The sequence below is a fragment of the Ambystoma mexicanum genome, chromosome 11 (genome assembly GCF_040938575.1).
Source record: "Ambystoma mexicanum isolate Mex_15411 chromosome 11, UKY_AmexF1_1, whole genome shotgun sequence".
Classification (NCBI taxonomy): Eukaryota; Metazoa; Chordata; class Amphibia; order Caudata; family Ambystomatidae; genus Ambystoma; species Ambystoma mexicanum.
Window position 1 is genome coordinate 1,181,713,695 of NC_090934.1, and position 288,358 is coordinate 1,182,002,052.

The 288,358-nt window shown below is 48.0% G+C and overlaps 1 protein-coding gene across 1 annotated transcript; it reads left to right on the forward strand.

Moving 5' to 3' along the window:
• The first annotated feature begins 26,054 nt into the window (after positions 1–26,054).
• CPLX3 (complexin 3) lies at positions 26,055–238,225 on the forward strand. The gene is made up of 3 exons (XM_069624508.1): positions 26,055–28,839; positions 181,313–181,400; positions 235,562–238,225. Exons 1-3 carry the CDS (start codon positions 28,676–28,678, stop codon positions 235,778–235,780), a joined length of 471 nt encoding a protein of 156 aa, XP_069480609.1. The 5' UTR covers positions 26,055–28,675; the 3' UTR covers positions 235,781–238,225.
• Positions 238,226–288,358: the final 50,133 nt, after the last annotated feature.

Sequence of the window (288,358 nt, forward strand, 5' to 3'; positions counted from 1 at the left end):
CTCCTTGTGGGGATCGATTTCTTTCTACCTTTGTGGGCTTCCTGTCTGCTGCGATCAGTCGGGCGAGGAGAGCTCCTGGTTTCTGGCCCTCACTGTATTGTCTGATCCTATGTCTGTGTCCAAGGAATTTTAATTTGCGCTCCGCTAGGGTCCTGAAGTTGAGAAGTTCCTTCTTCAACTCTGCTTGGGTGCGATTTCCGTTCGTGGTTCGTTGCTGACTTTCTAAGGATTTCAGACGGTTTTCGCTGGTGGTCAGGTCATGGCGGATTAATTTCAGAATACCATTCTCTTTGGCTAAGCACACACCCCTTATATAGCTTTTGAGTGATTCCCACAGCGTGCCTGCTGAGTCGACTGTACCCTGGTTGATTTCAAGATAGGCAGTAATTTCTTCACGTAGTTCCGACGCAAAGGCTTGGTCAGCCAGTGCCTCGGGTTTGAAGCGCCAGTGAGGAAGTCTCGGCCTAATGTCTGGTGGGTTGCACTCAAGAGTTACTGTGGCATGGTCCGAGAAAGTTTTTGGGAGTATTTGACAGGAGCCCCATTGCCACTGGCTGTGGGAAGAGCCCAGCAGGTAATCAATGCATGAGCTTGAATTGTGGGTGCTGGAATGATAGGTATAGTCTCTGCTTTCCCAGTTTTGGTGTTTCCAAATGTCTATCAGATCGAACGCTTTGCAGATTTCTTGTACTTGTAGGCTGGCCTTGTTTGGGTTTGCTGTTGATCACCTCCCCAGATTATGGTTGCGTTACCCACTTGTGCCAGCTGTGACAACACCCAGTCAAAATTATTGGGGCCGTCTGTGTTGGGGGCATATGAGTTGACGAATACCACCTCCCCCCCTGCCACAACTCCCCGCACCAGGAGAGCTCTCCCTTCTCCGTCTTTTTCTGTTTTGGTCAGGCGGAAGCCTAGTGTCGAGTGAATGAGGATCGCCACTCCTCTGGCATATGATGAGTAAGAAGAGAAGTATCAGTGGCAGCCCCAGCTTCGGGCCCAGAGTTGTTTGTTCTGGGGGAGAAGATGGGTCTCCTGGATCATTGCGAACTCTATCTTATGGCGTCTGAGGAGCTGTAGGATCTTCCTCGTCTTGGCGGGGTGATTGCCACCTCTAATATTCCATGATGCTACCTTGAATTGCCCCGTTGATACTTTATGTGGTGCCCGCCAGGAGGGGCGGTAGCTGGTTTTTCGTGGCGCATGCTCTTGTGGGCGTTATGTCTACGTTGTATGGGATCTACTTCAATTCTCCAGGAGTGTAGGGAGTGCTCAGGGGCGAGGGGCCGAGACGACGGGTAGGCGTCGGCGGGTGGTGCGTGCTTTGACCAACAATAACAAAACTGGCTTCCTTACACAAACAACCCCCAACTTGTCCGTTAGGAACCCCCCAACTTGAACTGAGAACATGCTGTGCATGGGGTGCAGGTGTCCTTCCAAGAATTAGGCTCCCACGTCCCGGTTGTTGATATTGGCCTGATGGCGTGTTTCAACTTAGGTTTAGGCAGGTGCTTCGAGTTTTATTATTTTCAAGTCGGTATTCTTCCCATTCTTTCTCTTCTTGATGGTCCAGAGCTTTTGCTTGCGGGTTTGCAGTCCTGTCTGTCTAGGAACAGCATGGCTTCCTCGGGGAATTGAAGAAATGTGTTTCTTCATCATATTGGATGCGTAGTTTCGCCGGGAAGAGCATCAAATAGGTGATTTGGTTGTCGCGCAGTATGTGTTTGACGTGAATAAAGGACCTTCTCTGGGCTTGGACTGACGGGGAGAAATCTGGATAGAACTGAATGTCGTCGCCATTATAATAGAGTTTGCCTTTCTCTCTCACCATTCTCAAAATGGTATCTCGGTCCTTGTAGCTTAATAGCTTGGCTACAATTGGTTGGGGGTTACCCAGGAATGGAACTGGTGGACGGGATCCTATGGGCTCTCTCGACTACAAACAATTGGGACAGTGCATTGGATCTAAAGAGGTCTGTACACATTTTCTCAATATGTTCCTTCATTTTGATTTGTTGCTTTTGTTCTCTCACGCCAACCACTCTTATGTTGTTCCGTCTGGAGCGTCCTTCCAGGTCCTCGTTTTTGGCCAGGACTGTTTTCATTTGACCCTCTAGTGTAGCAACTCTTGCGGTAAGCAATGATGCTCCATCGTCGAGATCTGAGACTCTTTGTTCAACACTGTCCAGCCTATCATTGTGTTTGTCAAGGCGGTGTTGAAGGAGGTGCACTTTGGAAGACAGCGTGTCTATCTTGAAGTCTAGGCTGCCTATCCCGGCTTTCATGTCCATTAGTATTTCCCGGATATGTAGCTGTTGAGACGGTTCTTCCTCTGGGAGGTTTGATGGGAATTCTGGGCGACTCTCTGATCTGGAAGCCTTGGGCGCTGGGCCAGCGTCAAAGTTGAGCTTTCTCTGGGACTTGTCTGTTTTGCCCATGTTGGCCCAAACCAGGATGTGTCCTGTGATTTTCGTTAAGGGTTTTCTAGTGTGCGTTGTTAGCTGCTCTTGGGGGGTGAGAACAGTCTGTTTTCCTCCCACGTGAGTGCGGCTTAGCGTTGCTTATCTGTTGCTGTCTCGTGCCCTTGTGGGTCGGCGCGGCCCGGGGAGGTTGTGGTGGTTCCCGGGCTGGGGATCTAATATCAATGTCTCCTTGCTTAGTGGGAGTATTGGTTTTAGGTTCGCTGTTCCGCACTTGGCGGTGTGCTCTTTGGTTGCGTTGTTTGCATTACCCCCTGGACCACGCTGCGTCTTCTCCCCCTCACCTCTTATCGCTCAGCGGCTGTCTGCTCAGGCTTCACTCTGCTCAGGTGATGAAGCGAATTTCTCTGTTCCCCCCGCCGGGCCTCCGCTGTCGTCCCCGCTGCCCGCCGCGTCTTTTCACTGCTGTCTGGGTGTCAGGCTATGTGCGGTTGGGAGTGGGGGGGGTGCGTGGCCCCGGCTGATGTCTGCGTGAGCCGCGAGACGCAGGGGCTCACCCTCAGCCAGCCAAATTGATCGACTCTGCTCTCGGGCATTTCCTCCCTCTCAGCTGCCGATTCCAACTTGCTGCGATGTTCCGGCCGCATATTGCACGCCTTTTTCCGGCGAAATTGCTGGTCTTGAGTTGTTTAGTTAGTGCGCCTGCATGAACTGGACGTTGCACATCAGGAATGCTGCAATTGATCAGGATTCATTCGGGAGATTACCGGGAGCTCACAGAGGAGCCGCCATCTTGGTTGGCCCTCTAGCGCCCTCTTGAGCTTGTTATTAATGCTAGGGTTAGGTTATGGAAGGTTTAAGTGGGCTCCTCGATTATCCCGCACTTTTATATTGTGGCAGCATGATGCCCCTGAAGGTCACAGGGCGGCAGACCCCGGTTTTCAATGCGGCCCGCTGCTAGTTGGCAGCTGGGTCTTTACGGAGATGGAAGAGAACCGCGGTAGGCAAATGGGTTTAAAATTACATTTAGCCTTTTCTTTGGGTTGGCACAACTCGTTGGTTTCCCCTCGCTGGAAGAAGAGCTGTGGTCCCCTGAACATCTTGCCGCAAAAGGTTTGGGGGACGAGGGCTAAGGTGCTCCAATCTTGGGATTGGCAGAAATGGGTGGCAGGGATGCCTTTGGGAAAGGGCTAAGGAGATGCGCTGGGATACAGAGGCAGGCATTAAGGGATGGTACATTAAGGCATTTGCTCGAAATGGATGTGTTGCTTTATTCAGTTGTTAAGGGAAAGTATTTAAGGTGGAGGATGTAACCAGGTAGTTGCTCATAGCTGAGTCACTATGAAGGGTCGATGAGGGTGCATACGCTAGGTATTGCTAGTGCACCGTAACAGGAAGAGATATGTCTCAGAATGAGTGGTAAATGAGGACTAAGGTGCTTCGATCGGCGGTTATACTGCATTTAGAATACCCTGGGAAATGTGTTTCACGTTGAAGGGTGGGGACAAACTCAGCCTTTCATCGCACACGCTGTGGGTAAAAATGAGCAACGCTCATAGGCCGGAGGGTTTGTTGCAAATATATAAAGGCTGAATTATTACAGAATTTTAGGGGCTTCCTTCAAGTAACTCACAGGTTGATGCGCCTGCTGTAGACCCCAAATTAGACATTGGATGCTGTTAAGAGCCAGTGGTGCAACAGTGGACGCCGCTAGGGGTCAGCTGTTTCTTTACAGGGACAGAAGCGGTCAGTAGGAGATTACAACATAGTGGAAGGATATGATTGTGCAAGTGCTTCACTGATCAGGGAAGGTGTTGGGGTGTAAATTTAGGTGAAGTACGCCAGTTCACGCTAACAGTACGGAATTGGAGGGGCACAGTAGCACGCAGGACCCTGGTAAAAGTTAACTCTCACGGAGTCCAGATTTCAATTTAGTGAGGAAATAACTGCTTTTACTATTGATTGTATGCTGGGGCCGGTTAAATTGGATCAATATAACGCTATGGGTATAAAACGAAAGGTTGGACAGGTCTAAAAAGAACAGAATTAGAAATAAGGTCATCAGGCTTTGTGGGTTACGTAGCATCATTGGAACAAGATTAAGAAAGCAGCGTTATTAATACTGACTTTCAACTAAAGAGAAACAGGATTATTTTAACGTGGCAGCTGACCCATGGGATAGCGAGATTTCTGAAGGTATGACTGGGGGCCATGTGTCAGGCATTACCAAAGCGGTACATAAATTGCAAGTTTATGTTACACTAACACCTGGTGAATGCTGAGGGCAGATTAGGACAGAATGAACTTTGTGCGCGGTGGCTGACTGATTGTAACAATATAGCGCCATGCATAGAAAATTAAAAGGGGGATACATTGGTGCTCGATTATAGGGTTAAGTCTTGAGCAACCTAAAAGGAGTTGAAAGAACATCAGGATTGGTGGGTTAGGTAGCATCATCTTTACAAGGCTAGGAAAGCAGCATGAGTAGTAGCAGGAGCAGTATCGCCTTTCATCTAAAGACAATCAGGACTCTCTGACATTGCGTCTGACCCAGGGAATATCGCAATCTCAGAGCTTATGATAACAGGCCGTCAGGGCCAGCTCTGTCATGCTTGCGCCATGGGCGCACTCATTTGCAACCATCATGGACTCATTGTTATTCATTCATCTTCATAATACTCTTTGAACAACCCCTATTCACACTTTGGTCCTTAATTCCCATTTGCGCAACATTGGTACTTTCCTATTTAATTCAACTAACTACATGTAGAGCTATCAATTCCTGGCCATTCCCATTCGTCAGTATTGGAACCACAATCCCAGAAGCCCTAGCGATCAGTGCTGCTTCCACCATCTCAGGACCAGAGATGGTGGAGGCAGATTATCTTCAGGTGTGCTGCTCCAAGTGCTGTCAATTAGCCTGCCTCAGTACAGGGCAGGGCTGTATTTAAGCAGCTGCCTGCAGGAGCTCAGTCTCTTGCATCAAGAGTCTCCCAGCCCCTTTTTGCCTTGAGCCACGATTTTGTTTGCTGTTCCTGCTTCATCCTGTTTTTGATCCAGTGCCCTTTCCGGGCTCCCTGCCTTGCAGCCGATCATGCTCCGCTGCCTTCTACCTACAGCCCTTGTCCTCTGGGCTTCCTGCCTTGCATCCTACTACAGTCCTCTGCATCCCTCTACAGTCAGCGGCCCTGCTCCTCTGGGCTCACTCCTCGCTGCCCTGCTCTTCTGGGCTCCTTGCCTTGCAGCCTGCTTCACTCCGCTGCCTACAGCCCTTGTCCTCTGGCTCCCTGCCTTGCAGTCTGCTTCCCTCCGCTGCCAACAGCCCTTGTCCTCTGGGCTCCCTGCCTCGCAGCCCTGCTCCTCCGGGTTCGCTCCCTGCTGCCCTGCTCCTCTGGGCTCCCTGCCTTGCAGCTTGCTACACTCCTCTGCCGCTCCTTGTCTACAGCCCTTGTTCTCTGGGCTCCTTGCCTACAGCCCTTGTCCTCTGGGCTCCTTGCCTAGAGCCCTTGTCCTCTGGGCTCCTTGCCTACAGCCCTTGTCCTCTGGGCTCCCTGCCTCGCAGCCCTGCTCCTCCGGGTTCGCTCCCTGCTGCCCTGCTCCTCTGGGCTCCCTGCCTTGCAGCTTGCTACACTCCTCTGCCGCTCCTTGTCTACAGCCCTTGTTCTCTGGGCTCCTTGCCTACAGCCCTTGTCCTCTGGGCTCCTTGCCTAGAGCCCTTGTCCTCTGGGCTCCTTGCCTAAAGCCCTTGTCCTCTGGGCTCCTTGCCTACAGCCCTTGTCCTCTGGACTCCCTGCCTACAGCCCTTGTCCTCTGGGCTCCCTGCCTTGCTGCCCTGCTCCTCTGGGCTCTATGTCTGCCGTCTACTACAGCTCTCTGCCCTGCTCCTCTGGGCTCCCTGCCTTGCAGCCTACTACAGTCCTCTGCAGTCCACAACAGTTTACCTGCACCTTGTGCCATCCGTTACTGCAGCCCTGCTTCCCTGTTTGCAGCCCCCCTGTTTCCTGTCTGCTGCTCCCTTGCTCTCTTCCTTGTTTGCAACCCCCCGTTCGTGATCCCTGTCCTTCTCTTCCTTGAGCCTCTGTCCTTCCCTTAGGTTACCCATTTCAGTTATTCTGCTTTTCCTTCATTTCCTTCTGCTAAATTGCTCATTGACTTCCTTTTCCCTGGATATTTCTGTTCTTGTCTTCTCTTGTATGTGGATACAAAAATTAGTAAGTCCATACGCATGTTGTAGCAAGATGAATCCTGTAGAGCCCCAGAGTAGAAAAGGGAGATTAGCTGCGACTAGGCAGTGTTGCAAAATTTGTTTTCTTGTTAACAGATGTCAAGTTCTAAGAAGAAGGGAAGGGCAGAGGGTGGTAAAGGCCTGGCACGACAGATACAAGATAGTCATGAACAGCAGAAGTGGATTCCCTGAAGAGGGCCCCTGAGATGCCGAGAAAGGTGTAATGACTGTGCAGTTTTAGGCTTATCAGCTCACCCCAGGAGTGTGTTTATGAGGAACTCTTCTGCACGAAGGAGGGATGGGGTGAAGGAAGATTACGTGACTAACTGCTATGCTTATGTAAACTCCTTCTTTGTGCACGTGCTAGAGAATGGAACCAATGATATTTGAAAATGTATATAAACCCTGCAGACCTAATGCTTATCAGCTCACTTCCCCGTTCTCTCAAGGACGCTGAAGTCATGCCCTTCCGCGAAAGATTGACAAATAAACTTTTGTGACTTGACCAGCCGTCTGAGTCTTTTTGGAGTGGGGTCCCCTTTGACGGAAGTGGGGTGAGCGAAAGTGTACCCCCATGTATCGTATGTAGATCCCTTTGTACAGAGCTTGACTGTTGGTTTCCGGCAGGCAACCTCTGCCCCTTCCCTTGTCGCGCTTCAGTGTTACAGATACCCACTGCTGTTGTTCCCAGCCATGAGCATACAGCGTGGGCCCCTATAATAGCAATCTGTGCAGAAGGCTGGAGTTTCCTAAGGTCAGTGGAACACTCTTTCCCATTTCTGCATACACCCCAAGAGGGAATCCAGTTTGTTTGTACATTTGTATTCCCTGCTACAGTTGCCTACTCTTCGTTTTTGTTGAGCTTCCTGCTGTGTGTGTGCTTATCTGTCACCTTACATCAGCACAGCCCCCCAAACCTTACCTGGGTGCCCTGTGCCACTCTTGATAGAGTGCCATCCCTGACAAGCTCAGTGTTGGGATTAGTTAATGTGATGGTCAACCAAGGGAATAGCGAGATTTCTGATTTTATGACTGGGGGCCATATGTCATGCATTACCAAAGCTGCAATGTAAATTGGGGAAAGGCATCATTGTCTAAAATAAGGTATTAAGCTATGCATTGGAGTACATTGATAGCATTGGGAGTGGGGTTGCAGACTCACAGGTCGGCAAGGTCAACTCAGCCTCTCATCCTTCTGGGGGCATTGAACAAGTAGCAGTGGTAGTGGTGCATCTGGTAGGTTGGCTGGGGAGCTGTCTGGGGAGTTTCGGCCTGCATAAGGAATAGAAGCAAGGAAGTATGTCGATTTAAAAGGAGGATGGCCCAGCTCCTCCCAGTCATGAATGGCACTCCTCCAGCCCAGTAAAACTCTGGCAAAGGCAGGCAATACACAGAGGAGTGGGGTGGGGGAGCTTGGGCCCACATGACGAGTAAAAATGGAGGTGGGGAGCCTCTCTTTGATGCCTAGCAGCGAGGGGGTTCTAATAAAGGAATTAAAAGGTCAGCTTCCCCCGTCAGAAACAGCGCTCCTCCAGCAGAAGAGCTCCGGCAAGGGCGGGCAGAGCAAAGTGTCTTGTGGTTGGTGAGTTTAGCCTAATAAACTAGGGTGAGGACTGTTGCAAGGGGGAAGGAAGGCAAAGTTGGTTTTATAATTCTAACAAGGGAATAAAGATCAAATTCACCCGGGAGGTAACAGCGCTCCCCTTGCATGGCAACTCCTGCAAGGGCAGGCAGAGTAACGAGAATTTGGTTGGGGAGCTTTAGCCTAATAAAATGCAGAGAGGAACATATTGAGGGTGAAGTATGACAAACGAGTTGAGCTCGCAGTTGGGGGAAACCAAGATCTGGTGGTCCAAGATCATTCCAAGTCAAGAATGGAGGGGCACTGGAAGCCATTCAGCAGTGGAAAAGGAAGGAAGGAAGTAGAACAGGGCAAGGGGAAAAGGTGGCAAGGGCAGTGTTTTCCCCAGATCAGGCACAACCTGACCAATGTGAAGTCCCTGATAGACGATGCAAAGGACGGGGTGCATTGGTCAGTAATGGGCATGAAGGTTTTACTGGAAATGGTGCGCAAAGCCACTGGAATTAGGAAGTAGGAAAGGGAGGAGCCGCGGTGGGCGGTAACCCATGTTTGGCGTGGCAGTGTTTTGGTGACCAGTGGCAAGAGACAGACTCTGATGAGCCATGGGAAAGCCGGAAGGGTCTTCGCTCTTCTCGGGACCAGCGATTCTTAGGGCCTAAGCGGCAGGGGTGCTGGTGGTAGCAATGAGGGCTCAGCTTCCCCTGAATAAACAGCACTCACCCAGCTCAGGAACACCTGCAGGGGCATGCGGGGCCCTGATGAGAAGAGTTGGAGGAGTTGTGCCTACTGTGGACTTACTTGAGAAAGGGGGAAGCAAGTTGTGGACACGGAGCAGTAGCCGCACCTTCAGAACTATTTTCGCAAAGTTTGTTTCAGTGTTTGATTTTATTATGTTGGGAAAATAAATCTGCTGCCTTTTTATGCCAAAAAAGAAGAAACGTCTCATTCTGGACCTTACTGGTTGGGATATCAAAAGGGGCAAAGCGAATGAGCAAATGTGATGGTACAAAAATTGAGAAATGCCCAGGTTATGTCTTAAACACAATAACAAAATATGCATAGAAAGTGTAGGGTGGGTCAACAGTGTATGTGTGGTGTGATGGGCAGTGTTTGCATTTGGGAATGCTTTATGTGGACTCAGTGTTTGTACCTTAAGCCGAAACCTGGGCTTGTCCCACGTTTGCCGATTCAGCCTTTTTCTAATAGATGTGCTTATTTCCGGAAGCAGGCGGGCCTTGTGACGGTGGCGCGCCACTTGCAGTGTGTAATGACTTTCTGTACACGTGTGCCCTCTCCCTGTGAGCTGGGCTTGGCCCCTCAGTGGCACTGGGCAGCGTCTGCCCCATTAGCCCCCACCCCACCCCCCAGCTCACAGATGGGAAACTTCTGGCCCTGGGCCAGAAATAGTGCGAATGCTTTGGCCAGTTTGAACACATCGCATTTAGGATCGGGGCCGTCACAAGGGGGGGCAGGAGGGGCAAACTGCCCCCCTCTCCTACATAGAAGGCAGCACAGTCCACCCGTGTCCATTATTCACACGTGGGACTGCTGTTTCCTATCTGCCCCTGAAATGATGTTGCTGTTTGTTGCGAAGCTGTTTGGCTCTGCAACAAACAGCAAACTAATGGGAGATGGCAGGGCTCAGAAGTGAGCTCTGCTGTCTCCCGTTATTCAGCTGAAAACGTGGACATGATGCCTAACAGGAGAGGACTCCTCTCCTATCAGTCAAGTGTGTTCACGTTGCTCATTGTGAACACGCTGACTGATAGGAGAGGAGTTCTCTCCTGACAGGCAGCATGTCTACGTGTCGGAGTGTGTGCCATCCTGTGCCCCATGGCTGCTCAGGGGCTTTTCAGGGGTGCATGGAGGTAAGGTAAGTGTTTTTTATTTTAATTTAAATGTGTATATATGTGTAGTATATATGTGCATTTAAATTAAATGAGTATGTATATGTGCATGAATGTGTGCGTGCATGCTGGTGTTTATGTCGGTGTCAATGCTGTGTTTGGTTTTATGTATTCGTGCATGCAAGGAGTTGAGTGTTGTGAGTGTGTGCGCCAGCCCCCACCCCTAAGTTTAGCAGACTTGCGGGGCACTTCAGTAAGGGCTGAGGTCATGGCATCAGAGGTGAATCTAGACTAAATTTTTGGGGGGCGATGGAGTGGGACTAACACTTAAAATGTTGGGAGGGACGCTAACTTCAGAGCCTGTGGGGGAGGGGCAAACTTACTTATGTGGGCAATCTCTTATATCTTTCCACATTCGAATGGGACTATTCTGATGAAGCTTCAATGTTACAAGCAGCTAACTCTTGCCCTCATTTCTGAAATGTCACACTTAAGGACTGCTGTGAGAATGAGATGTCTCATGTTACCACTTCCCTTCCAATCACTCCCCTGGCATGCAAGTGCTAACCCCACATCACAATTTCAATGACCTAAAAATGTATGTTTATGAATGCAGGTGCTAACAGTGAAATGTTTTATATTAGTTATTTCAGGGCCTTTTAACAGCGAAGCCCAGGCCCCATTTAATGTCTGTGTCTTGTTCCATCTGGCCACAGCTCTGTTTGTCAGCCTGACAGGGGCTGGATAACAGTTTTGAAAGTGGATAGTGAGTGGGGCCAATGTGGGGCCAATAAACCCATTGCTCTGTCGGTCTCCCCACTGAGGGATGGTGTCTGGGTTTTTCAGCTTTTGCAGTTGAAATGTGCCCCAAACAGCTGCCCTCATGTTCGCAGTCTTATAACACAGACGCCTACTGATAATCTGCAGCTTTCAACCCCCTCACTGTATTATTTTGACTTAATTATTGATTGAAACACTCCACAGGTGCCTTGGCCTATTTTTCCAATCTGTAAGGACTGGGGTGCCCCTCAAACATTGCAAAGAAATGGGCTCCCACCAGCCTTGACACATCTTCAACCAGCCCTGCTCCCACTTCCCTCCCAACGCCTTGAGCCCAGCTAGGAAGCTGAATAGCAATTTCACCTTCCCTTTGGCCACTAGCTGTACCTTTCACTCAATTCAAAGGCTCTTTACTTTCATAATGCTATGCTAATCTCTGGAGAAGTGGGACATCTAAAAGCTGAGACCAGAAAGAAGTTAAGACTTTGGCTTTATCAAAGTTAGTCTGTTGATATCGCATGGATAGGCTTTTGTGCTCTGCATGTTTGATGCTGCTGCCACTCCATAACGAGAGCTACGGGCTGGCGACACTTTGAGAGAGGCCTTCTGCCTTAAAGGGGGAGGGTTTCAGCCCTCCCTTGCCAGGGGCTGGCTCCGCCCAAATAGCCAGGTCGAGTCAACAGAAACCCAACATTTCGGGAGGGGGCTAGAGCCCGATCCGTTCAGTGGTGTTTCACCCTACGTGTCTTTCACTGAAGTCCTATTAAAAACAAACATTGGTAAAGCCAACAGTTTTGGCTTGTGCGTAAGTATTAGGCATTTTCCAGGCACTGCTATTAGATGCTCAGGTACCAAAACCAGTTTGCACTTGCTACCATCAATGGTCAGTTAATGCCAATACAGCAGTGCCTTTACCATGCCTACATGAAAGTCCAAACTGTTAGGATTGCAAATGCTTGTTTTGCTTTACCTATGTTGCACAGGACTGTGCATCAAGGTTAAAGCAAACATACTACTTGGCTAAATTGGCCCACATTGAATTTAGGCCAATCGAGCCAGTAATAACACTTATGGTGCACAGTCAGCCTGGACACACTTTCTGTGGCATGGCATGTTTACTGGGTGGGACGGCGTACATGGTAATAATGGTATATATTGGTGCAGCCTGCATGGACCATATGGGAACAACCAGCACAAATATATCTTTATACTAGCATTTGTTGTGTACAACAGCGGCATGAAATGTATTGGAAAATGTTCTGTGCACAGTTGGTGACTTGCAACTATTGGGTTTTTGCATGTGCTTCCATACAAAACACATTGCAAACTGTATGGATTTCTACCCAATTTTACAAAGAAAGTGCTGTAAAATGCATAAGTGTAACCTGATGTTTCAAACATTTTCTTGGGAGTGAGAAACCCCCTCAACCCTTGTCCTCACTGTGCTCTGCCGATCCTGCATAATTAGCACAAACATTTAACCCTGTTCAGTTCAGAAATTCACCAGCCTGCACTGTACATCATCCATCTGTCACTGCGTATGCTGTGTGTTTTAATGCGCACACAGGTGCAGGGTGCTCCTTAATGCTGGCCTCAAGGTTAGTCTGGCATAAAACCTTTCTTCAGTAGAGAAATCTAACTTTTCTGTAGTTGATTTGCAGTTGTAGTAATAAACCTTATTTGGGTTCCTCCACACAAACTCAAGGGGAGATTTCTCGAGTCCCCTGTTTGCGAAGGTGCTGCCGCTGGCCCAAAAGGGGGCCTCACCAAATGTTTTGCCCCGGGCCTCACCACATCTTGTGACAGCCTTGCCTTTTAAAGGAGGCTCTCGAGCTATCTAGACTAGGGCGCTAGGGGGGGAGTGTGGTGGGGGGGGTCAGGCAGTGATTTCCCCCACACTGCCGGCTGGTGTTGAGGAGCCGAGGGTGGGCGCTTCTCGGTGGATGTGTTATTGAGATCTGTGAAGCTGTTAGATGTATCTGTGCCCCCTCCCCGCCCCACCCCCGTTCGCAGCGCTAAACCTCGGAAGTGTTTAATCTGCTGTCAGCCCGCGTTGCCTCGGCTCAGTGCTGAGAAGCCCTGAGCGCGGCTGATGGTGCAAATTGAGATCCATGCGGCGAGTGCGGCGCTGGCGTCAGACGGGCGCGCGGATAAGGCCTTCTCTGTGAAAAGGAGGGGGTGGTGGGGTCCAGCATGGGGGTCCTGCGTGCATCTTTCGGAGCTTTGCGGGGGCTCTGCTAAATGGGTCTGGCACTAAGCTCTGCTCAGGGAAAGGCGGACTACGAGCTCTACTGAGGGACGGGCGCTCTGCTGAGGGACGTGGCCTCTGCGGAGGGACGTGAACTCTGTTGAGGGACGTGAGCTCTGCGGGGGCACGTGACCTCTCCTGGGGTATGTGGTATCTGCAGAGGGACGTGGTCTCTGCTGGGGGACGTGGGCTCTGCTGAGGGACGTGGGCTCTGCTGGGGGACGTGGACTCTGCTGAGGGACGTGAACTCTGTTGAGGGACGTGAGCTCTCCTGGGGGACGTGGTCTCTGCTGAGAGACGTGGGCTCTGCTGAGAGACGTGGGCTCTGCTGAGGGACGTGAACTCTGTTGAGGGACGTGGGCTCTGCGGGGGCACGTGAGCTCTCCTGGGGGATGTGGGCTCTGCAGAGGGACGTGGTCTCTGCTTAGAGACGTGGGCTCTGCTGAGGGACTAAGAACTCTACTTAGGGATGTTGGCTCTGCAGAGGAACATGGGCTCTGCTGAGGGACCATGAGCTCTACTGAGGGACGTGGGCTCTACTGAGGGATGTTGGCTCTACTGAGGGATGTGGGCTCTGCTGAGGGGCGCGGTGGGCTCTGTGGCAGAACATGGACTCGACTGAGGGACCTGGGCTCTGCTGAGAGACGTGGGCTCTGCTGAGGGACTAAGAACTCTACTGAGGGATGTGGGCTCTGCTGAGGGGCGTGGTGGGCTCTGTGGCAGAACATGGACTCGGCTGGGACACGCAGGCTCTACTGAGGGACCTGGGCTCTGCTGAGAGATGTGGGCTCTGGTGAGATATGTAGGCTTGTAGGCTCTGCTGAGGGACGTGTGCTCTGTGGAGGGACGTGGTGGGATCTGCCGAGGGACGTGGGCTCTGCTGATGGACGTGGGTTCTGCTGACAGACGTGGGATCTGCAGAGGGAGGTGCGTTCTGCTGAGGGACACGTGCTCTGCTGAGGGAAGTGGGCTCTGCTGAGAGACGTGGGCTCTGCTGAGGAATGTGGGCTCTGCTGAGGGACTATGAGCTCTACTGAGGGAGGTGGGTTCTGCTGAGCGAAGTGTTCACTGCTGAGACACTTGGGCTCTGCTGAGGGACATGGGCTCTGCTGAGAGATGTGGGCTCTGGTGAGGGATGTAGGCGTGTGGGCTCTGCTGAGGGACGTGTGCTCTGTGGAGGGACGTGGCGGGCCCTGCTGAGGGACGTGGGCTCTGTGGCAGAATGTGGACTTGGCTGGGGGACGCGGGCTCTACTGTGGGACCTGGGCTCTGCTGAGAGATGTGGGCTCTGGTGGGGGATGTAGGCTTGTGGACTCTGCTGAGGGACGTGGGCTCTGTGGAGGGACGTGGTGGGCTTTGCAGAGGGATGTGGGTTCTGCTGCCGGACGTGGGCTCTGCGGAGGGATGTGGTCTCTGCAGAGGGACGTGGGCTCTGCTGAGGGATGTGGGCTCTGCTAATAGATGTGGGCTCTGGTGAGGTGCGTGGGATCTGCTGAGGGACGTAGGCTCTGTGGAGGGATGTAAGCTCTACTCTGGAGTGTGGGCTTTGCAGCGGGACGTGGGCTACGCTGAGGGACGTGAGCTCTACTGAGGGACGTGGGCTCTACCGAGAGACAGGGGCTTGTGGGGTAGGCTGAGGGGAATGGGCTCTGCTGAGTTACATGGGCTCTGCTGAGTTACATGGGCTCTGCTGAGGAATGTGGGCTATGCATAAGGAACTTGGGCTTTGCATAAGGAACTTGGGTTTTGCATAAGGAACGCGGGCTCTGCTGGGGGACCTGGGCTCTAGTGAGGCCTGTAGGCTCATGGGCTCTACTGAGGAACCTGGGCTCTACAGAGGGACCTGGGCTCTGCTGAGGGACATATGCTCTGCAGAGGGAGGGGGGCTCTGCTGAGGGATCTGGGCTCTGCAGAGGGACATGGGCTCCGCTGAGGGATGTAGGCTCTGCTGAGAGATGTGGGCTCTGGTGAGGTGTGTGGGTTCCGCTGAGGGACGTGGGCTCTAGTGAGAAACATGGGCTTGTGGGCTGTGCTGAGGGGCGTGGTATCTGCTGAGGGGCGTGGGCTCTCCTGAGGGACGTGGGCTCTCCTGAGGGATATGGGCTCTACTGGGGGACATGGGCTATGCTGAGGGACCTGAGCTCTGCTGAGAGACCTGGGCTCTGGTGAGCCCTGTGGGTGCATGGGCTCGGCTGAGGGACATGGGCTCTGCTGAGGGAAAGCGCTCTGCAGAGGGACGTGGCAGGCTCTGCTGAGGGACGTGAGCTCTACTGAGGGACCTGAGCTCTGGGGAGGGATATGGGCTCTGCATAAGGAACGTGGGCTCTGCTGGGGGATGTTGGCTATGCTGAGGGACCTGGGCTCTGCTGAGAGACTTGGGCTCTGCTGAGGCCTCTAGGCTCATGGGTTCAGTTGAGGGGCGTGGGCTCTGCGGACGGAAGAGGCAGGCTCTGCTGAGGGACGTGAGCTCTAGTGAAGGACCTGGGCTCTGCGGAGGGACGTGGGCTCTGCTGAGGGACGTGGGCTCTGTGGGTGGGACGTGGGCTCTGCTGAGAGACCTGGGCTCTGGTGAGGCCTGTGGATTCATGGGCTCAGCTGAGGGACGTGGACTCTGCTGAGGGATGTGTGCTCTGCTGAGGGATGTGTGCTCTGCTGAGGAACATGGGCTCTGTTGAGGGACCTGGGCTTTGCTCAGAGATATGGGCTCTGGTGAGGGATGTCGGCATATTGGCTCTGGTGAGGGACATGGGCTCTGCTGAGGGACGTGGGCTCTGTTGGGGGACGTGGTCTCTGAAGAAGGATGTGAGCTCCGGTGAGGGACGTTTGCTCTGCTGAGGGATGTTGGTTCTGTGGAGGGATGTGGGCTCTGCTGAAGGATGTGGGCTCTACCGAGGGACCTGGGCTCTGCTGAGGGGCGTGGGCTCTACTGAGAGATGTGAGCTCTGGTGAGGTGCATGGGCTTTTCGGAGGGATATGGGGTCTGCCGAGGGACGTGGGCTATGCTGAGGGATGTGGGCTCTGCATAAAGAACTTGGCCTTTGAATAATGAACGTGGGGTCTGTTGAGGAACGTGGGCTCTCCTGAGGGATGTGGGCTCTGCTGAGGAACATGGGCTCTGTTGAGGGGCCTGGGCTTTTCTCAGAGACATGGGCTCTGGTGAGGGATGTGGTCATATGGGCTCTGGTGAGGGATATGGGCTCTGGTGAGGGACGTGGGCTCGTGGGATCGGCTGAGGGACGTGGGCTCTGTTGAGGGACCTGGCCTCTGCAGAGGGATGTGAGCTCTGCTGAGGGACGTGAGCTCTGCTGAGGGATGTGGGCTCTGCAGAGGGAAGTGGGGCCTGCTGACAGGCTTGGGCTCTGCTGAGGGGCGTGGGCTCTGCAGAGGGACATGAGCTCTGCAGAGGGACATGAGCTCTGCAGAGGGACATGGGCATGGTTAAGGGACATGGGCTTTGCTGAGGAACGTGGGCTCTGCTGAGGGATGTGGGCTCTGCTGAGGGATGTGGGTTCTGCTGAGGAACGTGGGCTCTGTTGTGGGACCTGGGCTTTGCTCAGAGACATTGGCTCTGGTGAGGGATGTGGGCATATGGGCTCTGGTGAGGGACGTGGGCTCTGGTGAGGGATGTGGGCTCATGGGATCGGCTGAGGGACATGGGCTCCGTTGAGGGACGTGGGCTCTGCAGAGGAACGTGTGCCCTACTGATGGACCTGTGCTCTGTGGAGGGACATGGGCTCTGCTGAGGGACGTGGGCTCTGCAGAGGGACGTGGACTCTGCTGAGGAATGTGGGCTCTGCCGAGGGATGTGTGCTCTGCTGAGGGACGTAGGTTCTGTTGAGGCACCTGGGCTTTGCGCAGAGACATGGGCTCTGGTGAGGGATGTGGGGATTTGCGCTCTGGTGAGGGATGTGGGCTCTGGTGAGGGACGTGGGCTTGTGGAATCGGCTGAGGGATGTAGGCTCTGTTGAGGGACATGGGCCCTGCAGAGGGATGTGAGCCCCGCAAAAGCACGTGAGCTCTGCTGAGGAATATGGGCTCTGCAGAGGGACGTGGTCTCTGCTGATGGACTATGAGCTCTACTCAGGGAGGTGGGCTCTGCTGAGGAAAGTGGCCACTGCTGAGGGACTTGGGCTCTGCTGTGGGATGTGAGCTCTACTGAGGGATGTGGGCTCTTCAGAGGGACGTCGGCTCTGCTGAGGGTCTAAGAACTCTATTTAGGGATGTTGCCTCTGCAGAGGAAGATTGCCTCTGCTGAGGGACCATGAGCTCTACTGAGGGAGGTGGGCTCTGCTGAGGGAAGTGGGCTCTGCACTGGGATGTGTTCTCTGCTGTGGTACGGGGGCTCTGCGGTGGGATCTTGGTTCTGTTGAGGTGGGGCATGGGTTCTGCTGAGAGACCTGGGTTCTGCCGAGGGACGTGGGCACTGCTGTGGTACGGGGGCGCTGCGGTGGGATCTTGGTTTTGTTGAGTCAGGTGTGGATTCTGCAGAGAGACGTGGGCTCTTCTGAGAGACTGGTCTCTGCTGAGGGATCCTGGTTCTGTTGAGGCGGGGCGTGTGTTCTGCTATGCGATCTAAGTTCTGCTGAGGGACGTGGGCAGTGCTGATGCGCTTGAGTTCTACTGAGGGATCTGGGTTCTGAGGGGGCTCTTGGGTTCTATTGAGTCACTTGTTTTTTACTGAGGAGCCGATGCTCTGCTGAGGGACGTGATCTCTGCTGAGGGACGTGGGCTCTGTGGAGGGACGTGGGCTCTGCATTGTGATGTGTTCTCTGCTGAGGGACGTGGGCTCTGGTGTGGGATCTTGGTTCTGTTGAGGCGGGGTGTGGATTCTGCAGAGAGATCTGCATTCCACTGTGACACTTGGGTTCTATTGAGGGAACAGTCATCTGCTGAGGGACTGGTGTGCCTTGGTTCTATTGAGGTACTTGGTTTCTACTGAGGCACCAGCGCTTTGCTGAGGGACGTGAGTTCTGGTGGGGGTTCTGTTAAGCGGTCTGAGCTCTGCTGAGGGGTTTGGGACCTACTGAGGGACCTGGGCTCCGCTGGGGCACCTGGTTTCGATTGAGAGGTGTGAGTTCCAGCAAGGGACTGGCACTCTGCTGAGAGAGAGTGGCCTCTGTTGGGCTTGTTGAGGGGCCTGATCTCCGCTGAGAGGGAGTACCCTCTGCTGGGAGGGACTGGATAAGTTGAGGAACCTTCAATGTGCTGCAGGACCTGGATTCTACCAAGGGACCTGGGCTCTGCTGAGAAGGAATGACCTCTGTTGGGTTCAGTTGAGGGACCTGTTCTCTGCTGAGAAGGAATTACCTCTGTTGGGTTCAGTTGAGGGACCTGCTCTCTGGTGAGAAGGAATGACCTCTGCTGGGTTCAGTTGAGGGACCTGGTCTCTGCTGAGAAGGAATGACCTCTGCTGGGTTCAGTTGAGGGACCTGGTCTCTGCTGAGAAGGAATGACCTCTGCTGGGTTCAGTTGAGGGACCTGGTCTCTGCTGAGAAGGAGTGACCTCTGCTGGGTTCAGTTGAGGGACTGGGGCACCGCTGAGAAGGAGTGACCTCTGCTGGGTTCAGTTGAGGGACCTGGTCTCTGCTGAGAAGGAGTGACCTCTGCTGGGTTCAGTTGAGGGACTGGGGCACCGCTGAGAAGGAGTGACCTCTGCTGGGTTCAGTTGAGGGACCTGGGGTCTGCTGAAAGGGAGTGGCCTCTGCTGGGGCACCTCAAACTGGGCGGAGAGGGACTCTGCTCTGTGGAGGAAGTTTGGCTGTGCTGCAGGACCTGGATTCTAACAAGGGAACTGAGCTCTCCTGAGAGGGAGTGGCCTCTTCAGGACTCAACTAAGAGTCATGGGCTCTGCTGAGAAGGAGTGGCCTCTGTTGTACTCAGCTAAAGGGCCTGCGCTCTGCTGAGGCGAGAGAGGGGGCGTAGCCTATGCTGGGCTCTCCTGAGGGAGAGTGTCCCCAGCTGGCCTCAGCAGAGGGGCCTATACTCTGCTGAGAGAGAGGGGCCTCTGCTGGACTCAGTTGAGGGGCCATGCTCTGCTGAGGGGAGAGAGGGGACATTGTCCATGCTGGGCATACCTGAGAGGGAGTGGCCTCTGCTGGGCTCTCCTGAGAGGGAGTGGACCCTGCTGGTCTCAACTGAGGGGTCTTGGCTCTGCCAAGAGAGAGTGGTCTCTGGTGGGCTCTGCAGCAGGGCCTGGGCTCTGCTGAGGGGGCTGGACTCTGCTAAGAAGGGGTGGCATCTGCTGGACTCGGCTTAGAGGCCAGGGCTCTGCTGAGAGGGAGGAGCCTCTGGTGGGATCAGCAGAGGGGCCTGGGCTCTGCCGAGGTGGCTGGACTCTGCTGAGAAGGAGTGGCATCTGCTAGGCTCTGCCGAGGTGGCTGGACTCTGCTGAGAAGGGATGGCCTCTGCTGGACTCCGCAGAGGGGCCTGGGCTCTGCTGAGAAGGAGTGGCATCTGCTAGGCTCTGCTGAGGGGCCTGTACTCTGCTGAGAATGGGTGGCATCTGCTAGACTCGCCTGAGGGGCCAGGGCTCTCCTGAAAGAGAGTGGCCCCTGCTGGTCTCAACTGAGGGGTCTGGGCTCTGCTGAGAGGGAGGAGCCTCTGGTGGGATCAGCAGAGGGGCCTGGGCTCTGCCGAGGTGGCTGGACTCTGCTGAGAAGGAGTGGCATCTGCTAGGCTCTGCCGAGGTGGCTGGACTCTGCTGAGAAGGGATGGCCTCTGCTGGACTCTGCTGAGGTGGATGGTCTCTGCTGAGAAGGAGTGGCTTCTGCTAGACTCGGGTGAGGGGCCAGGGCTCTGCTGTGAGAGAGGGACCTCTGCTGGGCTCGGCTGCGGGCCTTGCTCTGCTGGACTCAGCTGAGGAGTGGCATCTCTGGACTCGACTGAGGTATTTGGGCTCTGCTGAGGGGCCTGGCCTCTGCTGAGTAGGGATGGCCTCTGCTGGACTCAGCTGAGGGGCCAGGGCTCTGCTGAGAGAGAGAGGGTGCTCTGATGGGCCCAGCTGAGGGGCCTGGACTCTGCTGAGAGAGAGGGGCCTCTGCTGGACTCGGTTGAGGGGCCAGGCTCTGATGAGGGGAGTGAGGGGACGTGGTCTATGCTGGGCATACCTGAGAGGGAGTGGCCTCTGTTGGACTCAACTGAGGAGGCTTGCGTCTGTTGAGGCGGAGGAGCCCCTGGTGAGCTCAGCAGAGGGGCCTGGGCTCTGCTGAGAGGGCTGGACTCTGCTGAGAATGGGTGACATCTGCTAGACTCGGCTGAGGGGCCAGGGTTCTACTGAGAGAGAGTGTCCCCAGCTGGGCTCGGCTGCGGGCCTGGACTCTGCTGGGAGGGAGGGGTCTCTGCTGGACTCAGCTGAGGGACCTGGGCTCTGCTGAGGGGCCTGGCCTCTGCTGAGAAGGGATGGCCTCTGCTGGACTCGGTTGAGGGGCCAGGCTCTGCTGATGGGTGAGAGGGGACGTGGTCTATGCTGGGCATGCCTGGGAGGGAGTGGCCTCTGCTTGGGTTCAACTGAGGAGGCTTGCGTCTGCTGAGGCGGAGGAGCCCCTGGTGAGCTCAGCAGAGGGGCCTGGGCTCTGCCGAGAGGGCTGGACTCTGCTGAGAAGGGATGGCCTCGGCTGGACTCAGCTGAGGGGCCAGGGCTGAGAACCCCCCTCTCACAGCAGAGTCCAGGCCCTCAGCTGAGTCCGTCCCCCTCTCTCAGCAGAGTCCAGGCCCTAATATGAGCTCAGCAGAGGCCCTGCAGAGCCCTGGCCCCTCAGCCGAATCCAGCAGAGGTATCCCTTCTCAGCAGAGTCCAGCCCCTCAGAAGAGCCCAGCAGAGGCACCCTCTCTCTCAGCTGAGGGGCCTGGACTCTGCTGAGAGAGAGGGGACTCTGCTGAGAAGGGATGGCCTCTGCTGGACCCAGCTGAGAGGCCAGGGCTCTGCTGAGTGAGAGTGGTCTCTGGTGGGCTCAGCAGAGGGGCCTGGGCTCCGCTGAGGGGGCTGGACTCTGCTGGACTCAGCTGAGAGGCCAGGGCTCTGCTGAGAGAGAGGAGCCTCTGGTGGGGACCAGCAGAGGGGCCAGGGCTCTGCTGTGAGAGAGGGGCCTCTGCTGGGCTCAGCTAAGGGGCCAGGGCTATGTTGAGAGGGAGGAGCCTCTGGTGGGCTCGGCCAAGGGGCCAGGGCTCTGCTGTGAGAGAGGGGCCTCTGCTGGGCTCGGCTGCAGGCCCGGACTCTGCTGGGAGGGAGGGCTCTCTGCTGGACTCTGCTGAGAAGGGATGGCCTCTGCTGGACTCAGCTGAGAGACCAGGGCTCTGCTGAGAGAGAGGAGCCTCTGGTGGGACCAGCAGAGGGGCCTGGGCTTTGCCGAGAAGGAGTGGCATCTACTAGGCTCTGCTGAGGGGCCTGTACTCTGCTGAGAATGGGTGGCATCTGCTACACTCAGCTGAGGGGTCAGGGCTCTTCTGAGAGAAAAGGTCCTTTGCTGGACTCTGTTGAGAGGGAGGAGCCAGCTGAAGGGCTTGAGCTCTGCCGAGAGAGAAAGAGAGATATAGAGGGACATCTGCTGGATTTAGCTCAGGGGCATGGGCCCTGATGAGAGGGAAGAGCCTCTAGTGGGACCAGCCGAGGGACCTGGGCTCTGCTGAGGGGGCTGGACTCTGCTGAATATGAGTGGCATCTGCTAGGCTCTGCTGAGGGGCCTGGGCTCTGCTGAGTATGAATGGCATCTGCTAGGCTCTGCTGAGGGGCCTGGGCTCTGCTGAGTATGAATGGCATCTGCTAGGCTCTTCTGGGGGGCCTGGGCTCTGCTGAGTATGAATGGCATATGCTAGGCTCTGCTGAGGGACCTGGGCTCTGCTGAGTATGAATGGCATCTGCTAGGCTCTGCTGAGGGGCCTGGGCTCTGCTGAGGGGCCTGGGCTCTGCTGAGTATGAATGGCATCTGCTAGGCTCTTCTGGGGGGCCTGGGCTCTGCTGAGTATGAATGGCATATGCTAGGCTCTGCTGAGGGACCTGGGCTCTGCTGAGTATGAATGGCATCTGCTAGGCTCTGCTGGGGGGCCTGGGCTCTGCTGAGTATGAATGGCATCTGCTAGGCTCTGCTGGGGGGCCTGGGCTCTGCTGAGTATGAATGGCATCTGCTAGGCTCTGCTGAGGGGCCTGGGCTCTGCTGAGTATGAATCGCATATGCTAGGCTCTGCTTAGGGGCCTGGGCTCTGCTGAGTATGAATGGCATATGCTAGGCTCTGCTGGGGGGGCTGGGCTCTGCTGAGTATGAATGGCATCTGCTAGGCTCTGCTGAGGGGCCTGGGCTCTGCTGAGTATGAATGGCATCTGCTAGGCTCTGCTGAATATGAATGGCATCTGCTAGGCTCTGCTGAGGGGCCTGGGCTCTGCTGAGTATGAATGGCATATGCTAGGCTCTGCTGAGGGGCCTGGGCTCTGCTGAATATCAGTGGCATCTGCTAGGCTCTGCTGAGGGGCCTGGGCTCTGCTGAGTATGAATGGCATCTGCTAGGCTCTGCTGAGGGGCCTGGGCTCTGCTGAATATCAGTGGCATCTGCTAGGCTCTGCTGATGGGCCTGGGCTATGCTGAGGAGGAGTGGCATCTGCTGGGCTCAGCTGAGGGGCCTGGACTCTGCTGAGAGGGAGGAGCCTCTGCTGGGAGGGAGTGACCTCTGCTGGGATGCAATGATAGGAACTGGACTCTGCTGAGAGGGACTGAGCTCTGCTGAGAGGGAGGAGCCTCCGCTGGGCTCAGCTGAGGGACCTGGACTCAGATGAGATGGTTCCATGTAATAATGTTGCCACAAAAATCTCGCCATGCAAAAATATCACCGAAAAATTGACGTTTTTGCCCCTATCCCCATATATATGGTCACCCATATAATATCGCCACAACCTTTTCCCGGCGATATTATTTACGGCGACCATATATATGGGGATAATATTACCTGATACCGATGAGATGGAGTGGATTCTGCTGGGAGGGAGTGACCTCTGCTGGGATAAAATGAGGGGAACTGGGGTCTGCTGACTGGGGCTGAGCTCTGTAAAGGAACCTGTGTTTTGCTGAGTGGCCGGTGCTCTACCAACGAGCCTGCTCTCTGTTGAGAGGGAGTGGCCTCTGTTGAGCTCCCAGCTGAATGACGCTGGCACTGCTGAAAAGAAGTGGAATATACTGGGCTCCGCTGAGGGGCCTGGCCGCTGCTGAGAGTAAGCTGCCTCTTCTCGGTTCAGCTGAGGGCTCTGGGCTCTCCTGATGGGAAGCAGCCTCTGCTGGGCTCAGCTGGGGGCCTGTGCTCCGCTGAGAAGGAGTGGCCTCTGCTCGGCTCAGCTGAGAGGCACTGAACTCTGTTGAGAAGGAGTGGCCTCTGCTGGGAGGAGGTGACCTCCCCTGGGCTCAGCTGGGGGCCGGGTCTCTACTGAGGGTCCTGTGCTCTTTTGAGAGGGAGTGGCCTCTGCTGGGCTCAGCCAAGAGGCACTGAGCTCTGCTGAGAAGGAGTGGCTTCTGCTGGGAGGAGGTGAACCCTGATGGGATCAGCTGAGTGGAACTGGGCTCTGCTGAGTGGGACTGAGCGCTGTTCAGGATCCTGCACTGTGCTGAGGGGCCTGGGTTCTACCAACAGACCTGATGTCTGCTGAGCGGGAGCGTTCTCTGCTGGGCTTCGCTGAGGGGCCTAGGCTCTGCTTAGAGGGAGTGGCCTCTGCTGAGGGGCTGGGCTCTGCTGAGAGGCAGTGGCCTCAGTGAAGGAACCTGGGATCTTCTGTGAGAGAGTGACCTCTGATGGGCTCTGCTGAGAGGGAATTGCCTCTGCTGAAGCACTTTGGCTTTGCTAGGGCGGACTGGGCTCTGTTGAGGAACCTCCGTTCTGCTGAGCCTGGGTTCTACTTGTGGGCCCGGTGGCTGCTGAGAGGGAGCTGTCCTAATTTGGCCAGGGATCTCTTTGGGTTCTGAACTCTCGCAACGTGGCTTTTTGCTAGGGCCCTGCAGCTGACAAAGCAGTGTTGCAGTGCACTGTGCTGTTTCATAGGGGCACAATTTATTTTGTGTTATACAATACTAGCAGAAGTACCAGTTCTCCAAACGGGTTCGGTAGAGAGACATGATAACACTGATCCTGTAGGTTGCTGTTCTGATTCGCTTATTGCTTGATGTGCTTTTCACCCTGAAGTAAACTGCACTGAGAATGGGTGCATGTGGCTGGCTGACGTAACCCTGAGCAGACGTTGGGAGGAGGCGAGAGTTGGTGTGCTGCTGCATGCTGTGACCATCTGTGCTCTCTCCCCATCTGTCACCTCACCCTGGCGTGGTGCAGTTCGTTGCTGTGCATTGCGGTGCAAATATCTTGGAACCCGTGCACCGTAGTGTCTGGACCTTGAGTTTTTTTCCTTGGGTTGGGACTGGTCCTTCTACGACCACATTGTTGTTTCGCCGATTTAACGGATAATCGTCTCATGTGTGAAGGTGCTTAAATCCGGGGAAAGGGGTGAGGGTGTCCAAATGTCAAGAAGCTAGTAATGTCCGGACGGTTCTGAAAAGTAACTATGCAACATTTGGTGCAGACTGGTGAAACAGTGTGGAATTCTATAAGGAACAACGTTTCACTACAAATCCCGCCACAAACAAACATATTTTGACTTTTATATATATATAGATAGATCGTGCTTGACACATAATTCCCATTATTGGCATTATGTGCCAAGGATCTCATGAATGAAACAAACACAATATGCTACCTAAGCAATTTTACAGTGCAACATGACACTGGCAAGTCATCGGCATGGGTTTGAATCCCACACACAGAATGTAAAAGTGGTTGTGTGGGCTAACTGGGGTAATGTGAGGCCTGGGGCTCAGCCAGCCGGCTTAATGCCATGGCTTTTGGTTTGTTGAGGGTGTCCTGCCTATGCAGAAGAAATGGACACAGGACACTGATGGTTCAAGTAGAGGTTCCAATATAAGTGGAAAGCACCCATCTGCAAGAACGGAATGTCCTGGGATTGTTTTATTTATACGTGAGGTCTGCTAATGAGAGCCTTCTTTCATAATGCTCCAGGCTCAAAGGCATAGTGCAAGCATGTGAGTCTGCTGGCCGGTAAAGATTTAAATACACACAACACATAAATGGAGGGTGGGGCATACAGCCTCAAGAAAAGTGAATGACACATCAACAGGTGGCAGCACAGACCAATGAAAGATGGCAGCACACACCAACAATAGGGCAACACACATACACAACCCACAAGAACAAAACATGGCACATTACCAGATGATGGCACCCGCATCAGCAACAGATGGCACACACAACAGCAGCAGATGGCAGCACACACCAACAATGCATGGAAGCACAAACACACACACACACACACACCCCAAGCCCGACACACACGTCGTTCTCGGTCACATATACAATTCCGTTTCTAGACCACACCAACACTCTTTGTTCGCAACCCCTGTACACACACGTGTCCAATGGCGCACACATGAACCCATAAACACTACCCATAACTACACATATTGACACATGGAGACCCTTCATACAGCACTCCTCACCACACAGCCACACTGAACCAGCTCCATCATACATCTCCCAAAGACACAATCCGATCACACACACCACTCCATTATGGAAATAATTATACACACTTTTACTTCTCATCTTCAGACGCACTCACTCTTTTCTTAAGCACACATTGTCCATACCACACAAACACTCCAACACTCACTCCATGGGGCAATCAATCAATCTCCCTCTCTCACTTACCCCTCCCCACCCCTCTGGCCCCTTCTACGCCCCCCCTCTCTCTCTCTTTCTGTTTCCAGACCATTCCGTCGCTTCGGCGGAAGCACACGTCCCCTCCCTCATACATACAAGGACCACAGAATACACCCTCCCACACACACACTCCCCTCAACCGCCCCACCCCCTGCACACACAGACATTCCAGCTAGCACACATCCACTAACCTAACACGCACATACACGCACCCCGAAAATACGCAGATCTAAATACTAACACCCGACATTGTAAACATGCCCATTCTTCGCGCATACTCCCCTTCAGCTGCGCACACTTCTCAACCACACAAACATACACTTCTCACACAGTTTCTCCCTTTAAAACTCCCACATCAAAGTCTCGTCTCCGATGAATATCCTGTCCTGTAAACAAACTTTTATTTCACGCATACACGCCCCTTCACCTTGCACTCTCCTCACACACATACACTCCCACTCAACCATCCTTCCGAAGCAGACTTCATTCTCGCGCCTATCACTCCCTTAAACACACACCTCTGCTCCCTCCCTCAAACAAACTTCAGTCCATCAACCACTCCTCGCTCACATAAACACTCCCCTCTCATACACGTCGCCCCACCCAGGCACGCCCTCCCCTCACACACAATCTACTCTTCACTGTCGTCCTGACAAGACATCGGTCGCCGGCAAAGAAAGGAGACTACCGTGAACTGATCACGGGTCCTGGATCCGAAGCAGACACCCAAGGAGCTGCCCACGGGGCGTGGTGCAGTCTCAGACATCTCGGGAGGCGTCCACCTGATGTGGTTTTGAAGGGCCGATCAAAGGGGAGAGTCGGGGAGCTGTCCACCGGCCGCGGTGCTGAAGTGGCGATCAAAGAAGAGAATCTGGGAGCTGTTCACCGGTCGTGGTGCTGAAGCGGAGATCAAAGAAGAGAAACTGGGAGCTGTCCACCGGCTGTGGTGCTGAAAAGCCCATCATCGCTTCAAAACCTACTGCGAACACTCGAAACTGCCCGAGAACCCTTCCAATGAACTGACCAACCTTCTAAGCCCTGGACACGTGTAAGAGGAAGGACTGGACATCACTCATACTCAAATGAGACACGCGAACGAGCACTCTCCCTGAAGCTTACCTCGGGGTGCCCCTTTGCCCCACAAGGGATTGGCAGGAGTTTTGCGTGGAGTCGGTGAAGCTGCTGAGCTCCCAGGATTAGGGTGAAGGCGGGACAGCGGTTCTCCTGACCTGCCGGGTATCCTGGTGTTACCCACACTGAGGTGGACTCAAGACCCGTCGGTAGGGACTTCCCATCTATACCCCTGCTGAGTGCAACGCTGTAGCGCAGCTCCGGAGGCTGGCATCCAGCAGGAAAGTCACGGAGCCCGCAGAAAGCTGACCCCGAGCATTTGGAGTAAACGGGCCAGCTGGATCTGGGCTCGAGACAACCAAGCAACAGAACAGACATACCGCAACTGGACTTCGTCCTTAGCACCCGTGCCTCCCTCCTGCTCTCGCTCTGAACCCTACCCACAAGAGGCTCCTCTGAGGACCGACAGACTGCCCAGCCGTGGTGCCCGTGAGACTGGAGCCTCTGAGAAAAAGTAGACTGCCCAACACTAGCCTTGACCTCCCAAATCTCCAGCTCTAGCCTTGCCCCGCCGAGTCTCCTGCTCTGACCTTGAGCTTTTGAGCCAACATATCTGACCCCGACCTCCAAAGTCTCCACCGTGGAGCCTGACCCCCTCAGCCCCCAAGCTCCAAGTCTCCAGGTCTGACCCTTTTCCTCCCGAGACTCTATTTCTATACCCCGTACTCCTGAGTTACCAGCACAGTCTCTGACCTCCCTAGTGTCTGTCAAACCTTACCCCCGAGTACCAGCTCCTTCCCCTGACAACCCCCCACTCCGAGTCTCCAGCTCTGATCCTGACCTCCTGAGTTACCAGCACAGTCTCTGACCTCCCTAATGTCCAATCTCCACATTTACCCCTGAGTCACCGGTTCCTTCCCCTGAGGGTCTAGCTCTGATCCTGACCTTCTGAGTTACCAGCGCAGTCTTTGACCTCCCGAGTGTTTAACTCTCTACCCTTACCCCGAGTCACCAGCTCCTTCTCCTGACAACCCCCCACTCCGAGTCTCCAGCTCTGATCCTGACCTCCTGAGTTACCAGCGCAGTATTTGACCTCCCTAGTGACCAACTCTCCACCCTTACCTCGAGTCACCAGCTGCTTTCCCTGACAACCCCCCACTCCGAGTCTCCAGCTCTGATAATGACCTCCTGAGTTACCAGCACAGGCTCTGATCTTCCTTGTCTCCAACTCTCTACCCTTGCCGCCGAGTCACCAGTTCCTTCCCTTACAACCCCCCACTCCGAGTCTCCAGCTCTGATCCTGACCTCCCTTGTTTCCAACTCTCTACCCTTGCCTCCGAGTCACCAGTTCCTTTGCCTGACCCCGACCCCCCAGGCCCTCCGCCCCACGGAGTCTTGCGACTCTGATTTCCTCAGTTACCAGCACAGTCCCTGACCTCCCTAGTTTCCAGCTCCTGCCCCGAGCCCTCTGCGTCTCTAGTTCCGACCTATACCTACAGAGTAGCCAGCTACCTACCCTGACCACACAAATCTCCAGCTTCAGACGTCTCCAGCGCTCTACCCTGACGCCCGGAGTCTCCGTCTCTGAACCTTGAACCCCAGGACTCCTGCTTCGGCTCTGAGCGTTGATCCAGTCACCAGGTCTTGACTTTCCATCTCGGATCTGCTGAGTCTCCAGCTCTGAGCCCCACGCGTCCGAGTCACTTCACAAGGCACCGGTGCTGGACACCATCTGCAGGGCCCAACATGGCGTTCATGGTGAAGACGGTGGTGGGGGGTCAGCTGAAGAACCTCACCGGGGGTCTGGGCAAGGGGGAGGAGAAGGGCGAAGGAGAGAAGTCTGCGGCCGAGGCCCAGGGCATGACTCGAGAGGAGTATGAGGAGTACCAGAAGCAGCTGCTGGAAGAAAAGTAAGTGTCAATGAGTACTGTGTTGCGCCTTGAAACACTTTTTGCTGAATAGGCACATTATAAATACCCAATAAATAAATAAACATACTGGTGTTTATTTATTTGCATTTTTAAAGCGCTCACACAGCCCACAGGCATCGAGGCTCTGTTACAGGAATTGTTTTTTTTTCGTTGCATAATTGTGTTTTTTGGTCTTAATTGCGTATTTATAACAAGCTTAAATACCCAGAGGTTTGTAAGCGCAGACCCGGGGATCGAACCTGTGTTGTTTTGTGTCATTTTGCTTCCAAGGGGAACACGTTGCCGCTGAGCTATCTTCTTGGGACAGTTATGTTTGTCTACTGACCTGGAGCACTAGACCAGGGTACTAGTTCTGGGTATCAGCGGCTGCTAAAGGTTATGGGTACTTGCAGTGCTTAGTTTGTAAAAGAATGAGTGCCAGGGCCCAAATATTTTCTAGTGCGCCTTGGACACATCGGGCGGGCAACTCCCAGCTGACTGATGCTAAAACCCATGATTGTTCTCCCGCAATGCCTGCATATTAAGGGTTAACGCTGCAACACCCACTGGCTATTTTGGGTGATTGCTGCCCTAGCCATGGCAGATGTGCAATTTACAGATGCCAAACAACATAGAATAGCATAACATACTAGTTTAAGTCAAATGTTGAAGTGTTTCTTTAAATGCATGAACATTGTTAACATTTTGCTCAGATTGTATAGGTGGCAATTGGAGCATGTTAACCATCTATCCACAGGAAAATGAGCAAAGCTGTTTTCCTAATAAGTTTAATTGACAATTGCAGGAAACATAATTCCTGAACTGTTAAACTAGTCTGTCAAACATTGCAGTAAAACCTTTGTGTATAGGTTGACATAAACGGAAGGCACTCCTCTTTGGCAGTGGCTTTTTCCCCGGCCTTTCCCCTGTGTTGGTGCTGCTGTCTGTCCTCTTGTTTCCAACCCACACTAATGTTGTAGTGTTGCTGCGTATTGGAGCAGGGGAGGAGCACCAATGTGATGCAGGAAGAGTGGAGTAGTGTGTGGGCGTGGCCAGCACAAGCACCCAGCAATACCACCTTCCAGCTCATTGTAATCTATGGAAATAAATAACTACCACCCGGCTGTCTACGTGAGTCATCAAGCTCATGAATAACAATGCACCGACGCAGGGTGGAAAGAATGTGGCCAGTCACACTGTTGTTGCTTGTGTGACAACTGCTGAATGAGATTTCATAATAAAGTGCCAAAACACAACATCATAATCAGAATAAGACTGAGAAAATAAGTGATGGGGCTCAGAAATAAGTCCTGGGGCTGAGCCCTGGAAAACACCCACACAAATTAAACACTGGTACTTGGTGTGAGTGCTGGATCTGGCTACCGCTTCTGGGTGTTGACCCTGGGCGTTGACTAAGGTCAGTCGTTCTGCGTAATGTTCCTGGGTGCATGATCTGTGTAATGGTTCCAAGCCCTGGTCCATTTTATGTATTCATGCTACTGGTTCTCCATACGAGTCCTTGGCACTGATTTTAAGTACTGGTCACTGGGGTGCTGGTACTGGTCTGCATACAGGCCCAGAGCACCGATCCTTGGAAGTAAATGTACCAGTACCGAATATGGCTCAGTGTTACTGGTCCTTGGTACTGGTCCTGAGAACGCTCCCTGGAAACTGGTTCAGGTTCTGGTACTGGCTCTAGACATCGATTCTAGTATACTGATTGTAGGTCGCGGGTCTGCAGACTAGTTCTGCGTATATGTCTTGGGCGCCAGTTCTTTGTCCTCCTCCCCAGTGCTAGATCCGGGTGCTGATACTAGGCCCTAGTCATGCGATGAGTATTAGTCGTAGGTACTGGTTTTGAGCAGCTGGGCCGGACACTTGACCCGGTTACTGGTCGCAGTCCCTCGGCTCCGGTCTGCTTTCTAGTTGATAATCCCTGTCCAAAGTAACATTTCCTGTTATTGTCCTAAAAATCCGTCTACTTAATCCCAGGACAATCTGTGTTCAGCGAAGGGCAGGATCTGGCCAAATCTGCAAGTATTCTCGGTGTTAGTGAGGTTGCCCGGAACCCTACTCAGGCCTAACAAACTACTGGATGTGTGGGTGAGAAGGCGAGGTGTAGGGGGGCTGGGCGGCTGACTATGGAGGGTTATGGCAGGGAAATAGGAATGTTACAGCACCGAGAGGGGGCTGAGTGAGATATCATGACAGGCGAGGGGAAAAAGGGTGGGGTGGTAGGGGGAGTGTAGGGGCATGGTAGGTATAATCATAGGGACGCGTTTATATGGCATGCTCATCTAATCTAACAAATAATAAAAGGCCAGATGTATGTTTGTCCGATGCATTAACTTCGCCTGTTGTCACCGCTAGAGGGAGCTCTTGCCTTAGAATACATAGAGGCAATGCCAATTCGCATAGCTTCGCCTGTTGTCACTGCTAGAGGGAGCTGTGGCCTTGGGATATGTAGTGATCCTTCCGTGTCAATGAAACCATGCACTTTGGCCCGTGTACACAGCCTCTTACACCAGTACTATATAATATGCGTCAATGCAGTTTATTAAGGCACAGTTGGCCCGGGGCACCTTGGTGGCACACGAAAATCTGATACTACACAGCATAGCTTCCAACATTACAAAGCATATCTACCGACATTACACAGCATAGCTTCCGACATTACAAAGCATAGCTACCGATATTACACAGCATAGCTTCTGACATTACAAAGCATAGCTACCGACATTACACAGCATAGCTTCTGACATTACAAAGCATAGCTACCGACATTACACTGCATAGGTTCCGACATTACACTGCATAGGTTCCGACATTACAAAGCATAGCTATCGACATTACACAGCATAGCTTCCGACATTTTGTGTTTTTTTTCCTATGGAGGGACGCATGTCGTCCAGGCTACTCAGAAGCTGCCTTTTCCAGTTCACTCTGCCTTTCCACCCAGACTGACTTTAGACGCATTGATTTATCAAGCAACACATGTAGATATTTTTTTAGAAATGACAATGTTAACCGGGCACATAAATGACAAAGCGTTTGTATGGGAGGTAACATAGAGTGGAGGTGTGCGGAGGTGGCAGAAAATGACACACACAGGGCCTCGTTAAGAGTTCGGTGGTATTTCCTACTGAAATACCACCAACCAGGGGTGTTGCTAGGTCTGGAAAGGATCAGGGGCTAAGCTAATGTCGGGACTGGCGGGATTCAGGGCTAGCTATATCTTTTTGGTTGTAGCCCCTGAGCTTCTATCCCGGGCTACAACCAAAAGACCCGGGGCTATAGTCCCCTTAGCCCCCCCCCAGCAACGCCTCTGCCACCAATCTCTTTTACCGTTACCACATACAGTAAGCATGCAGCACCGGGAAGGGCCCACGTGATTCTGCTATGCTGCAGAACATGGCATTACCCCCCCATTTTGAAGACCAATAGGACTCCATTGGGGGTCGGATATTGCCACATTTGGTAATTACCGCATGCAGTAATATTTGATGTGGTAATGGTTTTGTGTGGAGGAATTCCCTTCCACACAAAAACATGCCGTATTTAGCGAGTTTCAGCATTGATATTCTACATTTGGTGGTGGGTTAAAAGTGGCAAAAATACCATTGTTTCCACTTATTCTTTATAAAGAAAAATAAAGCACTCTTTAACATCGGAACTTGGATCTATGAGAATTCTTGTACTGAAAGACACCACAAGAACTTGATCGAAACACAACGTAAACCTTCTGAACAAAAGCATGGTTCTTATTTATCGAAGTGTAACAATAACACTACTTGATTGTTCAATCAGGGGCTCAGAGTTTTCCAACTGCCCCCATTAAGCTTCAAGTTCAACTCTTGGGCCGGGAAGAAACCTTACATACGGCAGAATCTACAGTCATATGTCATATGTCAGAAGACATCGGGTTACCTCCGATCTCACAGGAGTAGCTCGACAACTGCTTACACTCTTCTTGCCATCATCCCACAGTGTACAATTCACACACATCACGATATGCACACATGGCATGCAATGTAATACGCTATAACACATGACTACTTCACCCATTTTTGCCCTTCGGCCTCTAAACCGTTGACCAATTTAGGAATGTGACTCTGTGATGTGCACCCCGAAAGATCTTAGGTATCTCCGGGCTATGGTGCCCCAAAGGCATCCTGTTCCCTGAGTGATTAACAGCACAGTGATACATGGGGTCAACTGGTTGGTGGAAGTCTAGAGTGTATGTGTGTACCTTAAATTGGAAAAAACCTCTGTATGCTGGTGATGTCTCTACCGGGAACCCCAGCACAAAATATATTATAGAGTCCAGTAGCCAACATTCCATCCAACGAGACTGTGTGGGGGATATGAATGTAGCCATATATGGTCATGGACACTATCTGTCTCAGAGAGTGGGGGCTGCAGTGACCAAAAACACAATGGCCTGTTAAGTGAATGGTGATCTCGAATCCTGCTGGAATCCCCAATGAAGCCCGTCCAGTAGTTAACCTTCAATCCTACGAGACTGTATGTGGGATAGGGATGAAGCCATATATGGTCATGGCCGGTGGCTGTCTCAGAGGGCGAGGGCTGCAGTGACCAAAAACAGATTGGCCGGTTGAGTGAATGGTAATCTTGAATCCTGTTGGAATCCCCACCGACGATGAAGCCCGTCCAGTAGCTAATCTTCAATCCTAGGAGACTGTATGTGAGATAGGGATGAAGCCATATATGGTCATGGCCGGTGGCTGTCTCAGAGGGCGAGGGCTGCAGTGACCAAAAACAGATTGGCCGGTTGAGTGAATGGTAATCTTGAATCCTGTTGGAATCCCCACCGACGATGAAGCCCCTGAAGAAACCTAGATACGTTTGAATGTGGTGACCCTCCCAGTGCATGGGTGGCAGCCAAAAGACAAAAGCATGCACCCTTCTGATTGAAATATGAGAGTTCACTCATCTTCCAACTCTTCTCTAACCAGATAGTTTGCATCTTTACTTGGTTGAACAGTGGAAATTCAGCTTGGGGATGATTCCCGATGCGAAGACGATGCCAAACCGAAGAGGACTGCGTGGAAGCTGTACCAGTCTGTATCTTGCCAAGACCAATCTGACGGAAAGGCCCTGCCAGTGTCTGTAGATACCAGACTTCTCAATTGTCCTTGACTGCTATGGCACAGTTGGATCACAAACCTCAAAGATCCTTCGCTCCCAGAGAAACCCTTGCTGCCTGTCGTTGCACAAACCCAACATGAAGAGGTGGGAGCACAGGCATTGATGCCGGACAGAGCCTGATGCCTATCGATACAAAAGCAACAAGCAACCTAGGACCTTTAGGTGAACTACTGGGGCACCAAACATTCCTGATTTTACCCAAACTGCAACTGCTGGCTTCCAACTGTGCTCTCTGGTGACTGCAACTTCAACTTCAGCTACTGGACAACTGCACTGCTCAACAGCACAAGCATATCACTTTCACTCCATCCATGCGCCTTCTCCAGTAGCTATACTCCAGACGAACCTTCCTGCAGATCTTCGTCATCACCACCGTATATTGGGAGCCCCACCCCTGACCTCCAGCATTGAAAGGACTCGAAAGACTGATTTCTAGTGGCCAGATCCATCTGGAGAGTTCATACTGCAAGATTCTACAACATTCAGATGCCATGAGAGAGGCATCCAAACACTTCTGAACCACAGCCCTATCTGTAACACAGTGCCTAGGATTAACAATATGGATGCTGTAACATCTGGACCAGTATCCCACTCAGCCAATCCGAAGCAGCTCTTTGATTTCATTACGAATCCAACTCCTGGTTAACCGTCCACTGGTTCAAAAGTGTCCCTTGGTTTCTGACAGCCAGACCGTATAACTGAAGGACCAGGTTGACTTGGGACATACTAACTCTGGGTAGGGTAGGGTACGATGAACTCTGAAAAGGCTTTTTTTAAAGTGTACTTGCCTGTAACCTATACATAGTTCTTTACTTACTGTCACACCTTTACTAGCATATGTGTTTGGACAGCCTCTTATTTACGGTTGTGTTATGCTCTACCTTGAAAGCCATCTGCTCGCTACCAAAGAGTTGACCGTGACTGCTCTGCCCCCACTACCATTACATGAAGCAGAGGAAGCTAAATGGAAGTCTGATTATCTAGCTGTGGCCCGGGGCCTCCTACTCACAAACAACAAGTCTGAATGAAACCATCCCAATAGCTGGCCCCAGTGACACGATGTTGGCCAAAAAATCAGAAAAAGTACTCAAGGACTGTCAAGAGACAGACTAGACCAAACTTATCTTGGGCAGTCCAAAGAGCGCTTTAACTGGCATGAAAGTAGAACACCAAGAGAGTGCTATAAAAGTAAGCAAAGTGGACCTACCCAAGCAGGGGGGTTGGATATTGATTAGGCGGAACATGAAGAGCAAGAAGAAGAAAAAGAAACTAAGGATGCTACAGCTGACAAGAGAGCATCAACTGCCTTCCATTTCACTGCCCGTCTTAGCAACTGGCCGAGCAGAGGAAGGAGCCCTTCGCCCGAGCGGACTATAACTATAGTCCAGCTGGCTGTACGGGAGCAAGTACGAGAACTGGGAAGAGACCACCTGGAACTGGGAAGGTGCAAGCGGGAATCGGATCTGGCTGAGAAAGAGAAGGGCTAGTGCCCATCAGATGGAGTTGGAAGCAGCCATGGCAAGCAAGCCATGGTCACCTCCCAGGACAGGCAACAGAGCAAATTCTCCTCCACATCCCCATTTGCTGAAGGATTTGGGTGGAATCTATGTGGTTGGGACCGAAAGCCTTTCATAGTTATCCTCTTCTTATTAGGTGTGGAAAGTACAGCAGTGGAGTTAGATGGAGAAGCCAACCTGTGTACAGAGTTGCTTTGTTAAGGGTGGGAGTTGGGCAATTTGGAATTAGAATGACTAGTTTTATAATGATGGTCTTGTTCAGAATTTTGGGAGAACTCTGATTTGGTGTCTGAGAACTTTGCGAGACACCCAGGAAAAATGAGAATGATTTGGGAAACTTGGTGACTGGTGCTATGCGAAAATTGAATTGGAAGGGACCATTTTTGATAGGCTTTTTATCTTCATTATGTTAGAGCGCATTTTGGATGTTTGTCCTACAGACTTGGATCAGCATCTCACTGCCTCCAAGGTGATGGATCCCAAGCTGCTAGCCATGGATGTAGACCAGAATGGGGCTCTCTGAGTAAATCAGAAGGGGTAGGAACCTCCAAGGAAGCGGGAAAAGCACTAAAAACTCCTTCCCACCAGGCTTCCCATAATCGGGGTGGGTGGATCCGAGAAGACAGCAAGTGGATTTTAGTACCCATGGCAACTGCGGTCTTGGAGGAGGTCCTAAACACCAACTGAATGGCCGGCGCCTTGGGGTACAGGCAGAGAGTTTGGCCTTCCAGCCTCAAGAGGAGCCAACCGGCCCACATTCGGAGATAGTCATAGCATAATGGGGATCTGTGAACACCATCAGGAAGTCTTAGAGTACATTTTGCAGCACACTTCTCGTTTCCTAATTAGCGACTCTGTCAATGGCGCTCCCAATTGGCTCACTAGTAGGTTCTCAAAACACTGTCCATCCGCCATGGAAACCTTACTGATAGGTGTCAAAGTAGGCACTTTCATGGACAGTGTACAGGACAACGTCCCTGCAAGAGCTCTTGCTAGTGAATGAGTTGGTTGGCATGGAAACCAGCCAGGGGCAGTGGCATCCTGGTCGCACGCCTGCAATAGACACCTGCCCAGGAGTGCGCGCCTTCAATGCATGGGTTTCCCCGAGCCCTCATCAGAACGCCAAGTGTACCCGTCACCCAGCAGCTGGAGACAGAGCCTGCAGATAGTCCTACTCTTCCAAGAGCAGAAGCGAAGGGTTCCGTAGGTCCACAGAGGTCTGCCTTTAAGGACCTGCCTGACCTGGAGGGTGAAGGGAGCCATGACAAGGAAGACATATGTCGAGGACAAAGGGAGTGTCCCCCTCTTGAGGGTCTATGCAGGGAGGCCCTGTCCGTGGTCTAGTCTAAAGGAAAGGCACCTGGGAAGCACAGGAGTTACAGTGACGGGGGCCCTTGTACAGTGAGCCTATAGAGCTTGATGCCCACCAAAGGCTGGCGGTGCCACAAGGCCAATCACCCTGCCTGTCGTAGTTGGTCCATTAGTTGTATTTGGCAAGAAATCTCAGAGTGAGGGCATCTCTGGAGAGGTTATCTCCTCACTTCTGCTGGCCTCGCATGGGGGTCCAAGTGGACGATCACTGCAAGACCGCTCTGATTTGTCACTTGTCTGGCACTTCAAGAGGACAGGCGAAAGGGATTTTAATTGCACTACCTATTGGGTGGGTCAGAGTTGGCACTATGGGCCTCATTACATGTTTGCCGGTGTCCCGCCGATACCGGCAAACTGTAATACTGTTTCCATCACTTGGTCTGCCAGAATTACTGGCAGATTGCACGTGGCGGAAGCGCTGGTAAATCCGCCTTCCATGGAGTACCATAGGACTCCATGGAGATATTTGCTGGCATTACCGCCACTGGTATTACTGGGCTGTTAATACTGGCAGTTTTTTGCCGGTAGGGTAGCAGATATAACTCCAGCTCAGAGCTGGAGGTAAATCCGCCACCCTACTGGCAACCTTGGAGTGTGCTGGTGCGGTAACATGCTGGTATATGGTAATACCGCAACGGCGAACACTCATAATGAGCCCCATGTGACTTTCACTGACCTACCAACATCCTTTGAGAATGAGTTCATCTTGGTGGTTATTGATCATGCAAACAGGTACTCTGAGGCCACACCCATACGTGCTATAGCTCTAGTGAACATCCCCACGAGGGCACTTACCTCTACATGGGGATGAACCAGAGGTCTAACTTGGTGTCATCTTTTCTGAAGGCAATTGTGAAGGAAAGTGGAGTCAAGGAATGGTATGAAAATAAGGAACTTCAGGTCGGGTATCAGGAGGGTCAAGAGGGCCTTGTGAGGGGACCTACAAGGCCTAGGGCTTTGACGGACAAGTGGAATTACTCTGACATTAAAAAGACAGGAAAAGTCACTTTGTCGACATTGATACCATAGGGAAATTCCTCGGGTGTGCCCCATTCTAATCATTGGAAGTCTTTCTTCATGGGCGAGGAAGCTGTTGATTTGTGCTGACTGTTAGAGGAATAAGGAGAAAGTGAGGCTCTACCAGACCTCCTCCATATCAGACCGACAAATGGCTCAGAAAAGGGAGGTGGGCTCCCCCACAACTGATATACAAGCTACAAAGAGGCTGTCACACTCTGCTCCAACAATTTGCCCTTTGCTCTCTCTGACTCCAAGTCTAGCCCCAGGGTGCACCCATGATATAGACACTGGATGGGTCATGCCTTTCAATCATGAACATTACAGGATGTCCAGCAAGGTCAGTGACACCATCAAGGATGAGGTCGCCAAATTCTTGGATTTACGGGTGATGAGTGAACCTTCCCAAAGTCCTTGGTTCAGCTCCATTGTGCTTGTTCCTAAACTAGAAACCATAGACCTCAGGTTCTGCAAGGACTGTAGGGGGCTGAGTGCTGCCACCAAGACAGACCTCTCCCCCATAAGACGAGCTGATGAGCTTGTGGACAAGTTAGGTACTACCAAGATTACGAGCATCTTTGATTTGACCGTGATACTTGCAGATTGCCATAACTGACCTAGCCTATGGGAAGGCAGCATTTACTACTTGCAGCAGTTCAGGGCAAGGCCCTTTGGCCCCGAGAACGCACCTGATGCTTTTCAGAGGCTGGTGGCCCATGCCCTCACTGGAGTGTAGGATTTTTGTTTTGGTTACCGAGACAGCACGGCTGTCTTCAGCTTTAACAGATAACATAATCTTAGCCACTGTAAATGAGTTCTGCAGGCCATGCAAAATGAAAAGCACATTATCAAGGCATTCAAGTGCTAGATAGGTCAGGGGTCGTGGCTGTACCTTGGACAGGTGATGGCTGGGGGATCGGGTCAGCCTCTTCAAAAAAGATCTGGGGTTCCTGGCTGTGAAGTACCCGGTTTATAGACCCAAATGAAGGCTTTTCCTGCTCTCATCAGATACTACAGGAAGTCTACGTCTGACTATAGCACCATAGAAGTGCCATTAACTGAACCCCCCTCTAACAAACCTAGCGAAAGAGGCTGTTTGGACCGAGGCGGGCCAGAAGGCTTTCCAAGGGCCAACGAATAGTAAGTATGTGATCATTGCGGGCCCCGGTCTCCAGACGTATCTGTGATGGCTCAGAATCCTTCTCAGCGCATTGTTATTACCAGGGCGCGTTTTAATTGCATTCATCTGAGATCTGAGAGCAGTGGTGGCGCCGGGGTCTAATGAGGCTGAGAATCAATCGTGTATTTTCTGTGATGCGCCTAAGGAAGACCTGGTCCATTTTATATTGTTCTGCCAGCGTTCTCGCCTATTAGAGAGCGCACGCTAAACCAAACCTGCCGGCTCAGCGATTCCTTCGGCACAAACCTGCTCTGTGTCGCCTGCTATGGGCGGACTCAGTCTGTGGGGGCTGGGCCCTATTATTTAAAAAAAACGCGTTATCTCTCAGAATTCTTTTATTGAAGACGGACTGAAATGTTTTTTTTTCTTGTATCTTGGGAAAGTTTTGTGGTTTTAATGATGTTGGAATCTTTTTTTTATATGTGCCGATCTGTAATTATGTTGTTTATTGCTGCTGTGTTTATGGGAACGTTCTGCACTTCCAAAATACAACCACAAAGAATATCATGTGTAAGGCCCCGGTGCGGAATGTGCCAGACTACAGCCAACCATTCACTGTCCAGACACCAACGTGCCAGACATGCGAGCTGGATGGAAAAGGAGGAAAGCAGCCTGTAGCATTTATAAGAACACATTGGGCCTCATTACGACCCTGGCGCTATGGGGTTAATGGCGCCAGTAGAGCTGCCAGCGCTGTTAACCCGATAGCGCCTCATTACGAGGTTTGCTCACGGGACCCGTCCCACGAGCGGCCCAGCATGCTAACAATGGGCCCGTCATTAATGGGCCCGTTGGTAGCATGCTCCCCGTTTCCATTGAGCCCTATGGGGGCTCTAATGGGAATGGGGATGTACCGGATCGGGTTCCTTGAATGGGGAAATACCGGGCCCTCCTAGGTCGGAATGGCCTGGTATTTCCCCATTCAGGGAACCCGGACCCGAGTTTGAGGCCTCGTAATGAGACCCATTCTGTGTGTTGCAGGTGTTTCAGACCCTACCTTGCAGCATCTAACTTCACAATCAAGGTTGGCCATAAGTCTTATAAGTGACATTTGGCCATGAAGGGGAAAACACAAGTGACTCCGGTGGTCCATTAACCTGAAAGGGATTAACTACAAGGCTAGGTCTAGTCATGATATGATATGATAATTTATTTAAATAGCGCCTATACACAATGGGGGTCATTACGAGTGAGGCGGTAAGGCGTTAACGGGTCCGGTAAAGGTGCCGGAGCCGTCAACCCCTTACCGTCCCATTACGAGTCTGCTTGCGGGACCCGCTAAGGGCACATGGTTTTACCAGGCGCCCTTAGCGGGTCCCGCAAGCAGACCAGGGGACTAACAATGCATTCCCATTGAGCCCTATGGGGGCTCGAATGGGGATGGTTTCCTTGAATGAGGAATTACCGGGCCCTCCAAGGTCGGAATGGCCCGGTAAGTCCTCATTCAAGGAACCCGGACGACATTTCAGATAGTGCAAGAGCTAAGACATAGATAAGGAAGGGAGGGGGAGAGTGGGAAGGAAATGGAAACAGACAGGCAACTACCGTACTAGGCCTGACGACATTTCTGGTAGAGCTGTGAAAAAACAAGAGGTGAGGGAGAGGGGTGCAGAAAGGGAGGGGAGGAACAAAACAAGCGACTATTGTACTAGGCCTGACCACGTTTCAGATAGTGCTGGAGGGAGGGGAGGGGACAGTAAGGGGATGGGGGAGCGACAGACGAGGTTGCTATCATACTAGGTCCAGGGACAATTCTGATAGAGTAAGTGCATAGAAGAAAGTAAGGGGAGGAGGGGAGGAGAAAGGAAAAGGGGGAAAGAGGGGAGGAGAGAATAGAGAGTAAGCAGTCAAAAAGAGTGGAGAAGCAAGAGGGGAGAGCGAACACAATTGTAGAAGTCAGTAGTAACACACTTACACCTGCTCCCCAGCTGCAAAGGAAAAGAGGCTGGAGGACTCCTTAAGTAGGGAAAAGAGTGGCAAGCAGGAAGGCACCAGGTGGGCGGGCTTGCTAAGTGGTGAAATGCATGGAGAACTTTCCAGGAATTCTTTCTGATTAGATCCTAGAAAACAGCCCATTAGCGATTAGCCTCACTGTAAGTACTGCAATGTTGCCATGGTGATCGGCCCCTGCACCTTCTACATTTTACATGACTGGTCTGCCAACTCTTTCCATGATGAGCCCTAAACTGAGGTCTTTTCAGGAATGTCACCCATGTCATGTGCCGTTGGGACATCCTTAGTCTCTCTCATGATTAGAGTGCCCCAAAGTCTCCCCTTTTTATTAACTCTGCTTGGTTCTCTGATTAGGATGCATTGATTAGTGTAAATCCAGGGGGTATGGGTGTAACCTTTGGGGGAAACGCCTGCTCTACCCCGAGGGGTTTGGATGATCTCTAGCGGGAACCCATTTACGGCATCCAATGCCAAATCTCACAGCTATCCGTTGTTCCTACAGTGGGGTTTATGTGTTACGGATGCAGCTATATATGGTCATGGCAACTGCCTGCTACAGTGACCAAACCATATGTGGCTGGTTCCTGAATCCTGCAGGGATCTACACCACAGAAGAAGCCTGTGTTAAGGTTTGTGATTGAGTCACCACCAAAGATTTGAAAGGCTGCACCCTTTTGATTGGTAGAGGAGTGTGCACTGAGCGTCTTGATTCCTTATTTAACTGGAGAGTCGGTGTCCATAATTAGTCAGTCAATGGAAGTTGAGATTGGGGATGAAGATCAAGACAAGAGGACACCACACCAAATAGAAACAAACAAAAGCTCAGCCTGCCGCATCTCGCCTCGACCGATCATGGCGAGGCCCTCCCTTAGTGTGTCAGCATCGGCCTTCGCCAACAACCAGAGAGAGTGGACACAGTCAGGACACACGCCTCAAGGGTCTCTTGCTCCCACAGGAATCCATGAATCTTACATGAAGAGGCAGGAGCACTAGACAACTAGAGCATCTGTACCAGAGAGAGGCCCAGGCCAGTTGGCGCAAAAGCAACTAACAGCATAAGAGCTGTTGAAGACATGTGTGGGCTGCAAGAATCCCTGATCCTACTGAATCTCAACTGCCGGACTTTAGCTGCACCTTGTATCCGGAACTGTGACTTCTACCACCGGCAGTAACACTGCGCACCAGCAGTTCACCATCACTCAGACCCTGCATGTTCTCCTTTGTCTCTTCTGCAGGCCAGATTTGCTTCTGCCAGATTATCTTCATCACTAGCACCTCCATCAGTGAACTACCAGAGACAAGGATCCATCACCTTTAACCTTCAGCCTTGCGAGGACACAAAGAATTGAGGGCTAGCAGGAGAAAACAGTGGAAGAGTTCCAACTGTGAGGTTCTCCTGCGTTGGGATCCTCAGGAGAGGCATCCAAATACTACAGAACAACATTGGGCCTACACGTAGCCTAGTGTTCAACACAACATCTGGACCAGTATCCCGCTCGGCCAATCAGAGCCAGTCTGTCCTTTTCATTTCTTTCTGTGAGAGACTAACTTCCACTTGAGCTGATACAGGTCTCAAAGCAATTGTCCTGGGGGTAATTCTAGCAAGACGTGACACCTGGACTAGCGTGACTATGGACCTTGCCTGTGAACCTAAGGGGTATTGACTTGTATCCTGCAACCACCTCATTGTTTTTAGATGCCTTCAAAGAAGATATTGGGCCTCATTATGAATGTGGCGGAAAGGCAACAATGGCGCCGGTAGTGCTACTAGCGCCATTGTTACCTCTCCGCCACATTACAAGTCCTGTCTGCCAGTGCCGGACTGCACGCGTGGTCTGACCACATGTGTAGACCTGCACCCGTGAGCAGAACTTGTGATTGCACTGGCACAGTTTTTTAAGGTGCCGGTACAACCATGCTCCCGACCCCCATTCTGCCCTATGGGGCGGAATGGGGATCGGGAGGCCGGCCATACCGGCACCCGCGAATGGGCAATTACTGGCCCATTCATCTCGTAATGGGCCGTTAATGGCCCATTCGCAGGTGGCGGGGCCGGTAGCGAGTTTGGCGCTACCCTTAATAAGGGCATGGCTACTGCCAAACCCGTAATGAGGCCCATTGTCTTATTTAATGTTCACATCTGTGTGAATATTCTCTGACAAGTGTTAATGAGACCATCCTATTCCCCTCGTTAGAGTTGACGTTGACTCTATCACTAAGCGGGCCAAGAAAACATCCTTGTCGCCATAGTTGATCAGCTCACTCTAAGTCCCTTTTGCAACAGGAAACTTCTTCAGATCCAGGATAGATAAGCCAGGTTACAGGTTACAGGACTCAGGTCAATGAAGACACATCCGCCGGCCACCCTCTTCTAAGCCAGCCTCTCACCAACTGTCATTCAAGGAGCACCCAACAGAAAACAGGCACTCAACATTCGCTTCCGGGCACTCATGGCATCACATGCATACTGAGCAGTTAGGGAAACGGTAGGATACAACACAAAGCTTCAGGGAAACCTTGATCTCTAGCTGTGAGTGAGTGACTCTGACCCCCTAAACGCATGGAGCAGCGAAACTGTACTAAGACATGCCCACATCACAATAGCATGCACGAAAAGTAAGACATCATAGCAGGCACTCCATGTGCACTTAAGGCATGTATACATCATGACATCCCCACACAATTACACTCAGAGACCATAAGAAGCACACATCGCAACACACGCCAACATGGCATGCCCTAAATGTAAGACACTAAAACCTACGCTCAGCACCAAGGAATTCACACACCAAAGCATGCTGACACCATAACATGTACAAAGTATACAATCATGTGCACACCATAACATGCACACAGTCTAACATATGATGAAGCCATGCACACGGCATCATGACATGTGCACCCCATGCCATTCACATGCCATAATATACACACCACCTTGGAGCCGAAGAGTTGTAATTTGCACACACTATATCATTCACACATTGTAAAATCCACACACATGCACACACCATAAATGAAAATGCCATAACATGGACACCCCAACATAGCAGCCCACACCACCATAGTGTCCACACAGCACGATAATGAGTGCACTCCAGCATGGTGTGAACAAACTCAAGCATGCACACACCATCCTAAAGATGTGTGCCCGCTACCACAACATAAACCCGTGGCCCTCCGGGAGCTGGAAGAAAGAGGAGCTTGGTACGCGAGGGATGCATATTGGGTGTACAGTGTTTATATCGAATCCTTTATATTGAAATACTCATATATCGAATCTTTTATCTTGATATCCTTTATAGTGAATGTATTTAGGGTGGGGTAAACGGTCGGGATGTGTTTTTAGGGGTGGCAAACAGGTGTTTGGGGGTGACTCGTTTGTAGACAATCAACAGCAAATTCCACCTAGATGAACAGGTGTGTATCCCAAGGGTGCTGAGATCTCCTTAAAAATCATTGAACCCTATAGCGCCATCTTGGTTGGATTGCAGGCTACTGGTATGAGGGTGTAAATATTGAAGACTTGGCTTTCCCTGACAGCTCTTTTGCGCAGCTATACTTGTGGTTTATAATACCTGGTCTCTCCCCTGCACCAGTTAATCTCGGAGACAAAAAAGATGGTACGTGTTGCCCTCTAAGGCCTTCCTCACGGGAGAAATGGCCGGTGAGGTCTAAAGATGGAAGGTGACTCCAAACCGATAGCGTACAGCATCAATGAAGGAAAAGCCACCCAGTGGTAGCTTTTGTTTACTACAGCTGGCTGGCTTTTCCTTCATTAGTGCCGCAAAAGCCAAAGCAAGCACATCGGCGGGCATCCATTTCACGAAATGGATGCCCCCATGTGCTATCTTTGAGCTTGAATTGCTCAAAAATGTACATAGGGACTTCGTGAAAAAAAAATGCCAAACGTTTTTTTTTTATATTGCCTATCTATTTTTGAAATTATTTTTTTTAGGCGAACCGTTCCTTTAAGAGCCCACCCACTGGATTGACTCATACGTTCTCAAACCTTCTTACGCTTCAACTTCCTGAGATTCAACAGGAACCCTGTGCGGTGCCCGGTATCCCTTACCGCCCTACTCGGAATGAGGGCCATTGAGAAGCTTCCCCTGCACCCATATACCGGTTCCCTTCAATCTACACTGCGCTGTTCCCACTGCTCCTTCTACACAAATGCAAATCATTTCCCTGAAAGGCCCAAAGCGCTAAGAGACCATGGCCCTCATTACAACCTTGGCGGATGCCGCTAAGGTTGCAATTCCGCCATGGTGGATGGCGGAATTACAGCCCCATTCCAAGGTGAGTGGGGCGGTAATTCCCCATTCACCAATGGCCCCTTCCCCATTCCCATTTTTGCCCCATAGAGCATAATGGGAATGGGGAAAGGCGATAATTACGGCACCGTAAATTACGGTGCTGTAATTATCGCCACGGTCCCTTTGCGGCATGGCTTTTAACGCCTGCAAAAAGCCATCCCGCCATCCCGCAAAGGGAACCTTGTAATCAGGCGTTAAGGGTCGGCGCCGTTTACGGCGCAGTAAACCCCTCAACGCCTGAGTCAGAATGAGGCCCCATGAAAATGGCAGCAGTACACTATATAAAATCCAACAAAACATAACAATGGCTGTAAAATGAGTACGTTTCTAGGTCAGTGATGTTCGGTGCAGTTCCACTGCACTTTGTGTGTCAAGCCTACTCCTCATGCGTCAAATTATTTGGCACATAAGTTATTAAAATCATCAGAGGCTGCGGCCGAAGTGGTTGGGGCAGTATCTTCCTTGGTGCAGGTGCCGGCAATACCAAAAAAGTCTGGGTTATGGCCGCCTCCTACATTTCATCAAGCGCTGGCCGGAATCCGTGCCGGCCCCAGGTCTGCCAGTGCCCCTTGACCGATATTTTTGGTGTCAAGAACAAGTATCAGTCGAACAACAGAACTGAGCCCCCCTCTGTTCTTCTAAGTGTGTTTACCAGCACAGTGTCATGTAAACTTAAATAGTGGTCTGGCCCAGCGCCTATTAAACAATCATGTCAGGCGGCGTGATGCTTTAATAGGCGCTGGGCCAGACCGATATTTAAGTTTACATGACACTGAGCTGGAGGCAAGGCGCCCTTTATTTGCTGTGCCCGGTGGGTGCCCTTGTGCGGCCGCACCCCCTGAGCGTACCTTGAGCCAGGGCTGGCAGGAATTCAATGAGCTGCGCAACATTGAGTCTGTGTCATATCAGTGGCAGGCTTTGTCAAATTCTCACGGGGGGGGGGGTCCAGAGTGTTAGGTGGCGCAGCCTAGTGTGTGTCTTTATCGCAGGGATGAGATTGCAATCGGGATGACGATGTAGGCACACAGGGCCTTATTTATAGAGTGTTTTCCAATGGAATTGCGCCATTATAAAATGCTTCTGTGAATCAGGCCCACAATGTTCTATTACTGTCTACGGATGAGTACAGGTGAGTATGCCTTTAGCGCATCTTCAGCACGCTGTTACTGCGCGCACATGCACTTGCCAGTTGAGTGTCTTGCGCCTCCAAGCAATGATTGCCAGCACAGATCAAAATCGCTACATATTTGCAGGTAGTCAAACAACAAACATGAGTTTCAATTTCAATCATTTTAAAAGTACTCCAATGAAATACATATACTATTGCCAGAGTTTTTAGGAAGTGCTATTCTACACTTACATGTACATTGGACGAAAATACACACTTGTAGCACTTATGGAACTACAAGATCGACCAATTATATTCATGGCACCTTCATCAAACACCATCAAACACACAAACACAGAATCATAATAGTCACAAAACACCATAACAGGCAGACAGCATCATCGAATGCACACAGCACCATAACATGCACACGGCAGTCTAGCTTGTACGCAACAAAGAAGCGCGCACCCTCTGCAGCAAGCACGCATCGCAGCACCAGAACATGTGCAGAGCAAGATGGATGCGCAGGGCTGTCAGAAGATGTGGTGAGGCCCGGGGCAAAACATTTGGTGAGGCCCCCTTACAATTGTTTGCACTCGGCCAGCGGCGGCACATCCGCAAACAGGAGACTCTAGAAATCTACCCTTGAGTTTGTGTGCAGGATCCCAAATATGGTTTATTACTACAACTCCAAATCAACTACAGCAAAGTTAGACTTCTCTACTGAAGAAAGGTTCATGCCAGACTAACTTTTTTATCACACGAATAAATATATATAATATTGACATGAGCTCTCCACTGCGCCACCTCTAATTCTCTGAGGGTCAGTCACTTTTCCAAGCAAAGAGTTGAGGGCAGATCTCTTTCTTCGGGTGGGGCCTCCCTCTGGAAACAGCCTCCCTGCCTCGCTGAAACTTGAGGAGAACCATCTCCGGTTCCGGAAGCACCTCAAGACATGTCTCTTTGCTTCTGCCTTCTCTCTTCCTCTCACTTGCTGATCACCTGCCTGATCCATGCACTGGTCACCTGGTCAAGCTCTGAATTCGGGCCCAAGTCCCTGCCTGTCCTGATGCATTCCCGTACTGCCTCTTGGCTCAACTGCACTTGTGGTCTGTATCATTAACCCTACAGTCCCACTCTTGCTCTTATTCTCCACCCGTTGGCTGCTCTTATGAGTACCCACACTTGCCACGCGTTGGCTGCACTCTTGTTTCTCCTTTGTTACTGCACTTCTGCATCCTACCCCACCCTCGGCACTTCTCCCCTCCCCCCTTCCCTGATCTTGCTTGATCTGAATGACACAAGGCCTAGTAAGATCTGTGTTTTGTCTCTCCCTCCTTTCCTTGTCGCGCCTAGAAACACTTGTGTACAGGCACGTGATAAATGCCATATCATATCATTAAGGAGCACCCTGCCCCTGTGTGCGCATTAAAACACACATCATACACAGTGACAAATGATGTACAGTGGAGACTGGTACATTTCTGAACTTAAGAGGCTTAAATGTTTGTGCCAATTAGGCAGGATCAACAGAGCACAGTGAGGGAGCCCAAACCAAACAAAGGTTGCTTGAGGGGCGTTCTCACTCCCAAGAACATTTTTGAAACATTGGGTTAAAAGTATGCATTTTACAGCACTTTCTTTGCAAAATTGGGTAGAAATCCATACAGTTTGCAATTGGTTTTGTATGGAAGCACATGGAAATTCCCAATAGTTGCAAATCACAAATTGTGCATAGGAACATTTTCCAATACATTTCATGCCACGTTTCCACACGAGATATGCTAGTATTGTGAAAACAAAGAAATTGATATGAGGCCGGGAAGCCCAAAGGAAACACACCAACACAGGTTACAAAGAACATACAAAGCGCTTTATTTAAAAGCTACAACAGTTACCAAAAAGTCAATTGACAAACGGATAGCTATCCGGCTCTTAGAGTAATGTAACGAACTTCAACGAAGGTTCGATGCATTAGTAGAGAGAGCGTACATTGGAATACTTGTGCTTTTATACTCTTTATCCAGCCCTGGCCAACTCCCTCGCGGGTTAACCATTCTTAGGACCAGGCCTAAGGTTCCTTGCCAGGTCAATCCTATAATTTATGCAATTTGATTAGTTTCGCTGATATAGTTGTACATTTACACATAGGTCAGGGATAGGACAAGGTCTCAGTTCGCGACCCCGACAAGTGGCCTGCAGGCATATTATTTATTCATGTGTGCGGAGGTCACAACGGCCAGAATCTTACTCAGAATGTCATTCGGCCTCCATTTTGATGTTCAGGGTGACTTCCACATTACAAGAGAACCTAAAATGGCAGCTAAATCCAAGATGGTGACTTACACACCTTGCAGCGGAGTCTATTTACATGATATTTTTAGACAACTTGGCATAGGCCAACACACATTAAAATACTGCGATAGGAGGCATAATATCATTTCAATTCCAACAGACCCTCCTTTTGGCCTATGCCAAGTGCTAACATCATTTCTAATACTTCTGCAAATAACTCCATGTGTTGTCATCCATACATCCCGAATCATTGTCTGTAATATCTATAGCCATTAGGTCGTTCATCAGAACCTCTTGTAACACGAACTCTTTAGAAGCTGTATCTGGGGCATATACTCTATGCCCTATTGTGCTCACTGCTTGGGCACAACATCCCCCTAACATTCCACATATACTCGGAAGACATTGAAAACGGCAACAAAGGAATAGCAGGATCCCCAAAATAACCAGAATAACAGAAAGCACCTTCCAACCCCAAGATCGTAAAGAATCCCAGAACCAGGTGCTAAGATTCCAATCTCCTACAGAGATATGTACTTCAGAACTAAGAGTATGCAAGTTCTGTATTGCTTTAAAAATTGTCGGTGAGGAATCTGGTACGAAAACACAACAAGCGGACCCCACTAATTTGCATGCTCCACCTCGTTCTGCCAGAATGACATCTAATGCCATCCGATTTTGGAGTGCTACCAATCTTATTGCTTTTTGCTCTAAGGTCATATTGTAGAGTATGTCCGTGGTCCGGTTGATCGTTCTCTCCAGTACCCTTGCTAATCCCCTAATGTTCTCAGAGTTTGTTATTTGTCCCCAAAAGGGCACAACTGATTTCGCTATATCTCTCAATGCTTGCCCAGAGGTATCTCCGTTCTTGTCTCGCCGTGGGCGAGCCTTAGAAACCTCCAATGTACTAGCTACAAATACCCCAGGTAACAATATTCCTAAGTAACAGGTTCCCTGCCAATCCTTGGGTAACCAGGGAAATGCTAAACTACCACAAACAAAATAAACAGGCCCCCCTACATACAGAGGCCTGTTTTCTCCAGTCAATTCAGACCGATTCAGGGCTATGATTTACAGAATAAGAAGGAGGTACGGCGTCCTTATTGCCTATCAGAGCCATTTTAAAGGAAATTAGAGTTTGAAAACGAAGAGATAGTTTATCAGGCGGCCTGATAGAAGCGACATTAGGTTTACTTCTATTTGCAAAAAGCGAGCATCCCAGGGGAGTCAATTCACGTTTCTCGAAATCATTCAGATTAGTTCCATCAAAGTTCCCTGAGATGCTATCATTCCATCGGCCAAAGAATAGTGCTCTAAGAGAGGCATAGCAAGCAGTCGTTAGAGGTAAGGGATGTATATACCATCCCAGTCCCTTGTTCCCATGTTGCGGTAAATGAGTACAAATCCAACAATTACTCTTATTAAAAATGGCATGAGTTGCATTCATTACTATCATTAGAGTGTTATTATGATACTTTTGTCCATGTTGGGAGTCTCAAGGGGACAGAGTGTGAAGGTGTACAGTGGGAGTCAAAACAGTTGGTACAATCTGGGTCGGTAGTTAAGGTTTCAGAGGATAGATTTCTTCAAAATACCAAAGTCCTACAGCAGCAGTTGCAAAAATAACAATTATCATTATCAAAACACAGCAGTACGTTTTCGGGGCCCAGGCACATTGTTCATTGTCCAAGTTGGTCACCCCCTTATTCACAAGTCCAGTGCAGGGAGCAGCAGTGGAGGTGGCAGGCATCGTAGTTCCTCAATCGACGACCCCAATGTTCGTTGCTGGCGACGCTACGGTCGCGCGATTTCTTAGTCCTTCCCAACCCTAGCCAGCAGAATCCCTTTTTGTTCAACAGAACTTTCTTATACAAAAGAAAACTTCCAATCACTTCCTTTTCCCAGATGCACAGAAAAACCTGTGTCGTAGTTCTATTTCCTTCGTCAAAGGTTGTACCTGGTGGTACCCAAGATTGTCTGATCCAGAAGTAAGGTGTCGTCACTTCCTGAGGGAAGCGACGTATCGGAGGCGACGGAAGTCGTAGAGCTTGAAACAGTGTTTTCCGGAAGTGATTCTTCAAGAGAGTGCAGAGACGAAATGGACTGTTCCCCAAGCTCCTCGGGCTCAGAGAAATTCTCCGACGCACTCACAGCGCTGTTCGCTACTCCAAGATCAGAGACTGTAGCATCAGCGAGGGGTTCTGCTTCTTCTGTAACGTGTGGCGTCGGGTGAGGAAGTTTCTTGACATGCGTCGCGTGGATCCAGTGCTTCTTTCCAGCCACCCGCACTGCTGTCCTGGTGACCAGTAACACCTGGTAGGGTCCCCGCCAGCGAGGTGCGAGACAGGAAGACCTCTCGTAGGCCTTCACTAGGACCCAACTTCCAGACTGTATATCGTGTCCTGGGCCCGTGAACCGTACAGGTAAAGCTGAGTGCACCTGGTGATAAATGAAATACAGATTTTTAGTTAACTGGTTACAGTAGTCTACAAGCAATACATTTTCCACCTCTCTCAGGGCTTTAGATTTTGGGAGACCCCAAATGTTAGCAGGTCTCCCCATCACTACCTCAAATGGAGAAAGCCCAGTCTTGATCTGAGGTGTGGTACGCATAGCTAATAATACAATAGGTAAGGCATCTGGCCATTTCAGTTTGGTATCGGCACATGTTTTCGCGAGCTTATTCTTTAAGATACCATTGTGTCTTTCCACCAACCCAGCACTTTGAGGATGTCTAGCTGAGTGAAATCGTTTTTCAATACGTAAGGCTGTGCATATCTGCAAAATTACTGCTGCAATAAAGTGGGGACCATTATCCGACCAAATTACCCTCGGGAGCCCAAATCGAGGGAAGAATTCTTTTACCATAATCTTTGCAGTGGTCATGGCGGTAGCATCTTTAAAGGGGAAAGCCTCGACCCATTTACTGAAGGCACAAATAATTACAAGAACATATTTCAGATTATTACATCGTTCCATCTCAATAAAATCAAAGTGAATGACCTCGAAGGGAACAGAATGGGGCCCAAAGCTTCCCCTTGGAGTTACTGTCCCCTTACCCACATTGTGCTGTAAGCAGATCATACAGTTCTGGACATGCCTCTTCGCAGTCTCCAGAATCTTGTTATTCACCCAAACTTGTTCTAACATTTTCGTGATCTGCTGGGCACACACATGTGTAGGACCGTGTGCCATCGTAACCATTGCCAATACATATGAATCAGGGAGCAACCATTTTCCTTCGGATGTATCCACCCAACACCCTTCATCATCCAGTTTCCCCATTCCTTCAGCCCACCTTTTAGATTCTTCTATTGTGGCATCAGTTTTAATATCTCCACAAACCCAATACCTTCATCCATTATATAAGCATCTCTTGTTTCCCTCAAGGCATACATGTCCGTGCTAAGGTCTGTGGCCATTTGTCTGGCTATCAAGTCCGCAAAAGCGTTCCCTTTGCCCACATCATCTATGACCTTACGATGTGCTGCACATTTCATGATCGCTAACTGTTTAGGGAGTGAGAGTGCCGAGAGTAATTGCACTATCAAGGGGCCATGCTGAATCTTGGTCCCATGTGAGGTCAGGAACCCTCTTTCCGACCAGAGCCTTCCAAAGTTGTGAGCCACCCCAAATGCGTACTGGCTATCAGTATATATATTTACTATACGCCCTTGGGAGAGTTCACAAGCTCGGGCCAACGCTATAATCTCTGCGGCCTGTGCGGAGTTATGCGAAATTCTCTTAGTTTCAACAACTTTGCTCAATGTAGTAACTGCATAAGCAGCTGTAGATGTACCATCTGAAAGTTTGAAGCAGGAGCCATCACAAAACAGCTCCCCTTCTGCATTATCCAAAGGAGTATCTATGACATCTATCCTGCCCTTGTTTCTTGTTCAGTGGTATACAGGCAGTCATGTAATTCTTCGTTACCGCAAACAGTGTTTTGCGGGAAAGGTAAGAGTTCAGCCGGATTAAGAACACAACACCTCTTAATTTGGATGTGAGGGGCAAACAGAATTAATTCATACCTTGTTAACCGCGCAGAGGTGAGGTGTTGCGTTTGGGTTTTGTTCAATAGAATATCAACAGAGTGAGGTACCATCAAAATCAAATCATGGCCTAGGACCATTCCCTCACTCTGTTTTACAGACGCGGCAGCAGCAGCGACAGCGCGCAAACATCTTGGCAAAGCGCATGCGACAGGATCAAGGGCGGAGGAGTATTAGCCGCACGGCCTATTCTTCCCTCTGTGTTCCTGTGTTAACACAGCCAAAGCACATCCATCACATTCATGCACAAACAACACAAAGGCCTTGTCATAATTTGGAGTACCCAGAACCGGTGCAGAGCATAACGCGGTTTTGAGAAGCTCAAATGATCGTTGATGGTCTGATTTCCATGGCAGTGGCAGAGAAATGCCCTTCTTCGTCAAAGCCAACATCGGTTTTATCACTAGCAAAAAGTTCGGGATCCACAACCTACAGTAAGAAGCCATACCTATTAAGGCTCTGACTTCCTTCTGTGTATTTGGAACAGACATGCCAGAAATTTGTTTTATTCTTTCAGGTGTCAATCTTCTCCCCTCCTTTGACAGGAGGTAGCCTAAATATGCGACCTCCTGACAACAATATTGACATTTTTTAAGCAAAGTTTTATGACCATTTTTGGCTAAATGAACAAGCAACAGTACAGTGCCTTCTTTACAAGCACTCTCAGAGTCTGCAGCCAAAAGCAAATCATCAACATATTGAAGCAGGGTACAAGTAGGTGGCAATTCAAGGGTGTCAAGCTGCTCTTTCAAAGCTCTACTATAAATGCTAGGACTTTCAGTATACCCTTGAGGTGCCCTGGTAAATGTAAATGAGCGTCCCCCCAAGGTGAACGCAAACAGATATCTACTTTCCTCATCTATAGGAATGCTAAAAAAAGCGTTTTTTAAATCCACAACGCTGAAGTGCGTAGCCATAGCAGGGATCATTGTCAATATCGTCGTCACATCAGGCACAATTGGAAATTGTGGGGCGACGACTCTGTTAATAGCACGAAGATCAATTATGAACCGGTATGGAATTGCATTGTCGCCTTTCTTATATACAGACAAGATCGGACTGTTACACAGACTACCTGTAATCTCCTTGATCACCCCACGATGCAGAAAATCGGAGACAATGCATTTCAAAGCACGCTCGCCCTCAACTGATATTTTATACTGCGGAATGCGTGGTAGTTTCACTCCATGTTTCAAAACTATTTTAACGGGCTCAATCTGTAATACCCCGACATCATTGTCATCTACCGCCCGTAAACATTCCGGGACAATGCTAAACTCAGGAGGTAAAGGTCGAATCAGGAACTGAGAATTAGGAAGTTGCTGTGGTGAAACCGTCAGCCGTACTCCATCAGAAGAACAATGAATTACTGCATTCAATTTCTTTAACAAACTCAACCCCAGACAATTCTCTCCACAGTTTGAAGTGAGAAGAAAAGGGCAATGGTCCGTAAAGGGACCCAAAGAAACAGACACCGGTGCAGAAACCGGACAGACAGTTGGTATACCAGAAAACCCTACGGAAACATTTGTTTGCCCTGACAGAGGAATGTTTGGAACCCGAGAATGATCAATGGAGCACTTCTGCGCTCCAGTGTCTATCAAAAACTGGTGTTTCCTATTCCCTACTAATAATTCAACGTAGGGGCCTTTCTGATTGACGGGAATAGGTGAAGGTTCCAAACCCTGCTTCGGGCAGTCCTAATGAAATAGAGCCTCGTCAGAAGGAAGCTCTTCAGAAAGGTAGGCAGCAGAAGGGTGATCAAATATGTTCCTCGAGTCCACACTCGAGGTCTGATTTTCCCGTGAAAAAGGTTGCTGAGGATCTTGTAAAAACTGACCTCTATCAGGGCCCCCTGCTCCAGGGCGGCCCCTAGGTCGTCTACCCATACTCCCAAACGCACTGTTTGATCTTTGGCGAAGGACGGGGTTCTGTGCTCGCCAATGACCTTCCTGGCGGCAATAAGCACATTGATTAATACTCACAGGACCCAAAGGAGCATTTCCTTTTGGGACATACTGACCTCTGATCTGTGTCGTGCCTCCTCTGGGGTTTCTAACAATTTGCTGTAATAATACTTTGGTTTTCAAATCTCCTTTCCTCTTTTCAATGTTTTCCTTCTCATTATTAACACGGTTCTCATAATACTGAGCCATGTGCAAAACCTCGGATTGAGATTTTGCCTGCCAAGCGCTCTGAGGACATAATCTGTGACTGGATGTCAGGCAACAATCCACGTACAAATTTGTCCACGAACAACCTTTTCCCAGACTCCGTACCTAAATCCTGTCCACTGAAGTCAGAAAATACCTGCTCGAATCTATTAAAAAATTCGGTGGCGCCTTTAGTTTTTCCTTGGACACAGGCCATAAGCTTGTCCCAAATAATTCTTTTCTCTGGAATTATAGTTTTTAATTTTGCGACAATTCTATCAGGCAAAGTATGTATTACCTGTGGTGGTTTCTCACCAGCTGGTCTTTCCCCATCAATCCTAATCATATTAGCCCACGTATCTCCCAACCCTGGCACATTGTCTACTGTCCGAACCTGTTTCCATACATCTACGGGTATGAGTACAGGAAATAGCAAGTCAATATCACTCAAGGTGAACACAGAGGACTGCAAAACGGACTCTATTTCTTTGTAAAACCCCGTCGGGTTTTTCCTGATATCGGGAACTGATTGTCTAATAGTGTTCACTTCCTGTCGTGAAAACGGGACGTGAACGAATTGTGATACATAATGTGCAGGGATATCCACAGCAGGGGCACCAGTCCCAGCGTTGGCAGGGATCTCAACTTTTGGGACAAAGGTCGGAGGAACCTCTCTCATAGGCAACTGAGATATAGGTACCTCCGGCCGCTTACTAAGCAACAGAGCCAGGTCGAGCGCTAAGGCAGCTGAAGAAGTGTCGGGCGAAAAAGCCCTTTTACAAATCCCCAATAATTCTATGGGGCAACTAACCTTCTTTCTTACACATTCTTCTTGCAGGTACTGTACCATTACCTGAATTACCTTTCTTTGCATTTCTACTGTATACTGACTATACGTGTTATATACTTCATCTGGTGCAATCGATGAATCCGAGATCCATCGAAACGCATCTTTGGTACAAATTCGTATTTCCTCAGGTGCCGATCTATGACACGGAAGGAACCGTTTCTGTACATATATTCTATCGTGTTCGTCGTCCTCATCTCGTGACTTTTCAAAGTCTTTCCTAAACTCAAACAAATTTTCAACATACCCATATACTTTCTGCTCTGTGTCCCTCGAAAGTGCCAAAGCATTCAGATCTCTCACTCCTTGTGGAAGATCCGAATTTTGTAATCTACCCCACATTACACATAAATGAGTCCCCAAACCTTCAATAAAAACATTTTTCTCTGGAAAACTATTCAAATTAGATAATGTGGAAAAAACATTAACTTGATCACCTTTCTCCATACAATGCTTAGCCCATGCAAACAATTCCTGTTTCTTATCTGCAGAAACAGTATTACGAGTGACGATTTTTGATCCTGCACCTGGATCAACTTCAGTCAATACGGGGCCACTCGCGAGCGGAGGTGTAGGTAAATTTAATAAAGGTGCAACTATCGGTGCAGAAGGAAGGGGCGGTGCGATAGGTGGAGGAACAACAACTATGGGACTAGGAACAATAGTTTGTACAGGGGGAACAGGGATAACGGCAGGAACAACAGCAGGAATGGGCAGAGCGCCCAAAGTAGGAACATACGGAGGTGGCGCAGAGGCATCAGGCCTGCGTTCGTTTAACAATTTCTCAATAAATTCCTCGGAAACATGGAAATCTCTAGAGGGGTAAATTTTCTGGATTCCAAGTGAAAAAGCCCTATCCATATTTTTAACTGATTCTGAATGTTTTTCTTTATCATATAACAACGCTTTTTCGGCGTTTGTTTTATGATGGCGTGCATGTTTGTCCCTACTTTTAAGCTGCTTTAATGCTTCTTTTTTCCAATTCTGTAAAACATCAAAGGCTGCAGGTCTAGCCTTCTTTTTTAGCAAGATTGATTCTAAGTATTCAATACAGGGGATCTCAAAACTACCATTGATTGGCCACTGAAATTCAGAAGCATGTCTGGTCTGTATGTGCCAAATATCATTAAATACTATACTACCAATGCCATACTTACAGTACATAGTACATGCCGGCGACCCCTCCAGTGGTGCCGGGCGGCTAAATTCCAAAGATTGTCGATCGCTGCGGAACAGAGCCCTAAAGCAGCTAGACAATTTCCCAGGCATTTCACAAAAAAATGGTGTTACCTGGTCAATAATTGTGTCTGCAGATACAATACGCCAAATTCAAATTGTCAGGGTTAAAATAAGAGCCGGGTCACGACTGCACCTGACCAAACTTAAGGAGGACCGTACGGTTTATCAAAGAACTTACCTAACGAATTTTACCTTGTGTTTGGTGGTTTCGACAAATCTGCCCGCCTCAAAAATGGACCCTCGTCAAGATGCCGTGTCAGACCACACGACTATCGTTCAAGGATCGGATCGTGCAGCGCTGCCGAGGTATTGCGTCTCGTTCAGTCGGGCCCGCAGAATCACACCGTCCAATCCCGGTCCGATAGTATGCGTCAACCTTCAATGATCCGGCATCAATCTTGAGGGTCCCTATTCGGGCGCCAACTGTGAAAACAAAGAAATTGATATGAGGCCGGGAAGCCCAAAGGAAACACACCAACACAGGTTACAAAGAACATACAAAGCGCTTTATTTAAAAGCTACAACAGTTACCAAAAAGTCAATTGACAAACGGATAGCTATTCGGCTCTCAGAGTAACGTAACGAACTTCAACGAAGGTTCGATGCATTAGTAGAGAGAGCGTACATTGGAATACTTGTGCTTTTATACTCTTTATCCAGCCCTGGCCAACCCCCTCGCGGGTTAACCATTCTTAGGACCAAGCCTAAGGTTCCTTGCCAGGTCAATCCTATAATTTATGCAATTTGATCAGTTTTGCCGATATAGTTGTACATTTACACATAGGTCAGGGATAGGACAAGGTCTCAGTTTGCGACCCCGACAAGTGGCCTGCAGGCATATTATTTATTCATGTGTGCGGAGGTCACAACGGCCAGAATCTTACTCAGAATGTCATTCGGTCTCCATTTTGATGTTCAGGGTGACTTCCACATTACAAGAGAACCTAAAATGGCGGCTAAATCCAAGATGGCGACTTACACAGTTTTTCGTTAAGGTCAAGACCTTGCCGCGGAGTCTATTTACATGATATTTTTAGACAACTTGGCGTAGGCCAACACACATTAAAATACTGCGATAGGAGGCATAATATCATTTCAATTCCAACAGTATAAAAATATATTCATGCTGGTTGTTCTAATTATGTCCATGCAGGCTGCATCAATATATGCCATTATTACCATGTACGGACTCCAAGCCAGTAAAAATGCCATGCCACAGAAAGTATATCCAGGCTGACTGTGTACTATAAGTGTTATTACTGGCTAGATTGGCCTACATTCAATGTGGGCCAATTTAGCCAAGTAGTATGTTTACTTTAACCTTGATGCATAGTCCTGTACATCAAAGTTAAAGCAAAAAGAGCACTGGCAATGCTAACAGTTTGGGTATTTGTGTTGGCATGGGAAAGGCACTTCTCTATTGGTATTAGCTGGCCATTGATAGTGCCAGTGCAAAATGGTTTGAGTACCTGAGCAGCTAATAGCAGTGCCTGGTAAATGCCTAATACTTATACACAAGCCAAAACTGTTGGCTTTGACAATGCTTATTTTTAAAAGAACTTCAGCGAAAGACACGCATGGTGTTTTTAAATTGAGTGGCCAAAGGCAGACCTGATTAAGACATTTCTATTACACCAGTTACGTGTTTACAGCTCCAATGAAGTCATGAATTCTCCGAAGGCTCCAATGAAGTCATGAATTCTCAGAAGGCTCCTTTGAGGAAACACTTGCAGGCACATTGAGGGCAACGTTTGATGGCAAGGCATGTTTAAAGCTAGCTCAAAGAGTTCCAGTGAGGAGGTGTTTTGGGTGGGGAGGGCAGGAACTGGGTGAGAATTGCCATAGGGATTAGCAGGGCCATGAGAAGTCCATACATTTTTAGGTAATTGAAATTGTGATGTGGGGTTAGCACGTGCATGCTAGGGGAGTGATTAGAAGGGAAGTGGTGACACGAGACAGCTCATTCTCACAACAGTCCTTAATTGTGATGTTTCAGAAATGAAGGCAAGAGGTAGCTGCTTGTAACATTGAAGCTTCACCAGAATAGTCTCATTCGAAATGTGGAAAGATGTTAGGTGCCCCCACACAAGGAAATTTCCCCCCTCCTCACAGCCTCTGATGTTAGCGCCTCTCACAACATTTGAAGTGTTGGTCCCCTTTCCCCCTGACATTTTAGCCTAGGTGCACCTCTGATGCCATGAACCCACCCCTTAATGAAGTGGCCCACAGGGCGGCTACATTTAGGTGTGGTGCTGAACACACACTCACAAAAGACACTTTCACCCATGCATTCATCCACCAGTTACACAACTCCATACATGCATGTATACATAAAACCAAACACAGCATTGACACAAACACCAACATGCATGCATGCATTCATACATACACATATACATACTAATTTAATTTAAATACACATATACACTTTTAATTTAAAATAAAAAACGCTTAGCTTACCTCCAAGCACCCTTAAAAAGCATCCACGCAGCCAACACGTAGACATGCTGCCTGACAAGAGAGAACTCCTCTCCCATCAGTCAGTGTGATCACGCTGACAACATGAACACACTGGCTGACAGGAGAGGAGTCCTCTCCTGTCAGTCAGCGTGGTCATGCTGAGCAACGTGAACACACTGACTGACTGACAAGAGAGAACTCCTCTCCCATCAGTCAGGGTGGTCATGCTGAGCAACGTGAACACACTAACCTACAAGAGAGAACTCCTCTCCCATCAGTCAGCGTGATCACGCTGACAACATGAACACACTGACTGACAGGCGAGGAGTCCTCTCCTGTCAGTCAGCATGGTCACGCTGAGCAACGTGAACACACTGACTGACAGGAGAGGAGTCCTCTCTTGTCATTCAGCATGTCCACGTTTTCATCTGAATGACGGGTGGCAGCAGAGCCCACTTCTGAGCCCTGCTGTCTCCCATTATTTTGCTGTTTGTTGTGGAGCCAAACGGCTTCGCAACAAACAGCAAAATCATTGAGAGCAGACAGCACAGTCCTCCATGTGAATAAAGTACACGGGAGACTGTGCTGCCTTCCACTTAGGAGAGAGGGCCGCGAGGCCCCCCGCAAGTGCAAGGCCCAGGGCAGTTTGCCCCCCCTGAACGCCCCTCGTGACGGCCCTGTGGATGCGCAATCACATGCACATGCCACATTACAATCTGGCGCCTCCGCCTCCTCCATTAATAACCGGCGAGGAGTCATTGCCTTCAGAGTAGAGGTGGCCCGGGAACCTAAGGTGGCCCCATATTACACCATGCGAGCAGTGGAGTAACTTTGCTGAAAATATTGGGGGGGGGAACATGACATCTGAAGAAAAGGTGCCCCAGCCAAATGAACGGGGACAAAATGGTGTGCCATGAAAGTTGGAGGGGGACCAAACGCCCCAGTCCCCCCTAAAATTACGCCCATGCATGCGAGCAAGCCCAATCCCTCTAACTAGGGTTAGTCGGGTTCTCCTACGAACACATTTGGAAAAATATGGGTCAAAATAATGAATTGTAAAGCACATTTGTCCCTATAAAGGGACTGAAAAGTAGATGAACACAATAGAAACGGACAGGTAACATGTTTTAAAAGTGGGGTTTACCATAAACAAATCCCTTACTTCAAAGGGATGTGGTGGATGAGGAGAGATGGACGGCGTGGCGCGGGGTGCATGGGAGAGAGTGTAAGAGGAGCAGAAAACCAAGGTACTCTCACAAACGAGGCCCATGGTGTACAGAGCCCCCCCCCAAACCCCCCTGGGAAATCTCAAGAGTTCCCAGTAGCCCTGTCCACCACTGCAGTCCCGAGACGCCCATTTAAAGCTACTAGATGTCAAATATAGACAAATGACCACACTTAAGAGGCTCTCCCATAAGCGATACGTAGAATCACACGCCCAGAGCTTGTCCTGTATTAGTTTGGGCGATTAAGTGGTGCTTTCGCCACAGAAGGCCTAAACTATTGCATTAGAGCACAGATAGGGAGAAATGGCACATGAGGAAGGGCCACAAAGCTTGAAGGTGTTGTTTGGGTAGTTGCCCACCCACTGACTGCCCATGGCCAGGCTAATCCCTATGACCATTCACACCAAGTTCCTGCCCCTCCCCGCCCAAAACACCTCATCATGGGAACTCTTTGAGCTCACTTTAATCAAGCATTGCCATGAAACTTTGCACTCAAAGTGCATGCCAGTGTTTTTTCAGAGCAGTCTTCCAGGTTAATTACTTAATTGGAACTGTAAAAACGCTACTGATGTAATAAAAATGTGTTTGCCAGGTCTGCCTTCAGCCACTCGATTTATAAGCACTATGCGTGTCCTTCACTGAAGTCCTGTTAAAAACAAGCATTGGCAAAGTTAACAGTTTTGTGTATAGGTGTTAGGCATTTGCCATGCACTTCTATTAGAGGCCCAGGTACTCGCACAATTTGGCACATACTGCCATCAATGGCCAGTTAGTAGCACTACGGCTGTGCCTGGCAAGTGCCTTTCCCATGCCTACACAAAAGGCCAAGCTCTTGGCATTGCCAGTGCTTGTTTTTCTGTGGCGCTCCTCCAGCACCTTTCAGGCGTAGTCTGCTTATATGTGTGTTGCTGCGTCATGCACGGCGGGGAGGCACAGGGAGATGTCCTTCTGAGGCGAACGTGATGTCCCCACGGTGCAGCGTCATCTGGTCTCTGGCACTACGGCCGAACCGGGCACTGACTACTGACGTGCCCCACGCGGCACTGCACGTGACACACGGACGTGGCGCCGCGGCAGCTGCTGTGCTCATTCTGATGCTGGTTCATACAAAAGCTCCTTTTGTTTTGTTTCGCATCTAACTCAACAGCTCTATTGCTCTGTGATCCGTTGGTGAAAAATATCAAAGGCATGGAGGGGGAAACGAGGAGGCAAAAGTGACACCTTAAGCTGCCATCTGGTTCTTCTCCAGAGGGGCACCACAGTCACCAAGGAAACATACACAGCACTCTCGAGCTGCTTCCCCTAGTTCCCTGCCCTCTGCTGTTGCTGTGATGGAGTCCCATGTTTTACGTTTGTAGCCGAGGCTGGGGAGAGCATGGGGACCGGGTGCAACCACCCTCTACATGATGATCCAGAACCCCACTGCTCATCAAAGACTATGGCGATGCAGTGACTGATGCCTGAAGCACCAGGACTGGCATTGAACACCATTTCTCAAGCCATGTTTGCTATCGGTCCTATAAACAAGAAAACTCAGTCTGGTTCAGGACCCCGGTGGACATCAATAGCTGTGGGGTTCCACCGTCCACAATCCACAAATGATCAACAGTGGTTTCACGACGGGAGGACCACAGATGAGTGCAGCCCCGGGAAGCTGGGCCCCGGCTACCATGCGAGCCGGCCGGAAGACGGCAAGTGGTGGTGATACTAGCGGCGAAGGCGAGCAAGCAAAGAGCAGAGAGGAGAGCAAGCAGAAGGAGGGGAAAGCGAGTGGAGGAATGATGAAGGAGAATGTCGGAGCAGGTGGAGAAGAGTGGGAAGAAATCGACATGGGATGAGAGCGTGGACAAAGAGCAAAAAAAAGAGCGGAGGGGCCTGCCCAGGGGAAGTAGGGGTGGAAGAGGTGGAAAAGAGTGCAGGGATCTGAGGAGGGGAGTAGCAAGTGCAGAATGGGAGCAGAACTGAAGAAGCTGGAAAGAGGAGTAAAGAGCAGAGAGGAGAAACAAGAAATTAGGCGGCAGAGGAGGAAGATAAGTGGGTGAGAGCTAGAAAGCCGCAAGGAGAAAGAAAGAGGACAGAAGGGGAAAGAGCAGAGGCACACAGAGAAAAACAGAGCGGAACAGGCAAAATATCAGAGGTCTCAGGAACGGAGGAGACAATTACAGAAGTTGGAACATTATAGGGCTAGAAGGGGAGTGGAAGAGGACCAGATCGTGGCAGGGAATTGAGGAGGAGCAAGGAATCTCAGAAGGCAGTAGGAGGAGGGGGACATAAAGCTAGCCGGCAGATGATGTACTTCATAATGCAGTGAATGGATCTCAGGCTTCCAGGCTCCTACAGTCAGCGAGATCCGGCAAAGCCTGACCTATGCATGGCACCACCTGAAGAAAGCCCAGCCCCTCACGCCTTGCAGGCGAGATGGTCCACATAAGGACCTCAGCATCCTGACCAAGGCATTGACAGTGTAAAGCCACAACCACGGCAAGAAATAAGTGCAGGTGACACTTGAAAACCTACTGGGTATAAGTGACTTTCATTTGACTGCTAGGAGGTGGAGCCCAAGTCAAGGGATGGACTGACGGGCTATGGTCCATAAGCAAGCTGGAATTGCTCCTTTTGATTTCTTTAAAAAAACTCAGTCTCTTACCCAGCCCACCCCAAACCCTCTGTCTGTTTATGTTATGAATACATTTGTTTGTACCCCCTTTCTTCGTATTCCTGTGTTGTCTGTTGATCCCTCAGCCTCGATAGCCAGGAAAGCCCGCCCAGATGTAGTTTCTAGCAGTATCCTCTTCCTTCGGGATGGTTGAGGCCCCCGTTCACAGGAATCCATTCAAACGACAATATCTCTTTCAAGGCCAATGATCTCCATCTGGTTCTCATGGCTCATCAGTCACCTCCATTTGAGTCCCTTTCTGAGATTGATCTCAAACATCTGTCTTTCAAAACCTGGGTTTTGTTTGGTGCAACCTCTTCTGCTGGCAACCTGGTGGAAATGTGGACCCTTCGGGCCTCTTTTCTTTACCGTCTCTTCACCCTTAAGCAGTTGGTTTTGCGTCCTTCTTGAGCTTTCGTTTCTTCTTTCTTTCTCCAGTTTTAATTTATCCCAGAACTGGGTCTCCCTACTTTTGTTCCTGGTCCTTCTACTGTGGAGGAGTTAGGTCATCTCTTGGAAATAGGTCGGATAGTGTGCACTTATCTGAATAGAATAGCTGCAAGGTGTGCCTCTGAGGCTTTTTTGGTTGGACAGTCTATTGCCTCAGCCAATGAACAACAAGAGGTTCCCTTGCCCAAAGTCCCCTAATCATGCTCCACAATACAGAATACTGCCTCCTCGGTTGAACTAAGGGAAGGTTCCATAGGAGAGATCCGTTGCGATGCAATAACGGCATCCCGGTCCATATGTGAAAACAAAAAGATATCGAGGAAATACACCGAACACGCGTTACAAAGGAACATACAAAGATCTTTATTTTATACTGAACAGATTCAAAGGACAAGGCATCAGATAGCTATCGGCCCTCAGTACAACACAGCGAACTCCAGCGTGGTTCGGTGTGCTCAGTGAGTGCGACTGTACATTAGAATAGTCGCACCTTATATACTCTCAAAAACATGATGTTCAACCCTCCTGAAAGTTAATACAAGTTAATACATCACAGATTTAGGGTTTGTGCCGAGTTCATACATCTGTACATTTAGGGATTGCCTTTAATACATTCCCCAACAAGCCTCAATGGCAACAGTATATCTTAGGATTTCATGTTAAACCTTCTCAAACAGATTTATACAATGTAGTCAAACAAGCGTTCACATTTCAGTATTTGAATGTATTATGTTCAACATGTGCTTGCGGATTAGCTTCATTGGCATAGGTAATCCTCTACACACAGGTCACTGAAGGACAAGGTCTCAGTTCATGACCCTAACATGTGGCCTGCAGGCAAGTTACACATTAGTTCATACACAGAGGTCAAGACGGCCATGCTACATTCGGAATGAGACTGTCCACCATTTTAGCTCACAGGGTGACTTTAGAGAGAGAATCTAAAATGGTGGATAGACCGAAAATGGCGGTTTACATTGATCTAAGGTCAAGACCTTGCAACACAGATTTCTTGGTAAGTGGCTTATAAGCAGCTTGGCGTAGGCCAATATGCATAAATTCATCAAATAGGAGGCACGATATAATTTTCCGTTCGACACATAGGGCCTCATTACACGGTGTGCGGTAAGGGTTTACCGGTACCGGTAAGGGCACCGGTAAACCCTTACCGCCTTACTACGAGGTCCCTTTGCCGGACCCGATCTCAACGGCTGGTTTTACCAGCCATTAAGGAACGGGCTTGCAAAGGGACCTTGGTGCTAATTACGGTACCGCAATTGGCGGTACTGTAATTACCTCCTTCCCCATTCCCATTGAGCCCTATGGGGGCAAAAATGGGAATGGGGAAGTGCCTTGGTGAATGGGGAATTACCGGTCTCGCTCACCTTGGAGTAGGCCGGTAATTCCGCCATCCACCAAGGCAGACACAGTAAAATACTGGCGGCAACCATGGAGCTAATAGCGCCATGGTTACTGCATACTGTGTAATGAGGCCCATAGTCATTGCAGACCCCAGGATCGGCAACACTGTTGTTGCAACTTTTGGTTCGACAGTTCTTAAGGAGGCAACTCAGTTGTTTTCTTCTTCAATTAAATTAGTTGAGTTACAAAAGTTTTGTTTAATCTCTTTGTGCAAAGTCTGGTGCTTGGCATATCCTCGCAGATCTGGGATGAGGAAGAGGGGCAAGGCAATAATGCCCGGATTACTCTCCAGCAGCGACGTTGCTAGGGAAGGGGTTCGGGAGTGGGTGGGAGGGCAATAGCCCCAGGACCTTTGGTTGTAGCCCCAGATAGAAGCTCAGGGGCTACAACCAAAAGACTAGCTAGCCCTGAGTCCCGTCAAGTTCCACAGTTAGCATAGCCCCGGATCTTTTCCAGACCTAGCAACACCCCTGCTCTCCAGTAACCATCATTACAGTGGGGCCTGCTCTCCCGCATCACAGTCCTGCGGGCACCCTCCCTCCCATTTAAAACAAACCTTTGCATTTGTTTTTTTAAGAGATCGGTAGACGAACAGGGAGTGGAGGCGGGACTGTTTTCACATCCTGGGGAAGAGCCTCTTAATTGTTCCATATCAGTGACTTTATATGGCTGCCTCTGGAAGCGAGGACGCCTCACATGTTAGGAAAAGTAGGACTTGTTGTGATGAAAATGACCATAAATGGGGGCATTAACAAGCAGAGACACACATAACACACTCACACACAAACCAATATAAAATACATTTACACAACATGCACACACACCCCGACATAGCATGCAGACTTCACCATAACATGCACAGGGGTCATATCATGCATGCAGCCACCACAGCGTACACAGGGTACACGAACATGCAAGTACCACCGAAGCATGCACTCAGCACCATAGTATGCCAACTGCAGAGAAGTCATTTCATACCCACTCCCCCTTGTTTGCCCAAAACCTACACCTCCCACCTGAGCTGTCAGAAATCACACTCACTTTTTTTTTGCCATTCTCAGCAGTTTATGTTAAAACACATGGATTCTATTTCAGCAGGCACTGTGGTGACCTGCCACTTGAAATCGACCTTCTTAGGTTGTCTCTGTAACTTGCATTTCCGGGACAGTCTTGTGTGGATTGCAGTTATGCATTTTCTTATCCGCCGTCCTAGATTTATCTGCAATTGACACGCTTCCATACGTGCTGAAACCACACCAGACAGGCATCTGCTGTCAATGCTAACAGTTCTCAGCTGTGCAATACATCCGTACACGTGCACAGCATGTCTGGCACAATTATACATCTATGGTGTTCTGCTGCAATGCATCTTTATCTGAATTTCTGTTTTCTTTTTTAAAGCCCACCCGGATGAAGACATTTCAATAAACTGCTGCGGGAATGGGCGTAATGCATTTTTTAATGAAAAGATCCCTAATCTTTTAATCCTCTTTGGGGACCTGCATGTGGGATTGGACGCTTATATTTATTATAATCCACCAGCAACTCTGCTTTGTCCTGCAATCAGCTGCATCTTTTAGAAAAAAAATACATGGATCACTGTTTGAATTAAGATCTAACGAAAAGGGTATGGGGTTATTTTCCCGTTCAATGTGTAGTTGTTATACAATTGTGGTGACATTTCTTCAAGGGATATAATTAGGTCTGCTATAAAAAAAAACATTATAATGTATAATTGTTTTTTTATTTATAACAGGCTTAATACTGAAGAGGTTTCTAAACACAGACCTGGGATTCGAACCTGTGTTGCTTTGCGTTGTCTTGTTTCCAAGATGAGAAATGCCACTGAACTATAATACCGGTCCTGTTAGCCCCTTGCAGGAAGGGGTGCTCACACTCTTATGTAGAGCTTGTGGAGTGCTAGGTACAAGCGACAGCAGAAGTGACTGGATAGAGAATCAGAAAGTAAGGGCTTGACATTTTCTTTAACCTCTTTGAATCCTTAGGTCGTCAATGAATCTTATCCAAGCGGATGTCTTTGGCCATTGGCCGTGGTGGATTATTCCCTATAGAAATTGGGAGATTTCAGGTGCCGCCTGATCGGGGAGTGAGTCTGGCCCTGAGGTATGGACACTTAGAGGCACCAGCATGCCAACAACCCTCTTGATTCCCCTATAAAGCAACCCACCTCTGTCAATACCCTAGCAATTGCACAAGATATACAAGTGGGGTGACTCGTCAGCGGTTTGAGGATACCAAGTGAACATCTCTGATTCTTTCCAAAGACTGCACCCCCCCCACTTGATTTATCTTCCCATCTGACTGCTCCCCCAACCCCGGACCCTCTCTCCTCTACCTTCCTAGTCTGTCCCTCAATCTAGATCCTACCCTAGATTATTTAACAATCTCCTCCATAGAGGAGCTCATCTCTGGCCACTGAGGGGCCACATTGAAGGTTTCCAGCAGTAGCCACTCAATGCAAAGGAGAGGCCATTGATCGAGGCTACCAGAGCATGCCACAGGCAGGCAGCAGGCAGCAGGCATCCGGGATCTGTGCCTCAGTCTGTGATCTGGGATTGCCCTGTCGCTGACCGTGGCTTGTAGAGGATGTCTGTGGGCACTGAGTGGGGAGGAAGGGGTGTGGGCAATGGCAAGGCAGGCTCTCGGAAGTCATTACATTACCACTCCATGTGGCCAGTAAGCTCATCCGTGTCCCTGTGGAGCTCTTTGTGTACCTCCTGGTGCCTCTATCCATTGCTACCTCGCCTCGCACTTCTTTGCTTCCTCTAATCACTTCCTTTCCTCCAATCCACTGCCCCTCTTGCATATCTCTCTCATGTAATTTCTTTCTCCCACCAACGCCTCCCCCTTTCCGTTTTCAGGTCTCTTCCACCCAGTCTTAATCTCTTACTCTCTCCCTGCCTGCCTCTCCTACCTTGCACCTCTCTCTGCTCTCTCTGACTCCTCTTCACTCCCAGCTGCCCCCTCTCTCGTGCCAATTACTTCTTTCTTTCTCTATTACCTCACAACACCTTTCCTCTTCTGTTGTCCTTTCTTTTGTCTCCAATAACACCTCCTTCCCCCAGCGACCCGCTCGCTTCCACTTTTCCAGGCCAAGGCGTTTATGTTCCACCGGATATCTTCCTTTTTTCAATCTCCATCTTTTGAGTCACTCTCTCCCTCTTGCTCTCTTTCTGCCCCCATGGCAGTCCTCCCCTTCCCCATCTGTCTCTAGATCCCTCTTCTCCCCCCTGCATATCTCTCTCTCTCTCCCTCTCTCTCTGTCCGATCAACCTCTCTTTCCTCATGGCAGTCCCTCTTCTTCCCCATCTGTCTCTATTTTCCCCTCGATAGCTCTCATTACCCTGCAATGCTACTCTGCCGCTCTCTCTCTCCCATCTCGCTCTCTCCTTATGATTCTCTCTCTCTCTCTCTCCATATATATATATATATATATATATATATATATATATATATATATATATATATATATATATATATATATATATATACACATACGTGTGTGTGGCCCCGCCAATAGGGGCTGCATGTTTGTCCCCTAAGGGAACACCTAGAAATAAAGACACAGACACCAGGGTCATACCTGTATTTTATTTATTGTGTAGTGTCTTTTATTTAGTTGTGTGCTGTGTTTGTCTTGGATCAAACCATCCAGCCCACCATGGTACTGGAATGGAATGTTTACCATGAATGCGTTGGGCAGGGCAGAAAAGAATCCAAGGAGGATTGGAAAAAGAACAGTTAGAATAAACAGTTGAAGAAAGGGATTGAGAAGAGAGAAGCAGACCGAGAAAGAAAAAGACTTACCTGGGGGGGTCACTGCCGCGAGCTCCCCCCAGGGCCTATTCCTCAGATGACACTGGGAAGTGGGTGTGTGAGGGAACACCCTCAGAGTGTCATCCAGGGGGCTGAGCTGCTGATACAAGGGGCAGCTTTGCCACCCCAGAGCCATGGCAGCTATCGGGCCGCCCAGGGGCCAGACCAGATGGGCCCATAGGTATTTAGGGCCCAGACAGCGTGCCCGTGCTGCCTGCGCCAACAAAGAACAGTCCAGCTCGCAAGTTGGGGGCAGCCCAGACCAGGCTACCCAGCCATGCCCATGATGGCCTGCCTCGTGGCAAAAGGGAGGCCCTTCATAAAAGTCCCCCCGCCCCCTGGGCTGCGTATGCCACACGCATCCCGAAAGTTGAAGAGTGGAGAAGGAGAAGTCCACTCCACCCAGAAGGGTGGAGCGGTGAAGCAAAGTCCTGGCTCAGCCTCGCCGTCCAACCCAGGTGAAGAGGAGGGAGGAAGTCTCTGTTGGACACCCTGAGTAAAGGAAAAGCCCCGGCCACACAGCACAGCAGCCCAGGGGAAGGCCAGCCGACCCACCCGGGAGTGTGTCGGTGTCTCCATGGCAATGAGGACGCTGCCTGGAGATATGATGGTGGCTCGGGCAGCGTGGTGATGTGGCACGGCCCCCCAATAATGGGATCGCGCCGAAGATTTGCCAAGGGAGTGCTGCCCTGATCACAGGGGGGCTCCCAGCCAATGGGGCCCACTCGGAAGATTTGAAAGGGCTGCTGCGGTGCACACTGGTGGGCCCTCCAGCCAATGGGCCCATCCTGAAAATTGCATGAGGCGGCTGGGCATGGAGGTGACAATGGGCGGACCACCAGGCACGCAGGGGGCCACCCAGGACTATTGAAAGAGTGCAGGCAGCGCAGTGATCGTTTGTGGCCCCATGTGGTGAATGGGACCACCCAGAAGAATGAACAGTGGGTCCAGACCCCAGCCATCATTGCCACCAGGAAACAGAGCCCCGGCCAGCCTGCAACCAGCACCACCTTCCAGCCCTGCAACAGCCAGCTCTTTCACCAGCTTTGCAGCCAGCCATCAGTGTGCCAGCTCCACCAGAGACAGGCCCAGGGAAAGTACTGTGAAGAAGGTGACTGACTGCAGCAGTCACCCCATTGTGATATAGTGTTTTATGTGTGTTACATGTTGTATGTAAATATATATATATATATATATATATATATGTAAAGTTATATGTATATATTTAATTATTGTTATGTAGGGTAACTATAGGGAAGCACAGCATTTGGGGTGAGTGTTAAGTAGGGCTAGGATATTAATTATTTATAGGAACGCTAATTTGAGAAAAGGGGAAAAGGGAGGTACCGGGACAGTGTGGCAGCCTGCCTGAGACTGCCTAGCGAGATTGGACCACCCGCAGAGACCATCCTGTGGCCTCACACTCCATGTGGTTGGTGTCTGAGTGTAGGTAGGGGGTCTCTTGCACCAGACCCACCCTAAGGATCCCTGTGACCCCTCCAAGGAAGGGTGAGCTAATGTATCAGGTCCCCATTTAGGTGGTACTCACGCCAGGGGAGTCCTAGGGATTCAGAAAGGGATGGGTATTTAAAAGTGTAAGTGTTTATCATAAATAAAGAGGAGGACCCACTGTGATCCCCATAACATTCACTCTGATGTCTGTTTTCCTTAGTGCTCTAAGAACTCAGGGTGCAGCCCACCTCCTGGTAACAGTGATTTTATTCAGCAGGTGAAGTGCCCCTCCCAGTGTGCTGGGGGCAGGGGGGTGGGTAGTGGTTTCCATGGCCAGGAATGGAAACTCCCTGGCTTGGGTTAGGGCCAGTAACCAGGGGTTACATATATGATTCTTTCTCCTCTCTCTTCCTTCCCTCCCCCGGTCTATCCCCCTCTTCCCCTCTCCCTCACTGTCTCATATATATGCATACTTCTCCCCCCTCTCTCTCTCTCGCTCTCACTCTCTCCCTGCTCCACCCTCTCCCTCTCTTCCTCTCTCCCTTTCTGTGTCATACATTTTCTTCCTTCTCTTCTCTCTCTCCCCCTGCCTTCTCCTCTGCTTCCCCTCTCCCTCTCTGTCTTATATATATGCTACCTTCTCTCCTCTCTCCCCCTCCTCTGCCCTCTCCCCCTCTTCCCATCTCCCTCTCATGTATATGTTTCCTTGCCTCTCCCCCTCTTCCCCTACCTCTCTTTCTCATATACATGCTTCCTTCTCTCCCCTCTCTCTCCCTCACTCCATCCCCTCCCCCTAGTCTCTCCCCCTCTTCCTTTCACCCTCTCTGTCTCATATATGTGCTTTCATCTCCTCTCTCTCCTACCCCACCCCCTGCCCTCTCCCCCTCTTCCCCGCTTCCTCTCTGTCTCATATATATGCTTCCTTCTCCTCTCTTTCTCCCTCCCCCCACCCTGTCCCCTCTTCTCCCTCTCCCTCTCATATATATGCTTCCTTCTCCTCTCTCTCTCTCACTCCCATCCCCTGCCATCTCCCCCTCTTCCCCTCTCCCTCTCTGTCTGATGTATATGCTTCTCTCTCTCTCTCTCTCTCTCTCTCTCTCTCTCCCCCCCATGCCCTCGTCCCATCGTCCCCTCTCCCTCGCTGTCTCATATATATGCTTCCTTCTCCTCTCTCTTTCTCCCCCTCCCCATGCTCATATATTTATATATATACTTCCCTCTCTCCTTTCTATCTCTCTTTGCAACACACTGTTTGACCCCTCGACACCTTTCTCTTCATCCATTGCTCTCTACGTCCCCTCCCACCCTTCTATTTTTGTTTTTGTGAGCCCCCCTGGCTTTCTTATCACGCCTTTTGCAGAGTTTCCAACACATCCATTGCTGCGTTCAACCTTTCTGCGAGCACTGTCCCCGTGTCTCAGGAGCTAACTGGACACTTGGAGCAGAAAGAAGCAGGTCTGTGCATGTAAAGTGCACCAGCGTGGTCCCCATGGAGAATCAACCGTCTGCTGTACACCATCAGCGGCTAGAAGCTGAGTCACTGAACGCCCATAGTGCCACGGTGTGTACACTAGGGGTGCCTAGAAGCAACGTCTGCATACTGTGACCTTCCAGAAGGGATCTCAGAGCACTGGGAGCACATAAAAGGTTGGACATGTAGCCCAAGAGTGCCTAGAAACACGGTGCCTAGAAGCTGTGTCTGTACACTGAACGCCCATAGTGCCACGGTATGTACACTAGGAGTGCCTAGAAGCAACGTCTGCATACTGTGACCTTCCAGAAGGGATCTCAGAGCACTGGGAGCACATAAAAGGTTGGCCATGTACCCCAAGAGTGCCTAGAAACACGGTGCCTAGAATCTGTGTCTGTACACTGAACGCCCATAGTGCCACGGTATGTACACTAGGAGTGCCTAGAAGCAACGTCTGCATACTGTGACCTTCCAGAAGGGATCTCAGAGCACTGGGAGCACATAAAAGGTGGCCATGCACCCCAAGAGTGACTAGAAACACGGTGCCTAGAAGCTGTGTCTGTACACTGAACGCCCCTAGTGCCACGGTATATACACTAGGAATGCCTAGAAGCAACGTCTTCATACTTGTATTCACGGCACTGGAGAGACAGGTAAATGCCAGAGGCTGGTTTATGTAGAAATAGTAAGCTTTAATACAAGTTACAGGGTAAGCTTAGATGAATGAGACAGGAGTTAGGCAAAACAAATCTTGTCAGTAAGTTCTCCCATCCTGAAGATCCCAACTGGAACAATTGGAACCTTGATGTCCCATCAGGTTCTGGATGACATCACTACAATCTATTGTCTGCACAGTGGCACCCTGTGCAGAGAAATACTCTAAATACTGCAGGTCAAAACATATGGGCAATTATTCATCATTTATAACATATTGCATAAGGCACATTTAAAACCTTCATGACACTAGCACAGTTTATACCAAACATGTGGCATCACTACTCATAATATATAATCAGTCATATGCCACATCTGCCCAAACACAGATCCATATATCACCTGACAACTGAATGATGCAGTGACAGTAACATTGAACCTATAACATACATTCCTATAATACTTCACATCTACCCACACGCAGATCATATACAGCATGACCCCTAAACGATGCAGAATCCCTACCATTTATATCCACCTGATGCAGACTCATGTACCACCTGACAACTGAACGATGCAGTGACAGTAACATTGAACCTATAACATACATTCCTATAATACTTCACATCTACCCACACGCAGATCATATACAGCATGACCCCTAAACGATGCAGAATCCCTACCATTTATATCCACCTGATGCAGACTCATGTACCACCTGACAACTGAACGATGCAGTGACAGTAACATTGAACCTATAACATACATTCCTATAATACTTCACATCTACCCACACGCAGATCATATACAGCATGACCCCTGAACGATGCAGAATCCCTACCATTTATATCCACCTGATGCAGACTCATGTATCACCTGACAACTGAACGATGCAGTGACAGTAACATTGAACCTATAACATACATTCCTATAATACTTCACATCTACCCACACGCAGATCATATACAGCATGACCCCTGAACGATGCAGAATCCCTACCATTTATATCCACCTGATGCAGACTCATGTACCACCTGACAACTGAACGATGCAGTGACAGTAACATTGAACCTATAACATACATTCCTATAATACTTCACATCTACCCACACGCAGATCATATACAGCATGACCCCTGAACGATGCAGAATCCCTACCATTTATATCCACCTGATGCAGACTCATGTACCACCTGACAACTGAACGATGCAGTGACAGTAACATTGAACCTATAACATACATTCCTATAATACTTCACATCTACCCACACGCAGATCATATACAGCATGACCCCTGAACGATGCAGAATCCCTACCATTTATATCCACCTGATGCAGACTCATGTACCACCTGACAACTGAACGATGCAGTGACAGTAACATTGAACCTATAACATACATTCCTATAATACTTCACATCTACCCACACGCAGATCACATACAGCATGACCCCTGAACGATGCAGAATCCCTACCATTTATATCCACCTGATGCAGACTCATGTACCACCTGACAACTGAACGATGCAGTGACAGTAACATTGAACCTATAACATACATTCCTATAATACTTCACATCTACCCACACGCAGATCACATACAGCATGACCCCTGAACGATGCAGAATCCCTACCATTTATATCCACCTGATGCAGACTCATGTACCACCTGACAACTGAACGATGCAGTGACAGTAACATTGAACCTATAACATACATTCCTATAATACTTCACATCTACCCACACGCAGATCATATACAGCATGACCCCTGAACGATGCAGAATCCCTACCATTTATATCCACCTGATGCAGACTCATGTACCACCTGACAACTGAACGATGCAGTGACAGTAACATTGAACCTATAACATACATTCCTATAATACTTCACATCTACCCACACGCAGATCATATACAGCATGACCCCTGAACGATGCAGAATCCCTACCATTTATATCCACCTGATGCAGACTCATGTACCACCTGACAACTGAACGATGCAGTGACAGTAACATTGAACCTATAACATACATTCCTATAATACTTCACATCTACCCACACGCAGATCATATACAGCATGACCCCTGAACGATGCAGAATCCCTACCATTTATATCCACCTGATGCAGACTCATGTATCACCTGACAACTGAACGATGCAGTGACAGTAATGCATAAAACATCATGACTAAATTAACACCTTTGCCTGTAAGTCCATAGTGCCTAAAAGTCCATGGCAGTGCTCACAATCCATAGAACATGACGCTAATAAGTATAGACCTGCAAAACCTCAAAATTGTTAATACACTTTTATAGTATAATCATTCCTCCTATTGCAGACCTCAATTACTTCATGACATATGATTAACTCACATTGTCACCACTCATATCAATATCACTATTGCCAACCAAATATATATTTTTGTTGCCATCGCATTACCAAAGAAAATATTTTACACAAACATACACATATATATATATGATCATATATTTGCTCATAAAACACCCATAGCAATATCAGAGTAAAATAATAATTCATAACGAGTTCATAGCATATAAAGTCCATAAGTGAAATTTAAAATCGGAACCTGCAAATCCTGTAAAATTGTTAGACACTAACACAGATAATTATTATTATTATGTGGAATCACATATTACAAGTCCATAGTTGCAGTTCATACAATGCACACCATCATTCAGACCATCCTGTCCCACAGAAACACTGATTAATGTGACTACTAGCGTGTCCAGACTTGGATGGAACTGTGAATGTTAGCATGTCCACACTTAGATAGAACCATGATTACTAGCATGTCCAGACTTGGATGGAACTGTGAATGTTAGCATGTCCACACTTAGATAGAACCATGATTACTAGCATGTCCAGACTTGGATGGAACTGTGAATGTTAGCATGTCCACACTTAGATAGAACCATGATTACTAGCATGTCCAGACTTGGATGGAACTGTGAATGTTAGCATGTCCACACTTAGATAGAACCATGATTACTAACATGTCCAGACTTGGATAGAACTGTGAATGTTAGCATGCTAAAGGTCAGGAAACCCACTAACCAATATAAGTTCAAACTCTCCATACTTATCTCACTCAAAAAACTCACACAACCATCTCTCGCACAACAAGCCGCACACACTTCACTTCACAACACTGCAACAACACATAAGCTGGAGCAACAGCACACGCGGACTGACACAGATCCAACACCCGCACCAAAGCTCAGTATCTGGTGTATACCGAGCTGAAGCTGCCAACAGAACACCACTCCTCTCACTATCCTACTCCCTCTTCACCTTATTAACCCATCCCCCCTTATCATTTATAGATCCGCCAGAGCGCTTGGGGACCAATTCCGTTGGTGACAGGGCGCGGTACAAATACCTTTAACATTAATATCATGGCCGTACCCAGACTGCTATACTGTATACTAAATATGAACCATTGTATGTATATCAAAACAGTAACCTACTGCTTAAACTTCTCACTTTAAATTCATCCCTCTGAAATGGAAATGTAATTATGTGCATTTGAATTTACATGCAATCGACCGTCGGCTGTACACCATCAGCGGCTAGAAGCTGAGTCATTGAACGCCCATAGTGCCACGGCATGTACACTAGGAGTGCCTAGAACCAACGTCTGCATACTGTTACCTTACAGAAGGGATCTCAGAGCACTGGGAGCACATAAAAGGTGGCCATGTACCCCAAGAGTGCCTAGAAACACGGTGCCTAGAATCTGTGTCTGTACACTGAACGCCCTAGTGCCACGGTATGTACACTAGGAGTGCCTAGAAGCAGCGTCAGCACACTGTGGGCTCCCGAAAGTAGCGTATATACACCAGGAACACATAAAAGCCGTTTCCATGAACCTGCACGTGCACTTTCCGCAGGAGCTGTGTACTGAGAACGCTTATAAGTAATGTATGAATTATGGGGGCCTCTAGACGTAGGGTCAGAATGGTGGGAACACGAAAAGCAGAGCATATATATATATACACACACACTGAGAACACTTCGAAGACTGGTGTCAACAAGAAAGAAGCAGATTCTGCATACTGTGTGCTCACAGAAGCCTAAAAGTAGAGTATGCGTACAAAGGACACCTAGAATCAGAGTATATGCACCCAGGATGCATACACGCAGGGTCTGCATCCTGTGTGCTCATAGGAGCCGAACAGCAGGGTCTGCATACAAAGGGCATGCACAAGCAGAGTGTATACACCCATAGTGCCTAGAAGCAGGGTCTGCATCCTGTGTGCTCATAGGAGCCTAACAGCAGGGTCTGCATACAAAGGGCATGCACAAGCAGAGTGTATACACCCATAGTGCCTAGAAGCAGGGTCTGCATCCTGTGTGCTCACAGGAGCCTAACAGCAGGGTATGCATACAAAGGGCATGCACAAGCAGAGTGTATTCACCCATAGTGCCTAGAAGCAGGGTCTGCATCCTGTGTGCTCATAGGAGCCTAACAGCAGGGTATGCATACAAAGGGCACGCACAAGCAGAGTTTATACACCCATAGTGCCTAGAAGCAAGGTCTTCATCCTGTGTGCTCATAGGAGCCTAACAGCAGAGTATATACACCCATAGTGCCTAGAAGTAAGGTCTGCATCCTGTGTGCTCATAGGAGCCTAACAGCAGAGTGTATACACCCATAGTGCTTAGAAGTAAGGTATGCATACGGTGTGCTCATAGGAGCCTAACAGCAGAGTATATACAACCATAGTGCCTAGAAGCAAGGTCTGCATCCTGTGAGCTCATAGGAGCCAAACAGCAGGGTCTGCATACAAAGGGCATGCACAAGCAGAGTGTATACACCCATAGTGCCTAGAAGCAGGGTCTGGATCCTGTGTGCTCATAGGAGCCTAACAGCAGGGTATGAATACAAACGGCACGCACAAGCAGAGTTTATACACCCATAGTGCCTAGAAGCAAGGTCTTCATCCTGTGTGCTCGTAGGAGCCTAACAGCAGAGTATATACACCCATAGTGCCTAGAAGTAAGGTCTGCGTCCTGTGTGCTCATAGGAGCCTAACAGCAGAGTGTATGCACCCATAGTGCTTAGAAGCAAGGTATGCATACGGTGTGCTCATAGGAGCCTAACAGCAGAGTATATACAACCATAGTGCCTAGAAGCAAGGTCTGCATCCTGTGAGCTCATAGGAGCCAAACAGCAGGGTATGCATACAAAGGGCACCCATAAGCAGAGTGTATACACCCATAGTGCTTAGACACAGGGTCTGCATCCTGTGTGCTCATAGGAGCCTAACAGCAGACTATATACACCCATAGTGTGTAGAAGCAAGGTCTGCATCCTGTGAGCTCATAGGAGCCAAACAGCAGGGTCTGCGTTCTGTGTGCTCATAGGCGCCTAACAGGAGAGTATATACACCCATAGTGCCTAGAAGCAGGGTCTGCATCCTGTGTGATCATAGGAGCCTAACAGTAGAGAATATACACCCATAGTGCCTAGAAGCAGGGTCTGCATCCTGTGTGATCATAGGAGCCTAACAGCAGAGTATATACACCCATAGTGTCTAGAACCAGGGTCTGCATCCCAGAGCCCAACATCAGGGTATGCATACAAAGGGCATGCACAAGCAGAGTATATACACCCATAGTGCCTAGAAGCAGGGGCTGCATCCCGTGGGCTCATAGGAACCAGCAGCAGAGTATGCGTAAAAAGGGCACCCATAAGCACAGTGTATACATCCATAGTGCCTAGAAGCAGGGTCTGAATCCTGTGAGCACATAGGAGCCAGACAGCAGGGTATGCATACAAAGGGCTCTTCATCCTGTGTGCTCATAGGAGCCTAACAGCAGAGTATATACACCCATAGTGCCTAGAAGCAAGGTCTGCGTCCTGTGTGCTCATAGGAGCCTAACAGCAGAGTGTATACACACATAGAGCATAGAAGCAAGATCTGAATCCTGTGTGCTCATAGGAGCCTAACAGCAGAGTATCTACACCCATAGTGCCTAGAAGCAGGGTCTGCATCATGTGTGCTCATACGAGCCTAACAGCAGAGTATATACACTCATAGTGCCTAGAAGTAAGGTCTGCATCCTGTGTGCTCACAGGAGCCTAACAGCAGAGTATGCATACAAAGGGCACCCATAAGCAGAGTCTATACACCCATAGTGCTTAGACGCTGGGTCTGCATCCTGTGTGCACATAGGAGCCTAACAGCAGAGTATGCATACAAAGGGCACCCATAAGCAGAGTGTATACACCCATAGTGCTTAGACGCAGGGTCTGCATCCTGTGTGCACATAGGAGACTAACAGCAGACTATATACACCCATAGTGCCTAGAAGCAAGGTCTGCATCCTGTGAGCTCATATGAGCCAAACAGCAGGGTATGCACACAAAGGGCACCCATAAGCACAGTGTATACACCCATAGTGCTTAGACGCTGGGTCTGCATCCTGTGTGCACATATGAGCCTAACAGCAGAGTATGCATACAAAGGGCACCCATAAGCAGAGTATATACACCCATAGTGCCTAGAAGTAAGGTCTGCGTCCTGTGTGCTCATAGGAGCCTAACAGCAGAGTGTATGCACCCATAGTGCTTAGAAGCAAGGTATGCATACGGTGTGCTCATAGGAGCCTAACAGCAGAGTATATACAACCATAGTGCCTAGAAGCAAGGTCTGCATCCTGTGAGCTCATAGGAGCCAAACAGCAGGGTATGCATACAAAGGGCACCCATAAGCAGAGTGTATACACCCATAGTGCTTAGACACAGGGTCTGCATCCTGTGTGCTCATAGGAGCCTAACAGCAGACTATATACACCCATAGTGTGTAGAAGCAAGGTCTGCATCCTGTGAGCTCATAGGAGCCAAACAGCAGGGTCTGCGTCCTGTGTGCTCATAGGCGCCTAACAGGAGAGTATATACACCCATAGTGCCTAGAAGCAGGGTCTGCATCCTGTGTGATCATAGGAGCCTAACAGTAGAGAATATACACCCATAGTGCCTAGAAGCAGGGTCTGCATCCTGTGTGATCATAGGAGCCTAACAGCAGAGTATATACACCCATAGTGTCTAGAACCAGGGTCTGCATCCCAGAGCCCAACATCAGGGTATGCATACAAAGGGCATGCACAAGCAATGTATATACACCCATAGTGCCTAGAAGCAGGGGCTGCATCCCGTGGGCTCATAGGAGCCAGCAGCAGGGTATGCGTAAAAAGGGCACCCATAAGCACAGTGTATACACCCATAGTGCCTAGAAGCAGGGTCTGAATCCTGTGAGCACATAGGAGCCAGACAGCAGGGTATGCATACAAAGGGCTCTTCATCCTGTGTGCTCATAGGAGCCTAACAGCAGAGTATATACACCCATAGTGCCTAGAAGCAAGGTCTGCGTCCTGTGTGCTCATAGGAGCCTAACAGCAGAGTGTATACACACATAGAGCATAGAAGCAAGGTCTGAATCCTGTGTGCTCATAGGGGCCTAACAGCAGAGTATATACACCCATAGTGCCTAGAAGCAGGGTCTGCATCATGTGTGCTCATACGAGCCTAACAGCAGAGTATATACACTCATAGTGCCTAGAAGTAAGGTCTGCATCCTGTGTGCTCACAGGAGCCTAACAGCATAGTATGCATACAAAGGGCACCCATAAGCAGAGTGTATACACCCATAGTGCTTAGACGCTGGGTCTGCATCCTGTGTGCACATAGGAGCCTAACAGCAGAGTATGCATACAAAGGGCACCCATAAGCAGAGTGTATACACCCATAGTGCTTAGACGCAGAGTCTGCATCCTGTGTGCACATAGGAGACTAACAGCAGACTATATACACCCATAGTGCCTAGAAGCAAGGTCTGCATCCTGTGAGCTCATATGAGCCAAACAGCAGGGTATGCATACAAAGGGCACCCATAAGCACAGTGTATACACCCATAGTGCTTAGACGCTGGGTCTGCATCCTGTGTGCACATAGGAGCCTAACAGCAGAGTATGCATACAAAGGGCACCCATAAGCAGAGTGTATACACCCATAGTGCTTAGACGCAGGGTCTGCATCCTGTGTGCACATAGGAGACTAACAGCAGACTATATACACCCATAGTGCCTAGAAGCAAGGTCTGCATCCTGTGAGCTCATATGAGCCAAACAGCAGGGTATGCATACAAAGGGCACCCATAAGCAGAGTGTATACACCCATAGTGCTTAGACGCAGGGTCTGCATCCTGTGTGCACATAGGAGACTAACAGCAGACTATATACACCCATAGTGCCTAGAAGCAAGGTCTGCATCCTGTGAGCTCATATGAGCCAAACAGCAGGGTATGCATACAAAGGGCACCCATAAGCACAGTGTATACACCCATAGTGCCTAGAAGCAAGGTCTGCGTCCTGTGTGCTCATAGGAGCCTAACAGCAGAGTGTATACACCCATAGTGCTTAGAAGCAAGGTCTGCATACGGTGTGCTCATAGGAGCCTAACAGCAGAGTATATACAACCATAGTGCCTAGAAGCAAGGTCTGCATCATGTGAGCGCATAGGAGCCAAAGAGCAGGGTCTGCGTCCTGTGTGCTCATAGGCGCCTAACAGGAGAGTATATACACCCATAGTGCCTAGAAGCAGGGTCTGCATCCTGTGTGATCATAGGAGCCTAACAGTAGAGTATATACACCCATAGTGCCTAGAAGCAGGGTCTGCATCCTGTGTGATCATAGGAGCCTAACAGCAGAGTATATACACCCATAGTGTCTAGAACCAGGGTCTGCATCCCGGAGCCCAACATCAGGATATGCATACAAAGGGCATGCACAAGCAGAGTGTATACGCCCATAGTGCCTAGAAGCAGGGTCTGCATCCTGTGTGCTAATAAGAGCCTAACAGCAGAGTATATACACCCATAGTGCCTAGAAGCAGGGTCTGCATCCCGTGGGCTCATAGGAGCCAGCAGCAGGGTATGCGTAAAAATGGAACCCATAAGCACAGTGTATACACCCATAGTGCCTAGAAGCAGGGTCTGAATCCTGTGAGCACATAGGAGCCAGACAGCAGGGTATGCATACAAAGGGCACACACAGGCAGAGTTTATACACCCATAGTGCCTAGAAACAAGGTCTTCATCCTGTGTGCTCATAGGAGCCTAACAGCAGAGTATATACACCCATAGTGCCTAAAAGCAAGGTCTGCGTCCTGTGTGCTCATAGGAGCCTAACAGCAGAGTGTATACACACATAGAGCCTAGAAGCAAGGTCTGAATCCTGTGTGCTCATAAGAGCCTAACAGCAGAGTATTTACACCCATAGTGCCTAGAAGCAGGGTCTGCATCATATGTGCTCATACGAGCCTAACAGCAGAGTATATACACTCATAGTGCCTAGAAGTAAGGTCTGCATCCTGTGTGCTCATAGGAGCCTAACAGCAGAGTATGCGTACAAAGGGCACCCATAAGCAGAGTGTATACACCCATAGTGCTTAGACGCAGGGTCTGCATCCTGTGTGCACATAGGAGACTAACAGCAGACTATATACACCCATAGTGCCTAGAAGCAAGGTCTGCATCCTGTGAGCTCATATGAGCCAAGCAGCAGGGTATGCATACAAAGGGCACCCATAAGCACAGTGTATACACCCATAGTGCCTAGAAGCAGGGTCTGCATCCTGTGAGCTCATAGAAGCCAAACAGCAGGGTATGGGTACAAAGGGCACCCATAAGCAGAGTGTATACACCCATAGTCCGTAGACGCAGGGTCTGCATCCTGTGTGCTCATAGGAGCCTACCAGCAGACTATATACACCCATAGTGCGTAGAAGCAGGGTCTGCATCCTGTGAGCTCTTAGGAGCCAAACAGCAGAGTATATACACCCATAGGGCCTAGAAGCAGGGTCTGCATCCTGTGTGCTCATAGGAACCTGACAGTAGAATATATACACCCATAGTGCCTAGAAGCAGGGTCTGCATCCTGTGTGATCATAGGAGCCTAACAGCAGAGTATATACACCCATAGTGTCTAGTACCAGGGTCTGCATCCCGTGGGCTCATAGGTGCCTAACAGCACGGTATGCGTAAAAAGGGCACCCACAAGCAGAGTGTATACACCCATAGTGCTTAGACACAAGGTCTGCATCCTGTGCGCTCATAGGAGCCTAACAGCAGACCATATACACCCATAATGCTTAGAAGCAAGGTTTGCATCCTGTGAGCTCATAGGAGCCAAACAGCAGGGTATGCGTACAAAGGCCACCCATAAGGAGAGTGTAGGCACCCCTAGTGCCTAGAAGCAGGGTCTGCGTCCTGTGTGCCCCTAGGCACCTAACAGCAGAGTATATACACCCATAGTGCCTAGAAGCAGGGTCTGCATCTTGTCTGCTCATAGGAGCCTAACAGCACAGTATGCGTATGAAGGGCATCCAAAGGCAGTGTATACACCCATAGTGCCTAGAAGCAGGGACTGCGTATTGTATGCTCATAGAAGCTTAACAGCACGGTATGCATACAAAGGGAACCCACAAGCAGAGTAGCTACACCCACAGTGCCTAGAAGCAGGGTCTGCATCCTGTGAGCTCATAGGAGCCAAACAGCAGAGTATGCATACAAAGGGCGTCCATAAGCAGAGTCTATACACCCATAGTGCTAGAAGCAGGGACTGCGTACTTTGCACTCATAGAAGCCTAACAGCACGGTATACATACAAATGGCACCCACAAGCAGAGTGTATACACCTATGGTGCCTAGAAGCAGGGTCTGCATCCTGTGTGCTCATAGGAGCCTAACAGCAGAGTATATACACCCATAGTGCCTAGAAGCAGGGTCTACATCCTGTGTGCTCATACGAGCCTAACAGCAGAGCTTATACACCCATAGTTCCTAGAAGTAAGGTCTGCATCCTATGTGCTCATAGCAGCCCAACAGGAGGGTATGCATACAAAGGGCACCCATAAACAGAGCATATACCCCCATAGTGCTTAGAAGCAAGGTTTGCATCCTGTGTGCTCATAGGAGCCTAAGAGCAGAGTATATACACCCATAGTGCCTAGAAGCAGGGTAGGCATCCTGTGTGCTCATAGGAGCCTAACAGCAGAGTATATACACCCATAATGCCTAGAAGCAGAGTCTACATCCTGTGTGCTCAGAGGAGCATAAAAGCAGGGTATGCGTACAAAGGGCGCCCATAAGCAGAGTGTATACACCCATAGTTCTTAGAAGCAGAGTCTGCGTCCTGGTGCTCATAGGCGCCTAACAGGAGAGTATATACACCCATAGTGCTTAGAAGCAGGGTCTACATCCTGTGTGCTCATAGGAGCCTAAGAGCAGAGTATATACACCCATAGTGCCTAGAAGCAGGGTAGGCATCCTGTGTGCTCATAGAATCCTAAAAGCAGAGTGTATACACCCATAGTGCCTAGAAGCAGGGTCTGCATCCTGTGTGCTCATAGAAGCCTAAATTCAGAGTGTATACACCCATAGTGCCTAGAAGCAGGGTCTTAATCCTGTGTGCTCAGCGGAGCATAAAAGCAGGGTATGCGTACAAAGGGCGCCCATAAGGAGAGTGTATACACCCATAGTTCTTAGAAGCAGAGTCTGCATCCTGTGTGCTCATAGGAGCCTAACAGCAGAGTATATACACCCATAGTGCTTATAAGCAAGGTCTGCATCCTGTGTGCTCATAGGAGCCTAACAGCAGAGTATATACAACCATAGTGCCTAGAAGCAAGGTCTGCATCCTGTGAGCTCATAGGAGCCAAACAGCAGGGCATGCGTACAAAGGGCACCCATAAGCAGAGTGTATACACCCATAGTGCTTAGACGCAGGGTCTGCATCTTGTGTGCTCATAGGAGCCTAACAGCAGACAATATACACCCATAGTGCGTAGAAGCAAGGTCTGCATCCTGTGAGCTCATAGGAGCCAAACAGCAGGGTCTGCATACAAAGGACATGCACAAGCAGAGTGTATACACCTATAGTGCCTAGAAGCAGGGTCTGCATCCTGTGTGCTCATAGGAGCCTAACAGCCGGGTATGCATACAAAGGGCACGCACAAGCAGAGTTTATACACCCATAGTGCCTAGAAGCAAGGTATTCACCCTGTGTGCTCATAGGAGCCTAACAGCAGAGTATATACACCCATATTGCTTAGAAGCAAGGTCTGCATCCTGTGTGCTCATAGGAGCCTAACAGCAGAGTATATACAACCATATGCCTAGAAGCAAGGTCTGCATCCTGTGAGCTCATAGGAGCCAAAAAGCAGGGTACACGTACAAAGGGCACCCATAAGCAGAGTGTATACACCCATAGTGCCTAGACGCAGGGTCTGCATCCTGTGTGCACATAGGAGCCTAACAGCAGAGTATGCGTACAAAGGGCACCCATAAGCAGAGTGTATACACCCATAGTGCTTAGACGCAGGGTCTGCATCCTGTGTGCTCATAGGAGCCTAACAGCAGACTATATACACCCATTGTGCGTAGAAGCAAGGTCTGCATCCTGTGAGCTCATAGGAGCCAAACAGCAGGGTCTGCGTCCTGTGTGCTCATAGGCGCCTAACAGGAGAGTATATACACCCATAGTGCCTAGAAGTAGGGTCTGCATCCTGTGTGATCATAGGAGCCTAACAGTAGAGTATATACACCCATAGTGCGTAGAAGCAGGGTCAGCATCCTGTGTGATCATAGGAGCCTAACAGCAGACTATATACACCCATAGTGTCTAGAACCAGGGTCTGCATCCCGTGGGCTGATAGGAGCCTAACAGCAGGGTATGCATACAAAGGGCATACACAAGCAGAGTGTATACACCCATAGTGCCTAGAAGCAGGGTCTGCATCCTGTGTGCTCATATGAGCCTAACAGCAGAGTATATACACCCATATTGCCTAGAGGCAGGGTCTGCATCCCGTAGGCTCATAGGAGCCAGCAGCAGGGTATACGTAAAAAGGGCACCCATAAGCACAGTGTATACACCCATAGTGCCTAGAAGCAGGGTGTGAATCCTGTGTGCTCATAGGAGCCTAACAGCAGAGTATATACACCCATAGTGCCTAGAAGCAGGGTCTGCATCATGTGTGCTCATAGGAGCCTAACAGCAGAGTATGCGTACAAAGGGCACCCATAAGCAGAGTGTATACACCCATAGTGATTAGACGCAGGGTCTGCATCCTGTGTGCACATAGTAGCCTAACAGCAGAGTATGCGTACAAAGAGCACCCATAAGCAGAGTGTGTACACCCATAGTGCGTAGACGCAGGGTCTGCATCCTGTGTGCTCATAGGAGCCTAACAGCAGACTATATACACCCATAGTGCGAGAAGCTGGGTCTGCATCCTGTGAGCTCATAGGAGCCAAACAGCAGAGTATATACACCCATAGGGCCTAGAAGCAGGGTCTGCATCCGGTGTGCTCATAGGAACCTGACAGTAGAGTATATACACCCATAGTGCCTAGAAGCAGGGTCTGCATCCTGTGTGATCATAGGAGCCTAACAGCAGAGTATATACACCCATAGTGTCTAGAACCAGGGTCTGCATCCCGTGGGCTCATAGGAGCCTAACAGCACGGTATGCGTAAAAAGGGCACCCGCAAGCAGAGTGTATACACCCATAGTGCTTAGACACAAGGTCTGCATCCTGTGTGCTCATAGGAGCCTAAGAGTAGACTATATACACCCATAATGCTTAGAAGCAAGGTTTGCATCCTGTGAGCTCATAGGAGCCAAACAGCAGCGTATGCGTACAAAGGCCACCCATAAGGAGAGTGTAGGCACCCCTAGTGCCTAGAAGCAGGGTCTGCGTCCTGTATGCTCATAGGCACCTAACAGCAAAGTATATACACCCATAGTGCCTAGAAGCAGGGTCTGCATCCTGTCTGCTCATTGGAGCCTAACAGCAGAGTATGCGTATGAAGGGCATCCAAAAGCAGAGTGTATACACCCATAGTGCCTAGAAGCAGGGTCTGCGTCCTGTATGCTCATAGGCACCTAACAGCAGAGTATATACACCCATAGTGCCTAGAAGCAGGGTCTGCATCCTGTGAGCTCATAGGAGCCAAACAGCAGAGTATGCATACAAAGGGCGCCCATCAACAGAGCGTATACACCCATAGTGCTAGAAGCAGGGTTTGCGTACTGTGCGCTCATAGAAGCCTAACAGCACGGTATACATACAAATGGCACCCACAAGCAGAGTGTATACACCTATGGTGCCTAGACGCAAGGTCTGCATCCTGTGTGCTCATAGGAGCCTAACAGCAGAGTATATAAACCCATGGTGCCTAGAAGCAGGGTCTACATCCTGTGTGCTCATACGAGCCTAACAGCAGAGCTTATACACCCATAGTTCCTAGAAGTAACGTCTGCATCCTATGTGCTCATAGCAGCCCAGCAGGAGGGTATGCATACAAAGGGCACCCATAAACAGAGTATATACCCCCATAGTGCTTAGAAGCAGGGTCTGCATCCTGTTGGCTCGTAGGAGCCTAAGAGCACAGTATATACACCCATAGTGCGTAGAAGCAAGGTCTGCATCCTGTGAGCTCATAGGAGCCAAACAGCAGGGTCTGCGTCCCGTGTCCTCATAGGCGCCTAACAGGAGAGTATATAAACCCATAGTGCCTAGAAACAGGGTCTGCATCTTGTGTGATCATAGGAGCCTAACAGTAGAATATATACACCCATAGTGCCTAGAAGCAGGGTCTGCATCTTGTGTGATCATAGGAGCCTAACAGCAGAGTATATACACCCATAGTGTCTAGAACCAGGGTCTGCATCCCGTGGGCTCATAGGAGCCTAACAGCAGGGTATGCATACAAAGGGCATGTACAAGCAGAGTGTATACACCCATAATGCCTAGAAGCAGGGTCTGCATCCTGTGTGCTCATATGAGCCTAACAGCAGAGTATATACACCCATAGTGCCTAGAAGCAGGGTAGGCATCCTGTGTGCTCATAGAAGCCTAAAAGCAGAGTGTATACAACCGTAGTGCCTAGAAGCAGGAACTGCATCCTGTGTGCTCAGCGGAGCATAAAAGCAGGGTATGCGTACAAAGGGCGCCCATAAGCAGGGTGTATACACCCATAGTTCTTAGAAGCAGAGTCTGCATCCTTTGTGCTCATAGGAGCCTAACAGCAGAGTGTATACACCCATAGTGCTTATAAGCAAGGTCTGCATCCTGTGTGCTCATATGAGCCTAACAGCAGAGTATATACAACCATAGTGCCTAGAAGGAAGGTCTACATCCTGTGAGCTCATAGGAGCCAAACAGCAGGGTATGCGTACAAAGGGTACCCATAAGCAGAGTGTATACACCCATAGTGTTTAGACGCAGGGTCTGCATCTTGTGTGCTCATAGGAGCCTAACAGCAGACTATATACACCCATAGTGCGTAGAAGCAAGGTCTGCATCCTGTGAGCTCATAGGAGCCAAACAGCAGGGTCTGCGTCCCGTGTCCACATAGGCGCCTAACAGGAGAGTATATAAACCCATAGTGCCTAGAAGCAGGGTCTGCATCTTGTGTGATCATAGGAGCCTAACAGTAGAATATATACACCCATAGTGCCTAGAAGCAGGGTCTGCATCCTGTGTGATCATAGGAGCCTAACAGCAGAGTATATACACCCATAGTGTCTAGAACCAGGGTCTGCATCCCGTGGGCTCATAGGAGCCTAACAGCAGGGTATGCATACAAAGGGCATGTACAAGCAGAGTGTATACACCCATAGTGCCTAGAAGCTTGGTCTGCATTCTGTGTGCTCATATGAGCCTAACAGCAGAGTATATACACCCATAGTGCCTAGAAGCAGGGTCTGCATCCAGTGGGCTCATAGGAGTCAGCAGCAGGGTATGCGTAAAAAGGGCACCCATGAGCACAGTGTATACACCCATAGTGCCTAGAAGCAGGGTCTGAATCCGGTGAGCACATAGGAGCCAAACAGCAGGGTATGCATACAAAGGGCACGCACAAGCAGAGTGTATACACCCATAGTGCCTAGAAGCAAGGTCTTCATCCTGTGTGCTCATAGGAGCCTAACAGCAGAGTATATACACCCATAGTGCCTAGAAGCAAGGTCTGCGTCCTATGTGCTCATAGGAGCCTAACAGCAGAGTGTATACACACATAGAGCCTAGAAGCAAGGTCTGAATCCTGCGTGCTCATATGAGCCTAACAGCAGAGTACATACACCCATAGTGCCTAGAAGCAGGGTCTGCATCATGTGTGCTCATACGAGCCTAACAGCAGAGTATATACACTCATAGTGCCTAGAAGCAGGGTCTGCATCCTGTGTGATCATAGGAGCCTAACAGCAGAGTATATACACCCATAGTGTCTAGAACCAGGGTCTGCATCCCGTGGGCTCATAGGAGCCTAAAAGCAGGGTATGCATACAAAGGGCACGCACAAGCAGAGTGTATACACCCAGAGTGCCTAGAAGCAAGGTCTTCATCCTGTGTGCTCATAGGAGCCTAACAGCAGAGTATATACACCCATAGCGCCTAGAAGCAAGGTCTGCGTCCTATGTGCTCATAGGAGCCTAACAGCAGAGTGTATACACACATAGAGCCTAGAAGCAAGGTCTGAATCCTGCATGCTCATATGAGCCTAACAGCAGAGTATATACACCCATGGTGCCTAGAAGCAGGGTCTGCATCATGTGTGCTCATACGAGCCTAACAGCAGAGTATATACACTCAGAGTGCCTAGAAGTAAGGTCTGCATCCTGTGTGCTCATAGGAGCCTAACAGCAGAGTATGCGTACAAAGGGCACCCATAAGCAGAGTGTATACACCTATAGTGCTTAGACGCAGGGTCTGCATCCTGTGTGCACATAGGAGCCTAACAGCAGAGTATGCGTACAAAGGGCACCCATAAGCAGAGTGTATACACCCATAGTGCTTAGACGCAGGGTCTGCATCCTGTGTGCACATGGGAGCCTAACAGCAGAGTATGCGTACAAAGGGCACCCATAAGCAGAGTGTATACACCCATAGTGCTTAGACGCAGGGTCTGCATCCTGTGTGCACATATGAGCCAAACAGCAGGGTAAGCGTACAAAGGGCACCGATAAGGACAGTGTATACGCCCATAGTGCCTAGAAGCAGGGTCTGCATCCTGTGAGCTCATAGGAGCCAAACAGCAGGGTATGGGTACAATGGGGACACATAAGCAGAGTGTATACACCCATAGTGCGTAGACGCAGGGTCTGCATCCTGTGTGCTCATATGAGCCTAACAGAAGACTATATACACCCATAGTGCGTAGAAGCAGGGTATGCATCCTGTGAGCTCATAGGAGCCAAACAGCAGAGTATATACACCCATAGTGCCTAGAAGCAGGGTCTGCATCCTGTGTGCTTATAGGAACCTGACAGTAGAGTATATACACCCATAGTGTCTAGAACCAGGGTCTGCATCCCGTGGGCTCATAGGAGCCTAACAGCACGGTATGCGTAAAAAAGGGCACCCATAAGCATAGTGTATACACCCATAGTGCTTAGACGCAAGGTCTGCATCCTGTGTGCTCATAGGAGCCAAACAGCAGGGTATGCGTACAAAGGCCACCCATAAGGAGAGTACAGGCACCCCTACTGCCTAGGAGCAGGATCTGCGTCCTGTGTGCTCATAGGCACCTAACAGCAGAGTATATACACCCATAGTGCCTAGAAGCAGGGTCTGCATCCTGTCGGCTCATAGGAGCTTAACAGCAGAGTATGCGTACAAAGGCCACCCATAAGGAGAGTGTAGGCACCCCTAGTGCCTAGAAGCAGGGTCTGCATCCTGTCTGCTCAGAGGAGCTTAACAGCAGAGTATGCGTATGAAGGGCATCCAAAAGCAGAGTGTATACACCCATAGTGCCTAGAAGCAGGGACAGCGTACTTACGCTCATAGAAGCTTAACAGCACGGTATGCATACAAAGGGAACCCACAAGCAGAGTAGCTACACCCATAGTGCCTACAAGCAGGGTCTGCATCCAGTGTGCTCATAGCAGCCTAACAGCAGGGTATGCATACAAAGGGTGCGCATAAGCAGAGTGTATACACCCATAGTGCTAGAAGCAGGGACTGCGTTCTGTGCACTCATAGAAGCCTAACAGCATGGTATGCTTACAAAAGGCACCCGCAAGCAGAGTGTATACAACCATAGTGCCTAGAAGCAGGGTTTGCGTACTGTGCGCTCATAGAAGCCTAACAGCACGGTATACATACAAATGGCACCCACAAGCAGAGTGTATACACCTATGGTGCCTAGACGCAAGGTCTGCATCCTGTGTGCTCATAGGAGCCTAACAGCAGAGTATATACACCCATAGTGCCTAGAAGCAGGGTCTACATCCTGTGTGCTCATACGAGCCTAACAGCAGAGCTGATACACCCATAGTTCCTAGAAGTTAGGTCTGCATCCTATGTGCTCATAGCAGCCCAACAGGAGGGTATGCATACAAAGGGCACCCATAAACAGAGTATATACCCCCATAGTGCTTAGAAGCAGGGTCTGCATCCTGTGTGCTCATAGGAGCCTAAGAGCAGAGTATATACACCCATAGTGCCTAGAAGCAGGGTCTGCATCCTGTGTGCTCATAGGAGCCTAAGAGCAGAATATATACACCCATAGTGCCTAGAAGCAAGGTCTTCATCCTGTGTGCTCACAGGAGCCTAACAGCAGAGTATATACACCCATAGTGCCTAGAAGCAAGGTCTGCATCCTGTGTGCTCCTACGAGCCTAACAGCAGAGTATGCGTACAAAGGGCACCCATAAGAAGAGTGTATACACCCATAGTTCTTAGAAGCAGAGTCTGCATCCTGTGTGCTCATAGGAGCCTAACAGCAGGGTATACATACAAAGGGCAAACACAAGCAGAGTTTATACACCCATAATGCCAAGAAGCAATGTCTTCATCCTGTGTGCTCATAGGAGCCTAACAGCAGAGTATATACACCCATAGTGCCTAGAAGCATGGTCTGCATCCTGTGTGCTCATAGAAGCCTAGCAGCAAAGTGTATACACCCATAGTGCTTAGAAGCAAGGCCTGCATCCAGTGTTCTCATAGGAGCCTAACAGCAGAGTATATACAGCCATAGTGCCTAGAAGCAAGGTCTTCATCCTGTGTGCTCACAGGAGCCTAACAGCAGAGTATATACACCCATAGTGCCTAGAAGCAAGGTCTGCATCATGTGTGCTCATGGGAGCCTAACAGCAGAGTGTATACACCCATAGTGCCTAGGAGCAAGGTCTGCGTCCTGTGTGCTCATAGGCACATAACAGCAGAGTATATACACCCACAGTGCCTAGAAGCAGGGTCTGCATCCTGTCTGCTCATAGGAGCCTAACAGCAGAGTGTATACACCCATAGTGCCTAGAAGCAGGATCTGCATCCTGTGTGCTCATAGGAGCCCAACAGCACGGTATGCGTAAAAAGGGGCACCCATAAGCACAGTGTATACACCCATAGTGCCTAGAAGCAGGGTCTGTGTCCTGTGTGCTCATAGGTGCCTAACAGCAGAGTATATACACCCAAAGTGCCTAGAAGCAGGGTCTGCGCCCTGTGTGCTCATAGGAGCCTAACAGCAGAGTGTATACACCCATAGTGCCTAGAAGCAGGATCTGCATCCTGTGTGCTCATAGGAGCCCAACAGCACGGTATGCGTAAAAAGGGGCACCCATAAGCACAGTGTATACACCCATAGTGCCTAGAAGCAGGGTCTGCGTCCTGTGTGCTCATAGGTGCCTAACAGGAGAGTATATACACCCAAAGTGCCTAGAAGCAGGGTCTGCGTCCTGTGTGCTCATAGGAGCCTAACAGCAGAGTGTATAAACCCATAGTGCCTAGAAGCAGGGACTGCGTACTGTACGCTCATAGAAGTTTAACAGCACGGTATGCATACAAAGTGAACCCACAAGCAGAGTAGCTACACCCGTAGTGCCTAGAAGCAGGGTCTGCATCCTGTGTGCTCATAGGGGCCTAACAGCAGGGTATGCGTAAAAAGGGCACCCTTAAGCACAGTGTATACACACATAGTGCATAGAAGCAGGGATTGCATCCTGTGTGCTCATAGGAACCTAACAGCAGAGTATATCCACCCATAATGCCTAGAAGCAGGGTCTGCATCCAGGGTGCTCATAGCAGCCTAACTGCATGGTATGCATACAAAAGGCGCCCATAAGCAGAGTGTATACACCCATAGTGCTAGAAGCAGTGGCTGCGTACTGTGCACTCATAGAAGCCTAACAGCAGGGTATGCATACAAAAGGGAACCCACAAGCATGTCCAACTCATGTTCCCCACCACCCCCACCCCCCAGAACTGTAGGGCACCTGCCAGCAGGCCCCCACCCATGTCTCCCACCACCCCCACCCCCCACCCCCCAGCCACCAGGGGCAGCCTCCACCAGGCTCCCACCCATGTCTCCCACCGCCCCCACCCCCCAGCAGTGCAGGGGCAGCCTCCAGCAGGCCCCCACCAATGTCTCCCACCACCCCCACCCCCCCAGCAGTGCAGGGTCTGCATCCTGTCTGCTCATAGGAGCCTAACAGCAGGGTATGCGTAAAAAGTGCACCCATAAGCAGAGTGTATACACCCATAGAGCCTAGAAGCAGGGACTGCGGACTGTGCGCTCATGAAAACCCAACAGCAGGGTATGCATACAAAGGGAAGCCACACGCAGAGTAGATACACCCAGAGTGCCTAGAAGCAGGGTCTGCATCATGTGTGCTCATAGGAGCCTGACAGCAGAGTATATACACCCATAGCGCCTAGAAGCAGGGTCTGCATCCTGTCTGCTCATAGGAGCCTAACTGCAGAGTATGCGTATGAAGGGCATCCAAAAGCAGAGTGTATACACCCATAGTGCCTAGAAGCAGGAACTGCGTACTGTACGCTCATAGAAGCTTAACAGCACGGTATGCATACAAAGGGAACCCACAAGCAGAGTAGCTACACCCATAGTGCCTAGAAGTAGGGTCTGCATCCAGTGTGCTCATAGCAGCCTAACAGCATGGTATGCTTACAAAAGGCCCCCACAAGCAGAATGTATACAACCATAGTGCCTAGAAGCAGGGTTTGCGTGCTGTGCGCTCATAGAAGCCTAACAGCACGGTATACATACAAATGGCACCCACAAGCAGAGTGTATACACCTATGGTGCCTAGACGCAAGGTCTGCATCCTGTGTGCTCATAGGAGCCTAACAGCAGAGTATATAAACCCATAGTGCCTGGAAGCAGGGTCTGCATCCTGTGTGCTCATACGAGCCTAAGAGCAGAGTATATACACCCATAGTGCCTAGAAGCAGGGTAGGCATCCTGTGTGCTCATAGGAGCATAAAAGCAGGGTATGCCTACAAAGGGCGCCCATAAGTAGAGTGTATACACCCATAGTTCTTAGAAGCAGAGTCCGCGTCCTGTGTGCTCATACGCACCTAACAGGAGAGTATATACACCCATAGTGCTAAGAAGCATGGTCTGCATCTTGTGTGCTCATAGGAGCCTAAGAACAGAGTATATACACCCATAGTGCCTAGAAGCAGGGTAGGCATCCTGTGTGCTCAGCGGAGCATAAAAGCAGGGTATGCGTACAAAGGGCGCCCATAAGCAGAGTGTATACACCCATAGTTCTTAGAAGGAGAGACTGCATCCTGTGTGCTCATAGGAGCCTAACAGCAGGGAATACATACAAAGGGCACACGCAAGCAGAGTTTATACACCCATAATGCCCAGAAGCAATGTCATCCTGTGTGCTCATAGGAGCCTAACAACAGAGTATATACACCCATAGTGCCTGGAAGCATGTCTGCATCCTGTGTGCTCATAGAAGCCTAGCAGCAGAGTGTATACACCCATAGTGCCTAGAAGCAAGGTCTGCATCCAGTGTGCTCATAGGAGCCTAACAGCAGAGTATATACACCCATAGTGCCTAGAAGCAGGGTCTGCATCCTGCCTGCTCATAGGAGCCTAACAACAGAGTGTTTACACCCATAGTGCCTAGAAGCAGGGTCTGCATCCTGCGTCTTCATAGGAGCCTAACAGCAGAGTATGCCTACAAAGGGCACCCATAAGCAGAGCGTACGCACCCATAGTGTTTAGAAGCAGGGACTGTGGTGCACTCATAGAAGCCTAACAGCACGGTATGCATACAAAAGGCACCCACAAGCAGAGTAGATGCACCCATAGTACCTAGAAGCGGGGTCTGCACCTTGTGTGCTCATAGCAGTCTAACAGCAGGGTATGCGTAAAAAGGGCACCCATAAGCAGAGTGTATACACCCATAGTTCCTAGAAGCAGGGTCTGCATCCTGTCTGCTCATAGGAGCCTAACAGCAGGGTATGCGTAAAAAGGGCACCCATAAGCAGAGTGTATACACCCATAGTGCCTAGAAGCAGGGACTGCGGACTGTTAACTCATGAAAACCCAACAGCAGGGTATGCATACAAAGGAAACCCACACGCAGAGTAGATACACCCAGAGTGCGTAGAAGCAGGGTCTGCATCCTGTGGGCTCATAGGAGCCTGACAGCAAAGCATATACACCCATAGTGCCCAGAAGCGGGGTCTGAATCCTGTGTGCTCATAGAAGCCTAACAGCAGGTATGCGTTCAAAGGGCGCCCATCAGCAGAGTGTATACACCCAGGGTGCCTAGAAGCAGGGTTTGCATCCTGTGTGCTCATAGGAGCATAACAACAGAGTATATACACCCATAGTGCCTAGAAGCAGGGTCTGCGTACTGTGCGCTCATAGAAGCCTAACAGCAGGGTATCCATACAAAAGGCACCCAGAATCTGAGTGTTTTCAACCATAGTGCCTAGAAGTAGGGTCTGCTTACTGTGCGCTCATAGAAGCCTAACAGCGCGGTATGCATACAAAAGGCACCCACAAGCAGAGTGTATACACCCATAGTGCCTAGAAGCATGATCTGCCTGGCGGGGAAGCCAAGCTACAGGATCTGTGCATTGGAGAAACAGAAGTTGGGAGATCCCCTTCAGGGGTTCCACTACCAGAGTTTATGCACCCTTAGTGCCTAGAAGCATGGTCTGCCTGGCGGGTCTGAACACTGGAGAAACAGAGAAGTTGGGAGAGCCCCTTCAGGGGTTCCACTAGCAGAGTGTATACACCCTTAGTGCCTAGAAGCATGGTCTGCCGGCTGGGGAGGCAAGCTACAGGATCTGTACATTGGAGAAACAGCGAAGTTGGAAGTTCCCCTTAAGGGGTCCCAGTAGCACAGTGTATACCCCCATAGTGCCTAGAAGCATGGTCTGCCTGGCGGGAGAACTAAGCTACAGGGTCTGCACACTGGAGAAACAGAGACGTTGGAAGTTCCACTTCAGGAGTCCCAGTATCAGAGCGTAAACACTCACAGTGCCTAGAACCATGGTCTGCCTGGTAGGTCTGTACACTGGAGACACGGAGAAGTTGGTAGTTCCCCTTCAGGGATCCCAGTAGAAGAGCGTATACACCCATAGTGTCTAGAAACAGGGACTGCGTACTGTGCATTTATAGAAGCCCAACAGCAGGATATGAATACAAAAGGCACCCACAAGCAGAGTGTACACAACCATAGTGCCTAGAAGCAGGGTCTGCCTAATGTGTGCTCATAGAAGCCTAACAGCAGGGTATGCATACAAAAAGGCACCCACAAGCAGAGTGTATACACCCATAGTGCCTAGAAGCATGGTCTGCCTGGCTGCACTGCATCTTGGAGAAACAGAGAAGTTGTGAGTTCCCCTTTAGGGTTCCCAGTAGCAGAGTGTATGCACCCATAGTGCCTAGAAGCATAGTATGCCTGGTGGGACCACCAAGCTACAGGGTCTGCACGAGAAGTTGTGAGTAGTCACTGGACAGAACACATCACTTTGTGGCACTTCATTTTGGGGAAGCTGGAAGCTACACCTACATGGGCAAGTCCAGGTTATACCGGAAACGTGTGGCAGCGCATGCACCACATCAGTACATCACCCCCACCCCCACATCCAGGGGGTGTTGGGCAACCCATAACTCAGGGGAGTATCTAAATCTGGAGGCCTCGGGATATAATTCAGGTACAGCAAAGAGCAGCGCTTTATTCCGAGCTGTCCTTACTACTCACATGTTCAGAGACGAGCTCCTGGGACCTGCCCTGTGTCTTGCCCTTCACTGGGCAGCACTTCCCTGTGGGTGCCCAGCACCCTTTAGAAGGCGATGGGGTGATCAAGAAACATGATATCCCAGATAATCAAATCTTTAAGACAAAGAATCGATTACCCAGGCTAACTATATTATAACAGTAATGATCTTTATTAATACAAATTCCCCCACCCGACTCAAAGTACACACTCAGAATCAACTGACCTTACTAGAAGGCTTACCGTTCATGGAAAATAGCAAACTATCCAGTGCAGCAGTACAAGCCCCTTTGACTCTCCAGTTCAACAGTACATTCCCATTTGACTGTCCAGTGGAGCTGTAAATGCCCCTTTGACTGTCCATTGCAGCAGAAAAAAACCCTTTGACTGTCTAATGCAGCAGTACAAGCCTCGTTGACTGCCCAGTGCAGCAGTAAAAGCCCATCTGACTGTCCATTGCAGCAGTACAATCCCCTTTAACAGTCCAATGCAACCGTAAAAGCCAATTTTACAGTCCAGTGCAGCATTAAAAGCCACTTTAACAGTCCAGTGCAGCAGTACAAGCCCCGTTGACTGTCCATTTCAGCAGTAAAATCCCCTTGAACAGTCCATTGCTGCAGTAAAATCCCCTTTAACTGTCCAGTGGAGCAGTAAAATACCCTTTAACTGTGCAGTGCAGCAGTAAAAGCCAATGTTATAGTCCAGTGCAGCAGTAAAATCCCCTTTAACACTCCAGTGCAGCAGTACAAGCCCCGTTGACTGTCCATTGCAGCAGTAAAATCCCCTTGAACAGTCCAGTGCTGCAGTAAAATCCCCTTAACTGTCCAGTGCAGCAGTAAAATACCCTTTAACTGTGCAGTGCAGCAGTAAAAGCCAATGTTATAGTCCAGTGCAGCAGTAAAATCCCCTTTAACACTCCAGTGCAGCAGTACAAGCCCCGTTGACTGTCCATTGCAGCAGTAAAATCCCCTTGAACAGTCCAGTGCTGCAGTAAAATCCCCTTAACTGTCCAGTGCAGCAGTAAAATACCCTTTAACTGTGCAGTGCAGCAGTAAAAGCCCGTTTTTCGTGTTTGGGCTAAATAAAGGCTCCCATCGCACTTCCAGCTAATCCCATGGCACAGTCTAATAACATACAGGAAGGCGGAGGGGGTGTCCTTGCAGCGAAACAAAGGATTGGGACACACAATGAGTCTTAACTCAGGAACCCCCCTCCCCCCCACCCCACATTGCATTGCAGCTAGTGATTCCCGCATTCATAGCAATAGGAACTTGACAACACCTCTGTGTCTTGAAACGCTGACAGAATAAACTCCACAAGCTGATCAGAGCAAAACAGTGATGTGTAGGTGTCCTGTAAGGATTAGCACCTTGGCTACTACTAGCCCAGCGTGTGCAAAGTGTCCAGATACCAGAAGTCACATAGCGACCATGCACATCCTTACTACGTTTCTTACACGAGGAGGTAGGTTTGCACCCTTTTTTCAAAAGTAGTGTCTTTCTTTTGGGATTAAAACCCTAAAATACATGACTAACAACATTGATAAATGGTCTGCACTATACGTATATGTTCCCACTAAATATGCCAGGTACCCCTTTATATGACCCCAAAGCTGTCCAAGGGTAACACAACACGGAACACATTAAATAGAACAAAGCACTTGTGTGTTAGCGATGCAGCACTGGAACAATACAGAACAGGGTGTACAGCAAGAAGCCTGGGAAATTCCTCCAGGATGCCAGCCTGGGCACAGCTCTGGGCATAGCTTTCTTACTGCGCCGTTGGGCAGGGGGCGTCGGCAGGCAGTGCTTCATTCTGGGGGTGTTCAGCAGAACACCTCACTACAGCTCTGGGAAGATGAAAGCACGGGGCAGCCATTCATTCTGGAGGTGCTGGCCAAGCCACGTGTGAGACCAAATGGAAGTCTTTCTGTATCCTGGACTAAGTGATGGACACCGACTTGCAGTGTTTGCCTGTGTGTTATTCTGACTGGTTTGAGAACTGAATGGACTTCAGAATAGTTTGGTGTCATCCAGGTGATTGGACTGATAGCAGAGATCAAAAGAATCAGGCAGTGACTTTTCAATAAAGTTATAGTTGGCTGTAGTAACCTGAGTGACTAGGACATCCCTGGGAAGGATGGGAGGTATGCACTAAAACCTCAGGAAGCGGCTGTGAAGGGACAGAGCTGCAGCCCACCTGCACTGGCCACTTGACCAGAAAGGTCATCGCAGGTCAGCGCAGACGGGAGATTGTAAGGGCTGCTAGGAAGCGTTAGCCCCTCCACGTCCAGTCTCACCCCTGTGGACATGGTAGGAAGTCAGGACTCCAGTGTTGGTAAACTCAGATTTAGATATCTTGCTGCAGCATGGTGTCACACGCAGTGCTTAAAGTGGGCCGGGGCCTGCCGGGGCCGGGCCCGGCAGTCTCCAAAAAGTGGGACTGAGCTGGGGCCCTGCCGGGGCCCCCGTCCTACCGCAACATTGGCGGGATGCATTATCCCATCGCGGCTGTGACTGGCTGCCACTTCCGTCAGTCATAGTAACTGCATCTGGTGACCCCTCGCGCGAGAGGTCACCAGAGGCAGTTACTGTCCCTTTGTTTCCCCAGGTCGCTGAGGCGTCTTTAACCCTCGGCGAACCTGGGGATTCCTCGACATATTTCGAGGTTTATAAAAGATGGCTTGAAAAGTACACATTTCAAGCCATCTTTTATAAAGCTTTGCCGACTTTTGTTCGTAGTCAAAGCTTTATAAAAGATGGCTTGAATTGTGTACTTTCAAAGCCATCTTTTAAACCTGAAATGTTTAAAAAAGATGGCCTGAAAACTAGGCAAACCGTAGGGTATGCACACACATATATATAAATGTTATATATTTGTGTGCGTACCTTACTATGGTTTGTGTACTTTGCAAGCCATCTTTTATAAACGTAGAATAATGTACAGGAATCCCCAGGTTCGCCGAGGGTTAAAGACGCCTCAGCGACCTGGGGAAACAAAGGGACAGTAACTTTTTAGGCCACGCCCCTCCCACAAGCCACGCCCCCAAATGAGGCCCCCCCTCGATTTCTTACCCCACTTAAAGCCCTGGGTGTCAGAGACATTCCCTGCCGCACAGACAGCGTGTTCATGTCTGTCACACGGGACATGCAAGAAACAGGGCGTATGGAGGTGACATCATTAGTGTAGTGGGACTGGTACACCTGGAAAATCCCCCGCACGCACGATGCAACATTTCTTGTGAAACATGTGATGAATGTCCCCTATCGTTCCCAATATTGGGTGGCCCGCGCCTGACCTGACCTGGAATTTCTCAGCTAGACAGTCTGTTGTGGGCAGCCATTTGTTCCAGTGCCAGACCACCTGCATCCTAATCACGGAGGCAGGGACCTGCACTATGCTTAGATAAGGGGTTTCGTGTTCATTCACCCCCAGTTTTTTTTCGTGCCGTTTTTCGCCAAAAACCTTTGCCCGTAAAAAAACGTATCACATTTTTTGTATTTCTAGTTGAGTATTTCCCCCCTGGCTTTTTCCCCTATTCACAACCCCACCCTACCCCCTGTATGCCCTTGATCCCCCGCCCCATATTTTCAGATTATTTTTTTCGGGCAAACATTTTCGGCAAACAATGCAGTGAAAAAAAAACTGGCGATGAAGAACGTCATACCGAATACGTCATTGAGGACAGTGCACTGAGTGCACACTCTAGGAGAGAACTCGACCTGCCCTCATACTGACAAAAGGCATCTTGCAATGAGCACCCGGCAGACCCTGTGGCATTTGTGTACTTGCTGTGGCAAGTGGTGTTGTCTCGCGGCAGCCTCTGATCGCGGCGTCCCATAGGAGGGCCTTCAAGACTGGCAGACTGTGAAGCCGACCATCTCACACTTGGAATCTCTCTTCTCAGGGCTACCCTGTGGGGGGCCCTTTCACATGTTCCAGTGCCTCTTTGCAGTGCCTGAGGAGAGCTTCCCTCATCCTAGGTGTCCCCTAAAGCAGAATCATCATGCACACCCTCCCACATTGGACGGTGTCCTTTAGTGAAGAAAGCCCCATTTGTAGGCTGCACAGCAGTTGAGGGTTTGGTGCTAAATAGGGTATGCAGTGATCATAACGAATTACAAAATAACTAATCCCATTCCAACGAATCGAAAATAACGAATCCCAAAATAACGAATTTGGAAAAAAAACAAAAAAAGGGGTTGGGAATGAGAATAGTGGCTTTGGGGTGGGTAATAAGTATTTGGAACAAAAACATGGGGGGTTAGGGGAAAAAGAAATTCGTTATTTTGGAATTCATTATTACGGTATTAGTTGTAATGGGATTAGTTATTTTGGATTCGATAAAATCACATGTAACCCTAAATAGCCCCTAGAAGCCAAACATGTGCACTGTAGTTCTCCCTGTGCCCGTGGAGCTGCAACGCGTTCCATGTGAACAGAGTAACATTGTTGCCCTGGGATCCTTACAGTCCTGTGCAGAGCCTATGCACTATTCGTCTTTACAGAGCATTGGCTTGGACCCATTGACTGATGAACCGCGTCAAAGTCCTAAAAAGTCCCTGGCCTCACATGATTGAACAAGTAGCTTTCCCCTTAACTGCTGCTGTGAAACTCTTGACTCCCAGGGTCTGCAACCTGCGGCTCTCCAGATGCTATGGACTATGACTCCCATGATTCCTCAACATGGTCTGGGCTGGCTCAGGCTGGTGGAAGTTGTAGTTAAAACCCTTGGAGAGCAAAGGGAGCTGATTCGTAGACAGTGACCATCCCGTCTCGGTATGAGACTAAAGCAATTCTATTTGCAAGTGCGCACAACTTTTCCATGACTATATTAAGGATATTTAGTCTCCAGCTTTACTAGAGGCTAGTTAGTGACTCGTTGGTTAGAGTGCCCAATAGATGATATCCTCAAACTCGCATGCTTAGACAAATTGCAAGAGTAGGATACTCTAGGACCTAGAAACCTAAATCCATTTTTGATTTTGCTTTAAGACAAATAACACCTTTACTACTTTTAGGTCTTAGGATTCTCGTTCGCTTTGCAAAATGAGTGCAATCTTTTCCTGTGAATAACAGGATATATATCTTTAACAGTGACTCACTAAAACCCTATTAATTTATTGAGATTGTATCTCTATGCAATGCTGAATTCTGCGCTCACTCATCCTCCTTTTACATAGTACACCCCGACCGTTCAGTCTCGCTACCAAATAGTGAACCAGGTGTTCTCCTGAACCCCTTTATTAGATGAAGAGTTGGGAGGATAGCTCATGGGCAATGCGCTCGATGCGGAGCAACACAGGTTCGATCCCCCAGTCCGCGCTTAGAAACCTGAGTATTAAGCACTTTATAAATAACCAATTACCTTACATTATATGCTGGTATCTTTGGGACATAATGGGGACCACCTTGGAACCACCTTTAACACCGCTGGGACTTCCGCACCAATTCCAAATCTCACAGCATATCACAGAGCAATTCCTAAGCCTGGAGCCAACCTAATTCTGAGGGTGCTGGGCCTGGCTGCTCCCCGAGCACTGCCTCACCCTGGGCGCATTGGGCGGGGTACATGGCACATATTATGGAATTGTAAATTCTGGGAAGCCAAGCAGGGTTATTAATGGGCAGCACCTGCTCGTGGGGACATATTGCTGTGCAGTGCCTGTTTCCGTGGGTGCTGGGTAGAGCATTTCACTGGGCAGAGTGCCTGATACATCATCCAGCAGTACTTAATTCAGGTGCCCTTGGGCATATCACTGCACAACCCCACCGACCCCTTCCCCCATAATACACAACCAAGCTGTGCCTCCACAATTCAACATTTTAAAAGAAGCAGCTGTTCTGAGGCCTCCATTGATGACACCCCAGGCAATTATTTACTGAAAGCAGGATGCAGGTGAACTTCTTCACTGTGCACCAATTAACACATCGCATGAAAAATAAAACGCCTTGCTGGGCTGGAACGCACACAACACTTAACCCCTGAAGTGCCAAGGGCTAATGTGTGCATCCCTTTTGCATAGGAATATACCATACCCCAGCAGTACTGCAAAGAATCTATCAGGCCTCTACCCCATTGCCTGAATGTTTTGTATTTTATTATTGTCTATGCATTTTTGCACTCGAGGCCACCCGGGAGTGCTTCGGGTGGGGATTCCCAGGAATATTGTAACATATAAATAATGAAGATGGATAATGGAGGAGTTAGCTAACACAGCACTGAGACGCTGACAGTTTGTTCAGTGATCAGTAAGTCTGTAGACCTGCCTCTAAGAAACAGCGATAGCGGTAGTGGTGGTAGCAGTGACAGAGGGATCAGGGCCCAAAAGCACTGAAGGGTCTGCTGGATATTTTGGACTACGACTCCCATGATTCCTCACCATTCACTATTGTTGCAACAAGAAATGACGAGACTGACCAAGTGGTGACATCGGGATTGCTATAAACTTTTATTGTCACAGAATTATAAGCTATCTAAGGCTAACTCTAACAGGGTTTCCCTTCATAACTAAAGCAACTCGGCAAGTGTCAGGAAGCCCAGGGAAGTCAAACAAAAAGGTACCGTCTTGGTCAGGGCCCCTAATCTATTACTATCGCTACAATAATCAAAGTCCAAAAAGGACACAGTCTTCTTCCAATCCAGGAGAATGTCTCCCTTCTCATAGCTGATTTCCCAATGTTCGAGGTAGACTTTAATCTGGATGGTATTTCTCTAGACAAGGTTCCAAGCAGTCAACTTTTCTTTATTTATATTGGCGGGTCCCTGCTGGGAAAAGGAAGATGTTCCCTGCGTTCCTTGTGACTTATAAGTATCACACTCTTGCGGAACTGCCCATGGATCTGTGCAACAAAGGGGTTTACCCATTTCTTATTCTCTTTACTGTTCATTCCTCCTGGCCCCCTCCCAGAGTTTGGCTTATTCCCTTTCCCTTCTCTTAGGGAATGCTTCACCGGTTTCTCCAGAGGTCACGGGTCGACTCTCCTTCTTACAGTTTGTCCTTCCCTCGGCCACTGCCTGGGCCAATCAACTCCTGCTACTACTGTTTCTTTTCCCAGCCAATGCCTGGGCCGGTTACTGCTGTGGCCGGTTTCATCTCCGAGAGGCCAAATGAGGCTGGTGGTCTCAGTATAGTTGTTAGACCCCCCCGGTCCACCCATTGTAGGTTCCGCCACCACCTTTCCTTCGCTCAGCTTCTGATGCGCCGGCCTCCTGCCAACTCGCAAGACGCTTCTCGGTTGTGCCGCTGCTCGTCTCAGCGAGTTTGTAGACTGGCCTTGCTGCAGTCTCATGGAGCCCAAGTTCAGTCTTACGACCTCTCAGGCAGCCTCTTAGCATGTTGGGTTCTCTTTCTGATTGTACAAAGGCTCTCACAAGCCCAGAGCCGCACAGTCCCAAGCTGGACGGATCAGACACTGACGAAGAACACAAGTCTTTCTTTGCTGTTCAGTTTAAGTAGCTGGGATGGCCCCAGCATAACGTCAGTTCAATCGAATATGTTTTTCTTATTTAGCAGTAGTAGTTTTGAATTCTGCCTATGTCCCACCCACCAGTATGTTCAAATGAATTACCATAACACATAATTTCAGACATAATCCTAAATGCAGGAGTTTCTGACCCTGATGTGAGATCACAGGGTTGGGTGTTAAAGGGGCCATGTCCCCGACCTGCATCCTTATCCCCAGGGGGGAGTTCCTCTCCATGGAGGTCCTCCCGAAGATAACCACCCCTAAGGGGAACTATAAGCTGGTAGCCGCACCTCCCTAGCATCTTGGAAGGGGGCTGCCCAGTGGGGAGAAGTGACGATCTGAAGGATCGTCACATTATGCTGGCTACGGCTCATCAACTGTAGTACAAACACCCGAAGAGCCAAAGGTTGTACACCCCTAATGCTTTTGCAGATGTGAAAGGAAACCGCTTTTGAGGTGAGATTTAGGGGAATGAGTGCCTTAAGAGTGGAGCATTTTTACCTAGAAAGTTTAAGGGCTATTAGATTAGCGGAGGCCCACCTTAACCAAAGAGGGGCTATTCATCTGTGGAATTTAGGAGAGAAGGAATTCCAGGCACTTGGATCTGTTTCTGCCACCTTCTGAGATGGGGAAGGTATTTTGAATAGCTGCCAAATGGCCCCATGTCATGTGCAACTCTTCCAGCCTCTCCGAGTTTTGTAAATTGCATGCCGGAACCTGTAACTTACTATTTCTCATTGAAAGAATGGGCCTGCATGTCCCAGCATGCACTGTACAAAACAACCACTGGCTGAAGTGCTCACGCATGACATGGGGTCACTCGACAGCTATGGCATTTTTACTTGTATTGTGCATGCAGAGAAGTTGATGGGCCCTTCCTTTCTGCACCGACCCCCACTTATTTATTTATTTATTTATTTTAGTTTCTATGTAAGGGGCTACATGCCCGGAGGTCTCAGACCGCAGCAAGTAAGAGGAAAGCAGGGCATCAAGGAGGGTCAGCTCAGCAAAATTAAGGATCTTCATTGAAGTCCAAGAATATCAGAGCATGGGGCATTCCCAGATGACCCCTTTTCATATGCACATATGCTAAAGAACACACACATTAAAGACGCATGCATGCTTATGTACAGGTACATACGCTTCTGTGTGCGTGGACACATCCTTGCATACACATTGCTCACACATCTACATATGTTTATTTATTAATTTTATTGTTCATTTATAACACGCTTAAAACTAGCGAGAGGTTTCTAAGCGCGGGATCGAGATTTAAACCTGTGTTGCGCTACGTTGTCTTGCTTCCAAGAGAAACATCTAGCCCCTGGGCTATCTTTCATTCTTTATTAGTTGTTTCGTTTGCCACCAACAATGGGAGCCATTCTTCAACCCATGTAGTCACCTCTTTTTGGCAGGTAGACAAGGATTCTTCCAAGATCTTCGGAGTCTACCTTTCCTCCAGCTATGTACAGGTACTTAGACTTTTTTTGAGAGACTAGTCTGTCAGGCGACACTTTAAATTGTGAGTCTTGGTAGTTTTAAATTTCTGTTGTTGGTCTTGTTAGTCTGTCGCGTCTTATCTGAGTCAGGTGCTGAAAAGTCTACGGAACCACCTTGAAAATAGTAACTTCTATACCAACTCAGAAAACAAGAAATGCGCTAGACTGCATTATAACATTGTCTTAAATTTTAATGCTTTGCCCTTAGTGATGACACGTGTTTCGGCTATTGAAAGCCTTTCTCAAATCAGGGCTGTTAGTGTTACCATTGTTAAATAAGGTAAAGCTGTTATCATATTTTTTATTTATAATTCTATTTATTTATTTATAATGCGCTGGGACAAGGCAGGTAGACATGGAAGTGCAAAATATGTCAAGTACACCCTAAAATGCCACAGTAATGCAGTGAAATGCCAGGTGGTCATGATCCTCTCTGAGTGAAGTGGGGACCCCTCTCAACCTAGGGTAGGTGGTCTTCCAGGGTATTGCCGGGGCCGATCTCACCCCAGAGAGAGGGTGCAGGACTTGAGGGGGACCCCCAGTCCCTGATTCCCCAGAGTCTCTCTCCAGTACAACTCTCAGTGCCACTGTCCCGTCCACAATTCTAGCTAGCCTCCGTCCGGGCCATGTCTTCATGTCCCAGAACCCTCCAAATAATTGCAAGGGGAACCCGGACGTGAGCCACAAGACCAATTGGGACACCTTGCAGCACTCACCATCAATCAAACTCAACAGATCAATGCGGGACCCTAACTCATTACTACCGAAGAGGGAAGCAGTGAAACAACAAAGAACCTCTTATGACCTCTTGTCTGGGGAGGATAGCTCAGCAGCAACGTGCTCGCCTTGGAAACAAAACAACGTGGGGCAACATGGGTTTGATCCCCGGGTCCACACTCAGAAACCTCCGGGTATTATGCACTTTATAAACAACCTATCATATCATAAGAGCGAGCAAAGACAAAGAATTGTTTGGCACAGGAGCACCAAAGACCAGCAAGCCAGCAGAGCTCAGCTATGCTTTTAAAACCTGCGACCAGGCTCGGACTGGCCTATAGGGCAATGGGCCCATGACCGAACCAAAAACACAAAATGCTAGTGTAGGCTCGTTTTTTTGGTTAAAGTGGGACACTTTTTGGGCCAATTTGGGCGAGTTTGATGAGTTCATTCACACTGCGGCTAGTAGTTTTGCCAGTGTTGCTGAAGAAATATTCTTTAAAATGCACATTTTACATCACACTTTATGAAAAAAACTCCCACTTGGTTTCCCTTCAAATAGTATCACAAGGAATGAAAACCCATTTGCAACTGTGGGCCACGTTTTCATTGGTGCCTGAGACAATTCTATAGCCCAGTCCGACCCTGCCTGCGACCTGAAGACGCCACTCTCTTGGGAAAGATCAGGGCTACAGTAGCCACATAAGCCACATATAACAGGTGACCAATTGGAACCTGGAGGTCCAGGGGGGGCGGGGAGTCCGGGGAGTCCGGGGAGTGGTGAAAGGTTTAGCTGGGCTATGAAAGCCCTGCCAGGCAGAAGATGGGAGAAAGGCGTTCATGTGAAGTCTGGGTGGAGTTGGTCGACCAAGAGACCAGGCGGTGGAAAGAGAAAAGTGTCGTGGAATGCCGCAGGGACTTTGGCAGTATTGTGAAAGGATTACAGGGGAGGTATTGTGTATGGTAGAGAGAGGTACCAAGTGAGTGTGCAGGAGTGACTGGTGTAGAGAGAGTGTGTGTGTGTGAGAGAAGGTAGACAGAGAGAGAAGAGTTTACAGGGAAGGGAGCTGGGGAGCTAGGGAGCTAGGGAGTGTGCAGAGAGAGTGAAAGATTGGTGTGAGAGGATGAGTGAGAGGCAATGAGAGAGCTAGGCATAGCGGAGAAGGATAGAGAGAAGGAGGATAGGTAGTACGAGGAGGAGAAAGGCAGCAGACGAGCGAGAGGGAGACGAGAAGACCACGTGATGGAGAGCATAGGAGGGAGAGAGAAGAGAGAAGCAGAAGATCAGATCAGAGAGGGAGGGAGGTGGCAAATGCAGACAGGGGGGAAGAGAAACTAGAATGATATCAGAGAGAGGAGCACAGAGGTAGACGGAAGGGTGGCAGAGTGTCTGTAGGGAGAGGAAGAAGGTGGGAGAGCAGAGGTGTAGACAGGGTAAAACCAGAGCGAGCAAGGCAAGGTCCACCCAAAAAAGCAGTAGAGACAGGAAGGAGAGAGAGAGAGATGAGGAGTGAGGCTGATGGGGGGGAGGAGAGAGAGAGAGAGAGAGAGAGAGAGAGATGAACACCCCAAGAACATCCAATAGAGCAAGGTCCCTTGAGCAAGACCACTAGGGAGCGCAACAGAGAAGGCTAAAACCTTGAAGCACTCCCTTATGAAAAGTTTATCTTAGACATTAAGGAGTACCTCACTGTAGTCTAAGTCGTGTGGAACCTTGTGGGGAGACGAGACATCTGAGCAGGGGTAGAGGGAGCCCAGTGGAGGTTGAGGAAAGTCCCAGGGCACTCCTTAGTCAAGATCCACCACCACCCAGAGAATCCTTTCAAAATATGAAACCATGCAATCTTTGTGGATTCTTGAGCCATCTGTGACACCTACCAGTTATAGTCACCATATATAAGTTGTAGCCTCATAGGCGATGTCATTATATGCTAAGTACAGCCTTAAAAGTCCCACTGATGGCCTCTTATGCTAGATATTCCTTCACATGCCTGCTACACGCATGGCGTATTTTACAGCCTACAAGGTTCAGGCAGCGCCATCAACATTACTTCTTCACCGCTGCCAGCACTCTTACCTGAAAACACCTCTTAGGCCCTCTTTACATGCTAGCACTCCAACAAACCTACTATTTTAACCTCTTACAGAATTGCTGTTAGCAGTAGTGATATTTGAAAGTACTTGTTGAACTCCAAGTGCAATAAGCAAGCCTGCAGATCCCTCTACATGTCACAAGACTGCATCACATGACTTTATAGGTTCCTCTTTTCTTGCAAGTATTCTGGTTTTGCAGTGGAGTTACCACAGTACCAATGTTACCACAGCAGACTTACTCCAAACTGGGCAATGCTTATTATTAGCCCACATGCCCAAACGATTGATGCTGTTTAGGAGATGCTCATTACATTCTGTAATGTTGTATGAGTCCTGAGACATGCAGTGTTGCTTTACCCATTGTAAATCCAGGACTACAACACCCAGAATGCAATGAAGAAAACAGGACTGAATAAGCATTTCCTGAATGACATGGGACATGTTGGCATGCATGCAGTAACACATACTTACAAATCTAAAAACATACATGCACTCAATCGGTTCCCAGTGCCTCATGCAGTGAGGCAATATTCTGCCCTGTAAAAACAATACGTGTTTAAAATAAATCCTGTGAATGTTTTTAAGGTAATATTTGAAAATCATTGCAAATTATGTTTGTAATACATAATTAACATGTATACTGCTACGGCCTAAATGAGAGAGAACATTACAGTGAAGGGAATAATGTATTATTAAGCCTTTCAAAAGGGATTATTAAATGTGATCTTGTGGTCATTGAATAGAGCAGAATAAACTCACACATCCTTCAGGAATTCTGGCATTGTGTTCCAGCAAACAAGAAGCAAATATATTGCTATGTTTCACCCCTACCACTTGGTTCTCCAGTTGCAGGTGTCTGGGGAGCCAGCAGTGCCTTTTAAAATGGGCACGCGCCCACTTTAACACTCCTCCCTGCCAAGTTTCCCAGTTCCATGCGTGACACCTCGTGCCAGTGTAGCTTTTTGCTTCCAATAGCATGCTGGAAATTGTAGTTTCGTTTTTCCCTATCCCAAGGATGGTCCTGCAAGCCCCACATGCAGTGCGAGAAAAACACAGGACTGGCTCAAGGATTACGCATCAAACTGGAAACTTGGCAGCTATGAACACTACAAAATGCGTACATTGCTTTCATGAGATTTCCACTCGATTTCAGAAAGTTAACATGGCCGTAAGGGCTGCGTTTTCCTTCCTTTTTCCGGTACTGTTCTAATGACCTCTGCCCCATAGATAGCAAGAAGAGAGGTAGCCACACCCCTGCTTCCCAGCTCTGTGTGCTATTTATAAATCCCATACATACATGCATACACTGACCCTGCGGGCTACATCAACAATGTATAAACCTGCAAGATCCGGCCCCACCTTTCCCTACAACAAAACCTAGATGTCCACCTCTGCTCCAGACTCCATGGGCCTCATAACGACCCTCGCAGAACGGGGTTAACGGCGCCGTAAAGGGTGCCAGAGCTGTTAACCCCGTTCCGCCCGATTACGAGGTCCCCTCGCGGGACACGTTAAGCACGCCTGGGAAAACCAGGCGTGCTTACCGGTCCCGCGAGGGGCCAGGGAGCTAATATTAACGGCCCGTTATTAGCTCCCTCCCCATTCCCATTTAGCCCTATGGGGGCTGAAATGGGAATGGGGATGAACCGTGTGCCTGTCCTCGAGTGAGGAATTACCGGGCCACCAGAACTCAGAATGGCCCGGAAAGTCCTCATTCCGAGGACACGGACACGGATGCAGTTATGCCGGCAGCCAGCGGCATAACTTGTAATGAGGCCCCATGTGTTATTCTTTCCCCCTTAATAACATACTGAGGCTTGAAACCCGCCCCCCCCACATATCACCGTCATGGGGAATGGACCTGCATGCATCAGCCCTCAGAATGTTCTAGCTATAGGTCAAAGTGGGCAGGAACTTATGCGTTTATTAACATCTTCCCCCATTATATATTTAGTAACTTCTCTCCTGCTGGGGATTTGAACCTGGGTCATGCAGCTAACACTCCAGCGGCACACCACGCGGAGCTAACTTGCCGGTGCTGGCCAGTCGTTGCTCCTTTGTGCAGACTGCATGGGAAATAATGCTCATTGTCAAGCAGTCATAAAGACCCGTCCCGGCAGGGTATGTGCCTTCTGCAATTATTCATGGGTTGCTGCAGACAAAGTGGGACTCATTACAACTGTGGCAATCTGGAAATAAGGGTTCTGGTCGCACCGTACCGGCACCCTTTACAGACCACTTCAGTACAACTCTGCGGGTGGGGGCCGTTGCACCTGGCAGGTCTGACCTGCTGGACGCAACGGCACCCGCCTGCAGAGTTTTCATGGAAGCACCGGCATCGTTTGCAACGGTGCCGGTGAGTCTGTCTCCCCAGTCCCATGGAGTCCTATAGGGCTCCATGGGAACGGGTAACAACATTTTGCGACTCATGACTTCCCGATCTGCCAGTACTTGTAATGTCCCAGTGCCACCGGGAATTCAGGCACCGGTAAAGTGTTACGAGTCTGGCGGCAACCCGCCGGTAACACCGGCGGGTTGCAGCCAGACTCGTAATGAGGCCCAGTGTCTGTACAAGTTCTGGCTAGGGGTGTGTGGCTATAGCAATAGGCGTGCCGCTTTAGAGGTGGGATGTGGCTGATTGCAATAGGGAGGCTACTTAAAGCCTCCTGCTGTGGGGCCAATGGCCAACTAATGGCTGTGATTTGGATGCTGCGTTTTCTTTCCTTGCGTTCTCGTCTGTCTGAAAAGAACTGTTGTAAACACAGCAGTGTGGGGCGCAGTGGAGGAACGGAAGGTATGGTGTTTGCATTGCGGGGGGTTTGGGGATGAGGTCACGGGCGAGTGGGTGGTGCGGGTGGCTAGTGTGCGAGTAGAAGGGGGTCGGGCAGGGGAACCTAGTTCCACTACTTATTTTTTACACTTCAACCACTGCTCCTCGCCCCCTAATATCAAGAACATAACCTCAGTTGTGGACTTCAAGACTGCCCTATCAAAAACTGCCCCCACCCCTCCAAGGGAGCGGATAAATCATGCCATGGCATCCCCCCTCATCCATAATCCGGCCCCCTCCCCACCTGCACAGACTTGATTATAATTGTCTGTATTTAATTCGAGCTACTGCTGGTCTGCTGTGTGCCGACTCCCTGTCCTCCCCTCCACCTCGAGTACGCATTCACTCATCATTGTGTAATCATTTCTATGCACCCAGTCATGGGATTGCTTGGCTTACTGCTGATGTTCTAGAAGCACCTTCTCCTGTTACTGAAATAAACACACGTCATCAGTGCCATTGACGTAACTCCCCTCTCACACAAGGTCCTGTCTCTCAGACCTAGTGCATAAGATCTTTCTGTGTTTGGGTAAATATGTGTCGTGATGTTATGGTGTCATCGGAAAGTGCTGTGGCCCAAACAACGCGGTCTGGTTTGCAGAAGAGGGATTCTTCTCTGCATCTATTATGCCAGGGATACCTGCACACACCAAAGGTAGCTCCCGAGCAGGGGGCGGGAATAATCCCCCGCCCCCTCCGTCCTCACTGTTCTCCCTACTGAACTGTTTGCTGCTCAGTGGCTGTGCCAGGGTGCATTTACTGGACAGCCACCTGTCAGTGACCAGACATCAAAAATAATTAGAAGTGTCGTACTGCAATCAAATTAGCAGCTTTGCACTCTGCCCAACCATCCAATCACAGAGGTGCCTTGTGTCATGTAGGAATGAGGCCATTAGACTCAGGCGACTAATTGCGCCTTAAGTGACAAGGACTGGGAGGCCCCAAACAGGAGGAGTGATCTCTATGCCTTCACATTATAAGAAAAATAAATATTATTAGATAGGCCGCCCCTGCCTGGTTATAAGAGTGACTCCCAGGTTCCAATTCTTCCTTAGGGATTTGAACGGGTCTCTAATCCCAGGGCAGGAATAACCACTAGGCCACAAAGAACAAGAGGGGTAGAGTGCAAGATGGCCGCCGCACGTCAAACTGCACTGCATGCACAAGCACAGAGGCACCAGAACAATGGTCTTCTGTTGAGGCAGTGGACCTCATTGATCGCCTGCTCACTCCACCCCCCCCCCAAACCGCTGCCACCACAGAGAGAAGGGCCACTAATGTCCAGTGGAAAGGGTTTCTTCACGGTTGGGGCACAATGGCTTGCCATACTAAGGACGGTTGAACGCAAGGCATTGCTGTACAGGGAGGAACTGCAAATGCGCCACTTCCATCCAAGTGATCGGGGGTGGCTCAGGACAAAGTACTAGATCCACAGGGCGAGGGAGGTCAAGTATGGGTAGAGGGGACAAGTAACTGGTGCTTCCATGCCCCTACCAAGGCATAAATGCCTTCTGGAGGACAGATCTCACACCCCCACACCAGAGCCCAAATAACAATTTCTTATTGATATTTTTACAAGTATGGTATCAGAAACTGAAGAGAAGATCTTATATAAATTCTACTTCAAACCTATAGTATGTTATGGTATGTTATTGGGGCTTATACCACACAATGCTTCCACTTCCATGGTCTCCAGGCTCTCTGGCGGATCTGAAAAGAATGGAAGGCTTAGTTAGTGGGATTGAGAGGAAAAAGCTCAATAGAGCATTGATGTGCTGTTGGTAGCTTCAGTTTGGAAAAAAAAGGTCATTGTATGCTGGCTTGTGTTTAGTTGGTGGTCAGTATGTGGTGTTTGGTGTATGAGTGTGGTTGTGGAGATTTGTGTGTGACTGGCTTAGTTTCTTGTTTGGTGTTGCCTGGTGTGTGCAGTTTGTGGTGGTTTTATGATTTGCTGCGGTAGAGGTATGGTGTATTATGTTCTCTGTTTTACGGTGGGTACGCAGAATATTTGAGGGTTGTTAGTGGGTTTGCGGTGAGTTGCATCACGTTCAGCTAAGTCCATACATTGGCTACCCTCAAAATCCAGCTAAATTCAGAACATTGGCTACACAAAAAAAATCCATCTAAATTCAATACATTGGGCCGGATTACGACCCAGGCGCTAAGTGTTTAACGGCGCCGTAAAAGGCTGCGGCGCCGTTAAACACTTAGCGCCTAATTACGAGGTCCCTTTGCAGGGACCTGACCTTAACGGCTGGTCTAGACCAGCCGTTAAAGTAGGGACCCACAAAGGGACCTTGATGGCAATTACGGTACCGCAATTTGCGGTACCGTAATTGCCGCCTTCCCCATTCCCATTGAGGCCTATGGGGCAAAAATGGGAATGGGGAAGGGCCATGGCGGCATGGGGAATTACCGCCCCGCCAACCTCGGAATGGGGTGGTAATTCCCCATTTCGCCATGGCGGACTCCGCCATGGACCATGGTGCTAATAGCACCATGGTTTAGCGCCGGAGTCCTAATGAGGCCCATTGTCTAACCTCAAAATCCATCTAAATTCCAACCATTGGTTAACCTCAAAATCCATCTTGGCTAGGAAACGCCTAGCTACAAGACAGTGGCTATGCTGTAGGTTTGCATCTGGCTCTAGTACAGTGGTTATACGCTATACAATGAAATCATCAGGGTGACTGAACTTTAGTACACTCGTAACATTAACCTTACACAAAGAAAAACATTGCTCTTAGTCAAAGTGTGAGCAATTTGGTGATTTTCCCAACTATTTTAATGCATAAAATGTCATTTTCAAAATTGTTTTTCAAAAACAATGCATACATATTCTGTCCAGTTTAATTAACTGGATTGAAATACAACTGGACAAGTTTCATCCCTTACAGAATCTAGGGATTTTGATGAACAGATAACATGTGAGTATAGTACAAAACAGTACACAATTGATAGTGTTGACACTACAAGAATGGGGACAGAGAAGTAGTCGACACTACTGTGTTTTGGCCCATTTATCAGCTGTTCCATAAAGCTGGCAAGTGACAGGGAACAGGTTGAACTGAAGGTGTTCTACTATTCTCTGTTGGAAAATGACAAGAGATGTGTAGTTTTAGAGTGTATACTGTTCAGTTTTTAGTAGACATTATTTAACAAGAAGCATTTTAATTCTAATTCATTGACGCAATAAAGCGGCCTATTACTCCCTGGGAATAGGTCACTGGTCTTACCGTATGATCAGATTGTCACGGTGTGAGTTGGTCAACACTTCCTGTGAAAATCTAGGAGACTGTTGCCACAATCTCAGGTATTTCTTGTCTACCCCGATCCCTACGGGTGACAGGAGAGAGAAAACCCACAGTGTTGCTAGTAGGGTTCTGTTCCTCCATACGGGTTTTACATGTATACTGTCTGTAGTACATGCAATGGTTAATATACAAGTCTTACCATTTGAGGAGAAAGTGTAGGGTACAGATCTTGAAGTCCTTTTGATGGATGTGTGGATACAAAATCCCAGTCTGAATTATTCAGCCGAAGTATATCTCATTACTGTGAAAAGAAACAAATGAGTTTTGAGCCCCACTTAACTCTGCTGCTGAATCACACATGTCTAAATGCCTACATCTTTATAACATGGTGATCAGTTGAAAAAATCGCCCTCTACCGATGAAATTTTTAAAAGAACCGACCACTCCACAACCCGCATGTTAGTCGGGGATCAAGTGCATTTCTGTCAATAATCTATGGTTTAAGCTTTAGTAAATCGTTAAGATGCTAAACTTGCCTGCAAGGGGTTCATGGGACTGACTATCTCTTAGACGTTGTACTAATTAGTGGTTGGCCTTAAAATACTTCATCACAACATATTAGAATTTCTATTGAACCACTGCGTCTCTCTGGTTCTGATAATAAGTGGTACCAAAAGGGTATTCAATATATCCTGACTCATCCAGTGTAACCAAACCTGAGGTATACTCTTTTCTCTGTTCAAGACCGAGAGGCATGTATAACGCGCTCATGCATCTGCATTGTATATAATGCCAACGCTGCACAGCGTTCAAAACTGTTACAGCTAATCGGCTGCAGCACCGCATGGACGGTGCCAGCTACAAATCGGGGAATCCATTAACTCCGAGGGTCTCGATAATCCCAGGTAAGGATCCAATCTCCACTATTATTTGCCATATTGAGGCGCTACAGGGGTTGACGTCGGCTGCGCCCAGGAGATGATATACAACGCAGAGGTATGAGTGCGTTATACATGCCTTAGGCCTCGAACAGGGAAAAGAGTATACCTCTGGTGTGGTTACCCCGGATGAGCCAGGATATATTGAATACCCTTTTGATGCCTCTTATTATCAGAACCAGAGAGACTGGGTGGTTCAATAGAAATTCTAATATGTTGTGATGAAGTATTTTAAGGCCAACCACTAATTAGTACATCGTCTCAGAGATAGGCAGTGCCTTGAACCCCTCACGGGCGTGTTTTGTATCTTAACAATTTACTAAAGCTTAAACCAGAGATCATTGACAGAAACGCACCTGAACCCCGATTAGCATGCGGGTTGTGGAGTGGTTGGTTCTTTTAAAAATATCATCGATGGAGGGCGATTCTTTTAACTGATCACCATGTTATAAAGATGTAGGCATTTAGACATGTGTGATTCAGCAGCAGAGTCAAGTGGTACTCAAAACTAATTTGTTTCCTTTCACAGTAGTGAGATATACTTTGGCTGAATAATTCAGACTGGGATTTTACATCCACACGTCTACCAAAAGGACTTCCAAGACCTGTACCCTACACTTTTTCCTCAAATGGTAAGACTCATATATTACCCGTTAAATGTACTACAGACAGTGTCCATGTAAAACCTGTATGGAGGAACAGAACCCTCCCAGCAATACTGTGGGTTTTTCTCTCCTGTCAGCCATAGGGATTGTGGTAGACAAGAAATACCTGAGATTGTGGCAACAGTCTCCTAGACTTTCACAGGAGGTTTTGACCAACCCATGTCGTGGCAATCTGATCACATGGTAAGACCAGTGACCTATTACCGGGGAGTAATAGGTCGCTTTTTTGCGTCAATGAATTAGCATTAACATGCTTCTTACAAATAATTTCTACTAAACACTGAACCAGTATACACTCTAAAACTACACATCTTTTGTCATTTTCTGACTGAGAACAGTAGGACACCTTCAGTTCAACTTGTTCCCGGTCCTGATGAAGGCCAACCACTTGCCAGCTTTATGGATCAGCTGATAAATTGGCCGAAAAACAGTAGTGTCGACTACCTCTTTGTTCCCAGTTTTGTAGTGTCAACACTGTAAATTGTGTACTGTTTTGTACTATAGTCACATGTTATCTGTTCATCAAAATCCCTAGATTATGTAAGGGATGAAACGTGTCCATTTGTATTTCAATCCAGTTAATTAAACTGGACAGAATATGTATGTATTGTTTACAGAAATTGTTATGTTATCAATCTGTGTCCTGCTCTGAAAAACAATTTTGAAAATGACCTTTATGCTTGAAAATAGTTGGGGAAATCGCCATATTGCTCACACTTTGACTAAGAGCAATGTTATTCTTTGTGTAAGGTTAATGTTATGAGTGTACTAAAATTCAGTCACCCTGATCATTTCATTATATAGTCTCAAAACTACCTGGGTAGATCAGGGCCAAGCCAGGAGCCCTTTGTCTTTCTATTTCCAGTGGTTATACTATACAAAAGCGCTTAGAATCAAACAGTTGCTATACAGATGAGTGCTGGTATTTAAAAGTAGGCATAAACAGTACTGCATCTGTTACTTGTTTCAAAGGGGAATAAGAAAAAAGTTGTTGCCTCTTACATGGAGGTTGCTGCAGACAGTTTTGGGGCTTTGCTAGGGTGCCCAGGGAGAACAGTTGCAAACAGGTGATGGCAGGAGCTGTCCTTTGCCTAAGGCACTTCACTGGCTGCCTGGGCAAGGCTGCCCTGGGGATGTTCCTAAAGTGTATGTGTTCTGGCCACGTGGGTCTCTGAGGGACTCTCTGCAATGGTCTGAGTGGGTGGAGGGAGTGGAGGGAGGTGGGACTGATAAATAAATGAGGCTGGAGTGACCAGGCACAGGGAATACTGTGGAAACCCAAACAGAGAGTGGGCAGAGGGGAGGCACTCACTGGAAAAGGTGTCTAACACTGCTTCAGAAAAATAATGTATGTTTGTATATGGTATGGGTGAGTGACTGGTGGGTAAATGAATATGGATGTGATTATGTAAGTGTTTAAATGTTCTGGATGTGTGGGTGCCCGTGTGGAGAATGCAGTGTGAGTGAATGTCAGAGATTGTGTAAGAGTGAGTGAGTGACTGCTTGGGGAATGGGTATAAATGTGTTTATGTGGGTGTTTGAATATTCTGGGTGGGTGGGTGCCTATGTGGAGAAAGCATTGTGAGTGGATGCGAGAGAAGGTGTATGGGTGAGTAATATGTGGGTCAATGAGTATGAATGTGATTGTGTGTATGTTCTATGTGAGTGGCTATGTGGAGAATGCAGTGTGAGTGGATGTGAGAGAAGGTTTATGGGTGAGTGATTGGTGGGTGAATGGGTGTGAATGTGATTATGTGGGTGTTTGAATGCTGTTTGGGTGTGTGAGGGGTCAGAAGCGTGAGGCAGACAACTTTGGAAGGTGTTTTTAACTTCTGGCATCTTATTTAAAAAACAGGTTGAATGAACGGCTCACTATCCCTACACTAATGAGGATTTCCTGACCCAAAGTAAACTCAAGGGAATACTCCACCCAGGGGGTATCTAACCCTCACATCTACACAACAATCAATGCAAAAAGGTATTATATGGCAACTCAAGTCAAGAAATATATATTACATATAACCTGGTTGACAAAATGATCAATCTTTCTTGTCGTGGACTTGGCAAACTTCCTTCCCTCAGATCCAAACAAGGGTTTTCTCTGCAGTTCAAAGGAATCACAAGGACATTTGATGTAACACAACGTTCTGTTGTTTCAATAAAGTATCTTGACAGTCATAAGCTCTCACTCCTCCTAGAATAAGAATCTTCCCAAATTATCTTGACAACAAAGTCATAAACTCTCACTCCTTCTAGAGTAATAACTCCTTCACATCTTTGGCAACAACAAATTATTTGGTCTGAATGGTCTGCTTTAAGAATAACAGCAGGAAAAATGGTAACTTTTCTTCAAACAGCTTTGCAATTCTTACCCCAAATGTCACCACTCAACATATTGTTTTCTAATAGTACCACTCTCCAGCACTTGCATATTCTACTACCTGGTGTATCCTTTCAGCGGGTTTCTTCTGGCCAATCACTTCTTGCCCTACGGGTACACTTGCATGCACGTCTACTTCTTAAGAACCAAAACAGTTAAGTGCTTCAATGGTAACATTCACAGTAGGATAACAACAGCTTCAATGGTCTTCTCTGGTACAAAAATGTTAGCAGCTTTCAGGGAATAGAACTTTCACCTTGATCCTTGTCAGGACCTCTCCCCAAGCGATCCCCCTCTGGATAACTACCTCCAGAAGGGTAGCCTGCTTGCCCCCTTTCTTTCCCTTCTGCATCAATACCAAAAATAATGTTCAGGATAAAGTATTTTCCTGCTTCTACCTTGGATGTAGCACTGTGAACTTATATCAACCACACAGATAGGTATCTCAGAACCTGAGTTACAACCTTTACAACCCTGCAGCTTTTTAACATTCCCCTCTCGTGTTTGGCAACCTTTGCCAGACGGATGTTGCCTGTTTCTCAAGGTCCCTTGGCTTGGGTTTTGATGCGATGCCTGGGTTTCAGATAAGGCCTCCTCACCAGGTGGTTGCTGTTTGGCCAAACTCACAATTTTATTTCGCCCTGACTCCCAAATGTATCTGGTGTAACCCTGCCACCTGAGACCTCTCAACTGCTCACGCAAAATGTGCTTCCTGCTGGGAAAGCTCTCACCGTAGTCTTCTTTGGTATGCGTTTCTTCCCCACACAGTCCTGCTTCTTCTGCTTCTCCTGCATCTGCTTCTCCTGCTTCTCCATTACCTGCACCCGATTGGGCCTTTTAAGCGTCCCAGTCTCCCTCAGGTGTCGGTCATTCTTGTTTATCAGCTGACCACTTCTACATCTTTGTTCCTCTGCATCCCTCTCCTTCGTCCCAGTACTGAGGGATTTATGGGACTTGAAGTCCCTGATAAAAAAGTTTGTTTTCTTAACTTTTTCTACGTGGCAAACTTGAATTCCACTTTATAGAACATTTAACAAAGGGATATTACAAGAATCAGTCATAAGACAGGTTTGAGGAGAGGAATATGGATTTTGGGTCTTAAGACTTCCATTACCATACAACTTCCTCTTATTTGGTTTTTGGAAGCTAGGGGATTTTATAACCACGTGCATTTCTTGGGTTATAAATAGATGTTTGTTACGTTTAACACCACAGGGTTCAATGGCTGAATTTGTTCCCATTCAGTTGGTCTACTCGTGGGACCATAGAATTATGATGGCAACAAGCCATTACATACTTTGGTATGGGTAGGAGGTCCTCTTGAAAAGAGGTTAAACACCATGTCTCATCCCATAGGTATCCCTCACTCCCCTGACCCTTTCTCCTCCTGGGTGACCCTCCCGCATTAACAAGTAAAACAGGGGGGTTGGGGGTGTAGATATATAAGAAAACAGGGTTTGCCCTAACAATCAGGTTTTAACACACAAGAAGGCAAAACACATCTGTGCAGTGGTACTAAGCAACAGGCTTCTTATTCAAACCATGATCATGAGGGAAGAGGGACTAGAAGCACATTCACTAGTAGAGACACAAGGATAGCATGTTTTTCTAGCTAATACTACCTATTTGGTGACTAATTCTAGATTGTGCTGGTGTGCCGCTTATCTCGAAGTGGATAGAAAAAGAAGAGAAGAACATTATACTGTCTACTATGTACTTCTAGGCTCACTATCTAGAGAGTATTTGTCGAATTACCCGCTTAGACCACTCTCTTTCTTTTGTCATTAAAAAGAGAACTATGGCTTGGTTCATCTGCCTGTTGTAGGTACAAATCAATGTATTAGCCTGTGGAAGTACTGAACGTTTTACCTAGGGTGTCTAAGGTTAAAATAGTGTTCACTGTGACAATAGCCTTAGTTTGCTATAATGAAGACACTAGCCCTGGACTCTCTCAGGATGCTGATGACTTATTAAGTTCCATGAGGGGATCAGAGTGAGAGCTAGTGGATTGGGTGTAAATACTAGCACCCCTATTGCAGCCTCTGCTGTCTACCGGTTTCAGTGGTGTGTGTTTATTAAAACCACTTTCTTCAGGACAGTCTTCAAAAACAAATATTGATATACGCACTGGTATCTCAACAAGTGGACAAGTGTTGGATACATTACCACACTGTCCTCTATTGCCATATGTGAGAGACTTACAGCGGAACCCTGAATCGCGTGCGTGTGCCAAGCCAGTTGGTTTGTTTGGTGGAGACACTTTTCAGCAGAACCTGGGTGCTAAGTCAAAAGTAGATCTTCTGCCAGTTCAGTCTCTTTTTCATGGCAGTTCTCCCGGTTGTTGTTCACGGGTGCCGTACTGCTACTCTCCCGCAGTACACCAACCCCAAGCTCAGGATCAGGAAGCGTCTGTCTTTCCCTGGCCAGGATTCATCGCAGGTGCCTGGGTGGAGAATGCAGTGTAAGTGGATGTGAGAGAAGGTGTATTGGTGGGCGAATGAGTTTGAATGTCATTGTGTGTGTGTGTGTGTGTGTGTGTGTGTGAATGTGCTGGTGGGAGGGTGTTTGTGTTAAGAATGCATGTGAGTGGTTGCGACAGAATGTCTATGGGTGAGTGACAGGTGGGCAAATTGATGTGAATGTAATTTTGTGGGTGTTTGAATGTTCTTGGTGGGTGGGTGCCTGTGTGGAAAATGCTGTGTGAGTGGATCGGAGAGATGGTGTATGGGTGGGTGACTGGCAGGTTAATGAGTATGAATGTGATTGTGTGTGTGTGCGTGTGTGTGCATGTGTGTGTGTATGTGTGTGCAAGGTTCTGGGAGGCTGGGGATCACTGAAGCATTTTTGACATTTCCTTAAGTGACATGGCATGTTTTCCTGGAATTTTTGCGTAAAGCTAATGTCATGTGTGTTATGACGTGGCTAGACTGGCATTTTGGTGCAGCCACTCTAGTCATTGCTTACTTTGTCATGACATATATTTCTGGACATCTATGATTAAGGAAGCATTATATGTGTTATTTTGAGGCTAGACTGTCATTTTGGTGAACCAGTCTAGCCATTATTACTGTGGCATGTGCATTTAATACTGGTCATATTTGATAAAGCAAGCATGATAAGTGGTATTACATTGCACACTGGCTTTTTGGTGCAGCACGCCTAGCTTGTTCCTACTGTAGCATGACATTATTTTTTATTGAGTATCTATGATAAAGCAAGCATGATAAGTGTTCTTACGTGCCTTTACTGGCCTTCATTCGAACCAGTTTGGACATGTTTTCTTATTGTGGCATGGCAGTTTTAATGGGCAATCCAAAAGGAGTATGTTCTTACATAGGGGTACTGGCATATACTGGCAAAGCCATCTTTGACTATTTTGTTTTTAATAGTACAATTACTGGCATTATGCGCAAAGCGAACATTAGTATGTTTTTACATTTGAATACTGGCATATACTGGTGGAGCCACAGCCAGCATGAAAATTATTTTTATACTGGCACATATTGTGGGGAAAGGCATGAAAGTGCATTGGGACATGTTCCTATGCACTTTTAGTGACTTGAATCTATTGGATTATTTCACGAGTTACCCTACAAAACCGATTGCAAACTTTCTGGTCTATTACCCAATTTTCACAGAAAGTGTGCTGTATAATGCACCATTTTAACACATTGTTCAAAACATTTTCTCTGGGGGCTACGGGACCCCTCCAAATCCATTTTCTTTGTTCGGGCTCCCTCGCTCAGCTGCAATGTCATACTTGTGGCAAATATTCACACCCAATGTCAAACAACACAATTGCGCAAGGTCATCAAGGTCCAACTAATGATTAGAACTTTTCACTTCTGGCTGTCGAAAAAAAATGTTTTGTATTGACACAATTAATACATAAAGATATTAAGCCATAGGATATTCAACATAAAAAATATTTACATGATATAGTACATGAGTGGAGAAAATTCAAATACACAATATTTGAAGTTCGAATTTGGACAATTACATTCTCTACATCTCTTAGTGTAGGGGACATGAGACATCCATGTTTTGTAATTGTCTAGTGAACAGTACAAAAAATGTGAAACAATCAACGTTGAACAACAGCGTGAAAAACAGGTCAACATGACAGTGTTTCGGCCATATGAGCTAAACTTGTGGAGCAGTGATTTAGTCGGCCTTCATAAGGACGGATCATTTCTTGTCAATTTCGCTACAAATCGCTTTGCACTTCTGCTAAACAAACCAAAATGTGCCTTATACCACCCACTCCCAGCCTCCCCTAATTACATGCTTCTTCGTTGCCACTTCCCCTGCACCCCTGTGGCATGAGATCCATCCCTCTAACGCAGGTCGGATCCGACGCAGCAGGATCCCTTTTTCTTTTTTTCTTTTTTTTGTTGGGTCCTCCACCTCCAATGCAAAGAAGCGGGGGACACCCCTGCAACCGGCCAAGCCGAAAAATACCAAATATGTGGAGCGGGGGACACCCCTGCAACTCCCGCTCCACATGTTCAGTATTTTAAAAAATTGATCAACTGGTACTGGCCGAAATGGGTCAAATGTACCATTCAATCGATTTTTAATGATCAAATTGACTAAATCCAGTGTGCCAGCTGCACAATGGGTTTCGTCCGCTTGCTGTGACAAATACGCATATAGCCCTAAAAAGTGCTGCATTTTTCCTTCATATGGATGTAAAAGTTCCATCGGATCTCCGTCAGACTCAGTTTTCGACAATTCAACTTTTGTAATTCTGAATGTTTTTTGGTGTTCTCAGTTTCCGGGTTTCCTCCTGTTTTGTGGCCTCCTTCTCTTTTGGAATTCTCATGCATAGTGGCTTCACTCTAGGTATGGGGGTTTATCCTGTTTCAGGTTTCATCCCCTTTGTGTGTTCACCGCTAGAAACTTGGGTCTCTCTTCCTTTTGAGCTTCACAATACTTTTTGGGGTTCATATCTGTTTTACGGTACTCTCCAGTTTCAGGGCTCACTGCTGTGCCAGAGCTTCCTCCTTTTTGGCTATACAATTGATTTTGCCATTCGCCTCTATTTCAGAGTAGCCTCCAGTTCAGGGTACTTTGCTGTTTCTGTCCCCCCTTTCCCCAGATTTAGGGGCTTATCCTTCAGCTACAGAAAACCTGTAGACTTGGCGGGGGCTGTTGTGCGCAAACAAAAATGGTCGCCTAGAGCCAGAGCTCCGTCCCGACGACTATCCGAACAGAAAGATCCTGACCCGGAGCACCCTGCAGACCAGCAAAAAGGAGCAGAGAGTGTAGCTAAAAATCCTCACTATTAGCAGAAGAAATCCTGGAGAGAAAGGCCATTATGGAAAGGAAATACAGCAAATTGAATTTCGAGCGGTGGAGGGAGGTGACGCGAGCCGCATCCCATAACCGCGCGAAACCAGGAAAGTGCCGCAGACACTCTTGCCAACAGACCATAGAGATCTAGCGGGCTAACACTAATGGATGAGTGAAGCCTGATTCAACCCCGTGAACGAGGAGACAGCCGACTCGGCATTGGTATTTCGTGCAACACTCCTGCTACGAGGGGAAATCAGAGGTTTGAGGCAGACGAGAGAAGAGGAGCGGGGGAGGAAACCCGGATTTTTCAGCGGGAGTCCAGGCTAGTCGACGATCCTTTTAGCCAGTGAAAAGGCTGCTTAGAGCACAACAGATCCAGCATGCATTAATATTTCCTGCTAAAATGCGAATCCAGCACGGGGGAAGAGCTCATTTTTTTGAGAACCCGACAGATGTGATGGCCTACATAGAAGCTCACATACCTTTACCCCCGGCAGGCTGTGGCCCAGATCAAAATAGCAGATCTCCCCCTGGGGCGGACTGACACTACCCAAATATTTGATGAATCGAAGCAAACACCAGCCACAAAGATGAAACGGAAGAAAACAGACATAAGCGAGGTGCACAGCAAATGAATAAGGAACCCGGGCTGTGAGCCTGGAACTGGTGGCCATACAGCGACAGAATGGCAATCCCATGAGATCTCCAAAAGTTTGTAAAGTTCAATCATCAAGTTGGGGTGGATGATGGGGGTGGTGGGTGGGAGTCATGGGGAAAGAAAGGACTACCTGTTGAACTGTTGAAAAGTTGTATGAGTTGTTTCGATAATGGTCTAACAGAGAATTGCACTGTGCATACCAAATGGTACTTGCTCCAGAATACAATAATGAGCAGATACAATGACGGGGAATATTAACGAGGACAACGGGAAGAAAATTAAACTCCTTTCATGGAATGTTAGAGGTCTAAATAATCCCTCAGAAACCAGAAAAATCAGAGCATATATTAATAGACACTCCCCCCATATAGTTATGCTACAAGATTCGCACACACAGGGCCCCAGTAACGCAAACATACTTTCCTCTTGGGGTAAGCAGAGATACCACACGGAATACTCCACTCAGGCAGGAGGTGTGATAACAATCCTGCATCCATCGATGGGATTCCAGACCAAAGGACATAAAATTGACCCCAAGGGAAGATATGTAATTGTTTGGGGAGAGATGGCAGAAAGATCAATTGTATTAGTCAAAACATATGGTCCAGATATAGATGACCCAGATTTTTACCTAAATATACTGGAGTTACTGGCAACACTTGACACCTCCAAAATAATGTGGGGTGGAGACTTCAACCTGGTGCTAGATCTAGATCTGGATATATCCTCTAAGTTCAGACCTACGCAGTCCAAGGCATCCATTATACTAGACCAGATAATGCCACAATTAACACTGAAAGATGCATGGAGGGCACTACATCCATGCACAAGAGAATTCACATATTATCCGAGTGTACACGACTCGGAATCACAAATCGATTAATGGTAGTTGTCTGAAAGAATGCTGAGTATGCTTGAAAACTGCGAGATATATCCGCGAACAATGTCTGACCACTCCCCAGTATCCCTGGACCTAACGTTTAGAAACGTCCCAAAACCACAGAAGAGATGGAGAATGCCCGCAAATATACTTCAGGATCACAGTGTGACAGAATCATTACATATAGAAATGGAAGAATTCTTTAATAACAACATGGGGACAGTAGACAGATACTCTACACTATGGGAAACTTTTAAGGTCTGGGTAAGGGGGCACTGATCTCCAAACTACAGGATTGCTGAAATCAGTGAGGCGTGAACTAACTGAAATGGAGACACAACTCCGACAGTTGGAAAATTCCTATAGTGAAACCCAAAACACAGACACATTAGCAGAAATAAATCAAAAGAATTTGACAAGCTGGCCACGAGGGAAGTACAATACATAGCAGCCCCAACAAGGGCGCGCAGATATGGGGAGGGGAACAAAGCGGGAAGGGCCCTGGCCAACATCATTAAAGCGGACCGCCAACACACGCCAATAACAAGCATCCAAGGCATGGAGGGAGGAGTGGTGACCGGGGACCGAGCCATAAATCAGGAGTTCCTGAAATTTTACCAGAAACTATATTCGAACAATGTAAGAAAACGATACCAGAAATACAAACATACTTAAATGGCCTAGAGTTCCCGACCCTCCCACTGGAAGCTAAAATAGCCATTGAAAGCCCAATTACCGAGAAAGAAATCACAGAAGCTATAAAAGCACTACACTCGGGAAAGGCCCCAGGATCCGATGGGTTGGGGGTGGAACTATATAAAGAATTGGTTAAAGAGCTGGTCCCAATTATGCTAAAGGTATGGGAAGAAGCATTGGAATTAAATGAGCTCCCCGAGTCCATGCGAGAAGCGATAATAACAGTACTGCCAAAGCCCCGCCGCCCTCCACAAGACATGTCTTCGTATAGCCCGCTGTCACTCATAAACGTTGGCGCCAAAGTTTTCGCCAATGTCTTCACAAACAGGCTGTTGCCGAACATGCCGTTTCTGATCCATCCAGATTAGAACAGTTTCATTCCAACACGATCCACTGCATTGAACTTACGTAGACTGTTTGCAATAATGGCACAGGTGGATCTGGAAGCACAGGCTGTGGCGATATCCCTGGACGCTGAGAAGGCATTCGAATCAGTGTCCTGGGTGTATCTCCTCGAAGTGCCTGGAAAGTTTGGAATGGGCCCCAATTTCATCAGATATGTTAAATTATTGTACAGAAAAACTGGGGCAAGAGTTCTCACAAACAATACAATGTTGGACCTATTCACACTGGGTAGAGGTACCAGACAGGGCTGCCCATTCTCACTAATACTATTTGCATTAACCATCGAACCCATGGCTATAAAGCATGGTTAGACTAAAGCATGATGATAGAGGAATAAGAATGTCCGGCCCACCCCAATCGCTCTCGCTATATGCGGACGATACTTTACTGTACATCCGGGACCCTGACACCAACTTGGCACCCCTAATGCAAGACATATACAACTTCGCCGACTACTCGGGTTATAAAATAAATAAGGGGAAATCTGAAATACTACCGCTGACACCTCACACCACATGCCCGCTGTCAACCAAAAATCTCAAATGGGCAACTGGACACATACGATACTTAGGTATAATGATATCCTGGGACAAACAAACACAGAAAATGATGAACTAATTATACAGGCACTGAAAATAAAGTTTCAAACATGGGCCAAGTTGCCTGTATCCCTAAATGGCCAGGTTGCTATCCTTAAAATGGTGGTCCTCCCCAAGTTACTTTATCTTTTTGTTAATATACCAATCTGGCCGGGTAGAGCCTTCTTTGAAACAATGAGAGCAATGGCTGTGTCCTTTGTGTGGGGTGGGAAAACCCCTAGAATGAAATGGGAAAAGCTCAATGAACCTTATTGCACTGGGGGGCTAGCGGTACCAGACTTTGAATTATATTACCTTGCGGCACAAGTGCAATTTGCGAAACACTGGTATGACCTTGAGGACCGCTCACCCCATATATGGCTCGAGAAATTTGCTGCACATCCCATAGACCTTCGCTCTATTATATTCTATCCCCAATACAAAGACTCCTGTCCTTATGACCCCGTGGGAACCACAGCACGCGCATGGACAGCACTGTATAAAAAGCTGAAAATAGAAACCCCATATGACCCGGATGTCCCTTTGTGGAAATACCCCGGTATACCGCCCACACTGGACAAAACAACACAAAGACACTGGGACCCGAACAAAGAAATTCAAATGCGAGATATGTTCCCGAACGGGAAATGTGTAACAAGGGAGGAATTTGGGGAAACAATAGGATGGGGATCACTTAAAATGCTTGAATATCATAGGATGAAATCGGCATTTAGCACACACTGGGCGCTCTTTCCAGACGAACTACCATCACAACTGTGTATACAAGCTACCACATCAGGTACGGGGATGGGAGTCTCCAAACTATATTCATTAGTACAAACACATACCCCTACCACGAATCATATTAAAGCCAAATGGGAGGAAGACCTAAATTTGGTCATCCCAGATGAAAAATTGACCAAATATTTGTCACGCTCACCTGATTCCCACGGAGGCGCAGGTCTGGCTTTGAGTGCTGATGCCGGGGTCCGGAATGCCAGGAAGCGGCAGGACCCGAAATGAAATGGGAATGACCCAACAGGTAAGTCTTAGAAGGAAACTGAGCTTTTCCTATTTCCCTTCCTTCTCTCACCTTGTTTTCTTGTCTTTTCTCTCCAGGCTCTGGGAAATGGGTGCGGATCCAGATGATCGCTGCTGAAGATGGAGGCGCCCAGGAAAGGTGAGTGAAATGCAGCGCTGCAGTGATCGAAGCGAAATGCTTTTAAAATTATGTCTTCCCTTTCAGGATCGTCGGTGTGATGTCCCTGTGATGCAGCTTTAGCAGGTAAGGTCTTCTTTCTCTCCAATTCTCTCTTATCTCCCTTTGCAGGCAACCCAGGATGCTGACAGGCGTGGCTGCAGTCCAGATGCAGGATCTGACACGGTGAGCGTCCAGCTGCGAGGAGCAGAACAACGCGAAGCGTGAGTTGCTGATTTGGCGTGGTTTAAATAGCTTTGGTAGAAGTTCCAGGCATGTATCCTTCCACCGATCAGGTATGTATCCTTCCCCGACCACACCCAGGTGGAAAGTAGTCCCACAGGTAAAGTAGTTCCATTCAGGCCTCAAGACGGCCTGGATGTAGCAGCATGGTCTGCATCAGGTAAGTGCACATTAAAACACTTGAACACATGTCTAGCTTTATGAGCCTGGCGCCTAAGGCGCCAGGACAGGGGTCCAACATGAGCCTGGCGCCTAAGGCGCTAGGACTGTGTCCAAAGGGCCCCAGCTTGGGCCCGCTGGCACTTCCCTGGGGGGAATGATGCCTGCCTCTGGGGTTGCTGGGTCGGACCTGGCTCCTTGGAGGTAGGCATCATGACAGTACCCCCCCCCTCAAGGCCCCTCCCAAGGTTGTTCCCTCTGGGGGTTTTGGCTTGTTCAGAAATCTCCGGTGGAACCTTTGTATTAATCGAGGTGCGTGAACATGGTTACTAGGCTCCCACGATCTCTCCTGAGGTCCATATCCCTTCCAGTCAACAAGATAGAAGAGTTTTGACTTTAACACCTTGGAGTCTAAAATGTCTTTAACTTCGAATTCTAATTCCCCTTCAATTTGAACTGGGTCTGGAGGCTTGGACAGTCGGGTCCCTGGTTGTACTGGCTTCAAAAGTGATGCATGAAAAACTGGATGAATACGCATGTTAGACGGTAAATCCAGTTTAAAGGCCACGGGATTGATTATATCCTTGATGGGATAAGGTCCTATGAATCTGGGATTGAAGGTTCGCGGGCCCTTGAGGGGTAAATGTTTCATTGCTAGCCATACCTGGTCTCCTACTTGGTAAGGAGGAGTTTTACTTCGGTGCAAATCAGCATTTTCTTTATACTTTTACTTGGCTTGCTGTAAATGAGTTGCAGCTTCTTTGAAGGCTCGGGTTATTGTGGAATGCAGATGATTTACTGCAGGCATTTCCAGGGTCAGAGGTGGATCTAGGTCAGAGGTCCGAGGATGGTGACCATACAAAGTATAAAAAGGAGTTTGTCCGGTTCCAGAATGCACTGAATTGTTGTATGCATATTCTGCAATCCAAAGGATGTCTTTCCAATTTAACTCGGATTGGTGTAACATGCACCGAAGATATTGCTCGAGAGTCTGCTTGGTTCTCTCGGTTTGTCCGTCGGTCTGGGGGTGGTGGCTGGTGGATAACCGCACAGCTATTTGTGCTAGTTGGCAACATTTCTTCCAAAAATGGGAGATAAATTGACTTCCACGATCCGAGACTAATATGGAAGGAAAACCATGTATGCGAACTATATTTTCCAGAAATTCCTTGGCCAAGGTGGAAGCTGAAGGCAAACCTTTTAAAGGGATAAAGTGGGCCATTTTGGAGAATAGATCCACAATTACAAGGATAGTGTTGTAACCAGCACAAGGAGGCAGGTCAGTTATAAAGTCCATTGACAAGGTGTGCCATGGTGCCGGTGGAATATCCAAGGGTTGAAGAAGGCCGGCTGGCCTTTTCTTTTGACCCTTGTTTTGGGCACAAATTCCGCAAGACAATACAAAAGGCTTTATGTCTTTTCTCCAAGAAGGCCACCAGAAGTGGCGTTTGATTTTTTCCTCCGTTTTAGCGATACCAGGGTGTCCTTGCATTAATGATTCATGATGATGGGCAATAACAAGTTCTTGCAATTCTTTACTTGGCAGAAACAACCGCTCCTGGAAGTAGGGTAAATCATCCTTAACGGTGTAATGAGGACCCTTTTGACTCCATTCCAGTAAGGCTGAAGAGTCTAGAAGTTGTTTTACTTGCGTTTGGTTGTCCTCAATAGTTTGCAATGAAGTTAGGCCTAAGATTCTTTGTTCAGGTATGATTGGCACAGGTTCTAAACTCGAATTGGGTTCTTCCATGCCAATCCGAGATAAGGCGTCCGCTTTACCATTCTTGCAGCCAGGGCGATAGGTAATTACGAAATCAAATTCCGCAAAGAATAGAGCCCATCAGAGTTGTCGTGAAGATTGAGCTTTGGCCGTCTTTAAATATTGTAAATTTCCGTGGTCCGTAATTACGGTGATGGTGTGTCTTGCCCCGAGAAGGTAGTGACGCCAAGCCTTGAAAGCAGATTTAATAGCCAGTAACTCCTTGTCAGTAATTGCGTAGTTGATTTCAGGAGGAGAAAATTTCCTGGACCAAAAGGCCACAGGGTGTAGTTGGTTAGTTTCTGGGTCTCTTTGCGACAGGACAGCTCCCATGGCCGAACTGGATGCGTCGGTTTCCACAATGTAAGGGAGATCTGGGTGCCGGTGCTTCAATACAGGTGCAGAGGTGAATTTGGTTTTCAGGTCCTGAAAGGCTTGTTCGGCCTCAAGAATACATTCAAAGCATTTGTTTTTCTTTAAGAGAGCTGTGATGGGTTGGACTGTTCGGGAAAATTCCGGAATGAATCTTCGATAGAAATTGGCAAAGCCGAGCATGCTCTGAACTCCCTTCACCGAGCTAGGAGATGGCCATTTGAGGATGGCGTCCACCTTTCGCGAGTCCATTCGGACTCCTTGAGGTGTCAGGATGAATCCGAGAAACTCAACTTCTGTGGTATGAAAAACGCATTTTTCGAGCTTTGCAAATAGTCTGTGCTGGCGCAATTTCTCAAGAACTGCCCTAACATGTTTTCTGTGATCGGATTCTGAAGAAGAGTACACCAGGATGTCGTCAATATAAACAATGACACAGACATCGATAAGTTCCCGAGGAACATCATTCATAAAGTACTGAAAGGCGGCAGGTGCATTGCACAAACCGAAGGGCATCACCTGATATTCGAAGAGCCCAAATTTGGTGCGGAATGCAGTCTTCCATTCGTCGCCTTCTTTTATACGCACCAGGTGATAAGCTCCTCGGAGATCTAACTTGGTGTACACACAAGCGTCTTTCACCTGGTCGATATGCTCAGGGATCAGGGGCAGAGGATAACGATTCTTAATCGTTATTTGATTTAGGGCGCGATAGTCTATACATGTTCTAAGGTCGCCCTCTTTTTTCGGCACGAAGCACAGAGCTGAGGAGACAGGAGACTTGGACGGGCGAATAAAACCATTGGCTAGGTACTGATCTAAATACTGACGCAAATGCAGGTTCTCAGGTTCCGTAAGAGCATAAATCCTACTACAAGGAAGTTGAGCATTGGGTACCAGATCGATTTGGCAATCATAAGACCGATGGGGAGGTAACGTGTTAGCCTGTTCCTTCTGAAAAACGTCTTGGAATTCTTGGTATTCTGACGGTAGCTGTACAGGGGTGGAAGTTGCTGAGGCTAGACCCATAACTGGATTTCTTGGATAAAAGGTTGGTTCACAATCAGGAAAACTTATCTTCTTTGCTCGCCAGTCGATTCTGGGATTATGTGTTTCTAACCAAGGAATCCCAAGAATTACTTGGAATTGTGGGCCCTTGATCACATCAAACACGATTGCTTCCCGATGTCCATCCTGACCCACCAGTGTCATTTCAACAGTGGAATGCGTTACAGGCCCTGAGGCTATTTCGGTTCCATCTACTGTAGTAATGACATCTTGGGTTACTTTCGGGCGGAGAGGGAGCTTAATCCTGGAAGCCAATTCACGGTCTATGTAGTTTCCAATAGCTCCACTGTCAATGTATGCTTTTACAGCATGCAACTGCTGAGGCTGTTTTGGGTCCACGAGCACCATTGGCATGACAAAATGCAAGGTCAAAGAGTTTGTTTTCAAGCTCGGCAAGCGGACCCCAACGCTTGTCGGGCTAGGTCGTTTCCCGAATCAGGTGTCAATAAATCGTTATCAGTGGCTCCAACCACCTTCTTAGGTGGTTTAACCGGACAATTTCGAAGAAAGTGACCGGAAGTCCCGCAATACAGACAAAGTTGCATTTGCCGCCTTCTCTCTCGTTCCTTCTGCGTTAATGGTCCTTTAACACCGCCGATTTGCATAGGTTCGGATACATCGGTACTCTTGGAGTTAGCGTGGGTTTTGATCGGTACTCGGGTTTCGTACTTGAACCGATCTGCTTTTCTATTTTGAAGTCTGTGATCAAGTTGAACCACCAAGTCTATGTAGTCTGCGCAGACCTGGGGTGGATCTACTATCTGAGCTAGAACATCCTTAAAGCTCTCCGCGCAGGCCTCGATGAAACAATGTGATCCTTTTGTTTTCTGGCCATCCAGTTTCCACAACCAGTCTATTAAAGGTGGCAACGTAGGACAGGAGATCCTGATTACCTTGTTGTAAGGATAGCAGTTTGTTATCAAGGGCCTGTCCTTGAGAGTGTCGAGCAAACAATCTTTCCATGCTGGCCTGGAAGCCCTGAAAATCCTGGAGAATGGGATCATCCTGATTTACCAATGGAATAGACCAATCGGCAGCACTGCCACTGAGGTAAGATAGTATAAAGGCTACCTTGGTCTGGTCGTTAGGGAAGGCCCCGGGTCTGCATGGAAAGTGTAAACGACATTGGTTCATAAAGATGGCATATTTCTTGGGATCCCCCGCAAAACGTTCAGGCGGGGCTAAAGGCATGTGTCCAGGTAGATTGATTTGTACCGGGTTATTCAAACCCATTGATGTGGAAGTACCTCCGGAATTAGGTAAAGGAGTGTGCCCTGCCTGGGCCTGCAATAACCTTTTGGCCAGGTCATCAGTTCTTTCCTTGGATAGGATCAGTTCTCTTTTGAGAGCGTTGGTCTCCTGGCGGGCTGAGTGCACTTCTGCCCGTAATTCCCCCAAAAGCTGGGCCAGCTGATCTGTCTCGGAAGTCTCCATAGCGCCCGGGTGGGAAATTGTGGGTAGGCTTCGCATTCTGTCACGCTCACCTGATTCCCACGGAGGCGCAGGTCTGGCTTTGAGTGCTGATGCTTCTTCAATGGTGAAGCGCAGGACTCTGATGATGGACAGGAAGGGCCCATCTACTCTGGCTTTTTTGGCTCGCAGGAATATTCCCCTGTGCGTGAAAAGGGAGTATTACCTACTGACGGAATAATGCTCAAGCCTCCCACTCCCTTCCAACCCTCCTCGATACCCTTCCACGATTCCCCGTGAAGTCTCACCTTAGGGTCTGGAAGGATGAGTTCTCCATCCTGCTTCTGATGCAGGAGCGCGTTGAAACCCAGTTACTTCACTGGATTGAGGTTTGATGGGAGTTCAAAATAAGCTTGACTATTCAGGTGAGGCGCTGTAAGAGTTCTGTTGCAAGTTCAAAAGTTCAAGCTTAATAATAATGTTCATTGTCTTATTGCAGCAAGAGCTAATGCTTATGTCTTTTTCCCCTTAGGGGCCGGGGTTCGGAATGCCGGAGATATGGCGCCGACCCGAAGTGTAAGTTCTGGATGAGCGTTCAGGTAATGTCTTTGCATTCGCTCATTCAATGTCTTTTTCTTTTTTCCCCATTGGGGCCGGGGTCCGGAATGCCAGGAAGCGGCAGGACCCGAAATGAAATGGGAATGACCCAACAGGTAAGTCTTAGAAGGAAACTGAGCTTTTCCTATTTCCCTTCCTTCTCTCACCTTGTTTTCTTGTCTTTTCTCTTTAGGCTCTGGGAAGTGGGTGCGGATCCGGATGATCGCTGCTGAAGATGGAGGCGCCCAGGAAAGGTGAGTGAAATGCAGCGCTGCAGCGATCGAAGCGAAATGCTTTTAAAATTATGTCTTCCCTTTCAGGATCATCGGTGTGATGTCCCCGTGATGCAGCTTTAGCAGGTAAGGTCTTCTTTCTCCCCAATTCTCTCTTATCTCCCTTTGCAGGCAACCCAGGATGCTGACAGGCGTGGCTGCAGTCCAGATGCAGGATCTGACACGGTGAGCGTCCAGCTGCGAGGAGCAGAACAACGCGAAGCGTGAGTTGCTGATTTGGCGTGGTTTAAATAGCTTTGGTAGAAGTTCCAGGCATGTATCCTTCCACCGATCAGGTATGTATCCTTCCCCGACCACACCCAGGTGGAAAGTAGTCCCACAGGTAAAGTAGTTCCATTCAGGCCTCAAGACGGCCTGGATGTAGCAGCATGGTCTGCATCAGGTAAGTGCACATTAAAACACTTGAACACATGTCTAGCTTTATGAGCCTGGCGCCTAAGGCGCCAGGACAGGGGTCCAACATGAGCCTGGCACCTAAGGCGCCAGGACTGTGTCCAAAGGGCCCCAGCTTGGGCCCGCTGGCACTTCCCTGGGGGGAATGATGCCTGCCTCTGGGGTTGCTGGGTCGGACCTGGCTCCTTGGTGGTAGGCATCATGACAATATTGTATGCTTACCAAATCGGTATCTATGAACGCAGGCCTTCGACTGGTTCAGTTCAAGATTCTAAATAGGTTACACTACACCCCTGCGAAGATGGCTAAATCCTCGGCGGCCCACTCGGGGGAATGCCCTAAATGTAAAACTAATCGGGCAGGATCATACCACATGTACTGGGAGTGCCCCCTAATTGTTGCATTCTGGAAAGAGGTTGCAGAAATACTGGAAGACATTACACAGATCCCAGCAACCATGTCTCCGCAAAAATACCTATTCGGAGACATAGGGAAACAAGCTGAAAAGACCAGGAGATTGTTTAATGTCTGTAGCCGAAAGATGCATATTGGCTTGTTAATTGACTGTTAATGTGTTGTAGCCAAAAGATGCATATTGAAATGCTGGACAAACTCTTTTCCGCCCAAAATGTAACATTTTCTTCGCATTTGACCTATGTAAATGAATGTGAGGAACAATACACATTGAATGTGACACCGAGTTGCCGCCCAAAGGACATATGGCCCCTGTTCAGGATGAACCTCTACGAAATGGCCTCAGATGAAGAAACCCCTACGTAATTAAAATGTAAACGATGAAATATGTATCTAACAACATGTGTATTATATATGCCATTGTATGCATTGTGCGATGAGTTGAATCTGTATTGACCTTCAATAAAAAGAGTTTAAAAAAAAAAAGAAAACCTGTAGAGCTCAGGGGTTCAAAAAAGCTGTTCTTTCAGTCTCTCGCCAAACACTCTCAGTCTAAGGGCTCCAACAGAGTGCCCCCTCACTCAGCATTCAGGCTTACAATGTTTCCTCCTCTGACTCTAGAGGAGGAAACATTGGAAATGAGCATGGGATGGTGTAGGGGGTGTCATGGGTGGGGATAAGTGGCGGGAGTGGGAAATCACATAGGGAGAAGTTATTATGTAGAATGTAGGATACACATATACACAACAGTCATAACATGAACTAACATTGCGTTTACGAGTAGGTCTGAATCCTTGCAGGCCGTGTTTTTATCGAAACACAGAATAATGAGGCCTTGTCCCTCGCCCCACCATTGCATCTCAATTCCCAGGTGTGGCAAAGGAACACGAGTGCCCCCACATCAGTTAGGCCTTTCAACTCATTTTATAGGAATGTGTGCAGCCGGGGAAGTTAAGGGCTGCGGCCTACCACCAAGGTTGAACTCTGGGAGCAAAGGAAGAGGTCTTAGGGTGCCAAAACATGAGCCAAGATTTAGGGCACTAGCACCCCCAGAGCAATGGTCTCTCTATTTGAACTACCAGATGTGCAGGGAAATGGGTTTTAAACCCTTCATAGACTGAATTGATAAGTGCGACACTAGGTTTATTTCTGGGGAGGGGAACTGATAAGGAGTAGCGGGGAACGACACAATCTATGATTTGTGCCAAGGAGAGCTAAGAATGATGGCCATGCAGTGGGGAGGGCATGATGGGTGCGCAAATGTGTCTGGGATGAGAAAAGGGCTGCTTTGTTCGCAAAGGATCAGACTGTCCTCGAATTTGCCCACTGAGTTCACATTGATAACCAGGTGTGTGTCATGTGGCTGGGATCGAAGCTAAGGTGGTGGAAGCTGATATTAACCAATTGCGTTTTAGTAGTCCTTGATGGGCGAAGACGTTGCACACGTGTAGTGAAGAGTGAGAAGACAGCGGAACCCATTGTAGGATGGGTTCTATCTAATCATTAGCATGTTTATAGGCGGCAGCCAATGGGGGTGGGGGATTAACACTGTTTATAATCTGAGGTTTGTACGAAAGACGTCAGAGAGCTCTTTGGCAGTGGACTGTAATACCCTGTCACTTTTTCCTTTTGTATACAAAATAAAAGCTCTTGTCTTTCTCGGAAAAGGGTGCACCTAGCCTTTTTCCCTAGCGATTGTATTTTCTTGGTCTGATCACTGGGAGTTGCCCTACAGTTCCCACATTGAAAAAGATGTCTTGCATGCAGAAGATGTGGAAGCAGGATGCAGAATGGAGATGACACTTTGCTCCTCACATTTGGGTTTAAGTCATTGCTAGTGCATTGGGCAGTATGGCCATTGCATCAATATGCCACACTGCCCGAGTGGGAGTGAGGGAAGCTGCAAGGCACACACCTCCAAAGAGTCAACATTCAAGGGGCAAGTTAACCTGTTTTCCCCTCCCTAGACCCCAAAACGTGTGCTATGCCAGCTTGTGATGCACAAATCTCAGTGCTTAATTTGTAAAAGAAAATAAGTGCCAGGGCCAAAATTTCTACTAGCACTCCTGTGACTATGCGGGTGGGAAGATCCCCACCACTGCTGCCACCAACCATGGATGCGCCCCACAGTGTCAACATATTTGGGGTTACACTACAGCTTGCACCTGCTCATTGTGGTTGATGATGCACTGACTATCACCACTTCATAATTAAAGTGATTCTGAGAGAATAAGTGCTGGGGCTCAAAAATAAGTGCCAGAGCTGAGCCCTGGCAAACACCCCCTCAAATAAAGCACTGATAAATGTACCTTCCAATGCTCATGGAAAAAGCCATATTGCCTGGTGGGGGCAACACAGAGTTAAGCCAGGGGGGGGGGGAGAGCTCAGCGGCACTGTGCTGTCTTGGAAGCAAGACAACACCGAGTAGCAACTCTGGTATGAAGCGCGATATAAAAGCCCAATTATTTTTTTTAAAAGTGAGGGCAGGTGAGGGAAGGTGCCAGACACCCAGGCAGGGCATGGGAGGACCATATGTAGCTGGTGGGGCAGGTGAGCAGGTCAGTCCTGGCAAAACCCACGGGAATAAACTGTGACAAGGACGGCAATGGCAACCCATGGCCCCCTGGGATCGATTCACTCTAGTAAAAGGGTATACATAGCCTTTGTGACAGTGCAGAGTATGTGTGTGTTTGTAGTTTTGTTTACATCTCAGCACCGGTAAGTGCATGCTCCCTTAAGTGCCAAGGACGAGTATGCACGTCCTTTTTGCATAGACTTGCATAATAGCCTGACACTTAAGTATATGTTTACCTTTGTGTATGCAAGTAAGAGTGTTTATGGTTGTGGGTACTTGCATGTGTGTGTGCAAGAGAGTAAGTGTGCGTGCCTGCATGGTTTTGTGTCTATGTAAGAGTGGCTGGGAGTGTGTGTGTGTGTGTGAGTGTGGTTGTATGTATATGCAAGTGTTCCGAAAGCACTTGAAGCAGTGTGTTTTTAGGAGTCCCGAAGGTGTGCAGTTGGATTTGTGTAAGAGTTTCTTCCACATGTGTAGTTGTGTGTTTATATGAGATTGTCTGTGTTGTAGATATGAGTGTGAGTGCATATGTGCGCCGTGAGTACCAGAGGTAGTGTTGTGTTAGGTGTGTGTGTGGGTGTGTGTGTCTAAGAGTAGAAGTGTTTAAACAGTAGGTGTTTCTATGTGGGGTGAATGAGTGTAGGGTTTTCTATTGGGGGTGAATGTGTGTGCATGCATACTTGTGGGTGCAAGACCAAGTGTCTTCAAGAATGTGTTGATAAGTATGTGTATTTAAGAATGTGTACAAGGATGTGTGGTTTACACTGTTTTATGCAGAGCTGACATGCAGTCACGTAGCCGCAGTAAAGAGAGCGGGTATCGGCGGTGCGCAGGTCCTTTGCTGGAACTCCTCGCCTAATGGCCCTGAGAGGACCTCTGAGAAGGCCCTAAGGGCCCAAATGCCATCAAATATCCTTTGGTCTATGCGCGATAGCCACGCGGCCCTGAGGACCCTTCCGCGTGATGGTGGCCTTAAATGTGTACGTTCTCAGCATAGTGTCGAATCTTGTGCCTGCTCTCTCCCACAGACCCTCGTGCCTGCCTGCCAGCGGGCTTACATTCATGTTGAAAAGGCAGGGTCGCCCGAAATTCCATGTAAAGCTCTCTGGGAATCATTTGCAGATGCCTCTGACCCCCCCAAACTCCACGCCTGTGCTAACACTTTCGTCTGTAAGCGTGTGTAGTTGTGCATGTATTTGAGAGTGTCCATGAAGATGTGCGCTAGAGTCATGCATCTATATAATACTGATGTATTTCTTATACAGCGCTACACACCCATAGTCCTCAGAGCGCTCAAATGACAGAAGACATTATTATCCCATAGAGTCGTACTCAATTTATCGACCTCGGAAGGATGAAAGGCTGAGCTGACCCTGTCGCGATTCGCAACTGCCACAGCAGGCTGCACACAGATATCAGGGGCGAGCGCTTAGCTCGTTGGGCTATCTGACCGGTTTATATGCAAGTAATGTCTATGAAACCTGGAAGTTGATGCCTTCTGTATTCGTCGCATTGCAATTAAAAATACATAATCTGCTGCTCCACAGATTGCAATCTACGGCCGGTGTGTACGCCTTCAGCTTCTTTTGAACTCCCTCGTGCTACTTATGAGATTACAGCACATCTTTTGATACTTGATGAAGTTTTGATCAACAGACACATTTAATTGCATTCTAGAATTTTGCTAGGCCCATTCTGAATTTTAATTTGATGTTGCCAAACCGATCTGCTGAACCGCGCATATGTCAGTCCTGTACAGCCGTCAAAACGCGCCTTTATCAAATAGATTTTTCAGGTGTTTAGCCAATGCAAATTTCTCTTTCCATTAAACAGAAGCTTTACCAACTGCCAGTCCCTTCTCCAGTAATGTCAACATTCCACAAGCAAATCTAAAGTATATTTCTTTTCTAATTCGCTTTTATCTCACTTCATCAGTGTAGCCCGGCTTCCTGTCAACCGCTCAACCCTCAGCAGATCCATCTCTTACATGTCTTTATAGCGAGGAAATATATAGAGAAGGACTTTATATCGAAACTTATCTAACGAAAACATTTAGATTGAATGCATTTTTTTGGGTAGGGGGTCCCTGCCGGGTGGGGAGGGGGGGTCCCGGTCCCCGCCCTAAACCCCGGTCCCCGCCCTAAACCCCTGTTTACCGCCCCTAAAACCCACCTCAAATGTTTCCCAAAAAAATGTAATCCTTTACCCCACCCCAAAATGCATTCGATATAAAGGTTTTCGTATATAAGATTCGATAAATGTTTCCTTCACTATATCATTTTCGATATAAACATGGTATATATACCCTGTTAAAATGACCTCTCCCGTAGTACTTTTAAACCACTTTAAGATGGCTCTGTTGAATGTTAGAGGTCATCTATGAAAGAGAAACAGGAAACGGACAATCTCTTTATTAGCATCGATTTGGGGACACCATGGTTCTGATTAACTTAGGTTTTGTTTCTGGCTCTGTTTCTATCTTCAAGGATAACTAACATACGTGGGTGATCTTAGTGCACCTGACAACCCCCTGCCCTACAAGAAAAATGTGTCAGTATTTGCGGTACTGAATATTTAGTAGTGCAGTCCTTTCTGGATAATATCAGTACCGGCATTTAACAATTTGTCTACTTCTATAGCTTGGCAGCTTCTATACTTTCCTCCCCATGTTACATTTCTAACCTGTACTGGATCCGGCTCTCTGATATAATCATTGACCATGGGATGGGTACATCAATCAGTCATCCAAAAGTTGGTGGCCCCGTATCATTTGCATCTGCATCTGTCTAAACGTAGGAATCCGGCAGACTGGAACAGTTGCCAGGTAACACACCGGACATCATTAGAAACAATACCCTTGCGGTAATCAGAACGCAATGTTTCCCAATTTTTCTTAATTTAAATCCGTTCTCCAATGAGAAAGCCTTTCAGACACTCTGTGGGGCAGATCATGATCTTAGCCATTGGCCTAAACTTTCCAAACTCGCCTCACAGCGATCCAAGGAGGCCCCAATGCCTCATCCTACTGCGACACAGAGTGTAGAGGTGGCTGACTTCATGCCCGCCCGCTTGCTCTGCCCCCCTGTGACATCACAAAACTAATGTCCAGGATGTTCTCGAGTGACTATTGAAATATCATCTAGCAAAAGCAAACTGGAAAAAATTCGACATTCCGTCAAATAAAATATTTACAAGAGTAATCAAAATAATTACCAAAAGTAATTTTTTCATGCAATACCCACAAACCAATCACATTTCAGCAGCACCCAATAAAGACTCTGGCTACTCGGTTCCTGTTTAATGCAGTCCCCCTGCCTGTCATTATGTGTCCTGTGAACGCTTCAGCCAAGTCTGCACCTCAGTTGGCTTCCTCAATTATTTATGTATTTATGCATTCATTATATTTTACATTTTAAGCTGTCTAAAGCATAGTCTGCCCACTGTTCTGGACTAGGCAATATTATCTGTAAAATTCCTCATAAACACTGCAATATACATCGGGCGAGAAGAAGGAGAAGTTCTACACTGGTTTCATTCAGTGCTGAAATTACCAACCCCACCACATGCAAGGATACCGGCCCTTCCCGGCTTCCCCAGTTCTCTTTCCGGGAGGATCAAAGTCGTTGTGAGAAGTCTGCCAGTCTTAGTAATCAATAGTCCAGGTTTCTATCCAAGTCACTAGTTGCGGACTTTCCATGGACCTGTACCCCACGGCTGACTAACTATAACAATACAATCTACATCAATCCTTGTAGTAATCAGTCGTTGGTTCCTCTGTTCAATGGGCCAATCACTGGCCTCCCCTGGTGGATGCTCATTGGTTGAGCTGTCACGTTACTCCTTCCTCCTTCTGTGCCTGTGTTGGACCAACCTAGGCAGCTGCACCCTTCCTAGGCTGGCATTTCTCTGCACTTTGTAATGTGATTTTGAGCTGGTGCGGAGGAATGAATGGACTGTGGTAAAGGCAAACCTCTAGTGGTGCCACAGAGATCAACATAATAATATGCTGTACCAAGTTGCCTAATTTCTATATATAAATATGTATGTATAAATATTTTAACTGTATTTTATTGGATCAGCAGTGGAGCAATCATATACAAATCAGAATTAAATGACCATAACAATTTTCCTGCCCGGATGCTTTTGGCCTTTATCCCCTTTTTCCTCCATAAATGCCATCCCCTCCCCCAAATCCATTTCATACCACAGCCCCAGAAATCTTCATACACTTCATAAGCCTCCCAATCCCTGGAGGATTAGGGGCGGTTAGCCCAGCAGTTGGGGCCAGAGCGTAAATGCGAGAAAATAAAAGGGTGTTCAATCTCTAGCGCTTAATTCCAATCTCGCCACGCTCTGGAAGCGGGCCTCTGCATTAGGCGTGTGATCATGTGCTACTCTGTCTCCACCTCTCCCCAAGCCACTTCAAGGCCAGATCTACTCCAAGGACAGATGTTACGTAGGCTCTTCACTTTCACATTGTCCAGGAAGGGTGTCCATGTGCGGATATACTTGGGCATGGCGGGCAATACCAATGCTGTTATCCTTTCCATTGCTATTATCTCCCACACCTCAATCCACAAGCATGACATTATGCGGCCTTCTTGGCTCCTCCAAAATCAAGCTTGTGTACCAGCGTCTACCATCCATATGCAAGTGGTACATCAAGTCTGCTCTAGGGCCTGACATGGAATAGGAGTCATCTTGGGGTACATCCCCCATCAATATGACTAATGGGTTTAGCTGAATGGTTTGACTAGTGATCCCTTTTATTTTTGCCAGGATCTCTTTCCAATAAATTTGATTGTTGGACAGTTCAACCGCATGTGAGCCAAATCCCCCTTTTGACCACAATTATGGCAACAGAGTCCAAGGCGTCAGGGTACATGTTATGTAGTCTTAGTGGAGGCATATAATGCTGATAGCTTAGCTTTAAAGCCCCTTGTTTTATTAGTGTGCATTTAGAGCTATTGTGTGCCCTCTCCCATGAGTCGCATGGTATTTCTACCCCTAGATCCTGTTCCCATTTAAGCATGTATGAGAGTTTCTCCACCTTGCTCTGCTTTTCCAACAATCTATAACTTGTGGAGATCTTTTTTGTCCTTGCACCCTCATGCATTGTGAGTTCTAGACCAATCGGGGCTCGGGTGTCTGCTCATTTTACTTCAGGATTGGTAATGCAGTGTCTTATTTGCGAGTATCTGAAGCGCTCTGTTTCGGAAGGGAGAACTTTTCTTTCAACTCTAGGAATGTAAGTGGCTGGATCTTGTCTCTCCCAATTTGTAAAAGCTTGTTTATACATTCCCAGGGAGAATGCAGGGTCTTCGGAGATAGGAGGCCAAGCCCTGTCTTGACCCCCCAACATGCAGTCTGCTTTATCCCAATGCTTTAGGGTACAGTTATTCGTGGGTAGGACTCTTCCCCAGTTCGGCTGACTTCCTTCGGCAGCAAAGGGATGAGGGAGAGCGGAAGTTGCAAGTCAGCCGATTCAATCTCTTTCCATTTGTGCGTCTGCATAAGATCTGGCCAGTCCAGCATTGGGGTGCTTTGCGTAGCCAGAGAGTACCAATGGATTGAGGGGACATTCAGCCCCCTGCGCTCTTGAACGTAGTAAGAACCCTCTGCGGACCTCTTGGAGGTTTGTGGACCCACATACATTTCCCTATCGGCCTTTGGATGATGACAATGGCTTGCTGGGCGGGCTGTCCCAGCTGGTAACGGTGCCATCAGTGAGGAGTAGCTTGGGTCTCTAGGCGCCATGGGGAACTTGTTTTTCTGAACAAAGGGACCTGGCCTAGCAGTTCGGACAGGGCTTCTGCCATTTGTGGTAGTACCTGGCTGATTTGCATATGGCTGGACCCCTTTTGTAAGGGCGCAGACAGGCTAAAAAACTGTCATCGCATTTTTGGTTGTAGTGATCTATACAAAGAACATGGAGACAATATGAAGTTCAAAAAGTGATAACTCAAGGATTGGATCAGAATGGCACCCAGTACGGTTGCTTTAGGTTTCTAGGTAAACAAGGTATTTTGGGTCTCTCCATGTGTCGCTCACAGCCTGTTGGTTCCTGGTCCACCTTTGGGTAGTTGGAATCTTGGTTCCCTATGACTGTTGTATCTAGCTGTATTTGGCTGCTGTCACATCGGACAGATGGAGTTTTTGGAAGCTTTGGCGGTTGCCTTCCTGTTTGGTACCATCACGTTTACGCTGAACGCATACCAGCGGTCTAGTTTCAACCAACATGGCTGCCGCACTATTGCTACATGGCACTGATGCAGCTCGGAGCATTGCAACCCTCGCAGTTAGCTTTGCCCGGGATAGATGCTGTTGGTGCTTCAATTCTAAGGTACGCCATTCCTCTTCCGTTCGTCCCTCTTTCCCTCTTGGTTTCCCCCCTTGTTCTCATCTCCCTAGTCTGAGTTCACTTTGCGGACTGGCCTGCCTTTCCTTCTGTACTTGTCAATTTTTTCCTCCTCTTTTTCCTCTCCCTGGGACCCACGCTGCCGAGGTTGTTCCCCAAATGGGCGCTGTGGCCTCCAAGGGAGACAGACCTTATCTCTTCACTAAGTAGAAAACAATTAAGGAAACAAAGAAGAAGAAGGGAAGAGAGCGATCTCATAAAGACTCTCCGGAATCTTCAGGTGAGGAACTAGCACTCCAAATCGAAGAAGAATGTTCCCTTTGTTTGGAGCACCGAGGTGAAAGAAGCCTTTCAAACACTCAAGGTTTCCTTTTGTTATTCTCTGGTCCTCCTCCAACCTGAACAGACGGCACTATTCTTCCTGGAGACCAATGCCTCAGGAGGAGCTTTAGGAGCGGTACTAATACAAATGGGTCCAGACCAGGAATAACACCCGGTGGCCTATTACTCACGCACACTAACACCAAGTGAAAGAAACTACTCTGTGTTGGAAAAAGAGCTTCTGGCCATTCGTCAAGCCTGCATAGAATGGCGCCATCTCCTCCAAGGTGCTTCTCATCCTTTCGTGATACGAACCGATCATCGCAATTTACGTGTCCTCCAACAGATGGAATGTCAGAATTCCCAACATGCCAGATGGGCTTATTATTTCTCACAGTATGATTTCATCATAACCTATATCCCTGGCAAGAATAACATAGTCACGGATAGCCCCTCCCGTAGCCATGGGGGAGATACAGGACGATACCAAGGAAAGGAAAAACCCTTCTCTGGAACGAAATTCACCTTGGAAATCAATACTTTTCTACAGGACGTTCATGAATCGTCTAGAGAAATGAAGGATCTTCCGCAAGACATCACTCAATCAACTATTGAGGGACATGACAGACTTCTCTAACATGAAAACAAACTGTATTTTCCAAACAAGGATCTCCAAATCCTGGTCATGTCCTGGTGTCATGACAACAAGTCAGCAGGTCATTATGGGATCTCAGCAACATTGGACTTAACAACTCATTCTTTCTAGTGGCCTACAATCAAGAATGGTGTGCAAGAATACGTGATTTCCTATCCTCGTGTGCATGTGAGAAATACTCAACCGCAAAACCTTTAGGTGTTTTGCAGCAAGAAACCACACCTCAGGGACCAAGATGGCTGCCACACTATTTCAACACTACACTGATGTGGCTCGAAGCATTGCAACCCTCACAGTTAGCTTTACCCGAGCTAGACACTGTAGATGCTTCCATTCTAAGGTGCTCCATTCCTCCTCCGTTCTTCCCGCTTTCCCTCTTGGTTTGCCTCCTTGTTCTCCTCTCCCTGGTCTGAGTTCACCTCGCAGATCGCCCTGTCTTTCCTTCCGTCCTTGTCCATTTTTTCTTCCTCCTTTTCCTTCGAGACTATGAGATATATTACTAGAGTTTACATTCAATTGTTCTACTACGGATCAGCAAGCAAGGACTTGCGGGATTTTTTGTGCTGTGAAAGGCTTTTTCCCAATCCAAGCTGTCTCCCTGGCATCCACACTGCCGAGGTTGTTCCCCAACCGAGCGCCATGGCCTCCAAGGGAGACAGGCCGTATCTCTTCACTAAAAAGGAAACAAAGAAGAAGAAGGGAAGAGAGTGATCTCATAAAAACTCTCTGGAATCTTCAGATGAGGAGTAGCACTCCAACTCGAAAGTGCTGAGCGTGAGCGTGGACCTGCCTTGACTGGGCAACGTGAACCTTCCAGTTTTCAGAGCTGCATGGCTTCCAGTTCTGCCTTTTGGTTGAACAGGAAGTAAACAATGCCCAGAATCTCCACCACAATTGAGGCCGGGTTGGAGGTTCGACAGGCCTCTAGGCTCCTGATCACCTCCATGTCCCTAAATCCTGGTATTAGAGCCAACCCGCCCAGTATCACTGGCCTCCTGCCTACATTGATGTGGCCCAGTTCCTAGGGAACCTCTTTCTTGCATCTCTCCTTCATGCTTGCTCAATCCTGGCTCCTGTTGTGTCTCCTCAATGCTTTGCCACATGCTCAGTCCTCCTCCCACATTACTCACGCACCCAGTAGAGGTGGGGCTTGTGTTTCCATCTCTGTCCTCCTCAAGCCTCTTCTGGTCTTTCATAGACCCCTCTTTATCTCCAGCTTCTCCTTTCATCACCTCCACTGATCTGGGTATTCCAACTTCCTCTTCTCATCATTAGCATCTCCTCTGTACTTACCGTTCCCACCATATTCCTTTGTACTTCCCTCCATCAGCTCTTCCTCAGCCACTACTCTCTCCCCATCTCCTTAGCTCCTCTTGGCACCTACTCCTTCTCCAACTGCTAACTATGAGAGACCAACGGAGTAGTTTAACGACGCATGGCCCAAACTCCTACCAACCGTCTATCTCCTATTCGAACTCTGTCTTCCCTCCCTCTCCCGGCCCATGGACCAAATAGGGACCGAGTCAAAGGTTTTTGAAAAAAGTATAACAAAGTACAATTTTATTCAAGAAGAAAAACACAATTTATATATCCTAAATAAAACCAAACATCATAAAAAAGTGTAAAACCTACTGCACTTCTTCTAAAACATCAAATACAAAACAACAAACATTACATGTTTCAAATCAGTTGTAAATGAATTATAAAAAAAACTGATAAAAAAACAACAACCTGCCTAGGTGTGTCACCTATACACCTATAAAACTCCTGCCTATACAAATCTTTGCAATATAACACAAAAATCCCTGGTGTATAGTCACACTACGGTAGGTAGCACCTCCAAACACCAACAATTGTTTGTTTGTTAGAGGTTCGCTGTTAATAACTTGTCAGTTAATCGTCTATCCTTCTAAACTGCTACTAGGGTGACTGTAACCACTGAATTGGTTAATGAACCGCACCTTTCAACTTAAGGTACTATTATGCCCGACATTTTTTCATTCATATACATTACTGGTAAAAATTGTATGAACTTCTTCAGGGGATCCAAAACAATGCCCACTATACACAATAAACAAACAAAGCACAGGACGCACTGTTAAGCCGCCAACAAGGTGAGGTCAATCCAAACGTTGAAGCAACGTTCAAGTGATGAAGACCTTTTGTATGCACAACCTGCTAAAAAAGGAAGGAGAGGGGAGATAGAACAAGAGAACAAACAAAGGAGAAAAAAAGAAAAGAGATCTGGGTTAGTTACTACTCCTCCTCCTCCATAGGGCTTACCCTTCTACCACACCCTTTGCTTTGCCTATCACCTCTGTGTCGTTAGCTCCTTTTTCTACACCAACTCCTTTGCTCCCTTCTTCACCTCCATCTTCCTCTTTGTCTGCAGACTCTTCTTTCTCCAACCGCTGCCTAACTCACACAAATTATTTCTCTAAACACCCACACACCCCGCTCTTTTATATGCCGTTGCTCACTTCCCCTAAGCCGGGCATACCATATATATATATTTTTTAATATTGTTGTTTAAAGCATAGACCTAGCTCGAGAGCAGCAGAGCACTGTACAGAGTGTGAGTAGCTGGAATTTGGGCTGGCATCTTTTAACAGTGGCACAGTACTGTGAGGTATGTGTGTTGGTATGAGCTTACATTGGAATTAGTCCTGGGTCAGGTGTGGCTGAAAGAGCAATTCTTTCAGAGATTTGCAAATTTAGAGAATTGTGGGGGCATTCCAAGCCAACACCAGGATCGAGTTCCAGAGGGTGGGTGCATGACAAGAGAAGGATTGTTTGTGTGTCCTCTCTTTGCGGACAAATTGTGATTCAAGCCAGTTGGTTGATTTGCTGTGCGGGGAGTGTGTGCCACCTGATATGTGGAGCTGAGCCTCCAGGTACGCTGGTGTGCTACTCGTGACTGCTTTGCAGATGATACCTGCAATCTTGAACTGTATCCTGCCTTGGAGTGGAAGGCAATGTAGTTCGCCTAAGATGAGGGTAATTTGGTCACCCAAGACTTGCTGCAGCATGGTTGACTGCTTTTAGGGGAGCCAAATGAGCAGCTGGGAGCCCTGTCAGGAGAGCATTTCCCCCATCAATGTGCAAGACCACAAGGGCCTGCACTTCCGTCCAGAAGTTCTGCGGCAGGATGAAGGGTTTGATTTTTCAAAGGGTATACATTCTGAGCCAGGCTATTTGGGCTTTCTTGGCTATCTGTTTCTGGAAGGACAGATTTCTGTCAATGGTGAAGCCTAAGTATTTTGCTGAGTCTGCGAGTTGAGGATCAAATCCTTCTAGATGCATTTTATTGAGCCATTGCTGGACAAAGGGTTTTTTAGCGGGTGGACTTATGAGGACAAATGTAGTCTTGGATGGACTTCGTTTGAGGTAGGCAGTCGACATCCAGGACTGGATGATGGCTAGGTAATCGCAGAGACAAATGATGTCCTGCACACTATTTACTCTCATGTACAGCTGAATTTCATCTGCATATTGGTGAATGGCTATTTTGGGTTCGTTGAGGTGAGTGCTGAGAGGCTCCATGTAAAGGTTACAAAATTCGGTGAGAGGATGGAGCCTTGTGGGAGTCAGCAGGAGACCTGGAGTCGGTTAGAATGCAACAAGTTCATCTGGGCAGCCTGGTGTCTGCCTGAGAGGTAGGAGGTAAACCAATTCAGGACAGTGCCAGACAATCCTGTCAGCAAGGAGGGAGAGAAGGATGCGATGGTCGACGGTGTTGAATGCAGCCGAGAGGTCAAGGAAGAGGAGGAGGCATGAGTTGCCCTTATCCATGATTTTGAAAGCATCATCCACCACCTGGATGGTGGCTGGATGGTGGCTGTCTTGATGCTACACTTGTGGCTGAACCCTGACTGATAGTCATTAAGGAGGTGGAGTTGTTTGATTCTGGCGGGCAGTTGTGTAACAATACTTGTTTATGATTTCTCTTTCTAGAGTGGTAATGGACATTTGCTGATTGACCCTGTTTCCTGTGTGTCTGGTTGATTTAGCGTGGGTCTTTTGCATCTGCTGAACAGAGCTTTTACAAGCCTTTCCACTATCTATATTCAATGCAAGTTTTGCGCATCTGAGTCAGAACTCCATGTTGGACAAGTGGAGCTGCTGTTTCTTTTTGCTCCTTCAGGAATTGTTCCCCAGGGTATGACACCAGTAAGCAGGTTTACCATTTTCCTTCTTCTTCTTAGGAATTTCCTGGGTGTTACCTATGTTTTTTTCAGTTCAATTTCCCCAAGTAGAAGAGGAAGTACCTTCCAACTGTGTAGGGCCTGTCTAAAAGGGCTGCATGTTTCCTAATTTCACTAACAGTCTGCTATTTCTATATGTTTTTTAAGGGTGCATTTGCCACTATGGTATCAATGTGATGAGCACGGGGTATTGTGGGGCGACCAGCGAATCCTCTCCACACCGCTCCAGGCTCTGCTTAATGGAGCAGGGGCCGGTACCCGGCTCCATGTGCACACCTCCCCACACACCGCAAGGTTCAGGAAGGAGACATTGTTAACATTCTTCACTATATAAAATAGTTGAGCTTTCCGGCTTTCAGTTGAATCCGATAAACGCTGGAAAAACACCACTGGAAGAAAAAGGAGCCTCCTTGGGTTAATGAAAAAACACTGCCCCCCAACCCCCTGAACCCTCCTCCAACCTGCATTCCCCAGGGTGCCTTCATGTGAGAAAGGAAGGGAGGAAGTGTAAGAGGGTCAAGAGGTGCTTGGAGAGGGTGCTTGGCATAAAAGAGGAGAAGGGCACCACTCCACCGCCATCAATATGCCCAAATGTATTCTTGTATTGTATGCACTCCTGTCCCCAAAAATATTTCTACAGGTATGCATGTGTTTGTCAGAGTGGTTTATTAGGATGTGTGTATAGAGTATTCTTGAAAGACAAAAACACAGCTTTCTACCAACTGGAGCCTGGAAGAAATAGGTGGTCAAAATTCTTTCTTTCAGACTGGGCTCAAATCTCTGCATCGCAGTGTGTGATCTTCGGCAAATAATCTTATCTCACTGTGACTTTTCTGTGAAAATGAGTAGCTCTTAGAACTGATTCTGTCAACATTGCACTCTAGAAACAAAATGTCCCACCCATTCTAGTGCTCATAAATAATTACAATGATCATTCATAGAGGCCCGGAGACCATAGAAATGGCAGTGGTGCATGGAATGAATCAACATAACATATATTGCACATCACACATTTTGTTTGCTTTTTGATTTACTCATGTCAATTTCTTGTAATGTTGCTTTCAATGATACCATCAAGTATCAAAGCCTCATGTCACTTCCTGCAATATCATTTTCTGTGATTTCAAACTGATGTCAATTCATACGCGAGGTAGGGCCCCTTGCACGTCCTTTGTCACACAGGCCCTCACACATCTTAGAACCCGCCCTGCATATTGATGAAGGGCATCACTCCGTACACCAAACTGGCTAAATCATTTCCAGGCGGCGGCTTTCTTAGCAGAAGCGCGTTGGCTTCTCCTTTTGAGAGACTGTTCCCACAATAGGCTATCCATTGACAACATTTGTATCCTGTGATATTTCTACTCCAAAAAGTATGGATGTTAATAAGCACACATTTTTCCTATACACTGTATAAACACTGATATACATCGATTTTCAAATTTTGTGAAAACACTGGAAAAACACTGCTACAATGGACAAAACATAAACACTGACAATCAGACACCCTAAAAATAGTTAACTTTTTTTACTTCTTGTTTTATAAAAGCTTTTATTGACGTTTTGTATAATGGAACATCGCCATATTCTACACACAAGCCTCCATGGCCATCCCCCATAAAGTCAAACACCACAAGTACTAAATGTCATTAATGTATTCTGCATGGAGCAGTATTACGCCAATGGTCCACCGCTTGTTGTACATGTTCATGCCCCATCATCTGAAACGATGAAGAGTTTGATACTTCGAAGGAATGTGATGCCCATTTATGACTGTTGTGATCAGCCCCTACAAAGAAATATAAATTCATTCATGTGGGTGAAATTCTTCCTGGCATAAAAGAGCCTGAGGATTTTTTAACAAAACTTTTGTTGACTGATGTATCAGTCATCTGTAAAGATATTTTGTCTTGCCACCTACGAGCTATGAACAGACAATTTGAAGCCCCAGTGTATGTTTAATGTGATTTATTAGAAACAACAGAAAATATCAGATTCGGTTCAACTGAGGCCACGATGTGGGTTTCACAACAACAAAATACAAACTGGTCAGTCTTTTTCATACCATGGTTGCCTGCTGCCATTTTCTCTCTCTCATAAAGGACTTTGCCATTCCGGCAGGACGCATGCACTCGCAATCTTTAGGGACGTATCCCCGTGATAAACTCCTCTGCCTAGTTTTGTGGACAGCCGTTTTGGCCACTGAGGAGGCCAGGTGCATCTTTGAACTACTTTATGAAGGGCCCTGGGGAGATATGGCGATTAACCTCTTGGCCACTCTTACTAAGTCCCCAGCAGAGGAAAGGGGACAATCGCATTTACCAAATGACTGGCTCTTCAACAGAAAAGACTTTGGGCTCCAAACATGAGCATTGCCCCATCATGATTTACCATACACAGCTTCTACATCAGCCAATGGCAAGGGAACATATATTTTATACTTGCCTCCTTCACACAGATTTTGCTGCAAGAGGCCTTACCAAGCAGAATGGGGTCCACTCTCAGAGACAGACTTCCAGGCGCATTCATGGAAACCCACATTGTCCAAATCCCAGATTGCAGTCGCAGCTCTTGTAGATGTGGTCCACCAACAAAACCACAACACCTTTACAACACTTGCAACAATTACTGTATTAAGCTTGATCCATTCAGTTACCAAAGTTCAAAATAGTTCCCAGGCAAAAACACTAGAACGATATTGACCTTCAGTTTGACCACCTTCGCCTTTATCTACCCTACTCTATATTGCGCCGTGCTCTTCCACCTGGTCCATGGCATTGGTTGACTGTTCAAGGATCAGCTTATTGATTACCGATACGGCATCAGGTAATTACGGTCTACTCAAGGGCCATCTTGTTTTCACTCCACATGGAGTTTTGCGTCCCGTCTGACACCGGGAACACTTTCCTTTACCTTTGCCATGAGACATGTTCATGTTGTAACTAGGATCATTCTGACTGGTCTCTACTTATCTAGACAAACTAAGTTATCTACACTTTTTGTGGTTGCTGTATTGGGACTCTTTATTTTCCTTTTAGATGTACCTCGCGCATAGAAGCTACGCTGGACATCCCTGAACATAGACCGCTCCAGGTGAACGTCTACCCCTCAGTGTTTCATGAATAGACATAGCTTTCCCTTTCAGGATCTTTCATTTTTTATTTATTTTCGGTATACTCGTGTCATAGGTAGACTACTTTAATCACAGAGAATATTTGGGGAGCTGGTTATATTAATGGTGACACTCCTTCCTACCTCCACCATATGACCTCATAAGGTTGGACATATTTACAATAATCTGCATTAGTAGATATATGAGCAATAGATTAATAAGCTTACGTTTTCCTTACACATGCATTCGTAGGTCCCTTTTTGGATGATCTGTACGTTATATGATTTGAAGGATGGCTTTTGATCTCAGCATCTTTGCTTCCCAATCAGGGGACTGAAATCAACACTTCATTTCACTGTTGCTTGTAATATATAGGAGGTATACATTTCTCTAAGATATACTTATTTTTCATACCTTACAGATCAAGATTACTATTGGTCTTGAAAAAGGGCTCATTCCCGAAACGTGTTGAGCTTTATGACCTACGTGGAAAAAAACGCAACAAAAATGACAAGGTGGAAAAGACATTTTTTTTGTCGAATTACAAAAAGGGCTTTTTGCACTTATGTATTTATTTATTGTTCATTTGTTAGGTGATTATACAATGTGTTTCAAAGCGCCAACATGGCAACAGGGAGGGAACATGGGATTGAAAAAGCAATGTATACACAAGAATTAAAAGAGGCGAATTTACTATGCCTTGTGAGTATTCTAAACGTACAAGTGCAGAGAGCGAAGGGGGGGAAGAGGGAGTGGGGGGAGGTGCTGGAGTGTCCGTGCTCGTGGGTGAGCAGCCGATGTAAGTGCCGAATAAAGTAAGGGTAAGGGAGCGTAGAGCTGAAATAAGTGCAGACCTACAATGGTGTAGGCCTGCACTTATTGGGGGTAATACCGAGCTTGATGATGCAAATGTCCTTTATATAATGGGACTGACATTGTTTGTAATTATAATTGTACTCTTTATTACAAATAAGTATCCATGAAATGTTGTACCTTACCTTTTTTTGTCTATGTAGACATTGCAGACGTTTAGACCAAATCGCAACCACTGTTTATTTGAACTCTTGCCTGTGATTCAGTATATTTGTGTGCAGAGGATGCAAGTATCCTATGAATTCGGATTCTATTTCTTACTCTGTTTCTTCAGCTCATGTGCCAGGACCGTCTACCTCCGCCGGACCCTGACCGCATTCTCTTTAATAATTATTTTCTGTTCAGCTTATTTATAAACCACTAGGCGTGCACCAGGACAGTTCTTGTTTCCTGACACTAGAGCGGCGCCCAACCCAGGGGCAAGAAGCAGCAGCATATTTAAACCTGCAAGGGAGATTGCAGAGTGTGGTTGCTTGGAGCAAGTCAGGAGTGGACATTGGTGGGAGTTGATGATTTAGGAGAGAGTGGGGGATTTTTTAGCTAAGCAGCGGAGAAGGGGGTCCAAGGAGCTGAACATCATATGGCAGTCATGTGGCAGGAGCTGAGAGTGATGCAGGTGAGGGAGATAAACATTGTGAGGCAGGAGGAACGTGCAAACAGATGGAAGGAGGTGAATGGCATGTGTGCAGGAGCAGAGAGTGATGCAGGTGAAGGAGATAAACATCCCAGGGCAGGAGGAAAGTGTAAGAAGATTGAAGGAGGTGAATGGCATGTGGCAGGAGCAGAGAGTGATCCAGGTGAAGGAGGTAAACACTGTGGGGCAGGAGGAAAGTGTAAGCAGATGGAAGGAGGTGAATGCCATGTGGCAGGAGCAGAGAGCAATGCAGGTGAAGGATATAAACATCGCGGGGCAGGAGGAAAGTGTAAGCAGATGGAAGGAGGTGAATGGCATGTGGCAGGAGCAGAGAGTGATGCAGGTGAAGGGGATAAACACTTTGGGGCAGGAGGAAAGTGTAAGCAGATGGAAGGAGGTGAATGCAATGTGGCAGGAGCAGAGAGTGATGCAGGTGAAGGAGATAAACACTGTTGGGCAGGCGGAAAGTGTAAGAAGATTGAAGGAGGTGAATGGCATGTGGCAGGAGCAGAGAGTGATCCAGGTGAAGGAGGTAAACACTGTGGGGCAGGAGGAAAGTGTAAGCAGATGGAAGGAGGTGAATGGCATGTGGCAGGAGTAAAGAGGGATGCAGGTGAAGGAGATAAACACCCGGGGCAGGAGGAAAGTGTAAGAAGATTGAAGGAGGTAAATGGCATGTGGCAGGACCAGAGAGTGATGCTGGTGAAGGAGATAAACACCCGGGGAAGGAGGAAAGTGTAAGAAGATTGAAGGAGGTGAATGGCATGTGGCAGGAGCAGAGGGTGATGCAGGTGAAGGAGATAAACACTGTGGGCAGGCAGAAAGTGTAAGAAGATTGAAGGAGGTGAAAGGCATGTGGCAGGAGTAGGGAGTGATGCAGGTGAAGGAGATAAACACTGTGGGGCAGGAGGAAAGTGTAAGAAGTTTAGAAGTTTGAAGGAGGTGAAAGGCATGTGGCAGGGGCAGAGAGTGATGCAGGTGAAGGAGATAAACACTGTGGGGCAGGAGGAAAGTGTAAGAAGTTTGAAGGAGGTGAAAGGCATGTGGCAGGAGTAGGGAGTGATGCAGGTGAAGGAGATAAACACTGTGGGACAGGAGGAAAGTGTAAGAAGATGGAAGGGGTGAATGCCATGTGGTAGGAGCAGAGAGTGATGAAGGTGAAGGAGACAAACGCCACGGGGCAGGAGGAAAGTGTAAGAAGATTGAAGGAGGTGAATGGCATGTGGCAGGGGCAGAGAGGGATGCAGGTGAAGGGGATAAACATCCCAGGGCAGGAGGAAAGTGTAAGAAGATTGAAGGAGGTGAATGGCATGTGGCAGGAGCAGAGAGTGATGCAGGTGAAGGAGATAAACACTGCGGGGTAGGAGGAAAGAGTAAGCAGATGAAAGGAGGTGAACGGCATGTGGCAGGAGCTGAGAGTGATGCAGATGAAGGAGATAAACAGTGCGGGCGAGGAGGAAAGTGTAAGCATATAGAAGGAGGTGAATGGCATGTGGCAGAAGTGGAGAGTGATGAAGGTGAAGGGGATAAACACTGCTGGGCAGGAGGAAAGTATGAGAAGATGGAACGAGGTGAATGCCATGTGGCCGGAGCAGAGAGTGATGCAGGTGAAGGAGATAAACACTGTGGGGCAGGAGGAAAATGTGAGAAGATTGAAGGAGGTGAATGGCATGTGGCAGGAGCAGAGAGTGATGCAGGTGAAGGAGATAAACACAGCTGAGCAGGAGGAAATTGTAAGAAGATTGAAGGAGGTGAATGGCATGTGGCAGAAGCAGAAAGTGATGAAGGTGATGCAGATAAACACTGGGGGGAGGAGGAAAGTGTAAGAAGATTGATAGAGGTAAATGGGATGTGGCAGGAGCAGAAAGTGATGAAGGTGATGCAGATAAACACGGGGGGGAGGAGGAAAGTGTAAGAAGATTGAAGGAGGTGAATGGGATGTGGCAGGAGCAGAGAGTGATGCAGGTGAAGGGGATAAACACTGTGGGGCAGGAGGAAAGTGTAAGAAGATTGAAGGAGGTGAATGTCATGTGGCAGGAGCAGAAAGTAATGAAGGTGATGGAGATAAACACTGGGGGGAGGAGGAAAGTGTAAGAAGATTGAAGGAGGTGAATGTCATGTGGCAGACGCAGAAAGTGATGAAGGTGATGGAGATAAACACTGGGGGGAGGAGGAAAGTGTAAGAAGATTGAAGGAGGTGAATGTCATGTGGCAGGAGCGGAGAGTGATGAAGGTGAAGGAGATAAATACTGGGGGGAGGAGGTAAGTGTAAGCAGATGGAAGGAGGTGAATGTCATGTGGCAGGAGTAGAGAGGGATGCAGGTGAAGGAGATAAACACCCGGGGCAGGAGGAAAGTGTAAGAAGAATGAAGGAGGTGAATGGCATGTGGCAGCAGCAGAGAGTGATGCATGTGAAGGAGATAAACACTGTGGGGCAGGAGGAAAGTGTAAGAAGATGGAAGGAGGTGAATGTCATGTGGCAGGAGCAGAGAGTGATGCTGGGGAAGGAGATAAACACTGTGGGGCAGGAGGAAAGTGTAAGAAGATTGAAGGAGGTGAAAGGCATGTGGCAGGAGTAGGGAGTGATGAAGGTGAAGGAGATAAACATTGCGGGGCAGGAAGAAAGTGTAAGAAGATGGAAGGAGGTGAATGCAATGTGGCCGGAGCAGAGAGTGATGAAGGTGAAGGAGATAAATACAGCTGAGCAGGAGGAAATTGTAAGAAGATTGAAGGAGGTGAATGGCATGTGGCAGGAGCTGAGAGTGATGCAGGCGAAGGAGATAAACCCTGCGAGGCAGGAGGAAAGTGTTAGAAGATTGAAGGAGGTGAATGGCATGTGGCAGGAGCAGAGAGTGATGAAGGTGAAGGCGATAAACACCACAGGTTAGGAGGAAAGTGTAAGAAGATTGAAGGAGGTGAATGGCATGTGGCAGGAGCAGAGAGTGATGCAGGTGAAGGAGATAAACACTGTGGGGCATGTGGAAAGTGTAAGAAGATTGAAGGAGGTAAATGGCATGTGGCAGGAGCAGAAAGTGATGAAGGTGATGCAGATACACACTGGGGGGAGGAGGAAAGTGTAAGAAGATTGAAGGAGGTGAATGGGATGTGGCAGGAGCAGAAAGTGATGAAGGTGATGCAGATAAACACGGGGGGGAGGAGGAAAGTGTAAGAAGATTGAAGGAGGTGAATGGGATGTGGCAGGAGCAGAGAGTGATGCAGGTGAAAGATAAACACTGTGGGGCAGGAGGAAAGTGTGTGAAGATTGAATGAGGTGAATGGCATGTGGCAGGAGCAGAGAGTGATGAAGGTGAAGGGGATAAACACTGTGGGGCAGGAGGAAAGTGTAAGAAGATTGAAGGAGGTGAATGTCATGTGGCAGGAGCAGAAAGTAATGAAGGTGATGGAGATAAACACTGGGGGGAGGAGGAAAGTGTAAGAAGATTGAAGGAGGTGAATGTCATGTGGCAGACGCAGAAAGTGATGAAGGTGATGGAGATAAACACTGGGGGGAGGAGGAAAGTGTAAGAAGATTGAAGGAGGTGAATGTCATGTGGCAGGAGCGGAGAGTGATGAAGGTGAATGAGATAAACACTGGGGGGAGGAGGTAAGTGTAAGCAGATGGAAGGAGGTGAATGTCATGTGGCAGGAGTAGAGAGGGATGCAGGTGAAGGAGATAAACACCCGGGGCAGGAGGAAAGTGTAAGAAGAATGAAGGAGGTGAATGGCATGTGGCAGGAGCAGAGAGTGATGCATGTGAAGGAGATAAACACTGTGGGGCAGGAGGAAAGTGTAAGAAGATGGAAGGAGGTGAATGTCATGTGGCAGGAGCAGAGAGTGATGCAGGTGAAGGAGATAAACACTGTGGGGGCAGTAGGATAGTATAGGCAGATTGAAGGAGGTGAATGTCATGTGGCAGGAGCAGAGAGTGATGCTGGTGAAGGAGATAAACACTGTGGGGCAGGAGGAAAGTGTAAGAAGATTGAAGGAGGTGAAAGGCATGTGGCAGGAGTAGGGAGTGATGAAGGTGAAGGAGATAAACATTGCGGGGCAGGAGTAAAGTGTAAGAAGATGGAAGGAGGTGAATGCAATGTGGCCGGAGCAGAGAGTGATGAAGGTGAAGGAGATAAATACAGCTGAGCAGGAGGAAATTGTAAGAAGATTGAAGGAGGTGAATGGCATGTGGCAGGAGCTGAGAGTGATGCAGGCGAAGGAGATAAACCCTGCGAGGCAGGAGGAAAGTGTTAGAAGATTGAAGGAGGTGAATGGCATGTGGCAGGAGCAGAGAGTGATGAAGGTGAAGGCGATAAACACCCCAGGTTAGGAGGAAAGTGTAAGAAGATTGAAGGAGGTGAATGGCATGTGGCAGGAGCAGAGAGTGATGCAGGTGAAGGAGATAAACACTGTGGGGCATGTGGAAAGTGTAAGAAGATTGAAGGAGGTAAATGGCATGTGGCAGGAGCAGAGAGTGATGCTGGTGAAGGAGATAAACACTGTGGGATAGGAGGAACGTGTAAGAAGATGGAAGGAGTTGAATGGCGTGTGGCAGGAGCAGAGAGTGATGCAGACGAAGGAGATAAACACTGTGGGGCAGAAGGAAAGTTTAAGAAGATTGAAGGAGGTGAATGGAATGTGGCAGGAGTAGAGAGTGATGCAGGTGAAAGAGATAAACACTCCGGGACAGGAGGAAAGTGTAAGAAGATTGAAGGAGGTGAATGGCATGTGGCAGGAGCAGAGAGTGATGCAGCTGAAGGAGATAAACACTGTGGGCAGGCGGAAAGTGTAAGAAGATTGAAGGAGGTGAATGTCATGTGGCAGGAGTAGAGAGGGATGCAGGTGAAGGGGATAAACACTGTGGGGCAGGAAGAAAGTATAAGAAGATTAAAGGAGGTGAATGTCATGTGGCCCGAGCAAAGAGTGATGAAGGTGAAGGGGATAAAAACCCGGGGCAAGAGGAAAGTGTAAGAAGATGGAAGGAGGTGAATGGCATGTGGCAGGAGCAGAGAGTGATGCAGGTGAAGGAGATAAACACTGTGGGGCAGGAGGAAAGTGTAAGCAGATGGAAGGAGGTGAATGTCATGTGGCAGGAGTAGAGAGGGATGCAGGTGAAGGAGATAAACACCCGGGGCAGGAGGAAAGTGTAAGAAGATTGAAGGAGGTGAATGGCATGTGGCAGGAGCAGAGGGTGATGCAGGTGAAGGAGATAAACACTGTGGGCAGGCGGAAAGTGTAAGAAGATTGAAGGAGGTGAAAGGCATGTGGCAGGAGTAGGGAGTGATGCAGGTGAAGGAGATAAACACTGTGGGACAGGAGGAAAGTGTAAGAAGATGGAAGGGGTGAATGCCATGTGGTAGGAGCAGAGAGTGGTGAAGGTGAAGGTTATAAACACTGTGGGACAGGAGGAAAGTGTAAGAAGATTGAAGGAGGTGAATGGCATGTGGCAGGAGCAGAGAGTGATGAAGGTGATGGAGATAAACCCTGTGGGGCAGGAGGAACGTCTAAGAAGATTGAAGGAGGTGAATGGCATGTGGCAGGAGCAGAGAGTGATGCAGGTGAAGGGGATAAACACTGTGGGGCAGGAGGAAAGTGTAAGAAGATTGAAGGAGGTGAATGGCATGTGGCAGAAGCAGAAAGTGATGAAGGTGATGGAGATAAACACTGGGGGGAGAAGTAAAGTGTAAGAAGATTGAAGGAGGTGAATGGCATGTGGCAGGAGCAGAGAGTGATGCAGGTGAAAGAGATAAACACTGGGGGGAGGAGGTAAGTGTAAGCAGATGGAAGGAGGTGAATGTCATGTGGCAGGAGTAGAGAGGGATGCAGGTGAAGGAGATAAACACCCGGGGCAGGAGGAAAGTGTAAGAAGATTGAAGGAGGTGAATGGCATGTGGCAGGAGCAGAGAGTGATGCAGGTGAAGGAGATAAGCACTGTGGGCATGCGGAAAGTGTAAGAAGATTGAAGGAGGTAAATGGCATGTGGCAGGAGCAGAGAGTGATGCTGGTGAAGGAGATAAACACTGTGGGCAGGAGGAAAGTGTAAGCAGATGGAAGGAGGTGAATGTCATGTGGCAGGAGTAGAGAGGGGTGCAGGTGAAGGAGATAAACACCCGGGGCAGGAGGAAAGTGTAAGAAGATTGAAGGAGGTGAATGGCATGTGGCAGGAGCAGAGGGTGATGCAGGTGAAGGAGATAAACACTGTGGGCAGGCGGAAAGTGTAAGAAGATTGAAGGAGGTGAATGGCATGTGGCAGGAGCAGAGAGTGATGCAGGTGAAAGAGATAAACACTGGGGGGAGGAGCTAAGTGTAAGCAGATGGAAGGAGGTGAATGACATGTGGTAGGAGCAGAGGGTGAGGCAGGTGAAGGAGATAAACACTGTGGGCAGGAGGAAAGTGTAAGAAGATTGAAGGAGGTAAATGGCATGTGGCAGGAGCAGAGAGTGATGCTGGTGAAGGAGATAAACACTGTGGGGCAGGAGGAAAGTGTAAGCAGATGGAAGGAGGTGAATGTCATGTGGCAGGAGTAGAGAGGGGTGCAGGTGAAGGAGATAAACACCCGGGGCAGGAGGAAAGTGTAAGAAGATTGAAGGAGCTGAATGGCATGTGGCAGGAGCAGAGGGTGATGCAGGTGAAGGAGATAAACACTGTGGGCAGGCGGAAAGTGTAAGAAGATTGAAGGAGGTGAAAGGCATGTGGCAGGAGTAGGAAGTGATGCAGGTGAAGGAGATAAACACTGTGGGACAGGAGGAAAGTGTAAGAAGATGGAAGGGGTGAATGCCATGTGGTAGGAGCAGAGAGTGATGAAGGTGAAGGGTATAAACACTGTGGGACAGGAGGAAAGTGTAAGAAGATTGAAGGGGGTGAATGGCATGTGGCAGGAGCAGAGAGTGATGAAGGTGATGGAGATAAACCCTGTGGGGCAGGAGGAAAGTCTAAGAAGATTGCAGGAGGTGAATGGCATGTGGCAGGAGCAGAGAGTGATGCAGGTGAAGGGGATAAACACTGTGGGGCAGGAGGAAAGTGTAAGAAGATTGAAGGAGGTGAATGGCATGTGGCAGGAGCAGAGAGTGATGCAGGTGAAAGAGATAAACACTGGGGAGAGGAGGTAAGTGTAAGCAGATGGAAGGAGGTGAATGTCATGTGGCAGGAGTAGAGAGGGATGCAGGTGAAGGAGATAAACACCCGGGGCAGGAGGAAAGTGTAAGAAGATTGAAGGAGGTGAATGGCATGTGGCAGGAGCAGAGGGTGATGCAGGTGAAGGAGATAAACACTGTGGGCAGGCGGAAAGTGTAAGAAGATTGAAGGAGGTGAAAGGCATGTGGCAGGAGTAGGGAGTGATGCAGGTGAAGGAGATAAACACTGTGGGACAGGAGGAAAGTGTAAGAAGATGGAAGGGGTGAATGCCATGTGGTAGGAGCAGAGAGTGATGAAGGTGAAGGGGATAAACACCACAGGGCAGGAGGAAAGTGTAAGAAGATTGAAGGAGGTGAGTGGCACATGGCAGGAGCGGAGAGTGATGAAGGTGAAAGAGATAAACATCACTGGGCAGGAGGAAAGTGTAAGAAGATTGACGGAGGTTAATGGCACGTGGCAGGAGTGGAGAGTGATGAAGGTGAAGGAGATAAACACCCGGGACAGGAGGAAAGTGTAAGAAGATTGAAGGAGGTGAATGTCAGAAGGCAGGAGCTGAGAGTGATGCAGGTGAAGGGGATAAACATCCCAGGGCAGGAGGAAAGTGTTAGAAGATTGAAGGAGGTGAATGTCATAAGGCAGTAGCTGAGAGTGATGCACGTGAAGGAGATAAACCCTGCGGGGCAGGAGGAAAGTGTGTGAAGATTGAATGAGGTGAATGGCATGTGGCAGGAGCAGAGAGTGATGAAGGTGAAGGGGATAAACACCGCGGGGCAGGAAGAAAGTATGAGAAGATGGACGGGGGGAGCTAGCAGGATGAGACTGTGAAGCAGAAAGACAGTCTTCGACTGATAATTGCAGGAACAGCCAGATCCGAACAGCATTAAAGGGTACATGCCACCTAAGGGAGGGGTTAGGGGTGAGACCCCAATCTGAAGGGTGACAGGCCAGGGTAGGAGAGAGAACACGCATATGGTGTGGAATCGAAGAAGGCAATGCGCAGAAGATAGCAAGTAGAATGTGGAAGAGGATAGAGATCAGGACCCAGGGAAGGGGAGGTGATAAGACCTTCGAGAAGCCCTCTGTGGAAAGCAGGGCGTGCAGGCCTGCTGGCTCGTCCTACCCCTCTTAGCAAAACCCCAGCTGTTCTTGCCACTAGTCTACAGATCTTACAAGAGGGACTGGAGCTTTTCACATCCGAACACCGATGGGAGCTCTGTGAAAGGACAATGGGCCTCATTACACGTTAGGCAGTAAGGGTTTACCGGTACCGGTAAACCCTTACCGCCTTACTACGAGTTCCCTTTGCGGGACCCGACCTTAACGGCTGGTTTTACCAGCCGTTAAAGTAGGGTGCCGCAAAGGGACCTTGGAGCTAATTACGGTACTGCAATTTGCGGTACCGTAATTAGCTCCTTCCCCATTCCCATTATGCCCTATGGGGGCAAAAATGGGAATGGGGAAGTGCCTTGGTGAATGGGGAATTACCGCCCCCGCTCACCTTGGAGTAGGGCGGTAATTCCGCCATCCACCAAGGCGGACATGGTAAAATACCGGCGGCAACCATGGCGCTAATAGCGCCATGGTTACCGCCTACCGTGTAATGAGGCCCAATGTCTTGTGGGGCGGCACGGGAAAACATGTGTGTGCTAGGGATGTTAGGCGCAAAATACATATGAACTTTAAAAGGGGACTTCCTGAACGTGTTCAACTAGGAAAAGAGAAAACTGTGCTAATACCTTTACTTTGGTGGAGTTGCCAAAATCCCTCGGAATTTTCAAAAGGAGAAGGTCGCCATTCCTGGCACAGGAGCCCCACCGCTGCAGGAGCAGTTGGTCAGCCCTCCTGCACAGCCCCCCAAGACCAAGGTAGGCTCAGTGCCTATTTAGCACACGAATGCAGCAGGGCCAGATCGCAACGAAATCTGTTAAGAAATTATTTTAATTTCTTGCGCTGCATAGAAATGCTATTTCGCCGCATTTTAGAGCAGCTCAGCGCCTACTAAGCCCCTCTTGGAGCCACCATCAGAACACACAAGGTGTTCCCGACCCAAGATGGCCGCCGGCCCCAGCCCGACCTTCCTTCCTGCCACATGATCTTGCCGCACGATCCGATTGGCTACCAGCTACTTTTTGTAGCCAACCATACGCTGGCAGGCGTACGCCGGCCCTCTCCAGAAGGATCCTCTCTAAAAGGATCAACACCTGTCCCGAGCCTGTCACGAGTCGCTCAAGGCCAGGGCGAGGACCCCTGCCCGACCACGTCTGCTGGTCACATGCTGCTTAAACGCTGGTAAGGTTTCACCCTTGCGTAATGCTATACTAAAGGAGCAGAGCCTGCTAATAACCGCTAATGCTACCTGCAACTGCTCAATAAGCCTACTTGCTTCACAACTGTCCTGTGTATACCAGCATTATTTTACAACCAGGGAGTCCAACATTGCCCGCTCCTGGACCTGTATACTTTTCATTTGTTGCCCCACCGAGTGCCCCCCCTTCGCAGGTCGCAATACTCGTATACCTGCACCCTGTGCCCGAGCTCCCTCCACTCATCACTATCTACACGATTGCCCAATCCAGACACCTGATTGACTTGATTGACGCCAACCTGCATATGTACCGCCCACAGAAGCAGCTGAGATGGGTCTGTCTAATATTTAAGCAACATCACACTGGGCACCAATATGCCTAAATTTCACTGCAATGTATCATAGTAGGCTTTGCACGTAGCCTAAATAACACTGGTTTTCCCCAAACTAGCATTGCTTTGCATCAGATAGCACTACTCTGTTTTTTAGACTGCATTACCTTTGTATTTTGCCTGTCTTTGCATCAAGTATATAGCTGCTATCATTGCCCACCCAGACCGCTCCGTTCTGATTCTGCCCTCAGCCAGTATTGCATTGTTTCAAACAGCATTACCCTGCCTTAGACTGCACCACCTTTGTTAGATCTTGCATTTCATACTTTGACATTGCTATTTAGCCATAGCCTGATCTTGCATTTCGTATATTGACACTGCTATCTAGCCCTAGCCTGATCTTGCATTAGCAACCTGACATTATACTGCCAAGGGCTCTAGTGTCCCACCAGCCAGAGCTCTGCTTTCTGTAACCATAGATATGCTAACCTGGTCCATCCTCATCATGTTCCCGTTCTACCTGGTTCCTCTTGACCTACCCTGCTCAGGGCAGCATTTCATCTCCCATCCCTACGGCCTTAGCAGACCAGCATGCCCAAGACACCACCCCATCCCGTGTCCCACGCCATTCCTACCAAACACTAACCCATTCCAGCCCATCCTCACCAAGTCTCACCTTAAAATAGACACATGCAGTATCCAAAAAGTAACTTGCGCAACCTCACCCTGCGCACCCTCTAGAATCTCTTACCCCTGCACAGATACAATGAGACTCAGCCGCCTTAGATCCAGGACACGACCCGTCCCAACTCAGGACCCAGAAATAGGATAACCAAACAAAAACTACGCACATCACACATCCTTTAGCATCACCCGACCAGACCACTCCTCGCTCCAAAACCTCCTCCCCCAGCACACCCAAAAACAAACCTCACCAAGTTACCACTGATACTATCAAAGGCACACTCATCATCGCTAGATCGCTAGTCGCCCATGCCTTAGACATTTCCGACATCATCTCTCTCAACGAACTAGACTTTATAGCCATCACTGAGACCTGGCTCCATGCAGCATCAGGTCCCACCCTCGCGCTAGCCATCCCTAGTGACTACACCATATACCCCACAGACAGACAAACAGCCAAAGGCGGCGGTGTAGCCATTATTGCAAGAAGCTCCCTCAACATACGACACATACAAAACCAATCACTCCCGTCTGCAGAACTACTTACTGTGATGCTGGAAATGCATCGGAGGGACAGGGCCTCCGTATCCTTGTCCTTTACTGCTCTTTATCGTGTGTTCTGTCGTGTTTTCCGCGCAGGAGTTCATGTGGGACTCCTGGCGGTGCAGCTCTCTCTCTTTTGGTTTAGTGAACGGACCCGTGCGATACCCTTATGGCACCCATGGGTGGGGGTACAACCCTGTGCCCCTAGTGTATGTTTTTGGGCACCTGTGGGTGGCCCACAGAGCAGGGTATGGGCTGGTGGCAGCTCCATGCTGAAATTGACAGGTGAGCGGAGTATCCTCCATTTTGGGATACCCCGGCCCTGCCATTGGGATCAGTTGATGGAAAACAATGATGGCCCCTGTGGCCTCTTGCTTTCTATTACCCATTACCTTGTTTTCCCAAAGTCCTGGGAAGCCCTGACTCTGTCCCTTCCCCCTGACTGGCTGTTGGATGGAAGTGCCATATATGGTGTTGTTGTGAAGGCCCGGCCAGACTAGCTGGAGCCTTCCCGGTGATGTATGTTGTGGGTACCTCCTGTGGGTGGGACCTGGGTGAATAGAGTGTGTGACGAATATGCATTCTGTGTTGTGGGTGTCTAGTATCTGGTGGTTGACACAATGACTGAGACAACCCTGCCCGAAACCGGTATGAATGCAGCTTGGAGTGTTGAATGGCTCGGTACTTGTCCCAATACACATAACCTGTTGTGAGTATCTGGAGGGAAGTGAATGGCCTGAATACCTCATGTGCCTGATTGGCTGCCTGCCTGCATGAATGCCCGTAGTCATGATTGGATGCTTGAGTGTGACCCAGCGGAATGAATGGGAGATCAACAGTATATCTGGGGAGCGCTCACAGCTAGGAATCGTGTTCAGAAGCTGAAGTCCACTACGACGAGTAACTGGAGTAACTGACGCTTGACCTTGAAGCCCTGCTGGACGAGAAGAATTGCTGTTGCTCTCCTTCACAATCCGAAAGCTGTTGTGCCTCCAAGGACTGACGCAGAGAGGACCTGGTAAGGCGCCCTCTTCCCGAGCTATGAGGGACCATCGTGCACAGCTGATCTTTGCCAACGCTCCCTGGTAGACAGACCTTTGCCAGGCTGCCGACCCGATACGGGGACTGCTGCGGAACTCCAAAGAGAAGCACTCGGACTGTTGTCCGCCATTGTTGACGACCGCCGACCGGAACCGCCGCGCTCCCGTTTGCCTAAGAACTTCAATTGATCATCGGACGCTCTCGCCTGCATCGTCATCCGCTTGTCTCGCGCTGGAGAAGGCCCGACCGTCGACGCGCCGAGGATCATCTACCGGTGGGTTTCCCGCCACCTAAGGACCACAGAGACGCCGATGACTCGACGCCCTTGCTGGGCCACAGTTCTTCATCATCTCTTTGCGGTCCAGATCTATTGTCACCGAGGTGCCCCGCATGCCTCTTCCTTGCAGGACGCCAACGCTCTGTCATCGACAAGCACCGCTAGGAACAAAGCTGCCACTTCCCTGCCGTAGTTCACCCTGTTCACCGTCGGACGTTCGATGACCCGTGACTCCTGCCTTAAAGGGAGGGCAATCAAGAAGGGCCGTCGATTCCCCGACACCGAACGCCAAGTTCCCCGACACCTCTCGACGATCCGTGGTTCCCGCCTGAAAGGGAGGTACTCAAGAAGGATCGGTCGACGCATCCTCGGAGAACTCTACTCCACCAGGTACATTGGGGGGGTAAAACCTTAATAGGAAGAAGTGAGACTATTGAACATATAGACTGGGCTTGTGCGATATATCTTATTTTACAGGTTGCCCAGGTGGGGGGATCTCCACACAGAACTGCGTCTAGGTAACGGGGCCAGCATTCTGCCTATTGTTTCAACCATCTTACGTTCCTGCCTATCTCTATTGCTGGTTTCCTCATTATTAATCTGTGTGACATTTTAACCGTACAGTTGATGCTCTTTAATGAGATTGGATAACATTAGTGGTACCACTTTAGAATTGTATATATTTATCATTATTGACTTCTGAGTACAAAGTGCGTTATTGTGACCGTGTACATACCTTTGAACATTAATTATATAAAGACTGTGTTTTCAGTAATACAGTGTGTAGACATTCCTTTGTGGGGGTTCGAGGACTACACTGTACTTAAGAACCAGCCTGCATCACCTTCTGAGAAGCTAGGCCTTGATTGCTCGTCCATTGCTACCTCATAGAGAATCTTGGCTGGGGTCTTCTGTGCCTCTCCTCTACCATATAGAGAGCAGAAGTACAGACACCCCCTACCAGTCTTTACACTTACCATTAAACTAGCCACTACTAACACAAGCACAATCACCACCCATCTCATCTACAGACCGCCTGGTCACATATCCTCATTTAACGACGATATAGCCCTCCTGCTCTCCAACAACACCAAACCCAACTCTCGAGTACTGATCCTAGGCGATTTCAATCTCGGACTCAATGACATGAAGGACGACAAAGCAAACACCATCGCAAACACCATTTCTGAACTAGGCTTCGCCCACCGCATTACTCTACCCACACACAACAAAGGCCGCACCCTTGACTGGATGGCAGACCTCAATTGTAACACCACTATCCTCTACAACACACCATGCGCCCGGACCAACCACCATCTGATCACTTTCACCATCAATAAAAACAAACAAAATAATATGCTCCCTCCCAACGCCCCACCCACATTTACAAGAAATAGCAAAAACATCACGGTAGAGAAACTCCTCCCGCTACTCCAACCCATCATCGACTATTCACCCGCCATCACCAACCCCACCGAGCTAGAAGACCTCTATAATACAACTATTCTCAAAGCCATAGACACTGTAGCACCACTCAAACTAAGGAAAGCCAAACCCCGAGCCCCTCTCAACTCTTGGTTCACTCCCGAACTAAGAACCCTCCGTAAAATCAAAAGACAAACTGAATCAGCATGGAAACAGTGTCCATCCACCAATGATAAAATATCCTATTCCATAGCCTCCAATACATACAAATCTGCTATCATCCAAACAAAAAAAAACATGTATAATGAAAGAATCTGCAATGCCAAATCCAATACCAAAGAGCTCTTTAATATTCTAAGAGACCTCGAATCCCCATCCCCCATCCCAGACACATGTACCAAAGACACCTCCTGTTGCACCAAAATACAAGAAGCACTCCTAGGCAAAATTGCCATGCTACAAGCTAAAATAGAGCTAAAAAAAGAAAGTCTCACACTCGCAGACAAGCCCTTCGCTCCCATCCACAACTCACAACTGAACGGAAATAACTTATTTGAATTCTCCACCATCACCAGCACCGAGGTTGAAGACATAATGAATTCATTAAAACCCTCCAAATGCCAAGGCGACATCTGCCCTGCACCAATCATCAAAGACGCAGCCAAACATCTTGCCCCTGTTATCACATCTCTCATCAACACGTCCTTCACTTCCAGCATAGTACCCAACAACCTCAAAGACTCCTGGGTGTTACCTCTACTCAAGAAACCCACGTTAGACCCTAGCGTCCCTACTAATTACAGACCAATCACCACAGTACCCTTCCTCCTAAAAATCCTCGACCGAGCCGCCTACTTGCAAATCCAGAGCCACCTAGAGAAAAACAACCTACTAGAGCTAAGACAATCGGGCTTCCGGCCCAAACACGGCACTGAGACAGCCCTGCTAGATCTCAAGACACAAATGGACAACCTCAAAGACAACGGCAAGCTAGCCCTCCTTCTCCTCCTCGACCTGTCAGCTGCCTTTGATTTAGTAAATCACGACGTTCTTTGCAAACACCTACCCTCAGCAGCCAACTTCTCTGACAAAGCTAATGCCTGGATTTAATCCTTCTTGAACAGTAGATCCATGAGGGTCTTTGCCCCGACAGCTGCTGCCGAACCAGCCCCCGTTACATGTGGCGTTCCCCAAGGCTCCTGTGTCTCACCCACGCTCTACAACGTTTTTACAAAACCCCTCTTCGACATACTGGACCACTTGGGTGTCATCTACACTAACTATGCAGGTGACACTCAAATACTCATACCACTAACAGGAGACTATGCCACCGACAACACAGTACTCAACAACATCTACTCCATTATTCAAGAATGGATGGCCAAACATGGCCTATGCCTCAACGACGATAAGACCAAGCTCCTGCTCCTAGGCACCCAATCCAGACTCAACAACCTTGACAAACTTTACCAGACCTTCACCATTGACGGCAACGACATTACCGTCTCCAACAGCGTCAAAACTCTTGGGATCTACCTTGACTCTTCTATCACTCTGACAAGACAAATCAATGCTATCTCATCTTCCTCCGCCTACACATGCAAACTCATCAACGCTAGCAGACCCTACCTCTCGACCAACAACTGCATCACCCTAGCAAGAGCACTGGTACTATCTAAAGTCGATTATTGCAATGCCCTGTACTTGGGTACTAGCCAACAGAACATCAATAAGTTGCAAGTTATCCAGAATAGCGCACTAAGAGCAGCATTGAATATACCCAAACATGAACACATTTCGGACGCCAGACGATCCTGTCAATGGCTCTCCATACACAGAGGATCGAATATAAAACACTCTCCCTTATTCACAAATGCTTAACCCACCAAGGACCTAGATATCTCTCAGATAATTTCACACACCGCAGCCCGCCCAACCAGATCTGCCCAATCACACTGCCTAACCATCCCGAGATTCAAGCTCCAAAAAGCAGGCGGCACAAGCTTCCCTGTGCTTGCCACTAAATTGTGGAACTCTCTCCCTATTAATCTCAGATCCGAACCTTCCTTTCATAGATTCGGACACAATGCCAAAAACTGGATACGAGCCAAAGAAGCCCAGAATTCCAACCTATCATTGTAGTTACTGTAATGAATGCCTGCTTATCCTGCACATTCTCTAATCTTGCAAATGTATGATAACTGTGTATACTATCAGTAAAGTTCTTATTATGTCACGACAACTTTTACTGTCTATCTATGGAACATGTAATCTCTTGGCTACTTCTGTAACCATGCCAAGCGCCTGGATGCCCCAGGGCCAGGCGGCGCTATACAAATAATAAACTAAACTAAACTAAACTAATCTGATACTGCTGCGGAGAAAAGACTGCAGCAAGACTTTGGTTTGCCTTGAGAAATTGGGTGCACTGTGAAAGGGGGCTGTAAGAATGGGCCTGAGGACGGTGTGTATCGTAATTTCCCTTTTGAGGGAGATGGGTGGGTGACAGGGTGGAAGGATTCCTTAGGCCTACCTTGGGAGAAGGCCCCAGAGTGTAGTGGGTCTCAATTTCCATTTTGTATTTGTGTGATATATATGGCAGAAGATTGAAACGGAGGAATAGACAGCTTGTTAAATTCAAACCCAGGTGTGGTCCAGTCTACTGATCCCTGGCCATTATATGACAGCCCACACTTCTTTATTGGCCTTGTGTTTCTTATCTTTTGCTGCAATTGTTGGGATGTTGTAAAGCTGACTCTCAAAGTATGTCTTACTTGGCACCAGCACCCTGGTCCATACCTAGTCTGAATGTGGCTCGGGCATCGGACTCTTCAACACACGTTGGACTCTCAAGTTCTCAAGCTTAATGCCCTTTGCCAGGCTGTTAAGTCCTTCCATGGGTTTGCTCCTCACCCAGAGTTGGGGTCTTTTCAGGCCCTTCAGACACCTTCTGCCCTCTGTCTTGGGATGCTCCTGCCCCTTGTTTTTGCTTCCCCTCCCTCCTTGTTAGGCTTCACTTTCTTTTCTTTTTCAGGCTTTTATTCTGTTTTACATACCTTGAAGTCAATACATACATTTTAAAATTACATCATAATTCATTCGACAAGAAAGGAAAAAAAAGCAAAAAAAGGAGAAAAAAACCCATAAAAGGCATGTTTAAAAAGAATTTCTCACAACCTCGAATTAACAATTACTTTCAATTAAGTGATTAGTTGATCAATATACTTTATTCTTAGCAGCCATGACCTGTGAACAAAACGAGCAGTGGCAAAGACTACAGTCGGATGAAGATTCTGTCTTAGGAACTGAATCGCTGCACAAGTCTCTCTTATCCCTGCCTCCTTTACCAATGGAATCAGGTATTTGTATCTAAGATGCATCGTCTTTACACAAAACACCAAGAAATGTGATAAAGTCTCTTTGCTAATCCACACATGGGGCACAGATCTTTCCTCCTTCCTTTCCAAGATTGCGTGCAAACAGCTACAGGAAGAATACCTATTCACAGACGCAGGTACAAGAATACCTATTCTCAGACGCAGGTACAAGGATTTTTCAAATGCCGGATAAGTCATATCCAAATAATCCTTACGCCTGGACATACCCCATTCAAGATAACCAGGCCCCGTTTTTAACTGCAACGCATCCGCCTTCATTTTGTCACGCGCTCTTAGTCCTGCCTGTGCCTTAATTACCAGCTTCGTGCCACTACACAACTTCTATTAGGCGTCCCATATATTAGTGCCTCCCAGGATGTGGAGGGACTTTTTACATGGCAGAGCCACTTTATTGATTTCCCACCATCCAAGAACATAAGATGGCACAAGGCCATCGGGGCTTCTCCCACCCTGCCTGTTTCCATAATCTTATCCAAAAATGGACTGGCCTAAGACCAGCCTGCACACCCACGGGTATGACATCTAGTTCCAATAAAACCAAAGCAGAGGGAGCACTGTTTCGGAGGAGAGTCCGTTTTTTCAGGAATTTTTGCTCATTGATGGAAAGTTTGGCATTGTTGGCGTGACCCCAAATTGCCGCCCCATACAGTGCCGCTGGAAGTTCCTGCTTTTCATAGATGTCCAAGGCATCACACCCATTACTACCAAGGAAAGCCTTAATTGACCCACAATATTTTTCTAAGGTAGCAGCAGCACGGGCCACTTGGCAACCCAACTTTCAGATTCCTGGACTCTTACTCCAAGATAATAGAATTAAACGTGGTCGACCTGTACTCCATCTACCTGTAACACAAGTTGCCTAGATTTAGAAAAGCTCGGTTTGAAAACAAGTACCTTAGATGTTTCTATATTCAAACACAATTGCAAGTCCTTGTACTTGGATGCAAAGATGTTCACAGCTTTATCCAGACCTTGCGGCATTGTTGCCAGAAGGACTGCATCATCCGCATAGAATAATGCAGGCTATTTGTCCTCTGCCATCTTGGGGCCATCCAGGCACCCCTCTGTCAGTGCATCAATTATTTCTTCACTTTCTAATGTCTCTCCATCTTCACTCTCCTCACCACTCGGCAGTACTCTAACTTCTCGTATCTGCTTTTCCTCTTTCTACCACTCTTGTCTTCCCTTTCATCTCGTAATAGTGCCTCAGTCCCCTCCACTTTTACTTCCCCCTCTTTCGCCTCTCTTCCCACTTCTCCCTCCTTCACCTCTGCTCTCACATCTCCTTTCTGTTCCTCTGTTCTCTCTTTGCCCTTCTTTACCTCCGCTCTAGCTCCTCCCTCCTTCAACGCCACTCTAACTTCTCCCTCCTTCATCTCCGCTCTTATTCCTCTGTCCCCGGTTCACCCCCTTCTTTTCCACACACCTTACTAGCAGGCACTATTCTCTGCCTCTCTCGTTGCATTCCTGGCTCCCTCACTGTCTGATAAGCCCCCCACCCCACCATGCCCCAGCTATTTGGCAGTGGCTTGTCACACTGGCCAGAAAGGATGTATGTTTTTACTTTGCCAGCTTTCACTTCGCCATTTACTTTGCCAGACATTTACTTTGTCTACATTCACTTAGCCAGACATTGGCTTTGTCATTGCACTGGGAGACCCCCTGCGCCCCCTTTATTTTCTACCCCATCATTTTCCCCCATCCCTAACCACATCCATTACCATCTTCACAATGTCTGGCGAAGGGAATGTATGACAAAGTAAGTACATGTGGTGAAATAAAGGGGGATACCACAGGAACGAAGTCCCTTACTCCTTCAATAAATCTCCAAGGCCGAGTAATTTAGCCATTTCCCATGCCTGTCCTATAGAGAGTTTGCAGGATCTCCACCTCCCACTAGGCAATCCGGTATGGCAATTCTGAACCCAGTTAGGGTATTGGCAGAGTCACCCGGGAAGGAGGGTTTGCAAAGTCTGGAACACCAGAAAGACACTGGGGGTCATTCCGAGTTTGGAGGTAGCCATGGTGCTTACCGGGTCATTCCAACCTTGGAGGACCCGGTAAGTCCCCATTCAGAAAACCATTTCCCATTCCCATTTGAGCCCCCATAGGGCTCATTGGGAATGGGGAAGGTGCTGCTCCCTGGTCCCCTAACGGGACCCGCTAAGGACGTCTGGTCTGACCAGACGTTCTGAGCGGGTCCTGTTAGGGAACCTCAGAATAGAGCGGTAAGGGGTTACTGGCACCGGCATCCTTACCGGTGCCGGTAACCCCTTACCGCCCAACTCGGAATGACCCCCACTGTTACAGTGACACAGATGCTGGAAAGTACAGGGTGCGGGCTGAGGGTGGCATTCCCAGCAGCGGAGCAACATACACAGTCAGCCGCGCATCCAGAAACATTTGTTAGGTCAAGTGGCAGTCACTGCAGAGCAGTACCACTCACAGACATGAACTGTCAAACTCCATGGTAACATCCCACCTCCAGACATGTTCAGAATGGGATGCCAATATGGCAGCCAGCCTTGATCAAGACTCAGGCCACACCATTCTTAGAACTTTGGCACGGCTGCTAGAATGAAGACAAGCCTGCGACCAAACACAATTGGACCGTTCAGATTGGAATCTTATCAGGACGCTCACCTGAGCGTGATTTCGCACAACCAGTCCCATGGGCATAACCAACTCCCTATATGATGTTTGACCCATGAGCTTTCTGAGGGTTGAGTGGGTGTCATGGAAGGAGGCAGAGTTCTGGAGAGAGTTGAAGGTGGAAAGCAGAGTAGGTGAAGATAGAGCAGAAGTATGAAGGCAGGAGCAAGGTGACTGATCAAGGTGGCCAGCAAGAAGGTAAAGAGTGAGTTGGAAAGAGAGCGGCGGTGGTGAGAGGGAGCCGCAAGATGATGGTGGTGGCTGGTGGAAAAACTAAGGAAAGAGAGGAAGGAGGAAGATACATAAAGGAGGTAGGAGGCAACATCAATTGGGGGAGTAGTACATTGAAGAGGTGGCTGGAGGAAATACTACAAGGATTGAAGAGGAGGAGGTGGCTAGAGGTAATTCCAGGAGGGGAGAGGAGTCCATTGAGGAGGGGGGTGAATGAGTCATCGGGAGGCAGGAGATGGACAGCATGGGGAGGAAGTTGAGGAAGACACCCAGGAGGGATGAAGATGAAACAACTGGAAGGAAGGAGGCGGTTGAGGAGAAGGTTCATAGCAAGGAGGATATAGTTGAATAGAGGGTGCAATTGCATTACATGGAGAGAGTTAATGAAGGATTTTGGTTCGAGCATATGACAAAGCATCAAGAAGGTATAGGAGGACGTCAAGAGGAGAGGTATTGAAGAGGAGGTTATGGGAAGTGCAGGAGAAGTCCCCTTAGTCATGTTGTGACCATTGGGAAGCATTGAGGAGGCAGACAAGGGAAGGTTGTTGGTTTTAGAGCAAGAATCCGGAGCGAGGGAGTGTGCTGGCATCCTGATCCAACCTGCAAAGAAACATTGCTGTCCAGCCTCCTGGTGGGAACTTTGTGGCTTATCCTAGTATTAGCCAGTCCTGACTTCTGCCATCATTCAGGCGTCACGTGCAAGAGTATCCATACAATAGGGCTGAACAACTTCCAACCCTGGGTGAGCTCACTCTCACTCCCCTCAACGGGTTTCAATTCATTCTCATTAGTAATTTGTATTTCTTCATTAAGTAATCCACCATTTCTGTTGTAATATTTCCAATATTTCAATTGTTTATTTATTCCTAACCAATCAGTGTTTCAAAATTATTGCCAATGCATTTCGGACATCCGTCCATCATCAGGGCTATCAACACTATTTGTTAACAATCAATAATATTTACAACACCATGACCCATTCCCAATGATTCACCCAAACGTGAAATCGTAAAGTAAATGCATGCACATACCCGGTTAAAGTTGTGTTCCATCATGGCGTTCACATCAATACAACAAGTCGAAAAAATATACAAAAAACATCCATTATAGATCATTGTTAAACCTCATTTCACAGTATAATATCATGATATACTTAACGCTTTTCTACCTGTTTGGCTTTTCGTCCCCAGAGTATATATTCACCTCTGTTGCCGGTATCCTTATCTAGCGCGTATCCTCTGAAACAGATATTTATATATATGTATAACTACTTCCTTATCTGTGGTCCCCCTCCTTCAGTATTACCACTTAACCTCCTCTTCCGTTGTGCTTACCTTTACTCTCCTGCTCTTCGTACGCGACAGCTATTCCAAAAGCAGCTCTCGCCACTCGTACTAACATTTATCAACACTACTCATTCCCGCGCATGCGCGCCGCTGCGTGCAATGCCGTAATGTGTTTCACTAATCTCCTCCGCGCATGCGCGAATGTGTCCTTTCAACTCTTCAGAAATATTATACATATATCAGCTCGTATATTTATCTGTTATTTCACTGAGTTCACTGTTAGGCAGCGATAAGCTGCCTTACGTCCCACAGGGAAATTAACCCCTGCGGGATATACTGTGAACTCCAACATTAGACACATTATTACAATTGGCTCCATTATTAAGTAGTGTTAAACTGCCTTAAATTCCACAGGACATAAATTCCAGCATTTTTATCAGTCATGATTTTTCTTTGCATTTAACAAATCTTTCTTATGTAACACACATATTTTTCATCATAGAAAACACATAAAATTCAACTCCTCATTAATGCCCCCTGGTCTCAGGGAGTCAAGCCGGTCGATCCAAAACGATTCTCGTTGATTCAATTTTCTTCCCAAATCCTCATGTGCGTTGTTCTGTCTAATGTCCTCCAAGACTTGAATCCTCATCTGGCTGATGTTGTGCTTCATTGTGTTCCAATGTCTGGCTACTGCCGAATTCGGATTGTTATTCCGAATACACGATCTATGTTCGTTCCATCGCAACTTGCCAGGTCTCTTAGATTGTCCAAGAGCACATAGGGCCTAGCGCCCCAGGTGAGCGGTCTCCCAGGAGTCCAGGACGAGAAGAGGTGGAGCTGAGTTTACAGAGTACTGAGCTAGGGAAGAAAAGAAGACAGTCAAACTCTTAAGACTGTGAGTGGCTGGAAATCACAGTGGTGGGAAGGAACCCCTGGATTGAAACCGAGAGACCTTGTTGTTGAAGCCCCAAAGTAAAGGCAGCACATTGTTGAGTTCCATTGCCTTTAGTTGGCCCACTTGTATAACGTTCTCTAAATAAATGTGTATGTTTCAACCCATAACTTCTCTGTTGATCCTACTCAGCCTCGTAACAGTCCGCCATCTTGCTTTTTCACCACGGGCTTCGGTGGACACTGCTGCTTTGTTAGTGGCAGATTCTCCTTCATTTTGAAAACATGTAACAATTTGGGTTTCTGATCTACCCTGTGGCCTGCACAGAAGGGTGGGTAGGGCTTGCAAGTGACTTCACTAATGACACCTGTGGACTTGTGTCTTTCTCCAAAACAGTTGTCCTCACAAACATTATGCGTTCTGCAGGCACCTGCAGCTGTAGCTGGGCAAACAGCCTGATCGTTGCCCTCCCTTCTTTTGAATGGCTGACCTGTGACATAGCCGCATATGGCATGGGTTGATTGGGGACAGAGTGATGGGGAGTAGAGATGAGGCCAGGGATGGACAGGGAGCCCTGAGGATTCAGCATGTATCCACTCCACGCCTGGATCTCAAAGAACGTTCAGGTCTATGGCCAACACAGGGTCATGTCAGTCCCATGCTCCAGCCTCCAGCTACAAGCTGAGTCGTTATCAATGAGAGAAATACATCAGAAACGTGGGGTTCAACACCATGTGGCCGTTTCTAGTTAACGTGGAATGGCATCAACTTAAGGGAAATAGCAGGGTGGCTTCTCCTGGGAGTCCAATAAAGGGAAATGTCTCTGGAATCAAACACTCTTAGTGTCTGGGGACACTCACAGCAATCCTCGAGAGTTCCCTATCGCTCACTGTCTGGGAGGTTTGAGTGTCCCCTGCACTACCTTCCCTGACCTTCGGTGTACTTGTCGCTCTCCTTTGCTGCCTTGGTGGTGGGAGATCCTCTTCCGAGGAACCCAGGTTGCTGCCTTCTAGACTTTGGTTGCAATAGGTAGGAGGCTGGGAGCCACCAAGCCCAGGCTCCAAAGCTTTGGGCAGGGTGTGGGCTAGATAGGGGGTTCCCAATTCCTGGCTAGTGGACCTGACTCTGGTTGCCAATCCCTTCTCCCTCCTTCCTCCTTGACAGTTCGTAATAATCTTGTTCGTTTGGAAACCTTCTCTGTCCACTCTGTCCTCCTCCCACAACGCTGTCCTTCACTCTCTACTCTTGTCCCACTTGTCCCTCAACCCCTCTGATCCTCCAGGGGTGTGACGTACCTGGGGTCCTTTCCTTCGCTGGCTAAGCTTTCTTTGGCAGCCCCTTCTCTCCTCCTTTCCTCCCTTTCATGATCTTCCATCCACCTCTAGATATCTTTTCACCTCTGCCCCATTGGGGCTTGCCTCCAACTCCTTCCCCACTATCTCAACCTCTCCCTCTTTAGCTGTTAGTCCTTTCACACCCACCACCACTTCCTCAGGCCTCACTGTGGCTTCTTCTCCCAAATCCCCCCATCTTCGACTGTACCTTCTTCTATGCCACCCCCTCTTTCTGAGTTACCACCACATCCTCCTGTTCTCCACGCTTCCCTCCTTCCCTTTGCTTTCTCCAACCGCCTCTACTTTACTCCTAATTTACCTCCTGTGCTCGCCAACCGTTTCCAGACCAGCCTCTTCCCTTCCTCTACAGCTCCTTCTGCCTCCAAGTTCTTCCTGCACTGCACCTCCACTCTCTAAAGACTCCAACACTCCACTGTCTTCAACTTTTGGTTTATTGGGGCCTGGCCTCACCGCTGGGACTTACCCTTGGTCGATAGTATGCTTTACTTTACTTTATTACATTTATAGGATCTAAGTGATTATTGCGACGGACGAAAATGCTGACTTTTTTTTAAAACCCCTTTACACCACATTTATGTGCGGGGGGAGACCCTCTGCAACCCCCCCATATTAATATTATATTGTATACCCCCCACATATGTATGTGGTGTAAGGGCGGGTCCCAAAAAAAAAGTCGGCATCTTCGGCCGTCGTAATTGTCAGGGCGACATTTTGGTACGATTCCCATTTATATAGCGCTGCCACTGACCCGGAGGCTTAAGGTGTGAGACATTTTCTATTTGGCCTCCGGATTGATTACTTAACTTCCTGGAATAGACTACCTGCAACCTGGGAGAATCTGTCCCAGCTTCCTGTCGACTGAACTTTCTTAGAGACAATCTGAGCTGGCTCTACGGCGCTTAAGAGTGCTGTGACTCTCCCCACCCGCAAAACCCTGGCGATAATTGAGGGAGTCGCTCTTCGGAATGCATTGCGAAAGCGTGTTCTCGCTTTCAAATACCATTTACTCTGCCAAAGCGCTACATGAATCATTCTTGAGTCTGATTAAACATACTTGATCGTTTCATGCTAGCCGGCTGATTTTGGGGAGTTTCTATATGCAGAAGGGTGGTATAGCTGGCTAGATATTGCCATGGGTTGGCCTTTCCACACGGACAGGTTGTGGAGCCCGGACCAGGGGATCCTCCCAATACCGCCACGCTCCTCGCATTAGTTAGCGGGCAGAGTTGTGCGGCAGCCATCGTCACCCCACCCTTCACCCTAAGTGCTATACAGTGGACCTCCTCACAACACTCTGGGGCTGAAGTAGTATGGAGGTTGTTGTTCATGGTCAATTCTTTTTAAGTTCCTTTTTATAATAATACCTTTATCTTCATGATTGTTCATGTGATCTTATGAAAATAAATTGATTGTATACGGTCATCTGTGGATGTTATTGGAAATAGGATTCATTCATTTTTTAATAAGACTCAAGGATCGGATTAGATATATTTTAAGGATGGTTTTAAAGACTCGGGAGGATATCTCGGGGGCAATGTGCTCGCCTTGGGAGCAAAAAGACATGGAACACCACAGGTTCGATCCCGGGGTCTGCGCTTAGAAACCTCTGGGTATTAAACTGTTATAAATAACCTATCATATCATGTATCAAGTATACTACTTTGTTGAGAAGTGTATGTAGATTTGGCCACCCCAATATTTTACTTAGTTGCTCCGCTGGACATGAGCTATTCACTAAAGCGAAAAGTGGCCAAATGCTCTGTCTGTTACGTATTAACCTGTATGTTTAAGCAGTGTAAATGTCGGCTAGATTTTGGATAGAGGGCTCTGGAAAGACTTTGGAGCTCAATTGAGCTGTAACGTGATTGCAAGGCGTAAAATCCTTGAGTAAGGCTTTAACGCCTTGCAGTCACGCCACGGCTCATTTTTAATTGTTTGTATGGTGGAGAGGAGGGGCAGAAAGCAACTTGCATTTCCGCTGCTCTCTGCTTCTCCGCCATACAAGTGCTCCTGCATCTGCTTCAGAATGGATTTTCATGCCAGCGCAAATGCTGGAGTTCCCTATGTGGTCTGCCTGCATGAAACCTCCCCGACATCAATTGGGAACACTGCTTACCATGCATTTGAAATGAAGCCCTCCCTGACATGTGAGCATGGCAGGGAGCTTGTAAAATTGAAATGAAACCCTCCCCCCAAATGCTTGATTTTTTCGAACACGCTCACGTTGGAAAAATACGTAATTTGGTGACGGCGAGAATTTTCATCCTTTGCACTGCGGGGTGCAAATGTAAAGGGCAAAAGGCGGGGTACAAGCGTGATTGCCACCTTTTGCCCTTCACATTTGCACTCTGCACTGCAAATTGAGTAAACTCTACCTGGTATGCCTGCATGCCAGGCAGCGTTTACTTTTATTTGTGAGCACCGCTTGGCATGCCCTCAAGGCAGCCAGTGCAGACAAATTAAATTAAACCCTCCCTGACATGCTTGCACGTCGTTGAGTGTTTCATTTCTATTGTACACACTCCCTGTCATGAGCGTATACAATGGATCCCTATGGGGGTCTGCTTGCTTTGTGCTGGTGCATAAAGCAAGCGGATAGGAAACTCCAACATTTGCACCAGCATGAAAATCCATGCCGGCGCAGATGCTGGAGCATTTGTATGGCAGAGAGTTAGGGAGCGGCAGAAACGCAAGTTGCGTTCCGCCCCTCTTCCCCACAATACAAACAGTGCTTAATTTTTTTTGGGGGGGGGGGGTTGCCAGGGCCCCGCCCCAGCACTTACTTCTAAGCCCTGGCACTTATTTTCTCAGACGGTCGGATTATGATGTAGTGTTTTGACAGCTTGATTATTTTAACTCTCATTTAGTAGTTGTCAAACACCTAGCAACACCAGTGAGCACTGGCCACAGCCTCTTCATCCTGGGCTTGCTCATTGAGAACATGTTGACCAAAGTGGGCAGGACAGTGCTAGTTAGCGATCTGCATGGCTAGCAATTAGCTGGAAGGTGACAATACTGGTGCTTTTACTGGCCATGCCCGCGCACTGCTCCAGTCATCCTGCATAGAAGCGCTACAGTAATAACCAGCAACACTGCCAGTGTAGTTTGAGAACAGGAGGACAGTCACCACCAGCCTGATTCACCAACACAAGGGCAAGGCCAGAGAAAAGGCCATTGCCTAAGAGGAGTGGATGACCTGAGGGCCAACCTATACGCAAAGATGTGGCAGTATTTGACATTCAAGGTCAACAGTTCAGTAATGCTTTTTTCCTGCCTTTGCCAGTCAATTTGTCATAGGAGGAGAGCACATTTGCTCCTTTTTTCTGTGGATAGATGGCCAGCATTTTAAAGAAGCACTTAAACATGTGTCTTAAACGAGTATGTTATGCTATTTTTCGTTAATTTGTATTTATAAATTGCACTTATGCAATAGTTAGCGCATTCTTCACCCACAATAGCTAGTGGAAGTTGCTGCTTTAACCCTCCATAAACCAACATTGGTATCAGGTAATATTATCCCCACCAATAATATCGCCATATATATGGTTGTGGGGTAAGGCCATAGGTGATATTATTAGCGGGGATAAGTTATGGGGTTATTGGGACTGGGGGATGAGGGGATGTCCCCCCTCCATTAAAAAATAATGATTGGGGCTGCAGGGGTCCCCCCCACAGGATCCATGGCTTAATATCGCCGGAAAAATTATGGCAACATTTTTTTAAGGCAATATTTTTGCGGGGATATTAACATGGAACCCCGACATTGTGGGGAGCAGTCATGGGTGGTGCCAGCAGTAGCCTGGTAGTTGCCCACCTCCAACACCCCAGTGCTAGAAAATATTTAGGCCCTGGCACTTATTGTTTTGCAAAATAATTGAAAAGGAGCCGTGGAGTAATAGCAAGGCGTTAAAGCCTTGCACGCACATCACTTCTTCGTGTTAAAAATCCATGTTCCCATAACACTCACTCATTATCAGTGTGTCACCTTCTTCCCCAGGATGGAGCGAGATGCCCAGTTCACGCAGCGTAAAGCGGAGAGAGCGACACTGAGGGGTCACTTCCGGGAAAAGTACCGACTTCCAAAGGTAAGCCTCTGAGCTCCACAGCAGCCAATGTCAAGGTCTTTCACTGGCCAATAAGGAGTTTCCACGCCTGCAGCTAGTGTCCAATCATGAAACGATGCACAGCCGGCCATTTAACCCCCTGTAAGTCACCACCTGCTTACGAACTGTTCAGAGCTAAACCATTCTGCACAGGATTGTGTATAATAGAAGGACACATCTACAGGTGGTCATGGTGTACGCACAGCAGCCGAAGAACAAGTTATCTGTCACTGCGCTCATGTGGAAGATTTACATGTTATAGACCAGTAGACTGGTCATTATCACAGAATAGCTGCAGTGATGTCCATTCACCAAAATTCAGAGGGTAGTGAAAGTGATATCATGCCCTCTATGATTGCCACGAGGACCTCAATAGAAAGGATGACCCATGACCTTTGACTCTGTTGACATCACAGATTGTGATGATGTTCTGACCTATGGTCCTTAAATGCTGCACAAGAAGTGACCACACTTGAAGGATAATGCATGTACATTGTGGTAACAGCCCAAAGCCCAACTTAATAGACCCGAGCGAAGCAAGGGTTATTAGTGCAGATCACGGGTCATTAAGACCCAGTATGGCCCACCGAACAGGGCAATATTACTATTGCTGCCCCAGGAAGCCAAACAAGGTTTTTAAAGGCTGGTTTTTAGGGGAGAAAAACTAGCCTTTCAGCAAGTGAACAAGCTGTGATTGCTTGTATAAAAAGCTACAAATAAAGGTTCACCATAGAAATGGCTGTCAAGGCTGTGTGTAGAGCCCGTCTTCCATTTTCATAGCTGAGGGGGTGGAGAGGGGAATGACCATTGGGAAAGTGATGCGCATGGATGCGGGTGCAGAGGTGGGGTTTAGGAGGTGTGGCTGCATCATGCAAGTGGTGTGGTGGTCAGGATGCCAGTGGAAGGGACTGGAGATATACCAGAAGGGGCCTGGGGAGATGGTGGATGCCCTCCGGCATAGGTCAGTTAATACCAGGGTCTGCAACCTGGGCTATCCAGATGTTTTGGCCTACAGCTCCCATGACCACTCATCATTGACTATGCCGTTTAGGGAACATCTGGTGAGCCAAAGGTTGCAGATACATGAGTTAATACAGTCAGCCATCCTAGTATCCTTATTGGCAGGTGCCAATCTCCCTAATGCCAATGAATGGCAAACACGACTTTAAGTTTAAGATTAATAAACTGTCAAAATAGATACTGAAGTGTATAAAAGGCTTCCTTAGATACCAACGACATAATAGCTAGCAAGTTGCTCTTAAATGCCAAGTGCGGCCAAGATAGGCCAGGGTCAGACTCAGCCGCAGTCACAGAAGACCAAAGGCAACATTACCCTATGCCAGGTATTGCTTGGCATATTTGGCCCCCATTTTTCAGAATAGGTTGAACTATGCAGGTGCCGCCTCACATGTCAAGCTACAGTGGTTGGTATATGCCCACCCTGCCACAATGAGCCCTTTAAAAGTCTCCTCTGCCCACGCCCATTCATCATATGCCAATAACTACCTTATATGTGAAGAACAACCATATAAGATAAGGGTCTGACTCCAGTACCCACTACAGCCACTATATTCCACACAGCCTTAATAATGAGGAATGGCCTCATATGTCCAGGTGCAGGTGCAGACTCCTATGCCCTTGGGCAACCACCATATACTTGGAAAACCCTTTGTATGCCTGGAAGTATCTGATATCGGTTGCCAGTCATTTGGTCGAAAACAATTGGTCGACTGGACAACTGGTCGAATCAATTTGGTCGAAAACCAAATGGTCGAATTTTTTTTTATTTATTATTTTTACCGCTTTTTTGTTTTTTTTTGGGGGGTCCCCCCCAGGGGGTCCCCGCCCCCCAACCCCCTTTTTTTCTTTTTTTTTTTTTTTTTTTTTTCTACACGAAAACCCACAAAACATATATAAATAAAAAAAAAAATTCGACCATTTGGTTTTCGACCAAATGACGTCGACCAAATTGCAGTCGACCAGTTTGTAGTCGACCAAATGACTGGACAGCATACTCGGGCATAACCTCCTTTGGCCATGGACAGCCTGCTATTCCCAGTGTAGACTCATTAGCCGAGACGTAGCCTAATATACCCATATGTAGCCTTATATGTCTAGCTATGGCCCCGTATTGCCACCTGTAACATTGCATGATCAACTTTGCTCTGATATGCCCAGATGCAGCCTCCTATGCCCGGCAACACATAACATTTGCTAGAAACAGCCTCATATACTATAATGAGATCCATATGCCAAGGAACAGGCCCATGAGCCACTCATATATCACGTTAAAGTCTCATATGTCCAACGGTAGCTTCCTTTACGCAACAAAGTCTAATTTCACATGTTACAACCTCATGTGCCCAGGTTCAAACTCCTGTTATTTGATATGGTGACAATCCATATCATATGCCTGCATACTACACTTTATGCCAGGAATAGGTGGAACCTCCCATCTGTTTGGTTACTGGCTTAGTTCTGGGCCCATACTGGTGACAATCAACTGCTATATTAACAGGTAACTGCTTGCCATTGCCTGAAAAGAAGGGTGCAGCCAAGTCCACTGCCAGTGCCTGGGGGTGGTGGATTGGTTGATCACGGGACTGGATGCCAATACCCACACTGTGATGTTGGACCCAGGGATGGTACATCGAGGGGTTCCTCCAGACCAGCCCACTTCTCACCAGGGCTACGCCAGGGGATTGTCACCCGGGACACACATGTACACACATCCCTTGCCTTTCCCTTTTAGGAGTATGTTTGTCTATGCAGAGGAAAAAAGCTCTATAATTGGCCAATACTTCCACCTCAGTTGAGGCACATTGGCTGGGAAAGGTGGTTGTGCCTTTACCTGAACCTCGGGAATGTGCGCGCAAGGCAGCAACTACTACGAAAGCCTTGCATGTCAGCGGTACAGTCACTGTTAGGGGAACCCAGGTGCTGGATGAGGGTAAAGAAGGCTTGGCCTGTGGGGCTGTGCATCGCGACATCTCCCAAGCATTCGCAAGTGAAATGACTAGCTCAACCCCACCACACAAATCCAAAGGTTGAACTAATTGCCATACACAGATGCCAACACTCACACCAAGGGTGGACCAAGAGGAGGGGCAAGTGCCAAATAAAATCAGCATGGGTCTGGAGTGCAGGGTAGGTGAATGGAGTCGTAGATTGAGAGGAAGTGGCGGCTGGTGGCAAAGTGAAGCGAATGCAAAGATGTTGAAGGAGGAGATTCGGAGCAGAACAGAAGAAGCTCTGGTGGATCAGAAGGGGTTGTTAGAAGGAGAAGAGTAGGGGAGGCTGTGGCGCACAAGAAGGAGACTGAAGGAAGTAGGGTGGAGACAGGATAGAAGAGGTTGGAGAAGAGGGTGGCGTAAGGGTGGCACAAAACATCTGGAGGAGGAAGTTGGAAAAAGAGACTTGAGCAAGAGGTGAGAGTGAAAGTAAACATCAGGCGGCAGTTGGAGGACAGACTGGAGGCCAGAGAGGAGTTTGTGTTGGAGAAGGAGAAGGTTGGATGAGATCTAAGAAGAAGAAAGGGGGTTGGAAAGTGGCACAGAAGTGGAGGAAAGAGACAGTGGAGAGAGGAAGGAGAGTGAAAGGCAAATCATCATGTCAGGAGTGCATCCAGTGATTTTCCCTGACAGAAAATAGAGAATGAGTTTTTAACGAATAGAAAATACCGAAAGAAATACCTAATTATTTGTAAAAATGTATGTGGGGGTGGGGTAAGGGGCTAACTCTGGTGGAGAAGGGGTTGGGGTGGAGTTTTAAACATGGGAAAACAGGGAGCTTGGGGGGGACTCCCTCTCCCCCCAAAATTATTTTTTTAGTATTTTGGGTTTGTTAAAAAATCATTCTCTTATTTTTCGTTCGTTGAAAGCACATAGATCCTGTCAGGAGAACCTCTGAAGGGGGAGTGGCGGAAGACCAGGAACAGGCTCGCCCCGCCCCTCCAAAAGTCACCCTGAGAAGGTGGAGGTACAAGCACTTGGTGGAGAGTCGGTCAGGTGGATTAGGAGAGACAGGCTGGAGAGGATCAGAGTGCATGAAAGTATCCCCCAGGCACGAGAATGTGGGGATTTTTTTCATGAAGACAATAGACACAGGGAACAGGGGAACAGAGTCGTAATCAGAAGGCAGTGAGCTGGCGAGGGACCCGGAATAAAGCATGTAGACACACTCATTCTTCCAGACTATTGGTCGAGGTACTGGTGTTTTATGCACTACTGCCACACCACAACTTCGTTCCTTACCTAGGCAAAGAATGTGGGCTTATCTGGGGTGCCGAGACCTCAGCAATGAGGCTGAGAAGCAGAAGACCAAAGACAGTGAACCAAGCAGACTTAACAGAAGTGCATGGGCCACTTAAAATCCTCAGCTCTCCGAGTGATTGTGAACTCATAGTCCACCCTGGGAGAAGGAGATCCCTGGCTGTGATTTGAGAAGACATGAGCTACTACATGTACAGTGAAGTCATCCTGCTGTTTTCTCTGAAGTTTTACATTGCCTTTTTCTTCATTGGGCCCACATTTGTAAATATCTCAAATAATCACCTGTTGAGCTATACATCCTTGTGACTCCCTGTTGTTGATTCTACTCAGCTTCCAGACAAAGGTCAGATTGGCTGTTTGCTCTAGACAACCATGTGCTCCTACTAGGGAACAATGACTCATCAATGTCCAGGTTCTTATTAGAGGAACTGCGGTTAGGGCCTACAAAAAAATGATGGGGGGTCTCCTAACAGAACCTTCGAAATACTGTGAGGGGGCAGCCCCGAGGGTGACATGCAAATAGTAAAGGGGGTTTAAGCACAACTCCCCAGGGAGTGCAGAGCTCCGTTCCTTTGCTTCAGACCTACTGACAGAAATAGCTGCAGGGTTCCAGCTTCAGGATAAGAACACCCTGCCCACTCCCTTTCTTCTTTGGGTGTCCCTCCATGCAGGGGGGGGGGGGGGGGGAGAGAGAGAGAGAGAGAGAGAGAGAGAGAGAGAGAGAGAGAGAGAGAGAGAGAGAGAGAGAGAGAGAGAGAGAGAGAGAGAGAGAGAGAGAGAGAGAGAGAGAGAGAGAGAGAGAGAGAGAGAGAGAGAGAGAGAGAGAGAGAGAGAGAGAGAGAGAGAGAGAGAGAGAGAGAGAGAGAGAGAGAGAGAGAGAGAGAGAGAGAGAGAGAGAGAGAGAGAGAGAGAGAGAGAGAGAGAGAGAGAGAGAGAGAGAGAGAGAGAGAGAGAGAGAGAGAGAGAGAGAGAGAGAGAGAGAGATATTATGATGTCACATTAGAGTATGTGAGAGCATCTGGGGACCAGGGAATGCTGCCTGCTATGCAAAGGCAATAGTAACGTGATGTTCCAGTGCATGCTCTTCTTGACAATACTATAAAAACCTTGATTGAAAACCAATGGTTCAATTGAATGTACCCTGTCCGCTCAGAGTTCTTTTTATTCTTGTTACTTCACAACTACATAAGATATGTCTTATATGTATATCATTTCCATAAGTGTTCCTGCTTTCCTTGAACATTTAAGGAACTAGTCATTCTTACTGTTTCAAGAGTAATAATAGTTTGTTTGCTTGTTTATTTATTTGGTAATGCGCTCCAAGCCCGTGGGCATCTGGGCGCAACAATACAAGAAGACTCGAGACTTGGTTACAATGCCTGACACAGGCTATTACAGAAAAAAACAGTGGTCGCTTATAATGGGTGGTACAAGGTGATACAATACATATAGAATAACAAGGGTTAAGCGCATAAGAATAACATCTTAACAGGTTATAATGTTTCCGCTAGGATGAGGATCGTTGTAAGTCGTTGTTGTGCAGCCATTTGAGAGCGTAGGATCTGAATCTAGTGTAAGGTAAAGGGCGTCTAAGGTCAGATGGGAGTGTGTTCCATGATTGTGCAGCTCTAACTGGGAAGCTCGCTCTGCCCGCCGTGGTAAGTTTGAATCTAGGGACTTCCAGTAGGAAGGTGTTGGTAGATCTCGTCAGTCGGTTAGAGGGTCTCCAATTGATTCTTTCCGCTAGGTAGGGGGGTGCTTGATTGTTGAGGCATTTAGAAGTGAGGGAAATAGTTTTAAGGAGGATTCTGTCCTTTATCTTTAGCCAGTGGGCTTCTGTACGGTGTTTGGAGATATGCTCTCTGCGTGGGATGTTCAGAGCTGCTCTAAGAGCGTTATTTTGTAATCTCTGGAGTTTGTCAGTGACCGACTTATTTGCACCTGAGTATAAGGCGTTGCAATAGTCCAGTCTGGACATGACAAGGGCATTGGCCAGGGTGAGGCAGCTGGCACTGGACAGGAAGGGTCTGGCAGCACGGATGAGTTTACACGTGTAAGTGGTTGAGGAGGCGAGGGAGTTCACTTGCTTTTTAAGGGTGAGAGCTGAGTCGAGGTAAAAACCTAAAGTTTTGACCTTGCGCATAACCTTAATAGTATTGTTATCGATGTTAAATGAGGCATAGTCCGGGGTGAGTTTGGATAGGTTGTGGTCTGAACCGAGGAGCAGGATTTCAGTTTTATCGTCGTTCAGGCAGAGGCCATGAGTGGCCATCCATGCCTGAATGAGGATGTAAATTTTATTCACCAGAGCCAAGTCCACTTCATAGTTGCCCGAAAGGGGTATGAGGATCTGGGTGTCATCTGCGTAGTTAGTGTAGGTGACGCCCAGTCTGTCCAACTTGTCGAACAATGGCTTGGTGAAGATGTTGTACATAGTGGGTGAGACACAGGAGCCCTGTGGGACTCCACATGTGATTTGGATGGGATCGGCAGAAGTGGAAGAGGAGAACACTCTCATGGTCCGGTTGGCTAGAAAGGATTGGACCCATGCTATAGCTTCTCCTGTGAAATTGGCAGCCAGCTTGAGGTGGTTGCATAAGACTGCATGATCCACCAGATCAAAAGCTGCTGACAAGTCCAGTAGAAGTAGCAGTGCTGTTTTCCCATTATCCTTAAATTCCTCCATTTTAGTTTTGAGATCTATCAGGGCTGTTTCCGTGCCATGGAGAGGACGGAAGCCCGATTGGCGCGAGCCTAGTAGCTTATTAGCTTCTAGGTACTCTTGAATTTGGAGATAGGCTACTCTGTCGATAATTTTTAGTAGGAAGGGTACTGTGGTGATAGGCCTATAGTTAGTCGGGATAGATGGATCGAGGGTTTGTTTTTTGAGAAGGGGGAGGACCCAGGATTCTTTTAAGTTGGCTGGCACTATGTTGGATTTGAAGGATGAGTTGATAAGCTTCGAGATGAAAGGGGCTAAATCTCTGGCAGCGTCCTTTATTGTTTGAGCTGGGCAGCTGTCGCCCTTACAGTTGGAGTACATCAATTTCTAGTGCGTTGCATCTCCGTTGCACGAAACACAATTACTGCACAGTTGCTGTGATTTAGAAACCAAAGTCCCGATTCTTAATTATGAGAGTACATCTATTTGTAACAAGTTACATTAATTTTGCATAAAAAACAATTACTGCATAATTGCTAAAATGTAGAAACCAAAGGCCGACTGCGTGGCAATGAGTTTCACCTATAGGTCTTTGTAAAGGCAGAACTGGTTGGATGTTGTTCCTGAATTTCTTTTTATCAAGAACAACAAAGAGGGTGTTAAGATAAAGCAACAGAAAAGGGAGACAAATAGAGAGCCAACATCATTTCTAGAAGAGCCATTGATGAGTATCAGTGAGTCATGTCACAACAGCCAAGGAAATGGTCTCTAACATTACATAGTGTCTTCGCATTATTCCTTGTGGGAATCTTCCGGTGTTAAATCCACCTGATGCATGTTGATTGACATAGTCCTAATTAATAATGACCTAGCATCAGGAAACAGCAATGATCAATCTGAGCTCATGCCATCAAATAGATCATAATCTTTCTATGTGTATACATGTTAATGGTCTCGATTAGATTGTAGGTTATAGAAAAGTAGAGGTACCTGGTGTTATCAGCTCTTCTGAACTCACATCAGCCCATTGCTACAAGTATCTATTGGTATTTTAGCTATATCTATGATGTCCTTACCATACAGTAAGTTGGTGCGAGTTCACCTAGACACGACCGGCTACCCATAAAGTCCCCTGCGTCCCACATGTATGGTGCAGCACCATATTGCATTAGTGCTTAAGGCAAGAAAAAACATCATCACGTATTGGTGTGTGATGCTGTTTGTAAACATATATGACGTCATGCATGTATAATTGGCTACGTTAATGCTGGTGACCCCTGTGTTTATAATACTCCAGCTGTTAAAACTTCTGTTCCCATTGGGTATAGGCAGAAAATTAAGTGACATGGTTTAGTGTTCCATGTGCGGTTAAGATGTAATATGTTATCGTCTGTATGGAAGGGCGCCTAATCACCTTAACCCAAAGCAGGCCCACCGCTTAAGGAATGAGTGCACGTTTGTATGTAAAGCATGTTTATTGTACAATCATCTGGGGAGGAGCTAGATGACCCTGTCGAGTCAAACTAACCAGAGTCTCGCCAAACCACATACATTGACATATTATATATATATTTTTGCAACAATTAAAACACTCCCATATGTTTTATTACAATCCACCCCCTATACATGATTGTTCAAGATCTATACAATGAAATCCCATCTTTCGCCAATTCTTTCAGTCTCATTGGTTCCTTGGCTGCCCACCTGCTCGGTTAATCATTACTCCTCCAGCCTCCAATCCTGCAGAACTAGAATTATCTAGTCACTTAAAATCCACAGCGAAAACTCCTGACCAAAGAGGTTTAATACACTTATAAAAGCCCACTAAGTATAGATTTATATAGAGAGCACACTACATGTAGAGTTATAAAAAGTCCCTATGTATGTACCTCAGTGTGCATAAACGCGTAATAAATATTGTCTCTTCTTTACAGTGGGTTCCCCCTGACCACGCCTCTTCCTCACATTTGCATTATAAAACTCCTTGCTGCCCAGCCTCTAGGCACTTCATCACACATCATCATGTTTATATTTCATTTGGCGGTTTTGGCATTTATCTTTCTACGTGTGTGCAAATCTAATATGTATCAATCTTGAACACAAAGTCACACTAAAGTAACACATTCCATTCACATTTAATTACACTGGATACATATGAAATTGTAACATTGTGTCAACTTTGCGGCACCCCCCTGTCTCAAATATGGCCCACGCAACATGAACACCTCTTCCTCATTGGGACCTTTCCTGACTACCCCAACACGTCATATTTTTATTTAATAATTATCCAACTTGTCGGATGCATTGCTTTTAACAGCCATCAGTGTAATTATGGTATAAAGAGCAGTATATGCATTCAAAGCAATGTGTGAACAGTTTATCGGATTTTGGTTACGCTGTTGTGTTTTCAAGACTCACTGAGAGTCATCAAAGTCTCATACTGTACTGACAATCACCTATTATATTCCAACAGTGCTTAAACTAGAGTACAAGAAGTGTATCATATATCGGCTTAGCGCATGACAGACACAATAGACATTATATCCATTCCGCTGTATTTAACAATACAGTTGTCATAAACAGCATTCAAAGTATACTGGATGTTGGCTACGGTATTGTGCGTGGAGACTCACTATCACGGTATCATACATTTTTTTTAATGCAGACCCCAGAGGTGGTGTATTCGGCATCCTCTGGAGTCTCTTCCCATTGCCACACCAGGCCCACTCCCAAGCACCCAAAGAAGTCTAGAGCAGGAAATATACACCTATACACCTTGAATCCCTTTAGCAATGGATGGGTGTGGTCACACGCTCATGGTCAAGCACAAGGTCAGATCACAAGCTAAGCTGACACCACTGTCAGAAACTGCAACAAAAACAGGCAAACAACAAACATGACCACGGTTAGAACCACAGTCTTATCAGACCTTTTTCCCTGATGTGGAGAGACCAGCAGAAGAGGTGCAGTAGTGCTCAGGTAGAAACATGTGAATCTGGTGAACCTTTGGCAGAGTCACGTGGCCACCATGACTGGCGGTTTATCATCTCTCCCTGTGGAGCCGTGGTTCTACAATGAAGAATTAGTAGAGCATTCAGCACATATGTCTAGAAACGGGTGTAATCCTAGCACGCCAATCAAATACTTCCATTTCACTGGGAACAAGTGTTCCAAGCAAAACCCTTAGTGTTCCCATTACCGCACCCAAACTCTCACATAGTCCATTTAGTTTATTATAGAGACAAAACCAATTGTAGAGGTCCTACAATTGCCTTTGTCTCTAAAATAAACAAATCTTTGCAAGACATGAATGGACTATGTGAGATTTGTACTTGTGATTTGAATCTACCATTGGAGGAACTTTTCTAAAGAACCACTGACTTTACGTAGAACTTTTTTGTGTGTTTGCACAGGAGGTCCTTCCAATCTCCTTGATCACCAAATCAAGGAACCTGCCCATCCCTGCTGAAAGCAGAACATAAGTGGTTTGCAAGCAGTGACTTGCATGCATTGTTTGTTTGGATGTGGTTTATGCAGCAAAATCCTAGCTCACAAGCAACAAAGTGCTAGACATGATACATACCATAGGTTTTGTTGGGACGTGTGTCACGTTGTTCGAGGTCTGTCCTAAGATTACGGTTTTCTGTTCTTTTCTAATGTGCAGGCTGGAAGGGTGTGCCGGGCACTTGTTGGCAGGTTGTTCCAGGTCCTAGGTGCGTAGCAGGAGAAGGCCTTTTCCTGGTTCTTTCTTTCCCACAGTTCATGGCTTCGGCTTCAAGGAGGAACAATTCTTGCTTTTGGGTGCTGCACAGATCACCCTATGCCTTGAGTTCATTGGCCAGGGAGAATTGGGTGTTGCAAGAGATTGCCTTGGAGGGGTTGCATGCTTCAAGTGGGAGCTTGTGTAAAGCTCTCAAAACCGGGGCGATACAGTTCAATTTCTCTGGACAGGTTGATGGACAGCTTTTAGGGGGGCTGCAGGCTCACTGGTGACACCCTCTATGTTCGAGAGGACCAAGACTTGGAGAACACTTCTTAAGGTTTGCGTGGAAAAGAAAGGCTTGATGTTAGCAAACAGTGGCGTCACTAGGAATAAGTATTAGGTGGGACGGTCCCAGAATTGGGCCCTCTCCACCCCCGCCCCAAGAGTTATTTTACTTGAAAAACCCCATCCCAGTTTTAGGGAAAAGGAAGGTGACAGTCCCAAGTTTTGGGTGAAGGGAGGGTGACAACTTCACGAGTGACGATTATAAACTAAATTAATATCATAACACTACCAGAATTCTGCCACTGATTTTCAGGTACCAACCACATGCATTTACTGCTTGTGCAACAGAGACAGGCTTAGAAACAAATGAACAGCAAGGCCTGTAAAATCATTTAGAGCACAAACTCCTTGTTGATGAACATGCTGACATTCATGCATAAACCGCACAATTTACAATATATATCAAATATTTTTTATATAGAGGGGCAGTGCTGAAAATAGCGTGGTGGTGGGTGTTGGGGGAGTGGCTGTCATGGGTGAGTGAGTGGTGGAAAGGGGAAAGGGGAGACCTTTTTGTATTGCTGGCCGTCTCGGTTTTTCATCTGGAAAATCTGGTCGCCCTTAATAATGGTCAACAGGACAATAACTATATGACATAATATTAATATGGGGGAGCTGCGGGGGGTCTCCCCCCGCATATATATGTGGTGTGAGTAAAAGGGGTTTCATTTTCGGCCGTCGTAATTATGACAGTCGCATGATCACATAGATCCCAAGTTTCTTCTGGCCACCCTTTTAGTTTGCTCCAGTCAGTAGAGCACAGCACAAGCCCTGCTAGTGTCGGGGTGGTCAGAGAGGGTCCCTTTTATTATGAGGAATTCATGATGCGCACACCATATCGATGACGGGGGGGGTGGCTGCAAAACTAGGGCAATGTTGCAAATCCATATGTATCAAGTGGAGTCAATTATGGATAGTATATATTACTTTCAGTGTTATGATCATTTAATGTTTATACATATTAGATCTTCATGCACGTAGAAAGATACAATATTCAAACTGCAAATGCAACACAAACACAAAGCCACACAATGGGGTGCTTTTGTCCATAATTAGCTGTTACACATGCATTCCAAATAGCTGGGACATTCCTGACTGAAAGGCAAATAAATTACCTAGTAATAAGGTTGTACAACAGGGCAACGTTTACAGTCCTTGCAAGAGATCAGATGTTATCTTGGCCTTTATATTAAAATCTTTACAGGGGGTTAGTCATTTGCTGAGTGATAAACATGAGGCCAGAGGCCAGGGTTCGGCGGTTAAGTGTTTTTGCAGGTCATCAGAGGCTGTATGTAACCGCATGACTAAGAAGGCCTTTTAGAGGCAACAGCAGTCTGTTGAATGGAGATGGTAAAATATGGTTCAATGAAAATCTTGTTTTATGCAGACCTTATTTTATTTGCTAAAATACGTCAGTGAGATCATGTAAACTCATTCTTAAAGGTAAAGGTCTTAGGCCAGTTATTGCTAGCAATGAATTATGTTTTCAATACCAATGTTTAACCATGTACTGCTGCCAGGGCCTACTACAAAGAATCCCAAGAAAAGGTGTGTTTTGATTATGATCTGAAGATAATAATGAAGATAAGCCTGGTCAATGAAAATGGAAAAATTGGGGAAAGATGGGATTTCTTTGAAGAGGTTTTGTACAATCATATGTGGGAGGTGGATGGTAATAAAGTACACGAGAGTATTTTCCAATTGTTGCAAAAAGTATATAAACTGCCAACTGATGTTAAATTGTTGAGACTTGGCTTACTTTGGTCCTGCAACACCATATAACCGCTCCCCCGGAGCTTTTGTACAATAAACTTGCTTTATGTACAACGTGTACACACTTCTTAAGTGGTGGGCCTGTTTGGGATAAAGGTGATTAAAGGCTCTTCCCCACACTAGGGCACGTGGGCCACTTTTCCACCTTCTGCACCAGCAGTTCGTCTGTCAAAGGGGAGCCACTTCTTCTATCCCCTAGTTGGATGGCCAGCCTGTGCGTGTGCCAATTAGTCCATTATTTATGTAAAAACATTTATTTCGGGCCAACGCAAGCGTAGCTCGCTGCTCCATGACTCGCCACAAGTTCGCAGAGACCAAGAAAACCTCACGAGGTGTCCGGACTCTTTCATACACACAATGCACACCGACGACATACGCAGTGGCATTCTAGTCATATGTCTTAAGTGACAACCATGTCACTAGGATGTTGTTCACCCGGTGTGGCCCTAGACCAAACACACACGACACTCAGAGGGTGGAGTTGTAAATGCCCACCTCTCTAAGAGACGACCCTTTAATTCAGGGCTTCACGTCACGCCCACTCGCCTTCGCAGCATGTACCGGGCAGATGATATTACAGTAGAACGCTATCAGGGTAGCTCAACCGGTTGAGGGACTGAGATCTTTATATTTAAAACTGGCTGTAAATCTTATGCCTTTTTGCAATTCCTTATAAAAAACAAGTGCTATAAAATGTGTTCAGGCAGGCGATTGGTCGGGCTGGTCACTTGCTTATATTCAGGACAGCAGTGAGAGAATTCCTTTCCCCATAGTGAAAATGAAAAGTTGGCATCCATGAACAAACAGTTTCATTTCATAACAACTGCTGCCACGCCAACAATTAGGAGGGGCAAACCAGCAAATGGGGGACGATTGCCCTCCCCATTAGGGACATTTATGTTAGCAAAGGAGTGATAGCATGTAACGTAACAGGTGGTTTGGGTTTTCCTTATCATGTCATTCATATTTATGGTGAAACAAAGGAATCTTGCATGAGGTCAGAGGGTGCATTAGAAATCCACCTAGCTGCATATCCGATTGCCAGTGCTGCATCCAGTTTTGCTCAGCATGGTTACATGAGGTGGTGGATTCTATTTTCATTGAGTTGAGTTTGAGGTAGGCACTTGACATCCATGTTTGAATCAGGTGGTGGCAGTGTTTGCGGTGGTGGGTGTCGCTGCCTGAGGACAGTTCCAGGTACATGTCATCTGCACATTGGTGAATTTTGATGTTGAGGTTGCATAGAAGCTCCCTTGATGAGAAAAGGCACAGAGTGAAAAATGCATGGGAACATGGATCTTTGGGGTATGCCACAAGTGACAGGTGTATCACGAAGATTGATCGATTGGTGTCCATTGAGGCGAACCAATGTTGTACTGAGCCACTAAATCCTATGGGCTTACCTCAAAACTCGCATGCATTTGGCGGGTGTTACTTGCCCTATAATCATTTTTCTCATCAGTCTAGCCCCCTGTAGAGGAGTTCCCAGACATGGCCTGCACCCCTTCCCCTCATTTCGAGGTACCAGGAGCGTACTCGCCAAGGTATGTGACGTATGAGGAGCATATGAACCTACAAAGAGCTGCACTGGGACTCTGCCCAGTATACATCAGAAGATCCATACCTGTTGAGGCACCCATAACCAGACAACCATGGGCAGCACAGTACCCTATAAGACACCCGTACAAGCAGCTGATACGAAACGAAGAGTACCTACAGGCGGTCCATGAAGAGAACCAAAGAGCCCTAATGGAAGGCCAGAGGAAATGACTCAAGGGCCTGAACAGACTTGTGAATGAACAAATGCAGCTATCGAAGATAACACGCCAGTGCCAGTAACTACGAAAATAAATATAATGGACACGGAGAAGAGACAGTGTTAAAACGTGAGGAAACGTTGTTACGAGACAAGATGGAAGCAACCGACCTGTTAAACGTGTGTAAATAGGCTTGAAACGCAAGATGCTAAGAAATTGATACTGCTTGCAATGCATAGTAGAAGATAGAGCGGCAAGCACCAACCATATATCTACCTAAGTAAGGCACATTATACAAGTCCGGATCCATTTTGTAAAAGCAGAAATATACCTAGGCGGCCAAGGCCTAACTGGTCGGGTTTCATATCCAAGCCCAAGCCAGAGGAAAGAGCGGAATCGAAACTCAACAAAGAGCGGCTCATGTCTAGGAAATCAAGGTCAACCAGAGAAAGGGAGGAGAGCGTCAGCTAACAAGACTCAAACTTTAGAGCATACCAGCCTGCCTCATGAAGGTCGAGATAAGGGGGGCCCATGCAGGTGGCAAGGCTGAAACAGAATTGAATGCACTAAAAGCTGGAAACTGAAGCAGATTCATGGTGAACTAACACGTGACCAGCCAGGCGCAAAGAAGTACCACCGCCTGTTGTCATCCAGGACCCGAGGATCCCATAACTTTTCCTGATAAGAGACTACAGTTTCGAGGCCATCCTTAGCCAACTAATTGACACATCGCCCTAAAACACTGATTGATGGAAGGAAGGCAGGGTGAAACTTAGGACACCAGGCACATGGGTGTCTATTCTGCATGCTGCTAATTAAAACGGGGATTAATGTCCAGGGGCGTAACTTGCCCAATCATAATGGACCATGTAATTTAGGGTCCTATAGATACTGTAACCAATAGGACGTCGTAGTTGTAGTGACGTCCATCACGCGTGATGTCGAGGGACGGGCGTAGACATCCAATCCGCATGCCCTATTATCATATACAGATATAACACCTATACTTAAGTTACCTTTCCTAACCAATTATATTGCATGATGATATATTATAGAATTATACGTCAGTGATGACGAGTTTTGCCTATAACAATGACTGTTCGACTGAAGTTCGAGGAAGTCGGAGCAAGACAGGTGATCGCAATGCTTCTGATTTCCATTTATTTCTCTGTTTGATGTACTTGTCATTAAATAGACTTCCCTTTGCCAACTTACTGAGTCCTCATTGTTGAGTTGTGTTGGAGTAAGTGAATCCTGCACCCCCTGTCCTCACATGGGGCAGCTATCTTGTCTTACAAGTTCTAGAGGGTGAGCGCTGACCTATGGGCCCGTCAGTGAATTCCTGCCTTCCTGAACACTTGGTAGCGTGAGGATGGTTTCGGCCATTAATTATTGATTATATAATACTAAGACACCTTAGACCGATGGCACGAAGTAACTCCGAGCCTTCGGCAAGATCACGAGTCCTTTCGCCATTCCGGCTGAGTAGACTGAGAAGCTCCCTGTGGACAATGATAAAGTAAGTCCATAAAAAATCTACAGTGGGTCTGAAGGAACCCGCCTTTCCAAGCATAACCCTTCTCATTCCCACGGGCAGCCAATCGGATGAACACCTTAAAAGTCTGGAAGAGGAAGGGGCGGTGATCCCGAAGTTCCAGAGAGGAAAAGATGCGATCGGCGAGTGAAACAACAAACTCGTTACTTTAACAAATGTTGTGTAGGCATTACAGCCAGTAAGGGAAAGGTAACGGTGGGTGGCGGAGAAAAAAAATGTAAATAGTCAGAAGTAGAGAAGACTGTATATATATATAGGGGGTAATGACTCGAGCATAACAAATAAAGAGTGGATACCGGGGGGGGGACACCCGAGATAAAAACGTAAGGATTACCAGGTGGGCACCTGAGATAAAAACGTGAGGATTACCAGTGGGGCACCTGAGATAAAAACGTAAGGATTACCAGGGGGCACCTAAAATAAAAACGTAAGGATTCGCCTTATTCCTGCGCTTAAATACAGCAGTCAGAAGAAACGTCAACTCAGAGCCCACAGTGGGGGGACGATTAGGATATGATAACGTTTAAAGACGTCATCAAGGGAGTTTGTTTAAATCTCATGATGGGGTATTGATTAGAAGGCAGGTATACGTATGACCAGCTGGTGTCCGTCTAGTTTGTCAAGTGTCTGTAATACATGTCTTGTTGTATGTCAAATGTAAAACAATTATATTAATGATTGTTTGAAATGCATTTGGGCTTTCCGCGATTCTGTAACTAAGAGGGAATCTCCATTGAATTGATGGGTTTTGAGTACATTTTTGCTATACATTTTGGCAGGAAAAGATTGGATTGGAGCTTGCGTATGTGGTGCTCGCTCATACTATTGGAAGGTTAAAGAACTGTATAAACACTGTTAGTGACGAAATTAAAAATGGAGGAAGTTACTCCACTTGCGCATTTATGCATGCAACTACCTAAGAATGCACCAAAACTTAAGAAGTATAGCACAGAGTGGGTTAAGGGTACCACCCACAAAATGTTCATGACTTGGCCACAGAATGGGTCCTTTCTAAGGCTGTTTTACAGCATATGACGACCTTCCTACACGCCACATATACAGGCAAGAAGCTAGAAAAACGTCTTGCTGTTCTAGAATTGTGGAAGATGTTTGAAGAAACGAAGGTGGAAGAACCACCCACAGACTGGATACAAAATCAATACGGAGGGGGGTAAGACGCCTACCGCGCCACCAGCCCCGCCTGAGCCAGGCATTGAAGGGAGTAAAACAGAGGGGCTTTGCCCACTAAGAGAACTTAAGGCAGCCATGGGGTATAGCAACCCCGAATATGAGTCGCCTACGTACAGTAGTGACGATAATAAGGGAAAGGCACAGGAAAACAATATTGCCTCCGTGATCTCAATGGACAAAGAGAGATGCGAATATGAAGGGAAAGATTGGGCACAGAGTTGTGCACCTCCAGATAAGGAGAAAGAGGGAAATAAACGTAAAGGAAATGAAGGTGGAGGTGATGAGATAACATTCGCAAAAGACGAATGGATGGGAGGTCAGATATTACTGAAGTTGTATGGAAAAGGAAATGATGATTTGAGGTCAAGGGAGAGGTCTGATGAGACGCAAAGGAGAGAGAGGGAGAGAAAGAGGAAAAGGAAAGTAAAAAAGCAGGAAGATGAGGAAATTAGAAGGGCAAAGGAACATAGAAATGAACGAATGAGGGAAGTAGATAAGGCTACAGAAGAAGCAAGGAAGCGCAAGGTAGCAAATGAGGAAATGGAACGTAAGCGCAGACAGAGGGCACGGGAGCTTGAATATTTGGAGCGGGAAGTCATTAAACCCAATCCTACAGTAGAATGGGAAGACATAGAAGAATTCTTTCCTGCAAGCGATGCGGTACCAGGTAGAAGCGGGACAAATATTGAAGATGACTTCGACACCAGAAGCATCGGGGAAACGATTGATAAAATATACGATGAGATGGGGCTAGAGCAGATACCCAATGGGGGAAGGGAAGATGAGCGCTTAGAGAGCACTCAGCTATATGACACTGAGGATGTCACCCGAAGTAGTGGGAGCAGGGGATTGTCCCTAGACAGGCTGGAGATTGGGCAGAACGAAGAAGATGTAAGGAGTTGTGTAAACTGGGAGTATTCAGGATCTGACTCCGGTGGGGAAACGGAGGATGTGGCACATGAAGAAGGGAGACGGTGTGAAAAACGGCTCCCAGGGGACCGAGGGGTACGATGGTCAGACGCTAGCAGGTCCACAAGTAAGGCACCAAAGTCTGCCGCGCAGTCTGGCCGACAAGAAGGAACACCCCACGGTCAGAGGGGGGCGGCAGCACCTACCTATGCAGACAGATTAAGGGCATTGCCAGGAAGGCGGCAAGGTGCGAATGCCACCCCAGAGGTAGATAGAGGAGCTATGAGGAAGGAAAAGGAAGACTGTGCATTCCAATTCACGTTGCTAGAAAAGGGGGAGAAATACCACAATATATTCCATGGCCACACATGGACCGAGAGAACCTTAAAAATAAGCTTCCAATGCTGACATTGGGAGCCGGAAAGTGGATACCTGAGTTAGAGAAAATGACGGGGTGTGTTACCCTAGCTATAGGGGACATTAAGGGTCTCCTAATTGCCATACTTGGTGAGAGAGCAGATGATGTATGGAAACGGGCAGGCTACCCTAGGGTATCCCTAACTAACACCTCCCATTACGGAGCGCCATTTAATAACTGTAGAGCGGCATTGTGGAAAGCTCTGTGAACGCTATATCCAGACAAATCCGATATGGGGGCTATAATTACTCGGAAAATGAAAGAGCCAGAGGATCTTTTGATTTATACCCAGAATTTTCAAGATGCGTGGATGCTCGAAACGCATGAGTCTTGGACGAAATCTATCCCTGTATTCTACTACATATTATGCCAGGGGTTGCCTGAACCGGTGCAGAAGCAGCTCAAAAAATTGTTAGGAGTAGAAGCAAAACAAGGAGCCAAAATACAGTTCACAATTGCACACTACTGTAGACTGCTGCAAGAAAAGAATCGGAAAAAGGAAGCTACCCATAAGGGTGAGGAGGCAAAGCTGGTGCAAAAGAAACTCTCAAAGTATGCTCTCGAGGGAGCCATGCTGACAAGCCCAGCTGAGCCAAGTGCACAGCAAGCAACTAACCCATCGCAGAACAATCAGGGTAACGCAGGATTTTACCCGAGGGGAAGGGGTTTTGGAGGAAGATGATGGCAGAGTAATCAGGGAGGGTTTCGAGGTAACCACAGAGGCTTTCAGAATAATCAAAATGGCTTTCAGAACACGCAGATGGGCAGTCCAGCTATGCCAGATGGACAGATGGCCCGACCACCGCCAGTGTGTTGGCTGTGTGGAATGACAGGACATGTAGCGGGTGTGTGGAGAAGCCAAGGCATGTGGCAAAATAGCTAAGGGATGGGAGCAGGCATGGTGAACCAGCCTGCCGTCCCGCAGCAGGGCACTGCACAAAATCACACAGTGCAGCAGCAGGCACCATGCCTACAGCAAGGTGCACAGCAAGTGGTTCACCCCCCAAACATGGGGAACGTACCGCAGGGAACATCCCAGCAGGCACCACCGCAAATGTCACAGGGCACTAGCTCCGGAGGGGGAGTCAACCCTGGGGCTAGGGGAAATCAACAAGCGTACAGTGGGCTGAATTTATATATGAAATAGGACAGCTCACGGGGGACTCTGATGTGTTCTATCCTATCAGTGACACCAGACCCTAATAGGGAACCTAGGGTGAATGTCGTCATAGGGGGTAAAGAATATTCCTTCTTAGTTGACATGGGTGCGACGTGCTCGTGCATACGAGAAGGCAAGTTTTCTTTGTCCAGCGAGGCCATAGATACTCAGAGTTTCACGGGAGCTCACAGTAGAGTTCCCTTTACAGACACACTCCCAGTCTCTGTGGGAGAGCGCAAAATGAATGTCCCCTTATTATACTCACGTCAGACCCCAGTAAATATCCTGGGTCGGGACTTAATGACTAAGTTGAATATGACAATCTCATTTACCGAGAAAGGAATAGTGTGCTCCACTCCAGAAATGCATTATTCAAACGTGTGTGAAATGATCAGAGCATACTCCGGACGTATAGCCATGAGAGCTATACCGTTAGAGCCAAAGGTCTTTGCATATGGGGTATGGGTGCTCATGGAGGGACTGCCAGGCCTCGCAGATAGAACTATGAGGACACCTGATGAGTTTTTATTCAGACCCAGAATACCTATGCACGAAGAGGAGGGACAAGTATTTCCCTTCATGATACAATCTGCCGCAGCGTGAGGAAAGGTGGTATTGGTAGAAGGATATGATGACGAAGGCAGACAATGGTGTGCTATTATCGCCATCGAGGAAGGGTATCGAGTGACTGACGTCACTGATGATGATCTGTTCGAAGAACACCCTGACCTGGAAGAGACGAGGGTGGAAGTACGTCTCACATTTTGGGTCAAAATGAGCAAACAAGAGGTGCCACAGAGAATGATGTTGGCGCTGATACGTCCAGAATACTTAGATGACGACATGGCCCAAGTGCCTGCTGCGGTATGGACTACAGGGCCCTATGACGTAGGCCTCCTGAAAGGGGCAGGTGAAGTAAAAATTAAACTGAAACCAGGAGCAATTTTACCACGAGAGCGACAATATCCCATGTCCAGAGAGGCAGATGAGGAGTTTGCGAAGACAATTTCCACCATGATGGAGCAGGGCATCCTAGTGACGTCAGAATCGCTTTGCAACACGGTTATTTACCCTGTCAAGAAATCAAAGGGAGGGTCTTGGCGTTTAATCCAGGATTGAAGCCGAATTCCCTCTAGTTCCTAATCCATAGACAATTCTGTGCAACATACCAAGTGAGGCAGAATATTTCACGGTGATTGACCTGAAAAATGCATTTTACTCAATCCCGTTGCACCATGGCTCTCAAGATCTGACGTAAGTTTACTTTCAGACAAATGCGCCTGAAAAGCACGAGATTGCCACAGGGGTACTGTGAGTCTCCATCCATTTTCAACAGAGTCCTGCAGATGGACCTAAACAATATTGCAGTAGTCAGTGTTGTTTTGCAGTATGTGGATGACATTCTGATCTGCAGCATCACTGAAGAACAATGCAGGCGTGACTCTGTCCAGCTCCTGACAATCCTGGCTGAGAAAGGATACAAAGTTGATAAGAAAAAGTTATAATACTGTAAGCGAGAGGTGCTGTACATAGGCCAGCTCATCTCACACGAAGGGAAAAGGGTAACCCCAGAAAGGGCTGAAGCTATTATGAACACGGCTAAACCACGATAAAACAAAATCAAAGCTTCTTAGGCCTGTGCAATTATGTCAGAGCATGGGTTTTCGACTACAGCTCGTATAGCAAGCCCCTGCTTCAGGCTTTGAAGAAAGCCCAGGCAACAAAAGGAGAAATTGAATGGACTGAGGCAATGGAGAACGGGTTTGTGGAACTTAAGGGGGCAATTTGTAAGGCCCCAGTTCTCGGGATTCCTAATTATGCAGAGGAATTCTACCTGTTTTCACACTCTAATGGTGATTGTATGACTGCAGTGCTCGCGCAGCGAACCTCGCTGGGATACAAACCCCTAGCATATGTAACGCTCACCTGATTCCCACGGAGGCGCCGACCCATTCTGGACTGCTACAACTTCTTCCACGGTAAAGCGTAGTGCTTGGAAGATGGACTGGACTGGACCCCCAAACCTCGTCTGTCTGGCCCGTAGAATAATCCTTCTGTAGATGGGAAAAGGGAGTTAACTGTCTGCTAGATTGTGTGTGAGATTTCCCCCTTTTTCCCCTTCTCACCTTCCTCGAACCCTAGCTGTGCCTTCCGCAGACTCTCACCTTAATTTCTGTATGGACAAGCTCTCCATCCTGCTTCTGACGCAGGGGCGCGTAGATTTCCAGTTACTTCACTGGATCTCGGATTTGGCGAGGGTTCGATGTCTGCTTGCCTTTACCAAAATGCTGCCGTAAGTATATAGTTCAAAAGATCAAGTCTTATTTGTCCCTTGGCCTTTGTTTAATTTTCAGGGACTAGGTGAGGAATCCGTGTGGAGGAATGGATTCACCGAGGTAAACTCAGGTGAGTACTTTTAATGAAGGTGTGTCGTAGCGGTTTGCTCCGACACCTTAATTAGTGTGTCTTATTTCCCTATAGGGACCGGGGTACGGAAAAGCCAGAAAAGCCGCTCCGACCCGAAAAGGGAACTGAGGTCCCAACAAAATTCAGGTAAGATTTAAGGTGAGTAATCTGTCCTTTTGCAATTAGTTCGTTGCTCACCTTGTTTTGTCCTTTTTCTCCGTAGGTCTTGAATGCGACCGATGTCGCCTATGGGCGCTGAAAAGGTTGCCGGCGCCACGTGAAGGTAAGTGGAAGCGGCGCGGCAGCGTGAAAAGTGGAGCTCTTCTAACTATTGTCTTTCTTTTCCGTAGGTGCTGGGATGCGGCCGATGTCGCTTATGACCGCTGAAGAGCTAGACCGTGCCACGTGAAGGTAAGTGGAAGCGGCGCTGCAGCGAGCGATGAGATGCGTTTCTAACCCTTGACTTTCTTTTGCAGGATCGACGGAGTGAAGAATCCGGATGCTGGATGAAGGTAGGTAATGTCCTAATGCTTGCCTTTCTCTCCTTGCAGGTGTTCCAGGTGCTGGCGGGCATGGCAGGAGCCAGGATGCAGGAGCCGACTCGGTGAGCGTCCTGCTGCAGATGCAGAATAACGCGAAGCACGTGTGGCCATCCGGGCGTGGTTTAAATAGCCTTGGAAGAGCTTCAGGTGAGTGTTCTTCCACTGGCCCCACCCGAGTAAGAAAAGAGTTCCTGAAAGAAAATAGTTCCTCCCCAGCCTTAGTTGGCTTGGAGCTTCAGACAGCATGGTCTGCCTCGGGTGAGTATGCAGCATGGTCTGCCTCAGGTGAGTTCACCCAAGCATTACCATATGTTCTGCCATGATGAGCCTGGCGCCTATGGCACCAGGACAGATGCCTTTTATGAGCCTGGCGCCAAAGGCGCCAGAACAAGGTCCAAAGAGCCCCTATAGGGGTTTGCTGGGTCCTGCTTGGTGAGTATGAAGTCTGCTTCCGGGGACGCTAGGCCTGACCTGGCTCCTCGGGGGAAGGCATCATGACAGCATATTACAGCAGGAGTCTGGACCCGGTCATGAGGGGCCACTTCCCATGCAAACAAAATCTAGCTGCTGCTGCATTCGCAATTGAAAAGGCGTCATCCGTCGTGATGGGGTGCTTCATGACATTGTACGTCGAGCACTCGTTATTCACCGTACTAGAGAAGCCAAAGGGCACGCTGACATCTCAGAGAGCATCTGCCTATGAGGTGATTATCTCTAACCCATCGATCAAAATAGTTCGATGTGAAACTAAAACTGTGAACCCTGCTACATTAATAGCTGAGCCAGTCGCAGAAGGAGAACCTATACATGATTGTGTGAACTATGAGAAATTCTATGATGAGATCCCCAGGGTAAAGGAAAATGCCCTGGCAAGTGGAGAGATCGTCTTTATTGATGGGTCTTCGAGAATCGACCAAGAAGACGGACAAAGATATACAGGTGTGGCCGTGGTAAAACACCTAGCGAATGGAGAGTTCCAAGTACTCGTCAGTGCGCGAATACCTTCTCACTATTCTGCGCAAGCTGCAGAATTGTTGGCGCTGATACTCGCCATTGGGAATCGTGCACACCAGGAAGTAACTGTGTACAGTGACTCAGCCTATGTGACGTCCACAGTACATGCAGGAATAACGCGCTGGAAAAGGAAGGGCTACCTCCGAGCGGACGGCACGCCAGTGCAACACGCAGCCTTATTGGACAGGTTGATAAAGCACTACAGCTCCCAGTGGGCATAGCGGTCGTGAAATGCGCCGCCCACACTAAGGGGACAGATTTCGTGTCACGTGGAAACCATGAAGCGGACACGGAAGCCAAGCGCATGGCATCCAAAACTGAAACAATCATGGACGTGGAGGTGGCACGTACCCATGAAAGGATGATGGTAGCGCGAGCCACACCTGAGGCCTATAGTAACATGGGGCAGACTCAGCTAATGGAACTCCAAGGGGAGGCACCTCAGGAAGAGAAAAATGTGTGGAAGCGTTGAGGATGTTCTTTAAACCCCTCTGACGGGTTGTGGAGGCAAGACAGCACTGGTAAACCAGTGATGCCTGTCGCCCTGCTAAAGGTAGCATTAGAACAACTACACTATCCCATCCATATGTCAAAAGAAAATCTTGCTGCAACGCTCGCAGAAGACTGGTTCACACCGAATTTAGCAGAGCATGTTGCATTTTTCATGGTGAACTGCATTATCTGCCAACAGTTCACCGCTGGGCACACATTAAAAGTAGTGAGAGGAGTTATCCCCCGGCCGAATGGGCCGTTCCAGCACTTGCATATCGACTACGTTGACATGATTCAAGTGTGCAACGGGTACAGGTATTTAATTGTGGTGGTGTGTCCATTCTCTAGATGGATAGAAGCAGGTCCCTGTACACACCCAGACGCTACCCGTGCTGCCAAATTCCTAGTGAGGGAAGTGTTCCCTAGATGGGGGGTGTGCAAAGTAATGAGATCAGATAACGGGGCTCACTTTGTTAATGCAGTGTTCGAACAGATCAGCTTGTTGCTTGGTATAAAGCACAAGTTCTCGTTGGCGTATCACCCGGAGAGGAAGGGGATATGTGAGCGGCTCAATGGCCTGTTAAAGGCGAGGATAGCCAAGTTGAAGCTCACATTAAGAAAGGGATGGCTGCACAGTCTACCACTGGCATTGTACGCACTTCGGAACCAACCCGGCTCCGACCATCATCTTACGCCGCACAAGATAGTTACAGGCAAGAGCTAGGTGTGATGCCCAGCCAACTAGAGAGGTTCTGGGAACACCTTAACTGTATGACATCCAGTGCCTCTGTCATTTCAGGCCAGCTGCAGCGATGGGGAAAAGGGGACAATGCAGCCAAAACACATCAGGAAGTGCTGAGGCTGACCCCACACAAGGTCTACATGCGCCCCTCGTCTTCCCTGGTGACAACGTGCTCGTGAAGAACTTTACCAGGAAGAGGTGGGACGAGCCAAGATTTAAAGGCCCTTTCATTGTAGAGGACTGCACCCCCTCCGCCGTCAAGCTCCAGGGCATGGATCTTCATAAATGACATTAAACCGTATATAGGGGAGAGCCCTCCTGCTGCATCCAACTGCGAAGAAACCACAGACAACGGGGAAGAACCTCAGCACGTGCAGACAAGATCCATGGCGAGGAAGAAGGACGCATGAGCAGAAAACCAAGACAAAGAACCCGGTTCCAAGGTGTGGCATGAAACTGGACAGGTTCCCCAAGCAAAGGGGGATAAGGACATAATGGGGGCCCAGAACAGTAACTTGGTTTTACCCCCAACAGAAGGGCGCCCCCACTTCCCAGGAACAAAATGCTGCAAATTTTCGTTCCAAACGATTATGTGTATATGTATAGTTATTATTATTGTTTTTCTGTCATTAACAATCAGAACTGCTTTCTTTATTGGTGCACGAAGTGTCCCAATCTCAGTGCACCCACCAGATAATGAACGTCTGGGGCCTACAAAAGCACCCAGACCATACATAGTGATTCCAGTTCTCAGAAAGGCTGATGATAAAACAAACAAACTAAAACTAAATGTAATTAGCAGTGATACATACACACTTGAGGTTATGAATGGAGAGAAAAGCTGGAGACAGGGTCAGCACGGAACGAATGAAAACGCTGCACTGATCACTGCACGCACCAACACACAGGATGCACACAGACCAGGGCAAGTGTCAATGGCTACAGGGCTTCCAACGAAGGCAGCAGAGAGGGAGAGACTGCCTGCCAAACAATCAGTTCCAGAAAACAGTGGAAGTACCCAAGAGTAGCCAAGTGAAACACTAGAGAGAGAGGGCATAGCAAAATCCCTCAAAAGAACAGAAGTAGCCACAAAGGAATTCACAGAGAAAACACAAACGCTGATAGACTATTTGTTCCCCTTCATAGACAGAGCAAAGAAACTGCATGAGGAGCTGAAAGGCAGGACTATAGAGACTATAACAGCAAGCACACCTGCTCCAATGCAAGGTACAAGCCTCAGGCCTACAACACGACCACGCGTTGGGAGGTTGGGAAGCCAATGGCGGTTAGAGGAAGTCTATGACAACATACAAACGGGAAGGGTAGGAAACACAAACCCTTCTCCTACCACAGCGATGGAGTCGAGGCAGCCTGCTCCACTGAGACACCCAGAGAGGAAAAGCAGCACAGACGCAATTAGAGACATAGTCATAGCAATCTACAGAAGAACGCTGAGAATCAAGAGACGCCCACACGAAGATAACAATGAACTTAATGATTACCTGGACAGCACAGCCCATCTCAGAAACAACATATGGTACCAGCACATGAAGGAAGTAGGATGAAGACAATCGGGTGGAGAATGCTTCGTCTGTGCTCTCCTACCATACAGCATGGGAAAATCCAAGATCTTCGTGGCTGTAGAAATTGATGTCCCTGCAGCACACTGTATGTCACACGTAGCAATGTGCAACAACAGAGGACAATTTATGGGAAGAGATGCTTCATTGATATGGTCCACCAAAAAGGACTACCCAGACGAAGATGGCTACGCACAGGACATTAGAACAAGAAACAGGGCGCACACAAGGAATCACGTGATCTGATACGAGAATCCTGACGTCAAAGGATCAGGGACACGATGGGTGACAAACCCGAAACTGAACATTCACAGAAAAACTGCAGAAGAGGCACAAATCTGGAAGAACAGAGGCCAAATGCAGATCTGGGGAACAGTGGTTTCCCCAAATAGATGGGAAGAAGGAGTAGTGATCTGCCGAGCTTGGATGGTCCTTGGAGCCTGCAAAGAAGCAATAGAAAACTCTCAAAAACTGTGCAAACCCTTATGGCCAAAGCTAGTAAAGTTACTAACATGGGTCGAAGATAGAGGGGGACCCCTGCAGATAGTGCCACTGGAGAGCCCAAAACTATGTTTCAGAAACAATGGTACAAGGAAGATGGAAGAGAATCAAAACTGCGGACAAATCTTTGAAGCTCCAGGAATGACACAAGGAACCGCAGTTATTATGGACCATTACTGGGCGTGTCGATCCAAGGCATACATAAGGCTGCCGAAAAACTGGGGAGGCATATGCACACTAGTGAACGTCCACGTTCCCGTGCTAGTGATCCCTAAGAATGACCTGAAGTTGGACAGTTTCCCGAAAGCAGATGCTCATCTAAGAAGAAGGAGATCTATGGAACTGTATCCAGGATGAAGAGGGAAAATTACTTTTCTCCCAAATCAGAAGAGGCATTCCATGCAATCCCGTACGAACACAGGCTGTTCAGCCTCACCTCAACATTATTCACAACACTACTCCTGCCCCACATCCAAGTTGGAGTGAATGCTAAATGGTTGCAGATAACCAGATGGGAGTTATTGCAGACCATCAATACCACTATAAAAGAATTCAACACAATCAAAGAAGAGCTGAGAGCAATCAGACTGATGACCCCCCAAGACAGATATGTGCTTGACATGATCACTGCAATGGATGGAGGTGTTTCTGCAAAAATCGGAGAATCATGTTGCACATTTGTACCATTAAACAATTAAGAAAACGGAACCCTAACAGAGGCCATAAGCATGTTGACAAACCGGAAAAAAACAAGATGATCGATGAAAGTGATGAAGTGGACGATGACAGCTGGTTTGGAGACCTATTCTCATGGGTCCCACAATGGATGGCAGATATATTCAAGTTTCTGGGAGCTCTACTAGCAATGGTATTGCTAGGATTCTGTGTTATCAAGATAATCATTACACAGTGCAAGAAGACTGCAAAGAAAGCCATAGGGATGAAAATAATGGTTGATGTCGAGCCAGGGTAGAAGCCCAAAGACCTGACTAATGAAGAAATAAGAGACTTTGTGAAGGCCAGTAAATTTGCGCCAGAAGGAACAAGGTTCACATACCCTAAGAAACAAAGAAGGTATGAAGGGAAATGGATCTACTGCTGCCCAAATGGACAATGCCAGCTAATGACATGGAACAAAGATGAACATGTGAAAACAGCAGGGAGTTTGAAGGGAGTGATAAAAATATGGACTCCAAAGGCTCACATATTCACACCATCATGTACAAACCCTGAAGAAGATGAACATGACACCGGAGAATCAAAAGAAATAAATGCAAAGGAGTTTGCAGAAGTGGTCGATGAACCGACCAGAGGGGGGAGTGTAGAGGAGGTCACAGACATGGCATGCACCCCTACCCCTCATTTCGAGGTACCCGGAGCGTACTCGCCAAGGTATGTGACGTATGAGGAGCAAATGAACCTACAAAGAGCTGCACTGGGACTCTGCCCAGTATACATCAGAAGGTCCATACCTGTTAAAGCACCCATAACCAGACAACCCTGGGCAGCACGGTACCCTATCAGACAGCCGTACCAGCCGCTGATACGAAATGAAGAGTACCTACAGACTGTCCATGAAGTGAACCAAAGAGCCCTAATGGAAGGCCAGAGGAAATGACTCAAGGGTCTGAACAGACTCGTGAATGAACAAAAGCAGCTAATGAAGATAACACGCCAGTGCGAGTAACTATGAAAATAAATATAATGGACACGGAGAAGAGATGATGTTAAAACATGAGGAAACGTTGCTATGAGACAAGATGGAAGCAACCGACCTGTTAAACGTGTGTAAATAGGCTTGAAACGAGATGCTAAGAAATCGATACTGCTTGCAATGCTTAGTAGAAGATAGAGCGGCAAGCGCCAACCATATATCTACCTCAATAAGGCACAAGTGCGGATCCATTTTGTAAAAGCAAAAATATACCTAGGCGGCCAAGGCCTAACTGGTCGGGTTTCATATCCAAGCCCAAGCCAGGGGACAAAGCGGAATCGAAACTCAACAAAGAGCGGCTCATGCCTAGGAAATCACGGTCAACCAGAGAAAGGGAGGAGAACGTCAGCTAAAGATTCAAACTTCAGAGCATACCAGCCTGCCTCATGAAGGTCAAGATAAGGGGGGCCCATGCAGGTGGCGAGGCTGAAACAGAATTAAATGCACTAAAAGCTGGAAACTGAAGCAGATTCATGGTGATCTAACATGTGACCAGCCAGGCGCGAAGAAGTACCACCGCCTGATGTCATCCAGGACCCGAGGATGCCATAACTTTTCCTGATAAGAGACTACAGTTGCATGGCCATCCTTAGCCAACTAATTGACACATCGCCCTAAAACACTGATTGATGGAAGGGAGGCAGGGTGAAACTTGGGACACCAGGCACATGGGTGTCCATTCTGCATGCCGCTAATTAAAACAGGGATTTATGTCCAGGGGCGTAACTTGCCCAATCACAATGGAACATGTAATCTAGGGTCCTATAGATACTGTAACCAATAGGATGTCGTAGTTGTAGTGACGTCCATCACGCGTGATGTAGAGGGATGGGCGTAGATGCCCACCCGATAAGAGTTATCCAATCTGCATGCCCTATTATCATATACAGATATAACACCTGTACTTAAGTTACCTTTCCTAACCAATTATATTGCATGATGATTTTTAATAGAATTAGACGTCATTGATGACGAGTTTTGCCTATAACAATGACTGTTCGACTGAAGTTTGAGGAAGTCGGAGCAAGACAGGTGATCGCAATGCTGCTGATTTCCATTTGTTTCTCTGTTTGATGCACTTGTCATTAAACTGACTTCCCTTTACCAACTTACTGAGTCCTCATTATTGAGTCGTGTTGGAGTAAGTGAATCCTGCACCCCCTGTCCTCACATGGTGCAGCTATCTTGTCTTACAATTTCTAGAGGGTGAGCGCTGACCTATGGGCCCGTCAGTGAATTCCTCCCTTCCTGAACACCCCTACAGTCCCACACACTTCAATGGGCTCTCACCCACAAACAACAAATCAAGTGTTTTCACTGGCCCTGGGGACACAAAAGGTTGAGAGCTATGTGTAGGCCGGTTTCCTGGCCCTGGCCCATGCAAGGGTGTACTCTTCCCTTCCCGGAGCAGGAACAGTTCCCATGGATACCACCCCCAGCCTCTTGGGTAGGGAGGGGCACTGCACCTGCTACATACAATTGCTGTTAACAGGAGATGAGCTGCATCCTGAGTTCTTAGACCACTAAGGGACACAGGCACCAGAGTGATTTATATAGGGATCGCAAAGGGGACCCCTCTTTATTTTTAAAACCACTTTTATACTTTAACCCCTCTTTTTCTCTACGATTCCCCTGGTGTGAGCTCCATCTTAGAGGGGACCTTCTATGTTAGCTCACCCTTCCTTGGAGGGGTCTCGCGGACCCTTAGAGTGAGTCTGGTGCAACAAACCCCTTACCTAACTCAGGTACCACCCACAGTGGATGAGTTCTGTGTGTGGTCCCATCTTGCTAGGCATCCTCAGGCTGGCCGCCACACTGTCCTGCTGCCTCACGCCAGGGTACTTACCCTCTACCCACTTTATCCACTTAGCGTTATTATAAATAATTCATATCCTACCCCTACTTAACTCTTAACCCTATTTAACATTCCCCTTAACACTTACTCCAACTCTACGCTTTCCCCAACTTAACATGCTACTTAACACTTAATAAATATATGCATACAACTGCACATACATATATATATTTACATACAACACTTAACATACAGAAAACACTATGTGACAATGTGTGTCACAATGTGGTGACTGCTGCAGTCAGTCACCCCCTTCACAGCACCTTAAGGTCTGTCTCTTGTGCTGGTACACTGATGGCTGGTTGCAAGCTGGTGAATGAGCTGGCTGTGCAGGGCTGGAAGGTGTTGCTGGTTTCAGGCTAGTTGCACGGCTGGAAGGTGGTGCTAGTTTCAGGCTACCTGGAGCTCTGTCCTTTGATGGCGATGATGGCTGCTGCCTGGACCCACTGTTCGTTCTTCTAGCTGACCCCATCCACAACATGGGGCCACCCATGATCACTGTGCTCCCCGCACTCTTTCGAAGTTCTTGGCAGCCCCCTGTGCGAGCGGAGGCCTGCCTGTTCTCACTGCGCATCCCACGGTCTTGTGAAGTCTTCAGCGTGGGACCTGTTGGCTGGGAGGCCCACCCGCACTCACTACCGTACCTGCGGCACTCTTTAATCTTCTGGGTGGGCCCCGTTGGCTGGGGGGCCCACCGGCTCACACTGCCACGCTCGCTGCATTCTTCAACTTCTTTAGAGCACCCCCTTTAGCATGGGGAATGGCCCACTTCACTGCCACAGCCCGCGCTACCATTTTGGAGTCAGGTGGCATCCCTAATGCCATGGGGACGCCACCGTGACCGCCGCCGCACCTACAAGCATTTTGTGGTCAGACGGAGTCCCCATGGCAACAGCAAACCCTGCCTGGGATCAATGCCACACACCAAGGCCTTCTTCTGTGATCGCAATCTTTCACATGGGCTGCTCCACTGGGCGGCCCAGGACTTTCCTTCACCCGGGCTGCTCAATCGAGCCACCTGGGACTTCCTCCTCCTCTCCTTCTCCTTCTCTTCACCTGGGTTGACCGGCGAGGCCATCCAGGGACTTATTTATTTGTTTATAGAGCGCTTAAGACTGTGGGCTTCGAAGTGCCTTTATACATAAGACAAAGATAAGAATAACACAACACAAAATAAGAGCAACAGAACAGAAGGCCAGTCATCAGAAAATCAGACCCGATGGGGGAAATAAAGATTATCTACATTTTTCTCTGAAGAGATATGTTTTCAGATGTTTTTTAAAGGAAACAAGAATAGAATCAAGACACAGGCAGTGTGGTAGCATGTTCCACCAGTCTGAGGCTGTTGTTTGGAGAGATCTGCCACCAGCACGACTGCGCTTGTAGAGCTTATTGGTTAGGAGTTGTGTGCTTCAACTGAGAGAGCAAGGTGGTTTATTGGATCATAACAGAGCCTTACGATATGATGGAGCATCACCATAAATAGATAAATGAGTTATAGTCATAGTTTTATACTTTATTCTCTGAGCAACTGGCAACCAATGTGGGCTTTCCAATGTTGGGGTGATATGGGAACTTCTTGGATGATGGCCACAATCTGAACGGCTGCATTTTGTATCACTTAGAGCTTTGCAATCGCATATGCCTGTGCTACAGCAAGCAATGCATTGCCATAATCAAGTTTAGTCCCAATAATAGCCCTAGCTAATGCAGCAGCATTAAATTCAGAGAAAAATGGTCTCATCTTGCTCAGCAGACAATGGTAATAGTGACTGGAACTAACATTGTCTGAGACCCGGGCATCCATATTCATCTCAGTATTGTGATGGATACCCTGGGGTTTAGCTTTCCTCAGTGCAGGGATGGAATGAGTATTTATAGACATGAAGTCGCAGGAATTACCAAATTTCTTGATAGTATTAGGGCACATGAACAAAAGTAATTCTGGCTTTTGATCATTCAGGCAGAGCCAGCTGCCTCTCATCCATAAACTGATAACATTAAAGATGTCGTTAATATGCTTAGTGTCTCTAACAATGTCGCCAGATAGCATAAACAACAGCTGGGTATCATCAGCATAATTTTTAAATTGGACCTCATTGTTACGATCATGGAGGGGTTTATGTATAAATTAAAAAGAAGAGGAGACATAAATGCTCCCTCTGGTACTCCCTGGCCCAGCATGACTGAGGCGGACCTTCCTCGTAAAAAAAGAACTAATCTAATTAACAGTGATATGATAAGGGTTGAGGGCCCATGTAAGTTGTGACAGAAGAATATGGCCCTATGTGAAAATGTCCCCAGAAAATGCAGTCATGTGGAAATGTAGCCAGAACAAGGTAGTTTCCAAAAGTGTAGTCATTCAATACAATAAATGCAAAGTGTGAAAATGTTGACAGTAATAAGGTCGCCAAAAAAGCTATTTTTAAATACACAAAGGTACAAGGCTGTAACCCTATCAATGACCATTACCTTTACTAAAACCCCCCATAATCACCCTATCTCCGTCCCTAAACCTTCCCCTTCCCCTAATTTCTACCCCAAACTCTTTACAGAACACTAAGCCCTTCAGCATGCTAAAGCATTGTTTGTGTATGTTACTCAATGCAAAATCAATGGAAAAAGCTCAAACCCCATCACCAGCTCGTCACAAATGACATAGCCATTGCCCTTTCCAAAACCCTTGCTCTAATCCTAACCATAGCATTACCCTAACGGCAATTTGAACACTTACCCTAGGGTAGTACTCTAACCACAAGGTTCATCTTACCCGTATCCTACGCCAACATCACCAGCCATCCCTAGCTTCCCTATCCCTATGCAACACTAAACCAAACCATTACTCTATTAGCTATAGCCTTACCGTAACCCCCCCCCCACCCCAGGCTAACACTTACCCAGATACTTAATGTACCCCAATAACTAGCCAAACCGCAACCTCACCAACCCTGCAGCAACCACCCAGAGCCTACCTCTTACCCTAATTCTAACCAAAATCATTCCTCTAACCCTACCCATCCTTGCCGTAAACCAAGCAATCACAAGCATACCAACCCTCCTTAACCCTAATAAATACCCTAGTAGCACTACATTTCTGCTGATATTTCAGCTGCAGTTTTGACTGCATTGCGCTTGGCAACTTCTTCACTGCAGAGTTAATTTCACCACAACATTTTCACTGACTACATTTTCGCTGGCAACATTTTCACTGGATACCAAGAATATCATGATTGAGCACGGTAAACACTGCTGAACGATCTGGGAACATCAACAAACCAACGTTGCCCTCATCTAGAATAGAATATCATATATGGCATACTGGATGTCCAGAATAGAGGTCTCTGTACTATGCGCTGGTCGAAAACCCAACTGGTAAGTATGCAGTAGGTTATGAGAGATGACAAAGCGCTGTAGCTATATATAAGCGATTTTGTCCACGATTTTAAGAAGGAAACTGACATTTGTGATGGGCCTATAGTTTCCGGGATCAGAAGGCTCCAAGGAAGCCTTTTTTAAAATAGGGGTAATACAGAGCTCCTTCAAACAATCAGGTATAAAGCCATTAGGGAAGGTCTCATTGATTAGTGCAGTAATAGCTTGCACTAGAAGTGGGTCACTGTCCTAGGTGAAGCGGGCTTCGTGCACTTCACCTCCCACCTCCCCGGAGTGGCAGAGCTGCCCCTTGCATCAGCAGCTTAACACCTTGGTTCAGTCTCTGGGGGGGGGGCTCCCCGTGTGCCACCAAGCACCATCTCCAGGATTCAAACCCTGTCTCCTCTCTTTTCTGAATGTCTTTTTTCTAATTACTTATTTTTAAAATCCTACTGGATTCTTTTTTCTCCCCTTCCCAGCCCATTCCTGGCCAGGGAAGTTCTAGTCTATTGTTCCTTTCTTCTTTACTTTTCTTTTCTTTTCTTTTCAAACATTCCATCCAGCCCAATGGTTGGCTGGGTGGTTTGGTCCAAAACAAAAACATGACACACATAAATAAATAAACACACACTATTCATTTATTAAAATGGTTTATTACCCTGGTGTCTGTGTCTTTATGTCTAGGGTCCCTTAAGGGACAAGCATGTAGCCCCTCTAGCCAGGCCCTGTGGGGCCACGGTTACATATGCCTGTGGGCGGTAGTCAAGAATGTTGTGTTTGCATTTCATATTTGTATTTATTTAGTTGTTTAGGTTGTACCTAAAACCGGAAGTGCCAAGCAGAAAGAGCGGGGACTGTCCCTTTTCAGGGTGCCTTTGTAATGTTACAGGGAGCATGTGTGCAGAGGTGAACTGGTTAAGGTTCTATGCCATTTCATCGACAATCATTATTACAACGCGTTTTTTAACTAATATATTCTAACAAAACAACACATTGAAATGTATTTATTTTTATTTTTGGCGGGTTCGCCCAAACCGCCATATCCTATTCTTTTTAACTATTCCCAACCCCTTAACCCCTTATATACTCTTTCCCAACGCCCTATATATTTCAAAGAGTTTTTCGTTAAAAAATAATCGTAAAAAAACCCATTGAAATAACGACTGTCGATGAGAGGACTTTGTACCCTGGTTAATGTTGCAGCATTGTGTAAAGGCATTAGCATGGGAATATCTAATGATAGATAGCTATACAGAAACATAATCTACATTTAGGCCTTAGGCCAGTGGTTATTGAATATATATTTACATATTTGTGGTTATTTAGCATCAGGTTGGAGGAGGCAGAGAGTTGTCACAGATGGCTCATGAATCACTCCACACCTCAGAGAAGGTTTAAGGATTTGTATTTGAATTTCTGTGGGCCCAACCGCCATCCCATTCAAGTCTGGAGTAGAAACCCCTCCGTGACCAGGGCGTCCCTAACCCCAAGGTTAGTAGATATAGAAGGTTGACCCCTGCTGTCCGAGATCTGCCTTGTACTAGAGATGAAGATCTAAAGGCAGCTTGCCTTGTCTATCCACAGCTCCGTCACAGACTTCCTAACTGTCTCTACTCTGCCCAGATGTTAGTGATCTATGTGCATTTTGGGAATGGTGCCCTACAGATACCCTGTTGGATTCAATCCTCCGTTTAACACGCTCACTCTAACCTCTCCCTCTCCTACTCTCTCTTCTAATCTCCTTCTTCAACTATATCTACTTCTCCTCACCAGTGGCGGCTGGTGAATTGTTCAACTGACGGGACATTAATGTATGTGCCTAATATGCGCGAGCGACCGAGTGCAGCGAGGGAGACCGAACCAAACCAGGGAGCTCCGGGGGGGCTTTCCCCCTGAGATGTCTTTTTAAATAATGGGTTAAAATGGTGCATTTTACAGCACTTTCTGTGAAAAATTGGATACAAGGCCATACAAGGTTGCAATCCATTTTGTATGGCAGCACATGAAAAACCCCAAAGATGCAAGTTAACAACAGTGCCCCACACCATTTCCCAATGAATTTTCATTATGCCTTTGCCGCAACATATGCTAGTATATACAATATTTCCATGCTGGCTGTGTTCATACATGTCCATGAATGCTGCACCAATATGTCAATATTACCATATAAAGCCTCCCAGCAAGTACAAAAATGCAATGCCACAGAAAGAAAGTATATCCAGCTGGCTAGACTGGCTTTTCATTGGATGTAGGGCGGTGACAACACTTGTCATGTTTGCTTTACCCTTGATGTACAGTTAAGATACACAGTGATTGTGCATCAAGGATAAAGCAAAGTCAATTGTTAATATGTGGATCGACTGGCCTACATTCAATGTAGGACAGTCTAGACAAGTAACAACCAGAGCTGTCAACTGACCCGCCACTCGTTAGTTTGACACACAAACATCAACAAACCGTCATGGCTGCAAACGTGTCAGAAAACCTGCAAGGAGGGCAGGCTGAGAAAAATGGTCATCACTGACTGTTTACATGCAAGGCAAGCCTTTAATTTCCATAGACTTTACTGAGGTCTGCTTCAGCCAGTGACAGAGCGTTGTCCTCCTGTGATCCCTTAAAGTTAGCAGATTTCAGAGGAGAGAAGAGTATTGCCTTGCTGTCGGATCTGTGTTGTTTGACGGAAGTATATTGAATCGTGGCGGAATTTGACCGTAGTCGATTTCGCCATACTGAAATGTGTACTTGTGTCAAACAACACAGATCCATGACCACCAAACCTCCCCACGTCCCCCGTACTTACCTGTTCACTGGCTGCCGCTCCTCCTATACCTCTGCAGCGTCAGTTCCGACCCTCTAACGCAGGACATTTTTTTTTTTGGTCTCCCCCGCTCCCAATGTTGAGGAAGCGAGGGAGACCCACCCGAACCCCCCTTGGATCCAAAAATACGGAACATGGGGAGCACGGGACACACCCAAAAGCCCCGCTCTTCATGTTCGGTATGCTCGGATCCAAATTGATTTGAAAAAATTCGAACTAATGGTAGAGATGGAATTCGGTCAAATCTACCATTTGTTCAAATGTTTTCGATCAATTTGGGTAATACCTTGCTGTCACATCTCCAAATAGAAAGATTTAAGGCCTTTGTATTCAGGCACACACGTTGTTGGTGGGTCTGGGTTGAAACAAATGCTAAATTCTGAAAGTAAACCATGCACTGATACACAAGTGTTTACAACTGGGTTAATTTTAAGTCCAGATAATTGTGTTTGACCCATCACTACATATATATTTTATTGATGTTTCAATTTGTCAAGAAAGTCACTGCTAGTAAATACACATTCCTAGAACAGTCGTGCCGAAGATCACAAGGCACTCCAGTGGAATCCCATCACTTCTAATGACCTATTAAAGGGTAACTCAAAAGTACAATGCAGTGCACACTTTAGCTGAGTGATGCAGCGAGATGACATGCTTGTCTTTCAAACTAATCACAAATCATTTCTAATTGTCAGCTTTATTGCGGCAAATTCACTAATCTATGCTATTAAACACTATTACACAAATATAACTAAAAGGGACCTATGCTTGTTTCTAATTCTAACAGAATTGACCTCAATGCTCTGGGATCACAGTGCATTTTGTTTTTTTAGTGAGGTGGGCAGAGTTCTACAAATTATGCAGAGTTTTGGAGTGCGAGCCCTGTGGGTGTGAGCAACGCATAAGTGACCCTGGAGCTCACTGTGAAAAGTTGACATCTATGAGCAGTAACACTTGCCATGTTTGCTTTACCCTTGATGCACAGTAACTGTCTGTGCATCAAGTGTAAAGCAAACACAAGTTCTGTTACGTGGAAAGACTAGCATTCATTCAATGTAGGCAGGGAAGGACTTAGCTCAGGCCGCTCCCTGTGAAACTATTGCAGTGAAAATCTTCCATCCCCAGCATCGGAGTCGGGAGCTTTTCACTTAAATAAGGTGTGTCTTTGCTGGAGCAGCTGTGGCACCCAAAGTAAGTGAAAATCTCCTCTCATGGTTAGGGCTTTTCACCTATGTAGAGCGCCACTGGAGCATCATTATGGGTGAGCCATTTATTTTACATAGGGCAGCACAAAGGAGCTTTATGAAGGCTCCTCCATGCTGGCTTGGAGGAGACTATGGCGCCCTAAGGCGCCCTAAGGCGCCCATGCCTAAGGCCGACCCTGAATGTAGGCCAGTCTAGCCAAATCTTATTTTACACTTGTTGGACAGTAACTGTGCTCATGGGTAAAGCAAAGATAACTATTATTGCATGGATGGACTGGCCCACATTCAATAGGCCAGCCAATCCACGTAATAATAGAGGCACTTAAATAGGGTACCTCTGCCATGCCAGCTCAGGAGAGCCTTTTAAAGGCTACCCTCCGCTGGCATGGCAGCGGTGCCCTATTCAAATAAAAAGCTCCCTGCACCCGTGCTGGAGAACTCAGCACTTGAACGAAAGCGGGGCCCTTTTAATTTAAATAGGGTGCCTCCACCATGCCAGCTCGGGGAAGCCCTTGGGAGGCTCCCCAAATATTGCCTAGCCACGTAATAAAAGCGGCACTTAAATAGGGTGCCACCGCCACTCCATCTCAGGGGAGCCTTTCAAAGGCTGCCCTGTGCTGGCATGGCAGCAGTGCTCTCTGTAATACAAAAGCCGCCCCTGCATGCTAGCGTGGCAGTGGCACCCAAAGTAAGTGAAAATCTCCTCCCACGGGGGCAGGGGCTTTTCACCTACGTAGGGCACCACTGGCGTGCCAGCATGGGGGAGCCTTTTATTTTACATAGGGCACCACGGCCGCCGCTGCGCCAGCACAAAGGAGCTTTTCAAATGCTCCTCCAGGGCTGGTGTGGCAGAGACTATGGCACCCTATGGCGTCCATGCCTAAGGCCGGCCCTGAATGTTGGCCATTCTAGCCAAATAATGTTTGCTTTACCCTTGATGGACAGTAACTGTGCATCATGGGTAAAGCAAATATAATTGTTATTACCTGGATGGATAGGCCCACATTCAATAGTCCACCCTATAAGCGTAATAATAACACTTCACTTACCATTTTTGCTTTACCTTGATGCACGGTACTGTGTGCATCCAGGGTAAAGCAAAAAGAATGCTATGCTCAAAGCAGCCCCTACCCCTAAATGTAGGGGCCCCGTTAAACATACATATATGTATATAATCCATACATGCATGCATACATACACATTAAATTAAAAAAATACAACTCCCTTACCTGCATGTATCCACTGGGCCCGCACAGCCATGGAGAGTACTGGATGACCCTCCCCTCCTCTGCGGACGTAGACAAGCTGCCTGACAGGAGAGGACCCCTCTTCTGTCAGTCAGCGTGTTCATGTTGGAGGTCTCTGCAATGTGAACAAGCTGCCTGGCAGGAGAGGCTCCTCTCCTGTCAGGCAGCATGTCTTTGCTGATGGCGTAATAATGAGAGCTGACAGGGCCAGTCTTTCGACGTCCCGCCGGCTCCCATTATTTGCTGCTACATTTGTTGCGGAGCCCAAAGGCTCAGCAACAAACAAAAGACCTAAATAAATAATGTAGCCGGGGACGTGCCCCTGCAGAGAGGCAGGCAGCACAGTCCGCCGTGCTGCCTATCACTCAGACAAGGTGGAGGCCTGCCGCTCAGGCAGCCCACCTCCATAGTGACTGGCTGACACAGCTCTTCACTCCACCCTCCAATCTTCTGTCCCTCTGATCTCTTTCACTCCTTCTAAGCCTTGCCTCCAACCTTTGATGTTACTCCTCCCTCCTCTTGACTACCACTCCCTCCTCCACACTGCTACTCCCTCCTCCACACTAGTAGTCTATGCTCCTCACTCCTACTCCGTACTCCACACCACTACTCCCTCCTCCACACTTCCACTCCCCCACCACTACTACTCCCTCCTCACACTATTACTCCCTCCTCCCACCTGCTACTAGCCCCTCCTCCAACCTGCTACTACTCCACCCTCCAATTACTACTCAACCTCTCTTCTCTCAACTCGTAGTGTATACTTCAAATCTTACAATAACCTTTCGAACCACACTCTCCACACTAGCACCCACACTCACACTGCAGCCCCACTTCAACTCACTAGACAATACCTCATATTGCCTGAAAATTCCTCCACACTCTGCCACTCATTCCTCCTTATGGCTGGTCCCCTGACCGAACACCTCTTCCTCCTCTGACTTCACCCGAACAACCCACACTTCCAGCTTCCTTTGGGCTTTTTTTATCCTCCTCCTATTGCTTGTATTGGGCCTCTGTCCCTGGATTCTGCTCCCAGGGTGTGGTGTAAGCAGCAAATGTTATGAATAATGGGCTAATCCCCACTCACTACCTGTGTGTGGACCCTCTACAGACTGTAATGGCAACCCAGGAGGGTTAATGTTCGAATGAACATTATGGGGCTTGTCCTTGTTGCCACACAGATAGGTAATTATATTAGGAGGGTTTGAGTCACTTGGGATAAACTCTGGCGGTACTGGTGTCTTGCCACAGCATTCTCGCAGCCTCCCTGACTGCTCTACAATTGAGACAGGTTCTTGCTTGGCTCTCTTTTGTTTGGAATAGCTGCCACTAGGAGAAAAGCTGGCAACCATCTGATATAGGAGGCATGGCATGAGATGTAGGTGGACTGCTCAAAAACAGGCTACCACAAAGAGGGGACAGGAATTGGGGCCCATTCCCCCTCAGGGTTAGGACTGGTTTTGTGTTTTCTCCTTCTGCAGTCAGTCGGAAGGGGGGGGGGTTCTTAACCCCATTCGACAAGGCCAAGCGACTGACCTTGTCACATAGTTCAAGATAGGACTCCTGGGGGTGATTGATGCTCCTTCACTGTGGTGCATTGCAAGCTTGGTGTTTAATACTTCCACTGATTGGCTTGCTTCGATGTCAGGGGTGAGAGCATTCCAGTGGTGAGGGGCCAATATAGAAAAGGAGTGGAATTGCCAGGTGCCGGGACAAGGGGGTTCATGGGGCAGAGAGGTTTGCTGAGGGTCAGTGGCAGAGCACCCAGGTAGGAGAGAAGAGGGAGATGGACTTGGCCATGCTTTAGGGGGGCTAGACCTTGGATGGCTTTAAATACAAGGAGCAGAAACTTGAAGAGAGTACTTTTGCATAGAGAGGTAGTTGGTGCTGGTATTGTGATGGTATACTGAGGTGGTGACGAAAGGGTAGAGGGGGTGTCCCAGAAATAGGTTGGATGAGTAGTCAAGTTTACTGAGGACTAGGGTGAAGATCGGCGTTCTGGAAGAGTGTTGGGTCAGGTACAGGTGGTTCTTTCTGGTATTTAGAAGGATGCCAGAAAGGAAAAGAGATTGGGGTTGTGAGAGTGGGGTTCTCATTGGAAAGTAGGAGAAAAGGACTTCCATCTTAGAGGAGTTTAGCATCAAGCAAGATACTGCCAATCAGTGTTGGTTGGAAGAGAGCCAGTTGGTGATGTGCTCAGAGACATTAGGGCATAAGAAGGAGGTGGGGGAGGAGGTGTTAGAATTCCTGTAAATTGAGGAGGAGCGAAAGGTTTTGTGGTTGATTGCGTCAAATGCGGCTGAGAGGTTCAGAAAGCCGGTTAGGCAAGGGTCTCCTTTATCCATTTTGATGATGGCTGCTGTAGTGCTGCATCTCAAGCAGAAATCTGACCAGTAGTCCTGAAGGAAGCTGTGTTCAGTGGTTCTCTCTTGTCACTGTATTGCAAAATGTTTTTCAATGAAGGGAAGGTTTTTTAGGAAGAGGACATACCTGATCCATGCAATGGAGTCCCATTCGTAAGGTTGGGAATTGGGATGAGGGGAACCCTGGGGGATGTGGGGGACTCCATGATGCCAACCTTGAGGTGGTACATGGGGCAGCTTTCAGGGCCTCTCCCCATTCCTCACCTCATGCTCAAGGCTAATAATGTACCCTATTATGTGTGTGGTTAAACAAACCTTTGCAGTATTTAGGGATTCAGGGGTTCGCAGTCAATGGACGGAAAGCGCAATTGCATTGAACGAGCAAGGATATGAACATGACCTGCGAGCTGCTTCACAACCTCGTGCATGAGCATAATAATGCCTCACCTCAGTCCGCGAGCAGAGAGGAGTTATGAACTACTGCCCGCAGCAGTACAGTGGAGACAGAGACACCCACATTTGGGAGGTACCACCTCCGAGATTGCAGATCCCCTATTTTCCTCCCCACACTTCCACTCGCACACTCCACACACTCAAAGCATACCACTAATAACACAGTGCCCCTTCTCGGGCCTTCACCCTGCACAATATAAACACAAGCAAAACAAGCTAAAATAACAAGCTAAAGGAAGAACAACTACTACTTCAGAGCCCACTAATTATGCAGGGCTCCAATTTGTTTTCTTTTTTCCTCCATTATACAATGCCTGTGGTACCACCTTCTTTCCTCTCTCGGGGAGGCTCCCTACCATTCCATTTTCCTTTCCCTAATATTATCCTTAAAAAATTAATAATACAAAAAATAAAACAAACCACACCCACAACACAGCAACAATTTCACACTCTGCGCATTCACGCTCTCCACACTCTCCCATACACTTGCCCCCTTCTTGTTATCAATTGCAAGGCTATAGTCATGTGTGCGTGGTCACCCGAACTCCTCCGTCACGGGATTCCAACAACACCAGCCTGCACTCTCCTCGGAGCCGCACCCCACTTCAAAGAGCAGACAGGAATTCTGAAAAGCCGGCTCCTGCAAAACCACTTGGGGATACACATTTTTCGGGACTGGACAGTGTAGGTCGGCGCGGAGCATCTGGAGAAGTGGCCTGGACCCTCCACAGGCACGGGGGCGCTGGGATCACATCAGGGTCACCAATTGAAGCCAAGTCCCTAAACAGTGAAACCAGAAAAAATGCAACCATCTAGGGAAAAAAAACAAGAGATTCTTGCAAGGATGACAAGTTTTAATTATGCAAGAAATAGGTGTGCCAGCAAAGAACTCTGCTGCCCAGGAACATTCTGAGCAAAAAGGGTGCAAGCAAAAGCTTAAAATGGGGCACAGTGTCATTCATATACCGTACAAACCTGCGTGGATGGTTGGTGCGACCCTATACATACTGCATAGGTAATGTCAGGCTACTGGTGCCAGCCCTGTCTGTCTGTCTTCCATCATGTGGGGTCAGCTGGGCTCATCGTCTCCAGGGAACCAAGGTAGAAAAGACAATTAGTTACTTAATTCTATATAAATGTGCTACTCTATCATTACACAGGACACCTGGCATGATCATGGACTGGTACAGGGTGAGCCTCAAGGTCACTGTGACCCGCCCACATTTCACTCATCCCATTTGCGTCGTCCAGCTTTCAAGGCTTTCGCCCTCGCTTTTGAACTATATAATATATAATATAATATATAATCTCTCCCATTACCTTGCATTACTAATCATGTTATTTAAAGTAACGATAGGGTGACAATTCTCTCAGATCTTTTATGGTTGACTGGTTTATGGTCAGTAGCCTAGGGTCAGCTGGTATCTCGGGATTCAGGGGTCTTTAGATTCAGACAGTTGTAGGGGCTATAATTCGTAGTTGGCTGGGTGGGGGTCGGAGGCTTGCTCTGGCCTGTTTGTGATAACACATGCAACAAGGTGCCTAGCACTGTCTCGTGGCCTTGCAGGATACATTCTTTCTCGGGATAAACATATTGGCAACAGTTTAAGAACAAAGGAGGGTTTTTGTGGAAATTAGCAGCGTGGGTCTCTCTCTCATCAGTGCATTGGCCTATTCGGGTTACTTCATTAGGTTTGCAGCCTGTGCCTAATGCACTACTATGCAGGCCCTATACTTCTGCCATAGCTACAAATAACTAGGTTACTCACCGTAGTGACCATCTTACTCCTAGTCCATAGTCCCCTTTCCTCCATACTTATGGGACATTCCTCCGTCCTGTGGGATGGGACCGGAGCACTTTGTAAAAGCATCAATTTTGAACAAATTTTAGTCCTTCCTCTCTTTTACGCAGGGTACTGCACGCGGCCATAACCCAGCCCATTTCAGCTCCGCCCCGTGCATCGTCCATCAGTCCTTTTCTATCGCCAGGTCAGAGACCTTTAAGCAATAATAGAGGAACCTTATTAGAGGGGACGGCGGGCGGGCATATGCAGGAAAGGGGACTATGGACTAGGAGTAAGGTGGTCACTATGGTGAGTAACCTGGCTATACTCCTACGCCCCGTCTCCTTTCCTCCAAACTTATGGGAGATTCCTAAGCACTCCTCACAGGAACTACTGGTGGATGGAAAAAAAACCTTATTGAAAAAGGTTCTTCAGCACAGCCTGGCCAAACTGAGCATCAGATCTGGAGCTCAGGTCTAGGATATAATGTTTACAAAAAGCCGATGGGGAGGCCCATGTAGTTGCCTTTGAGATGGTCTCCCAGGGGACATATTTCTGAAAGGCAACCGCTGCAGCCTTGCTCCGCAACAGGTGTGCATGAATACCTTTAGGAGGTTGCAGACCCTGAACAGTGTAAGCCTCCGTAATACAGGCCACGATCCATCTGGAGATAGTTGCCTTAGAGGCCTGCCTACCTTGTGGGTTACCAAAGGTCACCAAAAGTTGAGAAGAACTCCTAAATTCAGATGTTCTGTCCAGATAGAACTTAAGAGCCCTTCTAACATCCAAGCAATGTAGAACCCTTTCCGCTTCTGAAGCAGGGTTTGAAAAGAAGACCGGTAGGGAGATTGATTTAGATGGAAATCAGAGACCACCTTTGGCAGGAAAGAGGGATTCGTCCATAGGACCACCTTATCCTTGTGGAAAACCAAGAAGGGATGCTCCACCGACAGAGCCTGGACCTCACTCACACGCCTTGCTGAGGTAACAGCAACCAAAAAAGACACCTTCCCCGAAAGGTGCTTAAGGTCCACCGTAGCCATAGGTTTGAACGGTTTATGGCACAAAGCGGTAAGGACCACATTCAGATCCCACGTCGGATGCAGTTTGCGAACCGGGGGATAAAGACGCGTCAAGCCTGTGAAGTGCCTCCTAATCACCGGATTTGACAGTGAATAGGAGCACTGGTCCGTAGACAGGTAGGCGCCTATCTCCGAAAGATAGGTTCTGCATGACAGAACATGAACGCCCGATTCTGCTAGGTGAGACACGAAGGACAGCACTGTGTCAATTGTAGCCACCCTGGCTTCCAGCTGTGAGGCTAAGTACCCGTGACAGAACCGGAGCCACTTGCTCTTATACTGAGACCTCATCAAGGGCTTCCTGGCTACCTGAATTATTCGCATGTTATCAGCTGACAGGTTGAGATGCTCTAAAGACCTGAACTCAGGCACCATGCCGCCAAGCTGAATGATTGTGGGAAGGGGTGCCACAGCTGACGATCGTTCTGGTGAAGCAGATCGGGACTCACTGGTAGCCTGATCAGTGGAAACACCGACAGATGCTGAAGCTCTGAGAACCAGAACCTGGCCGGCCACCACGGGGCTATGAGCAGGAGAGAACAGTTCATTGTTTTCCTCAGCTTGCAAATCGTCTGATGAATCAGAGGAAGAGGCAGGAAAGCATGGGCCCTCATGTTGTGCCAAGGAATCTCGAGAGCATCCCCCAGAGAGGAGGCTCCCAGAGCATTTCTGGAGGCATACAGAGGAAGTTTCTTGTTTGCCGATGTTGCGAAGAGGTCCACTTCTGGAGTGCCCCAACACTGGAATATCTGTGAGAGGATCTCCGCTTTCAATTCCCACTCATAGCTGACCATTGTCCGCCGACTGAGGGCATCCGCCGTGACGTTCAGCTGGCCCGGGATGTGTACTGCTACCAGCCAGACACCATGCCGAACCACTCACTCCCAAATCTGGATGGTCAGAGCCACAAGAGGAGACTTGTTGCCACCCTGCTTGTTGATGTAATAAATTGACACAACATTGTCTGTGCGGCTACGGACCATCTTGTTGGCAATGACCGGCCTGAACGCCTGGAGCACTAGGAAAATCGCCAGAAGCTCCAGATGATTTATGTGAAGGAACTTGTCCTGGGGCGACCAAAGGTCCGAGACCTGAAGACGATCCAATGTCGCACCCCACCCTAGAAGGGAGGAGTCCATCGTGACCGTCACCATCGGGGCGGGGTATTGAAACCCCGCACCAACTGACAAGTTGCTGAGAGACGACCACCACACCAGGTCAGTTCTCATGGAAGCCGGAATCAAAACCATCTTGGAGTCTGGATCCACCGCCTGACGCCAAGAGTTCCGAAGAGCCATCTGAGTCTGCCTCATCTTGAGTCGAGCAAGAGGAAGAGCCAGTACACACGAGGCCATGAGGCCCAGAAGCCTCTGGAACCACCAGGCCAACATGCTCTCTGTGTAAATATCTGACACGTGGCCAACAGATCCGCCATTCTGTCCCCGGTCAGGTAAACTCTGCAGTCTAACGTGTTCCAGCGAAAACCCAGAAAGATCAAGTCCTGAGAGACCGTCATGGAAGATTTATGCCAGTTCACCGGCAGCCCACGATGGAACAGGAGCTGGAGGAGAGAATGAAGATTGCACGCGGCTTTCAGCAGCCAAGGGCTGTGCAACAGCCAATCGTCCAAATAGGGATACACATGGATACCCAGCAGATGAAGATAAGCTGCAATCACCGACATCATCTTCGTAAAGACACGCGGAGCCGAGCTGAGGCCAAAAGGAAGCACTCGGAACTGGAAATGCTCCTCTCCCACACAGAAACACAGGTTTCTTCGGTGTGAATTCCAGATCAGAATATGCATGCATGCATCCTGAAGGTCCACCATGCTGAGCCAATCGCCCATCTGCAGAGAGGACCTTATCTGACCAGGCGTGATCATCTTGAATTTCTCTTGGGGTAGGAAAAGATTAAACTGGGAAAGGCCTAGAATGGTGCACAGGCCAGCCTGGTTGGGTTTGGGCGCCGTAAACAGTCGGGAGTAGAAGCCCTTCCCTTGCTCCTCTAGGGGAACGGGTTCCACCACTCCAAGATCCAGAAACTTCTGGATCTCGGCCTTGAGGGAGGGCGACACCGACTGCTAGAAAGGAGGATTGATGGGTGGGGTATGGGGAAGGGTAAGTGGAAGCTCACCCGAGCGACTGACAAGACCCACCGGTCTTCGGTAATGGTCTGTCACGCCTCCCAATGAGACGCAATGCGTCCTCCCACTGGGGTCTCGTGCGAGCACAGAGAACCCTCATTTTGCTTGTTTCTAATGGCGGCACCACCTAAATCTGAGGAGGAGGCTGATGAGCGGGAGAAATATCGACTCCGTTGCTGCCTCCGGCAGGAATTCCCCGAAAGGGTATCGACTCTGAAGGATTTTCAGTCCAGAAACCCCCTAAAGCCAGAAGAGGTCCAGACTGTGACAATGTTCTCTGTGTTCTAAAAGGTGGTTTCACCAGGACAGACAAGGACTTGGTGGTCTGGGTGCTATCCTTTGTTTTGGTCAGCTCCACATCCGTTGTGGAATGAAAAAGCTCCTTGCTGTCAAACGGCAGATCCAAAACCTTATCCTGCACCTCCTTATAGAACTTGGTGGCGTGTAGCCAAGCCTGACGAAAAGTATCCACACCAAGTATAAGGCCTCGGGCAGAAGTATCGACGTGGTGAGCTTCCAGCAGATCCTGAGTCAGGACCCTGGCATCCGACAAGCCCGCCTTAAAGTCCTCAAGCTTTTCAGCGGGGATAAATTCCTCAAACTCCGAAAGACCTTTCCACATTTTCATATTCGCCCCTGCTAAGACCAGTTCAGCATTGGCCTGCCGCAATTGCAGGGCTGAGTTAGCAAAAAACTTCCTCCCAAGGGAGTCAAGAAGTTTATCCTCTTTGTCCAGGACCTGTGTAGCCATTGAAGTGGCGGATGCCGCAGGTCTGGACTGCAAAGTGGCTGCAGCCACGACCATGGAGGAGGGGGGTGGACACAACGCTAAAGCCACCTCTTCCGAAGAATGAAGCCTATAGCGCGCGTCAATTTTCTTATTGACAAACAGTCCAGAGTGTGATTTCTCCCATACTCTACGGACCTCGGCCAAAACGTCCTTCTGCAAGAACAAGACGGTACGCTCCAAAGGAGACAAGGTGAACGCCCCCGAAAGCACGCCCTCCTGTGGAGCGGGTACCTCGGGTACTGGAACATCCAACAGACACATCATGTCCAGCACCTGGTCATGAAAAGCTCTGATAGAGCGGGGCTGGTCTTCGCTGTCCTGATTGCCCTGTACATCATCCGATAAGTCTGGATGAGGATCAGTCACATCAGGCACCACAATCACTTTGTCCACTGGGGACACTGGAGGCGGGGGTGGAAGAGTAGGGGGAGACCCAGCCGGTAAAGGCGGCTCTGGCAGAGGCACAGGCAGCGTAGCCAGGACCATTGGCGCAGATGGGCATATCTCCCTAAACAGGCCCTTAAAGTACTCCTTCATGGGGTCGGAACGCATACATTTTTGAAACTTTCTGAAAAAGGCGTCCTCCGCCGATGTCTTAGGCGTGACAGGAGGAGGCCTCTCATGAGGAGGGTAATTCCAAGGGCGCAGGGGAGAGGGTTGCCAAGAGGGCCCTTCCCCGCTGTTGTCCACATAAATCAAGGGCGCCGATGCCGCCGGCAGCGAGACATTGTGCGGTAGAGGCATCCGAGCGTTCCAGTCATAAACTGGACGAAACGGATGTGCACGAGGAAACCGATGTTCACCTGAAAGAGCACCCCCTACCCTAAAGGCGTAGTAGTAAGGGTTGTATCCAAAATGGCCGCCATGGTCTTGGCGGGAACGGTCGCCATTTTCTTGGCACCTGAGGAGAACTGTGACATGTGTGGAAGTGAGGGAGGGGTCCCCACAAGTGGGTCAAGGGTCTTCATTTTAGCCTTAACACAAGGAACCTCGGCCGAGCCGGTACTGTGTGGCCTAGGATGTTTTTGTGACATGCTAATAGCTAAACTAGCCTTCGCAGGAAGGACCTCGGCGCTGCTGGTGAAGGAGGGATTACGGTTCAAAACCTCACTCCTTGCCCCTCAACAGCACTGGGGTCACCGCAAGAGTGGGAACGATGAGGAACACGTTTCACCGACAAGGCCTTAACAGGCCTCTCAGAACTGTTGGTCACCTTAGCCTCTAAACGAGCGACTTCGGAACCGCGTCCGGTAGAAGCCTCTTCACGCCAGGCCTCGAACTTCTGTTCAGTACCTACCAGCCCAGCCGAGACCTAGGGGCGCACCCCGGTACAAATGAGGGAAGCTCCAATCAAAGAGGCCTCGGAGCGAGCTCCGGTACCCCACGACTCAATAGAGCTAGGTCTACAAACAGCCCCCACAGGAGGGCCCTCGGATTGTGATCCAGTGTCAACAGGCCCCTTACGGAGACCCTCGGAGAAACTTTTTAGGCCTAGACGGCACCTCAGAACACGCCCCGGTAACAGAGCCTTTGACGCTCCTCCCAGACCTGGAAGAACCCGGAAAGGAATCCCCCAGCCGGAGTGCCCTAAAAAGCAAAGAACTTACCGGGCGTTTCTTCTTCTCGTCGATGAAGGATTGGAAATGCGTAGGAGTGCGCTGAAACACCTCCTCCCACCGACGTTGGAGTGCCCAGACCGAAAAGGAATCGCAATAAAAACACGAGTCCCACCGGTGGTCAGGACCCAAACACTCTTAAAAAAAAGAGGATTGGCGATCCGCCCTAGCGAAGCGTCGCTGACAGGAAGAACAATTCGGAAAGTCTAGCTGAAAAGGCATAGACTATCACGCAATCGCAAGCGAGAGCCAGAGAGGAGGAAGCTGGAAGAAAAAACCTTCCGCAGATGCTAAGTGCATCCTGTCTCGAACGAGCGGAGAAAAGGACTGATGGGTGATGCGCGGGGTGGAGCTGAGATGGGCGGGGTTACGGCCGCGTGCAGTACCCCATGTAAAAGAGAGGAAGGACTAACATTTTTGCAAAATTTTGATGTTTTTACAAAGTGCTCCGGTACCGTCACACAGGATGGAGGAATGTCCCATAAGTATGGAGGAAAGGGGACGGGACGTAGGAGTAATGGCATCTGCTTATATGTACGTACTAAGTCTAAACATCTAAAATGTGCATAATATTATGGCCGTGTGGGGCCTCTTACTATGTCGCCTTCCCCCCTGGCACACCCCAGTTCTCTTCATGGTACTCGCCTCACCCTAAAGCGCCTAAAGGGGTGGGATAGGTTAATTTCCTTCCCAACAGCACCCTTTTGTGACTAGCCTTCTGAGGGTGGTCTGCCCCCTCCCTGCACTTGCCCCCCCCCTGTTTCTCCTTGCACTTGCCCTCCTGGACATCCTTTAGCACTTTAACACCCCTCCTCCAGCACTTCTCCCTCTCCACCCTCTCTCTATCCCTTCCTCTCCTCCCGATCCCTTTCTCCCTCCTGCACTTCTACACTTGCATGATCCGAATGTCACACGGCCTAGTAAGACCGTTTTTGTTGTTTTCTCTCCCCTGTCCCTCACCCTTCTTGTCTTGTGGTGCCTGGAAACACGTTTTGATGTATATGCACCATACATAATTTCAATACATAAGATAAATGAAAATAGGAGTCAATTGTGTTGACAGGGTGTGCTGTGTGGAGGACTTTTGAGCATGTACGATATGCATGAATGTTTAGTGGGTTTGTCAGTGAGTGGTCATGAGTGGAATGTGTATGAGGTTGTGTGTGACTTGTGGCTGAGAATGCGCAGTGCACCCGAGGAAGGATTAATGGTTCGGGTGAGGGCAGGAATGGTGACCTTATTGGATGATGTACCTTGTATGGTTCTTATCTGGTTGGAACAAGGCAAACATTCTCTCCCATGCCAGGCCCTAAAAGGCCCACACATGACTTGCTCTCATTTTTGTCGCCCTTTGCTCCGGGCGTCTGGGTGCACAGACACACACACACATCAGGTTTGCAGATGAGGAAATGGCGTGTGTATGCTGCAACCAATCATCAGCAAGCTTGACCAATATCAAGATGGCTGTTGCAGGTGTCTAGGACAGGGGCGATAAAGTATGCTATAGGATTGCCCTTTGTCTCCAGTGTAGCTTTTATACAAGCAGGGCTTGGGTGATTTGGCGGATTCTTTGGAAGTGCTTTTGGATCTGTAGGAGTGGATTGTACATGCTCTATATATGCTAACAAAACAAGATCTATCCGGTTCACAGCCAATCACTGGCTGGCTTGCCTCACATCCAGATGCGCACCACTGGTGAAAAAGGCAATCCGGATGAAGAGGACCGTAGGGTAAAGGGTGGCTATTATGCAGGCGGTGGTTGGGTGCTTTTCTTTGAATAAGTTGTTGAGTTTCCTGGATCCATTCCAAGTTTTGCCTCTATGAGAGAGTAGGTATGTGGACAATGTGGTCCCCATTTGTTTGGTTCTTTCAAATGGTTTAGGAAACGTGTCCTAAGAGTTGTTCCTGGCTTTGACGACCTGGTCATATCTTTCTCAGATCCTTGTGATGATGACTGGGAGGTCACTTTGTCATAATTGCCACTATAAAACATTTGTATCCAGTGCTCTCTGTGCCAAAAGTATGTCAGTATTGCCACTATAAAACATTGTCATGCTACCAGTGCCCAAAATATTCCAATCTTCCGACTGTAAAACATTTTCATGCGCTGCTCTCTAAGCACAAAATATGCTAGTGTTACCACTGTTAACGATTTATTTATTTATTTATTGCTTGCTTGTTAAACGCTTATACAATAAGAAAATACTGTTTCAAAGCGCCCAGAGGGCAGGGTGCGAGCAACAGAGGGAAATACTTTAAAAACACAATATTTAAGAGCAGTTGGGGGAAAAGGTAGAAGGAATGAACCTACTATGCCTTGTGAGTATTCAGGATGCGCAAATGCAGCAAGGAACAGGGAAGAGGGGGTAAGTGCTGGGGAGTCCGCGCTCATGGGTGAGCCACAGATGAAGTGCTAGGAATGTTGAGTGCTATACAGACTGGGGCCGCAGGAGGTGTAAGTGTGAAAGATTTTAGTCCACTACTCTTTCTTGCCAAAGTATGCCAGTATTTCCACCATAAAAAGATTGTCATGCTGTCCATGCCCAGAATATGCCAGTTTATGGATTATAAAACATTGTCATTTACTGCGCTCTGTGCCTGAGTTATGCCAGGACTGCCATTGCAAGCATTGTCATGCTATCTGTGCCTAACCATTCCAGTGTTACTATTCTAAACCATTTTCATGCATTGCTCTCTGTGCTCACAGTTACACTCACGCACATGTATTCAACTAGAACTAAACCACTCAAAGGTTGTGCTGGTTAGAGAATTCCACACCAGGCTCAGAGTCATGAAACAGACCATGTTTAGAATCAGCTTTTGTCTAATTTACTGACTACTAGCCTGTTGACATTCGTCACTTGCCATTCGATGCATATTAGTCAAGGAGAAGGAGTATAGCCAAGTCACTGAACAGCATGTAGTCAAGCTATTAAGAATGGTGCAGCCAAGTCTATGCGCCGCCGTGTGGCCAAGCACCAAAGGAACCGTTTGACCAATACACTGAGCCGTGATGTAACCATGTCACTAAGCAGGGGTGTGGCCAAGAGATTGAGAAGGTGTGTGTGCCAATCAGAGAGCTAGGAAATTAACATGCCAATGAGCATGGGTGTGGCCTTGTCATTTCACAGGGATGGGGCATAGTTACAAATCAGCGGTATGGCCTGTTGCATTGAGGAGTGTTGTGGCCATATTAATGTGCAAGGGTGGGGCCAGAGGCAAGCCTCTAAGTATGAGGGGAAACAAGGGAGTGACTTAAAAGGATGTGGCCAAATCATTGAGCAGGGTTTGGCAGGTTCACTGGGTGGGATGAGAGCAGGTCACTTTTAAAGCCTGTGCCCATGTCGCTTAGCACAGTTGGGCCAAACTGCTGCTCCAAAGAGGCACTAATAATGGGTTTGATTAAATCACTAAACAGAGGTGTGTCCAAGTCTCTAAGTAAGGGTGTGGCCAAGCACATCTCGTAACCATGTCCGATACACTAAGAAGAGACTTAGCCAAGCGGGTGAGTGCCCAAGTCACTGAGCAGGGATGGCATCAGATCACTGAGCCACATCAGTGTGGCCAAGTCACCAATCGCAGATGCCATCAAGTCACTCTCCTGCAATATGACCAAGCCGCTGGGATTCCTGATTATTGATCAGGGGTTTAATTGAGATTCATTTGAATATGCCAGATGTATAATTGTAAAATGCTTTCTGTGACCCAAATATGTCAGTATTGCCTGTGTAAATACATGTCCATGCCGTCTGCTGAACTTTGCCATGCAAGCAAAATTCCTGTACAAAACCTTTTCCATGATGAGATGAGTGGCCCCTTGAGGCCTGCCACACACCTTAGAAACCTCACGCACAGTCACACTCACACACACGTATTCAAACCCTCTCTATCTCGCTCTCACACACGTCTATAGTACATGTACACACACATACACACACTAGGACATGTTCACACCTTTGTTCAAACTCTGTAGCGGTGTTGAGGTTCTTCATCCACCCAGGTCTCACATACTCCCTCGAGGCCCTCTAGTGGTGGCGGCAGCAAGTTCGGGTGTTATGAGCCTTTACTCACCCCTACCTCTGCCTGACATGGCATCAAGCTGTGGATTGGGTCGTTATTCTGATCACACTAGTGGCCTGAGACAAACAGGGAGAGTGAAGGGTGAAGACGGTTTAATTGTGCGCTGCATGCTGGGTTTTGCCACGCGCATTGAGCGCAATGAAGGCTGGGAAGTAATTTCAAGTCTCTTGAAAGCCTTCACATGGATGTGCTCGAGTGGGGCCCTGAGCGGCTATCTCCCCCTCCCTGACCCATGTGCAATGCTGTACAGTGCTTTAGGCACACCAGTCTTTGCATTTACAACAATCTAAACGTGTACATATTTTTTGCAAATGCAATGAGTTAAGTTGCATCCTGGACCAAGGCAATGGCTGTCGCTTCTTAATAGAAATTAAATGTAAAAGTCACTTTGTGGGGCAGCTCCCAAGAATGTCCTATTGAATAGCCACCATTGTTCTATAGATCCCTTTTCTCTTGTCCTGCCACCCCCTACTGTCTCGTTTAACCTTCATCCCCCTGTCTTTTATGTTCATGTCTCTCACCCCTTCATCCCACCCTTCTAAATGTGTACCTCTGCAGCTTTGCTGAAAGCTAACGGTCTTGTTCTGTTTTTTAGAGCGAACAAGATGAGGCGCAGATCCAGTTGGCCGGGGGTGAGGTGGAGCTCCCAAAAGAGCTGGCCAAGATGATTGAAGAGGATGAAGATGAAGAGGACCACTCGGTCATTGGTCAGCTGACCAGCATGCAGAACCTGGATCTAGACTCGCTGAAGGGCAAAGCTCAGTCCACCCTGGAGGACATCAAGCAATCAGCTGAGAAGTGTGCGGTCATGTGACTCTGTCGTCGGGAAAGTCATGTGACCCCTCTTATTAACCATGTGACCCCCTGCATTCAGATGAGAAACGTGCTCGTCCTAGGAGCCCACTTCCTGTGTCCATTGTGGAGGATGTGACGTCCTATTCCTTGATCAAAGTTAATACTTTTTGGGGTGTAGATGGAATCTGAGTCAGCACTAAAGGTCTCATCCCTTATAGATCTTTTTTGTGACCAACAAGGAATTATCCCTTGTATTACTCAATGTTGTCTCCTGTAGTACAATACCCCAACAACCCCAGGCAACTAACAGTGAGCAGAGCCCCTCCCACAAATTGTTTAGGGTTGTAATGCTGTTTAAGGAAGCAGGAGGACTAGGGGATACCTCCCTGTTGCTGCTCGGGTTCATTGGAAGATCTTGTGTCTTCTTCCAAAGGCCATTCACAGATCCCTGCCTGATCAAAATGATCCGGCATAATCGCCATCACAAACACAGTGGGCTCTTGTCATGCCAAGGGCCCTGAAGCAGCCTGGTGCTGCAGGTGGCACTCTAAACATGAATATATAACATATCTAACTTTGGTCCATTGTGGAGGCTGCCACCTCTCAAAGCTTGGCCCTGCTATGCGGGCCGTCCATCTATACCTCGCCATCTTCAAAGCCATTATCTGATAACCATAAAGCCATTAACATCCTATTTGCTTATTTTTGCATTTTCTCTTTCAGCAATATCACTGGCCAAGTGCGTGGGTCACAGTTGCATTTGCAGTGGACCAGTCAAACACCAGAGATTGAAAGGAGACTACTACAACTCCCAGAGTCCTTGTGTGAATGTTAACAAGACACATGTTCATACATGTACTCAGTGTGGTTTGGGATCATAGCTGTGCTCTGGTTTTCCAGTTCCCACCTGATGCATTGTAGGATATCCAAGCATTCTTGTGAAGGAGAAAATAAGACCTTTCCTGGTCTAGGTGCACTGAGATGTGGGTTTGAAACTTGGGGTGAACTACCTTTGATCTCTTAGAACTGAACCACGCAAAGGTTGTGCTGGTTAGAGAATTCCACACCAGGCTCAGAGTCATGAAACTGACGAGGTTCAGAGTCAGCTTTTGGCTAATTTACTGACCACTGGCCTGTTGCCATTGGTCACTTGCCAGTCGATGCACATTAGTCAAGGAGAAGGAACATAGCCAAGTCACTGAACAGGCACGTAGTCACCCTACTAAGAATGGTGCAGCCAAGTCTATGAGCCGCAGTGTGACCAAGCACTTGATGAACCGTTTGACCAATACACTGAGCCGTGGTGTGGCCATGTCACTAAGCAGGGGTATGGCCAAGAGATTGTGAAGGTGTGTGTGCCAATCAGAGAGCTAGGACATGAAAACAGCACTGAACATGGGTGTGGACTTGTCATTTCACTGGGATGTGGCTTCGTTACAAATCAGCAGTGTGGCTAATTGCAACAAGGGGTGTTGTGGCCATATTAATGTGCAAGGGTGGGGACAGAGGCAAGTCTCGAAGCATGGGGGGAAACAAGGCAGTGACTAAAAGGAATGTGGCCAAATCATTGAGCAGGGTTTTGGCAGGTTCACTGGGTGGGATGAGACCAAGTCACTTTGAAAACCTGTGACCATGTCACTAAGCAATGTTTGGCCAAAGTGGTGGTCCAAAGATGCACTAATAATGGGTTTGATTAAATCACTAAACAGGGGTGTGTCCAAGTCACTGAGTAAGGGTGTGGCCAATTCACATTTGATAACCATGTCCGATACACTAAGAAGAGACTTAGCCATGCGGGTGAGTGCCCAAGTCACTGAGCAGGGAAGGCAGCAGATCACTGAGCTACATCGTTGTGGCCACGTCACTAATCGCAGATGCGATCAAGTCACTCACCTACAATATGACCAAGCCACTGAGGTCCTGATTACTGATCAGGGGTTTAACTGAGATTCATTTGATGGAACATGTGGCTTTTAGAATAACAGAAGCCCCTGGGATAACCATGCCACAGTTTGTCTGTCCGACCACCCTATGTCAATGTTCTGTCTTCTTACCAGGTGCTACTATAGCCCGAGAGATACCAACTTTTTTAGAATCCTTCTGCCAGCTCCCAAATATCTAGACTTGCGTTTGTCATTCTTTTTATGTGTGTGTGACACATGTGACATGGACAGAGAGCACTGTGGGCGCGGGGGTGCAACACTTCCGTAGATGAGCAGGATGGGGCGCTTTTCTGTCTTCGGGGCAGTCATGTGGCGACCCCCTTGACTTGCATCCCAGTGCCTGTTCCCCTCCCAAGTTAGGAAACATACCCAGTGAACTTCCACCTTCTCTAGAGGAAGCCCGGTTGAGCTCTCCATGGAACTTCCCATGTTGTTTTACCTGGTAGCAAGAGTGACCATGCTCAGACTGCAGTCCGTGTCGCATGTGTTGTATGTATTCAATAAAGAGAAACGATATTTTATGCCACGCTTTAAAGACTTCTTTACTGGCGCTCATTGTGGCATTGTGCTGAGTCTACCGCACACTCTAGAGGCATGCAGAGCAAAGGTGGGGAGACGACCACAAAAACAAAACGTGATGCGTGGATGGAAGGCTTTAAATTAATCACAACCACTGGCATTGCACTGCGTAAAGCTTTGTACCTTAGTATGTAGCCCACCTGCCAAATTACAAAAAGGGTCCAGGCCTATTCAAATCCACATTGGTCCAGCCACTAAGAGGATCAGCCGAGCCCGATTTTCCAATCCAGCTCTCTGTTACATGAGAACACAGGCGACCCCAAACTTTTGTCAGCCTTGTGGAATATGGCGCCCAGATCCCTGTGGTCACATCTGGCCCTATGTGGTTGGCCTTTTCAAAACGAATCCATTTTAAAACTCCCTTAACAACGAGACTCTCGCCCATTGGTAGCTGCAAAATGGATTTAAGCTAACTTTGTTCTGTCCTGCCCTCTTCTCCATCACCCCGCTACCACACCATGGCACATCCATGGAACCCCTGCTCACCCCACCCTCCCCCCGTCACCCCACTTGTCTTATCTGTGAGACACGTCCGGAGCCCCTGCAACTCCCCTTACCCCTCCCCACACTGCTCACCCCCTCCACTCCCCATTCCGATATTACACGTCCCCCTTCTGGCAATCCCCACCCATCTCACTTTCTTCTCCACGGGCTTGGTCCATCCTGTCCCCTTTTGCTGTCCATGCATTGCAGAGAGGATGTTTTGCGCTGGATTACGTGGGATGCACGTCTTTACTCCTTCAGGAATCACTTTGCCATACTTTCACTTCATCCCATTTACCTCTTCATACCTTTACTTCTTCATTCTTTCACTTCTAACATTCAAAGACACCTGCAGCCCTTTCTTTTGTAACCCATATTCTGGCCCCTAAACCATGGATATGTTTATTTTGGGGCTTAGAAAAGATTGAAGTGCTATGGTCTAGACAGGACATCATGGGTCGACGCTCATTGTTTGAAACACAATTTTTAGGTTTTTCTTTCCACCTTTGTGTGAACGTGCAAGAAGCAAACTCATGCTCCCCTCCCCAACTCTAACCTTACAGTAAATCTTACCATACCCATCGCCACCTTGACAATATGAAAATGCAGATGAAGTAAAGGTAAGAAGAAGTAAATGCATGAAGAAATAAATGCACAAAGAAGTAAATGCATGAAGAAGTAAAGGTAAGGAGAAGTAAATGCACGAAGAAGTAAATGCATGAAGAAGTAAAGGTAAGAAGAAGTAAATGTCTGACGAAGTAAAGATAAGATGAAGTAAATGCACAAAGAAGTAAATGCATGAAGAAGTAAAGGTAAGAAGAAGTAAACGCATGAAGAATTAAATTCATGAAGAAGTAAATGCATGAAGAAGTAAATGTTTGACGAAGTAAAGGTAAGAAGAAGTAACTGCATGAAGAAGTAAATGTCTGACAAAGTAAATGCATGAAGAAGTAAATGCATGAAGAAGTAAATGTCTGACAAAATCCATTCTGAAGAGGTAAGTGTTGAAGAATTGTTTTGGCGACGTAAAGGGGGACACCGATTACGTGCAAAACAACCTGTCGCCGATACCTTTTGGGTGATCTATTGAACTGAATTAATCTTCTTACCAACACAACCCGCTGACCCGGTTACCTCACAAACTCATGCACTTTGCAGTAACACACCCTGTGCACCCTGCACCGCCAGAATGCATAGACTGGATAGACTCAGAGCTCGCACACAGACCACAATATTCAGCACACAACCCCCACCCATTGAACTTAGAAACTGCAGATTGAGCTCCCGCATCCCCCACATTGAACACCCTCTCACCCACAAGCAACCACCCACTAACCAAACCACACCCCTCAATATAACCACACATAACACATCAATCACATCTACTACCCTCACCTCCACAATCATACCTCACATCAAATGTGCCTTCCTCAATGTTCGATCCCTCCCAGCTCACGCATCTGATATTCATGACCTTATAACCAATAACAACATTGACCTACTAGTCATCACAGAAACATGGTTACATGAAGCATCAGGCCCAGCCATCACTCTTGCACTACCACCTGGTTTCACCATACTCAGACAAGACAGACCTGAACGAATAGGAGGCGGAGTAGCCTTCATCTACAAGGAGAATCTTCAGCTCCGACTTGTGAGCCACTCCTCGACCAACAACTCTGACCTCTTATCGACCAAACTCACACTGTCACCCAACAGCACTATCAACATCCACCTACTATATCGCCCCCCAGGCCCACCCCGGACTCTCAGGAAAGCATCACCCATATCCTCAGCAATAATATCAAAAGATCCACCAAAACCCTTCTCCTAGGAGACCTCAATCTGGGATTTAATGATACTAAAGACAAATCTGCAGTCGCCCTCTCCAAAGATCTTACTGACCTAGGCTTCACCCAAAAAGTAGAATATCCCACTCACACCAAAAGTCGCATTCTAGACTGGGTCGCAGACCATAATTGCCTCTCCACTATCACCTCGATCTCTTCATTGCCATGGACCGACCACAACTGCATCGAATTCTCGATTCCTATCACCAAAAATCACAAAACCCTGACCTCTGCCATCGCTGCACAGGTCAGAAGCTCAAAAAAACCCAAAGAGGATAACCTGCGCCCATACCTCAAGACCCCCAAACTAGCACCTCCTTTTTCTAATGACCCCAATATTTTGGCAGACATTTACAAAGATGTCGTCACTAAAGCTATCAATAAAATAGCACCTCTCGAATGGAAAAAAGAAAATAAATCACTACACGCCAACACCTGGTTCACTGAATAACTGCACTCAATGCGATCCCACAAAAGAGCAGCTCTAAAAAGCTGGCAATCCAACCCATGCAACAGCACCAAAAATGAGTTCAACTTAATCTTCAAGCAATACAAAACAGCTATCACTGATGCTAAAGCCAAAGCATTCAACGCGCAAATCTCTAATGCCAAATTGCACACTAAAGACATTTTCACCATCTTCAAAGAGCTCATCTCCCCCCCAATACTCCAGATGAAATAATCAAAGATGAAGCGTGGTGCACCAGCATTCAATCGGCCATGCTACATAAAATTAACCTTCTCCAAAAAAAAATCAAAGACCATTGCGGAGCACTACCTAAACAGACAGGTACCAAGCTTTCTAACGCCTCACCCTCCTCATCGAAACCCACCATATCTGACTTCTCCTTCAGGGATGTCACTGAAACAGAAGTTATCAATCTACTAAAAAATCTCAAACCATACCGCTGCAAAGGCGACATCTGCCCACCTAAACTAGTCAAAGACTGTGCAGATTGCTTTGCACCACTCTTTACAGCTTTTATCAATGCGTCTTTTAAAACAGGCATTATCCCTGCTAGCCTCAAAGAGGCATGGGACAGGCCCCTCCTAAAAAAAAACACCCTCGACCCCCTACAACCCAACAACTACAGACCAATAACCACAGTGCCATTTCTCCTGAAATTACTGGACAAAGCCGCACACTGCCAAATCCAACACTTTCTGGAAACCCACTCCATCCTTGGAACAAGGCAATCAGGCTTCCGGAAAGGACACGGCACAGAAACAGCCCTGGTGGACCTAAAAATCAGATCACCAAATCATGGACAAGGGCAAGCCAGCTCTCTTGCTCCTCCTAGATCTCTCGGCCACTTTCGATCTAGTTGATCACAAGACCCACACCTCACACCTCACACACTCTGCCAACTTCTCCAAAGAATCAGCTCTATGGGTCACCTCCTTCCTAGAGGGTAGAGCCATGAAAGTCTTCTCGGACATCGCCAACGCCACTCCCACGACAATCCACTGCGGGGTCCCTCAAGGTTCCTGCACTGCTCCCACTCTCTACAACCTGTTCACTAAACCTCTTTTTGACAAACTCGACTCCTACGGCATCACATACACGAACTACGCGGACGACACACAAGTACTTCTACCCCTCTCAGGCTCATACCACGACGACGCAAAGGCACTCCACTCGATCTACGCCATCATCCAGGCCTGGATGGCAGTAAACGGCCTCTGCCTAAATGGAGACAAGACAGAAATCATGATACTGGGTCAACAGAGCACCCTAGACAAACTGGACACACTGTACGCTAACTTCGCCATTGACAACTCCATCATCCCCGTCTCCACAGCGGTAAAGACACTGGGGGTATACATAGACTCCTCTCTGTCTATGAACAGACAAGTCAGCGCCATCACCTCCTCATCTGCCCATACCACTAAACTCATAAACGCCATTAAGCCTTACCTCTTCAAACCCAACTGCCTCTCCATAGCCAGAGCAACCATTGGAGCCAAACTGGACTATTGCAATGCCCTCCTAGCGGGCACATCAACTAAAAACCTGAACAGACTCCAAGTCACACAGAACAATGCGCTCCGGGCCGCTCTCAGCATCCCAAGAAGAGAGCACATCTCCCATGCCAGACTGTTAGCCCAATGGCTCCCGGTTAAAGAACGTATCACACTCAAAATCCTCACCCACAAATGTCTCTCTCTCTCCGCCCCGTCCTATCTATCTGAGACCATCTCCAAACCCTCCTCTGCCAGTCCCACCAGAACGCAATACACCAACCTACTCTGCATCCCACGTATCAAAAAAGCCAAAGCCGGTGGCTTAAGCTTCCCCTACATTGCCGCCAAGACCTGGAACGCTCTCCCTGCAGACATCAAGGCGGAAAACTCGCTCCCGATTTTCCTTAGGAAATTGAAGACCTCTTTCCTTGCACAATAAGGTGACCCCTTGCGAATCCATGTAAATATTCTGCATTACTACTGTACAAATACCATATTTCCCACTGTAAATATTTGTTATTCCTTGTTAACATTGCTTTATCTGTATTGTATTATCTGTAACCAAGACGTCTGGGGTGCGCTCTACAAATCCGAATAAATAATAATAACTGCAACATCATGGGGTTTGCATTTGGCCACATTGCAGATGGGTTGCAGTAATGTGTAGGTGGAGTTCATGTGTCATACCTGCTCAAGAGATCACAGATCTTGAGAAGGAGCTTATGAAGCATTTTGGAGGATGCCTGACCATCCTTGTGGCCTGCCGGTGCGTATCTGCCTAGCCCATTGCAGCTTGTCCCCGATAGCCTATTGGGGGTTGGATCCCAAAAGATTGATGCAAAGAGAAGATTGAGGGTGTCAGGGAGCATGGCATGAAATACAGATGTAGCTGCATGAATGGGTACCAGAAACGAGAAGAAAGGCTGTGCTGATGGATGTGCAGTGATATTCTCAGGCGCTTCTCAGATATAAACTAATCAAAAGTAAGCGTATGATATGAGTGGCTGCCACACCCCTCTCGCCTGGGACAGAAAGAAGGAATGTAGTGGAGAGAGGGATTCCCGGTTGGGTCACGCCCCGGCGAGGCCCAATGAGATTGCATGCTATAATCTCATTGTCCCTCACCGGGTACTAATCAAAAGTAAGCGTATGATGGGAGTGGTTGCCACATTACTATTAGCTGCAACAGTACAATTCACTGATCACCTTACTGGTCCTGCCTCACCGACCAGGAGTCGACGGTGTGGCTTATTTCTGTGTAATGCGGCCCCTGTGACTGTACATTCCTGAAAATAGTGGAGTGGGGGATGGGTAAAAGAAAGCGGCATGAAGCGTTGCAGAAATGGGGAGGGGGGTTGAAAGGAGTAAGGGTGAAAGGAAGATGAAGCGATGGAGAGGGAAGAAAGGAAGAGAGGGAAAGGAAGGGACACAGGACTAGAGACTGGACAACCTATTCCAACAAACACATTTTCTTCAAGGCCATGCTATCAACATATGTATAGAAAGGTGAAAAGTGGCAGTGAGTAAGATCAGCAAGCTCCGAAAGCAAAACATCCTTTAACATTATACAGTTATTCATCCAACTCCAACAACAAAACGTGCTGAAAGCACCCAACACTGATGGTGGTTTCTGTAACGTGTGAATGTCAAGACCAGGGTGGGATCATCGGCTTGGCGATCTACCACTTTCAGGGGCTTTGGGCTGGCATGGAGCCCCAGGAACAACATGGTGGCATGTGTCCCCAGTACTTGCATGCTGGGGGTATCAAGTCTCACATAGTGGCATAAATGTTTGGCATCATAGGGTTCCTTCCCCTAAGTATGGCTTAAGGTTGAGCTCTTGGGCACTATGTTAAGGCCGTTTGCGCGTTGTGCTAAGTACAAACATAGGACAATGTCAACATGGGTTTTGTCAGACTGCTAATAGGATGTGTTGCTTGTTGACCGTTTGCAGTTAGAAAAAAGGTGGTAGTTGCGTACTCTTTCATACTATCCCATGAATGTGATAGTGGAGTGTTGCACTTGCAACTCTTTGGCAATCCCTGATTGTTGCCAGGCTCATTGCCCATTTGATCGTGATCCAGTTGACGTTGGAATTCCAGCCATGTATCCAAGATGGTCATATTTTAATGTCAGCGTTGTTCACTTTGCTACGCAGGGTACACTTGTCAGTGAGCATTGGCTTTATCCTGTGTTGACATTAGAGATGGAAAGGGACAGCCATTTCCTCGGACCAAAAAGGAGAAGTGGTTCTGCAGTGCTTAGACCTTGCTAGCTTGTGAAAAGGATGGTCTCTTGTTGACCTTAGAATAGACCAAATGCAAGAGCTCTGGTTCACGGGCTGAAGTTAGGAGTCTGGTTGCTGATGTTCAGACTCTTAAAAATGAAATGATGAATCTGATGCAGACCTAAGTCACCTGCCCTAATGAATCTGATGGTATCTCCTAAATTATATGCAATGTGTTGCCATCAGCTGATTGGCCGGTCAAGCATTATCTTGGGCAACACCCTTAGTGGCACAAGGCAGAAAAAAAGATCCAGGACCGCAGATCATATCAAAAAGAGTTTCAATGCACCTTTATGCTTTTGCTAGCTCCTTGAATACTCTGCCAGGCTATTCAGCAGGAAGAAGACATCTAAGCAACGGCCATCTTAGGTCAGGAAAACAAATAAAAAAGGCATACCTAAAATGATACATGGTGGACATTTTAGAATGAGTTCATCTCTTAAATCACCTGCAATGCTAAAGCAAAGGCTCTATCAATGCATACAGAAAATTGGCACAGAATCTCGGCACCATAAATCCGACCCCACTGCAACAAAACCCCAAGCTGGTCCCAACACCCTGGAACACCAAGCTGAAGCCGATGCCTTGGGCCACCATGATGAACCCGCCATATGTTCTGCTGCAATCATGAACCAACTGGTGGATGAGACCATGATACTATGCTCCTTGCCTCTTTTTCAACGCACATTCTGACAGCATACTAGTCTTATCATTAAACTGTTGATAAATATGTAGCAGATATTAAAGGGAAAGAACAAATAAGGCAGGCCTCCATAACCTAGCACATACAGCACAGGCTTTTCAGAGACACAACTGTTGCAAACAAACATGACCAATCGGCCATCACAAATCTGAGACACCTCGGACATGTCTCCCCTGGAATATGCAGGTGCAGTACTCCAAGAAGCAGATGTAATGATTTCCTCGCCTCTTTCAAATCACACACATTCTCAGAAACCACACTGCAGGCTTGTGGCAGCTTGCATAATTAATCCTTGTTGACCCTGGGAAGAGTCATGATCACAGGATAATAACCCGCCCCCAGATTATCATCCAAGTCAAAGCTGGGGCTATACACTGGAGAAGGGTCATGACTCTAAGTGATCATGACCCTTCGTAAGGTCTGTAACTTCTTGGTCCAAAGAAACAGTCATCCCTTGACCATGCTTGCCCCACCAATGCTGCTACAAGATGAGAAGAAGCCAGAGGGATCACAGGGACCTAAACGATGTGGATCAAAAATAATCAGGCACAAAAAAAGCAGGACTCTGGATGATATTAATGTCAGGCTTAAAATACCATAACAAAAAAGTGATGGGTGGAAGGTTTTGAATTAATTTCTGAACCACTGGCATTGCTCTGGGCAACCTTCCACACTACCATTTCTTTAGCCCATCTGTGCCATTGCCAAAGGGGTGCAGACATATGCAAATAGATCAGGTACTGCCACCAATGGGAGCAGTCCAGCCATAATTGCTAAGCCAGGTCCCCTCTGCACTGAAACACAAGCAACCCCAGACAAGTTTCGGCCTTGTTGGGCCTCATCAGGAAGGTGCAGCTTGGTTTGGCAGGCGAAGAACGATGGGCTGGAGGGTTGCCCAGAGCAATGCCAGTGGTTAAGATTGATTCTAAACCTTCCAACCATCACCTCTTGTGTTTTGCTAAATGCTTTAAAGACCAGCAATTGGGTAGTCCGTAGGAGGGGTTCAGAAATCCAGCAGTAACTACGGAGGACGTCTGACAGGAATACAGCATTTAAGCAACACATCTACAATGAATACCTATGGGAAGGAACACATTCAGGCCAAGAGTTTATTGTGGGTCCATCTCACATCTCCAAATGCACCTTAAAAGTCCAAGCCTCACACAGGCCTCCAAATGCCAATCAACACAAATGAGAGAATGGTAACAAATTCCCACACCATGAAGCCAGGCTATGCCACCTTGGAACACCAAGCTGGTACTGATACCCCAGAACCTCATGCTAGTCCCCACTCCCCAGAAAGCAAAGCTTGGCCAGATTCCTACAGTCAGTGCATCGTGCCACAATGAAGAGTGCAATGCCCCAGTCATGCACAATGATCCCAACTACTCCGGGCACCATGATCGATGCAACACATAACATGGGCGTTGAGGGAGAGGATCGAGCTGCAAGGTCACTTAAAGAGCCATCGTCCTTGATTCCGGTATTATGTCATCCCAACACTTCAGGAGCGGTTATCGTTTATCCTGATGCTTCATAACGACCTAGTGGAGCCATTTTTTTGCATTTGGTGGAGGATCACGTCGCTGCTCATCCTGTTTTCTATGCATCGTATATGCTAATTACTCAATGAGAGATAACCAGTAGTCCAAGGTTTGCTCTCTTGTCGTGAGCCTGCTCCAGCTGGGCCTACGGATGTAAATGCCGGATAGATTTGGGTTGACGCTCTTTTTGGAGGCCTACTTTCCATACATTTAGGGAATGTATATCTCACACAGCTTGAAGGTAATCGAATTTTGGTGTGGATTTCTGTCGGATAACTTCCACCTTCTGTAGCATTTCGTCCACCAGTACCATTTGAGGGCAAGTAGGCCTTCAGCGATGAGATGTTCGAGGAGATGTTACGAGAGCAGACATAGTTATTATTAGTTCAAAGATCTGTTGTGGTCTCAGAAGGATAGCTCAGGGGCAACGCGCTCGCCTTTTGAAGAAAGACTACACGGAGCAACACATGTTTGATCCCTGGGTCTGCGTTTAGAAACCTGTGGGTATCAAGCGCATTATAAATAACCAATTAGAACTGTGTTTTTTTTCTCGAGCTCCAGTAAGCCCTGTAAACGCACCACGTATATCCTTTCCATTGTCGCTACTCCTGCATCCTGTAAAAAATAACTAACCAACTGCACAGGAACAGTCCTTTGCCGTGTTACCCAAGTAAAATAACAGTGTGCATTCGGCACAGTAGCTTTTCTCTACCTCGTTAGACATGGAAATGCAGCTCACAAGATGGTGTGCTGCAGGCTGCAACAAAAACTCAAGGGAAATCCCATTTTTTTAAATGTAAAACCTTCCTGGGCACTTACATAACTGTGAAAGATTCAAAAGAAGAAAAAAACAAATGTCTCGAATCTTGATACTCATGTGACATGGACCACTCTCAATTGAAATGTGAATTGGTGCGAAGAATGGGGTTTTATTTATTTATATGTATATATTTATATATATATATATATATATATATATATATATATATATATATATATATATATATATATATATATGGAGCAATGCTCTTTTGATCACAAAATAACGTACAATAGTTAAGAAATCAGATTTGACTGGAAGCAGTGAGCTTCTTACAATGGGGTGAGTTTGGGGGACATTCTGACCCCTTTGTGGAGGGGAGTAAATGGACCAGTTCCCCAGGCACAACACATAAGCGGACATACATAGACAGGGGTGGACTGGGAACCTAAAGAGGCCCTGGAAATAATTTTCAAAGTGGCCCCATTTTACACATTTTCAGCAACACCAACCCTTTTCCTATTGGAAAATTTGGAAATACCACACGAAAGAGGCCGAGGGTCCAGAAGCCTACCGGGAAATCTCCAGAGTTCCCTATAGGCCAAGTCACCCCTGTACATAAAGGACAACCAACATTGGACATTTTTAAGTGCAGGGAGGCGGTACAGCCGGCTGCGCTCAGGATGTTTCATTGATGGGTGAAGTGCTAGAATGGAGGCAGAGGAAGTGAGGGACAGAGGAAGCCTAGAGCGAGGGAAAAGGTTAGCTAACAGGCAGGTGAGGGGTACGGTAAGAGGGTAACTCGTTGGTATAATATGCCTTTTTAATGAATGAACATATGAACTATGGATGCATGAGTTTGCTTCTTGCACGTTCACACAAAGGTGGAAAGAAAAACCTAAAAATACTGTTTCAAACAATGAGCGTCGACCCATGATGTCCTGTCTAGACCATAGCACTTCAATCTTTTCTCAGCCCCAAAATAAACATATCTATGAAAACCATGGGACACGTGTCTTCAAGATTACCAGTATCATAATCAATGTATTAAATGGAAAACAAAGTATATAAATGGAGAGTGGTATATGTGATATGAATATCCAGAGGCATTTGCTTTTTTCTTCCGTTGGAGGTTTGAGATCCTGGAGCTGCTCCAGTCACGTGAATGAGGCTCACTGGGAATGGGCTGGGAGCATCACAATTCTTCAGCTAACTCTGGAGAACATCACACTCGGCTCATTTGCACGTGCTTTCCTTCTGAACGGATGCACTGTTCAAATATTCCTCGTGATTTTCCTGGCTCTTGTTAGACGTCCTTTTAACATCCCTCAGTCCTGCTGGAGAACCTCGCTCTGGACACCGCAGCGAGTTGCCCCTAGATCAATTCAGATGCATCGCCAACCTCGGCGTGTACCTCCTATGTGGCACTGTGTGTCTTCCTTTGCCCCTTCAGTCCTTAACTGCCTACACAACATTTGCTGTCCTTCATGACCGTCACTTTGTACTCCCGTCAAATGGTCCCGACTGAGGTCATTTTGCCCGCCTCTCTGACAAGACCCCAATTGCACAGCTGCATAACTTCATTTTGCTGTTCCCTCAATCTGGCTAGATCTCGCTACCAGGTAATAATGGCATAGGTATCATCCGTACATTTTTTGTATTGAGGGCTCAAATCGACACAAACGTATATTGATTACATGCATTTGGTTACCACGTTATACACAATTCACATCCTTCTGCTGTACATTTCGGTTGTTAATCATGATTTGCATCCAAAACGACAGAAGTATGTGGTATTTCCGAGTTCGGTTTTCACATTTTGTGTTGCAAATTAAGATAAATGGAGGGGCGCTCGAGAGCCCGAGCAAGATGGCAGAGGGCTGACGAGGCTCCGATATGAACGAGCTATGGCGCTTGCATAACGAGCTGTGCAGCCAGCTTACGATGTGGGGAGCAATCGACCCGACTTTGGGCCGCTCAGGTGCCCTGATGCCTGAGAAACGGAGGCCTGCACCTCACTCGCATATGTAAGCCATGCGCCTTCCAGTCACCTACGCAGCAATGTCCCTCTAATTTGGCAGCTGAGGTGAAAGACGACAAGCCGCAGGAGTGCTCCACGACCCTTGGTTGGTGCCGCTATCCACCCGGTAAACTGAGAATACATTTGGGGACCAGAGGCTGGTGAACGGAAACCTGCTGCAAAATCCCTGATAGCGGGATATGCGCCAATGACGGGTGCACAGTTAATACCGGCGAGTCCTCCTGCTGGGAGCGAGTGAAGAGCTGCAAAGCTGTCAAGCTGCTCCGGGTGGTGTTGAGGGTATTCCAACCATGAGGAGGACCACAACGACTCCCACAGCACTACAGACGCCCAATCCTTCGGCACCCCATTACGCCACTCCTCTGGACTACTCCCCCAGGATGGAGAATCAGATGCAACGACCAGCGATCCTGGCTGAAATGAAAGTCATTGGGCAACAGACACAGGAAACCAATAACACCATCCAGGATATTAAACTTGACCTACAAGATGTGCATACTCGGCTGAACGTACAGGCTGAGAGGACAACCAACAACGAACAGCGCATGAGCACATTAGAAGACAACCACGACACGGTCGCTGCTGATCTGGACAAGGTTATCAGAGAGATGCAGCGCCTAGGGGCCAAACTAGAAGACCAAGAAAATAGGTCTTGTTGCAATAACTTCTGCCTCGTGGGCCTCCTAGGAAACACAGAGGGTGCCAAGTTAGAGGCATACATCTATGGCTTCTTGCAAGACAAGCTGAACATGGACAACCAACAAAAAAACATCATTGAAAGGGTTCATCGTGCCCCTATGCCCAAACCAGCCGCAGGTGATCGCACATGCATAATCACTATGAGACTACTGAACTTCCAGCACAAACTGGCGCTGCTGAAGGCGTACCGGGCAGTGGGGACGGTACGGGTGGACAACAAGAACATACTGATCTTCAACATTTACTCCCTTGAGGTCTCACAGTGCTGGAAGGGATTCAACCCCTGGTTCAAGGCGCTCAAGGGCACAGAGTACAAACATTACCTCAAATTCCCAGTCATATGTGCATACAACTTGAGCACCAGTGGCACTCGTTTGAGGATCCCAAAGGGACCTGGTTGTACTTAAAACAGCATGATCTGTTGTCCACTGACTATGCCCACACAGGACCTGAGACCACACAGGTGGATCGATCATCACCACTCCCACAACACTGGTCCAGGCTGAAGGGAAGATAGCAAAAAGTGGGAAATAGGACATAGACATGATGGACCAGTAAAGCGAACAAAAAGGGGACCTGTGATCTGGACTCACGCCTCTGGACGGATTTGAACAACCTCTCAATATGGAACCTCCTCTGCATTTTCTTTGGTGCAGGGGGTACCCAGCCTGAAGTCACTATGCAACTATACACTACATCTGGTGCTGCACCCCCCAGTAGATGGTTAACTGGTGCACAGGCAACAAATCTTGATTTCATACACCGGCAGGGATGAAAAGTGACGCATCACTTGTCATCAAAGTTTGACTTTGGCCCCCCCATTATCCTTACGATATACCGTGTTGGTAAGATTTTCATAGCCTCCCTGCTGAGGGCAATAGAATACGTGAGGAAGGGAGTCCATCCGCAGACCCCTTTTGTCCATCTTCATGTATGGGCTCCGGTTAGCCGTGTTTTGGGATATAGTTGGCCGGTCCCAATTTTTACCTGTTTTTATTGTTCTGGTTATTTCTTCTGTTGGGGAGAGTTTTATGTGTATTCTCGAAGATCTGAGATTGCCACAATGTAAGATCGCTGGCATGCCAAAGTAGCGCACACAATGACAGACCCCCACAATAGGGCATGATGGCCGCACTTACATTTGTAACACTTAATATTCAGGTCCTGGGTCACCCTATCAAAAGGTGGTGGATGCTTAACCACATGAGCGATAGTCAAGGGAACGTCATCTTCCTGCAAGAAACACACCTAAATGCAGTTGAATTGGCTAAATTGAGGCAGGGGTGCATTGGAGTAGTGACACATTCCCCCTATCAGGGCAAGAGATGGGTATCAATATGATTCATAAACACATCCCCTTTCAAGTCCAGAATACGGGCACAGACAAAGAGGGTTGCTACGTCTTGCTCCATGGATGCATTTACCAACATTTCATCACCCTACTCAATATTTAAACATCCACGACAGACACTCCTACCTTCTTTACCCATACCTTCATGAGTTGTGCACAATTTATGCAGAACATGACAATCGTGATGGGGGGCCTCAACGTTACTTTGGATCCGGTGCTAGATCAGCAGAGCGTTGCCACAAGTGTACCCACCGGACCTAGAAAGGGTGCAACCCTTAGCTCCCTTATGACCGACTTCGGACTGAAGGACGTGTGGCGACTAACACATGGGGGCTCAGGGATAACACCTTTAATTCTAACCATCACTACAGCAACTCTAGAATCGATTACTGGCTGATCCCCTTCAATGCTCTTCGCATGGTAGATGAGTGTGTTATACTCCCCACAAGTGTGTCGGCTCACGCCCCGATGTGCTTGCACATGTCATTTCCAAATGCCCTGCACCGAGCCCCAGCATGGTCAACTAAATCTGAGGGCCGTGAGGTTTCCGGACTTTCTCACGCACATGGAGGGAGATACAGATTTATTTTGGCAGACCAACCTATCCCTGGATTACACCGCGCTTGGACGCATTCAAAGCTTATATATGAGGGCAATGCATCTCATGCTGGTCCCACAAGCTAAAAGCCTGGGGGGAACATGAGGGACAATTGCAAGCTGATATTCTTGACTCCGAAAAGCAACACAAGCGCATGCATAATCCCCAAACCTATGCCCGTCTATGTAAACTCTGCTTGGAGCTTAAACATGTGTCCACTATTTGGGCCCAAAAATCATTCACGAACAGGTTCCAGACATTCTACTTAGAGGGGGACAGGCCACTACACATTATGTTGCTCGCACTGAGGCACCAGCACAGCGTGCAAATAATTAACTCCATCCATGACTGCCATGGGGCTCTCCGGGCAGGGATGCCAATATCAGTACACACTTTGCAGAATACTACAAGGGATATGCTTGAGCCCTGCTGAGGAGCATTGGATACATGGCTGTCTCTCCTCTATCACACTGCCCAGGATCACTATCCCCAAGCGGACAACCTCAACATCTCGATCACGACATCAGAGATAATTTGGACTATCAAATATCTTACGCCTGGTAAGGCCTCACAAGATGGCATGCCAATCAACAACATGTTGGCACCCGTGCTATAATCAGTGTTCTCAAAGGCGAGTAAATGCGGTGATCCACCATGTACGATGCTCGCTGCCAATAAAGTGGTGTTCCATAAGAAGGGCCGAGACCCTGGGGACCTAGCTCATACCACCCTATTTCGTTGATTAATTTGGACACAAAGATTCTGGCAAAATGTCTCGCACAGCGGATAGAGAGGATCCTTCCATTTCTGATCCACAAGGATCAAATTGGCTTTATACGCAACAGACATTCGACTGATAATGTGCAGGGACTGGTGAATGTCATGGCAGGCAAACCAGACCCCGGAGATGCAATCCTAACTCTTGATGTCGAAAAGGCCTTTGCAAAGTTCAATGGGATTTCAAGTTCATGATCCTGGTGACATTTGGTTTCCCACCACAGCTCATTAACATGGTCAAATTAGTATATATTAACCCGGAGGCATCGGTAGTCACCAATGGCATCACTTCTGTCCCATTCACTCTCCACACCGGCACGCACCAGGGATGCCCACTGTCAACCCTTTTGTATCCCTGTCTATAGAGCCATTATCAATTAAACTTTGCACCGATCTGGGGTGGTCGGGCATAAGGCGAGGGGAGGAAGAACACTAAGTCTCCCCATACGCTGACGATCCACTCCTCTACGTTAGCAAATGCAGGTCTGCTTTACCATATATCCAGTTTGTACTGCAGGAATTTGGCCCTCCGGCAGGTTATAAACCTAATTGAGGTAAGTCCGAGATCCTTCCATTGAGGGTGGGCATTCCTTGGGACCCGGGCGGCATGGACCCTTTCATTCTTCAGCTGCATCACATCAAATTCCTGGGGTGAACATTAACGCAAAACACTCGGCGAGACCTGCAATTTGAGTTACCCACCGATCCTCACTGAGATCCAACAGGACTTAACTAGGTGGGACTCATTGGCCTTCTCCCTCCCAGGCAGAAAAAACACCTTTCAAATGAATTCTTTACAGAAATTACCATATCTCTTCATAATGATACCCACTGCACCCACCCCTAAAATGTTTAATGACTTAGACACCTCCATTGCAGAATGTATATGGGGGGGGGAAGTACGCCTTTACTTGAAAACATTACAAGCCTCGAAGATGGATGGGGGGCTAGGGCATACTTGCGCCAATTGGTAATACCCACCGTATTACCAAGTGGCGCAAGTATGCTCGGTGAAGCGCTGGCTTAACCCTGGTGATGTGACTAGCTGGAAGGCTATGCTAGCTCCACTCTACCCGCCCGAGGTCATGGCCATTCTGCCAACAAAGCTGCTGGTACAAATCAATGCACACCCAATACTAGGACCGACACTTACCCAATGGCATAAGCTGAGATCACTGATGGACGTGATCGTTCAAAAGGCATTGTGAGCAACCAGAATGTGTCTCACCCACTAGTCCCCGGGGATCTGTCATCCAGGTGGCCAGGACACAGCCATCACTTTTGGATCCAGTACCTGGGGGTGGACCAGTGCAGGAGGATCACCTGGGTGAAGGGTCACCAGGGAGTGGGACAACGGATGGTGAGACGTGGTATCACCCTCCTTGTAACACCTTTACCCCATCCTACCAGGTAGGATATTTAGGAAATCTATCCCTCGACACCCCTTTACAACACAAATACTTACTCACGGACAGCCTGCTATGAGGGAAAACAGACTAACACCTGAGCTGTATAGGCAAGGTCAGGCAATTACTGATCATCAGACACAACTGACTTCCTTTACACTTCCCCACACAGATAAAACGCGTAGCACGAGAGCACACTCTGAGCGAGGCAAGCCCCATGAGGAAACAGCAGTTCCAAGAGGGCAGTTTAACGAGAGAAGAAAAACTACAAAACCGAAGGGGATTGCAAGGAGGAAAGTTCCCTTGACCTTTTCGACAAGGAACCGTTACTTTTCTGAAACCTCGAGAATAGAAAGCATGAGACCCTGAAACCAGGCTGAAGAATCCTGCATTATGTGCCAGAGGTACCCAGGGCCCATCTGCATCAATAATGAAGGTGGGGAGAAGTGGCAGCCAGTGTGGTACTGTCCTTGGCTACAAGAACAAAGCAGTGTCAGGGAAAACAATACAGCCGGTGAGTTGGGGAGACTGATACAAGACCGGTCTGTATTGAAGCAAAAGTTTCAAGCAGCAACATTGTATGGTGAGCGCTGGAACGAACATTGTTAAAAGGCATGTGATAAAGGACTCACGTAAAGTTGAACTGCTGATGAGTGTATTGAACTTTTGAAGCAAGATACAATACCATTGACAGAGTGGTCCGGCACCGGGTGGGTGCCCAGTCGAAAGTCTTTCTAAGGTATCCAGCTGAGAATTGGTAAAGTTAAAGTGAGAAAGGGAGCATAACAACAAGAGAGCGAGTAATTGTAAATCGCAGTGGTCCTGCAACGGGTTGTGAAAAATCTCATGCACAATCGAAAGCCTTTGATTTTTGAGGCAAAGAAAGCTTGGAAAAGTAGATGAAGTTTGTCCGAGACCAGCAGAGGGAGATCTATTAAAAGCTTTGTGTTAAAGTGGGTCTGAGCCCGGCATAGGGGGACCCGGGGTGAATCAAAAATCACCTAAGTAATGGTACATGTGAAATCCTGAGAAGAAAGGAACTTTAATGTTTGTCACATCAGGCTCTCTGGAATAAGAGACTTTGAATAGCAAAGAGACTTTGGCACAGAAGGCCCTGACACTGAGATTTGAACTGCATCCTCATGCTAGAGAAGCCAGAGTGTGTGTGAAGCTCAAACGTGATGCCTTGCCCCGTGCTGAAAACATGGCGAAGGGAAGCCAACTGCTCAACCAGCCTGACATATTATTTTTTGAACACTTTTCTTTTTTGCATACACAATTGTCCCACACACCTTTGTATTCAAAAGTAAAGATTGGCAATAGGTTTATTAGTATATACCCTTTTATTTTGACAGACTCGACTAGGACTGTGTTATTATTATTTGATAGTCGTAGCATGCTCCCATCGTTAGATTTAGGATTAGATTAGGCGTTTTGCAAACCCAATTGAAGTTCAATAAACACCCTTGAACTGTGATCACTTGTGTCTGTCTTACTGTTTGATACCATGCCTTCCTTACCGCACCTTCATGGATAAGCTTAAGGGTGGTACTCTCCTATGGGCTGGATCACAAGCTGCTCCCCAGGCAGCACAGAGCATGGTCACACTGAGGGTTATGGACATATATGAAGGTGAGGACCTAATGATGTTTCAAGTGGCGCGCCGTGTGCTGGGCCTAGGAGAGCGAGAATGACTCTGCTATAGAACACTACAGGCAGTGGTCACTGCATATACCTCGGAGATGTCCCTTCCACGTGCGAGCTGTAAATGGAACAAAACTTGATAACCTTCCCACGCCTATGCATATTTTATGCCATGTGTTTCTCCAGCAACAAGAGTAGAAACTACACTCTGGCAGTCACATGGTCCAGCGATTTGGGACTTGAACTAGACACTGGAGACCTATACAATAACTTTGCTGAACGACTGTGGTCTCCCGCAACCTCAAGAACAGGGATATTCAGTTTAAAGTTATTCAAATAATGTATTTCAACCCTGCAAAGATGTGTAGGATTGGATTGATTCACTCATTGACATGCTGGGGACATTGTGGGGGTTTGGGCTCCATGGGCCATATGCGTTGGTCTTGCCCAAGATAGCCTCATACTGGCACATGGTACACTGACAAATCTCACACAGAGGCAATACCTGGTCACACTGGCCCTTGGCCCCATCCTAGTTGGCGCAGGTACCGCTGACTGGCACGACAAGCCACTTCAACGGACGCTTATGCGGATAATGCTCTTCACTGTGCACAAGCTCATTATTCTCCACTAGAAATCAGAGTTCTCAGCCACTAAAACACTATGGACAACCCAACTCACCAAAGGTTGTGCTTTGGAAAATAGTGCTTATAAGCGCCAATCTAGCTCTACATAGGCGGATCTGTTCTGGGAATTGATAGACCCCTATACCTAACAAAGGTCCCTTTAGTGGGACTGGTTGTTGATCAGGGTTCTGGCCGCGGGAGGCTGCTGAGTGCTGCAAACTGTGCGTCCAGGCCTGGATTTGGCTCATGGCCACCACTGGGTAACGTGAACTGTTGGGGTTAGCGCTCTAAGCGGGAGACATTGATCACGTAACTAAGTGGGTGTATTTGGATATTTAGTTGTTGATGGTGGGGAGACAAAGAGGGAGGAGTTGCAGAGCACCCTGCCCATAGGTGTGGATATTGAACCTGGGCCACCATTTCTCAGGGACACCTCCTACGCAACGCAAGGATTACTGGACGCAGCCTTACGGACACTGTGAAAAAAGGGGCAAACAAGACAGACTCATTACTCAGCAGATTATTGCAATTGAAGTCTTTATTACGTTTTGCGATATGAAGGTCAAAAAGAGGGTATACAAGGGGGGAAGGGAGGGTGGGCTAACTAGTTCTAACATGTTGGTTCTTGTTTGGTCAGTCCCACCATCCTGGTTGTGGAATGTCACCCCATCAATACTGTGGTACTGTACCAACTGTTTCTCGTTTTTTTGTATGTATGTTGATTTCTTACTTGGACAATAAAAAACAGATAAAAATAAAACAGAACAATGATGAGAAATAACTAACTAGGAATAATAAACCTACACCCGCTACACAAAGATGGAACAGGCATTAGTATAGTTTAGGCGGGGTGGGGGAATGGGAGTCAATGGGTATGTGGAGGAGTAACCCCATTGAAAAATGGGGGCGGCGGGATCTTAATAAATGGTAAATTTGGTATCCCAAAAGGTAAGTAAAACCATCAGTAGAACCACAGAAATCAGTTTTGGCCAGCAAGCTTCATGTTGGTGCTTGGTTGAAGTATCCCTTTGAGATCCTTTAACAGCTTTGCTGCATCATCTCTATTGATTTAATACTTAGTGACTTTTAAGCTTCGCGATGCCTCCTCGATGACTGTTTTAATTGGATGTTCAAAATGCAATGCTATGCAGTTTAAATGCCCTGAGGACTCTGAAGATTTATTTGCGAAAAGCATATCTTCAAAATGCTCAGGCATAGAAATCCTTTGTTCAGTTTATTCAACATGCTTTACCTTCTTAGATTAGTGTATCATGGGTGACAATCTGAAGTGCATTCTTTTATAAAGCCCTCATTAATATGCATGAAATACATTTGCATACAATGGTTCTAAAGGTATGCACATTTTTCCTCATGAAAATTAATGAGGGATATCCTTAAAAACCATCAGGATTCCAGCCCTCGATGCCTGCGGTTGGACACCCCTGATCTACAGTATGTGCCTGTACTGCACACCTTCAAATGGGTTCTGATCACTATTACTACAATAGATCTGCTGCGTAGAACAAAGTACCATCCTGTATTGCCCCTTTAACATTATGATCCAACCTGCGACTCGACTAATACCTTGTCAAGCAGAGTCAAATGTTGACGTGAAGGACTGTGCTCACCGCCACATAACCCGCAAAGCACCCCCTAAACAGTATCCAGCGTTCCCTTTGCTGAAACAGCAAGCTCGTCTTCAGATTCTCGATTGAATATCTTTACTCCCTTAGCAGCACAGTAGATCATGATACAGCTATTATTAAAGGTAGAATACAGACTGTTATTCAGTATTCTTCAGTTTATATTTGAGGATCACCAAAAAGAAGCGACAATCGCCAAGGCTATTATGTCACACTCCCAGGCCCTAGATCAGCAACCATCAACACAGCATCAGTTTGGGCAGGTTAAATATCAAATTCTGAAACGAGCCTGGAGATGTTTTTGAATGTTTAAACATTGCATGAAGGCCTCTCTTGGCTAATGAATGTGTATAAAAGAATAGTTTTTAATGAGAAATATGTGTTAACAGATGTTTTAATAAAGAATACACAATCTGTGGTACCGGTTTGTCTAACTAGATGTTGGGAGTGTGACATAATAGCCTTGGCGATTGTCGCTTCTTTTCCCTAATGCTTTACCTGGACGACCAAGGCTTACCAGGAACCCTGAATTTCAAAACTATTTGAGGATCACTACTTCCACCCAAGACCATGTTGAATACAATTAAGAAGACCCCTGGACTCACAAATCTGCGCAATCATGACCAAAAATATTTAAGCAACATCCCAGTTTATTGAACATATTTGCAAAGTAGCATGTTAACTATCTTGCACAGATGTGTGTAATTAGAATAGGTGGAAAAGTGACTGTACATAGTCTACCAATCCCTGCAGTAAAATCACAGAAGAAATCAGGCCTCAGATTAATGCCAACATCAAGAGACTGTTTGCAGCTTGACATATCTAGGCATGGCTCTTAACAAATACAGGGTAATTCATGGAATTAATGTGCGCTGAAAAGGGGAGCGCAAGCGTGAAAATCGCAGGGTACGTGTGCTAAAGCCGCGCACGCAGCCGTTTGTCGATTCATGGAATGTGCTGCGTGTGTTTTCCCCGGGATGAGTGCCAAATCTGCGGGTGGCGCACACGGGCGCACACATCACTGCAACATCCCGAACGTTGTGCGCGATGCGCACAGCGAAAGTGCACAATATTACCGCAGACACCAAAAAGGGGGCGGAACACGCGGAATGGGGAACAACGCGTGAAAATAAGGGCATAACTGGGGAAGTACTGCTGGGAAATACACGGAACGCCCACATGCTCGCAAACAACACATATTCATGGAATCGAATAGGGGAAATCCGTGCACGGCAAAAGACACGCACAGGCATAAACACGTCCGCCACACGAAGGCAGGCGGTAGCGTCCTTGCGCTGAATAAAAGTGCGCACAAACAACAAACACGTATATACAGCTACGATGAATGTCCCATTTCTCGCAGCACTGATCATGGGACATCGCAGGAGGAGAAGAATAGCCAGGCCTGCATTATTTTGGCCAGGACCAGCCTTTTTGTGATGCCTGATGACCAGGTCTATGGCAGGTATAGGTTACCACCTCATAACATCCTAGACCTGGTCCAGGAGTGGGAGGATGACCTCACATCACCCACTTTGTGCTCCCAACCACTGAGCCCCTTGGAAAGGGTGATCAATGTACTGCATTTCTTGGCCACTGGGTCATTTCAGCGGACCACTGCCATAGTGTGGGGGGTCTCACAGCCCATGAAGTCACGCTGCCTACACCAGGTGTTGGCAATCATGACTGCGCCACCCTCAGTCCGCAGGCACATATACATGCCCAGAACACCTGCAGAGAGGCAGGCGATGGTCCTTGATTTTTACAGGGTGCCACACTTCCACAAAGTGCCCAGTGCCCAGATTGCACCCATGTGGCCCTACGTCCACCTAGGGCCACAGAGAATATCCACCGCAACCACTGGCATACCATCAATGTGCAGGTAGTATGCGATGCACAGGGGATCATTACCTCTGTCAATCCTAACTATCCATGGTCCACCCATGACAGTTTCATATACAGAATGTCTGCCCTGAGCCGGGACCTGGAAGCTGTCAAGCATGGCGACACATGGCTCACTGGTGAGTACAAATGACTGTGCACATGCATGCATGTCAAACACAGACAAATACATAAACCAAACTAATGACAACCATTATCACCTCCCCAGGGGACAGTGCCTACCCCCTGAGCACCCACATGATGACGCCAATATGGAACCCCACGACCCCACCCCAGGTAAGATACAATGCAGCCCATATTGCAACCTGGCCCGTAGTGGAGCGCACATTTGGAGTGCTGAAGTCACACTTCTGCTCCCTTGACTGCTCTGGCAGGCAGCTACTCTATGCACCCCCAGTAGTGTGCATGATCAAGGTGGCAGCATGTGTCCTGCACAATGTTGCAGCACGGTGGGCCGTACCGGTGGACATGGTGGTGTCCCCACATCCCCAACCACATGCACAGGTGCGCTGTGCATGGGAGGGAAAAGGGCACGTGGAGGCCGCCCAACTGAGGTGCCACTCACGTTTTGTGGCCTCCCAACCATGGCACAGATGTACTAGTACCAATGTGAGGCGCACAATACAATTGTCCTGGGCAACTTGGGTGAGGGGGGCAAGGTACGTAATGCAAACAGCACCCCTGTGCTCCTGGAAGGCTGCCTGTGGCCCCTTAAGAAAAATGACAAGTCATGCAAGGCTCAGGCATCCCAAAAAAGCATGAAAAAGAGATACGCGACCCCTGTAGCCCATGTGTGTGTAAAAAATCACACGCAGTACGCTGTGGCAGCCAGGAACACCAAAAATGCATACTTGATGAACACGCAAGCTAGTATGACCGAAAAAAGGGGTACGCGACAAACAGGAACACCCGCAGTGTGAAAAATAGCGTGCGCGACTCACCGTCTGCCTTGCGTGTAGAAGAAGAACGTGTAGGCAACACCCCGGCCAAAAGAAAAGTATGCACTGTAGCCTCTGTGAAGTAATGGCATGTGAACCCCAACGTCTGGAAAACACACGCACCGCTCTCCACAAAAAACACATACAGAGCGATGGAAACCCATGTGGGACCTTTAACCCGTGCCGAGGGAAACGCCTGCACGCACGTTACGTCACCTACGCGCTTACGTGATATGGACCTTTCCTCCAATTACACACAGTGCCACCCGGACGTGCAGTTTTTGCACGTGCGGATTGACTATGCACCCGTGCCAAGGGAAACACCCGCGTGCGTCACGTCACTTACACGCTTATGCGCTAAGGGCCTTTCCTCCAATTACATGCTGACGTGCTGTTTTTTCACATGCAAAATCACTCCGTATCAAGCTGTCCATGCGTACTTACTGGACGCAGTGCATGTTGAGGTGTGCCAGGAGTGTGCAGCTTTGACATATGTCTGAAATGGGCCATGTATGGATGTGCATGTGCAGGGACATGACTGTGCTGCATGTGAGTCCAGTCATTTGTGATGCACATCAATGGTGTATGTGTTACAAAGCAAGATGCACAACTGCATATGGAGACGCACACATGTTAGCATTTCTGTGTATATACTATGGCATGGTTGGGGTGTGACACATGGATGCTGGTTCCACCTTCATGTACGTGCACGGCATACATGTGCATTTGTGTGTTTGACATGTGGGTGACTGTGATACGCCATGGCTGCATGTGACACGGACATGTATGAACCCAATTGGCAGATGTGACATAGTTGCCGATGATTGCACTGTGACAGGTAGTGTTGATGTACAGATGCATGTCTGTCTGCTGGCGTGTGTGCATGTGTTCGGCACTCCCCATGTTCCTTGTGACGTCATGCCAACCTTCGTTTGTTCATGCTGGTGTGTGTGTATGGATGCTGCTGCCTGCTGCAAGATTCCTGTCAATGTGTGCATATGTGTGGGTTCAATTGATATGAGTGTTGGGGAGTCTGATGCCATCTGTGAAGTTTGACGCTGCCACTCATGTGCAACTGTCACGTGTGTATCTGACCATTGTATAGTGCCCTGATGCCTGTGTTCTGTCTCTCCCTGTCTGCAGCGTCGACTGATGAAGAGGGCGGAGACGGTGCTGTGGAGCACAGAGGCAGGGATTCCACTGCCAGCCGGAGACGCAAGGCCCAGCTCTCATCCCACATTGTCATCTCTTCTGGGAGTGAGGAGTCTGGTGCCACGTCCATGGCCACAGCTGCCGAGGGGAGGTCCAAGAGGCGCAAGTTGGAGGTGGACTCCTAGGCAGCAGTAGGGGCAGCTGAGCCCCCACCGGGCCTATGGAGGAAGATGGCACAGAGTCATCCAGCTTGGTGGGGGGTTTGGTTGAGGAAGAGTCTGTGGAAGGCCCACACACGGGGCCTGGAGGGGGGATTCCACTGGTGCTAGTGGTACAGTCCAGGGGCAGAGACAGGAGGCAGCACAGGCCGCCGCGGAGGTGCCTGTGTGTAATCCTGTCCCCGATCCTGTGACTGCATCATCTGGCACCAGCAGGGATGCCTTTGTCCAGACCCGTTTTCAGGGAGGGGATGCGCACGCAACAACTGGCCTTCCTCTCCCTACGGACGTGGCAATCCGTGACCGTGTTGAGCCTGTCCTAGTTGGGATGGCGTTGCATCAGCGTGGTATTTGGGATGACATGCAGGGCTCTCGTGAGGACAATGCACGTCATTTCGAATACCTCATTGACCGCGTCGGCCTACTAGGACAGGTCACCAAGGCTGGGTTCCTCTGTGTGCTGGATCTTCTAGCGACCCCCTCCTCAACTGAACCCCCTATGCACCAGTCGTCCTCCGTGCCATCTTCCTGCCCAAGTATCACCTGGGCACCGTGTGGAGCTGCCCCTGACCCAGCAGCCAGGCTGGTGGAGGACACATCCCTGCCACAGTCGGAAGTTGGAGGTCCAGCAGGGGTGGCCACCCCAACAACTGGACCCCAGCAAGAGGAGGACATGCAGACATCGACAAGCAGGGCACATGCACAGCAGCAGCAGGCTCAGGGTGGGAGCGATGATGGCTTGGGGCCTTCAACATCACAGGAGCAGTGATCGGCCAGAGGGCAGGAGGACCCTGGATTGGGAGTGTCTTCCGTGTGGCAGCGGTTGGGTCAGCGGATAGATGCGGAGCCGCAGCGGGCGGAGGAGGCACGAATCACTATGGTCAGGGCGGAGAACTCCATGTGCAGGGCATTGAGGCAGGCTGAGTGCCTCTAGGCAACTCGCAGGGAGTTGGAGGACGCCATGAGTGCATGAGGCCAGGGAAGAGGCCCGCCTCCGGGACATCAACGTGGAGTTCGATGATGCCCTGGCCCAGAACATCAACAAGTGAGCCGTTGGACTTGCCCGCCGCCTTTGTACATAGTTCTTTAGTGTTAGGTTTCCTTTGTTTTTTCTTTTTTTTGGAGTTAATGGACTTTGCTCCACTTCATGTATATAGTTTTTTATTCCTAGGACTTTTTGGTAGGTTTACTTTGTTTTGGGGATCATGGACCCTTTGGACTTGGATTGTATATAGTTGAAGACTTGCACATACTTTATTTTTTGACATTTTCCATGGATCCATGGTTTTATTTTTTTGGATAATCTTTTTCATATTGACATTGGCGATGGACCACTTTTCTTTTTTCATGCCGTGGATTTTTGTTTTTCATAGGATTTTCTGTATTTTTTGGTAATATCTGTCATTGTTTATTGATTTTCAAGTTTGATTTTCTTTATGTAATTTCATTATGTTTTAATGCATTTATTCTAACTTCATGATTGGTGTTGTGTACTATCATTGGTTTTGTTCAGGTCTCTATGAACATTGCCTCAGTCATGTGTTGCCACTGTGTGGCTGTGTTGTGCATTTATGCATGGGCATGGTGGTTTTGTTAAGACTGTCATGGCAGGGGTAATTTGGGAGTGGGTGCTGTGGATGGTTGCATGCTTGTACTGGGGGGCAAGGGGGATTTGGGTTGGCATTAGGGCAATGGGTCTCTTTTGTTAGGACATGTTGTTTGGTGGGCCACATGTCGGGGCCTGCTGGCAGGTGCCCGTCAATGGGGGGGGGGTTGGGAACGTGGGGGGCATGAGTCGGAGCCTGCTGGCAGGTGCCCGTCAATGGTGGTGGGGTGGGGGACATGAGTCGGGGCTCCCAAGTGCATGGTGCCATGTGGCCTGCCTGCAGGGCATGGCCCGGGGTGATGGGCTACCTGCGGGGCATGGTATGGGGTGATGGGCTGCCTGCGGGGCATGGCCTGGGGTGATGGGCTGCCTGCGGGGCATGGTATGGGGTGATGGGCTGCCTGCGGGGCATGGTATGGGGGGTGTGGGGTGGTCCCCTGTGGTGTGGGCTGCCTGCTGGGCATGGGGAGGGGGGACACACCCGGAAAGGTCCACACTGCCAAATCGTGTGTAAAACTCCCTTCACAACCCCGAAATACACGTACCCGCTCACGCAAGGCCAATCATGTGTGAAACTGCACGCACACCCCCGAAATATGCGTACCCCACTCGCGCCAGGCCAATCGCGTGTGAAACTGCACGTGCACCCCTGGAATGGACGTACCCCACTCGCGCCAGGCCAATCGTGTGTGAAACTGCACACACACCCCTGGAATACACGTACCCCGCTCGCGCCAGCGAAATTGCATGTAAAACTCCCCGCGCATCACTCGGAATACGCGTACCCCACTCGCGCCAGGCCAATCGCGTGTGAAACTGCACGCGCACCCCCGAAATACACGTACCCCGCTCGCGCCAGGCCAATCGCGTGTGAAACTGTCCACTCACCCCTGAAATACACGTACCCCGCTCGTGCCAGCGTAATTGTGTGTAAAAGTCCACGCGCACCCCCGGAATACACGCACGCAGCCCATCCACCCTCTCCATGCCCCGCAGGCAGCCCATCCACCCGGGGCATGCCCTGCAGGCATCCCATCCACCCTGGCCATGCCCCACAGGCAGCGCAGTCAACCTCCCCATGCCCCGCAGGCAGCCCATCCACCCTGGGCATGACCCGCAGGCAGCCCATCCACCCTGGCCATGCCCCGCAGGCAGCCCATTCAACCTCCCCATGCCCCACAGGTAGCCCATCCACCCGGGGCATGCCCCGCAGGCAGCACATCCACCCCGGGCATGCCTTGCAGCCAGCCCATCCACCCTCCCCATGCCCCACAGGCAGCCCACACCACAGGGGGGACTTTTTCCACGGAATTTACCTGACACGAGCAGGGTACACGTATTCAGAGGGGTGCGCGGGGAGTTTTACACGCGATGTTACTGGCGCGAGCGGGGTACACATATTCTGAGGGGTGCACGGGGAGTTTTACACGCGATAGGCCTGGCGCAAGTGGGGTACGCGTATTCCGAGGGGATCGCGGGGAGTTTTACATGCGATAGGCCTGGCGCGAGCGGGGTACGCGTATTCGGAGGGGGTGCACGAGTACATTTCCACGCGTTTTGGCTGCCGTGAGCGGGTTACGTGTAGTATTTTCACGCGATTACAGTGTAGTGGCCCTGTAATCTGGTCCAGGGTTAGCGCGGCCCTTCGCGCAGTATTGGGGATTTCGATGGCTTTTATCTTGCGCAAGGGGCGTTCTTGGGGGTGTAACTGGCGCTGCAGGATGTTCGCTGCGCCAGGGCTCAAAATGGCTTGGAAAATCCATGAATACGCAGTGTGCCAGAATGCTGTTTAGCGCACATGGCTGGCGCACACTGACGCACGCTCCCTTTCTGTGCTGCTCGCTTGCGTTGCTTCTGCACTGAAATCTATGAATTACCCCCTATATTTCATTCAAAAGAGCATGTCCAACCCAAAGCAGAGACCTGTATTGCAACAAGATAAATATGCATCCCTATGTGACTGAACGCTTGAGTGTCATACAACATGCACTCCACAGGACTGTATACAATGACACATATGCTCACTGTCCTGGAAGACTTTTTAAACTGCCCGTTGCCAGAAGTATTTTGAAAAATAAAGCTTTTGGCCTGTTCCATTCCAAGGTCACAGATGATGAACAGATATCGCCAGGTTGTGGGTTACAGTGACAGAAGTATTCAAAACATAGGGCCTCATTACGACCCAGGCGGTAAGGGGTTTACGGCAGCGTAAACAGCGCCGACCCTTACCGCCTGAGTACGAGGTCCCTTAGCGCCATGGCGGATTTAACACCTGCTTTTAGCAGGTGTTAAAATCCATGGCGCTAAGGGACCATGGAGTTAATTACGCCACCGTAATTTACGGTGGCGTAATTGACGCCTTCCCCACTCCCATTATGCCCTATGGGGCAAAAATGGGAATGGGGAAGGGTAAATGGGGATTGGGGACTTACCGCCCCGCCAAGGTCGGAATGGGGCGGTAAGTCCGCCAACCACCATGGCGTAAACGTAGTTTACGCCATGGTGGTAAAGTCACGGCCCAGGCGGTAACTTACCGCATGGGTCGTAATGAGGCCCATAGTGTTGATCTAAGTGAAATATTGCACAATTGCTTATTTTGTTATATGGTAACCCTGGGGTCAATTGCAATAAGGGGCAACTGCAATGATCTGGTTACTATAAAACAAATAGTAAAATGTAACGTCAAATATTGTACAATAGCTTATTTTGTTATATAGTAACCCTGGGGCCAATTGCAATAATATGGCTACTATAAAACAAATAGTAAAATGTAACGTAACATATTGAACAATAGCTGATGTTGTTATATGGTGACCATAAAAAATAAAATGTAATACGATGACAAAACAAATGCATGGCATCCCTGCATTTTACAAATATATGTTGTATGAAAAGTTACAAAACAATGGACAAAGGCAATGAACTTGTTTCTAATTTGCATTTAAACAGAATGTCCTCTATTGCAAATTGGGTGAATAGATTTAAAATAACAGGGAGGTCAGGAAAACATTTAACATTAGAGAAAATGTCAAGAAGATGTAGACAATGGGCCTCATTACGAGTTTGGAGGTAGCCATGTTGCTATTAGCGCCATGGCTGCCCCCAAACCCGTGTCCCGGTAGTCGGAATGGGGACTTACCGGGTCATTCCAACCTTGGATGACTCGGTAAGTCCCCATTCTGCAAACCATTCCCCAATCCCATTTGAGCCCCCATAGGGCTCAATGGGAATGGGGAATAAGCTAATAACAGGCCGCTAATAGTGGGATCATTATTAGCTCCCTGGTTCCTTAGCGGCTCCGTTAACCCCCTACCGCCATACTCGTAATGAGGCCCAATATCTCAAACTAGCAAAATTCCTACTGGAACGGCAAACCTTTCAAGTGAAAGCTCAAGACAGGTGAGTTAAAATAATTTCCACCATTTGATGGGTGAAGGGAGCATCCCAAGTGGACCTGGTGCCCCCCTGGAACATGACATCCACACTTTTCTCAGGTACACAGTAAGATGTGTTGTCTCCTCCAAGTACTGACACTAAAGTTGAATGCATCCTTAGGTAGAATTGTTGTATTACACAATTGCATCCTCTTTCTTTGTTTTTACAGTATGGGTGATTTAGATGTCTGTGACATGACTGGTGATTGAGCTTGTTTGAATGTATTTATTGTTTTTATCCAATGCTGTATCTGGTTATGAATTAAATCTGTTTTTCTTGAATACATTTGGATTATTTTTAGGACAGCACGACGAGTGCATGTGATATTGAATTAAATGAAGCAATATTTATTTCGTATGTTAGGAACTATAATTCTTGTTCATCCTCCATTGGAACTGATAAGTACCCACACCATCTGCCTGCTAGACCTACATCTAAAATAAACAAGGTAAACTGCATCTTTAACAATGCAGCCATCTTGAATTCCAGATGTACAGTATTACAGGGCCCCATCTAAATCCCAGTATTGACAGCAAAGTGGACTGCAGCTATATTTGGCATAGATCAGGGGTCTGCAAACCTTGGTTCTCCAGATGTTTATGACTGCAAGTCCCATAAGCCCCAGCCAACAGAGACAATGGTGAGGGATCTGGGAGTCATAGTCCAAAACATCTGGAGAGCCACGTGTTGAAGAGTATTGTCCCAAAGGCCAACCATACTGCCCCAAAAACAACTTCACTTGCATTATTAGCTCAATTGCAGGCCAACCCACATGTTTAAAAAATAGACAACGGTACATGGAGATTATTCCAGGAGAGTGGGAGCATCAAAGAAGAAAGACATGATTGGCTTCACCATAAGGGAGTTAAGGTCAATGGGATTTTTATACTTCACTACTGTACAGTAGAACTGTATAAATTACTATGGGCTATTCTCACTTAGAGAGGGTCTTGTTGCACCCATGCATTACAGAAAATCAGAACCCATAGGTCAATTGCATTTCAGCAGATACCACATTCGTGTAACTGTGAGTGGACATTCCATTGGATCACCTGAGTTTTCTATAGAAATACATTAAGCACAATATATATTTTAATAATATGGCTACTATAAAACAAATAGTAAAATGTAGCGTCAAATATTGTACAATAGCTTATTTTGTTATATGTTAACCCTATGGGCAACTGCAATGATCTGGTTACTATAAAACAAATAGTCAAATGTAACGTCAAATATTGTACAATAGCTTATTTTGTTATGTAGTAACCCTGGGGCCAATTGCAATAATATGGCTACTATAAAACAAATAGTAAAATGTAACGTAACATATTGAACAATAGCTGATGTTGTTATATGGTGAACCTACTAATATAAAAAATAAAATGTAATAAGATAACAAAACAAATGCATGGCATCCCTGCATTTTACAAATATATGTTGTATGAAAAGTTACAAAACAATGGACAAAGGCAATGAACTTGTTTCTAATATACATTTAAACAGAGTGGGCCTCATTACGACCCTGGCGGAAGACCATGGTGCAATTTGCACCATGGTCCATGGCGCAGAGCTGCCAACTCCGCCATGGGGGTTGGCGGACTCACCGCCCCATTCCGACCTTGGCGGGGCGGTTAGTCCCCAATCCCCATTTACCCTTCCCCATTCCCATTTTTGCCCCATAGGGTATAATGGGAGTGGGGAAGGCGTTAATTACGCCACCGTAGATTACGGTGGCGTAATTAACAAGAGGTCCCGTAGCGCCATGGATTTTTCCGCCCGGAAAATCCGGGCGTAAAAATCACCATGGCGCTACGGAAAGTCGTAATCTGGCGGAGAGGTACGCCATGCATTACGCTGGCGTAAACCCCTCTCCGCCAGGGTCGTAATGAGGGCCAGTGTCCTCTATTGCAAATTGGGTGAATAGATTTAAAATAATAGGGAGGTCAGGAAAACATTTAACATTAGAGAAAATGTCAAGAAGATGTAGACAATGGGCCTCATTACGAGTTTGGAGGTAGCCATGTTGCTATTAGCGCCATGGCTGCCCCCAAACCCGTGTCCCAGTAGTCGGAATGGGGACTTACCGGGTCATTCCAACCTTGGATGACCCGGTAAGTCCCCATTCTGCAAACCATTCCCCAATCCCATTTGAGCCCCCATTGGGCTCAATGGGAATGGGGAAGGAGCTAATAACGAGCCGCTAATAGTGGGATCATTATTAGCTCCCTGGTTCCTTAGCGGCTCCATTAACCCCCTACCGCCATACTCGTAATGAGGCCCAATATCTCAAACTAGCAAAATTCCTACTGGAACGGCAAACCTTTCAAGTGAAAGCTCAAGACAGGTGAGTTAAAATAATTTCCACCATTTGATGGGTGAAGGGAGCATCCCAAGTGGACCTGGTGCCCCCCTGGAACATGACATCCACACTTTTCTCAGGTACACAGTAAGATGTGTTGTCTCCTCCATGTACTGACACTAAAGTTGAATGCATCCTTAGCTAGTGTTTGGTTTTCTAAAACAGTTTATTGCCTTCCACATAAAACTAACAGATGAAGAGGATTTTGTCATTGTTGTTTTTGCCGAATTTCTGGCTTTTCAAAGATATGTTCAAGTGGACATTGAATTTGAGACTTTCCACAGAAGAAGGTGACAGCACATGCCATTAGGGAGGCCTAAAAAGCGTTGAAACATGCCAGCCTCTTTGAAGTACATTTTGTTGTTGCTAGTTGCATGATTGTATTGACATGTGGAATATTTCTGTATGCACTACTGGTACAAATCATTTTTTGTAAGATCAGGGAATTGTTGTATTACACAATTGCATCCTCTTTCTTTGTTTTTGTAGTATGGGTGATTTAGATGTCTGTGACATGACTGGTGATTGAGCTTGTTTGAATGTATTTATTGTTTTTATCCAATGCTGTATCTGGTTATGAATTAAATCTGTTTTTCTTGAATAGATTTGGATTATTTTTAAGACAGCACGACGAGTGCATGTGATATTGAATTAAATGAAGCAATATTTATTTCGCATGTTAGGAACTATAATTCTTGTTCATCCTCCATTGGAACTGATAAGTACCCATACCATCTGCCTGCTAGACCTACATCTAAAATAAATAAGGTAAACTGCATCTTTTACAATGCAGCCATCTTGAATTCCAGATGTACAGTATTACAGGGCCCCATCTAAATCCCAGTATTGACAGCAAAGTGGACTGCAGCTATATTTGGCATAGATCAGGGGTCTGCAAACCTTGGTTCTCCAGATGTTTATGACTGCAAGTCCCATAAGCCCCAGCCAAAAGAGACAATGGTGAGGGATCTGGGAGTCATAGTCCAAAAAATCTGGAGAGCCACATGTTGAAGAGTATTGTCCCAAAGGCTAACCATACTGCCCCAAAAACAACTTCACTTGCATTATTAGCTCAATTGCAGGCCAACCCACGTGTTTAAAAAATAGACAACGGTACATGGAGATTATTCCAGGAGAGTGGAAACATCAAAGAAGAAAGACATAATTGGCTTCACCATAAGGGAGTTAAGGTCAATGGGATTTGTATACTTCACTACTGTACAGTATAAATTACTATGGGCTATTCTCACTTGCACCCATGCATTACAGAAAATCAGAACCCATAGGTCAATTGCATTTCAGCAGATACCACATTCGTGTAACTGTGAGTGGACATTCCATTGGGTCACCTGAGTTTTCTATAGAAATGCATTAAGCAAAATATATATTTTAAACATGTCATTTACTGTAAGACAAGTTAGACATCTTTAAAGAAAAATGTGAACACAATGTAGACCTGGCCCTCCACTCAAGGGTCATTTGATGTCTAGAGTCTTGAATGCTACTGGAATAACAATGGGATGTAGTAGTTTGGGAAAAGACCTCCCTGCAGAAATTGGAGGGCAGGAACAATTGCGAACATGTAGTAATTGTTAAACACACCAAAAACATCATGGTCCCTGAGTGCCACATGTAAAGGGTTTTTAATCCAATGTTGTCAAGGACTTGTAAACATTTACTACTTGGACTTTAGTTTGTCAGAATTATTTAATAACATATTCATTATATGCTGATAGACTCTGAACCTGACGATCATAACATAACATTGGAAGTGGAGACCACTAGGGGTAACAGTGGATAGTGTAGCACTAGGCAACATACATGAGAAAACTAACATGAACTGGCACTTCATTGGAACAAGGCCAACACGGTAAAAACTGGAAGAACACTCCCAACTGATCAAGGACCTCTGCCCGGGAACAAACTAACATGGGTAATTCTGCAACAACAATATTATGGTTTAAGAAAGCTTTATAAATGCAACTCTTAAAACAATCTTTCATATAATGAATGTGGGGCCATCCAACTTCCTAATAACCTTTGACTGTCTCACACATGCCCCTATATTCCTGTAACTTTGCCTCAGGTACATCTGGATGGGTCACCACCTCTTGTCCTACTGTATTGCTGATCATCTCTTCTATGTCTACCTCCTCTTCTCCGACTGAATACAAGACAGGCCTCTGCTACGGCCACCACCTCATCTCCTACTGTATTGCAGAAAATCCTCCACTATTTTTACCTCTTTGTCTCTGTCTATATATAAGATAGGCCTCCGCTACAGCCACCACCTCTTCTCCTACTGTATTGCAGAAAATCCTCCACTATTTCTACCTCCACCTCTCCTACAGTGTACATGATGGGCCTCCCTGCCACCACCTCTTCTCCTACTGTATTGCAGACAAACCTACACCATTTCTACCTCCTACGATCCTACTGTATACACAATAGGCCTCTGCTACTACCACCTGTGACAAATCTTTGGATGTTGTCCCTTCTTCCCTAGGGGGAACCCCTTCCCATGAGGTCAAGGAGCTGAGGCTGCTACCTGATAGTCATCCTGGGGGTGGTACTCAGTGGGTGGATCTCATGGAGAGGCATGGAGGGATTCCCCTGTGGGACTAGGCATGACTGTCCGGGGAGAATGCAGTATGCTCAAAGCATATTCCCGCCTCCCTCATTCTCCTACCCTGTACAGGTACCATAATCCCACACACTTCCTTCCATGCACCTCTGTAGGGTAGCTGATCTGACCTCCTTACAAAGTACTGGGATGAGGAAGAGTAGGGACTACCTATGTCAGTCATATACAGAAACTGGGACGAAGAAGAGCACAAGTATCCAAGTTGAGGATGAGAACATTAATGCTGAGATGAGGAAGAGGTGCGGAGCAATGTATAGTGCCCCCCGGAACCAACATGCGCGGCCTAGACAACTTGGTACAAGTAAGTACCGATAATAAAAAGGGAAGAAGGACATCACGGATTGTCAGACCATTGCTGTAGGAACCAGGAAACACGAAACAAGCAGGAGGAACAGAGATACCAGGAGTGCAAAGACCGAGACACTTGGCCACCGCCAGAGGCGTCCACGGCAGATCTGGTATGGTCGGACCAAAGAAGGAGGCAGAAACTTGGAGAGCCAGCTGACTGGGAGAACCGATGCGTTTGGAAAGCTGGAAATGTGCAGCCAAAGTGCAGGGGAACCTGGAGGGACCGTGATAAGCCTGAGTGGGGAGGAGAAGCCAAGGGACAACAAGAGGTCATCGGTAAGAACCCTAGTGAGGTCTGGGTAGCCGGGATAGTTGGTAGGAACCCCAAAGGGCAGACAAATCACAAAGAAGAGGTTGGGGACCCACACCTTATAGCGAACTGCCTCCAAAGTCATCTTCACAGTCACAGTACCTGGCAGGATAGTGACTCTGGTCTTCAGCCTCAAGAGAAGAGAATCTCACAGGTCTGGGACATGCACCCTTTTATGAAGAGTAACCTAATTCATCTTCATAGTCACAGTACCTGGCATGACAGTGAACCAGGACTGCACCATCAAGAGAAGAGAAGCTCACTGGTCGGGACCTGCACCCTTTTATGAAGAGTAACCTTAACCTTAGTCATTTTCACAGTCAAGTACCTGGCAGGGTAGTGAACCAGGTGGGCTGTGTGACAAAAGCATAAGAAAGGCAATGGGGATGGAGTCATCCCCCTGGTGTTTGTGAACATTTCGAGAAAAGCCAAGGGAAGGGAGTCATTATCTTGGCATTGTGAAAAGCGTAAGAAAGGCCAGGGGAAGGGAGTCATTCTTCCTGGTGTTTATGAACATTGTGAGAAAAGCCAAGGGAAGGGAGTCATTCTCTTGGCATTGTGATAAACCTAAGAAAGGCCAGGGGAAGGGGGTAATTCCCCCATGTACTGTGAACATTGTGAGAAGCCTGAGAAAGGCCAAGGGAAGGGAGTCATTCCCCCTGGTGTTAGTGAACATTTTGAGAAGCCTGGGGAAGGGAGTCACCCCTACCCCACCCCCCATGGTGTTGGTGAACATTGTGGGAAAAGCCAGGGGAAGGGAGCTATGCTCTTGGCATTGTGAGAAACATAAGAAAGGCCAGGGAAAGGAAGTCATCCCTCTGGTATTGTGAACATTGTGAGAAGCATGAGAAAGATCAAGGGAAGGGAGTCATTCCCCCTAGTGTTTGTGAACATTTTGAGAAGCCTAAGAAAGGTCAGGGGAAGGCCGTCACCCCCCTGGTGCTGGTGAACACTGTGGGAAATGCCAGGGGGAAAGGAATCATTCTCTTGGCATTGTAAACATAAGAAAGTCCAGGGGAAGGAAGGCATTCCCCTGGTAGGGTGAACATTGTGAGAAGCCTAAGAAAGACAGGGGAAAGGGAGTCATTCCCCTGGTGTTGGTGAACATTGTGGGAATAGCCAGGGGAAGGGAGTTATTCTCTTGGCATTGTGGGAAACATAAGAAAGTCCAGGGGAAGGAAGGCATTCCCCTGGTATTGTGAACATTGTGAGATGCCTAAGAAAGACGGGGAAGGGAGTCATTTCCCCTGGTGTTGGTGAACATTGTGGGAATAGTCAGGGGAAGGGAGTCATTCTCTTGGCATTGTGAGAAACATATGAAAGGCCAGGGGAAGGAAGGCATTCCCCATGTATCGTGAACATTGTGAGAAGCCTGAGAAAGGCAAGGGGAATGGAGTCATTCCCCCTGGTATTGTGAACATTGTGAGTAGCATGAGAAAGACCAAGGGAATGAAGTCTTTCTCTTGGCACTAAGGTTTTGAGTTGGAACTTTGCTTTATTTGTGATCTAAGACATTTGTCAATCTGGAACTTTGTGTGCTATGTTTGGAAGGGACTGAAACCTGGCGAAGTTAGTCATTCCCTCAGGAAATAGTCTCTCCAGACTACTGCAACATGGTCCACTCTATAGAAGAAAGGATCCATTCTTCAACATTAAGAAGACTCAACAACATTTTAGTTTAGTTAGCATACTAAGGGAAGGAAATATGTTTTGACACAGGATGGTGGACTATTGGTTACGGACATCCTGACATATCCTTAGTATTAGGTTGAGACAGGTAAACCCCTCTTAGTAATGGGGCCAGGTAGTGGTTATCCTTTATTTTTCTCAACAATCATGCAACCTGTGTGTCCGTCTCCTCCTTACACACTCTTACACACCACACCACCTCTTGTACTTCTGTATTGCAGACAATCCTCCACTATTTCTACCTCCTCCTCCTGTACTGTATACAAGATAGGTCTCTGCTACTGCCACCCCCTCTTATACTGTATTGCAGACAATCTGGCACTATTTAGACCTCTTTCTCGCCATCTGTATATAAGACAGGCCTGTGCTACTACTACTACCCCGTCTCCTACTGTATTGCAGACAATCCTCCACTATTTCTACCTCCTCCTCCTCTCCTACTGTATACAAGATAGGCCTATGGTGCTGCCACCCCCTCTTCTGCTACTGTATTTTAGACAGTCCTCCACTATTTGTACCTCTGCCTCCCTACTGTATACAAGATATGCCTCTGCTAGTGCAACCATCTCTTCTACATCTGTATTGCAGCCAATTCTCCAGTATTTCTACCTCCTCCTCTCCTACTGTATACAAGATAGGCGCCTGCTACTGCGACCACCCCTTCTATGATATTGCAAATAAACCTTCACTATTTCTACCTCCTCCTCTCCTACTCTATACAAAATAGGTCTCTGCTACGGCCACCACCTCTTCTTCTGTATTGTAGATAGTCCTCCACTATTGCTGCTTACTCCTCTCCTACTGTGTAAAAAATAGAACTCCCTTACTGCCACCACTTCCCCTCCTACCGTATTACAGATACTCCCCGCAATCCTGCCAACACTTCCTCTGCTACTGTTTTACAGATAGGCATCCACTAATACTACCACTACCTCTTCTCCTACTGCCAACCCTTTCTGGCCTACTGTGTTAGAAATCCTACTTTATTACAGACACACCTCCACTCCTGCCACTGGTTCCCCATCTACTGTATTACAGAAAAGCCTCTCCTACTACCAACACCACCTCCGCTCCTGCTTTATTACAGATGCTCCACTACTACTGCCACCACCTCTGCCCCTACTGAATTACAGACAGGCCTCTTATACTGTCACCATGTCCTCCCCTACTGTATTACAGATACTCCTCCACTACTACTACCACCAGCTTCATGTTGCTTGTATAATGATGCTTCTCTGTATCTTGCCAGCCCAGTGACCTCACCACTCTCTTTTGTCCCACACCTACCTGCCTTAGCCCCCCCCCCAGTTTCTCCATTCTCTCCTCACTTCCACCCCCATGACGCTTTCTGTTTGTCCTATCTTTTCCAACTGCTTCTCCGTTGACTATCCTTCCCTTCTCACTAGGTCTGGTAGGAAGAAGTTCAAAAAGGATATCTTGGCCTCTAACCCTGGTCTTCCTGTCACCGACACCTACTCAAAGGCCCTCATTACAACACTGGCGGTAACCAATGGCGCTATTAGCACCATGGTTGCTGCCTGTATTGTAACAAGTCCGCCAATGTTAAATGGGGAAATACCGCCCCATTCCAAGGTTGGCGGGGCGGTAATTCCCCATTTAACATTGGCCCTTCCCCATACCCATGTTTGCCCCATAGGGCTCAATGGGACTGGGGAAGGCGGTAATTACGGTACCGCAAATTGCGGTACCATAATTACCTCGTAAGTCCCTTTGCGGGTCCCTACTTTAACGGCTGGTCCAGACCAGCTCTTAAGGTCGGGACCCGCAAAGGGACCTCGTAATTAGGCGCTAAGGGGTTAACGGCGCCGCAGCCTTTTACGGCACCGTTAACCCCTTAGCGCCAGGGTCGTAATGACCCCCAAATGCTTCCTCCAGACAGACCCTCACCGACATTGTCGTTCCTTCGCCAGATCTATGGACTCATGTGATCTCTGTGCTCTGCCCTACCTCCACCTCTCCCATTAATGGTGGCACTCACTGGGAAGTTCTCATGGCTTCCTTCAACTCCTCTAAAGTCATCATTAATGTCTACCTAAATGGCACTGGGGGTCATTACGACCCTGGCGCTAAGGGGTTAACGGCGCCGTAAAAGGCTGCAGCACCGTTAATCCCTTAGCACCTAATTACGAGGTCCCTTTGCGGGTCCCGACCTTAACGGCTGGTCTGGACCAGCCGTTAAAGTAGGGACCCGCAAAGGGACTTACGAGGTAATTACGGTACCGCAATTTGCGGTACCGTAATTACCACCTTCCCCAGTCCCATTGAGCCCTATGGGGCAAAAATGGGAATGGGGAAGGGCCAATGTTAAATGGGGAATTACCGCCCTGCCAACCTTGGAATGGGGCGGTATTTCCCCATTTAACATTGGCGGACTCGTTACAATACCGGCAGCAACCATGGTGCTAATAGTGCCATTGGTTACCGCCAGTGTTGTTATGAGGGCCACTGTCATGGTCCAAGGCCCTAAGGCCAATCTCCTCCTCTTTGATAGGCGATTCCCTCGCGTCATCAATTTCCTCTCATCTCCTGCTGTCCCTTCCTCTCCCCCCTTGGCTACCTTGCCCTCTCTTTCCTCCTCCTCCTCTGCCCTCCTAGGGCTCTTTCTCCTCCACAGGGCGTACCTCTGATCTGTACCCCTCCCCGGAAGGTCTTTAAGGCTGGCAACCTTCTTCATATTGTCACTCTCAACTCTCGTCTGCTGTCAAACACTCCTCTGACATCTGCCACCTCCTTGAAGAACTAGATCTTGATGCCCTTGGTCTCACTGAGGCATGGTTCACGGCCAGCTCTGTCACCAGCTTTGTCACTCTCCTGCCTGATGGCTACAAGATCCTCTCTGCACCCAGATCCTCCCGGTCTGGTGGGGGGTGGCCCTAATCTTTTCTGAGTGGATTCCTGCCTCTATCATTCCCACTCAGACCTACTCCTCTTTGTAATGCCTTGTCTGTAGGTGTTCTCTCTCGCCTACCCATTCTCTTACTGTGGCTATCATCTACCGGGCTCATGGTCAAATCACCTCATTTCTCTCTGAGTGGGAGGACCTCTCCTCCTCCCTCCTGACCTCTACCACTCAACTCCTGCTCCTCAGTGACCTCAATATACATTTAGACTCTCCTTGTTCCTCCTCTGTACTCTTCCGTGACCTCTGCAACTCCCTCTCCCTGTCCATCCTCCCCTCTGGCCCGACTCACTCTGCAGGGCACACACTCAATGTCTTGATCTCCTCTGACCTCCCCCTCTCCATCCCTCTAACCACTCCTCTCTCCTGGAGTGATCACTCCCTCCTCTCATCTCTCCCTCTCTTCCCCCAAGCCAAGCCTACCCCAACAGTGCCACCTATCTTCTCGGACATCTGGCCCATGAAGCGTTTGTCAATTGAGGCTTTTGCCACCACTTTCTCTCCCCCCTCCACCTTTGGCTGTCTCACATCCTGACACAGCTCTGTCTCTGCTCTACTCTTCAATTTCTGATACTCTTTCTGCTCTTGCCCCTGTCATGAGGATCCGTTTGAAGGCCAAAGCCAAGTGGTGGCTATCATCTACCGGACTCATGGTCAAATCACCTCATTTCTCTCTCAGTGGGAGGACCTCTCCTCCTCCCTCCTGACCTCTACCACTCAACTCCTGCTCCTCAGTGACCTCAATATACATTTAGACTCTCCTTGTTCCTCCTCTGTACTCTTCCGTGACCTCTGCAACTCCCTCTCCCTGTCCATCCTCCCCTCTGGCCCGACTCACTCTGCAGGGCACACACTCGATGTCTTGATCTCCTCTGACCTCCCCCTCTCCATCCCTCTAACCACTCCTCTCTCCTGGAGTGATCACTCCCTCCTCTCATCTCTCCCTCTCTTCCCCCAAGCCAAGCCTACCGCAACAGTGCCACCTATCTTCTCGGACATCTGGCCCATGAAGCGTTTGTCAATTGAGGCTTTTGCCACCACTTTCTCTCCCCCCTCCACCTTTGGCTGTCTCACATCCTGACACAGCTCTGTCTCTGCTCTACTCTTCAATTTCTGATACTCTTTCTGCTCTTGCCCCTGTCATGAGGATCCGTTTGAAGGCCAAAGCCAAGTGCAATTCCTGGTATGACGCTGACCTAGCTACAGCTACACTTAAACTTAAGTGTAGGGTGGCTGATAGGAAATTGAGGGCTTCCTGTTCATCATCTGACAAACTGGCCTGTTGCCTCCTATAAAGGCAATACCGACTCTCTGTCCTCACCAAGAAGAAAGTCCACATTCAAGCTTGTGTCTCTGCGCCATCTAACAACTCGGCTGATCTCTTTAAAATCTGCAAGGAGCTGGCCAACCCTGCTGCAGTCACTATCCCTCCTGGTGCCTCCCAGGCTCTTTGCAATGCCCTTGCCTCTCACTTCATTTAAAAAACCCAGGACATCCTGTCCACCCTCTCTACCCCACTCCTCCTCTCCCCTTTCCATCTGTGCTTGCTGACCCTCCTTTAGCCACCCCCCATCCTTCTCATCCTTTCCTCTTTTCTCCCCTGATGAGATTGCTAGACAAGTAAGATCTATGAAAGCCTCGTCAAAATAGGTTCATCCCTGTTCCTCTAAAACCATCAAGGACCACATTGCCTTCTCGCTCTGGCCCTTGCTGATTTTTGCAACCGCTCCTTTGCCTCAGGATCCTTCCCCTCCCCTCTGACACACTCCCTTGTGCATCCTCTTCTCAAGAAACCCACAGCTGATCATACTTGTCCAGCTAACTATCGCTCAATTTCCATTACTCACTTTCTGGGCAAACACCTTGAAAAGTTGGCCATCTCTCAGCTTAACCTTCATTTCAATTCTGTTGGCTGTCTCCATGACCACCAGTCTGGCTTCAGAACTGCCAGAAGCACAGAAATTGCTCTCCTGAACATCCGGGAAGATCTGCTCTCCAACCTTGACTCTAACATTCCCTCTGTCCTCATCCTCCTCGATCTCTCTTCTGCCTTCGACACGGTCAACCATACCATCCTGCTCAACCGTCTCTGTGAAAACCTGGGTATCACTGATCATGCTCTGGCCTGGCTGACCTCTTTCCTCTCAGATCAACCTTACCAGGTCCAACTTGGGTTCTTCCTATCATCTATCTTCCTCTCTACCTGTGGTGTTTCCCAGGAGTCTAACCTCTCCCCCTGGCTTTTCAACCAATACCTGGCAACTCTTCCCCATTGCACTGCCATTTTCTGCTCAAATTTCCAGTGCTACGCTGATGACACTCAACTCCTTTTCAGGCTGTCCTCTGCCACCTCCGCTCCCTCTCTCTTCTCTGATTGCCTAACTGCCATTCAAGATTGGTGTGCCGCCAATGATCTTTGTCTGAATGTCAGAAAGACGGAGATCCTCCCAGGGCTGGACTGGGAACTAAAAGAGGCCCTGGAAATAATTACTAGGGACCAAAAGAGGCCCTGGAAATAAAGTTCAAAGTGGCCCCATATGGCACATTTTCAGCAAGCCCAATGCTTTTCCTATGAGAAAATTTGGAAATACCACACAAAAGAGGCCCAGGGTGCAGAGGCCCACCGGGAAATCTCCAGAGTTCCATATAGGCCAGTCCACCTCTAGATCCTCCTCAGCGGCACACCTTCACCATCCTTTACCCTCACTCTCCGTCTGGCTTCCCTGGCCCTCCCCCTACCTCCACCTCCGAGGCTAAGAACCTCAGGGTCATTTTTGACTCCACTCTTTCCTTCTCTGCCCACATCTCTGAGGTCTCTAAAAAGTCAAATTTCCTACTGCACCTCCTCAGAGGTACTCTGCCTTTCCTCTCCTTCCCCCAGAAGCTCATGGTATCCCAAGATCCGGCTCTCTCTAGCTTGAACTACTGTAACAGCCTTTTTCTAAATCTACATGCCTCTACTCTCCGCCCTCTGCAACTAATCCAAGACAGGACCAAGACTTGTCCTTGGCCACAAGCCCTGGGATCGTATCTCTCCAGCTCTGAAATCTCTCCATTGCTCCCAGTGGATGCAAGGATTGAATTCAAAACCCTCTGCATTGTCCACAAGTCTTTCTGGGGACTAGGTCCAAAATACCTTCAACTATCCCTCCGCAAATACCTCCCCTGTCAAGCTCTTCGCTCCTCTACCTCTAACTCCCCCAGGGTCAGTCGTTTTTCAAAGAAACAAACTGGGGGTAGATCTCTGTCTTCGGCTGGGGCCTTCCTCTGGAACAGCCTCCCTGCCACTCCAAAACTTGAGGAGAACCATCTCCGATTCCGCAAGCACCTCAAGACCTTTCGCTTTTCTTCTGCCTTCGCTCCCCCTCTCCCCTGCTGATCTGTTCTCTCTTGGCACCGTGCACCTGGCCACCCTCTGTCCTCTAGGCCCAGGTACCTGCTCACCCTGCCACCGTCCCGCACTGCCTCCAGGCCACCCCTTGCACTGGGGTCTGTATCTGTACCCATACATCCCCCCTTTTTCTTCCTGCACTTATCAGACCTACCCTGTCTGCTGCCTTAAACCTGGCACTTGCAAATTGCTGGCTGCACTACTACTGTTTGTTTCCTTTACTATTTATTTATTGTTATTTATCTGTTTCTCCTCTGCTTCGCACTTTCCACATCCCCCCCTTCCGTGCACTTTACCCCTCCCCCTCTCCCATACACTTGCGCATTCTCAATGTGGGTCATTCCGACCCTGGCGGTAGGGGGTTAACGTCACCGGTAAGGATGCCTGTTCCGTTAACCCCCTACCGCCACATTACGAGGTCCCTTAGCGGGTCCACCAGGAACGGCTGGTCTGACCAGCCGTCCTTAGCGGGACCCGTTAAGGGGCCATGGAGCTAATAACGGGCCCACAATTTGCGGCCTCGTTATTATCTCCTTCCCCATTCCCATTGAGCCCTATTCAATGGGAATGGGGAATGGTTTTCTGAATGGGGATTTCCGGGTCCTCCAAGGTTGGAATGACCCGGTAAGTCCCCATTCAGAGACACCGGACCCGGACCCGGGATTGGAGGCAGCCATGGTGCTTATAGCACCATGGCTGCCTCCAAACTCGGAATGACCCCCAATGTCACTGGGCCGAGTAAGATCACTGTTTTGTTCTCCCCTGTTCCCCTCCCTTGCCTTGTCGCACTCTGAAACACCTTTGTACGATCGCAATAGAAATAAAATATCTATATCAATATCAATAGCTCCTCTCCTACTGTATTACAGACACTCTTCCCGTCCTGCCACCACATCCTCCTTATTACAGATGGGCCTCCAGTACTGCAGGTGAAAAACGATGGTCTGGAGGGCTGCCTAGAGCAATGCCAGAGGTCAAGATTAATTCTAAACCTTCAAGCCATCACCCTGATTGTGTTGCTCCAGTACTGCCACCACCTCCTCTCCTACTGTGTGTACAGATACTCCTCCACTACTGGCACTACCCTCTCCTACTGTATTGCAAATATAAGAGTTGGCCTCCTATGGTCAGTTCACCAAAGGAAACATGAAGACATGCTAAAAGTCTAATGCAATGCGTTAGATTATGTGCTAAGCAATCGTTTATACTATGCATAATCACCACCCTAGAGGGTGCAATGCCTGGAGACTTGTCTGGAAGTGTGCATATTGTGCCCCAGCCCAGAGTACCCAAACCACAGACTGCAAAGGGATGGGGTGAAGCAGATGGGGAAAGAGGGTTCACATAAAACGAACAGGGGGAAGGAAGTTCAAACAGAGGCAGGGAAGGGTAAAGGAAGAAGTATAGTGTTTGTGATCACGCCGGTGCATATCGATACACCACAACTGATGCCGGAGTAATGGCACTGAAGTGTGAGAAATTAACCCTACTGCCGGGCAATCAAAGCTGATATGGTTTTTGTATTGGAGAGGTGTGAGACTGCATTCCAGTTCCTGTGCTGATGTCATTGATTAGGGGAGATGGCCGAAGTTGTAGATCCCCTAAATAAGCGAGACTTGGTATCTCGTATCCTACACTTGTTTGCATGCTCCTCGTTGCTCACTGCAAGCTACCATAAGATTGCGTGCACTGAACAGGCACCACGACAGGTTGCTGCATATATAGAGCTCGGGGTAGCAGACATGCATGGCAATTTAAGATGTGCAGATCTGCCTCCTATCCATGCGTTCTTTTGAAAGTCTAATAGTTTTTTCACAACCGTATTACCTTTGTAGGATTCCCTATAGCAATGTTCATGTAAGTGACAAACCATCAATTTCAACTAAATGAGCAGGAAGTAAACTTACTTCGACAGCTGCCCGGGGGCAGGGAGAATAGGGTATAGCAGATTCATACTGACTTGCCCTGGAATGGTACCTCTCCTGAAGGACACCTTCACCACAGAGAGGCCTGATCATGGCTTTAGTTCGATTGCCGGAGCCCCATATTCATAGATGAAAATATAATTGGCAATCTCCGCAATCGCTCGTTGCCATTAGCACCAAAGACGGTTTCCACAGAGTAGTACCCCCAAAACAGTGGGTACGTCCGCGAGAACACCCACTGTGGTGCTAATGGCTGATTTTAAAAGGCACTTTATTTAATTTATTAATTCCATATTAGAAATAATTATGAGAAATTGACAAAGAAGACGATCGGGAGGAGAAGACAGATGCAGAAGATCAGCCTACATCAGTTCATTGTCGCCTGTCAGTAATGCCAACGTGTCCATGGTCCTACTGGACAGTCTTGCAAAGAGACCAACCTTTAGCCAAACAGACATATCATTACCAAGAAAGATCCCCATTCACGATAAGTTCATAATCTTCTGTATTTGAGTTCATATGCAGGAGCCCCAACTCTTCGGTCCTCCCTCTGACATCTCTCGACCGTTCTCCTCTTCTTTGAATCAATACATTCTATTTCCACGCAGGGTTCTGAATAGAGCCCTCACCTCACATGCCCCTTAGGTACATACGCAAAGACTTACCATACAACAATAAGTCAAACTTCTCTAGGATGTGACACATCTCCTTTTCGCTAATGACTATGCCAAGCCAGATCATTCCGCCTCATCTCTCTCACGCCCCCTGTCGGCATTATTGCCACCCTCTCTTTGTTCCATATTTGACCATTCTGCAATCTTACTGAGTTCCCCAGATCATCTTTTTCTGCGTGCACTTTAGAACATGTTGCCAAACCTTTCTGAATATTGCTTCCATGTCTCACCTTTACCAGTGTTCCCTTTGGGATAAGAAACCTCTCCCACACAATTCATCTTATGTCTCCTTTTAGCATCATTTTCTCACATTCTTATCCTTTCCACAACCTTGTCCTCATCTATATCTATCAAGCTTGCCTGGCCCATCCACCCCAGACACAGTTTAGTGTTGGGTTTCCGTCTCCTCAAACACACAAAAAGTGAGACTCCCATGGTATCTTGTGTGGCTGGCCTATACTGGAACACTTGTTCCATTATAGCCCTCAATCAATCTCCCCGTTAACTGTGGCAATCCTTATGCTATCCACCAACGTTTTGTTAAAATGCTCAACTACAACATTACCCTTAGGATAGTATAAAGCTGTTGTTGCGTGCTGAATACAATTCCATGTCAAAGGTTCTTCCATCTCTCTGGACACAGATTGCAAACCATCGCCCGGTATACTCTTCTTTGGAAACTCCTCTCTGCAAAAAAATGGATTTCAAGAATGTTATTATCTTCCTGGCACTTATATCTTTCATCACATACACCTTAAGCCATTTCGATAAGACATCAACAGTTACTACGTAACTGCTCTGTGTACCCCTCGTGTTCAAATGACCTAACACATCAATTGCAACCACATTGCAAATTACAGCATGTATAGGAGGAACTTTCATGAGATCTGTCCTCGTCCATAGAACTTTGCTACTTTTTCTACAACCCTCACACTCTCTCTGTATGTTCTCAATATCGACATCCATTCAAGGCCACCTATAGTCTTCGCTTGCCGACCCCTTAGTTTTACTCAGCTGAAAATGTCCTTCATGAACAATATCCATAATTTTTCCCCCATACCTTCAGGAACCCTTACTCTATGACCTCTCGCCAACAATTTCCCTCCAATTCCTAAATTATACTTTACCATTTTGTAACCTCTACATTATTCACCACTATCTTCTCATGGCCAACTTTTCAAAACAAACTGCATCACCTTTTTATATGAGCCATCCAATTTGCAGCATTCAAACCATAGATTTTCTCTTATCTCTACAGTGTTTATGAAAGAAATGCCCCCTCTTCTTTTCTAGCATGTATCCCTTGGTCCACTTCATTTTCCTCCCCAACCCATTCTTAGACAAAGCGCCAGCCACGACATTGCGCTCACCTCGAATATGCTTCACTTCAAAATTAAATCCTTGCATTCCTGTAAATCCATCTGACAATCCTTCTTGAAATTCCAGTTAAACCTTACATATTAAATAAAGAAATCAGAGGTCTTTGATCCATGACAATGGTGAACGGTCTTCCTTAAACTTGTGTTAAACCTTTCTACACCACACACACAAGTCAAAGCCTCCCTCTCCAACACTGAGAACCTTTTCTCTGCATCCCTCAAAGTAGAAGATGCAAATGCCATTGTATGCATTTCACACCCACCATTCTGCATTAAAATGCAACCAATGCTGTCTTCACTGCCATCGGTATATAACAGCACATGTAACCCCTCCATAAAACCTTTTAGTATCGTGCTCTATGATACTTTTCTTTATTATCCTAAATTCTTATTCACACTTATCATTCCATGAAAAACTGACATTCTTATTTGTTAGATCTCTTAAACTTTGTGTCTTATCTGATAAATTTCTAATGAATGTATCATAATATTCCACCAAACCCAGGAATTATATTCTACTTCTCCTGTGTTCCTGGGTGCCATCAATTTTGACACTGCCTCATATGCTTTCACTTTTGGTCGAATACCTTTTTCAGACAGTTCATGACCCATATAAACCACTTTGTTTCTGTGAAATCACTTCTCAAAGGATATGGTCATCCCTACCTTGCTTAGTGTCTTCAATACTGCTCTCAAACACTCATCATGCACTTCTACAGCTCTCTGCCCAAACACGCATGTTGTCTTGGTAACATTTGATACATTTTGACCCAGCCAAAAACCTATCCATGACTCTTTGAAACACACTTGAAATTGAAGTCCAAATGGTATCCTCTTACACTTGTATAATACAAACAGTGTTATAAAAGTGGTAAATTCCATCAAACCCAGGTGCAAACGCATTTGGTGGTAAGCAGCTTTAAGATCTATAATAGAACATTTCTTTGCCTCCGAAATCTCTGTTATAAAGTCTTTAATCTTGGGGAACGGAAACGTATCAGAAATCACATTCTTGTTCAGCTCCTTCAGATCCATGCATAACATAACTACTCCAATGCTCTTCCTGACCACTACAATCAGACATATCTATTCTGCTTCTAACTTCAAGCATGCCCTCAGCCACCAATCGTTGTAATTTGTTTTCAATCTCCACCCTCAAGGCTAGCCATATACAGGGTAATTCATAGAAATTGCACAAAAGTGGCGCACGCGGCTGGCGCACAGCGTGCCCGTGCGAATGTCTGCGCCAGCCGCGTGCGCTAAAATCGATTTCCGCGTACAGCGTATTCATGGATTTTCGCATCCAAAACCAGCCGTGGCGCAGCGACCCTGCAGCAGCGCCAGTTACGCCCCCAAGAACGCCCTCGCGCAAGGAAAAGCCTTTAAAATCCCCAAATAATCGCAAAGGGCTGCGCCAACCCTGGACCAGTTCACAGGGCTGGCAAACAGCAAACGCCAAGCGGGGAACGTGTATTTCAGTGGTTCGCGGGAAGTTCCACACGCGATTGTCCTGTGTACGTGTGCATCAGGGGTGCGTGGGAAGTAACACACGCAAAAGCAGCAGGGTACGTGTATTCCAGGGGTGCGCGGGAGGTATCACACGCAAAAGCAGCACGGTACGTGTATTTCAGGGGTGCGCGGGAAGTATCACACACAAAAACAGCAGGGTACGTGTATTTCAGGGGTGCGCGGGAAGTATCACACGCAAAAGCAGCAGGGTACGTGTATTCCAGGGGTGCGCGGGAAGTATCACACGCAAAAACAGCAGGGTACGTGTATTCCAGGGGTGCACGGGAAGTATCACACGCAAAAGCAGCAGGGTACGTGTATCTCAGGGGTGCGCGGGAAGTATCACACGCGATTCCATCAGGGTACGTGTATTCCAGGGGTGCGCGGGAAGCATCACACGCAAAAACAGCAGGGTACGTGTATTTCAGGGGTGCGCGGGAAGTATCACACGCGATCCCATCAGGGTACGTGTATTCCAGGGGTGCGCGGGAAGTATCACATGCAAAAACAGCAGGGTACGTGTATTCCAGGGGTGCACAGGAAGTATCACACGCGATTCCATCAGGGTACGTGTATTACAGGGGTGCGCAGGGAGCACCACACGTGAATTGCACGTGTGGGTCCTCCCAGGTGTTCCCTCTATACCCTCCACGGCCCCTGCAGGTGGCCCACACCACAGGGGCCTACCCTGCACATGTCCTGCAGGCACCCCATCCACCATGGCCATGCCCCCCAGCCAACCCACATGTCACCTTGCACTACTGCCCACCAACGCATGTCCCCCTGTACCCCCAGCCACCAGGGGCAGCCTCCACCAGGCCCCCACCCATGTCTCCCATCACCCCCAACCCCCAGCAGTGCAGGGGCAGCCTCCACCAGGCCCCCACTCATGTCCAACTCATTTCTCCCTGCACCTCCACCCCCCAGCCACCAGGGGCAGCCTCCACCAGGCCCCCACTCATGTCCCCTATCACCCCCACCCCCAGCCACCAGGGGCAGCCTCCACCAGGCCCCCACTCATGTCTCCCATCACCCCCACCCCCCAGCAGTGCAGGGGCAGCCTCCACCAGGCCCCCACTCATGTCCCCTATGACCCACCACCTCCCAGCAGTGCAGGGGCAGCCTCCACCAGGCCCCCACTCACGTCTCCCAGCCAACATGTCACCACAATGTAGATCCCTGGCCCTTATGGTCAGCCTCCAAATGGCAAACACCCACCCGAGTATTGCATCCACCCACTTAGAAATTGCAAAAACATGACAGAAGCCCAATTGCAAGTTTTGAAATGAACACATGTCC

Excerpts from the sequence above, each read along its gene's own strand:
- CPLX3 (XM_069624508.1), top strand. The coding sequence starts at position 28,676 with ATGGCGTTCATGGTGAAGACGGTGGTGGGGGGTCAGCTGAAGAACCTC. Across the intron at positions 28,840-181,312 it reads AAGCAGCTGCTGGAAGAAAA|GATGGAGCGAGATGCCCAGT; the intron begins GTAAGTGTCAAT and ends CTTCTTCCCCAG. Across the intron at positions 181,401-235,561 it reads AAAAGTACCGACTTCCAAAG|AGCGAACAAGATGAGGCGCA; the intron begins GTAAGCCTCTGA and ends TCTGTTTTTTAG.